The following is a 222,587-nucleotide window of genomic DNA, read 5'->3' as shown; positions in this document are numbered from 1 at the left end:
GGATATCAGCATGGGACTGATCCAGACCCCAGGAACATGAGTTTCAATGAAGAAACCTTGGAAATCTACAGGACCTCTTGTAGTAGTTCAGTACTTATCCCTAGCATAGGTGTGGACTTTGGGAGCCCATTCCACATAGAGGAATACTCCCTGAGCCAAGACACATGGGGGTGGGCCTAGGCCCTATCCCAAAGGATATGATAGACTCTGATGACACCCTATGGAAGGCCTCACCATCCAGGGGGCGCAGAAAGGATATGTGATAGGTAGGGTTTTAGTTGGGGGGGGGGAGATAGAGGAGGACAGGAGGGAGAGGGAACTGGGATTGTCATTAAAACAATCTTGTTTCTAATTCAAATAAAAAATCTGAAAAAAAGATACAATAAAACATGTATACAGCCTCTGCTACTGAAAAAATGTATAAACAATTTTAAATATAGTGTTACCATGAGGGTATTATTCATTTGTTAAAACAAAAATTAAAATAATATAAATAGCTAAAATAGGGGGAAATTATAATATATATAAATAACAAACAGTCACATTTTCTTTTTTTAAAAAAAAGTATGTTTATTTAAAAAAAAAAAAGAACACTGACTGCTCTTCTAGGGGACCTGGTTTCCATTCCCAGCACCCACATGACAGCTCACAACTGTCTAATTCCAGTTCTAGGGGACCTGATACCCTTGGTAAACATCAATGCACATAAAATAAAAATAAATAAATTTTAAAAAGCCAATCAACCTACTGCAACAGAAGTCAGAATTTGAATGAATCAATCACTCTACCGATAGCTTCCTGGGTTCCCCTTTCCCTCACAATGTAGGTGGTAGCTTCCACGGTCATCAGCTTGGATGTGCAGTTCTGGCTCCTCGAGCACTTAGAACATGTACCTTCTGGCCCCCAAAGGCTGGCTGGGGGCTCTAGGCTATTTGTAGTGTCCTAATCCATCTTCTTCTCTTTTGATCAGGGCAAGGTCTGAGCGCCTCTTCCAAGCTGCAGATCTCAGCATGCTCAATGGCATTCCATTTCAGCCTGACTCACTGTTTGTGCCCTGTGGAACCACGGCCTCTGCCAGCAGTGCTGGTGGGGCCCCAGGGCTCCCCCACTGCCCAAATTTGAGCTTCATGATAAGAGGGCCTCCTTAGCCTGCCTCTTCTCCCTGGGGAGATCTGCATCATGGAGCCCCTAAGTGATGGTAGTTCCTCCAGCCTAGTATTTCTTGCTGGGAAACCATGGCCCTCCCCACCCCCAGTTCTTTTCAAACCGGGTGCTCTCTTTTTCAAAGAACTCTATTCATGCTCACAGCCAAGCAACCTGTTGGACTTGATCACATGTTCTGTCCCAGCATTTGGAGAGGTTGGCCCTTGCCTGTACTTGGCAAATGTCCTCTACCCTCTCCCTATAATCAAAGCCAGGAGGCCTGTGCTCTGTCTTTGACACTAAGAGCTGTGAAAATGGCAGTGGAGAGATGTGGAGAGGACATTCCATTGTAACAGCCAGACAGCCAGACGTTTTCAGTCACTGTTCGCTGGAGGTGACCTGTCTGTCACACTATTTGTCCTCCCCCACCATGCTTTGGTCGGTTGGATATGGCCATCAGTGTCCCAGGAAGGGGTCTCACAGAGAGGCAGCATCAACAGCTTTGGACCAGAGCACTAGGCTTCTCTTTATATTTTTTTTATTTTTATTTAGCACAAAGGCCTCTCACATGCTAGGCAAGTATACCACTACTGAGCTACATGCATCAGCTCTCTTTTAACTTTTGTTGTTGTTTTTGAGACAGTCTCACTCTAGCATAATCTCTCTCTCTCTCTCTCTCTCTCTCTCTCTCTCTCTCTCTCTCTCTCTGTGTGTGTGTGTGTGTGTGTGTGTGTGTGTGTGTGTGTGTGTGTTTCAGGGTATCAGGGCAGTGTCTGAGTAGTTTAGAAGAGGGTGGTATGGGATCCCATGGAGCTTGATTTATAGGCAGGTGTGAACTTGGCTCTTCTTGGAAGAGCAGCATTTACTCTTAACTGCTGAGCTATCTCTGCAGCCCTCATTTTATTATTATTTTTATTTATTTATTTAATTTGGTTTTTCAAGACAGGGTTTCTCTGTGTAGCTTTGGAGCCTATCCTGGCACTCGCTCTGTAGACCAGGCTGGCCTCGAACTCACAGGAATCTGCCTGCCTCTGCCTCCTGAGTGCTAGGATTAAAGGCATGTGCCACTAACGCCTGGCATATATATTTATTTTTAAAGATTTATTTTATTTGTTATGTAAAGTGTTCTGTCTGCATGTTTGTCTGCATGCCAGAAGAGAGGATCAGACCTTATTATAGATGGTTGTGAGTCATTTTGTGGTTGCTGGGAATTGAACTCAGGACTTCTGGAAGAATAGGCAGTGCTCTTAACCTCTGAGTCATCTTTCCAGCTCCTCATTTTATTCTTTTAAGTTTCTGTAATTACAGGGTTGGGGATATAGCTCAGTCAGTGGAGCGTTTGACTAGCACACACGGTTAAATATCCAGTATAAACCAAGTGTGGTGGCAAATGGCTGTAATCCCAGGACTCCTTAAAAGCAGGCATATCAGCTACAGAGTGAGCGTGTAACCAGCCCGGATTACATGAGCCCATAAAACACACACACACACACACACACACACACACACACACACACACACACACACACTATAATTCAGATATGGTTATCAACTTTACTTTCTCCATACTTTCCCCATCCTCTGTAGAACCACTGAGAAAATTATTCTTGCCCACATCACCTATATTACAGAATTTTTACAAGTTGAGCCAAAGAAATCAACAAGAAAGGACCATCATATTAACCATGTCTTCCCTCCAGAAGCAAATAGGTATAGTTGGATTTTCTTCGGACCACTAGCTCCCAAATGACACAGAGACTTATTAATTATAAAAGTTTGGCCTTAGCTTATGCCTGTTCCCAATTAGTTCTCATCACTTAAATTAACCCATTTATATTAATCTATTTTTTGCCATGTGGATCATTACCTCTGCTCAGTACTGTACATGCCACTTCCTCTGTGTTTGGCTAGTGAAGCCCCCTCTCTTCTTCCCAGAGTTCTATCTCTGCCCAGAAGTCCCAGATATCCTCTCCTGCCAAGCTTTTGGCCATTCAGCTCTTTTTTAAATTAATCAGAAGGAGCCTTGACAGAGACACTTCTTCCCAGTGTACAAAAAAGATTATCGCACAACATTTCCCCCTTTTTGTCTAAATAAAAAGGAAAGGTTTTAACTCTAGCACAGTAAAACTATATACAATAAGAACAACTATCAGGTAAGAATTATCTTCACAATGTTCAGTCCATTATTTTATTTTATTTGGCAAATTTGGAGAAAGTTTTATACCTAAACCTCTTTCTATCATAACTTGTATTACCAGCCTAAAAATATCTTTTTAGACTGTAAAACATATTCTTAGATAAACAACTTAAGCTTTTATATCTCTCAACTTATACACTTTAAATGTCTTTTGTGAGTTTATTTTTTTAAATTTGGTAACAAGAAAAACTGTAACTATAACTATCTGGTCTTCAGCCCCATTGGAGACTCAAGAAGGATATAATGTTACCTGAGTAAACAGGAAGTGCAGAACAAGCAAGTTACAAAACTATAGAAACAATAGAGACAGCTGGCTGCCTGGACAGTCAACCAAGGTTCCTCTGCAACTTTGGGACATCCATCTTTTGCCCTTGGGTCTAGACAGACTTTTCTGTGAAGTAGCAATTTTGAAGGACTGTCCTACCTTATCTTGGCAAAGTTAAGCAGCTGGCTTCCATTGTGTCCTGCTTGTCTAACTTGAACAGCATACTGTTAGCACTGCAGGCAAAGGAGGTTTCTTGCCCAATGGCTAACTTTGCCACAGTGAAAGCAAACTTCATAAGGAGATCATCTCTGAAGTAGATTGGTGCTGCCAGGAGATGTGTCTCACTGTCATAAAAAGCCTTATGTTATTAACACATCTTAAATACAAGTGTTTGAAGACCACCTATCTATCTAAAATACATGAGACTAAATAAAGCCTATTTATGTCTACATCTAAACCCTTACTACAAGTTTTATTGTTATCTTAATTATCCTAAACAGTTTATAATAGTAGCTTTCAAGGACTAGAATTTTACATTACAATTTTAAATGTGTTGCACAGGTACAATACCTTGCAGTATATTGTAACAAAAAATAACCTTAAATTTGTATCAGCATACAAAACTCCATGACAATGTAAAATATTTAAGACTAGTAGTTGCTTTTTAGTCTAAAAGTAGATTCAATAATCTAACCTTTTATCCTATTGTTCCTATATCTCCCCTTTTTATTTTTAGGAAGAGATTCCCTGAATCTAATTTCTTTTGCTTAGTTTCCTCCATGACCATGATCAATAACAACTTTCAATAACCTCCCTACACAATGACAAACATCTGTAATCCACTGAACAACCAAAGAACACTCACATCACCTCTTGGGAATGTGGGCATCGTGTTCTTAAAATTACTTCCTGTTGTCTGTGGGTGACAAGATCTTTAGAGGACACTGAGAAAATTGGAACAATGCTCAAGTCCTGGGAAAGCAATCTGTATTATTCATTTATCCAGTCTCCATGTGATGGGAAAGTGCATGGCTTATATGAAATCCTGGCTGGAGTAGTCTGTGAGGCTAGACCATCTCAACTAGCAGGTTTGAAGTTGTTTTGGATGCAGATTTCTGAGGAAACTGAAACAGGCATTCTGAGAGGCTGGACCACCTGGGTTACTTGTCTTGTCTTCATTGATGTCTGGTCCTTTTGTTCTGAAAACACACAAACTTTTAAAGGTAATATACATATCTGCATTAACACAAGAAAGGAATTGTGGTGTACACCAATCTGCTAAAGATGATTCTCTCTTCTATGGTTGAGCAGGTAAAAGACATCTGTCAACTTTATGTCTGTTTGGGCAGCACAACCAAACTGTAATATAAATCTCCATCCATGCCATATGAAAGGATGGCATGCAATAATAAGTCACAAGGATTCTGTAGCCAACAAACATTAACATGTTATTAACATGTTTCACCCAGTCTCAGAGATGTTCTGGTTTTTTTTTTTTTTTTTTTTTTTTTTTTTTTTTTTTTTTGGTTTTTGAGACAGGGTTTCTCTGTGTAGCTTTAGAGCCTATCCTGGCACTAGGTCTGGAGACCAGGCTGGCCTTGAACTCACAGAGATCCGCCTGCCTCTGCCTCCCGAGTGCTGGGATTAAAGGCGTGCGCCATCAACGCCTGGCTGAGATGTTCTGATGTAGAGGGATCAGCATATACATCACCTGTCTTGTCATTTTTCTTGGTTTCTTCCTTTGTGTCTTCAGCTAAGATTTTTCAGGAGGTTTATCCCAGTCAAATCTGGTCTTTATTAATTTTGAGGAAATCCATAGTTTTTTGTTTCCTGTGGAAACAAAGGCATAACCTTTCCCCCAATACAACACATATCCTGGCTTGTATTCTGAAGTTAAGACATCCTGAAAATATATAAGATGATTTAATTTGGTAGTTTTTCCACAATCTAATGTCTCTCAGTAGTTGTTGTTTTTAGCTCATTAGCATTTGAAATTTTTAAATTAATAAAGCACTGTCTAGGATCCAGGCATCCTGTATTATAATATTTCCCATCCTTACATGGCTCATTCTTTTTATATTACTTTATTCTATTTACTTTATTATTTTTAAACTATTTATTGTTTTTCTATGTCTGTCTTTACCAATTTTCTTTTCTTTCTTCAGCACTTAAACACATTTTCAGTCATACTGTATCTGTTCAGAGGTTTTCTTTGTTTGAACCTGACTTTTTATGTGGCTCTCTACCTGTGTTGAGCCCAGCCTTAAAGTGTCAGGCTACCCTCTGTGGGACTCTGCTTAGCATATGGAGCTGGTGGCTGGCTCTGCCCCTCTCAGATTTGTCAGGCTAACCTACTAGTTCAGCCACTGTTTGCCTTTCCATGAGAGCCTAGCCTCATGCCCATAGGCACCTGCTGGGAGCTGTTTATCTACCCCAGCTCTGGGAAGTCGCTAGGCTGAAATGTGGGAGACGTTTCTACCTAGGCTCCCCCAGAGTATCAAATCAGCTGCTCGTAGCTGATTTATGGGCCTCCATGTTGGACACCAAATGTAGTCAGATTTTCTTTGGACCACCAGCTCCCAAATAATGACACAGAGACTTCTCCTAACTAGCTCTTATAACTTTTTTGTTTGTTAGTTTGTTTTTGGAGATAGGATTTCTCTGTAGCTTTGGAGATTGTCCTTGAGCTTGCTCTGTAGACCAGGCTGGCCTTGAACTCACAGAGATCTTTGTGCCTCTGCCTCCCGAGTGCTGAGATTAAAGGCAAGGGCCCCCACCACCCAGCCTAGCTCTTATAACTTAAGTTTAATTAATCTTTATATTAATCTACATTTTGTCAGGCAAGATGGCGCTGCCTCTCCCATGTCAATCTCAGTACTGTGCACCCCACTTCTTGCTTGTCTGAAGGCCAAATCCCCCTCTTTTCTTCCCAAAGTTCCTGTCTCTGAACAGAAGTCCCACCTATCTTCTCCCGCCTAGCTAGTGACCATTCAGCTCTTCATTAAGCCAATCAGAAGGTGCCTTGGCAGAGACACATCTTCATGGTGTACAAAAAGATTGCCCACACCAAGTAGGCCATCAGAGAACCTAGGCAGGAGACCCGGGGCCACTCCACCTCCTCGGCATCAGTGGGTAGGGTACTTGAGCTAATTGTCACCTGACACCTGCAGGGCTCCTGCAGAGACAAAGCTTCCCCACTGAAGTGCCAGTGTGTGCTAGTCCCAGGGTTAGAGGAAAGGACTATAACATCTGACTTAGTTATCCAGGCACTCATTGCCCTGTCCCCATCCCAGATGGTGAGGGACCCTTGATGTCTCTTTCACTTCCTCACTTCTACCCCACAAGCCAGGCCCATTGAGCCGTTCTCAAACTCCTGCCCAAATGCGACCATTTTTATGTTCTCTAGGGTCCCCTCAGTCCACCCACAAGTATCAAGGACAGTTGATTCTGTGGGGCAGGAAGAAGTAAAGCAGATGCAGCTGACTTGCTTCAGGCCCCACCAGCCTGCCTTGGGTCAGCTTTAGCATTCCTCTGTGTGCTCATCAGCGACAGAGGAAAGTCCCAAGGAAAGTCCCTAGCAGAGCTGTAGCAATAAAGTCAAAAAATGGGAAAATAAAGAAGAAATTCAAAGATTTTTATGTGCAATTTTACACAGAGAATTGTTGGTTTTGTTTTTGTTTTTGTTTTTTGTTTTCCATACTCAAAAGCAAGGAAGATTCAGATGTTGTGTAATCCTAGCACTTTCAAAACCTGAGGCAGGAGGATTGTGAATGTGAAGCTAGCATGGAAGGAAGAAAAGAAAGAAGGAAGAATAGAAAGGGTGGAAGGGAGAAAGAAAGGAATGGAGGGCGGGGGGAGAGAGGAGAGAAGAAGGGAAAAAAGAAGGAGGGCAGAAGAAAAGAGGGAATAAGGAAGCAAAAAGAGAGGGAACGATTACTTGAAACAGTTAACATTAATTAATTAATCAACTAGGATAGAATTGACGCCCCAGTCCACTGATGACTGGCTAATTGGACCGTGAACACCCACACCACAGAGACTAAGCCTTCAGGGAAGGACTTAAGAACCGATGGTGCTCTGAGGGACAAAGGCCTGGCACACAGGCAAGCATTGAGAGCTTGTTATAAAGCTTCTAGAATAGACGGATCCAGACAGGAGGTGGACCAGCAGGTCTGAGGCTGGAAGGGGATTAGGGTGTGGAAGATTGGACTTGATTTGAGGTGCCTGGGGTGATGAAAATGTGGAACTGATGGTAAAAGTAGCTTAAGTTGGTGAATAAGCTCACACTCACCCAGTCATAACTTCAAGAAAGGTCAAGTTCTGACCACATGAGGTCTTTCCTTTTTAAAATTTTCAGATAGAATCATCATGTAATTGGCAGCTGGAGATGTCACCTCACCCAACATAGCTACCCTGCAAGTCTTAAACCTAACTTCACCCAAATGGGAAGTTTGTAAGGAAGGAATGCTGTCAGGCAAGATGGCGCTGCCTCTCCCATGTCAACCTCGTGAATGTGTGTTTGATGGGGGCCAGGAAATAATAACAGCTAAACACTAGTGACAGGAACACAGGGACATTCCGTCCTGTGACAAGCAGGGTGGATGATGCCCTGCTTCCATACTGCCATCTTCTTTCTGCGGTTTCTAGCCCATCCCAGGTGACCTCCTCTTTGTGGTTTCCCTCTGGTGCAGCTGCTGTCCCTTCTAGGTGCTCTGGCACATTCCTTCACCAGGCAAAGGAGCAGCTAAGACCCCCTGCAGTACACTCGGAGCCTCAGTTTGCTATGTTCACAGTAGAGTTGGGCACCCTTGGGCGGCAGACCTTGAGGAGCTCAAGACTCCCCGAAGCAGGGGCTGCATGTTGAAGAGATGCTTGAGTGTGACCCTTGGAGTGCACACTCCATCCAGAGTGTGGTCCTCAGTGCAGCAGCCTGAGCCTATTGTCTTTGCCATCTCCATGCACTTCTATGGAATAGGAAATGACTCCTTGGAATATTCTGAGGGGTAGAGACAGTACTCAACCACTAGAGGACAGTGCAGCCCGGAGATCGGTCCTACACAGGACATATACTACTCATGAGTACTGGGCACCTAAGGAGGCAAATGCAAGGGAAAGTGGGTGCTGTAGGGGTGAGGAATACATTTTCTTCCCTCCCCACCCAGAGGTATTACAAGGAGGCTGTGCGGTGCCCTGTATTCACCCCATTTGCAGTCTGGGGAGACTGCATTTCTGCTTAGGTGCCCAGCTGTGATAGGATGTATTCTTCCAGACCATTTTTGGAGACTAGGCTTCCCTAAAAGTTAGTTATACTGGTTGATCAGAGGCTGGTATCTCAGGGGACACCCTCGGGATCCAGTCCCATCTGCCCTATGCAGGGGTCCAGGGTAACCACCCCTGTGCTGAGGTAGAAATGGTGGTGCTAGTGTTTGGGCTGGCTCTGGTGCCTCCCTAGCAGGAAAATATTGTTTCTTTTTTGTCATGAGTTATCCCAGTCTCTCAGAGAAGCCAGGCCAGAAGCATGGGCGATTAGGATCTAAACCCCTTCATTCTCTTGCCTCTATTAGAATCTTAATTAATTCAGGGCTCAGTTTTTGTTGCATGTTTCAACTTTTACAATTTTCCATTCGTCAAACCCCATCAAACTCAAGAGTGCCAGTGTCGGGTGGGTGGATGGACCCAGATCTGTTCTCCAGAGGTCTTTTTCTCTGAATTCCAAAACCAGACGCTCTCTGCAGGATGGTTTCTTGGGGGCTGCTTGCTATTGAAAAGCTGGCTCAGGAAGGCACCATGTAGGGAACCCAGTCCAGAGTTCATGTGGGCCTCAGATCAAGCCCCCACCCCCACCAAAGTACTTTGAACACATACTCAACTCTACAAAATTCATAGCTTCTGCTTACTTTTTTATTGTTTCTATTTATAAAATACCTTGGAGTGCTTTGCAAAATAGAAACCTCAGTTACAGTCCCCTGTTCCCCTGAGAATGGTGGCAGCAATCCCACACACATTAACCATCATGAACAGGGTGGCCTCATGTAGTCAGTCATCTCAAGGGGTCAGCTAAAGAATGACATGAGCCGCTCCAAGGCTTCTCTTCAGCCTCATGTGACCCCAATACAAGGAGGCCCTGAGAGTCAAACGTGGGTGGGTCCTGAGGCCTCAGAGACCAAGGGCTTGCACTGTAAAGGAGAGCACCTCACTCAGAGCCACCTTACAGATGAAAGACATTTGAACAAGATGGTGGCCAGCTAGAAATCCAGCCTAGGGGACATCCTTCTGGCAGTGCCAGATGAGCCACTTCTCACCCTATTCCACATCCCTCTACAAGGCCCCAGGTGCATGCCTTCTTTTCCATAAGTACCTGGTGGGCTGGATCACTTCCTAGCACAGACTCAGTGGGAAGTGGGATGAAAACGGAAAGTCACAGCCCCCTCTCTCCTAGACCATGGACACATGAAAAAATGTGTTCTTTAGTATAGGAATCTGCATATTTATATTATTATTATTATTAGTGCTGGGGACTAGAAGCCAGGGCCTGGAGCATGCTAGGCAAGCACTCTACCTCCACCACTTAACCACACCCCATTTCTGTCCCTTGGATGCTCCTGGGCCATCCTGTAACTCCATCACAAGCCACAGCCTGTCTTTATCCCTTCCCTTTAAAACTGTGGACCTGAGTGTGCAAAGGGAAAAAACACACAGCATGTGGCACCATAGCAAATTCTGCCAGGCCCTACAGGTTCAGTTTTGCCCCCACCCACTGGACTGGGGCTTGCTCCTGACCTATGAACAGAAAATTCTTGTCTATTGACCTCTGCTGAGAGCCTGTCCATCGGATTTGCCTTTGTGGTCTGGCCTGGTTGCCGGGACCAGGAAATGTTAGCTTGCAGCTTGCAGGTGTCTGATTCCAGGAAAAGCACCCACACCCAACTTTCTCCCTGCATTTGAATTCTGTTTATTTAAACCCAACCCACCCTATTTAAAGCCCTATTGCAACAGGCACTTGGGTGGGGGGGGCAGGTAGGTTCTCCAGTTTTCTCCCTTCTTCCTGAGGCTCCAAAACATTGACTTTCTTACCAGGGAAGAACAAGTGCATTCCCAAGAGTAGTCTGGGGTAGAGTGGTCCTGGCCCAGTCACATTTAAGGCAGTCACATTTAAGGGTGGCACTTTTTCTCCTTCCCTACTCTCCTCACACATATTTCTAGAAAAGGGCTCCCAAGCTTTATGAGGATCCAAAACTCTATCTTTTTAGGTCAGTATTATGTCCTCAATTGTCGCCAGCGGGAGGGAAAGATCATTTTCAGCAACTGGGGAAAACTAGAGGCACTTCTATGATGCATACATGCTGTAGATTGCCGAGGGGAGATCCCTTGACTGGTTTCTAAAGCCACCCTGTCTTCTGTTGCCACCCTGCTGGGCCCTGACTGCATAGAAACTCTAACTCTGATGGTGATCAAGCAGCCTTCAGAGCCCTACAACTGCTTTTAGGAGAAATCTTTCAAAGGCAAGAAGCCTGCCGTCCACGACTGGGGCTGCTGTGGGCATGGGCCCCATTCAAGGGAGTGGGGAGAATGCTGCAAAGCTCCTCCTCTCTCCTCCCAGTTCCGAGGCACCGCCTCCAAGGTGTGTTTCTAAGGAGTCTGGGCGTTGTCTTGAATCTCTAAAGCCACGCCCCCTTATGCGAAGGGCGTGAGTGAACGTCTCAACTCCGCAGATTCTCAGGCCCCTTTCCCTTGTTCTCCCCAAAGCCTCGTAGAGATTGTCCCCGCTGTAGTTGCTTGTCCCCTGATGGGCAGTAACTAGTGGTTTGGTGACAGGTAGCGGCCTCCACCAATGTTTAGGCCCTCGGCACGCGCTGGGGAACAAGGTCCCTCTCAGTGTCACCTCCAAACTAGATTCTTTAAACTTTAAATAAAGTGGGACCCGAATCCGGTTAGCGGCACATTAGATTGCAAACTCTAAGGAACTTTGCGTTGGAGTCAAGCATTTTAGCCACCATGCGTCTCGAGTTTAATAGTCCCCAGTTCCCTGCTACTCCTGAGACTACCGAAGTTCTCCGGCACTTCTGTGTCCTGCAACCCTGGGTCTATCCCTCAAGACTCCAGGGGCGGCTGTCTCGTAGATCAGCCCTGCCAGGTGCGGTGAGAGGTGCTGACTGCACCGCGCCCCAGGAGGAGCTGTGCCAGGGCCTCAGTGGCAGCAGCGGCCCGGGACCCTAGGCAGTAGTTGTTCGTTGGTTTCCTAGGGCCCCGCCTCCCGCGGAGGTTGGGTGGGGAGACTGCAGGGGAGGGGGCCGTACCCCCCCTCCTCCGTCCGGGCCGCGCCCCCACGTCTCCATGGAGATCATCCGGGCGCGCACCGTCCGGCAGGCTCCCTCTCCCCCTCAGACCCGGCCCAGGGCTGAACAATAAAAGACTGGGAGGGGTGGGGCGGGCCGGGGGCGGGGAGAGCGCGGGCGGCGGGGGCTCAGGGGAAGCACACCGCCCAGCCAGCAATCCACCGCCTGAGTCTGCTGGTCCTGCGGTGATCGCAGCCCCCGCCCCGCCCCGGGCCCGCCCAGCTTCCCACGCCCGCCCAGCGGAGTCGGTGCTGGGGCCACCTGGAGCAGCCTGGAGCTAGCGCTGCTGCAGGTTGATGCGCGGCGCCCTCCCGGGACGCGCGGAGGAGCCATCTTGAAACCAACTTGGCAAACTTTCGCAAAGTGCTCTCGAAGTGGAAGCTGCGCGGGAGGCCGGGCGCGCGGCCCCCCGTGTCCGTGCCAGGGCCCCCGGGGAGGCAGAGCGCGGGCCGCCCCGAGGGCCCGGCGCCGGGCTCGCGGAGCCGCCCCCCGGCTGTGCCGGGTGGATGCGGAGGTGCGCCGGGTGCATGGATTGTGCTCCGGCGCCCGGCTCGGGCTGCGGCTCCGGGCCATGGCGCCGTCACCGCCGCGCGTGCTGCCCGCGCTGGTATTGCTGGCCGCCGCCGCCCTGCCTGCTCTGGGGCTGGGAGCAGTTGCCTGGGAGCTGCGAGTGCCCGGCGGGGCCCGCGCCTTCGCCCTCGGACCGGGCTGGATCTACAGGTTGGATACCACTCGCACGTCTCAGGAACTGCTGGACGTGAGCAATGAGGGATTGGTGGCAGGGCGGCAGCGTGGGCCAAGCGCGGGGACCCGGGGCTGTACGCGCTTGACGCGGAGGCTGCTGCCGCTGCAGGTCCGACTGGTCGCCCGCGATTCCCCGACGACCCCGAGCCTGGTACTGAGGGCGCGCGCCTACGGTGCCCGCTGTAGAGTCCGGCTGCGGCGCCGCTCGGTCCGCGGTGCGGAGTTGCGCTCTCGGGCGGTCCGCTCAGTGCCCGGGCTCGGTGATGCGCTCTGCTTCCCGACCCCAGGCGGCGGCGGCGCAGCCTCGCTGTCTTCGGTGCTCGAGGCCATCACCAACTTCCCCGTCTGCAGCTGCCCGCCTCTGGCTGGGACCCGCTGCAGGCGCGGACCCATTTGTCTGCCGCCGGGAGGCTCTACGGGCCTGCGCCTGGTGTGCGCCCTGGGACGCGCGGCCGGCGCCGTCTGGGTAGAGCTGGTAATAGAGGCGACCTCCGGGACGCCCTCAGAGTCGCCCTCGGTGTCGCCATCGTCGCCTAGCCTGCTCCAGCCCCGGATGGGGGCAGTGCGACGGTCCAGGCGGGGCGCGGGCAGCAGCACCAGCCCGCAGTTCCCGCTGCCCAGCTACCAGGTGTCAGTGCCTGAGAACGAGCCCGCGGGCACTGCGGTCATAGAACTGCGCGCGCACGACCCAGACGAAGGCGAAGCCGGACGCCTTAGTTACCAGATGGAGGCGCTGTTCGATGAGCGCTCTAATGGTTACTTCCTCATCGACTCGGTCACGGGCGCAGTGACCACGGCCCGCGCCCTGGACCGCGAGACCAAGGACACTCATGTACTCAAAGTTAGTGCTGTGGACCACGGCTCCCCGCGGCGCTCAGCTGCCACCTACCTCACCGTAACTGTCAGTGACACTAATGACCACAGCCCGGTCTTTGAGCAGTCTGAGTATCGAGAGAGAATTCGAGAGAACCTCGAGGTAGGCTATGAGGTGCTGACCATCCGAGCCACCGACGGGGATGCGCCTTCCAACGCCAATATGCGCTACCGTCTGCTGGAGGGTGCAGGTGGTGTCTTTGAGATAGATGCACGATCAGGTGTGGTTCGCACCCGGGCTGTGGTGGACCGGGAGGAAGCGGCTGAGTACCAGCTGCTGGTGGAGGCCAATGACCAGGGTAGAAATCCAGGCCCACTCAGTGCCTCAGCCACCGTCCACATAGTGGTAGAAGATGAGAATGACAACTACCCCCAGTTCAGTGAGAAGCGCTATGTGGTTCAAGTCCCAGAAGACGTAGCTGTCAACACTGCTGTGCTCCGAGTCCAGGCCACTGACCGGGACCAGGGGCAGAATGCAGCCATCCACTACAGCATCGTCAGTGGCAACCTGAAGGGCCAGTTCTACCTGCATTCCCTTAGTGGGAGCCTGGATGTCATCAACCCCCTGGACTTTGAAGCCATCCGGGAGTATACCCTGCGAATCAAGGCACAGGATGGGGGCCGGCCTCCTCTCATTAATTCCTCAGGGCTGGTCTCAGTGCAGGTGTTAGACGTGAATGACAATGCACCCATCTTTGTGAGTAGCCCTTTCCAGGCTGCAGTGCTGGAGAATGTGCCCCTGGGCCACTCGGTACTGCACATCCAAGCAGTGGATGCAGATGCAGGGGAGAATGCCAGGCTGCAGTATCGCCTGGTGGACACAGCCTCACCTATCTTGGGGGGCAGCAGTGTTGACCCTGAGAACCCCGCCTCTGCTCCAGACTTCCCCTTCCAGATCCATAACAGCTCTGGTTGGATTACTGTGTGTGCAGAGTTGGACCGTGAGGAAATAGAACACTATAGCTTTGGGGTGGAAGCTGTGGACCATGGCTCACCACCCATGAGCTCCTCTGCCAGTGTGTCCATCACAGTGCTGGATGTAAATGATAATGACCCAATGTTCACACAGCCTGTGTACGAGCTGCGTTTGAATGAGGATGCAGCTGTGGGGAGCAGTGTGCTGACCCTTAGAGCCCGAGACCGTGATGCCAACAGTGTGATCACTTACCAGCTGACAGGCGGCAACACCCGGAACCGCTTTGCACTCAGTAGCCAGAGTGGTGGTGGCCTCATCACCTTGGCCCTGCCCCTGGACTATAAACAGGAACGGCAGTATGTACTGGCTGTGACTGCATCCGATGGCACACGTTCACACACTGCACAGGTCTTCATCAATGTCACTGATGCCAATACCCATAGACCGGTCTTCCAGAGCTCCCACTACACCGTCAGCGTTAGTGAAGACCGGCCTGTGGGCACCTCCATTGCTACCATCAGTGCCACAGACGAGGATACAGGTGAGAATGCCCGCATCACCTATGTGCTAGAGGATCCAGTGCCACAGTTCCGCATTGACCCAGACACCGGCACCATCTATACCATGACGGAGCTTGACTATGAGGACCAGGCTGCCTACACGTTGGCCATCACAGCTCAGGACAATGGCATTCCTCAGAAATCAGACACCACCTCTCTGGAGATCCTTATCCTTGATGCCAATGACAATGTGCCCAGGTTCCTGCGGGATTTCTACCAGGGTTCTGTTTTTGAGGATGCCCCTCCATCTACCAGTGTCCTCCAGGTCTCTGCTACTGACAGGGACTCAGGCCCTAATGGCCGCCTCCTATACACATTTCAGGGTGGGGATGATGGTGATGGAGACTTCTACATTGAGCCCACATCTGGCGTGATCCGTACCCAGCGCCGGCTGGACAGAGAGAATGTGGCTGTTTACAACCTTCACGCTCTAGCTGTAGATCGAGGGAACCCTAATCCTCTTAGTGCTTCAGTGGAAATACAGGTGACTGTCTTGGACATTAATGACAACCCCCCAGTATTTGAGAAGGATGAACTGGAGCTGTTTGTAGAGGAGAACAGCCCTGTGGGTTCAGTGGTGGCAAGAATAAAGGCCAATGACCCTGATGAAGGTCCAAATGCCCAGATTATGTATCAGATTGTGGAGGGCAATGTGCCTGAGGTCTTCCAGCTGGATCTACTGAGTGGTGACCTCCGTGCTCTGGTTGAGCTGGATTTTGAGGTCCAGAGGGACTATATGTTGGTGGTGCAGGCCACATCTGCTCCTCTAGTAAGCCGGGCTACCGTGCACATCCGTCTCCTGGACCAGAATGACAATCCACCAGAGCTGCCTGACTTCCAGATCCTCTTCAACAACTATGTTACCAATAAATCCAATAGCTTCCCCAGTGGTGTGATCGGCCGCATCCCAGCCCATGACCCTGACCTATCAGACAGCCTCAACTACACCTTTCTGCAGGGCAACGAGCTGAGCCTGCTGCTGCTGGATCCTGCCACAGGAGAGCTGCAGCTCAGCAGGGACCTGGACAACAACCGGCCGCTGGAGGCGCTCATGGAGGTGTCTGTGTCAGGTGAGTGGCCTGTGGGGAGGAGCTGCTCCCTTGGACCTCTTAGAGAGCTGCAGGGACCCACCAATGGCTGCTAGGACATGCCTAGACACATTTGGGCCTGGGCAACCATCCTGGCATTTGCTGCTATGATTGGTAGCATGTTGGGGGTGTGCTACCCACCCAAGCCCATGGAGGAGGAGTCCCTCATTGCTTCCCTCAGCAGTTTTGTGGGGAGCATGCCTGGGCTGCTTCAAGCTCAAGTGCAGGGCTTTTCTGTGTTTCTCCCAAACCGTGCAGTTAAAAGCTGGCCTGTGGGTTATCCAGTGATGCTCCCTAGTAAGCCTGTTGCATGCATGACTGTCTGGAAGGATCAAAGGTCACTCCCTACTCCATGTGCCAATTAGTTCCCGGGTGGGACCGTTGGAAATTGCTGGATGGTCCCTGAGTCACCCTGTAATATGACTGGTGTTCTCTTGGTCTAGCTTTTCTGTCTCCTCTAGATAATAACAATCGGCTCATGTATGCTGCCTTTGGGGTGACTCTTTGAAAAGCACAGCCCTGTTTGATCTCGGCTCCTGTCCCTGGACACAAGCTTATAATTTGGGAGTATTTTCATAGACTGTTCAACTTAGTGTGAGAACCAGCGAGCCTGTTTTGGGCCTGTGGGGGAGGTGCAGGAGGAGGGGCAGAGAGGAGAGGAAATGTCAGCTCAACCATAACAGGCTTGGCAGCAAATCTGCTGTGTAACAGGGCCTGGGTGCTGGGAGACCCAGTGGAGAGAAGGTTGAGCAGGGGCTAAGGGGCAATGAAAGGGCCCCAGTGGCTCTGGGAGGGGTTCAGGCTGCTTAGGGTTCACGGGTGTAGATTTGATCAGCTGGTTCAGGTAACCGGCCAATATACCCGGAAGGATGGCTCAGGTGTGTGGACTCCTGAGTGCATGTTTTTTCATGTGGGCAGTACGTTATGGGATGTGTTATCTCCATGGGAATGGGGAAGAATGGAAGGTCAGTTTTCTACCTGTCTCATCTCAGTGTTGGCTGGTACTCTTATGTAGTAGCGGGCTGAAGATGACTAGCTTTCCTTCCAACCGTCTCTTACTACCATCTCAGGGCTTGGTTTTAAAGCAGTGTGGTGACCCAGCATGGCTTTGGGCACAATCTATCTGTTGGGGAGAAAGTGTAGAAGCCACTACAAACATACTTGTAGGTTATTAGCCAGGGTTGTGATGACTCCTGGCAGATTCCACTTCCTATGCAGTTATGTATATCTTTTAGATAAAGCAGAGTAGAAAATTTGGAAAAATGGTCAGGCTTAGATTTGGGGAGAATATAGAGTGTGAATGGGGAGCAGGTCCATCCTGGGAACAGAGGCATTTGTGTGTCTGCAGTGTCCCTGATGTGGGCATCTCTTAGACTCCAGGACAGGCTCTCATGGATTGACTGACAAGAGGCCGTGGGTTCCTACTGCATGTGTAGATACACAGTCTGACCACAGCTGTGGTTCAAGGCTCCTACTTCATGGTGACCATCAGTGATTCTTTTCTGAGGTTGCACTCTCCTGTGAATCCGGAGCCTTGTGTGATAATGAATATATCCTGCTCTGGTTCCCAGCAGCTTTCTAAGTTTCTTACCTCTGGCAACTGGAAGTTTTACACACAAAGACATTGAGGCTCAGGGTGTAAAGCCACAGCCAGTGGAGCCCTGGATCTGTGATGAGCGTGAAGCCACCTCATCCTTCCCACTTCCCTTTCTCACCTGAGCTGCTAAACTGACTTTATTCCACTGTCATTTGGGCGCTCTGTTGGGATATGCATACTGCCATAACTGTTTCTTCAAAGAGAAGACTCACTGTGACTGCAAGGCCTGCAGGTCTCAACAGCAGGCCTGTGAAGAGACCAAGCCAGGCCTCGGTTCCCGGAGGCAACTCTTACATTTTATTAAGGAACAGTGTGGGAAAGCTGTTGATTCAGACTCACTCAGCACTGTTTTCAGTGCCTAGTAATTGGCTGTACAGGATTTACAGCCATGCCCTAAAGCCTTTGAAGCCGCTATTACCTATTACCGCCCTGGAGTGCTAAATGTGAGGCCTGGCAGTGATTGGGTCTTGTGGGAGCCCTTCCTGGAAGGGCTGTGAGCCTTCAGCCAGGAGAGGAGACCCATGGCTTGGGAAGGAGCATCTAGGGGTAGGACCCAGCCGGTGTGCAGGATGTTCTGGGATATGCAGGGGAGGAGGTAGTTCACAGCCTGGCCCTGGGTCCTGCATGGTCTTTTTGACTGGAAAAAGATTGTTATGGTCTGTGGTGCTTCTCAAAGATAAAACAGGTTTTTTAATTTTTCTTTTTAATATTTGAGTCTCTATGTGATGATTCAAATAGCTGGCATTTTTGCATGTTGGATTTTTTTAGATGTTTCTTTTCTATGTGAGGTGTCTGGATGCCATTTTCTATTCTGTGATGGGGACTTTTTCTTATGGACACTGGGGAGACCTATGTTGGCCTTCTCTAATAGCTAGTTGAGAAGCTCAAGTGCTGAGGCTTTCCCCTTATTGGTCTTTTAGTGATGCTGACATTCCATCCCACTATTTATATATTTAGTTAGTGGGTGGACGTGCATGGGGGTAATGTGCCGTGGTGCACATGTGGAAAACTTTCCAGGAAATTGGTTCTCCTCTTCCATCATGTGAGTCCCAGGCTTGGTGGCAAGCACCTTTACCTGCTGAGCCTTCCCACAGGCCCCAACACTGACATTTTTTAACATACCTGGAACATGTAGGTGCCTGTAGATTCAGGGACTCAACCTTGCCTTGGAGAACATGGCTGTTGGCAGGAAGGTACAGTTCCTGCTACTACTATTAATGTGTGTCACAGACTTGTGGATGTGGGGAAAGTAGCATTTGTAGGGTAAAAATGGGTGGCTGATGAGTCACTCAGACATGTCAGAAAACATCAGAACTCAGCCAAATAATCAGGTTGGGTAACCTCACTATTTGCCCTAATGGGGAGTGCACGGCGCAGAGCCGTCTAGGCTTGATCGGCTTTCGAGAGTATTTGCCCAGTTAAACACAGGATATCGCAGTGACTTTTCAATAGGAGATTACAAACAAGGAAATGAGTAGATGATTGTACCAGGCATGGTCTGGATGAGCCATGTTGTATTTCCCCTAAAACTCAACAGTTAACAAAGAATCAGAGGAGCTTAAACTACCCCCTCGGCAGAGCTGTCCTCATCTAGTAACACAAACCACCCAGAAGAGTTAGGTACTTTGGGCAACCAGTTAACTGAGGGCTCGTATATCTTGGAGCATCTGTCTGTCTGTCTGTCTGTCTGTCTGTCTGTCTGTCTGTCTGTCTGTCTATCTATCTGGTACTGGGTCTCTCTATGTAATCCTGGCAGTCCTGGAACTCATTATGTAGACCAGGCTGGCCTTGAACTCACAGAGATCTGCCTGCCTCTGCCTCTCAGGTACTGGGACTAATGGTGTGTACCACCATGCCCAGCTAGTGTTTATTATTGGATAACTACTGTGTGAAAAATCTTGATGGGTCAATGTATCCCCAGGCCTTCTAGAGATGGATGGAGATAGATAGATAGATAGATAGATAGATAGATAGATAGATAGATAGATAGATAGATAGGCACAGAGGTTCCAGGAGGTCAGGGAGGACTGGAGGAAAAATGGAGGAGAGGGACTGTCCAGTGTGGACTGGGCAGCAGGTGCCTGGCAGGGAGACCTGGAGTGTCAGGCTTCTTTGTATCTGGGGAGGACAGACCATAAGGCACCATCAGCTTTGTCAAGGGAGTTTGGAGCAATGGCTGTGTCATGTCCCACCTGCTGCTGCTGGAGGTGTGAAGGAGAATAGAGGAAGCTCAGGAGGCTGGTCTTGCCCCCTTGAGGGTGTGCCTGTGGAGTGTGATTGATTGGCAGGGCAGAGATGTGCCAGGCTAGGACATCAGATGCCAGAAGATGAGAATGTCAATGGCAGTTGGCTGCTCTATGTCGGGAACTCTCCCCAGGCCTGTCAGGGCATATTCAGTTCTTGAGCTGCTGCTTCATGATGCAGGCAATAGTGTCATCATTCCATCCCAGAGAAAAGCAAGGGCAAGGTGCACGGGGCACTTAGCCTGTGGCAGCAGTGGGGTAGCACACAAAATGTGTATGATCAAGATAGGGCACAGGCCTCCCTTAGGGAATCACAGCCTGAGTGGACTGATGGCTGGAAAGGGCTATGTGAGTTGAACCAGGAAGGGACACAAGAAGAATGGAGGGGGTGACCAATAGCACATGGGGTCAGGGAGCTGAGGTTAGTGGTATGACTGAGGTGAGCCCAGTGTAGGTCCTTGTGTCTCCAAAAGAGCTGATGAATAGGTGCCTCTATTGCTGGGAGTAAGGTATATAGAAAAGGCCTAAGTCTTGGCTGGGGGTGGGGGAGTGACACAATGTCAAGGTAAGGTCAAGAAAGAATGACAGTATGTGCAAACAGCCATGCAGATGTTTACCTGTTGGGGGTCCGTCCTGGCAGGGGTATTGGGAGTTGGGTGCCTATCATTGCTGGGCAGCAGTGCTGTGTCTCTTTGGGTCATTGCCTGAGGAGGAAGGGCCTGGGATGTGGCTCAGCCACCAGCCACAGGGTACCTGCATACATCTGGACACTTACCTCAGCACCAGGCATAGCTGCAGGCAGATGGAACTCTGGAGTGACCTTATGGTCCTTGATAGCAGTCAGGGAAGGATACTGATGGCATGCCTCAAAAGTGGTCCATGTTCCTGATGATACCAGAACTCATTCGGGACCTGCTATCACCATGGAGAAGACCACATGGGTTTGGGCTAATGCACTTCTATTAGAATCAGGTCAGGGAAGTGGATGGCTGGAAGATGGGGGCCCCTGGCAGCAATGTGTGTGCCTGGGGCGTGGTATGTGGCCCTGTGCCATGGGCCTCTGTCCCTGCCAGCACTGGGATTCAAACAGGTAGATCTTATCGTGTGAGGCAGAGCGTGTGGAAAATACTCATAAGTTTGGCATGACTCTTTCAGTTCATAGCCTTGGGGGAAATAGTTTGCTAAGGTTTTTTTTTTTGTTGTTGTTCTGTAACTTGAACACAGGTTTGCATAAATGTCTAGAATTAATAATGCTTGGTGTAGTGTGTGTGTGTGTGTGTGTGTGTGTGTGTGTGTGTGTGTGTGTGTGTGTAGGGAGGCAGGGTGCAGTGAAAGGCCTTGGCTTCCTGCTGCCTCCCAATATGGTGACCTGTGCTTGAATGGGTAAGAGACCACCCGAGGAGACATAGAGGGCTGGCTCCTTCACTGCAGGCATCTGAGAGACCAGTTGCTCGGCTAACCTCTGTAAATTGTTTCTGGAATGAGCCAGCCATCCATTTGAAGGAGTCCAAGGGTTGAGCTCCTGCAGCCTCCACACAGGTGATTGAAGGCAAGGGTACCCCAAAGACATCTTCAGTTCCTCTTTCTGTGCAAGGGGACAGGCCAGGAAGGACATGTATAGGTACACCCCCACCCCCCCACCAGGAAACTGTGGCTGAAGAACCTGGGGATACCTTGATCCACTTACCTTTTGGGATGTGACATTCCAAAGGTGCGAAAGCCCCTTGTCACTGTAGCTGCCGTAGGGTCTGATCTCTTGAAGACCAGGAGAAAGGCCCCAGGGGTCCTTGTACTACACACACACACACACACACACACACACACACACACACACACACACACACACACGAATCCACTTTAGATAGAGTCTACTTCAGCCATTCAACATAATTTTAATTCCTTCTAGTGGCAATGAGGGCCATCCTGCAGAACAAGAGGGTTGCTGCGACACAGGATCCTCTGGGGGCTGAATGTGTCCCCAGTAACTCAGGGTCCCTAAATAAGGAAAAGGAGTCATGCTGACTCTAAGCTCCTTGGACTGGTCAGTTACATCAGGTGTCAAATGTGTACCGTATGTGACATGTCTTGTTCCAGAGCTGTTGGGATATATGTGTTGTCATTGTGCCTGCATTTTCCTGGAGTGCTGCTCGTGAAAGTGAACTTTGGGTGAGCAGATGAGCCCTGAGTGTCTGTGGGTTTTCCATCAGAGTGACAACTCCCTATTTTTCAGACATGGAGATAGCCTTGCATCCCTGGGTAGCTATACAGCGAACGAGTATCAGAGGGGAGATGAAGCATGGCTCTCCCAGGCCATACCAGCCTCTTTTCTCTGTCCCTGCATTGGGTTTTCCAGGCTTCCTGTCAACCATGGGGTTGCTCTGTTGGAGTGTTTGGATGTTGCTGGTCCCACCAAACAAAGGAAGCTATAGATCCTGGTTTGGGGATTATTTGCTGAGGTCTCAGGAGAGGGCAACTCCTTTAGGTGGGAGTACTGCCTTTCTTGGACCCCATCCCTTTCAGGTCCAATGTCCCACCAACCATTTTACCTCCAGTCTGAATTCTGGAGCTGGGAGGGTGCTGCTGATGGAGGGAAACAGGTAGCATCTGTCATCTCCACCCAGACCTGGGCACAGGGAGCCACTAGCCATGGGGAGGTGGGTGGAGTTTAAGACTCAGAGATTGGTGTGAGACTGCCTCTCCTTTGGGCCTTTGGGTCCACTTGGGTCATGTGGCACAGAGTCTATCTTCCTGAGGTGGCTAGATCTCTGTACCTCAGTTTCCTCAGTGGAACAGGACCACCAGGCACCATCTGCAGGGGTATGGTGAGGGCTGCTAGAGATGCTGCCTAAGATGTGATGGCATTTGGGACTGTGGGTGTCCCACTGACTGGACTGGATGGCAGGGGCTAAGCACCCCTTCCTCTGATATGCTGGTGAGTAGTCTGTGGGGACTGTCCTCCCTTGCTGCTTCATTCTCCTGTCTTTGTGTCTGTCTGTCCTCTCTGCTTCCAGCATGCCAGAACATCAGGGATATTTGTCCACTTATAAAGGCCTAACTGGCAGCCAGCAGAGACCTTGGGCAGCTAGAACGTTCCTTGAGCAGAGGTAGTGACCACAGGACTAGGGAAATCAACCTGGTAGGCACAGTTTTGAAGAAAGGTTGGTTTTGGGACCCCTGTGCACCTGCATTAATTTGAACTGAAGAGTGTGGTCCAGCTGAGGATGGTTTTGCATAGCTGTCTGCTATTGCTGGTCCAAAATTCGTGAAGTAAGACCCTGTGTCCCAGTCCCTGTCCTCACACTGTCTGTCAGCTCTCCCTTCACTGGGCTGACATGGAAGGAGGGAGGGAGGGAGGGAGGGAGGGAGGAAAGGAAGGAAGAGAGAGAGAGAGAGAGAGAGAGAGAGAGAGAGAGAGAGAGAGAGAGAGATTGTTTCTGTATGTCTTCTTGTCCCTTTGTGTGTGGTGGATGACATTCTATCAATACTGGAATATAACATTTCCTTTTCACTCTCAGGTATGGCCCCAGTTGCTGGGGTGATCCTGTCTTCTGCTCAGGTGCCTAGTGGCCACCTCTTCTTTCTTTGCTTTGCACACCTTTGGCTTGGTCTTGTCCTTGGCACAGTGCCTCTTTCCTGCTCCACCCCCAACTTGTGGGAACTTTCCCTGCTTCCTGTAGTCTCTCTCCCTTCCCTGAGGCCTCATGGTCATGTGGTCAGTGCCTGTCTTTTGTAGAGAGGGTGGTCTTGGAAGGGTCACAATGGGGGAGGCTGCAGAGCTGGGTAGCATGCTTAGATGTAGCCCCGTGGGATGAATGACAGAGCTGAGGGGCTAACAACACTAGAGAAGGGGGTCTTAGGGAGCTGACTCTGTCTCTGTGGGCTCTTGTGTGAGGAACAGTCATAGGAAGCTGTGGACTTCCTGGTGGACACACTAGGTAGAGGGGTGCAAGCTTCTTGGTGTGGGGTGCCATTTAGGCCAGTGAAGTTCCCTCTGAGATTTGAGGAAGCAAACAAAAGGAGCTCATGCTGAGCTGCACAACTTCCCTCTGAGGCTGGCTACCTCTGGACTGTGAGCCCCTCCTTTCTATATTTGCTTATTTATTTATTTGGGGGTTCATGTGCCTGCCGTGGCATGTGCAGTTCAGTCAGGGGGTAACTTGTGGGCGTCAGTTCTCTCCTACCTTGTGGGTTCTAGGAATTAAACTCAGATTAGATCATCAGATTTGGTGGCAAGTGCCTTTACCTGCTGGTCTGCCCCGCCCCCATGTTCCTCCTCCCTCCAGCTATTATCTTTCTTCCCTTTCCCTAAGATCTCCTTCTCCCTTCCACCCTCCATTCCTTCTTTCCTTGCATTGTCCAGGCTGGCTCAGAACTGGCTATACAGTTCAGACTGACTTCAAACTCCTAGCCATCCTCCTGCCTCAGCTGACCAATTGCTGGATTAGAGGTGTGAATTATTATGCCCAGTTTATCTTTCTTTTTTTCTTTTTTTTTAATAGTTTTTCCTCTGCCAGTTCTGTGTTTTGATTTAAAAACAGTTTCAGGATGTGATCATATCTAATCTAAATGACGGTTGGTTAAGGTAAACTAACAGCAGCTAACTCAAATAAACCCATACTCAGTGTTAACATAGGAGATAAGACTGCTCTTGCAGAGCAGTGACTGAGAAAGCAGTGATCTAGTGGTTCCACATGGTGGCCCATGAGGGAGAGCACTGCACCAGTCACATTCTGGGCATTCCTCTGTGAAGCCCTGTCTGTGGGGTCAGAAGCAAGATGCTGCAGGCTCCTTGAGAAAGTGTCTCCTGGTGGGAGGAGGTGTAGGTGAGTCTTCAGGAGAGGATGTCTGGGCAGTACCCTTCTCTCTGCCACCTGCTGATACCTCTGGGTCTCATAGGGGCTGATGTTTCCCCTCTCCTTCTCTGCCTTTCTCTAGGGTAAGAATTAGCAAAAGCTGCAGGTAGCCAGCTGTGGCTTGGGAGACCGTCTTATTAGTCAAGTATATTACAGGTGCAGAGAACACATCTCATTCAAAAACTGTTACAAGAGCAAGAAAGATGGCTCAATGGTTAGGAATGCTTCCTGCTCTTCCAGAGGAGCCCAGTTCAATTCCTACCACCCTCATTGGATAGTTCACTGTGCCTATAACTCCAGCTCCAGAGGTATCCCATGCCTCTGACCCCCAAGAACACCTGTGCTCATGTGCAAATACCACCTTCCCACAGACACACACATTTATAATTAAAAATAATAACGACAAATCTTAAAAAAACTGCTATGAAACACTTGGAAACTGTTAGGTGGTATGGGATTAGCATGCAGAGTGTGTCGAGAATGCCACTCAACCAGAAAGTAACTTGATTTAAAAAATGGATGGAAATTGTAATAGACATTTTCCTAACAGGTCCCCATGGTCAGAGACCGCCCTATGTGGCCCTTGTTGCTAGCTTTCCTCTACCTTGAGACCAAGTCCTGGGTTCTAAACCCCTGGAAATGCATTCTAATTGGTATTTAAAGTATTTAGCAGTTTGGCTCAGTGTTCCTGGATCATGAAGACCAAGGGGGCTTCCTGGGACACAGACAGAGTGACCTGTAAGCTTGATGCCTGTGTCCTCCACCCTTGTCTGTCTCCCCCCACCATTAGAATGAGCATCACACAGCATAAGGTCCCCATTGATAGTGTCTCCACAGACTTCCCACTCCCTAAATAACTCAGGAAGTGATGGTGCTCTGTGTTCTGAGGGAATATTGTGCCTCCAGGTGTCCTTTAGGGTAGGGATGATACTGATCACATGGTAGAGAGCATGGAAATGGTGCAGGAGCACTATGGACAATAGTGTACCCTCCCTCTTGTCCTGAAGCCAAGTAAGATGGCAGGAGTCAGCCAGCTCTCCTAAGCATGGAAAATTCTAATGAGTAAGTGAAAGCGCCTCAAACTTTCAAAGAAGAGCGAATGGAAAATATGAAGGTTTATTGTTCTGAGAAATTTCCTGTCTCTCTGGCATGTGGTCAGCAGAGGTCAGGGGTGCTCGCATGTGTACAGGGCAGGAAATCCAGGGGGGAGAGTCTGGCGTGCTGCATGTGTTTCCCAGTGTGAACGCATGTGCATGGGAAGGTAAGACCAAGAGCCAGGCCAGGGCAGGCAGTGACCAATTCTGCCCTCTGGAAACAGCCTTGTGCTAAAGGGACAATGACCAGTGTTGGATGAAGTTGTGGGGGACAGCAAGCCAGGGTGGCCTCTTAGACAGGAAGCTGGTGGCTTTAGGGTTGGCATAGCCATCTGGATCCCTGGTTTGGTCTGGTCTGGGAGCTCTATGTGTTTGTAGCAGGAATTTTTTTTTTTTTTTGCCTTCCTATTTTTTTTTTTTTATGGGCCTGGTCTCTTTGGAGCCAGAAGCACATAGAAAAGCGTAAGAATCAGGCTAAACTTGTATCGGTAGAGCCATGGCCAGGCTTGTATCGGTAGAGCCCTTTCTGTCCTGTGCAGCCAGGGAACTAAGGCACCAAGGCTGAGAAGGGTATCCCTGGATGGAAACTACCTTGGCCAGCTTTCAGGCCACTCTGGGAATCTGTGGATATCATGATGGGGGCAAAGGAAATGATGCCTGGAGTACCCAGGCGGTAAGGGTCAAGCTATGTGTTTTTACCCAGTGGCGCCCATTGTTTGGGTTAGCACAGTTTGGGGGCACTGACTTTGACACCAGCATTTATTAAAGGGCTGACTATATTCCCTGTCTGAACGTTTGCTTTCTTCTCTAAGACATTCTTATTTATGTGTTTGTGTGTATGCTTATGTTTGTGTGTACACCATGTGTATGCAGGTGCCCACAGAGGCCAGAAGAGGGTGTCGGATCCCCTACAGTTAGAGTTTATAGGTGGTTGTAAACAGCCTGATGTGGGTGCTGGGAATGGAAGCTGGGTCCTCTGAAAGAGCAGCAAGTTGTCATAACTGTTGAGCCATCTCTCCAGCCCCCTGAATATCTTGATTCCTGAGGCAATCCAGCTTACCTCTAACTAAAAAAATTATCTATTTATATATTGTGTATGAGTGTTTGGCACATATGTATGTCTGTGTACCATGGGAGGTTCAGAGGGCATCAGACCTCCTGGAACTGGAGTTACAGATGGTTATAAACCACCAGGTGTGTGCTGGGAACAGAAAGTACTCTTATCACTGACACATCTCTCTGACCCTACCAGTCTGTTTTTTGGGTGTTTGTTTTGTTTTGTTTTTGTTTTTGTGGTGGTGGTGGTGGGTTTTTTCTTTGTTGTTTTGTTTTTTGTTTTTGTTTTGCTTGTCTTTGTGTGTGTGTGTGTGTGTGTGTGTGTGTGTGTGTGTGTGTTGCGGGGGCGGGGGTTGGGGTCCAAGACAAGGTTTTTCTGTATAGCCCCAGCTGTCCTGGAACTAGCTCTTATAGACCAGGCTAGCCTCAAACTCACAAAGATCCATTTGCCTCTGCCTCCTGAGTGCTAGGATTAAAGGCATGAGCCACCACCTCCCACTTGTCTTTTTTTTCTATTTAAAAAAATTATTTTTCATTTTATGTAACAACCCCAGTTTCCCCTCCCGCCCCTTCTCCTGTTCCCCCACCTCCCCCTTCCCACCCCCATTCACTCCTCAGACAGGTTAAGGCCTTCCTTGGGGAGTCAACAAAGTCTGGCATACCAAGTTGAGGCAGGACCAAGCCCCTACCCCTTGTATCAAAATTGAGCAAGGAATCCCACCATAGGGAATGGGCTCCAAAAATCCAGTTCATATACCTGGGATAGGTCCTGGTGCCACTGCCAACACCCCTCCCCCCCAGCAGATCAAGCCATATAACTGTCACCCACAGTCAGAGGTCTAGTCTAGTCCCATGCAGGTCCAGCTGTCAGTCTGTGAGCTCCCATTATCTCGAATCAGCTGTCTATGTGGTTTTCCCCATTATGCTCTTGACCTCCCTTGTTCATAAGAACTCAAGAAACTAGACACAAAAATACCAAGTAATCCAATTTAAAATGGGGTACAGATCTAAACAGAATTCTCAACAGAAGAAATTCAAATGGCTGAAAGACATTCAAGGAATTGCTTAACATCCTTAGCCATCAGGGAAATGTAAATTAAAATGACTTACACCTGTCAGAATGGCTAAAATAAAAAACACTGGAAAAAAAAAAACAACACTGATGACAGCTTATGCTGAAGAGGATGTGGAGTCAGGGGAACACTCCTCCACTACTGGTGGGAGTGCAAACTTGTACAGCCACGTTGGAAATCAGTTTCTCAGAAAATTGGGAATCAATCTACCTCAAGACCCAGCAATACTACTCTTGGGCATATACCCAAAGGATGCACAATCACACCACAAGGACATTTGCTTAACTATGTTCATAGCAGCATTATTTGTAACTACTTCTCTGTTTTTAACAGTGGCTCAGCTCACAGCTCATAGAGCCATCCAAAGTGGACAGTGTGGTGGTGTCTAATACATTCACATGTTGTGCAGCCCCAGCTCTGATAGAATACCTGGGTGTTGTGTTCTCCCACTGAAGATCCCTAAACTCAGGTACATCTCTATCATCTGGGCCCCTCTTGTCTCTGGGATACATGCTGCCTATGTTAAGGAGTGGAATCCTGGGCCAACATAACTATCCCTGTTACTTCTTGTGTGTTTATGGGCATCCTCCTGCATCACGTCTTCCATCCACCCAGACTTTCTCAGCCATCCATCTAAGGACATGCCATTTCTGGGACTTCTGGCAACTGTTGTCTCCCTAGAGTTGGGCACTCGTGTCTGCTGCTCACTGTGTCTATGCTCTCAGGAGGTGCTGGGATCAGGTCAGACCATGTGAACATGTGCTTTTGGAGAGCCTCTGGCTGAATGCTAGACAGAGGAAAACCCCATTCTGCAATGTCTCTCACACTTTCCTGTTCTTGAAAAACTAATTTTATCAATTGGATGAATCAGTCCAGTAGTGTGAAACAAGCCACTGCAGGTGCTTATTTCAAGAAGAGAAGGGTTCACTATAAAGATTTGGAGCTGAGGCACAAAAGGGAGCCCCTCTCTCACTGAAGGGCCTTCTCAGGACCCTCCTCTCCCCTGGACAGCTGCCCTGCAGAAGACCTGTGGAATGCCTCCCTCCTGACAGGCCCCAGGAGTCTGTTCCAGCCACTGAACTATAGCCATAGCCCCAGCAGAATGGTTTCCCTGTTCCTGAGGGGTAGCAGCATACAGGTGGGGTCTACAGCCTGGCAGCTTGCAGACCTTTAGATCCCTACTCTGCAGAGAAGCACAAGGCAGGCCTAGCACCTAGGCCCAGTTGGCATCAGTAATAGTCCACTAACTTTTCTGCAGCTAACGTAGTAACATAGGAAGGAAGAACCTCCCTCCCATCCTTCTTACCACCCAGGAGTGATGATTCTGAACATGGTGTGTCTTAACAGATTTTTTTTCTAGGTACTTATTCATATGGGTGTGTGTGTGTGTGTGTGTGTGCTTTAAGTCACCTTATGTAAACTGTTTTGTGACTGACTCTTTTCACTACAAGTCTACCGTGAGATGTCAGTGACTAAGTCTCTGCCATTCCCCACCTTTTGTTTTGTTTTTTTAAGACACAGTTTTTCTTTGTAACTGCCCAGGTGTCCTGGAACTTGCTCTGTAGACCAGGCTGGTCTCTAACTCACAGAGATCCACCTGCCTCTGCCTTCCGAGCACTGGGATTAAAGGCATGCACCACCATCACCTACCTGGCTCTGCCATTCCTTTTCAAATGGTGGAATCTGTGATAGTCTGAGGTTTCTGTCTTTCCCTTCCAGGTAACTTCCTAGGAGTAGTTCGGGGATTGGGGACATATTGATCTTTTTCCATTCCTGTTTTCTTTTCCTGTCCTTCCTTCCTCCTCCCCTCCCTGCGTCCCTCTCCTTTTTGAGTCAGGGTCTCATGTAGCTCAGGCTGGTGTCAAATTCACTAAGAAACTGAGGATGGCTTTGAACTGCTGATCCTCTTGACTCCACCCATGTAGTGCTGGGATTACAGACAGGTATGTGCCATCATGCCTGGATTATGCGGTGGTAGGGATTGAACCCAGGGCTCTGAGCATGCCTGGAACACTGTCAGTCAACCAATCCACATACCCAGCCCTCCAGTCCTGCTTTCTTAACCCATTGACTGTGCCATGGGAGGTAGTTGATGTTGGGGGCCTTTAGAATGGGATGGCTATTCTAGTCAGTCCTGTCATGAGGGCTGGCCGCTATGAGCTTAGTAATTAAATGCCTGTCTCATGGAGGAGGCCCCAGTAGGATGTACAAAGCCTGGCCAACATCTGTGCCCTGAGTCCTCACTCTCCTTAAGGACTGTATATAGATGGAGCCCTGTCCCATTGTCCTGCACCCCTTAGCTTCTGTCCTGCGCCCAGGAGCTCAGCTCTTCCAGACCTACTGTCACCAGGAACTGTAGACTGCCTAGCTTTCTTGTGTTCTGTCTAATGATGTAACTGAGTAATGGAGTGTATGCTTGAGATGAACCTGTTTCTTTTCTTAATAACCCACCCAAGACCAGCTATGTCTGGGAATATCTGCCAATAAGCCATTTGATTTCATAAACTCTGGGACCAGCAGTGTATGGGCCTAGCTGCCCAGCCCCATCCTGGGGGTCAGGTGAAGGCCAGGAGTGAGTAGACAGAGGCCTGCCTGGGGTTTCATGGTCTTGCCAGAGGATTGATGGGCAAATGAAATAGTTCTCTGACCATAGTGTGTGCCAGGAACGTGTCCTTGGATCTGTCCTAGCATCAGTCAGAGCTACAGCTAAGTGGGTGCTGTCTGGAAGGGGCTACCTAAGCTGTTTGAGTGAGGCTTAGGCTGGAGCCAGCACCCTGGGCAGATGTGGGGTTTGGAGGAGATGCCAGGAGGCTCAGAGTAAAAGTGTGGTGTATCCACCCCAGATTCTGAGGGCAGGATTGATAGGCAACACCCCCTGGATGAGAGGGAGCCTCAGGGTTTTCTTGCTGTAACTTGTGTGGGAATGACTCATGGAGGTGGGTGAGGCGGGAACTTCATTCAGAAACATCTCTTGCTGCAATGCTGAGGTATGAGCTGAGGCCTAGGATTCAGCTGACCTGGAATAGAGACTCTTCTAGAGGGTTGGCTGACCTTTGACACAAGGAGGATGGACCATGGAGCCAGTCTGGCCTGAGGAGGAGCTGGCAACACCATTGTTTCTATCTTCTCACAGACACCTGGTAATGACATACAGACACTGTTGTGTCATCAGGCCATGTCCTTTGACACTGTATCCCCCACCTCCACCATTCTAGATAAGACTTACTGGCAGCCAGAGAGGCACAGCCTTGGCCTCCCCAAAGGTGGACCTTGGGCCTCACTACTTACATGTTGGTGGCAGGCAGGCTATGGTAGAGCTGCAATCTAGAAGCCCTGGCCTCAAGAGCCTTCTGTGCCTTTATCCTGAGCCCTTGGGGGACTCCTGCCAGCTGCTTGCCTACACCTCCATCTGTCTAGTTCTTGGGTCTGAGGGTGGGCACCTTAAACATTCACTCCCCATTGGGTAAAGAAAGACCCATAGTCAGGGTTGTTGGTGATCCCAGCCTTGACATTTTCCCATAGGAATTCGGAGTACTGTGAGAGGGATGTGGACGAATGAGGAAAGGAGCTGTGGCAAATTACAAGTTCCAAGCAGTAGTTCACAGTTTACAGAGTCACTGTTATTCCAAGTGTGTGTTAATGAGCTTTCCTACTGGGTCATGATGCAGCCAGGGTTCACTGGCAAGTTCTTTGTGCAGGTGAAGCTTGAATGCCCACGTGGTGCAGATACCATGGGCCTGGTCCCTCAGCAGGGCAGAGAATGATGCTAATTACAACCGCCCATGGGCAGTATCAAGTAGATCTTTCCTCTCAGATTCTGTGTCAGAGGGTATTGTTCACATTCTCCAGCTGTAGCTTGAAGGATGCTGGCTCACTCTACTTTGCTGTACATGATTTCTGTGGTCATGTTTCATTGGACAGCTTGGTGTGGACAAGGACCTGTAAGACTCAGGCCCCTAGGTAGGGATGGTTTTGAATCTGGGTTTATTTTACTTATTTATTTATTTATCTATCTATTTACTTATTTATTTATTCATTTATATTTGGATTTTCAAGACAGGATTTCTCTTATTGACATGTTTCTCTGTGTAACTCTGGCTGTCCTGGGAACTCACTCTGTAGACCAGGCTGGCCTGAAACTCACAAGAGATCCCACCTGTCTCTGCCTCCTGAATGCTAGAATTAAAGGTGTGCACCACCACCACCAGGCAAACCCTAAGTTTTAAGTCTCTGTGTGGAGTCACAGATGCTCCTCCTGTTGGGTGTCTTCTATCTAAAGGGATAACTGTTATTCCCCTCACTCTTATATTCCCTGTCCCTGTTGCAGTGCTGAGTCCCAGATTACTCCCAGGCTTGTTGGTCTGAGTGGTGTGATTTTTGAAACACAGCTGTGGAGGTGCACAGACCTCAGTTTAGATGTAGCTTGAGGTGGTCACTCAGCACCTGCCCCCCATTTTTTAAAGTTTATTTCTTTTTATTGTATGTCTATACATGTTTGCCTGCATTTATGCATATGCACCATGTGTGTGCAGTGCCCACAGAAGCCATCTGAGGGGCTGGACTAGGGGCTTGCAGCTTTGAGGACCCTAGACCCTGGATGAGTTGATGTTACTCCAAGAACACAAGGAGAAAGTCAGAAGTGACTGTTTTAACATTACTGTGGCCCTGACAGAGGACACTCCTGTTTGTGCTGGGCTGAACTGTAAGTAGAGAAACCAATAATTGTCTGAGAATGGCTCTTAGAGATGGCACATGTATTGGGCATGATACCTCATCCTGGAGCCACTATACCTAGGAGGATCCCCTGCTGCCCTTGACCCTCTCCACCTGTTCTCAGCACCTCTCCCCATAAGCACCTGAAGCCTTCTAAGGGGTCCTGTGTAGTCAGTCCTACTGCTTACTCTGGGCTTCTTGTGGCCTGACTTCCCTTGGCTCTCCATGCTGGAGAGCCCAAGTTTAAGGTGCAAGAAAGATAGCAGTGGTGTCATCAGCAAAAGAGGATAGGTTTGCTCACATCATGCTATATGCTTTTATGCTTTCCATCAGGTCCCCCTGTACCAGTTTTCTCTCCACCCACTGGGTCCCCACAGCTGCTTATAAGACAAACACTAAGAGACTTAATATATATTTATAATTGTTTGGCCAATGGCTTAGGCTTATTACTAGCTCTCTCTCTCTCTCTCTCTCTCTCTCTCTCTCTCTCTCTCTCTCTCTCTTACAAATTAACCCATTTCTGCTAATCTGTATCACCACATGGCTGTGGCTTACCAGTGATGCCCTGGCATCTCACCTCCCAGGCTGTTACATGGCATCTCCTTGACTCACCTACTCTCTCTCTCTATATATATATCTATGTTTAGATTTCCTACCTGTCTTTACTCTGCTAAGACATTGGCTGAAACAGCTTTATTCATCAACCAGTAAAAGCAACACATTTTCACAACATACAAAAGGACATACCACATCATCATGCTGTTTGGGAGAGCTAGGTTACCTAGATAGCCCTGATGGTTCCAGCTGTGATTTAAGAGCCTTGGGGATGAGTAGGGTGTGACAGGTGTCCTGGGCTTCTGGGCAGCTTGTTAGATGGTCTCTGCCACTCTGCTGAGTGGACTGCAGGGCTTGCAGGTTCATTGGCCACTGCTTTGTCCCATGATCTTCAGGAGCTTCCAGCTGGGCTTTTCCCCTCATCTCTCTATCCTACTGCACTGTATACTCCCAGGTGAAAACTTGACTGGGGCTGCTGCAGGTCAGGTTATGGTGGAAAGGCCCAGTACTTCCTGTTTGTCATTTTTTAGGGATTTCTTATGACCCTGCAAGTTGTTCTTTGGAATACAGATAGTTTTGGTCTGCCCTGTTCATAAAGATAAGCATGCTCACATTAGAAAACTCCCTCAGTACTGGAAATTGGAAAGCAAGAAGTTCCCCAACCAGGCTCCAGGCCCAGAGACAGCTTTTGTGGCTGTTGATTTGTCTTAAGCATCAACTCTCCTAACATCATAGACTTTATACCAGCTCCCATGATGAAGGAGGCTTTCCTGGCTTCTGCTTCTGGGGTGCATAGAGTATTGGCAACTCCTCTGTTACTCTGGAACTCAGCCTCCTCCAGGCCTTGGCAGCAACAGTGGTTGCCATGGTGATGGGCCTCTCTGAGCCCATGGGAGGCACCTTGCAGGGGGTGGGGGCTCACATTGAAGAGATGGTCCTTTGTCCAGGAACAGTGGAGCCCCGAAGGGCTGTTTGTATATGGAGCTCACTTTAATTACCTCTAAGGGGCAGCCCAGGAAAGTGGTGTTCTACCTTCAGAAATGAGCCTGGTGGGTATTTTGGAATGTTCCAGTTGGAGCCCTGGTCTTAAATCATGACCTCACATTTAAGTCTTTAATATTAGTTTGCAATAGACTCTAGGGTGCTACCTGCAGGTCCTCACCCACTGGGCCCAGAGGACAGAGCCAGCCTTTTGTGCCTGTCATCTTCTGTTCCCCACCTGCCATGGAAAGAGCCATATCCTCCTACCCCTGGCTCTCTCCTTCACCTGTGCCGTGGTCATCAGAGCAGTGACTGCCATATGGGAAGGTAGTTTTGTACTGGGAGGTGTGAGCACTCTCAATCTGGGTACCTGAGTGGGTATCAGGCTAAAGGAAGGAGTCCCTTACCAAATGAGTCAGGTTGTGTTTAATAAATGACCTACTGACTGCAGGTCACTGGACCAAGCCCTGTCTTGTGGAACATGCCATGCAGCACCTTCCCTCATTAGGCCTCTCTTCCCAGTTCTCTGAGGACAGTTCCCCCTGTGCCTTCAGGGCCACTTCCTTCCCCTCTCCCACTCCTCTGTCTGATCCTATAGCAGGTGTCTCCGTCAGCACTATTGATGCCATCTTGTTCTCTGGGGCAAGTGTTGTGTAATAAGGGAGATACATAATCTGTGAGGTTCAGATATCTTTTATTAGATAAACGCCAGCCAAATGCAAGCCAGAGTGTGCCAGGGGCAGCAAGGCAGGGAGGCCAGAGAGAAGGGGCCCCCATGTGCCTTGTCTGTCCCTTTTAACCCTATCCAGTGTCACTCTGACATCACTTTGACCATGCCCTGATGGGCGTGGTCAGGCATACCTATAGCCAGCTTTTAGCAGGGGTGGCTTACCTTGTCCCCTACAGTTGTGGGCACTGTAGAATGCTGAACGGTGTCCCTACCTTGGCCTATAGTAGATGCCAGTATCACCTGCTGTTTAGCCATGATAATTCAAAACATCTCCATATATTCCCAAAGGCCCACTTCCTCCCCACCCCCACCTTGAGATAATAATCAGAGAACTGAACTGGCACTCTGAAACAAAGCCCACTCTCATCCCTGGTATAGCCCTGGTACCTCCAGGGCACCCCAAGACCAATGAAGGTCTGGTACAGGTGGCAGGTGGTTTGAGTTGGAGCTGAAAATATCCTGGAATGGTTGGTGTTACCAGACAGTGTTGTATGTGGGTCCTGGGCAGAGGGAGGCTGGCTTGGTCTAGCTCCATCTGGCTGTGTGCTTTGAAATGTCTGTTATATTTTCATCCACAGAAGAGCGTGGTAAGTGCCACCTTGCAGGTGCCAGAGGCACACAGGGTCATTGAAGCCTCCACTGCAGGTCTATACCCCTACCCCTCTGGCCAGCTTGGGTCCCCATCTGGAACTGGACCAGGGGTAATAGTGGGGTGTCTTTGCTACCCAGGCCTTTCCCCATAACAGTCTTTGCTATCCACACCTCCAAGGGCAAAACCACCTTCCCATCTGGCAGTCAGCGCTCTGATGACCATGGCACAGGCGAAGGAGAGAGACAGAGGTGGGAGGATATGTTCCTTTCCATGGGAGGCAGGGACAGAAGATGACAAGCACAGAAGGCTGCCTCTGTCCTCTAGGCCTAGTGCTTAAGGACCGGCAGGTAGTACCCTAGAATCTATTACAAACTAATATTAAAGATTTGCTGTTGCTTGATTGGAGTTGGGGCAACAGACATTCAATAGGATTGAAGGAGATCATTTGTGTCACATATGACAGGGCAAGGGACTGCTGAAGGGGCCTGTCTGTTATGATAAATATTTCTGTCAAAAGCTGCTTGAGCCCCACCGACACGTGTGTGCTTTACGCCAGCCGCCTGCCCGAGTTAGGCCCAAATGAATACACAGAAACTTGTATTAGGTTCAATGCTGCTTGACCAATGACTAGGATTCCTCATCTGTTAGCTCAGTCTTAATTATCATAAATCTATATATTTTATAAGACTTATCGGATACCTTGTTGGCATCCCTCCTGGCTGGTGGATCACATTGTGCCTCTGGAGCAGGAGTGGAGGGGAAAAGAGGGCCCTTCCTGTTTCTCCTTCTTTAAACATGAGTCTCCTTGCTATGTCACTTCCTGCCTGGATCAGCACTTCTCTACTACATTTCCCAGAATCCTCTTTGACTCCTAGTCCCATCTACTTGCTGTCTCATTGGCCAAACAGTATTTTATTTAACAATCAATAAGATAAACATACACAGAAGTATTTCCCCCATCAATCTGTCCCTGGCCAGAACTATAGAAACTCCAGATCTGGTAGAGGGCACCACCCCTGTTCTTAAGCCTCCCAAGAGTGTGGAGTTCACCATTTATGTCAGTCTCTGACTGGGATGGAGGAAACAGCTAGATCTGGCTGCCCGTTCTTCCACCTTCTATTGATCATCTCTGTCAGCATCTCAAAGACCTGCCCCACCTGCAGGGGTGTGGCAATGTTTCAGTTAGGGATGCCGCTATTTACAAACCACTGGACAGACACATTTCTAAACAGACATTTCTAAATTCATGCAAACGGAGCACCCTGCAGTCTTAGAGGGAAGCTTTGGGAGGCCACAGATAGACCTCTGCAGCTCAGAGGGGTGGCCTCCCAGGAGACCCGTGTGAGTGGGGGTGAAGAGGTGGGAGGTTACTTGGAAGGGCCTGTGGGATAGCTGGGGTTTGGTGAGGAAGTAAGGTTATCTCCTTGGGGGAGGGGCTGGGTTTGTGAGAAATTCCACACAGGGAGAAGACTCCTGCAGGAGGCAGGGTGCTGGGCAGATGAAGTGTGAGCAAAGAGATCACAGCCACCATTGTGGGCTGGTGTCCACTTGCATGGTCCTTCTGACTGATCCTTGGAGCATCCCCCCACAACTGACATGGTGTTAGTAAAAACAGAGCTGACCTGCTTCCCAGAAGCATAACTGGTCAATATCCAAGGTCAGTTTGTTGTTGTGGCTGTGGGGAAGTTGCAGTTAAGAGCAAAAGCTGGGTGATAAAGTCTGATTGGGCTGGTTGGGATCCAAGGCTTCCTGAGGTCAGGACTGTCACTTTCTTAAATGCTCATGGACCTCCTGTGGAGTGCCCAGACCCTGTGTGTGCTGGTGTGTAAGGCAGAGGATAGGGGACTCTGTTCTAACCCATGTCTTTCACACTGTCTTCCCTGGGGACTAGGAGATTGGGTTCCCCCCCACCCCCCGTGGAGAGGACATGGGTCATCCACCGCAGCATCAGGCTTCAGGAGGGGTGACTGAACCCCACTCATTGATGCTCAGTCTGCCAAAGCAGAATGGGGCCCCCCAGACTGGAGCCTGGTCATAGACACGCACATCCCACACCAGGCAGCCACTCTATAGGCCTCATGTGCTGACTAGTATGGCCTCTCTTTGCAGTTGGTGGGTCCTCTGTGTGAATTTTTTGTTTGTTTGTTTGTTGCTGTTGTTTTTGTTTTGAGACAGGGTTACTCTGTGTAACAGCCCTGACTGTCCTGGGACTCTCTTTATAGATCAGGCTGGCCTTGAATTCACAGAGATGCCTCTGCCTCTGCCTCCCCAGTGCTGGGACTAAAGGTGTGCGCCACCACCACCCATCCCCAAGTGTAATTTTTAGTGAAGTGTGGAAGGATACCAGGGACATGTCCCAGTAGCCTGTGAGAGGCTCTGGTGGCAGCCAGAACCCCTGCCACTCAGGAGTCTGAAGGAGCTCTGGTTATAGGGCCTCCACTTGCCTCCATTTTGCACACTGACAGGGAGCTGGTGACTGTGGCCTTTTGGGCAGTATAGTGGCCTCCAGTCTCCATGAACTTCAGCAGATGATGAAGGAAACTTGCCTGCAGCTCTTTCCTAGTGTCTTCGGTGGCTCCCTCTGAGCTCTCAGCCACAGCTTATCAGTTTTTTTTTTTTTTTTTTTTGAGTTTGGGAAAAATGCTTCCATTACACAGGTGGAACATGGGTACATGGCAGCGGGGAGCCCTGATCCTGTAGCCTGTTCTCTGCCAGGCAGTCAACCTTCCCTGGAGACTCGTAGCACCATTTCTGCTCCTCTCAGCTACTGTGCTTCCCTAGGGGACAGAACCCCAGGTCTGTTTCACAAGTTAAATGTGGGATGGTCTACAAACATCCTTCCCATGTGGTATTAGCAGTCAATGCTTGGGGAGGTATGGCAGGTGCTAGGAAAGAGCACAAAAGGAGAGACCTGGGGGCTTGGTAGGTGGGACACTAGATGGTGTCTGTGATGCTTCCACCTGGGGCCTGGACCAAGGATGAGGTTGAGGGAGTGGGTCTGAAGAATTGAGGGAACAAAGAAAGGGAAGAGAAGGGAGGGAACTCTCAGTGCAGCAGTCCATGGGCAAAGCCAGTTTGTGGAGGCACCACGTTGGATGCCTGTCAGAGCCACCCAGACCCCAGAAGTCATTAATGATAGTTTCTAGGGGAGGGGTAAGTGTGGGTAGAATAGTGGTTTATTTTTAGAAATCCACAAAGTTCTTGTTAATGCAATAAAAAAAAAAAAAAAACAAAACCAAAGTCACCTTGCAGGTACCCTAAGGAGTACAGGTGCACAGAGGAAAACTTGGTGTTTCTCTGGGCATCCTCATACTTCCCATTACATCCTAGGACTCATGTTGTGGAAGCAGCAAGCCAACTCTTACAAGTTGTCCTCTGATCCCCACACACATACTATGGCATGCATGTGCATATTTGCATGTGCACACACATACACACAAACACACAAATAAAACCTTAACAAGTGTGGTGTGGACTTTCCGTCTTAGTGCTCTAACACAGCCTGGCTGTGTACCACACTTCCACTTCCTGTGACACTGGTGTGATGCCATCCTCAGTCAGTGCCTTCCTGGCTTCCACATACCTTTAGTGAACATACATGCAATGTGGGCACATGTGTAACCTCGAAGGCCATTCTGAATAACAGCTTCCCAGAAGGGAAATGATGGGTGAGGTTTTGAACACTGCAAAATGAGGTAATCTTGGTCGAGTGGCCTTGGGGAAGATTTGCATGGTTTGTTCAGAGCCAGTAACCCTCCAGATCTCCTTTACCGGAGAGAAGAGGCTCCCTTGTCTTTTTCAGTCCTCTGGGGTAAGTGTCCTCCCTGACTGATTTGCATGTCGCTCTTGAGAGACCATAAATAGCTTTTATTGCCTCTCACCCTCTTACACTGCTGTGAATTGCCTGTCTCTTTTCAGCCAGACACTTATCTTTTATTAGTTTACATTTCTCTTTGTAAGGTCTTGCTGTGTAACTCATTGCTTTTTTTTTTTTTTTGTAACCACAGAGATTTCCTTTAGGTAGACAGTATCTTTTGCCATGCAGATCTAATACAGGCTTTACTATGGGAGCTTCTGGGGATCCCACACCCTCCATAGGCACCTTCCCTTGTGTTGTATAGCATTCCATACACATACTTAAAATAACAAATCTAAATAAAAAAGGAGGGAGGGAGGGAGGGAAGGAGGGAGGAAGGGAAGGAGGGAGGAAGGGAAGGAGGGAAGCAGAAGCACTCAGCAGTGACTCCCATCCTGCAAACTGTATGTGACTTCTGCCAAGAAAGGGAAAGCTGGAAGCAAGACACAAAAGGCCTAGTCCGGCACCAGCTCTCAGTCCTCAATGGCTGCACAAGACAGTGAAAGTGTTGAGTAACTTGACACCCCTGACAGGTTGGATTCCTGAGTGCCTGCTGTTCCCAGGGAGGCAGGCTATAAGCCTGCCAGTTCTTAGATCCCATTTCTCTCTCACAGCACTGCTATGCTGAGACCTCTCCACCCAAAGCCACCAGAGAAGATCTCCCACTTTACCGCTGAGGGACAGAGGCTCTGGTGCGAAGGGGCTTAACTGAGGTTAAGAGCACACAGTTCCATTGAACCCAGGTTCAATTCCCAGCACCCATGTGGCAGCTCACAACTGTTTGTAATTCTAGTTCCAGGGGATCTGACACCCTCACACCAATGCACAGAAAATAAAATTAAATAAATTAAAAGAGAATGTAATGGTCTTCCTCTGTTCCTTCACAGTAAAGGAGCCATGAATATCCTGACCACACAGACCCTGTCTCTTCAAGCCCAGGGAGCTTAGGACTAGGAGTGGATCAGGGCATCTAAACATCTTCCTTACCCTGAGAGCTGGGAAAGATGTCATCAGTGATTTCTCCTCTGAGATGCTCAAATGTCAAAAGAAGAAATGTGATTTAAATTAATATTAAGCTTAAAGTAATATTAAAATGAATATTTGGGGCTGGAGAGATGGCTCACCAGATAAGAACAGTGATTGTTCTTCCAGAGGACCCAGGTTCTATTCCAAGAACCCACGTGGTGACACAGACATGCATGCAGGTGAAACACCCATGAATGAAAAATAAAACACTTTAAAAAAATCAACCCCAAACTAACATTTGTCAGGTGTGGTGGCACACACCTTTAATTCCACTCCTCAAGAGGCAAAGGCAGGTAGATCTCTATGAGTTCAGGGCCAGTCTGGTTTACAGAGTGAGTTCTAGTCCATCGAGGGCTACATAAGACCCTTTCTCAGAAAAAAAAATCAAAAATAAATAAAACAAAAAGCTAGCATTTTTAGGCCGGCCATTTGGCTCAGCAGGTAAAGGTACTTGCCACCAAGCCTGACAACCTGAGTTTGATTCCCTGCCATAGTGGAAGGAGAGAACTGACTCCCACAAGTTGTCTTCTGACCTCCATATATATATATATGCAGTGGTACACACACACACACACACACACACACACACACACACACAAACACACGCTAGATAGATGATGGATGGATGGATGGATGGATGGATGGATGGATGGATGGAAACTAACATATTAGTTCTACCACTGGAGGATCTTAAACAATTTGACTAGAGCTAGGTTGCACATAGACAAATTCCCAGCACCTGCTGGCCAGCATAGTTTGGGGCCCACAGGGCTGGTCCCCCTATAGAATGTGAAACTGTATGTGCAGTAGGTCCTTCAGTAAATGGCTAGCCATTGGCTACCAGGCCAGTGACTTCTGTTAGAGACAGAAGTCTGTTGGGGAGACATGGTGACTTGCATTCTGAGCTGCCACTGAAGGGAGACCAGATAGCTGTTATAAAGGACACTTGCTGAAAAATGGCAACTGACAGAGGCCTGCTGAGTCATTGTCGTAAATTCTCTAGAAGATCAAAAAACACAGGTGTGGGCCCCAGTGCTGGCCTCTGTTCTTTTGTGACAAGTTATGGGTGTCATTTACGCCCCCTTTGGAAGCTCCTGGAGCCCCTGTCATTTTGCCACTGGCCTTTGTGCTGCCTCCCATTCAGAACTCAGGTCATCTGAATAAGCACAGAGGCGCTGTCATTGTCCCCTTGGTTACCCATCAACCATTTATCGCCTGCACCCGGCTGCCTGTTTCCATGGTTACCGCCACTGCTGTCAATGGAATCTGAGGCTTGGGGCGGGGCAGGGGTGGGCATCAGCAGCTACATGTGAAAGGTCATTTGCAGCAGGCGGTAGAGCAGCACCAGGCTTTGCTGGTCCCTGGCCTGTGAGCCCAGCTTCTCAGAGACCACTCGGGTTGGGAAAGTCCTGTGTGGGCTGCTAGGAGAGATCATCAGGCCTAGACTATGAGTGGATGGGTGTTGAGGGCCAGAGGGAGACCACAGGGTGATTATAATCACCCCTGAGGCTGGTGGGTTTGGAGGAGAAGAGGAGGCATAGTTCAGGGGGGGTTGTTTGTTTGTTTGCTTGCTTGTTTTAGGGATGTTGATTTTTGAGAGGTTTTATGTCCTATTTGTCTGAAGGATCCAGAGGAAGCTGGTTGAGCCAGCAGCTGCCAAGATGGTTGGTACCTGGTGCTTGCAGTCTTAGAAGTGAAGTCAGGGGATTCTGGGAGTGACCCAGAGTTAGTGGGAATGGGGGTGAGGGTTGAGATGGGGGCTCCCTTGGTACTGTATATCAGCAGTCACCACCAGGATCCTGGCTCAGGGTTGAGGTTGAAGGAGGTTTAGGCTGTGTTCTTTCTGTCTTTGTTTGTATTATAACAAAGTGACTGTCCTTGGGACGAAGGCCTCTGTGCATATGCCAAGGCTTCTTGAGGATGCATGTGTAGACATTCACTTGCTGATCCATGGGTACATCATGTTTAGATTTGGATCAAACCACTGAATTGTCTCCTGAAAAGGCTTCACTAACTGACATCCTTGTTGCTGCCAGCTAAGCGAATCCATGCGTACCCTCTCTAATTTGTTCTTACCTTGTCTGATGGCAAGCGTACTGCACTTCCCCGCTTGTCTCTACTTGCCTCAGGTGGGGCTGCTTTTCAGTCCTGCTTCCTCTGAGGTCAGCTGGCTCTAACCTGCCTTGATTTTCATTGGTGGTTTGGGGGTTAACAACTGAACCGGGGGTGTCACCTTCTCCAGCGCCTTGTGTTGTTCTTAAGACCTGTGGGCACCATGTCGACTCCTTCCCTTATGGAGTTAACTGAGCATGGTGATGGAAAGTGATACCCCCATTCTGTAAGTTCTGTGTGAAGCCCCTACCCCCACCTCTTCCAAAAATGCCACCTTTATCACAGACTGCATTCCACAGGCACTGAAGACATCTCATGGAGGTGTTTATTTCTAGCTTGTAGTGCCATGATGCCTTAGCTGCTGGCCACATTCCAGCAGGTTTGGGGAGCGCTGGGACGGATTTCCCCAAGCTCGCAGTGCCCTGCTGTTTTTCTCAGGCTAGTCCTGTGGCTGCTTTCTGATAGCACTTAGAAGGGTCTGTTGGATTCAGAAAGCCCCCTCCCTCCACCTTCATTGAGAATAGCATTGGATTTAGGAATTACTTTGGGTAGTGTGTTGAAGAGGGAGTGCCCAGCCCGAGACAGGTTCAGAACTTAAATTAGATTTTATTTGGAAAAGGGATCTTGGCAGGTATGTTTAAGATGAAGATCTGGAGAAGATGATCATACCAGAGTAGGGTGGACCCTAAGTCCAGTGGCCTCTTTTTTTGTTTTTCAAGACAGAGTTTCTCTGTAACTTTGGAGTCTGTCCTGGAACTCATTCTGTAGACCATGCTGGCCTCAAACTCACAGATAGCTGCCTGTCTCTGCCTCCCAAGTGCTGGGACTAAAGGCATGTGCCACCACTATCTGACCCAGTGGCCTCTTAAAGGAAGAGATGAGTAGGGACAGAGCTTAGTAGTGGAATACCTGCCCTGTGTGCTTGAGGTCCTGTGTCTGTCCCTGCCCTGTGTCTGTCCCTGCCCTGGGAAGCTGGGGTTGGAGGAGAGTCAGAAATAGAGGAGAGAGGCTATGTGAAGATGGGCTGAGATTAGTAATGCTTGGGACTGTTGACTTTCACCAGAGATGAAGAAGCTTGCATGGACTCTTCCTCAGAGACAATGAAAAAAGTCTGCCCACAGCTTGAGCTCAGACTTGTCAGCCTCTACAAGTTCTCATCTACCAAGCCCCTGGCAATTTGTCACAGTGGCTATAAGAAACTGAAACCCTCTAGAGAAAAACGAGCTGTTTCCAAAATGCCTTTTCTGTTTAGAAGCATGGTGTGTATCTTCTTTGTCTTCTTTCTTTCTTTTCTTTCTTTCTTTCTTTCTTTTTTTTTTTTGGTTTTTCGAGACAGGGTTTCTCTGTGCAGCTTTGGAGGCTATCCTGGCACTCACTCTGGAGACCAGGCTGGCCTCGAACTCACAGAGATTCGCCTCTGCCTCCCGAATGCTGGGATTGAAGTTGTGCACCACCAACACCCAGCCTTCTTTCTTTCTTTTATAAACATTGACTTGTTTAGGATCTCTCTCTCTCTCTCTCTCTCTCTCTCTCTCTCTCTCTCTGTGTGTGTGTGTGTGTGTGTGTGTGTACAGGTGCCACAGTACACATCTGGAAGTCAGAACACAACTGGCAGCAGTTGGTTCTCTATTGTGTGGGTTCCAGGCATCAGACTTGGGTTATCAGGTTTGGTAGTGAGTGTCTTTACCTGCTGAGCCATCTCACCTGCTCGATCTTTCATTGTCTTTCTAGATGAGGCCATACTATATAGTACTGTCTGGCCTAGATCAGTTTGTCCTCAAACTCAGAGATTTGCCTGCATCTGCTTCCAAAGTGCTGGATTAAAGGTGTTGATTGCCGTACCTCATTTGTATCTTCTTTAAAAAGGATATTTATTATTATTATTGTATGTGAGTTTTTGTATGTATGTATGTATGTATGTATGTATGCACCATGTGCATGCAGTTCCTGAGAAGGCCAGGAGAGGGCGTAGATTCCCCTGGAACTGGGGTTGTTGATGCTTGTGCATCACCATGTTGGTATTGGGAACTGAACCCAGGTCCTCTGGAAGAGCAACCAGGGCTCTTTTCTGCAGTTACCTTTCCAGCACTTTGTCTTGTTATTTTTTGTATATTTTATTAAAACCAATCATGGTCTCTACTCTGGGCTTATTTCTAGGCTTTCATTCCTGTTATTAAAAGGACTCTTGGCTGGGCATGATGGCACACATCTTTAATTGCAGCACTTGGGTGGCAGAGGCAGGTGGATCTCTGTGAGACTGAACCCAGCCTGGTCTACATAGCGAGCTCTAGAACAGCCAGAACCGCATAAAGAAACCCTGTCTCAAAAAAAAAAAAAAAAAAATAGAACACAGTATTTTTTTTTTTAAAACAAGGGACTCTTTTTTCTGTTTTTTTAAATCATGTGTTCTAGCTGCTCTGTTGGGGGTTAGAAACCACTGGTGCTTCGACTGGTGGGTTTGTGCTCACCTTCCTTTACATCAAGCTCTTATGAATTATAATAATCCCCCAATAGATTTATTCATGGCAGCCACAAAAACAACTCAAAATGATGTAGGTTTTATTCCTTTCTTTTGGTTATTCTCTTTCATTTTCTTATTTTGTGGTCAAATGTTTTATTTTTTTAACTCTTAGATCATGTATGGCCCATACTCATTTGTAGGATTCCCAAGAGTTCAAGCTGCTCCCTCCCCCTGTCCTCTCCACTTTCTCTGAGACAGGGTTTCACTATATAGCTCAGGTTGGCCTGGAACTCTGGACCCTCTGCCATAGCCTTCCTAGTGCTGGATCATAGGCATGTGCTGTTACACAGCCTTGTAAGTAGGCTTTTTTGGACCACCGGCCCCCAAATCATGACACAGAAACTTATAATTATGAGTGCTCAACCTTAGCTTAGGCTTGTTTTAGCTAGATTTTTAATCTTAAATGAACCCATTTCTATTCATCTATGTGCTGCCCCAAGGCTCGTTTACCTCATCTGTGTACTGTCCATCCTGCCTTCCTGCTTCCTCTGTGTACACCACTACATCAAGGCAGAATGGACATTACTCTTATTCACAGATGATGTGATGTGTCACCAGTGGTTGGGGCTGAGCAGGGTGTTCCCAGATTCTTAATGTCTTATTCCAGAATAAAATAAGGGCTCATTCAGAGTGCAAAGTTTTGAGAATTCTTGAAGCCCCAAGTGAGTGAAGTCCTGTGTGAATATGTGTTACTGACATGGGCACAATCCTGTGAAGGCCCCCATAACCTCAGACCCTTGGGAAAATGGCAAAACCTTGCTTCCATTGCAGAGGTTGGGGCTCAGAGGGATGGCAAGGCCTTGCTCTGGTCCACGTGTGGATGTTGACTGTGTGTGTAGGATGTGTCCACCACAGATTTGTCCTCCACTACATGTTTATGGCCTGAAGACTGCTCCCCTACAGAGACTCCTCAGACTGAGAGTAGCTAAACCTGCCTCCTTGATCCAGCTGTATGTGTAACTCTTGCCTCCTCATTCGTCTGTCTGCACTACCTCCCTGTTCAACTCTATATAGTGAACACCCTAAGCTTCTTGGGCACTGCTGGTTTTCATCAGAGCCCAGTCCACCCAACGTCATTTTCTTTGTGTATGGTTGTCTGTCTTCATTCCCATCCCTGCTCAGGTCAACTCCCTGGAGCCATGCAAGGACTCCAGCAGAGAATCCTTTACAAGGAAAGCAGTGGTACAGGTCAGAAATCCACTGTCAAGATTAACAGTAGGCTGCATGATTGATGGCATTCCTAGGTTATTGCCTGGGGCGTCTTCTTATGGGGAGTTTGGTTACTAGAAATACAGTTCAGGTGGTTATCTATTTGATTGACAGACTAAGTCTCTCATGTCTCCTCCTATAGTATATCTGAGTTTTAAACATATGCACACCTAGTCATGCGCAGCCATAGATGGTAACTAAGATTCTTTCTGAAAATTCACTTTGAGGACACAGTTTGCCTGATTGTGCCTCACCCCAAACCAGTGTAGGCTAGATCAGCCTTCTAACTATAATTCCAGAGGTAAACTGAGTAAGATAGAATAGAATCCAAGTTGGATGGTTGTTAAGGGGAGAAGAACTTATTCCATTGTACATAGTGGAGTGTGCTGTGCATGCATAGTGTGTGCTGGTGAGGGCCTGAGCTGCCAAGGACATTATTACAAGAGCCATGTAATAATGGAAATAAGCAGAGCCTGTGATTCCCCATGCTTGTCTGCCTCCACTGCATACAAAGACAATCTGAAAGAATAAGCAAATAACCAATGCAAATAGTAAGTGCGTTCATCAGGATCACAGAATACTTAGCTACTGTCTAAAATGAGTTGTGAGGGCTGGAGAGATGGCTCGCTGGTTAAGAGCATGCACTGCTCTTGCAGACGACCTGGGTTTGTTTCTCAGCCTCTAGGTCAGGTGGCTCACAATTGCCTGTAACTCTGGCTCCAGGGGGATCAACTCCTCTGGCCTCTGGGGGCACTTTACGCTTGTGCATAGATACACAGGCCATATACACATCATTAAAAAATAATAAAAGTAAATCTTTTTGTGTTTTTTTATTAATTTATTTTTTACATTCCAATCCCAATTCCCACTCCCTCCTCTCCTCCCATTCTCCCACATCCCCCCCCCCACCTCCCATCTGCTCCTTGGAGAGGATAAGGCCTCCCCTAGGAAGTCTACTAAGTCTGCCCCATCATCTCATTGAGGCAGGACCAAGGCACCTCTCCACCCAACATACCTTAAACGCCCCCTGTGTCTAGGCTGGCCATTCCATATAGAATGGGCTCCATTAATCAGTTGGTGTATTAGAGTTAGATCTTGGACCCACTTCCAGTGGCCTCATATATTGTTCCAGTCACACCATTGTCACCTATATTAAGAAAGTCTAGTTTGGTCTTATGCTGGTTCCCCATTTGTCAAACCTGAGTTAGTGAAAAGTAAATCTTAAAAACATAAAATGAGGGCTGGAGAGATGGATCAGGGATTAAGAGCACTGGCTACTCTTCCAGAGGTCCTGAGTTCAATTCCCAACAACCACATGGTGGCTCACAGCCATCTGTAATGAGATCTGGTGTCATCTTCTGGCCTGCAGGTATACATGCAGGCAGAACACTGTAGACATAACAAGGTGGTGGTGGTGCATGCCTTTAATCCCAGCACTTGGGAGGCAGAGGCAGGCTGATCTCTATGAGTTCGAGACCAGCCTGGTCTAGAAAAGCTAGTTCCAGGACAGCCTCCAAAGCCACAGAGAAACCCTGTCTCGAAAAACAAAACAAAACAACAATAATAAAAAACAAGCAAACGAACAAACAAAAACCCATCAAATGAAATGTTTCTCTGAATGGAAAATGAAATAATTTATAATCACATACAAGGTCAAACATCTAAGAATAAATCTAGTAAAATATTTGCCAAAAGGTAATGAAAACATTACTGCAAGAATCAAGACAGACTGAGTAAGTATGTTTGTGGAGGGGCAGTTTCCACGTTTCTGCATTAGAAGATACAGTTGTGGAAATGTTATTTCTCCCCAGATCAGTATATACATCCAGTGCAGTGCTAATCAAAACTCACTGCTTTTTAAGAGGGAATTGAACAAATTAACAGGCTGATTCTAAAATTTATTTATGTTAATAAAATCGCCTGACAACAGGCAGGGTAGCCAAGAATAATGAGTGGAAATTGAAATGCATGTTTGGAGGATGCCACGCTGGTTAGGAAAACACTGCAGATGTGGAGAACACTCTCTGCTCTTCCAGAGGACCCGGGTTCTGTTCCCAGCACCCACATGGAGCCCCGCAGCCATCTGTAACTCCAGTTTCAGGGGATCTAATGCCCCCTTCTGGCCTCTTTAGGCACGGCGTGCATGAGATACACAGATACACAAGTAGACAAAACCACCATACATATAAAATAAAAATTAAAGAAAATAAATCTGCCGGGTGGTAGTGGCCCATGCCTTTAATCTGAGCACTCCAGAGGCAGAGGCAGAGGCAGAGGCAGGTGGTGGTGGATCTGGATCTCTGTGAGTTCAAGGCCAGCCTGATCTACAAGTGCTAGTTCTAGGACAGCCAGGGCTACACAGAGAAACCCTGTCTCAAAAACAAAAGAAAACCATTGTGATCATGAGAAGAGACAAGGATGGTTAGAGAGATGAGTGGGATGGGGGAAAAGCCCAGAGGCAGGTTCTGTTACGATAAATCTTTCTGCCAAAAGCCGCCCAAGCCCCACCGCCACGAGTACGATTTACGCCAACCGCCCACCCAAGTTAGGGCCCAAATTAATGCACAGAGAGACTTGTATTAGGTTCAAATGCTGCTTGGCCAATGACTAGGATTCTCATCTGTTAGCTCAGTTTTAATTATCATAAACCTATATATTTTATAAGACTCATCTTATAGAGGATGCCTTTTGCTGGCACCCTCTCTTGCTGGTGGCTCACATGGTGCCGCTGGAGGAGGAGGGGGAAAAGGGGGCACTTCCTATTTCCTTTGCTTAAATATGAGTCTCCTTGCTATGTCACTTCCAGCCTGGATCACCACTTCTCTACTACATTTCCCAGAATCCTCTTTGACTCCTAGTCCTGTCTAACTTGCTGTTTCATTGGCCAAACAGAATTTTATTTAACAATCAATAAGATAAACATACACGGAAGTACTTTCCCATCATCTCCTCTTTTCTGTATAAATAAAAAGAAGGGTAACTTATCTTTTATAATAACTGAAGAAAACTATAACCATAACTATCTGTCTGATGGGGAATGTGCTTCTTTGTATGTTTATCTTATTGATTATTGAATAAAATACTGTTTGGCCAATAAGACAGCAAGTTAGACAGGACTAGGAGTCAAAGAGGATTCTGGGATATGAGTAGAGAAGTGCTGATCCAGGCAGGAAGTGACATAGCAAGGAGACTCATATTTAAGCAAAGGAAATAGGAAGTGCCCCCTTTTCCCCCTCCTCCTCCAGCGGCACCATGTGAGCCACCAGCAAGAGAGGGTGCCAGCGAAAGGCATCCTTTATGAGTCTTATAAAATATACAGATTTATGATAATTAAGACTGAGCTAATGGATGAGGAATCCTAGTCATTGGCCAAGCAGCATTTGAACCTAATACAAGTTTCTGTGTATTAATTTGGGCCCTAACTCAGGTGGGCTGCTGGCATAAAGCACACACGTGGTGGTGGGGCTCAGCGGCTTTTGGCAGAAAGATTTATGTAACAAGGTTCAGCATATTTAATCCAGCAAAGTAACAAAGTAATGTAATAACTAACAAAGAGAAACTCACTCATCAGACTGGGTCAGCCCCTCACACAAGTGGATTCTCAGTTGGTTTTCTTCCTTCCTTCCTTCCTTCCTTCCTTCCTTCCTTCCTTCCTTCCTTCCTTCCTTCCTTCTTTCCAGCTAGCTTCATTATGAATATTCTCTTTTGGCATTTTCCTTCCTTTTCAGTTTACTTACTTTCTTGTCACTGAATCTAATCTATTCCTAAATTATCCCATTGAGCTCTCTGCTGGGGTTCAGCCTGTATCAATCCCACGCTACAGAGGCCGTCTATTTTGGACTGATCTTTGGGGCTGTAATCGGAATCATCTGAACAGCGATGGGTCCATCCCTGAGTGGGAGAGTGTGGACCTGTAAACTCCTAGCTACCCCATGGTATTAAGGACGAGACAGACACATCTTGTCATCTCAGGAGGGCTTTCAGTACATGCTGGAGACTGGAGTTCACGGTTTATTCAAGCATCCTCTTAAATAGCTTTGCAACCGTGGGGGTGATGTCAGAAGACATCTATTATCATGTATAAAGCTGATATCAAATATTTCTTTAATCCTGGAGGTGCCCCTAAAACTGCCCATCCTCACCAGCCTCTCACCAGTCCCTAGGCATGTATATAAGCCCTCAGAGTAGATGTGGGTCCACCCAAGGCCTAGGTCTGTTGTTAAGCAAACTAGGAGACATTCTCCACTAAGGCCAAGCCATCCAGTGGTAACCACCCAACATCTAAAAGACAATGTGAGATTCGAGCTCCTGGGATAGAGCTTGAGGTCTGTGTCCGAAATGCCATAATTGATATTTTTGGGCCCTGACAGTTCTCAATTTTGATTGTTGTGTATTCAGTTCTGGGTTTTCCTTTTGGTGTGTTTCTGATATGTTCTTTTTCTGTGGTCACCTGAGATTGGAAGTCCCACCTTTTACTTCCTTGCACTTGTAGACATAACCATTCCTTTTTCTTCTTTTGGTTTTTCAAGACATGGTTTCTCTATGTATCTTTGGCTGTCCTGGAACTCACTCTGTAGACCAGGCTGGCCTGGAATTCACAGAGATCTGCCTGCCTCTGCCTCCCAAGTGCTGGGATTAAAGATGTATGCCACAATGCCCAGATTGATATAACCAGACTTAGGGTGGCTATGCTTTGACTCTTCTGTGGTTTGTTTCCCATTGTCCCTGTGTGCCTGTTACTTGTCATTGGGATTGTTTTGTCTGGTTGTGTGCCTGGTAAATCATGTTACTGCATTTTTGTTTTTTTGTGTGAGCTCATGCCTGTGAAGGCCACACATTGATGTTCAATGTCTTCTGAAATTGTTCTTCACCCTATTTTTTGAGACAGGATCTCTAACTGAACCTGGAGCTCACAGACTTAGCTAGTCCAGCTGTCTAGCAAGCTTCAGGGATCCCCTTGTCTCCACATCCCTAGTGCTCGGAATATAGGATTATGAATACCCGATGCCACATTGGGCTTTTTAAAAGTGGGTTTAGGGATTTGAACTCAGGTCCTCATAGTTGCATGGCAATCATTTACTGACTGAGCATCTCATCTCCCCAGCTCCCTGGTTGTTTTCTATGTGTGATTGTGTGTTTTTTGATTGTGGAGATCACATGGTGCCCAGGATGCTGTTGTTTTCCACTGGAGAGAGTGCCAGGTATACTAGTAAGTCAGGGTCATTGACATTTGTAGGAACTGACTGCTTGTCATAGTTACATCTTTTTTTTTTTAAATAGTCTATTTATTTTCATTTTATGTGCATTATGTTTTGCCTGCATGTATGTCTGTGTGAGGGTATCGGATACCCTGGAACAGGAGTTACAGACAGTTGAGAGCTGCTATGTGGGTGCTGGGAATTGAACCTGGGTCCTCTGGAAGAGCAGACAGTGCTCTTAACTGCTGAGCCATCTCTCCAGCCCTACTTTTTGTTATCTTGATGAAGACCTAGATACACCCTGAAAGAGGGAATCTCAGTTGAGGAACTACCTCCACTAGTTTGGTCTGTGGGGCCTTTTATTTAAATTGCTGATTGATGTAGGTGGGCTCAGCCCACTTCAGGCAGTACTGTCTCTGGGCAAGTGGTCCTGGGATGTATAAGAAAGGTAGCTAGTTTGGCATAGCGATGCACACGCCTTTAATCCCAGCACTTAGGAGGCAGAGGCAGGTGGATCTCTTTGATTTCAAGGCTAGTCTGGTCTACATAGTGAGTACCAGGACAGTCAGCTACATACATAGTGAGACTCTGTCTTTTATGTTTGTGTCAGCGTGTTGGATTCCCTGGAACAGGAGTTACAGACAGTTGTGAGCTGCCACGTAGGTGCTGGGGATTGAACTTGGGTCCTCTGGAAAAGCAGTCAGTGCTCTTAACCACTGAGCCACCTCTCCAGCCCGAGACTCTGTCTTTTAAAAAAAGAAAAGAAAGAGGAAGGAAGATAGAAAGGTAGGTAGGTAGCTGAGCTGGAGCCTGGGAAGATGAATGTAAGCAATGGTCCTCTGAGGTCTCTGAGGTTCCTGATTTGGATTCCCTTGAGGATGTGCTGTCTTCTGTAAGCCAAGAAACTCTTTCTTCCTTGAGTTGCTTTTGGTCAGTGTTTACCGTAGCAACTGAAAGCAAACTAGCACTCTGCTATTCCTAGCAACAATCAACAAATATAAGTTCCAGCATGGGGCTGAAGAGATGCCTCAAAAGTTAAGAGCACTGGCTGCCCTTCCAGAGGCCTTGGGTTCAATTCCCAGCACCCACATGGCAGCTTACAAATGTCTGTAACTCCAGGATGCAACACCTTACACAGACATACATAGAGGCAAAGTGCCAATGCACAAAAAGTAAAAATAAAAAATTATTTAAAAAAAATAAGTACTGCCGTGTGGTGGTGGTGCATACCTTTAATATCAGCACTCCAGGAGGCAGAGGCAGGTGGATCACTGTGAGTTCAAGGCCAGACTGGTTTACAAGAGCTAGTTCTAGGACAGCTAGGTCTACACAAAGAAACCCTGTCTCAAAAAACAAAAACAAACAAAGTGCTAGCATGGACTTAGGTCAGGGTGGTTTTTAGTGCATGGCTCTAACTGTGTACTCTTCTGTGGGTGACCTCCATCCTCAACATCCCTCTGTCTATCTCTTCCTCACAAGCTATAGTGGAGGTCAGTGGCAGATGTAACTATCTCCTGTCATGGCTTCCACAGAGATGTGGTCTGATTTCTAGAAATTTCCGACCTGTTTTTGAATAGAGGCTTCCTACAGTCATGTTCTGAGGACAGGAATGCAGTAGATTTGCTGACTTGCTCTTATAGACCACCCGAGCCAGTGGAATGGTCAGGGGCCTGGGTGCTTCATTCTGCTCCCTTAGGCTTATCTGCTGCTGCTGCTGCTGCTGCTGCTGCTGCTGCTGCTGCTACTGTGCAGGATTGCTGGGAGTGTCAGAACCCCAGCAGGTTCTGGGACAGTTGTGAGCTGCCACGTAGGTGCTGGGGATTGAACCTGGGTCCTCTGGAAAAGCAGTCAGTGCTCTTAACCACTGAGCCACCTCTCCAGCCCGAGACTCTGTCTTTTAAAAAAAGAAAAGAAAGAGGAAGGAAGATAGAAAGGTGGAGCAGGCTCGGGAAACCGAGCTAGTCACTGGGCTGTGACCCCTCACTCATTTTTAACAGGCATGGGTTAAGGGTGCCGAGATCCAGAGAGTCAAAGTTACAGCTCTGCTCTTGCCTGGTCTCAGAAAGCCGTGGAGCTGCTAACAGATGCCTGTACACTCACCATGGGCAAAAGGCGCCAGGAGAGATGCTGTCTCCTCTGCCTCTGGTTGCTATGGCAGCGAACATGGCATGGCTGCTTTGCCTAGCACTCTCATGACTTGGCTGCTGGGCTGAAATGTCCCGCGTTGAGATTAGTAACTAATTATCCTTCTGCTTGGGAGACCCCACGGCAGATTGGCCTGCCTCAGGCACAGGCTGTGCTGAAGCAGATCTAGATTTTTCCCCCAGCGCCCTCCACCCCATGTGTCATCTTACTGAAAATATAAAAAAACTCCATGCCAGAGTATTCTAGAGTCGTCCCCAAAGCTAAGCGCCCCCCCGCCCGATGGAGCCTGAGGTCTCCCTGAAATGTTAGTGGCAGGCTCGGGAACAGGGGCTATGCCCACCACCACCTCTTCTTCCTCATATCTGAGACAGGCTAGGAAAGATATGAGTCACCCAGAGAAAAGAGTGTGAGCATGGTTTCCTCAGAGTGCAGGCCTTACCTAGACTGGCAGACCCTGCATCTACAGTGAAGAAATCTCTGGTGGTAATTACTTTTGGAGTTTCATACACCTGGGTACTCATGCCAGGAGATACACCTGTTCCCTGTGACCAGTTTGTCATACTGTCCCTGAACAGGTGTCAGTAGCTTTCTGAATGTTTATCTGAAGGAGCTGCTGTATTTCCCACAGTGTGTATAGGAGGAGAACGAGGGTAGTACCCAGTGACCTTGCCTGGAAGAAAAAGAGATTTTGGTTTAGACCAGTGGATTTCAACCTGTGGGTCTAGACCCCTTTGACAAACCTCTGTCTCCAAAAATATTTACATTACGATTCATAACAGTAGCAAAATTGCAGTTATGAAGTAGTGATGAAAATAATTGTATGGTTGGGGTCACCATGGCATGAGGGGCTATATTAAAAAGTCACAGCATTAAGAAGGTTGAGAACCACTAGGTTTAGACTCTGTGATGGTCAGTTTTTGTCAACTTGACACAAACTAGGGTCACCTGGGAAGAGGGAACCTCAACTGAAGAATTACCTACATTAAATTTGCCTGTGGGCCTGTGTGTGAAGCATTTTCTTAATTTTTAGTTGATGTGGGAGGGTCCAGTCTACTGTGGGTGGTGCCATCCCTAGGCAGGTGGGCCTGGGCTGTAGAAAAAAGCAGGCTGAGCAAGTCTCGGGGAGGAAGCCCAGTAAGCAGCACTGCTCCGTGGTCTTTGCTTCAGTTCCGTGCTCTCTTAGAAGCCTGCTTGAGTTCCTGTCCTGACTTCCTTTGATGATGGACTGTGCCTTTGAAGTGGCCATTTAAGCCAGATAATGCTTTTTCTCTTCCATATTGTTTTTGGTCAGTGTTTTATAGCAACAGTGAAAAACAAACTAAGACAGATTCTCTTGGTCTGGGGATTGAACCCACGGCCTTGTGCATGCCGGGCAAACACTGTACCCATGAGCTCTCAGTTCTGGACTTCGTTTCCCACCCAGAGAAATGTTGAATGGTCCCAGTGTCTTTCTCATCTGCTTTTAAATCCTTTGTTTGAGGACCAGGCACCCCTTTCTAATCTGGATAAAGATGCACTCAAGTAGGAGCAACACAGGCTGTTGGTTTAAAACAAAGGTCCAAGTTTCTAAGGAAAATAAATGGGTAACTTTTGTGTATGGTGGGAGTGAAGGCAGGCAGACCTGAGGAGGAAATGGAAGCTGGCCTCTGCTGCTGAGGTAAAACCACACAGGTTTCTCTCTTGCTTCTTTGTGTAAATACTGCCCAGGTGCAGCCAAGACCAAGCATGGCTAACTGATTTCAAAGGCTCGTTTTCTAATGAGATTGTAACTTCTGTTTGGAAACAGGGTTGGTAGGTGAACATGGGGAGCTGCTCTATTCCTGGGACTGCTAGGAGGGGGCCTCATTTCTCTGGAGCCAGGGGAGCACCCTGAGGTAGAAGCTCAACTCCAGTCATCACTGGTCGTAGCGTTCTCACTGTCCACTGTTTCCCTTCAACCTCCAAGGTGTCCAGACTGCTGTCCTGACAACTTGTCCCCATGTGCGTTTTAACTCAGTCTTGGCCACCTGTTGCAGGACATCTGGCAGAAAAGGGGAAGCCCAGAGAGCCTCTTTACCTGTGAATATTAAAAATGGAAGGACTTTCATTTCTTTTCCTTTTTGATAGCTTACAAGAAATTAAAATACACCTGGTTTTGGCTAGGTATTTGTAGCATTCTGGTATTTTTAAAATTTTAAATTTATTTTCAGTTAGCAAACAAAGTGTGACAAGTCTCCATATGGCATGTTGCTACATACCTACTGTGTATGTGTTGGTTGGTTCAGACCTACTGTGTGTGTGTTTGTGTGTGTGTGTGTGTTGGTTGGCCCTCTTTCCCTGCCCGCTGTTCTCTTCCACTTGTACCTTTCCACCCCAGTAATCCTCTTTCCCTTTTCACACCTTAGCTTGTCTGCTATCCTCCACCCTCCCCCTTCCTTAAAGCTTCTTTTCCCCTCTCATGGTTTCCTTTTTATTTTATGGCCTGTGTCTGTACTTAGTTTCACATAAACACATTAAAAAATTAGAACCTAGGATCCACATATAAAAGAGAATGTTCAGTAGGTGTCACTTCTTATAATTTTCCTGAAAAACATCATAATTTCCTTTTTTCTTTATGGCTGGATAAATTTCTCTTGTGTATATGTATCACATTTTACCACATTTTCATTATCCTTTCATCTGTTGATGGGCATCGAGGCTGGTTCCATTTCTTTCTGTAGAGGTTTTTTAAGTGGGAGTGATTTTGTTGCCAGGAGATAGTTGCCAGCGGCTAGAGACAGCCATCATGGCGAGGGTGTATTACTGGCATTTCATGTGTGAAAGCATGGGACACAGCTCAACGTCCTATGATGCACAAGACAGATGCATGCATGAAAGGATTGGCCAACCTGAAATGTTCTTGGCACTGAGTCTGGAAAGATGCTGGGATTCCTGTGTTGCTGGCAAGTGTGTCCCTTGACTTTGGTGCTGGTGAGCCTGTGTGTCCCCTGAATGCAGTGCCGAAGAACTTACTGGGGGACAAAAATTCTCTGTGTGCAAGAGACAGTGGGTTTGCTAACTGGTGCAGAGGACCCAGAGACCTGGCATGTCATTAACCAACCAAATGACAATGGACAAGTTGCATGACCTCCTGACCCTCTGTGACCAAAGGGAATTGAAGCCTATGGCAGGAGGGTCATGACATAGTTCCTAGAGCAGGTGGCTGGCTGTTCCCTGAAGCAGCAGTGACACCAGAAGGTAGTGCTGTGCCTGGTACAGTAGCTGCTGGAGGCAAGTTTATAGGGCTCTGAAAAGTGCAATAATGTAAGTGTAATATAATCTTACAATTTTTACTAGAGTGCACAAGTGACCTCTTTCCCTCCCTCCATCCCTCTTTCCTTTCCTCCCTCCCTCCCTCCTTTCCTCCCTCCCTCCCCTCCCTCCTTCGTTTTCTGCAACACAGAACATTGTGTTGGGCAGGAGGCCCCAGGTGGTGCTCCCTGACCCCTGTTTCCCCCAATCTGACTCAAGCCCCTCCTGTGACCCTGGGGGACTCCTATGCTCCATCATGTCAGATCTAGATGAAGCTCAGTACCCAGTGAGTCAAGGCCTGTGTTGGTTAAGTTTTGTTTTTTTTGTTTGTTTGTTTGTTTGTTTTTTTTGCAACTTGACAGAAACTAGAGTCATTAGGGAAGAGGGAACCTTAATTGAGAAAATGCCTCCATCAGATTGGCTTGTAGGCAAGTCTGTGGGACATTTTCATGATTTGTGATTGATGTGGGAGGGCCCAGTCCACTATGAGCCATGCCACCTTGGGCAAGTGTCCTGGGTTGTATAAAGTACAAGCTAAGAGAGCCTTAGAGAACAAGCTAGTCAGCAGCATTCCTCCATGGCCTCTGCTTCAGGTCCTGTCCTGACTTCCCTCACTCATGGACTGTGACCTGGGATGTGTAAGCCACATAGACCCTTTCTTCTCCAAGTTGCTTTTGGTGCTGGACTTTACACAGCAATAGGGGGCGGGGAAGAAAAGCAAAAAACCTAGAATAGTACCTCTGGCTAGAGACTAAGGCCTTGAACCATTCTCTGGGGGGCCATGCTGAGGGCTCATGTACCTTTTGGCAGCGTCTTGCATGGGGATGTTTACTTGATTTGTAGCCCTGTGTGGTGGGTACCATTGCAGAGCGAGGCAGCTCAGGCTCTGGAACAGAGCTAGTTTCCACGTGAGCTGGGCTGGGCAGCACTTTGGGTCATGGAGGCCACAGAAAGGAATGAAGTGGATTTCCTGGCAGAGTCAAGACTGCCCCAGTGATGACCCTGTCTCATCTCGGAGTGAAGGTCAGTCATGGCCCCCTGTACTCCTTGGGGACCAAGCAATTGGAAGATGTACCTGTACAAGTCTGGGTGCTCAAGTCTTATCCTCCGACTTATTAGCAAATGCTTGACATTGCTGTTAGAATCCTTCCACCTGGAGCAGAGGGTGGGAAAGTCTTGCTTGAGTTAATAAGTAAACATACTGTGGTCAGCAGGCGTGGTGCCCCTCATGCCACTGAGCTGGGAAGAAAGGGTCTCAAAGTAATTACCAGCCAGCTTATTTGGCTGTGAAGATTGGAGGAACTGGGGACAGCAGCCATATATTGGTTTAAGATACAGAGCAATGAAAATGCATTTACACAGCCCCAAAATAGCACAAACTGAAAAACTGAAAGTGAGTATTTGCTTTGGAAGAACAAAGGGGCTGATTGACACTGCCCACCCACCCCATCAGTGTTTATAACCAGCAGTGAAGTACCTGGCCCAGCTGTGGGTGCGGGTGCTATGGCCCTGACTAATCTGTCCCTGGGTAATGTTTGCTCAAGGGATGTTCTGATGGAAATGGCTTCTGGAAAGTTAGCAGAGTGGAGCTGGGGTGGGATGTTGTTTCTTCTGTGACCCAAGGCCCAATCCCATGTGGCACTGCCTGGCTTCTCGGGGCCTGGGCAGAATTCTGACTCTGGTGTGAAGGATTCAAGCACCTTCCATGAAACAGTCTCAGGCATGTACACAGGTACATAACACATTTCACTGGCACTTGGGCCTGGGGGTGGGCCATGTATGGGGGAGGGGAGATGACTCCAAGGCAGAATGCATAGACTTCTGAGTGGGGCTGTCATTCCCACATTTTCTCTGTGTCCCCGAAAGGCTGAGTAGGGAAGGCATAGGTTTGCTGTGAATCTCTGGGTACCATCAAGAAGACATAGCATGTGTTGTCACTGGTTTCTGTATCGTCATGGACTTCCAGTCCCATCAGGAATTGGCTACAGTTGGTTTTTACCTTGATGCAGCTGCTGCATGCCCCCCCCCATGCACACTGGGTGTCCCCCCCACACCCCACCAGCTTCACTAGCCTCCCCCACCTCCCACTGGCACACAGCTCCTCTCTCTCATTCCTCTCCCCCATGGGTACTTATGCCAGGTAACTGTGGCTCATCTGCCCCCAGCCGGCTGAGGCCATCTTGAGGGCACCACTCTTAGGCTTCCTCTTGGCATCCTGACACCTCACCTGGCACAAACAGTGCTGCAGATATTTGTTGAATTAATGAGTGACGACATTTTTAATTAGAGTTCCTTTGAGTTTAGGTTGCAGATTAGAATCTTTAAACACTTTATGCCAGGTAGTTTTTAATTGTGAATGAGGGTACCTGGAGTCAGCGGCAGTAATTATGGATAAACTTACCCACCATTTTCAAGACCTCTGGGGGTGGGGGTTGTTCTGAGAGGGAAATCCAATTTGTTTCTGCTAAATCTTCCTTTAACCTCTTAGTAAGAGGATATTGGATAATAATCTCTTCCATCTGCTCAAGCTCAGGCAGGAGGTGCAGCTAGAGGGGTTTGCAGATGACGATGCCCATGGGTCCCTTAGACTGTGATGTGAGTGGGTGTATGTCATGTCTGGGTGTGAAGCTAGATGCCATGTGAACAAGAGGTTCCCCAAAGGAGTCCACGGTTGGAGGGACCTCCCAGAGCCAGATAGTCCAGAGGTAGGGGCAGGGAAGACCTGTCAGACCTCCTGGAGCAGAAACAGTCAGATAAGGGTGAGGGACATGGGCCTCTCAGAGACCTCCTCCACAGACCACCTTCTGGTATGCAACTATAGATAGTGTTAGAGCCCTGGAGCAATTAAGAGTTGATTACACAGTGCCACTCAAGCTTGTTAATGTCATAGCAAAACAAAACAAGCAAAAAACGCTGCCCAGGGTTGGCTCTCAGAAGCAGCAGATGGCTCCCTCTGTCTCCTCCTGCATGCTCCTCACCTCAAAGGTTGGTGCTGAAACCCTGAGCAGCCCATTCCTGGGATCACAGAGGGCCCTAGGACAATGCCACCTGTACCAGTGGCTGTATTTGAGCCACATGATCTCTCTGTAGCAGGCACAGCATAGAGGCACTCAGGGTGAGCTGTGGAAAGGGATACCCTGGCTACCAGACTGTGTTTATGCCTTCCCTGCAGTGCTCCCTCCGCTCCTCAGTTCCTGCTAATGAGCTGGGTGAAGCTGCTGAGTGGTGTGGGCACTCTGCCCACCCCAGCCGCCAGCCCGCACAGGGGGGGTCCAAGTCCACGCTTGGATCTTTGCGCTGGCTGACCTCAAAATAGGCCCATCTCATTAGTTTCATGAGGAAGGAGCCGGGTGGCAACAAAGACAAGGGAGAGGACCCAGAAACCCCTGTGACATGGAGCTTGTCTACAGGCAGGACCAGTGTGAGGTGGGAAAGGGCTTTTGTTCCCATCTTTGAATACCGGAGACTAATTCCACCATCTGGAGGAGAAAGAGGCCTGGAAGACGTACGTTAAAATACTCAGCCATAGAAAGCTGGTCATGCCTCCCTAAAGACATAGTATGTTAGAACTCACATTTTCCCTTTCGCTTGAAGAGCCCTATTCACCGGGTGGGGGTGGGGGTGGGGTAGCAACCTCTTATGTCTTCCACCATCTGCAGTTAACAATCTGAAACTACTTGTGTACCACTTTTCGAATGCCATGCTGAATCAGTCTTTTGAAATTTAGGCCTGGAATTTTGTTAACAAATATTTAACTAGGGGGAGAAAAAAAAAAAAAAAGCCCTGCAGTAGCAGGTTTTAAGTCAGACTCTGGGGCCAGCTTTTGATCTGTCCCCTAGAAGACAAGACCACATGGGCCCCTCCTTCACCAGGTTGAAGGAAGCTGTCTCTGGGAGTCATGGAGGTGACTGCCATGCCTTTAGTGATGGAGAAAATTGTGTGGGTACTTGATTCCTGAGAATCTGATGATGTGACTATGGGTTCCTACTCCTGTCCCTTTCACCACCATGGTGACCTGGGTGCAGCAGTGAAAGAATAGACCGAGAGCATAGAGGTGTGTCCTAGGCTGCTGGGTCTGACTTGGGGTGGAGGGGGGCTGACCATGTGGGGGGTGAGGAGTTAGGGCCCGAAAAAACCCTGGCCTCTCACTGGTATTTGCATTTCAAAACAGAGCTCAGTAAAATTATTCTGGAAGTCACTTGAGGGGTTCCTGGAATGGCCAAGAGCTTGGGGTCAGGAGGGATGGTGGCTCCCATCCCTATCTATCCCTGCAGGATGATGGGGCCTGCCATGGCTGGGCAGAGCTCTAGAGACTGAGCATCTCCTCTGCAGGTCTTACCGAGGCTGAGTGGTCTAGGTTGCTGTGCTGTGTGTAAGCTATGGTTGTTAGTACCTCATCCACACCTTGGAAGCTGGTTCCTGGCAACTTCCTCTCATCTCTTCCTTTGGTCTTCTGGGGTGAGGGGTGTAGGTGGGTCTAGAAGCCAGGATGCCCTGTGTTGGTGTAACTGATGGTTGTACTCACCTGGCTGTGGTACCTGATGCTGTGGGTGCTGGTTACCTTTGTTATTGGTCTTTCACTTGTAGATAGATACAAGGTTGGTAGAGTAAAGCCTGTAGCTCCATGCACTTATTATAGTTGTACAGTGATGATTATTTTTTTCTCTAGAAAATGTTATAGTAACACAGCTAAAGAGTCACCTGGAGCTGGGCAGTGGTGACGCACGCCTTTAGTCCCAGCACTCAGGAGGCAGAGGCAGGTGAATCTCTGAGTTCGAGGACAGCCTGGTCTATAGAGGGAGTTCCAGGACAGCCAGGGCTACACAAAGAAATCCTGTCTCAAAAAAAAACAAACAATTAAACAAACAAAAATCCACCTGAGCCTGGCAGGCCTCACTGCACATGACAAGTGTATTCTGGACAACTGTTTCCTAAGTTCAGTCCCTGAGCCTTTCTGAGTCCCACATCCTCATCCTCAAGGTAACAAGATCTGCTTTATGTACTTGATTGGACTGTTGGAGGATCAAACACAGCCACAGAAACATGGCAGGCTTCATGGGAGGGCAGAAAAGCCACGCCTCTAGGTTTGACTGGTGAGGAAACAGACAAGACAGGCTTCTTCCAGGATGTAGGTGGTGCAGTGGGATTGCAAGCTGAGATTCCCTTAAGCAGCTGTTGGACATCTCAAGGTTGTCCTGAACATCCCTGGGTGATGGGTGCATGGTCTTTTCCCCTCTCCATCCCCCATCCTCTCCTTGGGGCAGCTGGTGAGGTTTTACAGCTTGCACACCCTGGCATTTTTATCTTCTAAATATGAATAAAATTGTCCTTAAGCTTCTATTTGAGTCCTTCTTAAATTCTTTTATTAAGGGGACTAAAATCCCAGAGGGAGTATGGTTCCCATCACTTCCTTGTGTCTTCTGTCTCATTCCTTTCTTGCCATGGAGATGATTTTGATTTTTCCTTTGCTGTCATTTTTCTTGTTTGTCGCCGTCTTGGGCTGGTGGCATGTCTGGGCTGCACAGCCTTTTTGCTTTCTGACTTTTTTGTTGGTATCTCCCAGGAGGGCATCAATTCATCGCTGTTGGTACAGAGTTCTGAAAACCAAAATCAAGTTTTGAAAAAGAATTCATTTGGCAGCAAAACATGATCCAGACCAGATGAGACCAGATTTCCTGTCTATGTAACATTCACTCTTGTTGACTGTGCCTTTTGTTGTTGTGGTAGGAGGAGCACGTTTTTGAAGTACTGGTGGCTCTAACAGATACCTGGGAGAAACAGCATAAAAAGAGATGTACAGTTTCAGAGGCTTCAGCTCAGAGTTGTCTGGGCCCATTGTCCCAGTGGTAGCAGGCAGCTAAAGAGGTTGCTTACCTTATGGTGGCCAGGAAGCAGAAAGATAGAAGATGAAGTTGGGTCATGATACATTCTTCAAAAAACACACCCAATGATCCACTTCCTCTGATCAAATCCCACCTCCCGTGGCTTCTTCCACCTCCTGTGGCTTCTTCCACCTTCCAGTAGTTCATTCAGAATGAATTAATCCATCAATGAGTTAATGTATTAATGAAGTCAGACCCCTCATGAACCAGTCACCTCGTCGTCCACTGGTCACCAAGCCTTCAGCACATGAGCTGTGGGCTTCAGAACTCCCCACAGATGTCAGATGAAGGGTTGGGGCCTGTCTTGGTGGCTGTGCCCGTGGTGGTGGGCTCAGGGGTGGAGATATGGCTCCATGCTGTTGCTGCTGTCTATAGCAGCTTGAGGAGTTCTCCTAATTTTGGGGGGAAGGGTCCTGAACTCAGGCCATACCAGTATATGTGACGTTGAGTTAGAGAAGAGAAGGATTTCAGGACTAGATTGCAGGAGGCAGAGTTGGGGGTTTAACAAAGATGTTTTAATCCAGACTTAAGCAGGAGGCTAAGATAAAGAGAGGAGCTTAGAAATAATATACAGGGTTGGAAAGATGGCTCAGTGGTTAAGAACACCGATTGTTCGTCTAGAGAACCTGGGTTTAACTCCCAGCATCCACATGGCAGCTAACAACTATCTGTAATTCCAGGACCCAACACCCTCATACAGACACACATGCAGGAAAAACACCAATGTACATGAAATTAGAATAAATAAACTATTTTTTTTTAAAAAAAAGAAAGTAAGACATATCTAAGAGTGTGGGTGTGGGCTTCTTCAAGAGAGAGCCAGTTTACTAGAAGACATTTTTAATACAGATAGATACACTCAGTAAGACACCCCCAGGTGTGGGTATGGACTCCTCAAGAGTTGCAATTAAGTGTCTTAGCATTAGCCATCTATACCATTTGGGTGGCTCTCAAGTTACAGTTCAAAGATTGCTAAGAACCTCCCCCTCCCCTTTACTTTTTGATAAGTGCGATTATAGGGTGGCTCTAGAGGTACCCTGGAAGAAATTATAATTCAATGAGATAGAACCAGGAGCCACGAAGGCTATACAAGGGGTTTCTGTGAGAAAATTGCAGGTTGACAGCTGGGAGGGGGAAGAGGCTTTTGAGCAGTCATTAATTTTGCTGGCTTTCTTCCTTGCCATGTGTGAAGGGTTCATCTCTCAGGTCTTTCTCTCCTCCATCAATCGGATGAGGAGCCTAGCTGGGTTAGTTAGAAGCCAGGACTGTTCCAAAGTCTCTCAAAGCCCTAGGTCAGTGCAAGCTGCTTCTCTATAGGACAGAACCTGGCAGGGCTGTGGCATGCAGCCCACATGGGTAGGGTGGGGTGCTGGCTGAAAGCTCTCCTCTTTGTTGTTCATTGCCCTCTTGGGCTGGTGGCATGTCTGGGGCTGGAGAACATATGGCTGTCCGTTGGCAAGTGCTCAGGGCACCTTGTTATGCTGGATGGCGTCATCTGGCTTAGAACCAGGCGCTCACTTAAGCCCTCATTGTTGGTTAATCTTTGCCTGGGGGAGCTTCACCCATTTTACTAGGAGTAGGTAGAAAGGTGGCTTTCTGGCTGTGGCAGGGCAGAGTGAAGCTGGATGGCTCCCTGCTGGTCCAGCCAGTGTCACCTTGGGGCCCAGCTGGCAAAGGGAGCCCCAGACAGTGCTGCCAGAAGATGTAGAGGGCTGGCCTGGTGGCATCTGAGGCACTGAGCCAGGAGCTGCCATCCCAGCTCCTTCCTAGGCTCTGGGTGCTTGAGAGCCTTAGCTAGAAGAGTCTGGCTTGTGTTGTTTCCCAGAGCAGGGTGGTTGCTGGGTACAGTTCTGCCCCCACAGACATTGGACAATGGAGATGGTTTTGGTTGTGACAACACAGTGGGGAGGCGTGGGTACTATCTACTGGGGAGAAGCCAGGTATGCTTTGCAATGTCCCACAGTGAGCCACCGCCTGCAGTTACCAGGTCCCCAGTGTCAGCCCTGCCCTTTGAAGCTGTCATTTGATGCCCTCCCAGAAGGGAGGTTAGAGGAGTCCGACTTCGGGTCCTCTTCAGCCGAAGCATTTGTACGCATTCTTCATGAGCACCAGAGATAAAACAAGTGGGGACAATACAAGGTCCCCAACCAACTCACCTTGTGATTCTAACTGAGGCCTTGGTGAAGTTTCCCTGTGGGCACTGGATGCACCTACCTTATGGGTTTCTTGCACAATGTTTAGTGAGCTATATAAACAGACTGTGGTGGCTTTGGCTCTGTGTGAGCAGTAACTCAGCATTCCTACAGCCAGTGCATTTGGTAACCCCATGGTTAGCAGGTGGCTACCCAGCTCTTGAAAGAAAAGGTAGTTTTGCCAAGTACAATATGTCTCTTTGTCTTCATTCTCCACCTGGGTTTTAAGGAAGTCATTTAAGGAAACTTTCTGCTTTTGGATAATCTCATACTAAAATAGAACAATTTGTATTAAGGATCATAATTGTAACTCTTTAAAAAAAAGCTTTTCAAAAATAGATATGAAGGGGCTGGAGGGTGGCTCATAGGTTGAATACATATAGCTCTTGCAGAGGACTCAAGCCACCTGTAAATTCAGGTCCAGAGGAGCTGATGCCTTCTAGCCTCTGTGGGTACCTGCACTCATGTGTGCATATATATATATATTATATATAATATATATATATATATGTGTGTGTGTGTGTGTGTGTGTGTGTGTGTGTGTGTGTGTGTAATTTTAAAAAACATACAAGAAAAAATAGATATGAAACTGAGCATGGCACTACATTTTTCATAATCTTTCTTTTCTTTCTTTTGAGACAGGGTTTCTCTGTGTAGCTCTGGCTGACTTGAACTCCCTCTGTAGATCAGGATGGCCTTTTGAACTCAGAGATCCACCTGCCTCTGCCTCCCAGTACAAGGATTAAAGGTGTGTGCCACCATGCCCAGCTTGGTGCTGCATTTTATAATCTAGTACTTGTGAATTGTAGACAGGAGAATCTAAAGTTCAGTGTCATTCTTAGCTATATAGCAAGTTCAAAACCATGATGGACTGCATGAGATCCTGCCTTGAAAACAAACAGGAACTGGAAAGATGGCTCAGTGGTCAAGGGCACTGGCTGCTCTTGCACAGGACCTAGGTTCCATTCTCAGCACCCATATAGTGACTCACAGTGATCTATAACTCCAGTTTCAAGGGATCCATTGCCATTTTCTGGCCTCCATAGGCACTATGTGCATGCGATACAGATATATATACAGGCAAAATGTATATACACATAAAATAAAAATAACCTCAAAAATCTGTAAAATTTTTTAAAACTTAAAAAAAAATCTGAGTTGTATAAATTCACATGAGATAAAAACAAAGCATTTAAAGGGAGGACTACAACAGCATGTGACATCTCCAGTGTTCACCTCTGTCCAGACCCAATGTTTCTCTCATCAGAGACCTGTAGGTTTAGTCACCCTGTCTCCCCTGTCTTGCCTCTGTGGCATTGTCCATTTGGGTATTTCATGTGAACTTTTGTGTCTGGCACCTTTCATTTAGAAGAAAGTTTTGAGCTACCTGTCGTTTTAGGAAAATCAGGACTTTGCCCCCTTTTCACGTTGGAGTCCTGTTTCACGGGGTGGAAGTACTATGTTTTTCCATTCACATTGATGGTCATTTTTGTCCATTATGCTGGGTGTCTTTGAGATGGGCATTCACCCACATGTTGGGTGTCTGAGTATTTTCAGTTCTTTTAGATCACACATTAGAGGGGGACTTAGGGTCTTATGTTAATTGTATGTTTGACCCTTTGAGAAATCAACCCTTAATACAATCATGAATGTTATTTTTCTCAATAAGAATGTTCCTCCTGGTATCTAAGCCTACAGCACTTGTAGCTAGGGTCAGGCTGGCTACTATGGGGTAGGAACCTCTTAGAATTTCAGGCATTAGCCGGGCAGTGGTGGCTCAAGCCTTTAATCCCAGCACTCGGGAGGCAGAGGCAGGTGGATCTCTGTGAGTTCGAGACTAGCCTGGTCTACAAGAGCTAGTTCGAGGACAGCCTCCAAAGCCACAGAGAAACCCTGTCTCAAAAAAAAAAAAAAAAAAGAATTTCAGGCATTAAGCATAGTCATAACAAGCCTCTCTCTCTCCTCTCCTCTCTCTCTCTCTCTCTCTCTCTCTCTCTCTCTCTCTCTCTGTGTGTGTGTGTGTGTGTGTGTGTGTGTGTGTGTGTGTAGGTATATATGTGTCCATGTGTGTGCATTGGGAACCAGAGCATGACATCAAGTGTCTTTCTCAACTGCCCTCCACCTTAGTTTTGAGGCAGGTCTCTTATTGAATGTAGAATTCTCCAATTCTGCTAGGCTTGTTGGTCACAGAACCCCAGGGAACTTCTTGTGCACTGCCACACCTGTTTTTTTACACAGCTGCTAGTGATCTGAACTTAGGTCCTCATGTTTACACAGCAAGCATTTCATAGACTGAGCCATCTCCCCAGCCTCAAGCTGAGTTTTTTTTTTTTTTAATTATTTATTTATTATGTATACAGTATTCTGCTCACATGTATGTCTGCATGCCAGAAGAGGGCACCAGATATCATTATAGATGGTTGTGAGCCACCATGTGGTTGCTGGGAATTGAACTCGGGACCTTTGGAAGAGCAAGCGGTGCTCTTAACCTTTGAGCCATCTCTCCAGCCCTCAAGCTGAGTTTTTAATGGAATAAATGATGGCTCAACTTTTCAAATTAGATACTGCCTTCTGCCTTGGGGTGGAGCCTCATTCTAAATGTGAAATGAGGAAAAGCATTCCTTCCTCCCTCCTCTTCTTTCCTCCCTCTCTCCCTCCTCCCTCCCTCTCTCTTTCCTTCTCTCCCTCCATCCATCTCTTCCCTCTATATCTCTGATTGAAGTGGTACTTGCTGTGAAGGCTGATTGGCTCTGAACTTACAGTCTGAACTCACAGCATCCTCCTGCCGCCGATGCTGGGATGACAGGTGCCAAGTTTCAAAGAACATTTCTACATCAGTGTTATTGGAGGCCATCTGGTTTTACTGAAAATAGTGTGGGAGCTGAGTGGAGGGCTCTGGATATCTTTGTCTCGATTCTCCTCACCTTCCCCCTCTACTTGTTTATTCATTTGGGTTTTGTTGTTGTTTTTGTTTTTTTTTTTAACCAGTGGTGAACTTAACACGACTTAAACTTTGCCACTTTGACCATTTTACATTACATTTATGTGTTTGTGGGATTGGTGCACACATGCATGCACACATAGGAGGTCAGAGAGCTACTTCTGGGAGTCACTTCTCTTCCTCCCATCATGTGGGTCCTGGGAACCCAACTGGGCTTGTCAGCCTTGGTGACAAACACCTGTAGCCACTGAGACATCTCACCAGCCATGCTTTAACCATTTTGAACTGGTGGCTTGAGGACATTAAGTTCACAGTCACTGCTGTCCTCCTCTTGAACATTCATCTTCACCTTGTCAGATAGAAGCTGGCATTGTAAAACACAACCCCCCCCCCCCGGCCACCAGCCCAGTGACTGCCATCTACCGCCTGTCTCTGAATTGGCCTCTCCAGGGACCTCATTGCCAGTGGACTTTGCTTTGACCACCAAGCTTGATGATGAGCCCAGATCCCTCAGGATCCATGTAGCACAGTGATTGTCAACCTTAATGTTGTGACCCTTTAATACAATTCCTCATGTATGGTGACCCCAACCATAAAATTCTCATTCCTACTTCATAACCATAATTTTGCTACTGTTAGGAATCATAATGTAAATATCTGATATGCAGTATATCTGATATGTGACCCCTGTGAAAGGGCCCTTCAAAACCCTCAGAGGGATGCTTGACCCACAGGTTGAGAATCAATGGTGTCAGGATTTTCCTCCTTTGCACTTGCTTGATGTTTTTGTGCTACCTGAAGTGTCCTAGAACACTCCAATACCAATGGCCTGGGGTGTCGTTTCTCCTCTGGGTTTTATGAGTGGGTAATTCCTTGGTATTTACAGTGTTAAGAGTTTAAGAGTAGACGGGGTGCTAGGTAACAGTGTCTTGGAAACCAAATGAGCATAGAGAGAAGTGATGTTTTGTTTGGATGAGTGGATTTGAAGCACTGAAGTTTCAGGCACTCACCACAGTGCTCTTAGCTGACTGAATCCAAGATCTTCTGCTAGTGGGTCGCAGGCCCACACACACTGGGGGAGCCTTGCAGCCTGAGCACTGGCTGGGGTTCTGGAAGTTATAGGTAGGAAGTCTGTTCACACACTGGATGTGGGCTTGTTCATGGCAGTGGTGGCAGCAGAGAACACTGCATGTACAAACTGGGCTCGAGTCTGCCTTCTCTACCTGACTTCTCCCAGCACCCCGTGAGGACTGGGTACCATCACACTTAAACCTTTAGCAGATGTACTAAGGCTTATATAGACCTGGAACAGCTGATCTGGTTCTCTGTGGAGCGAACCAGAGGTCAAGGATGGGTGACGGCTTGTCAGCTCCCAAGCCTGGGCTGTACCTAGCCTAGGACCAGATTGTCTGCACATCATTTAACTTCCCTAAAAATCTTCTCTGGCACTGACATTCAGGTGATTGCCCCATAGAGAATGTGCTAGCTGGTATTCTGTGACCTACGTGTTCCCAGTAGAGAGGTTCAGGTGTGTGAGGCCCATGCTAGCTGCATGGGGCTGCCATGTGCTCAGCCCTTCCAGAACTGGGCTCTGGCTGTCCAGGTTGCAGCAGGAGGCAGACCCTCATGGTTAAAGAAAGGATGCAGAAGATGTATTGTGGGTTGGCAGGTGGCAGTTTTGCCTCTTGAATTCCACACTCAGTGCTTTGGGGGACTGTGCCAACAAGCCTAGGATTCCCATGTTTCTGGGTGACTAAACTCATCATTCTTCCTGAATTCTCAGGAACGGGACAGCTCACAGGACCTCCTGTCTCTGCCACATCTGCAGAATGTGCAGAGGACTAGACTCAGACAGGCCATCTTGGATGTTCAGGAGTTGCCTCTCTGTTCCATGGTGGGTCATTGTCCTTTCAGACACTAGGTAGAGTCTGGGGATGCCCTCCCTGTTACCCAGAGTGTATGTTCTCAATTTACATAAGACAAAATGCCTCAGTGGGTGTTCTGGAGTTAGGGTTAGGAAGGAAGGGCAGCAGCCATGCTGGTGGGCCCTGGAATCTTGGGCAAGCAGATGTTTGCTGACCAGCTGCCTGGCAGGTGCTGGGAGGTCACTCACAGCAGGGAGATGCCAGATGGCCTGAGGGATACTATGTGCTGAGGTCTAGTTTCCTCCTCTCCAGGGGTATAGGTCATGGGGGACCCAGTGACTAGGGTAGAAGTGGAGCCTGAAGGCATTTTAAGTTACAAAGAGTGTGGAAGGACTCTAATGTTAGAGTGGAGATGCTTACTTATCATGCATGGCCAGGGTTCTAAGGCTGGAATTCAGATTTGCCTGAGGTGTGATCCAAAACAGGTGTAAAAATCCTAGCACTGATAAGTGTGTGTGGTGATGGAGAGGCAGCAGGCATTAGCAGGGGTTGATTCGCTTCTGGTTGCCTAGGTTTTGGTGCAAAGTTTCAGTGAGACCAGTAGATGAGAGCATGTGTGAAGACCCCTCCTCCAGCTCAGGGGATAGCCATGGAAAAATAGGAAGAGACCCTAAGTGTGAGTGAATGGGGAGGTGGGAGTCAGGAGAAACCAATGAAGACAGGAGCCAGTAGGGGATGGGAGGAAGGGCCACTGGCTCTGTTCTCTGGAGTCCTGGCAACAGAGGTCGTGCAGTGGCAGACCTTTGTGGTACCCCTGTGGCTTGGCTGCAAGGTGACTATAGGTCTCTCCAGAGTCAGTACAGGTGGTCTGCTTTGTCATGGCACCAGTGCGCGGAACCATTCCTGCTGGCCAGTGTGTATCCATCCTGGGGCTGGGGATGTGAGGCACTGTTGCTCCTCACAAATGAAACAAACAATACTCTCCCACCAACATTACCAAGCCTGTCCAAACTCCACCACTTAAGCATTGACTTTACCCTGAAAGCTCCCTGTCACCTTGTCTCTTGACATTCAACTTTTGTTTCCTAGGGAGAAGAAAAAAAAATAAGATGCCCTGAGGGCAGGAGCCAAATAGCACCTATTATCTAGTCTCAATCTGGACTCAAAAGCCCTTCCCGCTCTTGACTCCAGGGAGAAGCACTGAGAGCCAGAGTTCCCAGGTGCCTTGTGCTGTGGAGTCCTTGAGAACAGGAGCCAGGGACAGGAGCACAGTGTCTCACTGTTACCTGCTGATGGCTGCAGTGGAGCACCCTGAATGTCAAGGCCATCACAGTTTAGAGACAGGAAAGGGGATGGGGTCCACATCTAGTGGGTAGATGGCACTGGCTTCCACTCAGGCTGTCTATGCTTCAGTCTCATTGTCCCCAAGGCTCTGTTGTCTAACAAGTCAGAAACTGGCCCTTCCTACTCCCAATTTTCGGCTGTGCCAGCTAGTAGTTGTTTGTTATTTTACTCTTTACTCTTGTTTTTTCATTTGGTGACCCGCCACCCAGCTCCCAAAGAAGTGGCCTCTGCAACTCTCTTGGGCAACACTATAGAGAACTGCCCTGATGCTCTACTGCACTTCCACTCTTATGACCTCAGGGTCATTTCTCCTACCTGCCACAGGCAGTGTGGGGGAGTGGGAGTGACCCCATGTTCTTCTGCATTCTATGCTAAGTAATGCTTCCTAACTCATGTCAGTCTGAGCCTCAGATTGGGGTGTTAGCTGGAAACAATCTGCCTTCTGTGGGACTCAGAGTGATGGTACTTTGTAACCCGTGCTGGTTTCAAACTCATGATAATCCCCCTGCCTCAGTCTCCCAAGTCCTGGGGTTGCAGGAACTGGTTCTGCCCACCTGTGATTCTGGAGTTTGGTCTCAGACTGAAGAGGATAATTGCGCTGTTGTAAGCATTTGGTCACAGTTGTGTCGTGGCACTTTGAGGGCAGGGATGTCCTCCTCCCTCTCACTTGCCAGGCTTGTCTGTCACCTTTTTTTCTTTGCATATCCACTTTGGTGAAGCAAGCTCCATCCCTGCAGGTGGTGACAGTGTTGGCTACACTTTCTGCCAACCCTCAGTGGAGTCACCTGCACTGGGTTTTAAAGTAGTAGCTCTAACCCTTGCTGCCATCCCACACTGGGAGGGCTTTGGCTCCCAAAGAGGCAGGCCTGCCATTGGGGCACGGTTATGGATACCCTCCATCCTCTTGCCACTGCCCCTCACCCATGTCAGAGGATCAGGCAACAGGCTCTACCCCTAACTATGGAGACCTAGAAAGTTCTTCCAAGCATTGAGAGCCCCTTCTGGCAGACATACCACAGCCTAGTGTTCTGCCTGCCATCTACTCTGCCTCCTTCCTTTTGTCTGGGGCAGTGTAGTGACTTCTGAAGTTGCATCGGGCTGCTTGAGGGTGCTGTAACATCAGGCTGCTTGAGGGTGCTGTGGCATCGGACTGTTTGAGGCTGCTGTAGCATTGGACTGCTTGAGGGTACTGCAAAGCCAGTGGCAGCTGTGGTTGGTTCCTGTGCCATTCTCACAGCTGTGGAAGAAAGTCCTCAGCTCTGGTATGGGGAGCTGTATAAGCCCAGAGCTTTCCAAAGTTGAGCATCCTGACCCTGTACACCCAAACTGGCCACAGAAAAGCAAACAGGAGAAGGCACGGAAAAGAAAATTAGCTCTCTGCATCCATGCATTCAAAGGCTCGAGCAATGTCAGTCACTCAAAACCACCAGGACCTGGGGCACACAGAGCCTGAGACACTGCCACAGCCCAGAGGCTCTGTGTCATCTGGTATTCTGGGTGGGGACTTGGACAGGAAAAGAACAGCTGGTAAAAAAATGAAGCGAACCTGCAGCCAGTGAATGTGTAGACATTGATATGACCCATAAATGATGACCTTTGTCCCACACTAATGTAGTGATATGGTTAATGGGGAGAACAGTGTTGATGACCTCTCTTTTCATACATTTTAAGCAAACCTAAAGCTGCTCTAGAATAGAGTTTATTTAAAATCAGTGGCATAGACAGAACCAGTGGCATAAAATACCCAGGTTGAGTTCTCTGGGCTTATGAGCAAAGGGATCTTGTTTTATTTATCTTGTGTAAAAGTGGTTGTTTCCTCCCTTCTAATATCATGTTATCTGGATCTTCCCTGTTGACTGGTATTTGTCCCTGTCTTGTTTGCACTGTGTGGTTGGCCTGCCCTTCATTTCAGCGATGGCTTGGTGATAGGCATTTTGATTTGTGTCCCGAAGGGTAAGTTGCAGGTTGGCTCAGAAACCCAACCCAGACCACTGAAGCTACCCACACCTCTGGGCTCAACCTTGGAAGAAGTTCATACCAAGGCTAGCAGTAAGGTGTATGGGCCATGCTTCTAGCACATCAGTGCCAAAAGCTGCTTCTCCTGTTGTGTGTTTGCTTTGTCCCTAAATGAAGATAGGTGTCCCCTTGGCTGTGGCTCCTTATTCTGGAGTGTTTCTCTGTGCTGTGCCTTTTTGGGTTGTTCCTATAAGGGCTGAGGCTTGGAGTTCCCCCTCCACCTTGGGCCCGAATAACACAATGCACTATGAGAAAGAGGGTCTGGGCTTTTAGCTTAAAGTCATATGACCTTTAATATCCTAGGCCAGGACAAACAAATCCCTGTGTGGTTAAAGAATGTTTTGTAACAGCTGCCACCAGGAAGCAAGCACTGTCCTACTCAAAATACTATGACAAAACCAAATCAAACAGCTACAAAAACATGGCTGGGTGTTGTTTGGGCGTATGTCAGTGCTGGAGTGGAGGAACCAGCAGGCTCCTGCTCTCTGCCCTGCCACTTGGTCCACACTTGTTTATCCAGAAGCTTCAGAGTACAGGGAATGTTCTAGAAGTACCAGTGCACACATTACTCACAGAATACAACCTGAAAGTTCTTGGTCTAAGGACTCTGAGAGATAAGGAGTGGGAATAAGAGAGACTGTGGCCTCCCTGAACAAGAAGCGCAAGTTGAGATGTGGGGATTCGGAGGGGTGTTCAGTGTGGAGACCCTGGGGGGGTGCCTAGCGTGGGAGCACCCAGTGAGGGACTGGTGGGTAGGAGGATGCTCAGAGTAGAGGTTCTTCAATGAGGTGCAGCTAGCTGAGACCTGGGTGGTAAGGGGGCTGCCGGTGGATGATGAGGAATGCAGCATGCCAGGTAAAAAGTCAGGACATACACCGAGTCCCTGAGGCAGATTGAGAGATCACACACAAGATGATAGGAGGTGTCACTGTGGTGATGAGGAAAGGCCATGGGCACAGATTGTAAAATCCATAGGTGGGGTTTCGGGCATGGATTTTACTCCAGGCGTCACTAGCAGCCATGGGGAAATGGGGGATGTGGCTGCATTTGAAGACACCCACTGTGTGACAGGGGTGAGGATGATGATGGAGAGAAGCTAAGGCAGGTAGACCTGGAGATGTGTGAACCCTACATGTAGCCTGGGTTATAAGCAGGCTTTAACAATTTTAAAATATTGTTACATATGTGTAAATCATAATCTTAACCAGTTAAAGAACACATTTTAGTGTCATTAAGAATGTTCACATCCGCCGGGCGGTGGTGGCGCATGCCTTTAATCCCAGCACCCGGGAGGCAGAGGCAGGCGGATCTATGTGAGTTCGAGACCAGCCTGGTCTACAAGAGCTAGTTCCAGGACAGGCTCCAAAGCTACACAGAGAAACCCTGTCTCGAAAAAAAAAAAAAAAAAAATAAAAATAAAAAAAGAATGTTCACATCCTATTACAATTTTATTTTTATTTTATGTGTATGGATGTTTTACCTGCATGTATGTATGTGCATCCCATGTGTGACTGGTGCTCACAGAGCCAGCTAGAGATGTAGATTCCCCAAGAAGTACAGAGTTATAGGTGGTTGTGAGCCCTATGTGGGTGCTGGGAACTGAATCCAGGTTCTCTGCAAGAGCAGCCGGTGCTTTTAAACACTTTTAAAACAGATGTCTCACTTAGCATAATTGACAGCATAGAACCTTCATCCAGTAGCTGATGGAAGCAGACGCAGAGATCCACAGCTAAGCACTGGACTAAGTTCCCCACATCCAGTCGAAGAGAGGGAGGAGTGATGATATGAGCAAAGGGATCAAGACCACGATGGGGAAACCCACAGAAACAGCTGACCTGAGCTACTTGGACCTCACTGACTCTGGACTGATAGCTGGGGAACCTGCATAGGACTGAACTAGGCTCCCAAAATGCAGGAGACAGTGGATGACGTGGACAGTTTGTGGGGCCACTGTCAGTGGGACCAGGATCTATCCCTAGGGCATGAACTGGCTTTTTGGAGTCCATTTCCTATGGAGAGATAGATACCTTGCTCAGCCTAGACACAGGGGGAGGGCCTTGGACCTGCCTCAGCATGGTGATGGGACAGACCTTGTTGACTCCCTATGGGAGGCCTTACTCTCTCTGAGGAGCAGATGTGGGGAGGAAGTAGAGGGGAGCGGGAGGAGTGGGGGCGGGGACTGGGATTAATATGTAAAATTAAAAAAAATGTCTCACATCTGTCTAGTCCAATCACATTTTTTTTTTTTTTTTTTTTTTTTTGGTTTTTCGAGACAGGTTTCTCTGTGGAGCTTTGGAGCCTATCCTGGCACTCGCTCTAGAGACCAGGCTGGCCTCGAACTCACAGAGATCCATCACATTTTTTTCTTTAATTAAAAATGTTTTGAGCCAGGCGTTGGTGGTGCAAGCCTTTAATCCCAGCACTTGGGAGGCAGAGGCAGGCGGATCTCTGTGAGTTCGAGGCCAGCCTGGTCTCCAGAGCGAGAGTATAAATGGGAATATGCAAGTATGCAGGCTTACTACAGCTTCCATGTGGAGGTCAGGTCAACTTGAGTCAGTGCTCTGTATGCTGTGTGGATCCTGGGGATTAAACTCAGGACACCAGGCTTCGTGGCTAGTGTCTTCCCGTCTTGTGGGTGTCTCAAACTTCCATCTTCAGAAAGTCTTTCTTCCCTAAACGAAACCCTGCTCATTCTCTACTGCAGCCTCCCCCCAGCCTGGTGAAGCATCTGTCCTGTGGTCTGTCCACAGATTTGCTCCTCTGGGACCTCCTGAGGGGGATCACTCTGCGGATGTTAGTGTGGAAGGTGGCATGCCCTCCTTGTGTTATGGTGCCTCCAGTGCAACTTGTACACTCCAAGTTTAGCCTCAGGTTCTCCTGAGCACCAAATGGAGCCTTGAGCCTGGCTGTGACCCACCAAGCTTGTGACTTGGGGTATTGCTGGGAAAAGCTGGCCCTCCCTCTCTATCACTGCTGTGTTCTTGAACATAGACTTGACACCTCTCTATTTCATTTTCCTCATCTAGGAAATGGGGACAGGGTCAGTGCTGTTGAACCCCAGGCTCCCTGTGGTAACCAAAGTACCTAGATTCAGTTGTGACTTCAGAATGGTGATGTTTCTTTCCTGTGAGAGCAAGTCACATGACTAATGGTCCCTCTCAGAAATAATTGGCTCCTGGTGCCAAGAGGAGCAGCATCAGGATACTGAAGTTTCTGTGGGTGTTCCCTGCTGGCACAATGGCTCCTTGCTGTTGCTGTGCCTTGTCAGGACAAGGTGGTTTCTGGACTTTGTCACTTGTCAGCAATCTTCCAGTGATCTTCAGGCTGTCTCACCACTTCCAAGAACCAAGTGGGAAGAGGGTCCAGTTCCTTGCCTGTCTTCTGGCTTCTGCCTTCTGGGTGGGGCTCCTGCCAATGCTGAGTGCTCTTAGGGATCAAGAAAGTGTCTTTCACAGAAAGGGCCCTATGCCCAGGAAAACCAGGCAGGTCTTATGGTGGGGCTACAGGGAGCCGTGTGAGAGGATGGGTGGGGATCCCTGTGCTCCAGGCAGCCAAGATTCTAAGATGTGCTGGGAAATATTCCACTTTGTAGGTGTTTCTCAGGTTTGAGGTACATCTAGGAGGCAAGGAGAAACCCACTTGGGTAGATCCCTTTATTGTTGTCCTGTGTCTGTAGCCACCAGTTTCCATGGGTGTCCTGGGGACCCCAGTAGCCAGTCCCTTGTATACCTGGCTCCTGATTCTTTTTGGTTTTTCCAGACAGGGTTTCTCTGTGTAACAGTCCTGGCTGTCTTGGAACTCACTTCATAGACCAGGCTGGCCTTGAACTCACTGAGATCCGCCTGCCTCTGCGTCCAAAGTGCTGGGATTAAAGGCGTGTGCTGCCACCACCCAGCTTTGTCTCCTGGCATCTTCTTCTCATTTGGTTTCAGAATCCCAAGTACCTGTCATCATGGTGTGTTTCCCATGCTGGCAGACATTCAGTGTCTGTCATCTTGTGACCTTCTGTTTCCTGAGGGAGGAGGAGTTCACTGTGGCTCACAGTTTCAGGGAACATAGTCCATCACAGTGAGGAAGGCATGTTGGCAGGAGGCGCCAGTGTTGGCCAGCGAGCAGGAGGTGGCTAGTCACATGGCATCTGCACTCAGCAAGCAGAGATGAAATCTGGTGTTCAGCTTGCTCCTCCCTTTTCATGCCTCCTGATTTTAGGGTGGCCCTTCCCTCCTGAGTTAATCTAGTGGAGGTAATCCTTCACACACATACATGACTCCCATGATTCTAGATACTGTCAGGTTGACAATATTAACTATCACACCCAAAAACATAACACTTTAAAGCCATAACCTTCCACTCCTGTCCCTCACAGGCTCATGGCCATCTCGTCATGTAAAGATGCATTCAGTCCAGTTTCAAAAGTCCCCATAGTCTTGGACAACTCCAGCACAGTTTGAGAGTAGAAGCTCAGAGTCTGTTCCAGACTCGGATAATCTCTTAACTCTGACCTCTTGAACAATCAAGAAACAAGTTAATTACTTCTAACATACAATGATACAGCATAACTTCCATTCCAAAAGGGAGGCATGGAGGCACAGCAGGGAGTGATCGGGCCAAAGCAAAGCAGAGCCCAGCAGGGAAAACGCCAAATCCTGCAACTCCATGTCTAGTTTATAGGGCTTATGATGGAGTCATCTGGGCACCTTTTTTTTTTTTTTTTTTTTTGGTTTTTCGAGACAGGGTTTCTCTGTGGCTTTGGAGCCTGTCCTGGAACTAGCTCTTGTAGACCAGGCTGGTCTCGAACTCACAGAGATCCGCCTGCCTCTGCCTCCCGAGTGCTGGGATTAAAGGCATGTGCCACCAACGCCCAGCTGGTTCTGTCATTTTTAACATTTTAGGATCTCCATTGCAACTTAGGCTTCACCCTCACAATTTCCTGCATGGCATCCTAGAGCCTCCTTGTAGGGATTCCAGCTCTGCCACATGTTCCCTGGTCTCAGCCTCTTTCTGGAGCAATGGCTCAAGTCTCTGTAACCACTCTTATCTGGCCCCTGTCATATCTATAAAACCAGTACCTTGTAGATGATGCTGCAAAGTTCTGTTTCCAGTGTGGGACTGAGTTTGGCTCCCTTGGACCATAGTTGCATTGGCCTTTGTGTGCTGACCAGTTCAAAGGGATACAGTCCCTCAATGGGGGTTGGCGGTGGGGGCAGGAGAGGTAGTCCTATTGAGTTAGCAGTTAATGAAGTGGATACAGATGAAGCTCTTAGAGCCCTTGTAAGGCAGTGTTTACCCAGCATTCCTGCATACTGGCCATGTAAAGATACAAGTGAATAAGGCTAATATAAATTAAGCCATGACATAGCACATTGGGTACAGCTGTTCGCTGGTGGCACCAGTGTTGACCTACTGATGGCGTTTGAGCTGAAATGAGGGACAATGGGAAGAATTGTAGTGGGTAGAGGAGAGGTTGGGGCAGGGTGAGATGTCCAGGTGGGTTTGGGGTGGAACTGAGTGGATACAGTCAGGATCCCAGGTCTCACGTGGCTGGAGTGAGTATGGGGAGTCCTGGCTGTGAAGGCGCTGAAATCATCATGGTCTCTGAAGTATCCTGGTCTGTGGTTTGATGGTTTCCACAAGAAAAGGGCACACTGGGAGCTATGATTTGGGATGGTGGGTGTGGGCGGTAATGTCAGCAAGAGAATGGGGCTGAGGAAGGAGGAGTTCAAAGTGGCGAGTGAGAATGGGGGTACCCAGGGTGGCTTCTTCTTTGCTGAGTACATCTGAAGCTGTTCTTGGGGTGGGGTTGTAAAGCCTTTACTGTCTTGGGCGCCCTAATGATTCCAGGTCTCCTTGTGTCCCTCAGATGGCATCCACAGTGTCACGGCTCTCTGCACTCTGCGTGTAACCATCATTACAGATGACATGTTGACCAATAGCATCACTGTCCGCCTGGAGAACATGTCACAGGAAAAGTTCCTGTCACCGCTGCTGTCCCTCTTTGTAGAAGGGGTGGCCACAGTACTGTCCACCACCAAGGATGACATCTTCGTCTTCAACATCCAGAATGACACAGACGTCAGCTCCAACATCCTGAATGTGACCTTCTCGGCGCTGCTCCCTGGTGGTGCTCGTGGCCGCTTCTTCCCGTCAGAGGACCTGCAGGAACAGATCTACCTGAATCGGACCCTGCTGACCACTATCTCTGCCCAGCGCGTGCTGCCCTTCGATGACAACATCTGCCTGAGGGAGCCCTGTGAGAACTACATGAAATGCGTGTCCGTGCTCAGGTTCGACAGCTCGGCACCCTTTATCAGCTCCACCACTGTGCTCTTCCGACCCATCCATCCCATCACTGGCCTTCGCTGCCGCTGCCCACCAGGCTTCACCGGGGACTACTGTGAGACTGAAATTGACCTTTGCTACTCCAGCCCATGCGGAGCCAATGGCCGGTGCCGGAGCCGTGAGGGTGGCTACACTTGCGAGTGCTTTGAGGACTTCACTGGTGAGTGTCTGCAGCGTGTGGGGACAGGCTGGCAGGGCTAACTAACCTCTACCTTGTACAAAGGCTCACAGTGCACATGTGAGGTGTGAGGGTTTCCTATGATTCCAAGAGGCATGATGTTAGAAGCCAGGTCCTGGGCACAAGTGACGGCTCCACACGTTTTAAGGTGGCCTCAGGTGGCAGTTTCCCTAGCTAGTAAGGGAAACTGCTTGCTGCAAGCCTCCCAGGCCTCATCTTCCCTGGGGGAGCTGTCACCCTCTTCATGAGGACTTTAGAAGGGAGGCTCTGGGTGAGACCTGCTTTTGATTCCCAGATGCGTCGGATAACATGTATGCAACTGAGTGGGTTCTGTTGTTTTGAGACATAGTCTGGCTCCAAAGCCTAGCCTGGCTTTGAAATCATGGCACTCCACCTGCCTCAGCCAGTTGTGAATGGATTTAAAGTTAAAGCCCTTTTTTTTATCCCAGATTTCCAGTTTAACTGATTAGTGCCAAACCATGCAGCAAGGGTAGAAATCATGAACTTTTAACTGCCTGGGTCCTGAAAGAAGTTGTCAGTGTTAGTCCTGCCTCATTGTAGCGAAGACTAATTCACCTTCCTATACCTCTGAAGATACTCTGAGCTCAGCATGTCCTGACCAGTCTTGAAGACCAGTCTCTCTGAATGCAGTCAATGGTTTCTTTAAAAATGAAAATGCAGCTGCTGAGAGCTGTAATAAAATGCCATTGTGCACCCACAGGTCTCATTCTGGTCTTCGTTTCCCCATTATGTACTGTTACAGTTCTTTTGGAAAGCCAGTTCCTAGTAGGTTTGGTGGTGAACAGATCATCTTTCTGGAAGGCTCTCTGGGGATTAGGTGGAACTTGATTTGTCCTGGAGGTGACTTGGAGATCCTTCTATGCGTGATTAAGGACTTTAGTATGAACACCCTAGGGATCTCTGTTCTCTAGTGCTGGAATCTTATCTGCATATACCACACATTTATTGCACTTATCGTGAGACCTGTAGGTATTAGCAGGTGTGTGTGGAGCGGGAGGAGAGAGATCTAGGCAGTGAGCATAGAGAGAAGAAAGTGGGTATCTGTGGCTCTGTGTACCCGAAGAGGTGGGGATGCCACCTGAAGAGCTTCACAGCCCATGAGTTGAGCTGCCAGGTTGGTGCATCAGCATTTCAAGTTGGTTATTGTCTGGAAACGTGGAGGAGGAGGAAGGACATCTGGCTGCCCACCCCTGTTCTGTTCCCCTCCCTGTCTGTGGCTGACTGCCAACAGGATGTGGGCAGTTCTTCCTGCCGTCTGGCATGTGTTGATCCCAAATTCCTGCCTCTCAGGTACCTGATGGTGAGCAGGAAGGAAGGCAGAGACCTAGGAGAATCTCTAATTGTTGGTGTGCACCTGAAGCACTAGGCAAAATGTGCATGCGTGCATGTGTGCATGCATGGGAGGGGGCTCCCTCTTCTGCCTCTCCTCCCTGCTCTGAATTTAGCCAAGCCTATTTATTCTGTGCTGCCATCAGGACATGGGGTGGTCATACCCTTCCCTTCCTATCCCCGACCCCAGGCTTCAGCAGGCATCTCCTTGGAGGTGTCTTATGAGACCCAGATAGCTGCATGCTCAGCTCCCTCCTGACAGAGAAGCACTAGGGTGAACTGGCTCATTCCCCAATCCCTCCCTGTCATATGGCCCTAGGTGGAATGATTTGTAGACTCTTGCTGCATACAGAGAAGCTGAGGCCACCGTTGGAGGTAGGATTGGTGCCCTCCAGGGAGTGAACAACGCCAGTTTTCATCATGCCCATTCATGCCACAGACATTTACTGCACTGAGCACCTGCTGCAGACATTTATAGAGTGCTTGCTGTATGCCAGACCAATGTTCACCCAAACTTTACCCTATCTGTGTGGGCAAGTGCTCCATCACTTGATGCATTCTTTCGTTGATATTCAGGACCCTTCCCACCTTTCCTCATCTGCAGGGTGGCATGTAACAGCTTCCACACCAGGCTTCATCCCTGGGGCTCCCATAGTTGACTTGTTAGAGATAGTTAGGGGATGATGTGACCATGCAGGGGCAAGTAAGTAAGGCCACTGTGGAACTGTGGACCCTTGGCTGTCCTGCAGTGAAGTTGAGCCATTGGGTGCAGCCAACTGATTTCTGAAGCTCTCAGATTTCCTCTTCATCAGCAAAGTCATTTCTAGAAGGATGAGAAAGCAGCAGTGGCCACATCTGTCATCTAGTGAGATGTGGTGATTGGCATGAGTCTAATTTGATTCTCTTTGGGTCCTGGAAAGAATCTTGCTATTTCCCTTGAGATAAAACTAATTAAGAGCGATTACTTCTCCTCGATTCTCTTCCTTCCCTCTCCTCCATTTTGCCTTTGAAGCACTCTCTTTTCTGTGTGGAGGTAATTGTGCTCATTTATTCACGATGAAAGCAATGCTGTCGTCACACGGCTTTAATTTCTTGCTTCCCGGTAAGCTGAGCTGGAGCTCTAGGCCTCCTCATGGCAAGGTTGGAATTGGCCCAACTGTGCTGGGAGCCCTTAGCTTCCTGTGTTGCAGGACAGGAGCCGGCAGAAGGAAGGCATCAATTAATTTCAGGAAAAGCTCACTGAATTCATCAGGGAACATATTCCAGATAGCTCTTCTGAATTCCTGGATCCATCCTGGCTTTAGAGGTGTGCCCAGCCCAGGACACCTGGATCCCATGGTGTCTGTAAGAGGAGGGGAGCTGCTGACCTCTTATGGTGTGTCCCTGCAGATACCTCTCTTCATTGGGATCATGGGTGGGTCCAGCAGCTATCTCCCAGTTGGAAAGGAATGAGACAAGAAAACTTCAGAAGTGGGCACTGGATGCATACTCTGTAGTCTCTTAATTTCTCAACTCCAAATGGTGAGATAGCCCAGTGGGTAAAGGTACTTGCTGCCAAACTTAAGGACCTGAATTTGATCTCCTGTACCCACGTAGTGGAAGGAATGAACCAAGTCCTACAAGTTTTCCTCTGATCTCCATGCATGCCCCCCCCATCAAATAAATAAAAATTTCTCAAACCCATAAACAAATACAAGCTTGTTTCCCTCAATGTTTGGCCTCTTAGTCTTTATTTGGGGACATCGTGCTTTGGTTTTTGCTAAATAGTTTTGTTTTGGTTTTGGTTTTTCGAGACAGGGTTTCTCTGTGTAGCTTTGGAGCCTATCCTGGCACTCGCTCTGGAGACCAGGCTGGCCCCGAACTCACAGAGATCCGCCTGCCTCTGCCTCCCGGGTGCTGGGATTAAAGGCGTGCGCCACCAACGCTCGGCTTGGTTTTTGCTAAATAGTTTTGTATGTGGCCATGAACTCCCATGTTGCCCCTCTCGATTTGGTTTGTTCACTGCCCCCCTACATCCCAACCTTTCCCATTGACAGTCTTCCTGTCCCATTGTGCTCCCTCCTGTCCATCTCTATGCACTGAGTCAGTCCACTGTCCCCTGCTCTAGGAAGGTTCTGGAAGGACTTTTTTGTACTTTCTCATAAGAAGCCTTTAGTCTCTTCCCTAAACTTCCCATGCACCCTCTTTATTCACTGTCCCACTCTCCCACAATGCAGGCTCCCTCATCATCACATCTGTTCTCAGCCAGCAGTGACTTGGAGCTCATTCATAGTGAGTTCTTCAGATTCTTTGGTAGGAAGTTGTTTCCCACCAGAGGGCTGCAACCCTAGATCTCCAGCTGCCTTTTCCTTGCTTTCCACACTCAGGTTGTGGTGGCCTTCCAGTACATGCTGGCCTCTCTCACCACAGACTCTTGTATCTCAAGTGGAAGTCCCTTCCCCCCCCACCCCTGCTTTCCCTAAATTTCCCTTTCTACCCCTGTGTTTCTCTGCTTAGTGACCCCCCCCCCACACACACACACACACACGCTGTGTATGATCTATGGGAGTGGAGACACATGCAGATGGGACCCTGTAGAGAGAGCTGCTGCCTCTCCTCCACATGGCTGGAGACACATCCTTGCACCTGCCATATGCTGTGGTCAGAGTGACACCTTTGCTGCTTTTGGTCCTTAGTGGAAAGAGACAGGATCCTGTCTGTCCAGTGTCCCTTCCCAGGCACTAAGGCCCTTCCATCTTTGGGTTTCAGGCCTATGGCCAAACTCCAAATCGGGTTGGGACCCACCACTGCAGGCTCCTGGTCATTTCTAGGATGGCTACCCCTTCCATCTCTCTCTCCCTCTCCCTCTCTCTCTGTTTCTCTGTCTCTCTCTGTCTTCCCATCCCCCTCCTTTAGGGAGACCTGAGAATAGCTACCTAATCATCACAGATCAACATCTCCCCTGGGGTACATTCCTGAATGGCAGCTTTGATGTCAGCAGAAGGGTTAGTTCAGCTGCATCCAGATCTGGGAGGGGTGGGGTGGTCACTATCACAGTTAAAGCTAGCCTTGGGTATCCTTCCTAGAGGTGTTCATGGGCGGAACTTCTTTCTTAGGGTCAAGTTCATTCTTGACCCCTAATTTGATCCCTGTTCGCAGGGTGTCCCCACCCCCACCCCTTGCTGCTTGTCCTCGTTCAGCGTGTTTCAGCAAATCCAAGCAAATGGTGCTTGCACAGCTGCAGTGGCAGCCGCACCCCTGGGCCATGAGCTCTCCTCTGCCCCTCTATACACGGAGTACAGATGGGTGCTCCCTAGGAGGTGTTAGGGCTTGGGGAACCCTCAGTGGTATTCACTTTGAACTTTGTAACAACTCCCCCAGCACCCTCCTACTTGCTTTTAGAGCCTCCCCAGACCCACAAAGGCCTCCTGAAGCTGTGTAGTTTCAGGACCAGAGAAATACTTGATCCCAGTCACCTGTCTGTTTGTGGGAACAACTTTAAAGTCAATGCTGGCCCTCCTCTGTCCCTGTTGTAAATATAGACATTATCCAGCTCCATTACTGTTTGAGATGGAGTGCTGGTGTCCCTGTCATCATGGATGACACTAACACGCCAGGTGCCACCATCAAAAAATTCCATGCTGTGTGTTGCATTGCTTCCGAGCTATGCCCTGGTCCTGTAGAGCCACCTCCCTGAGTGCAGGGAGTAGGATGCTCAGTGCGCTGAAGTCTACAGAGTACAGCCATCTGCACTGGGAGGGTTCCTAGCGCTCTGACATTAGGCCTTAATGTGGGGGATAATTAGCAGTTAAAGTGAGAATCATTTCATTGCCTGTAATTAAAATCCCAGCTAGAGCAGTGAACACTTTCAGACTTTGGGGAGAAGACATTACGTTTTCTTGTTTCCTTCTCATCATTGTACACTTACCTGCTGCTTAGGCTCTTTCCACAGAGTGGGTTGCAACATGCAGAGTTTCTCTCCTGTGCTTTCCTGAAGCTGGGTGCTACTGCACTTCTGGGTGACCTTGTTTTTCACTAAGTCTTGTCTTTAGGGACCCAGGTGCAGACAGATCCAGCCCAGAAGCTCCTGGGAATTTTAACCCCCAAAAGCCAGGGCTGAAACTGAATGACAATGTAATGTCTTCCCTGAAGCCTGAAAGTGTTTGCTGCTCTAGCTGAGATTTTGATTACAGGCAGTATAATGATTCTCATTTTAACTGATAATTATCCCCCACACATCATGAGCCAGTGTCAGGTACAGCTGACTGGCCACTGGGATGATTCCCCCCAGCCCTTCCTCTCATGGATGGTGTTAACAGAACCCAAAGTTTGAAGTCCAGAATGTTCCAAAATCCAAAACTTTGCACGCACCAACATGTCAAAGTAGAAGATTCCGCATCGGACCTCACGTGATGAGTTGCAGTCAGAACGCAGGTGTGTTTAAAATTTGTATAAAATGACCTGGAGGCTACATGTAAAAGGTACATGTGAACCATAAATGAATTTTGTGTTTTGACTTGGTACCCATCCCCAAGATCTCGTTATGTATATGCAGATGTTCCAATATTAAAAAAAAGGATCTGAAATCTAAGAGAGGATCCCAGGCATGCTTTCTTCCCTTTTTTGAATCAAGACCCTCTGGGGGGAGTAGGGGTTGACACTTGAACTCATAATCCTCCTGCTTCAGTCTCCTGAGTGCTGGGATTTCAGGTTTATGCCACCATACTTGGCCTTCCAGGTATTTTGGATGATAACGGTGAGTTAAGACAGTGCACTATATTCCTTTATTGTTCTGAGGCCATTGTTAAGGTATGCCCAAAGAGATGCACCACCAAAGGCGTCAGGGGTCTGTGCTTCTGCCTCTTCTCAGCTTCTTAGCTACTTGGCCTACAGCTGTATCCTGCAGTGTCTGCCCCTTCGCAGTCCATGCTCCCTCTGCCTTGGTCTAAATTTCTCTCTTACGCAGACATCAGCCACTGAACTAATGCATCCCCAGTTCAATTTAACCACCTCTGAACTTGGCTATACCAGCAAGAGCCTATATCCAAATAAGGTCCTACTCACTGGTACCAGACTTAGGCAGCATTTGGGGAACATAACTCCCTTTGCCTCAGGATTCCTCAATGCTTCTTTCTCATCTGCTTGTCAAATATCTGTCTGGGTCAGGAGCACTCCTACTAAGAGGCAGTTCCTGAGCATGGCTTTCCTGGGGTGGAGGGGGCGGGATCCTAACCAGAAGCAAGAGTGGACTGAGGGCTGGCAATCAGCTTGCAGATGGTCAAGGCAAGAGTGAGTAAAGGAGAGTTAACAGGGAAGTAACTGGCCAGTCAGTGCTGAGATTTTAGTGGGCCCTGTACTTGGTGTCTCTACCATTGGTGAGATAGGGCCTAGCTTCCCTCATCTTGGTTGTGGGTGTCTCTGTGTCACCTAGTATTTGTGCCAGAGGGCTGCAGGTCATCACAGATGGGCTCACTTGAGGATGGGGAAGGCACCAGGCTCTAAACTGAAGGTTTGGGACAATCTGCCTCTTGGAGGCTCCGGAGGAAGAGCCTGTTTTCCTTCCAGCATCTGGAGACGCCTGTGTTATCCTTTATACTCTCTGCCCTTACTACCTCTGGCCCCACTAGCAACTGGCACCCACCGGGCTATTAGTAAAAACTTGCTAAGGGGGTTAGAGAGATGGCTGAGAGGTTAGAGCACTGGATGCTCTTCCAGAGGTTCCAAGTTCAATTCCTAGCAACCACATGGTAGCACACAGTCATCTATAATGAGATCTGAATGCAGGTAGAACACTGTATACATAATAAATAAACAAATCTTAAAAAAAAAAAACAAAAACCCAAAACTTGCTGAGGGCATAAGAGAGCTAGCAGAACTGTGACTTTAGCTTGGTTGTCACCCCCCCTCCCCCATTTTAATGCCACTGTGGAGTTCTGACCATCAAGCTTCACTGGAGAAATTGAGCTTCTGACCTGAGTGGTGACCCCAAAGGACTGTAGGGAATGCATCCCTCTTCCAGTCTCCGCCCCATCCATTTTCCCCACAGCATCAGACAAAGCCCCTCTGTCTTGCCTGGGACCACAGAGGCCAGAGCAAGAGCTATGAAGGCGTTGACTGCGAGCAAGAAGTTTGCACAAAACCTGTTCAGGGGAGGTCTCCTGGGCACACCAGTGTGTGGGGACGGGGGGTCCCATACTGAGGGAGGTCTTCAGTATCCTGCTGGGGCTGGGTATACTCTCCTGAAAATTGACACACTAGGGTGTCCTCCTCAGGCTAAACGTGTGTGTGTGTGTGTGTGTGTGTGTGTGTGTGTGTGTGTGTGTGTGGCATGGGTGCGTGTGTATCCATATCCATCTGTGTCCTGGGTAGTTCTGTCTGTAGAGGCCTTAGTTTCCAGTTGGCTGCTGTGCCTACCCTGTGTAATTCAGACTTCCAGCCAGACCCCCACAACCACAGCACAGCACAAAACCTTCCCACCCCTACCCCCTCCTCTTCTCAAGGTCTTCCTTCCCTGCCTCCTCCTTTCTTCCTATCTCTGTTTTTGTCTGTCCCTCCCTTTCTTTCTGTCTCTTTCTCTCTCCTTCCCTCCCATCCCCCTTCCTTCTGTCTCCATGTCTCCATAGCACCCTAACTGGTAACAACTGTTATAGATTGTGTTAAAGGGCCAGAGAGATGGCTCAGTTGGGCAAAGTTACAGTTTGTTAGGCAAACCTGGCAACTAAGTTCCAGCTCCAGAACTATGTAAAGGTGGAAGACTAGAACCAACTCCAGTCTCCTCTGACAATTACATACTCACAGAAGCATGCTCTCTCTCTCTCTCTCTCTCTCTCTCTCTCTCATACACACACACACACACACACACACACACACACACACACCCTATTTTTTTTTAATTAATGATTGTGTTAAAACAGTGGTTCTCAACCTTCCTAATGCTGAGACCCTTTAAAATATAGTTCCTCAGGTTGTGGTGACCAACACCTATAAAATTATTTTATCGCCACTTCCTAACTGTAATTTTACTACTGTTATGAATCATAATATAAATATCTGATAGTCAGCTCCAAAAAGGGTGGTGACCCACCAGTTAAAAACTGCTGTGTTAAAAAGTTCATTTAGCCAGGCAGTGGTGGCACACACTTTTAATCCCAGCACTCAAAAGGCAGAGGCAGGTGGATCTCTGTGGGTTCAAGGCCAGCCTAGTCTACAAAGCAAGTTCCAGGACAGTCAGAGCTGTTACACAGAGAAACCCTGTCTCAAAACAAACAAACAAAAAACAAAAACCAACCAAACAAATGAAAAAAACAAAAAGTTCATTTAAGAGGCAGAGGCAAGCAGATCAATAGGCCAGCCTGGTCTACATAGTGAGTTGAGTTCCAGGATAGCCAGGGCTACACAGAGAAAATCTGATCGCTTAGAGTTCATCTAAATCTCCAAAAAGCCCATTGCTTGTGGTTGTTTGGGTCATTCCCCTCTGGGTCACACAGTTTTCCCATCTTAAGTCTTTACTCTGAGCTCCTCTTGCTAGTGGAGGACAGTCCCAGCTCTAGGGATCAGTCTGTGGGCATGTCCTCTGGCAGCTGTCCTGTGCACATACAGGATAGATTATCTTCTGGCCTCCCCAGCCCACAGTGGCTTCAAGGCCATGGAGGTGGCTTTATTCTAGGGTCAGTGTTCCAAATGTCACTGCAGTACAGGACCCCTTTGGGGCCGCTCTGAACACAGAGCTTGGTGTGGCACCCCCATCCCCCCTCAGGCTCGGCAGGCCTCAACCATTAGCCAGGCAGGTGGCTTCTCAGGGTAGGGAATAGTGTGGGTGGGTGGGGATCTGGTTCTTTGCCATTGGAATGCATTTTTTATTTATATTTTTAAAAAATGGGTGTGACTGGAGTTCTGAGAATTTGCTTCAAAGACAATGAAGTCATCAGAAAGAGACAGACCCTGGGCAAGCCCCAGCATTGTGGCTTCCCCTGGCCTCAGGGCTTCCTGCCCCCCCCCCCCACACACACACAGGAGCCCTGGGGAGGGGTAGCAGGTGTCTGGCCCTCTGCTGAGACCTTCTGGGTAGGTAGCCTGGCCAGCAGGGAGGGGCTGGGCCACCTGAGCTGTGGCTCCTAGAGACTGGGCTTCAATCCCCAAGAGGTGAGAAAGTCAAACAAAGCTGGCAACTCCCTAGGGGGAGGGGAGGAGGGACTAGAACCTGGCAGTTTGCCTGGAGTTGGGAAGAAGAGAGGGCCTGGGGCAGGGTGGGTGAGGAGTGGGGGCCTGGAGTGACAGTTGCCTGGAGGAGGAGTCAGGGCCTGGAGTGACAGCTGCAGTCCAGGACCTTTGCCAAATGAGTTCTGTTCCCTTACCCAGCCTCTCAAGTGCTAGAGATGGCTCCCGGACAAGGGGGACTGGACTCCCTGTCCCCAGGATGGATATACAACCAGCAAAACAAGTCATTTGACTGGTTTTTGGTCAGTGAACCTCTGTCCTTGGCAGTGCTGCTTTGGGTTTGATAGAAGACCTGAGGCCCTTACCGTCATCTCCCGACACCTTCCCACAGTGCATTTTGAAGGTGGTCATAGCATTTTTCAGCCTTCAATGTGGCCCTGGTACCAGCCAGAGAGAAAGCATTAGGCTAGCCCTGTCTCTGTGGTCTCCCTTGTCAAGCAGGCCTGCAGGGTGCCCTGTCTCACAACTCTGCTGCTGGGCTGAGTGAGGACTTCTGCCCTGGAGCCTCATGTCACAGACACTGGGTTGTTCTGAGTAACCACAGTGTTGGATGGGGCTTTGCTAATATGAACTTTTTTTCCACTTCATCTCTCCAGAAGCATGAGGTGAGGAGGAGGCTGCTTTGTGGCACCAGGAAAGGGCCTCGGCTGGTCTTTGGTGGGGACTATTTTGCACGTGTGTGGGTACTGTGTGCGCCTCCATGTGGGGCATGCTTGAGGCTGGAGGTTCTTCCTCAGGTCTGCTTAGACTCTATGGGCTTGGCAGGGATCCCAGGTCCAAATGCAGCCTCATGACCCACCCTCTGGGGTGCTGAGGGTTTGCTCTGCCTGAGCCCTAGGCCTGACCACACCTCTCTTCCACCTCACTCCTCATCGTTCCTGTCATGTATCTGCCTTAAGACTCTTAGCACATCTTCTCTGTTTTCCTAAACATTTGGTCCGTTTAACTAAGAGACTCCACAGCTGCAACTGGTGGTTCTGTGAATTTTTGGAACCCCAGTGCCTCAAAGTGTCCTGTGCCGGGCAATTCATTGCACGAACTCATGGATGATAGGTGTGTGTATGGTTAGAAGTTTGTATAGAGGGATAGAGAGATGGTGGATAGATAGATGGCTGAAGGGATAGATAGATCACTGGATAGAAAGAAGGACAGGTAGATGATGGGCAGATGGAAGGATGTAGATTGGTGGATGGAAAAAGGATGGGTAGATGTGGTGACTGGGTAGAAAAAAAGATGAGTGGAAGGATGGATGGTGTATGGGTGAGTGACTGAGTAGAAACATGGAAGGGTGGGCCATTGTGCTTAGTCCTCAGTGAGTTCTGCTGGTCACCTGCCTTTCAATGTCCCAGAATGCCTCTGCTGGTCACAGCACTTCCTGTGGTAGAGGAGCTTCTGAACCAATTTGCACAGTGACTTGCTTTTTTTTTTTTTTTTTTTTTTTGAGACAGGGTTTCTCTGTGACTTTGGAGCCTATCCTGGAACTCTCTCTGTAGACCAGGCTGGCCTCAAACTCACAGAGATCTGCCTACCTCTGCCTCCCGAGTGTTGGGATTAAAGGCGTGCACCACCAACGCCCGGCAACTCTGGAGCTCTGTTTAAGACCTGATTTTGAATGATCCCTGCTCAGATTCCAGCCCCCCCCCCAACCAGCCCCCACTTCCTTGCTGTGTTCTCCACCTGTCCTGGTGATTCTCAGTTCTGCCAGAGGACCTCCAGCTTCCAAGTGTGCCTTTTATGCATTGGGTCTGAGCTTTACTCTTGGTGCCTCTGGAAATTCTAGTTTTTCTAGTTCCAAGCCCCTAAGTCTTTATTGAGGGAGAAAGGATTGTCTTTTTATTTAGTTAAAAACTGAAGTTGGCAAACCTTTATCTGCCCTTCCCTTCCAGGGGGTGCATTCTGCCCTCTTCAAAGTCTTGAGGGTCTGAGCACTGTGGTTCTTTGAAGTTGACCCAGGCCTTCTGCATCGCTAGTCCCTGCTCCTGTACATGGTACACTGGAGTGTGGGTCTCATGGCCAGCAGCTCCCTGCCTCAGACCCCCATCCCTTCTCCCAAACTGGACATGGCTGCCCTCTGTGCTATGATTTCTCTAGGCCTGCATCCTTTCATTTCCTAGTGCCTCCATTCTGAGCCAAAGCCTTCTCACGTTTTCACCTATCACCTGACTCCTCCCTATGCCAGGCAATCCATTTGCTGAAGTCTTGTGACACTGGGGCTTTTGCTTAGGCTGAGGGTCAGTGGCTCGGGCAGTACCAACTTGAGTCTCTGGGCAGACAGGACATTACTCAGCCACATCTGGGTAGGGCACTTGTTCAGTGATGGGACATGCTTAAGATTCAGGGCTAGGCTGGCCTCAGTTCCAGGGTGTTTCTCTGCAGAACTCTCTCCAGTCTTTTCCATGTGAGTTGTGTGTCTGCAGCCATAACCAGGCTGAGCCCAGTGTCCCTCATGGGCAGGGACCTTGTGGCATGCTCCATGAATTATGGAGCTCAGCGATCAGGTTGCCCAAGCTAACCTTACCTTGGTGTCGATGGAGGGGCTGGCTATGAAATGGGAATTCGGGGAGGAGGTGGGGAGGTGTGCTCCAGGCTTGAGAATGACTCAGCAGCATTTGACTCCAAGCAGAACACTTGGGATGTTCGGGAAATGCCAGATACCGAACCATGAAATCTTAGAAAGGAACAAAGTTAAATCATGACAGTAAGCTCTGAGATGATTTATTTCATCAAAATGGCACTGTGTGGTGGAAGGTTAAGGATGGAGAGCTCTGGGCCATAGTGTGACCCTGTTTCAGAAAGCAAAAATGATAGATCAGAGAGGACTCCACAGCAGATAGATACCTGCTGCCAACCAAGCCTAAGAACCTAGAAAAAGCAAGCAAGGAAGGAAGGGTGGGCAGGAGATGACTCAATGATTAAGAGAGCTTACTGCTCTTCCAGTTTCGTTCCTAACACCAGGGTCAGTGGCTCACAAGCTCCAGGCAAGCTAACACCCTTTACTGACCTCTGCAGGTGCACACATGCACTTGAGTGCGCTCACCCCCCCACACACACACACACAAATGCAGGCTCTCTCTCCTCCCCCTCTCCCCGTCTCCCTCTTTCCCCCTCTTCCCCCTCAGAAGTCTAAGACCAAATCAAAGGAGTCTCATACAGTGACTCTATGAGAGGATTAAGGATGCAGGACTCACAAACTTTGACCTGTATCTTTCTCCTGGGCTAAGATGGCTTGCAGCCTTAGAAACCATCACAGCACAGGTCTCAAGAGTGCACACTGCCCAGTAAAGCTGGCTGCCCCAGGTTGACAGTGCTAGGATCATGCATACACCGCTACCCCCACCCAGGGCAGAGCACTAACCACATGCAGAGAAGTCACTCGGAAGGTGGTAAGTGCAAGGGAAGGCCTTCGTGGGCCAAGATGCAGCTGTGACAAGCGTTCTCAAAGGAACCAGAAAGCAGACCTTGTGTTGGCACCCAAGGATCTAGAGTTGATTCAAAGGAAAGTACTGGAACCCAGAGATGAGGCTCCATCCCAGGCTGGAATGGTTCACTTGAAGCCCAGTAGTCACGGCTCACGGTGCGGTATATAAAAGTGGTGTGTTTAACCCTACAGTTAATTCTTTGTCGAGATCTCTACCCACACTGCTTGGATGAGTAGATGAATGATGTTGGCTTTGTAACCTCATGGATTAAACTCAAGCATGAATCATTGCCTTGGATCTGGGGAGCCCTGGCGTTGTATGATTTCATCCCACAAGCACTCACCAGTACCTGCTGCATACCCAGCTCTCCTCAGACGCCCCCTCACTGTGGGCACCAGTCCAGCACCCTAACATGCAAGGCACCCCCTGGGTACCAGATGTTTTAAGACTTGGCCCTTTACAGCCTGTGGCTGTACCCCCACCCCATGCTCCCACATACTGATGCTGTCAGTGGAGCTGGGAGAGATGCTAAGTCCTGGATCTGTTCAGGAAACAGTGAAACTTCCTATGGGGTGAGCCACAGGCTTGGGGAGGGCACGCAGTGTGGCCTCCAGAAAGTGAGGGAGAGGGACCTCAGATCAGCCATCACTGGGTTTCTTCATCAGTGATAAGACCCCTGCAGTGATGCGCTGGGTCCCAGGATCCTGGGTGGAGGAGCGGCGTGGGTATGTTAGCCCTAAGAATGTGGGGCAGATGAGCTGGCTCTGTGCTTGAGGGCCAAGGGCATGGTGGGGTGACATCTTTGTAGAGTAGTGGGAGTACTAAACCAATGGGACCAGTGTAATCAGAGACCAGCACTGTGGAAACTGTCTTTGATGTCACAGAGTTAGTGGCTTTGGGAGTCAATGGATCTGGTAAAAGTTGTATGTTGGGGATGCTTGGATTTAGGTGAAGGGGCAATGGGATGAGGGCCCAGAAGGTGAGAATGTTAAGAGGTATGTTGAGGGAGTTGAGGGCCAATGGAGTGTTGGTGGCTCCAAGACTCAAAACTCCCTGGGCAGATGGCGGAACTCCTACCCTAAATGGTTGGACCCAGAGAGAAACAGGCTAGAGTGGGGAGATCTGAACTGCAGGTGCCAGGAGATGGTGGGAGGAAGTTGGTGCTGGGTGGGGTATGCCTGTTGTGAAGGATAAGAGAGGCTACAGGCCGAAACTGGGTGGGCTGTTGACTGGGTGCCGAGGTGTACTGCCTTCTGCTTGGGAAGGGGAAGGTCAGGAGGACCACCCCCTGAGCGCTGAAACACAGCCTTGGGAAAACCCCCCACAGTCTCAGGGTCCTGCTCTTATAGAGGCCATGCTGGACAGACAGCAGTTTGGGGAGAAACAGAACCACAGTGTAGACTGACAGCTCTTTGCATCCTATTTTCACAGAGCCCAGAAATGTGGGATCACTGGGAAAGCAGGTCTTTCTAGATGGAGCCACACTTGAGGTGATGACATACAGGACTTAGGGTGGACTCTCTTCCATTTCCAGGGTCTTTAGAAGATAAAGTGTGTGTGTGTGTGGGGGGGAACTAAATAGATACCCCTGGGGCCTCTTCTGGGTCTTGGAGAGGAATTCCTGGGCTCCAGGAGAAGAAGAGAACCCCATGCTCAAGTGGCAGGATTGGGCTGTCATGTTGCAATCCCATGGCAGATGGGACTGGAGATCAGAGGGTCTTAAGGGCAAAGCTGGCTTTCTTTTCTTCTGGGAAAATTTAGATATTTCCTGGAGCCTGGAACCTCCAAGGTCTGCTACTCCCAGGCCCTGCCTGTGGGCAGGGTGACAGCAGGGCCCTTTGTCTTCACAGTTTAGTGAGCATAATGCCAGAATGTCTCTTGGGCAGCTTTGTTCACAGAAAGTGCTGGGCTTGACTGCTCAGGAACTAACCTGGAATATAGTAAAGCAACACTGGCAAGGGAGAGAGTTTAAAAAGTGTCTGAATGAAGAGAGATACACCTTAAGCTGATACTGCACATCAACAATGGGTACTCACAAGGGCTGCACAGAAGGCTGAGTACCAACTGACATGTGTGAGTGTGTGAGTGTGTGGGGTACATATGTATATGGTCTGTGAGGAGAGTGTGCAGCTACAGGTGTAAGCATGTGTGTGAGGTTGATACTGAGTCTGAGACCATGGGTGTAAGGATATATGTAATGGTATGTTTACAAACATGTACATGAACATATTTGTGAGGATACAATGGTTTGAGTGTATCTCCCAGAGTACATGAATGTGTGAGTGTGCAGATATGCATGCAAGCACATGACCTCAAAGCTTCCTGTAGAGAAGCCAAGCCCAGAGCTATGACAGGCAGGGCCCCAGGATCTAGAAGTGGCCAGAGATGAGTGTCCACTGTGATGGACCTGAAACAAGCAAATACCAAACTGGCTGTCACTTACTTTTGCACACTGGCAACCTCTTTCTGTCCTGGTTTCTTTGGGCTCACCTCAGCCAGTGCAGAACTGGTGGGTGGATGGGAACACACCCTCCTGGCCTAAACCTGGCCTGGCACCAGAAGCACTTAGGATCCTTCCAAGGCCTGCGTGGTTGTGAAAGTGTATAGTGAATTAATGATTCCAGTCATCTTCTGTCTCTGCAGATTTGTTCTCTGGGCTATAGAGATAGCAGCTTGGGACTCAGTGGGACTCAGCCCCAACACATTCAGTAGAGGAGAACTCCCAGGGGAATATTTTAGCCCTATCAACCATCATCCTTGGGTCACCTCCAGGGCAGGGTGTTTCTGATATTTCGAGAGCAGCATGTGGGGATCTGCAAGGTGTCAGCAAGCTGTGCCAACAGTCCAGGTGTCACCGTGGCATCTAAGACTCTGAGCCTGAGCCCTCTCTCATCAGCAGTTAGCTGTGTGTCTCGGGACACCCACAGTCCACTGGCTCTCCCTTAGCCTCTGTGTTGGTTAGGTTTTGTCAACTTGAGGCCATCTAGAGTCACCTGGAAATAGAGGACTTCAATTGAGGAACTGCCTCCATTAGGTTGGCCTGGCAGGGGCAAGTCAGTGGGGGCATTTTCATGATTAATGATTGATGTGGGAGGCCCAGCTCACTGTGGGTGGAACTACCCCTGGATTGTGTAAGAAAGCAAACTGAGCGAGCCCTGGAGAGCAAGCCAGTAACTGTCACTCCTCCGTGGCCTCTGCTTCATCTCCTGTCCCTGGGTTCCTGTTCTGACTTCCCCCAATGACAGACAATAGCTGAAATAAACCATTTCCTCCCCGACTTGCCTTTGGTCAGCGTTTACCACAGCACAAAAAGCAAACCAGGACAGCCTTTGTGTGACCTCGCTTTCTTTTCCAGGCGAGCATTGCCAGGTGAACGTTCGCTCAGGCCGATGTGCCAGTGGAGTGTGCAAAAACGGGGGCACCTGCGTGAACTTGCTCATCGGAGGCTTCCACTGTGTGTGCCCACCTGGCGAGTACGAGCATCCCTACTGTGAAGTCAGCACCAGGAGCTTCCCGCCCCAGTCCTTTGTCACCTTCCGAGGCTTGCGGCAGCGATTTCACTTCACCGTCTCCCTTTCGTAAGTGCAGCCCGTGTATGTGAGTATCCTTTGGAAAGGTGTCATGGTTCTGTACTGCTCAACTTTCTAGGCTCTGGATGCTTGAGGAGGTTTGTTTGGTGCTAGCTGCCAGACCAGCTGCTCAAGGGTAGGACCATTGCCATGTTGATGACAGAGGAGGTTATTTCTGCACAGTGACAGCATCGATGCCAGTGCTTTTGAGAGGGGGACAGACTAAATCCCAGGCCTGGGAACTAACCTGGCTACTCAGGTCCTGCCCACCAGCCAACATGTGGGCACTGCTGGCATCTCAGTAGCCAGCGGGGCAGGCCCTGGAATTAGATCTCCCATGTGTGTCACAAGGCAGGCTGTTCAGACCCCAACTCCTTGACCTGGTCCTGATTTGTGACAGGCTGATTGTGTGCTGTTTATACATCTTCTCCCTCAGAAGAATTTAGATGTTACCTAAAAATATTTGGATCTATCATTTGGGGCTGGGGAGAGAGTTTATCTGTTAAAGTGCTTGCCGTGCAAGCATGAGAACCCGAATTCAAATCCCTGCAAAAGTCTGGGCACAGTGGCACATGCATGTGCTCCCACAGCTGGGAAGGCAGAGACAGGAGGACTCCAGGAACTTGCTGTCTCACCAGTCTAGCTGAATCAATGAGCTCTAGGTTCAGTAAGAGACCTTTTCTCAAAATATTTTTGATCAAAGACACCCGATGTCAGCCTCTGGCCTCCACACACATACACACATGCTCCTGAACACACGTGTACAAACATACACAGAGAATACCAAATGAACTCACTGGATTATATGCAGCATGAGCCCATGGCTGTTGCTCTCAGTTAAAAGAAAATCTAGAGTTTCCATTTGAGATTTCTACTAAGTTAGCTGAATAGGGTGAGGTTTCCGCTGGGGTTTTTGTGGGTGTCTCAGTGGCTCTCTGCAGCCCAGCTTTCCAGATAGCAGCGTGGTATTCTCTATCCTTCTCTGTGTGGGTCACTCCACAACCTCTGTCTTCACGGAGCTGCCTGCTGAGGACCAGACAGACCTCTTAGGAAGGACAGAGCAGGGGCCTGTCCCTGGGTTCTGTCCCAAGGATGAAAACCTCCAGCAGCGTCCTTCTGACCACAGACAAGTGACTTTTCCTTGTGCCACATCTCCTGTACAATGGGCTACCAAGGTCCCTCACATTGGTTCATGGCAGGGAGGTCCTTGGATGTGGGGTGGTGCTGGCAATTTGGACTTGCTATTGTCCCCCCACTCTCCACTTGCCTGATAAAATGAATAGTGTCTGCCTTATTCTCAGCACATACTGAACCCTGTTCAGCCAGGCTGGGATAATTGTTCTGTTGGCCCCTTTGTGCCAAGACTCTGCTCTCCATCTAGAAGGCTATCCATTATAGCACAAGACTGCAAAGCAAGGGTCCTGCTGTGGGATACCCTGTGACATGGTATCTCTGCAACAGAGGACTCCTAGGAATAGCCACCTTCCTCATCAGAGGAGTCTTGTGTCCCCTGGTGAATATCACAGCATGTGATGGATGTGAGCTGGGGTTATGTAACTTTGGAGTGTAGTCAGTGGCTGCCGACCTCCATGCCCAGGAGCTCACAGTTACATGCATTGTGATGACTTTTGGTGCCTTTACACATGACTACCTTAAAACTCAAAGTCACAAGAAAGATGACACAAAGTCCCCCCAGGATGCTCACAGAAGAGCAGTGGACCTCCAGTTTCCTGGGACACACGTCCTGGAAGCTGCTGAGGCTGAGGCCCCTCTTACCACGGAGAACTGCCCAGCCCTGCTGAGTTGCCTTTGTCTCAGGTGGCTTCTGTCATGGCCCGTCTCCTCTTTCTAGTTTCTATTTGCCAAGTGCTGGGGCTCCCAAGTGGGCCCCACTCCCAGATGCCTTTCATCCCCCTTTGTTCTTAGCTCCTTCTCCTCTGGCCTTGGTTTCTATTTCTGTCTTTCCTCATTTTACTTGCATTGTTCCCTCCCTCCCCTTAGCCCTGGGCCCCGTCGTAGTCTCTATTTCTCTGTCTTTAGCAATGGCTGGTGCTCGCCAGGAGGGCATCATGTAAGAGGGGTTAACCCAGACACAGAGTCCAGGATCAGACGGTCCCATAGGTACAAGAGGCTTGGGACATGGTACCTGCTCATGCAGAGACATTTGTGCTAAAGGAGCACCTGGGGGGGGGGTCTCATCTGATCCATAGCAGAAGATAAACTACATGTGTTCTGCCCCCAGACACACTCCTGGTTGGTAAATGCGATTGTGTGTCATCCTTTCAAACATGTAGCATCTCTCACTCCCTCCCCCTCCTCCTTCCCTCCCCTCCCTCCTTCTCTCTCTCTCTCCCCTTCTCCCCCTCCCCCTCTGATCACATGCATGTTTGCATTTGGAGGCCCAAACTTGATATTGTGTGCCTTCTTCAATCGCTCTAGAGTGTATTTATTGAAGCAGAGTCTTTTACTAAACCCAGTGCTCCCCAACTCCAAATAGTCTCACTGATCCTGAGTGCTGCCTCCTGAGTGCTGGGATTACAGGTGGCTACCATACCTGTCTGGCATTTGTACATGGGTATGGGGGCCTCTAAACTCTGATCTTCACATGTGCACCATCAACCTTGATCCACTCCATCCTTTTTCCCAGCCCATATGGGGTCTTTTCACACTTTGCAGGCCATCACCACCATGTTTCCTAAGGCTTGGTAGGCTGTCAGCATGTCATGTGATAAGAATGTGGGGCTGATTCTCTCCTGAACCATGGCCCTCTGTGTTCAGTGCCTTGACTGGCCATGTCACCCCTGTGTATCTTCATGGCCCTGGGGTCCTTCACTTGTATGACATGCTGCTCACCCACAGGTTTGCCACCCAAGACAGGAATGCCCTGCTGCTCTACAATGGCCGCTTCAATGAGAAGCATGACTTCATCGCCCTGGAGATTGTGGATGAGCAGCTGCAGCTCACGTTCTCGGCAGGTGGGGCTTCCTGTAGCCATGGAGTATCTCCCAGGCACTTTATGGATTAAGTTTATCATTGTCCTCCCAGCAGCTCCCAGCTGCTCATCCTTCCAACCCTAATTCTGTGTCTAGGAATCTGACCTCTAAAAGAAATCAGAGCGCAGGAAGATGGCATCATTGCAGTGTTACTTGTAGTGCTAACACCAGACAAAGCCTATTTCCTAATTGGAATTAGTAAATGAAGCACAGTGATGGGGATGGAGAGACAGAGAGCTCAGCAGTTAAGGGCACTTGCTGTTCCTGCAGACGACCCAGTGTGGCAGCTCACAATTGTTCATAACTCCAGTTCCAGGGAATCCAATGCCCTCTTCTGTCTTCTGCATGTACCTGGCACACATATGGTATACATATATACATGGAAGGAAAACATTCATACACATAGAAATCATATAAATCTAAAAATAACAATAAAAAAGTTCAGTGCACCTGTATATTCATGTGATGACTTACACCAGCTGGTAAAGACTAGGCAGGCACAGATACGAGGAATAGGGAGTGGGGGTTGAGAGGGGCCAGCCTTTTCTGACTCAGGGCTCTTCTTTTTATTTGCTTTTTGGGGATCTTGCCACCTTTCAGGTTGAAGCCCTCGATGTAGGGGGTGGGTTGGGGGATGGCTTCCAGTGGTGGCTGTGCCAAGAAAAGGGCACACAAACAGTCTCTCTGAGCAGCATGCCTTCCCTGCAGCCAGGAAGACCGATTAGAGGCACCCTAACCTGTTTCTCTCTGGTTCTCTGTCTCGCTGTGCAGGGGAGACCACAACAACGGTGACACCACAGGTCCCTGGAGGTGTGAGTGATGGGCGGTGGCATTCGGTGCTGGTGCAGTACTACAACAAGGTAGGAAGGTACCTCCGGGCCTCCTCGCCTCCCACTCGGGTCAGCCAGTGGTGGACCAGTGGCTTTTCCACTCAAGACGATGTCCGTACTCTGCAGTGTAAAAGCAAGCACCTTTGAAAGAGAATGGGGGTATGATGTCAACAGAGGGTTCAGTGAATGTAGCCAAGCCTTGAGCTGGAGCTGTGGGGACAGGCAAAGACTTGGATACACTAAGACAGGCCACAGAGAATTGTATTGTGTGTAGCTTCATTTGGTTCTAGGCCGGTCAGACATAGCTCAGATGCAAAGCTGCCCTGAGCTGTGACTGGAAGGTGCCCTCTGGGCTCTGAAGGCAGGTGTCTTGGGTATGTTTTGCAGTTTATTGGCTGTAAGGAAACAGAATCACTTCTGTGTCTCAAGCTTATATGCTTTCCTGGGCTGTGATTTTTGTGTGTGTGTGTGTGTGTGCGCGCACACACACACACACACACACACACACACACACACACACACACACACAAAGCCTATTACTCACCATGAGTCCATGTTGGTCATTCTTGCCCCACACTGAGCCTGGCCACAGCCCTCCCCAGACTTTCTAAGACCCAAGTCGAGGTTAGACCAGCAGATGAGAGATGAGGGACATCTGTTTTGTGCATCTTGTGTGGTGGCAAAGATATTTTCTGAATTTCCTGTCCATGGCACCTCAGGCGTTTGGTACCTGCGATGGCATCTGCCCACTCTTGGGGCCTTAGAGCATAGGGCTGTTCTTGCCTTTCATTCTTCCTTCCCTGCCAGTTACTGCTGTCACTCTTTCTCTAACATTACACCTTACATTTACCCTGGGGCATCTTTTCATTTCTGAAGCCCCCGCCCCTCACCCATGGACTCCAAGAGTGGTCTTTGGTCCTCATTCTGTGTCCCTAGCTATGTGTGGGAGCTGTCTCTCATGGGATAGCTGTTGGTCCAGCGTAGCCTCTGCAGCCTTAATGGTGATGGAGATAGAGGGAAGAGTTGCCAGGGCCTGGGGCCAAAGTCTCCCTGGGAACCTTGAGGGACAAGGAACCTAGTCAGCAGTATTTGCATTAGGGTTTGGACTTCCCCAGGCCTGTCCCCAGTGGGGTTTGTAGTGTTGCACAGTTGCTAGAGAGAAGAACAAGTCTCCATTGGCTATATTGTCCTATTTCAGAGACCTTGACTTGATCATGAAATGCTGCCTCTGTGCACTTTGAAGCAGTTATTATCAATATAAAGGATGCTGCTTGCACAGCCCCCATTGGCTCCCAGTAACCTCATGAGAAGCAGTAGAATGTGGGTCCCTCCCCTGCATTCTCTCCTCCCAGAACTCACAGTTGGACTGGGGTTGCTTTCCTTTTTGTGATGTCTCAATCCCTCATTGTTCTCAGCTATTTCTTTGGGGGTGTCACCTCCATGTTCTCCCATGCCCCCTCCCATATACACCATGTTCTGCATTGTAAATCAGTGATTCTCACCCTAGAGAAAGGGCATCCTGCAGCCATCCACCCATGTTGTTGCCAAAGGATAGTTGTAACCTCTGGGCACACAGTTGAGGGCTGAGCTCCCATGACTGGGGCACTAGAAGCCTCTGGAGCTTGGGACTGCTTTTCTATGTCCCTGTGGAGAAGGGCATGGTCACCTGAGATGCTCAGGCACTTTGATTGCTGTCTGTGCTGTCTGGATAGCTGGCCAGATGATGACAGATATAGGCACAGAGCTTGCAGGAAGTGGAATACACTTGGCTCAAAGACAAAGTGTCTATGGTTTTGTGTGCCCCAAATGCACCCTTCCTTGAGTCCTTATAGTTCATATACTTTTTTGTTGTTGTTTTGGTCTCTCTCTCTCTCTCTCTCTCTCTCTCTCTCTCTCTCTCTCTCTCTCTCTCTCTCTCTCTCCCCTTCCTTCTCTCCATCTGTCTTCTTCCTTCCTTTCTTCCTCCCCTACCTCTTCCTCTTTCTTGTTTGTTTCTTGTGTAATACCCCCCCCCACCCCCCCCACCACCCCCGGCTATCCTGGACCTCATTCTGTAGACTAGGTTGTCCTCAAAGTCAAAGAAATCCACCTGTCTCTGTCTCCATAGTGCTGGGATTAAAGGTGTGAGCTTTTGAGTGGAAAGAATGATAGATAATCCCTCAAAGGGATGCCCGTGTAACCCTGCAAAGGGATGATGGCCTTGCTGGCCTCTGCTCCTAGAGAGAACATACAGGAACATTCACCCCGTGACCTTGCTGCACTCAAAACCTGTAGCTTCTTTTGTGTGTTCTTCCTGCCTCCTAGACCTTCATACCCTAGGTGGCCACTCCCAGTGGCTTGTGCTTCCAGAATGTACAGGCCTGTTGGAATGAACCATAGGAAAGCCTGAGATGTCAGGAAAGCATGGTGTGTATTTCCTTCCTTGCTTATGTCAGAGACACACCTCCAGACTGCAAGCTTGATGCTGAGGGAGGGGTGGATGTAGGAGACTGGGCCAGCCTTGGTTTCTCCATTAGAAGCCTGTGCATCTGTCTACTGTGGTTGGTTGGGACATGTCAGCACCCAGTATTGACCTCTCAGTCCCATTGTGAATTCTCTGTGTTAGTATTCAGGCATTTGTACTGGCCTGTCCTTGGGGTTCTAATGGGGTTCTGAAAGGATACGCCCTCATCTGCAGCCACTAAGAGCCACATTCACTACTTTCCCTTTTAAATGGACCCTGCCCACCTCCCATCTTCTCTCTCTCTCTCTCTCTCTCTCTCTCTCTCTCTCTCTCTCTCTCTCTCTCTCTCTGCTTCTCAACCTCTCTGCTTCTCAGCCTCTCTGCTTCTTAGCTTCTCTGTCTCCCCCCTCCCTCTCACTTCTCTCCCACCGCTCCTGTCCCCAGAGGCCAGTCTTCCCTCCCCACTTTTTCCATTTACTTTCCCCCAGTAACAAACCCCTCTTCTCTGAGTGCCACTTTAAAAAAAATAAATTACAACACTCTACACCATGAGCCAGCTCAGAGAAACACACCTTTATAGAAGGCTACCACAAATGGCCCAGACAAAAGAGGGCCCCATGCCAGAGGATCAGCAGGTAGAGGTAGATTACTGAAATCTGTGCTTCCCTTTCCAGGGCTGGGCCCTTTCAACAGCTCCCTCCACCTTCCAGTGAACAGAGCCCTGAGCACAGGATTAGGCCTTTGCCTGGGCTGTTTCCTTCTCTTGCCTAAGGGTATTTAGGGAGGAAACCAACCAGTCTCTGGTATATCCTTAAACCTCCCTGTGTGTGTGTGTGGGGGGGGGGGCATCGAGTGGGCCACACAACAGGGAATATTAGCAGAGATTACGGTATCTGTCTCTGGATGGCCCTGATGCTTCTATGTGGTTCTGCCTCCGAAGTGCAGGGACAGACATGCCTTGGATCTGTGGGGGCCTAGAAGACATGTCAGGCTGGGAATAGTTTACGGACTGATTTGGGGCAGCAGCCTGAGGTCACAACTCCAGTCTATAAGGAACAAAGGAGACTCTGAAAGTGACCTATCAAGGCAAGTCACTCTCTTCATAGGGTTTCTGTATCATCTTTGTAGTCATTGTCATCAGTGGCCTCTCTATTCCTAGCCTCTGGCAATAAAATGTGGAGTGACTTCAGGATGCTGAGGATGGCTGTGAGAAGGTAGCCTGAGGAGAGGTGTGAGATGATGGGGGGGGTGCCACACTTGGAGAGACTCAAGCGATACCCTGATGGTGACCTTAAGTTCAGTGGGTCCAGCAGCAGAGGGGAACTCCCTCTGAAGACCTTTCTCTAACTGGCTGTGCTGGTCCTGAGCACACTCCGTCTGCTCTGCTCACACCACCTAGGTTTGGTTATATTTTGGTTATTAAGAAAAACGTACTTGGAGACCTGAGGATCTATCTGACCCTGCAATAAGGGTGTGGAATTGACTGCTGGCTGTGACTGTCACATCTGCCCTGCTGTCCCTGAGTGCCAGCTTCCTTCAGGCACATCTTTGCTTTGCTTTGGTTCTGTCCTGGACATGTCAGGTCATCCTGGCAAAGTATCTCTGCACAGAGACCACAGCGCTGGGAACCTTGTGGGACCTGTTCCCAGGTCTGCTGGCCCATGGGGGGACTCCAGAGCTGTCAGGCTGGCTTCTTCTCAGGATCCCCAGAGGAAACAGGTGGAACACACAAATGGGCTGATCAAGGGAGGGACAAAGGGCAAGTCAGGGTGGGGCAGCAGGGAGCATACAGGCCTAGGGGAGGTGGGAATGGAGCTATGTGACCTCCATCCTAGAGGGGCAAGCACTGTGGTGAGAAGCCTGAGGAGTATAGTGTCAGTGTAACCCCAGGGAACCCTCTGCAGACCTTCACAGTGAGGGTCAGGCAAAGGCAGTTTGCTCCTTCTTTCTGGTTAATGACATTTTCAGTGAGAAGGTATGTAGCATGAATAATAAAACCCAGAGACAGATATTGGGGTTTAAGCTGAAGACCAGAAAAGCAAAGCAGCCAGCCACTAGTTCTTACCTCTACCAAGGCCAAAATGGAGATCCTGTCTTCCCTTGGACTAGAAACTGAATCTTGCATGAGACCCTTTGATTCTTCCTTATATAGTATATACAGATTTTCTTATGTTAGTTGTAGTCTTCTTTTTTTATTAGAAAAAAAAGGGTAATTGTGGTGATATATTGTTTATGATTTATTAAAGCTTGCCTGGGGATCAGAATGCAAAGCCAGCCACACTAGTTAGCCATAGACCACAGGCAGGCATCTTTAATCCCAGGATTTAGGAGACAGAGGCAGCTGGATCTCTGTGAGTTCAAGGCCACCCAGGGCTACATGGGAGTGAATCAGTCCAAAAGAGAAGAAGAGCTCTTGCCTTTAACCCCAGCACTAGAGAGGAATATAAGACAGCTCATGGTCTCATGCTGGATCACTCAGCTATTAGTCTCCAGCCACGTTGAGGTCAGGATCTTCCCAGCCTTGGTAGAGTTAAGAGCTCTCCGGTGGCTTGGCTGCTTTGCTTCTGTGATCTTCAGTGGCTTTGTTAGATCATAAACAATATATCACCACAGAGGTCTGTTGTTGGTTAAGTTCACCTTCAGAGGAACAGAGGAGCTTGCTGGAGTTCATGGTGGTTGTTCTAACGAGGTCTTTTCAGAGGCAGCCATTGCTGGGCACCTTGAACTTCACTCAGCTCTTCTCCGGAAGCACCAGGGAGGTTTGGCTGGGTGGGGGTTTGTGGTCATAGTCCCACTGTAGACTTTTTTTTCCTGAGGCTTTGTAAAAGCAGTTAAGAATTTCTACTTCCAGCATATGATAGCCAACTTCAGTACAGAGCCCTTGAAATCATTTCTTTGCACTTGAAACTCAGGTTTCAATGCTGGGTTTCTTTTAAGTTACCTCTCAGTTCCCAGGGGTGTTTGTGGGATTGAGAGAGGCAGGCTACCCATATCCCAGCTCACAGTGGCATCTGGCTGCTTCTTAAAGAGGGTGTTGTTTGGAGGAGAAGGAACCTGTGTGCAGCCACTGGGTCCTCTTGTGCACCTCTTTTGCATCATGAGGGATTCTGACAATACCTTGTTTTGCTCAGGGAGCCCCAGTGGGGGAACAGGTATACCACAAGTCCCATCCTCTTGCATTTTCTCAGGGATTAACCCAACTGGGGCAGACACACAGACAAGTGTACAGAAAAGCTGAGATCAGGTGGGCTGTGTTTGCTCTGATGGAGGGCACCATCTGTGACCTAGAATTGTGTGTGTGTGTGTGTGTGTGTGTGTGTGTGTGTGTGTGTGTGTGTGTGTGTGTGTGTGTGTGTGTGTGTGTTGAGACAAGGTCCCTCTATTAACATAGCTCTACCTGTCCTTGCATTTGCTTTATAGACCAGGCTGGCCTTTTGATCTCAGCTGCCTCTGCCTCCTAAGTGCTGGGATTAAAGACATGCACCACCACCCAGCCCAACATGTGTGTCTCATCCATCTGAATCAAGGCAGGTTTATGGTATACAGCTGTACAAGGATGCAGGGTTAGCTAATCGAGATAGAAGTTATCTATAGGGAAGCAGTCTCAGGCTGCAGTCATCTCTGAGGAGGAAGCCATGGTCAAGGGGCTGTTCTGTGTGTTGCCCGCCCTCCCCCAATAATAATGAGATGCCACAGGATCCCTGCCCTAGTGAAGACTCACATGTCTCTCGTTACTGCTAAATGTCCTCAAAGAACTGTCTTTCTGGGGACTCGGCTTGGGATATAGAGGTTAGCTGGGAAGGACTTGTAATGATTAAGGTGAGGACAGAAGCAGTTGAAGCAGGTGGGTGGTAGCAGCAGGCTTCAGGGACACTCAGCCTTCAGCATCTTGCACAGAGACATCAGTATGGTGACTGTCTTTGTCACACTGGCCTCCTGCAGCTTGTGAAATTCCTTCTGCTCAGGCTGGCTATTGGGTGCTTGGGCCCTTCTTGTTCAAGGGAGGACTGGAATAGTGCTTCTCCTCCTCCTCTTCCTCCTCTTCTTTCTCCTCTTCCTCTTCTTCCTCGTCCTTCTCTACCTCCTGCTCCTCATCATCCAAGGCAGTATTTTTTCATTTTTCCCATCAATTCCATAGTAACCCAGTAAGTTAAGCCCACCAATCCAAGTCCTCAGTGGCAAGTTATGGCATCTAGTCAGGTTTTCTTGCATCTTTCCTTTGAAACATGACTAAATCAACACCTCTTTCCCAACTTGTCATGCATAGGGTCTGCTTACAAACACCCCATAATTAGGGAGCAAATGTGTGATCAGGCAAACTGTTAGCTATGAGAGGAGTGCTGTGCAGATGTGACAACAGTGGTTCTGTGATCTCAGGAAAAAGAGAAAGCAAACAGTACACAGGATCTGGGAAACACTGGAGCTGGAGAGATGGCTCAGGGGTGAAGAGCACCCACCGGCTGCCGTGGGTTTGGTTCTCAGCGTGCACGTGGCAGCCCACAAACAGCTGTAATTCCAGTTCCAGGGGATTCGTCATCTTCTTGTTCTTCCAGATGCTACATGTTGAGTGGTGCACATACACGTGCAGGCAAAACACCCATACACATAACATTAAAAAAATCTAACACTATTACAAAATAGTGTTTTCAAATGATAAACAATAAATCAAATTGACATGGTTAATGTCAGTTAGGGTTGCGCCGTGTTTTCTTTGTCTGCATTTATCTGCTAAGAAGGGGTTAGAGAAAGGGTCGCTATGTATGTTCAGGATGACTGTTGGCTGGCACAAAACTAACGTCACTATTGTGAGAAAAGGGCGTTCTATCAGAAATGCCCCACCCTTCTCAGAACTGACACCTCTCTCTCTGACTGGGGGTGGGGTGACCTTGTGCTGACCTCTGGATATGGATTTCTTAGGAATTGCCTGGTTCTGGCTGGGTTCACTCTGGCTTGTTCACATGGCTCAAAACCTCTTGTCTGTGTTGCATGTGAAATCCCAAGATCTAGAAGAGGTGGGTTGTGACCCTCACCTCCACTCCCCTTGAGATAGGGGAGGGTTTTTAGTATTCCAGAAAACACAAGGGCCCTTGCTCAGACACTTGGGCAAGTCTCCCCTGAGGACATCCAGCTGCTGCTGCTGCTGCTGCTGCTGCTGCTGCTGCTAGAACTCACTATGTAGACCAGGCTGTTCTCAAACTCACAGCCTGCCTCTACTTCCCAAGTGCTGGGATTATAAAGGTGTGCACCACCACACCCAGCAAGGGACCTCCAGTTTCTTAGAGGTATGAAATCTCAAGGCAGCGTTGAGGACATGTGTTGCCAGTGGGACCCTAGTGGTTCTTTCTACAAACAGGAAGCATGGTAGGTATGTTTGTGAAGAACGATTTGAATTTAGGTGGATCTATGATCCTTTGAAGTCCTTCTGTGTGTCATCTTGTACACACTCGACTTATGGGAAGAGCATCAGCCATCTGGGTCAGTGGCAAATGAACCATTTTTGTTCTTTTTCTTTCATTTTTTTTAAAACAAATCTGCAGATCTGAAGGCTATGCAAGATAAAGAAGCCGAATTTTTATGAAGTTAATTGAGCTTTGCAAAATACCTAAAACTGTTCTGACCAAGGGCATAGCAAAGTGGACTTACTTTCTTTACTCTCCCACTGTACAAGGTTCTCTTGCCAAAAAAGGGGGAGTGTGGGGTTTCATGTGAGCCTATGGGAGCGTACCTCAGGGGTTCAGTTGCCATGAAAGCTCTCATTGTCCGCAAGCCTGAGCCTGGAGTGTGAATCAGTTGTTTCTTTCCGGCTGTATTTCCTGCCAGTGCAGTGAGCTCCTGTCTGGTCTACACTACACGACTATTCCATAATATCAAGTAGCAACACTTCCATACAGGCACATTCTGCCAGCTCTTGGTGGGTCACCAGGTGACCTGTGAGACTCTGGTTATCTGTCCTCTATCTCTGCCTTTGGAATGTTAAATGCTTCCCTTGAAGCCAAGCTTAGTAGGTAACAGAAGCCAGCCCAAGGGGTCTGGAGTGACCAATGAACCCTGTGGGAGAGGTGGCTGGGGTGGCTGGCTGTAGAGCTGCAATGGTAGTAGTGGGACATGCAGCAGGTACAGGGACACACCCTGTCCTCTGACAGGTGGCAGAGCTGGGAGATAAGGTACCTGGCTTCCTTTCCTAAACACAGGCTGGTCAGATGGTAGAGAGCTGCCTGCATGGAAACTCCACAGCTCCCAGACTCACCCTGGGGCCTTTGTGTTCCATTGCTGTTATGGAAAGTCCTCTAGGAGCTAGGCAGCTTGTCATTGGGTGCGTCCTGTCCAGTGGCACGGCTGCTTTTTCCTGTACCCTCCATCCGTCTCACCTTCCAGTCTACTCCTGTGCTCACACCGTGCAGCTTGAGATGCAATTTGCTGCTGCAAGCCTGTTCCCCTCTTCTCTGCCCAGTACTGGGACCATGTACACTGACATCTTGCCTGGTACTAGGATGTATAAATCTACAATGGTCCTCATGGTTCTGGGAGGAGATGGGGAAACTGGAGCACAGAACTACAGTGTGTGTGTGGGGGGGAGGGGGGGCTGAGCCATCTCCTGTGTCTTTCATTTATTGATGTATTAGTGTCTCAACTGTGTCATCCTCAGCCTACCATCTGCCTTCTAGCTGTGACTGCCCATTTCCTCCCCGGTCCCTCTGTACTTCTTCCTAGCAAGCTCATGCTTCCTCCCAGCAGTCCAGCACCAGCCTTTATCATGAAGGTTTGAGCTCGTTGTCCTCAGGATCCGACAGTGAGGAAGATGGGGGTAATCTGAGGGGAGGTCAAAGATGAGGTGCTGGAACGAGGGTCTCTCTGTTGTGTCCCAGATTGGGGGATAGGTGGGGGTCAGAAAGAGGCCTGTCAGGCCCTAGCTAGGCTTTGTAAGAATGACTTGTAAGAATGTGTAAGATTCTGTTCGTGGTACACAGAGGGTAAAGATCTGCGGGTGAGTGTGTGTATGTGAGCATGCATGCATAAATACTGCCAAGTACCCATGTGAGCGTGCATGTATCCATCCATGAGTATGAGTGTGAGTGTGAGTGTGCCTGGGCAGATGAGCCTGATGGAGGGTGAGTTCAGAATGCTGTGTGTGGTGTGGTGTGGCGTGAGTGTACAAGTACACACATCCTGTAAGCACTGGCCTGTGCTCTCTCTCATCTCCAGAGCACTTCCTGGTTACCCAGGCTCCCTCATTGTGTAGCCACAGATTAGTGGGTCTTGTCTAATATATCTGTGATATGCACTGGTAAAGGAGAGCTAGGGGACACTTCCCAGGTGCACACTTGCCCCACCTCCCAGGTCTCTGTGACCAGGACAATTAGACTTAGGCCTTTGTCTTTAATGTGAAACAAAAGAGAAGCAAACACAACTTTGTTCCTGGGAGATAGTCCTAAGCACATGCTAGGGACCTTGATGGCTGGAGATGGCAGCAGACTGAAGTGGTCAGTAAGTGGGTGTTCAAGCCCATGCATGGCAGACACAGCAGGGTGGACTCAGGGCTGCTGCTGAAGATACAACACTTCAGCTCCTGCATACATTCCCGGGCTCCAGCCATCTGTGAATTCTTTGATATGGATGTTGGTTGGTCATTTCTGACACCGAGTGTGAATCCATTCACCTCCTGAGGCTTACCCTACTGCATCTGGTTTCACAGGCACCCCACTCTGCCCGCCCCCACGTTGAAACCAAACCCCCATCAGACTCCCAACCAGGAATTGTCAGTAGCAGGTTAAAAGACTGCAGAAATGTGAGCGCTTTGGAGGACCAAAGGCTTTTGTGTGCTCACAATAGCTCCCTGCAGATACTTTAGGCATCTAAGTGGAAGCCATCAGGGAGGGGCCGTACACTGGGAAGAAAATACGCTGGGGGAAAATGACAAGGGGCAGGCCCAGTGATGCTTTGGCATCAGGAATCCTGATCTGCCTGGATTGGTAGACCTGGCCTTTTAGGGCCTCACTTTGAAGTGCAAGGTAGCCCTTGGGTTTCTTGTGTGGAGCAGGAGTTACTGTAGTGGCTCCACCCACTGGCCATTTCCACCTGCACTGGGTGTGGGGGGTGGAATGGGGGATGGTTCCTGCTCAGAGCAGCATGTGTGGCCGAGGTGGGACACTGAAGGTGTAGACTCCAAAGGGTATAGACATGTGTAGATACTGATAACAGTAGAGACTTGGCTGCAGGCATCATGTATTGCTCTGAAGGATGGGTGTCACCTCTGGTCTGTGTGCATTGTACCACTTTTGCCCAAGTGTCCTGGCCTGGCCATTGCTAAGCTTCCCATCCTGAAGATGACGCCTAAGGTTCAGGGGACCTGAAGGGGGTATCTCAGACATGGGGGTCTTCCTGAACTGGCTGTCTGTTCCCCAAGACACAGTTAGCCCTGAGAAGGCTAATTATCACGTGCCTAGCATCCCAAACAAGAACATAGGAAAATTCTGTACTTTCCACTTCCCCCCTTTAATCACGTGCTCATTTTCTTTTGTGGCATTTTTTTTTTTCCCAAGACAGGGTTTCTCTGTGGTTTTGGAGGCTGTCCTGGAACTAGCTCTTGTAGACCAGGCTGGTCTCAAACTCAGAGATCTGCCTGCCTCTGCCTCCCGAGTGCTGGTATTAAAGGCATGCGCCACCACCGCCTAGCTTTGTGGCAAAATTTTTAAAGTTCACTTTTAAAATGTTAGAAAGTGACTCATTTTGTCCTGTTCTTTGTCCCTCCTCACCTGAACTGAGGCTCAGGAATCCCGGTCTCAGAGCAAGCTGCTCATGGTTCTGTTACTGTCTCCAGTGGCTTTTCCACTCATTCTGTGTGACTGACTGTCCTGGAACTAGTTCTGTAGGTCATGCTGGCCTTGAACTCACAGAGATCTACCTGCCTCTGCCACCCAAGTGCTGGGTTTAAAGGTGTGTTCCACCACCGCCCAGCTGTATTTCTTTCTTTTTTTTTTTAATGTTAAATTTTCTTTTTGAGACAGGGTCTCATGTATGCCAGGCTTGCCTCAAATTTGCAATGTAGCTAAGGATGACCTTGGCTTCCCAAAGCCTGGGATTACAGATGTGCATCACCATACCTGGATTTATGGGGGGCTAGGGATTGTACTCGGGCTTTATGCATACCGGATAATCACTGTATCAACTGAGCTATACCTCCAGCCTCCAATTACATTTTTATTTGTGTCTGTATATGGATATGGATACGTGCAAGCCATGGTGTGTGTGTGTGTGTGTGTGTGTGTGTGTGTGTGTGTGTGTGGTTAGAGGACAACAGTGAAAAACTCATTCTCTCTTTCCTCCAAGTGGGCTCAGGGATCAAACTCATTTCCTCGATTGATGGCAGATGCCTTTACCCACTGAGTATAGCCAAATCCCCCTTTTAAAAAGAGTATTTATTTTTGCTGTGGTGAGACTGGGGAGGGAACCCAGGTGCTCTTGCATGCTAGGTGAGGCTCTGCCATGGAGCCCAACCCTCATGTCTTTCTTTGACCAGAGCAGCCATTCATGCACCTGCTGCTGTCCCCATCTGCCTTCCTATCCTGATTCAAGTCACCTGTGTACATCCTAAGCCTTCACCAACAGCTGCGGTCTTCCTTGCTGTGTCTTACCACCCACCACAGCAGCATGGGGTCTAGAGATGGAAGCAGGTAGACTTTCCCCAAGGTGGTCCTGAGAGAGCACGGTAGACAGCTGGTGAGCGCTGGGTGAAATTTACATGGCCAAAACAAAAACAAAAACAAAAACAAAAACCATACACAGTGCAGTACAGCAACATGCTGTCTAATCTAGAATGTTCTCCTAATCTGACAATGATACTCTGTTGCTCTCAGTGCTCACCCCCAGCCTCCACAGCCATCAGCCAGTATCTTTGTGGTGTGTGTGCTGGGTATTTGGGCTGTATAGCATTATATAGTATAAATTCCCAGTCCCTCATATCATGTAATGGCCAGCATTTACCCCTGTCCCTCTGTTGAGGGGGCATTTGGGTTACTCCTGCTGCCATTGGGGAATTGTGAGGAGTACTATTGTGAACATGTGTGAGTCTGCCTTTTTTTTTTTTTTTGTCGAGTATGTATTCCCTTGGGCATGTGCCTCAGAGTGGCATGGTAACTCCTGTAATGGCCAGTATTTGGCTCTGATAAAATCCCTGCATGTACCCTGGTCACTTCTTGTATTATTTTTCTCCTTACCCCCCTTTATGTGAGACAGGATCAATACATAGTCCTGGCTGTCCTGGAACTCATGTAGACCAGGCCATCCTTGAACTCACAGAGATCTGCTTCCTAAGTGCTGGGGCTAAAGGTGTGCACCACCACGCCTGTTTTTTCTCAATTTTCTTTAACCTTGTCCTTGAGCTTCTCTCTTGCAGTGGGCAGTGAGCCCATTGTTGGACAGCTAGGAACCAAGACTGCTTACTGAGGTTGCTGGCTTTGGACTGCTCCAGCCCCAGCCCCTGCAGGTGCTCCCTGTCCCTACCTCCTGTCTCTCCTCCTGATTCTGTTTGATCCACAGGTGATTGGTCCTCTGTCTGCAAACTCCTTCACTTCCATCTGCAAGGCCAGGGCACATATTTGGAGGTGATGACTAGCAGCACTCACCCCAGAGTCTTGCTACTAGCTCTGATCCCTCAGAATGGAGCCAGGTATCAGCCTGTCAGCAGAGTGGTTCCTTATCAGCAGGAGCCACTCTGGATATAAACCTGGGTGTTTCCTCCCTGATTTTCCACCCCAGTGCGCTCTTCCTCCCTGTCTGTGCTTGAATCCCATGGTGCTGAGCTGTTGGTTACAAACCGTAGTGTACAGCAATCACAATTTTGTAAATAGCAGCTTAGTTTCATTAAAGCCTCCGAGTGTAAAGGCTGTTTACATCTACCCTCTGAAAGCCTCACACCCATTCCCAAAAATGTAAATTACACGCTATGGAGATGATATAGGGTTCGGACAGCCTGGGGATGGTCCTTCTTTCTCAGCATAGTACCTAACACTTAAGCGCCCCTAATGGGCACCTCACCAATCTCCCAAAGCAGACTGCTGCTCCCAAGTGAGAAAACAGATGATTTTCCATGACTGTCTAACTACTACTTAACACAGAGGTGGACTCTCTAAGAAAATAGATAACCAGAGATTGACCTAAGGTAATTGACTCCCCTCAGAGTTCCCAAAGAAAGGTTTGTGGGAGACTCATGCGTAGTTGACATTACAATTCTTCTAACATCAACAGGATAGATGGGCGTGTGTGTGTGTGTGTGTGTGTGTGTGTGTGTGTGTGTGTGTGTGTGTGTGTGTGTGTTTATGCAGTTGTACTTTGAGCATATATGTATTCAGGTACACTTGCATTTTTGTGGAGGTCAGAGGTCATCAATGGATATCTTCTTCAGTTGCTCCCCACCTTATTTTTTGTTTGTTTGGAGCCTACAGATCACTAGGCTGAATTATAAGCATGCACAGCCATGCTGAGTTTTTATGTAGGTCCTCATGCTTGCATGGCAAACACAATACCCAGGGGGTATTTTAATCTTAAATCTTACCTTATGTTGTAATTTAGAAAAGTGAGATTAGAGAGAAAGACACATGCAACAGAGCTTGAGTGGAGGGGTTTTTATTGGGGGAAAGTGGATGGGAAAAGGGGGAAGGGGAGGGGAGAGACTGGCCTCTGGTGACAGGAGCAGAAGAGAAGATGGAGAGAGGGAGGGAGGGAAGGGGAGAGAGGGAGGGAGGGAAGAGGGGAGTTGGGAGGGATGGGAGTTGAGCAGGGCCCTTTTAAAAGGGAACATAGTGAATGTGCACAGGTGGTGCTCTTAGTGGCTACAGCTGAGGACATATCCTGTCAGAACCCCAAGGGCAGGCCAGTACAGATGCTTGAATACTAACACCTTATACCCAGTGAAACTACTGCCAAGAGCTTGTTCAGATAGTTAGAGGAGGTGGAGTGGTCAGGTGGTGTGGCAAGTTACCTACGACTCCACGGTATGTGGCCTAAGCAGATGGACCCTGGGTCACACACCTCAAACACTTGGTTGAGTTCCTGTTGCCAGCAGTTCCATGTCCAACCATCCAGCCTTGTGGACTCGTTAAACAGGTGCCTGCTTCCTGTGAGAATATTGAGGTGTCCTTTTGAATGTACAGTCATTCTCTGTTAAAAGGCATTAAGGATGACTTAATTATAGTCTTGGTTTTTACAGCTATTTCCAGTAGTATAAAGTAACATAAGGTTGCCATACTAATGCAACCAGCTGCAGTACTTTTACAGCAAGAGGCAGCCCTGGGCCCATGGATTTCTTCTTTTCTTTTCTCTTTCTTCCTCCCTCCCTCCCTCTCTCCCTTCTTCCTTCCTTCCTTTCTTTCTTTTTTAGATATGGCCTTGCTATGTTTCCCAGGCTGGCCTTGAACTCCCAGACTTAAGTGATCTTTCCGTCTCACCCTCTTGAGTTTTTTGATTGTAGGTGTGCCAACATACCTGTCTGGGCCTATTGTTTTGGAGGATTGAGGAGTTCTGTTGCCAGGTTGTCTGTGGGGGAAGGAGGAGTCTTATGTGTGTGTGCCAACTGGAAGGTCTGGTGACACCACCCTGGGGTTATTTTCACAGCACCTAGGGACAGGCTTTGGTACCCCAATGTGTAGGTCAGAAAGAAAATCCAGTTGTCCATCAGCCTGCCAGCCCTCTGGTTGTTTCCCTGTTTCTAAAACTCTGAGGCCTTCATACCTTTTGTCTAGCAAGGACAGTGTATTTGGCTCCTCTATACTCCTGGAGGGATTTCAGGTTATATGGATGGACACTTGGTGTCCTGAGAGGGCCCATCAAGAGCCCGAGACTATGAGGGCTGCTAGGAAAAGAAGCCATCCCTGGGTGGCAGCTGCAGCCTCCCCAACAAGGAGAAGCTTTACTGCAGTCTCTGGGCAGGAACCATGGCTTGAGAGTGGGAATGCAGGCTAGTACATGAGGTCAGCAGAGGAGCCAAGGCCAAGAGGTTCCAGACATGGCCTGGAAGCTTAGAAGAGGTGACTTCAGGCCAGTGAAGGAATAAAGACAATTGGAGGGTGAGGCCAGCACAGGATGGCCAGGAAACAGGTCTCCATATTTGGACCAGGAAGCTGCAACCTGAACACAGGGTCCTGATGGCCAGGAGCTAGTGAGGAACAAAAAGAGGGTCCTATATAATGACATGGCTGTGTATGGAGGCCACTGTGAGGAAGGGCTAGCAGCTGTGTGGCTTTCACAGCTGTTTTTCCTCTGGCCTGGAGGACTGGACTCCAACGGCTGTGGGGCTGAAGAATTTAGTTCAATGGTTGAGTGGTTGTCTGTTTCCCTGGGCTTTCATCCCTAGGACTGCCAAAATATATATATATATATATATATATATATATATATATATATATATGCCAGCTTCCTAGGGAGGGTCCTGCATGCTCCTTCCTGGGTGCTGGCTATAGCTGTGGACCCCGGTCATCTGATCTCAGGCCCCCATATTCTACCTTGGATTTGCCTTAACTCATGATATAGACTTATTTTCTGAGAAGGGCCTCTGTGTTCTGAGAAGATTCCTTGCACCCTATATAGCAGGTTGGAGGCTAGGGCACCTCACACTTTGTGCACATTCCACCCTTGCAGGTAGTATGCAGAGCTAGGGCACCTGTCCAGGACATGCTGACAAATTTTATTCTTTCTGCCCCCACAGCCCAACATTGGCCACCTGGGCCTGCCCCATGGGCCGTCGGGAGAGAAGGTGGCTGTGGTAACTGTGGATGATTGTGATTCAGCTGTGGCTGTGCACTTTGGAAGTTACGTTGGAAACTACAGCTGTGCTGCCCAGGGCACTCAGAGCGGTTCCAAGAAGTGAGACACCTGGAGGGGAAACACGGGGCATCCACAAGTACTCAGGCCCTCCTCTAAACACAGTCACCCTTGTCAGGCCAATACTGAGTATCTTGATATCCTCTGTCTACATTGGTGTCAGACAAGAGGATAGCATTTTCTCTCTCAGACCATAGAACCTTCCAGAATAAGTCCCTAGATGCACCTGTCAAGCCAGGTTGGCAGGGCATACCAATAATCCTAGCACTTGGGAGGCTGAGCCACGTGAATAGCCTGGTCTACCTATGAATTCAAGGCCAGCCTGGGCTAAGCAGTGAACCACTTGCCATCCTTGCCTTGTTTGCTTGGTTTGCTGGTCCCTGAACTCAGGAATTGCATGAAGTGGAAGCAGTTGGGTGTCCTTGCTGATTTTGGGTCTCTTAGGGATTCTTTTAACTCAGGACAAGGAAACTCTAACCATACTCAGGGCCAGTCTTGCTTTATCTTCTTTTAATAACACCAGCCTTCAACAGGCAGGAACCTGCTCCTGCTGGGTCCAGCTAATAGTTTGTGGGTGGTATATAGAACATTGGGCTTTAGGGCCGGAGAGATGGCTCAGTGTTTAAGAGTATTAGCTGCTCTTCCGGAGGTCCTGAGTTAAATTCCCAGCACCTGCGTGGTGGCTCACAACTGTCTATAACTGTAGTTCCAAAGGATCTTGCACCCTCTTCTGGTGTGCAAATGTTCAAGAAAACAAAACACCCATATACATAAATAAATTTTTTAAGAAAAATATTTAGGGTTTGATTTTTGTTTTGAGACAGTGTCTCCCTATAGCCCAGGCTGTCCTCCAACTTCCAGTTGTCCAGCCTTGGTATCCTTAGGGACAGGAATACAGGCTTCTACCAATAACCTTGGCCCTGAGTCTTTTCCCCTTTGAAGGTAATGTTCAGGTGAACACAAATAGGATCACACCCTTCCTGTCATCACTTAACTTTCTTTATTGTCTTGGTGAACTGTGCCTTGGGTTAGAGCCCTGCCTGGGACTTCAGCTGCCCCCTGCTGGAGCCAGAGTTCTGCTCTAATTACACTTTCTCCCTAGAGAACCCAAGGACTATGGGATGCTTCCCTCTACTGCAGGGTAGAACTCCGTAGGTGGTCCTTAGTTACCCCCCAAACACCCATTTATCAGGAAGTGATACAAGTTTAAGGAAGCTAAGGCCCAGAGAAGCCATGAGGAGCCATTAGTGACCCTGAAGCAGGGTCACTTCTGTCCTGATCCCCAATCATCTGCCTTGGACTTGTACCTGCTCTGTGATAGAAACCTAAGCATTAGAGTCACAGCAATGTTACAGCAATGCCAGGCCCAATGTCACAGAAGACGGCTTTGCCTTTCCAGGTCACTGGATCTAACTGGACCTCTGCTCCTGGGTGGTGTCCCCAACCTGCCAGAAGACTTCCCTGTGCATAGCCGGCAGTTTGTGGGATGCATGCGAAACCTGTCTGTCGATGGCAGGATTGTGGACATGGCTGCATTCATTGCCAACAATGGCACCAGAGCAGGTATGCACAGGCCCTGGATATGTAGGACTAGCATGGTGCCCACTGGACATCTGTGACCATACCAGGGACAGAAGGGCTACTTCTACTTCCCAGAGAGTTCTTGAAACACACCTACCTGTGAGTGAGGACCTCTTAGGAATGGGTGTAGAGCTTGGCTTGGTGGGCATGACCAGAGCCCGCAGTTTACTGTGTTCCTGATGTGGGGATGCTGTTCGCTCACCTGGGTACACAATCCTAAGATCTTGAACTTGTCACCAGGTGGTCATATCAGACCCTGGGATGGCATGGAAACCCTGAGTCTCAGATGTGGGTGGAGCAGAGAATTCCACATACCCTAGTCTAGGGTTCTCACTGTGGCCAGCAGATTCCAGACTGGCCATCTCTAGCTTATTGCACTCATGCATGGGACAGTGTGGGGAATGGCACAACTCCTTAAGAGAAGCCACCTTGTGGTGTTCAGCTCAAGGCCAGACTATACGCTCTGCCCTGCAGGCTGTGCTTCTCAGAGGAACTTCTGTGATGGTACCTCATGCCAGAACGGGGGCACCTGTGTGAATAAGTGGAACACGTACCTGTGCGAATGTCCACTCCGCTTTGGTGGGAAGAACTGTGAACAAGGTAAGAATCTGTTCCTTCACCCCAAACCACAGTGGTGTACCTGGGAAGGGAACACAGGCAAAAAACAGTCTGAGGTAGGCTGGGATAGAGGTCCAGGGCCTGGGGCCAGCTCTATAGGATGTAAAGGCAGGTGACCATGAGGGTCAGAAGAGCAAGGTGGCTGTGGGGGCACACCTGAGCCTCATGGAGTTCTCAGATGCCTCTCCTGACAGCTGCTGCTGATTGGGCCTGGTGACGAGCATGAAAGACCATCTCCCTTCCCAGAGAGGCTGCAGGGTTCGAGGGGTGTCTTAGTGTCTTTCCTGTTGTTGTCATAAAATAGTCTGATGAGAGCAAGAGCAACTTGAGGGGTAAAGGATTTGTTTGGCCTAAAGTTTCAGACTTCAACCATGATGGGGATGTCACAGCAGCAGAGCTTGGGAGAGAACTGGTCAGATCACAGTCACCATAGTCAAGAGCAGAGAGCAATGCATGCATGCATGCTAGTGCCCAGCTCAAATTCTTCATCATGCAAGCCATGATCCCCTGCCCAGGGATTAGCACTGCCCACCCACGCAAAACTTGAACCTGCTCCATGTCCTAAGCACCACAGGACCACCCTTAACTGACATACATCCATCTGGGGTGCTCCTTGCCTCACTTTGGATGTGTCTGGCAACCCTCAGGGCTTCTTTGCCCAGTGAGCAGTATTGAAGCCATGGTGGGCATCTGCAGAGTCCATTGCTGGGTTCTTAGGGGGCAGTACTGGGCACAGATACAAGTCTGAGGCTGGCATTTGGGTTAAAGTGGAAGTCCCCTTCCTCACCTGGCTGGTAGCTGAGAAGATGCTCTCTGCCTGATTTCGGGAGGTGCCTGAGGTCCTGGTCTGTATCTGCAGTTATGCCACACCCACAGCGCTTCAGTGGTGAGAGCATTGTGTCATGGAGTGACCTAGACATCACCATCTCTGTGCCTTGGTACCTGGGGCTCATGTTCCGGACCCGGAAGGAGGATGGTGTGTTGATGGAGGCCACAGCTGGCACATCTTCCAGGCTTCATCTCCAGGTGAGTGTGTCTGTGAACCCACCCACAAAGCAGACAGGTGCTTCAGAAAGAAAACCAGACAGAGGGGCGGGCTTCCCAGGATGCCGGTAAAGGGTACTTGCCACTGACCTACCTCCTCCTATGCCTGTCCTATGGTGGAGGGAGAGAACACAGAAGGGAAATATGGGTGACTCCGGCAGCAGTGCCATTCAGGACAGCAAATGTGCAGAGATCATGTCCAGCTAATGGCTCCTGTGAGGTTACTTTCCAGTGCCCGCTTCCCTTCACTGCAGCAATGGAGTGGAGCATGTAACTGTGGAGCTGCTGGCTCTGTGTAACTTGCTCTAGACAGTAGCTCTGGTCCACCCTGCCTGGAATTTGACCTTTTTTTTTCCTGGCTAGATTCACAGCTTTTCAGAGCTGAGGGCAAATGACTGCATCAGATGCAGTGAGTGAACCTCCATCAATTCAACTGCAGCCCCTTACCTCCGTATTAAACCTGCACACTACCAAATGCCAGGTCCCTGCCTAGAGGGCTCTCGAGGACCCATCACATCATGCCACGTCTATCTTTTCTTCATTTTTCCTCTTTACTATTTGGATTGTTTGAAACCTTAGATCAGAGGACTTGGACACTTTCAGAAGTGATCTTTTGGTTTTGTTTGTTTGTTTGTTTGTTTGTTTTCGAGACAGGGTTTCTCTGTGACTTTGGAGGTTGTCCTGGAACCAGCTCTTGTAGACCAGGCTGGTCTCAAACTCACAGAGATCTGCCCACTTCTGCCTCCCAAGTGCTGGGATAATAGGCGTGCGACACCACCGCCCGGCTGGCCAGAAGTGATCTTAATGTACTCTGTACACACATTTGCACATCATTTGCATCACAGATAGATTCTGATAGGTTGTTGGAGCCAGAGGTACCAAGGAGTGATGAGTTACTGCCTTTGTGGGGATCACCCAACACTTCACTGAGTTACCTCTCCACCTCTTCACTGGCAGTGCAGTAGAGAGAGCTCTTATTCTATGCTAACCCTGAGGTTTTGAGGTGTTTAGGATGAGCCCACAGTCTAGAAATCAAGTTTGGCCAGGGGAATCCCACCAAGCCCTTGTATCTCTGACAGCTCCCATTCACGCTGACATTCTCTTGTATGAATCATGGCCCATGATTCCTGGGCAGGGTCAGAATTCTCCATCTTCGGCTCTCCTTGGACTTGGTGATGTGTAAAAATTCCAGGGGATCAATAGTCATGTAGGAGAATCATGCCCAAGCAGGGACTTGGTCTCAAATTTGAAGGAGTTAATAACTGGGTGTTTCTTTCTTTCTTCTAGGCTTTTCCAAAGTATGTATATGTAAGCACATGCATGTGTGCCTATGTCTCTTTGTGTGCTTGTGTCTGCCTAGGTATGTGAATGTGTCTGAGCATGTGTGTACGTGTGCATCTGTGTGTGTATCTGAGCATGTCATTATGCATATGTCTGTGTTGGCATGTGTTCATGACTGTGTATATGTTTGTATGCACATTGTATACATGTCTATGAGTGCATGTGTGGCCATATGTGTATATATGTTTGTGCATGTATGCCCATATATGTATGTATGTTTATGCATGAGTGCATGCATGTCTCTGTATGTATCTGTATGTGAGTGCATTTAATGGACCCTAGTTGCCTGAGGGCTTTCTTCCTGTAGGTCATCCTCTGTTTTCTCTCCCTCCTTCCCTTCAGCACAGTCTCTGCTACATATCCATTTCTTCTTTTCCTGAGGAGTCTGGCCACACCGACATGTGAAACACATAGCCCTTTTGTCCCCAGATTACAGCCCTAAAAGTAGTGGCTCCTGGAACTGGTGCTCATGGCCCCTGCTGTCCCCATGCCCTCATAGAGCCATGGCTTGTTTGTTCCACTTCCTGAGCTCTCTGGATCCTTGTGCTTTATTCCCAGTCAAGCAATTGGGATGGGTTGGAGATTGTCAGGGAGAGGTGAACTCTAGGAGTGTCTGCACCAAGCTCCCTTTCAGCATGAGGGAAACTGAGGCTAGAGGCTGTGTATTCTGGGCCCTGTGTGTCCTGGGTCAGCCAAAGAACCCCTCCACCTCCCTGGAGCAGGGCTCAGCTCAGAGAGTGGGAGGACAGGGACACCCAGAGCTCTCCCCTCTCCCAGATCTCTGCCAGAGGTCACAGAGCCCTTTGATAGATTCCTTTGCACTGGCAGGAGGGTGGGGCCAGCAGCCCAGAGAGAAGCCTGCCTCTGGACTCTGCCTGCCCACTCACCTGGGGTCATGGCTCCAGTGCCCCACTTGGGTTGGGGGTGTTGGCATGTGCGTCAAGGGTGATTACAGCTGTCATTGTTCTTCTCTCATTAGCTGTAATTTCTTTCACAAGTTTACTGGCCGCCCCAGAAGCTCACTTTGGGCTGAACTTGGAAGCACTGTTCTGCCTGGGGATGGCATTTCTCTGTGGGTGTTTCTCTGTCAGGACACATTAAATTGGCTGTTTCGATCCAGGTGATGGGCACTCACAGGTTGTTGTTAGCATTCCTGTAGGAAAAAAGGCTGCGTTCAGCAGGGTTAGCCCTGACTGAGTGTTAACTTTGGTAGCTTATCCACAAGCCCAGGGACTGCAGCCAGGAAGACTGGGTGCACCAAAGATGGCCTTGAGGGAACCTGTAGACCTCATGGGCCACCCGAGACCACCTCAGTATGATTCCCAGAGGCTGATTTATCAGGCATCCCAGGAATTTTCTGATTGTGTTTTGTGTGACATGTTCAGCCTGTGGCCTCCTCACCACCAGGGGAGCATTGTAGTGCAGCTATTTGAATTTCCAAAGCCTGGACAACTTGGATAATGGCTGTCAGGCACCCCAAATCCAGCTGCATTGTCAAGTGGAATAGTCATGCCTTTGTAGGCACCTGTCTTAAATCAGATAACAGTCCAAGATGGGTGGCAGCTCCTGCCTCTGTCCTGAGGTTTGTCCACAGCTTCCCCTTTTGCTGTAGACACATGGCATTTTCATTGTTGATCTGTCACTTCAGGGTTTTGCCAGCAAGGCCAGTGAGAGAGAGAACAGCCCGGGAGACCTCTGTGAGCCAAAGGAAGTAATATGTAAAAAGGTGAAAATTACCTCCCCAAATCAACTATTGGTGTAGACCAAGGTCAAGAGGCATCAGTTGTGACATTAGTCCTTCCCATCAGGGCATCCTCCAGGGCCTTTGGAGAACTTTAGCCAGCATGAGACACTGTGACTAAAACCTTCTGATATTGTTCCTAACATGGTTGGAGGCCACACAAATTTGGGCCCAGTGAGTTCAGTCCTTGGAAATGTGTTGAGACTTGCTTTCAAGCCTGGATGCAGCCAGCCTTCGTCAAACATTCTGTGTGTACTTGCAAAGAATGTGTACTCTGCAGTTGTCTAGCAAGGAGATGCAAGGAGATCCACAAATGTTAAGACAGTGGCATTAATTGTGGTTAAACAGATTGTGTCAGGGGCTGGCAGTGTATCTCAGTGGGTAGATTACCTGCCTAGTGTATACAAGGCCCTTGGTTGGATTCCCAGAACTGTGTAAATGAGGTGTAGTGTCACACACCTGCAATCCCAGGACTTAGGAAGTGGAGGCCAAAGGATCAGAAACTAAAGGCCATCTTGGGCTTATGTAGGAAGTTGGAGGCCAATATGGGCTGTGTGAGACCCGGCTCAGAAAACCAAAAACAAACCTCTAAAAATATTATACCATTTCAAAGTTTTTGTCTGTTATTGTGGCGATCAGTATCTGAACTTCAGTGCTCGGCTGTTTTCCATCTTGGCAGACTGGCTCTGGTGTCATTATGAATGTCCTTTTCTCTCTAGTGATAATGCTTGCCTTAAAGTGCTCTGCCTACTAATACAGCCACACCAGCCCTCCTGTCTATAGTGTCTCTGTCCATCCTTTTGTTTTTGTTTTTCAAGACAGGGTTTCTCTGTGTGGCCTTGGCTGTCCTGGAACTCACTCTGTAGACCAGGCTGGCCTCAAACTCATAGAGATCCACCTGCCTCTGACTCCTGGGTGCTGGAGTTAAATCTGTGGGCCACCACCACCCTGCTGTGTCCATCCTTTTATTTTCCACGTTTTCTATGTCTTTACATTTTAGGTGTGCCATAGTCAGTGGGTTTTAAATCTAAGCCTCATTTTGTTGGGCATTATCTTTTTGTTTTGTTTTGTTTTTCTGAGACAGAGTTTCTCTGTGGCTTTGAAGGCTGTCCTGGAACTAGCTCTTGTAGACATGGCTGGTCTCGAACTCACAGAGATCTGCCTGCCTCTGCCTCCCCGAGTGCTGGGATTAAAGGCGTGAGGCACCACTGCCTGGTGATGAGCATTATCTTTAACTGTGAACATCTTATGTAAGCCACAGCCTTGCTTTCTGTTTTTTTGTTTTTTGTTTTCTTTTATGAATTGAAAGAAAATGGTGGTTTGATCCTTCTGGAATATTACACAAGCAACCAGAATCAAGAATCTGCTGGTCCTCAAGTCTGTCTGTGGCTCTCATGATTGCTCACAAGCCTGGTTCTGACTATTCTGTCATCCCTATGGGTCTGTTCTACTCCTCTCTGAGTTTTTAGACACACTCTGTCCTGATACTTTGGGATATTTTTGTTGAGTGCTAGGCGTCATATTGAAAATCTAGAGAGAACAGGTGTCATTGTCATCTTGTTTGTTGCCGGCAGCAGCAACATGTTGGTGCAGTCACAGAGAGTCAAAGCCAGGCTTCTGTTCCTGCAAGATCTTCTCTGTTTCTTGCTTACTCCGAGTGTCTAGCCCTTCAGCATCCCAATGCTAAGCTTTGCAGATGCCTGCCCATCTAGCTTTGTTGGGATTAGAATGCTCATCTTTTTCCCATGAACCTGCACACCCTCTTCAGCTCTGCTGCAACTGAGTCTTCAGAGCCAGCCAGCAGCCCTGGGGGAAGCAGCTCAAAGCAGCAGAACTGCAGCTTCCTTCTCCCTGACCTTGGCCCTGCAACTCAGCTGTGTCACTCAGAGCTTCACACAGGTGTCCTAACTCACAGAAGAAGGCTGGTCCAACTCACCCAGTTCTCTGTCAAGTCAAAACAAAACAAAACAAAACAAAAAAACTCTGGGCAGTGCCCCAGTTGCATTAATTTAAAATTTTTACATTTATTTATTTATTTATTTGTATGTATGCATGTATGTGCCATAGTATGCATATGGGCCCAGAGGACAACTTGTGGAAGTTAGTTCTCTCTTTCTATCTTGTGAGTTTCAGGGATCTAACCCACGTCATTAGGCTTGGCAGCAAGTGCCTTTACCCCCTGAGGCATCTTGTCAGCCCCCAGCTGCCTGCCTGCTTTCTCTTTCTTCCTTCCTTCCTTCCTTCCTTCCTTCCTTCCTTCCTTCCTTCCTTCCTTCCTTTCTTCCTTTCTCTCTTTCTTTCTCTCTCTCTTTCTCCCTCCCTCTCTCCTTCTTTCCTTTCTTCCATTTTCTTTTTTGGGGGATTGTTTGTTTGTTTTGTCTTGGCTGGCCTAGAACTCACTGTGTTGACCAGACTGGCCTCAAATACATGAAGATCCACTTGCCTCTGCCCTTCTGCCTCTGGATCCCTGCCCTTGTCTCTGCCTCTGAAGTTCTGAGATTAAAAACATGCCCCACTGCACCTGGCCTTGAGTGCATTAATTTAAAACACTGCTCTAGGCTAGATGCAATACTCTTCATTTTCATACATGTCTTTAAACATGATTAGATCTTGACAAACTAAAATTGTACCTAATTTTGTGTGTGTGTGTGTGTGTGTGTGTGTGTGTGTGTGTTAGGGAGCAAACTCAGGCTTTACATGACCAGGCAAGTGCTCTACCACTGAGCTACATCCCCAACCAAATCTGTGTCTTTCTTTGTTTTCTTTTTCCTTTCTCTTTTGAGATGGTCTCATTATGTAGCCCAGGCTGGCCTGACACTTTCTATTTAGAATAAGCTGTCTCCAAACTCAGGATCATTCTTGCTGTTCTGCCACGTCCTGTGATGACAGGTGGGCACCATCTTGCCTGGCTCCTAATTTTTACTTCCATTTTTTCCCACTCTGGTGCCATGTCTAAGTCTATCTGAATGGCTATGTTATTAGATGTCTGCAGAATGCTTTTCATGTAACTGTACCGTCAGTTGGTGTGGCTCTCTGCCCTACAGATTCTCAACAGCTACATCCAATTTGAGGTCTCCCATAGCCCCAATGATGTGGCATCCATGCAGCTGTCCAAGTCCCGAATAACTGATGGAGAATGGCATCATGTGCTAATAGAACTGAGGAGTGCCAAGGAGGGCAAGGACATCAAATACCTGGCAGTCATGACCTTGGACTATGGAATGGACCAGGTGAGTACACACCTGTACTCTGCTGGGAACAGTTCTTTATCAGTCAATGGGAAAGCACAATGATGCTCAATATGCCAGCACCTGCAGGGACCTTGCAGGTTTGGAGAAGTACTGGTTGGCATCCCTGGCTTGTATCTTCCATTCCATGTATGCTGAGGACACTTCTGTAGTCTGGAGTTGGGCTCTGCCCACCTGGGTCTCCCACCATGGTGCTCCTGGTGCCTTTGCAGAGCTGCTTCTCCGTGAAGTTGTTTTGAGTAGCATCTCAATGTTCAGCCCTGAGCCTCTGTCCAGTCACAGACACCAGTGCAACTTTCCCAAAAGGGGGAATAGTGAATGAAACTAGAAAAAAACAGTTCCCCGAGGGCCCGGAAGACACAGACACACATCTGTCCCAGTGGCATGGCAGCTGTCTCCAGACAGCACCCTCAGAATGCTTCCTGAAGCAGACTGGTTTCTGCAGTTCCCAGCCAGAGAACACAGCACATGGCAGAAGATAACCACATACCGAATGAATGCCTAGTGATTCACGAAGGCCTCAGAGTCTCAGCTGGCCTTGGGTCACATTCTAACAGTACATCGATGTTGAGTTTAGGTGCCCCTTGCTGGTGCTGGGAGCCAGCTGAGACCCAGATTCCCATGAGAATACATGGTCCCCACTCCCTGCCTGTCTCCTGTTTACCCAACTCATTTTCTGAGCATGGCTCTTTTGGTGCTGTGCCCATTACAGGGCAGGAGGGTTGCCCATGTCTTCCCCACTGACCGCCTGGATCCCATGCCCTATGTGTCACATACAGTCAGCCTGCTTTCCTCCAGACAGCCAAGTGTTCCTTTGGAGGCTCAAGGGAGGTGGTTCATGTCCCTCTGCCTTAGTCTTTAGCACATTCCTCCCGTTGGGAAGGTGTGCCCAGAGACCCCTGTTCTTTCCATGTAGAGCATGGTACAGATTGGGAACCAGCTCCCTGGGTTGAAGATGCGGACTATTGTCATCGGAGGTGTGTCTGAGGACAAGTTGTCTGTGCACCATGGTTTCCGAGGCTGTATGCAGGTATGGCGAGCATGGCCCTACATCTTTGCTGGCTGGCTCAGGCCTCCATCACTGCAGTTGGTAGGGCTCTTCAGTTAGTTTTTAACAAAGTAATGACCCATCTAATAGGCACCCCAGACTTTAACTCATGTTTCCTGCTCACTCCCACCTTCCCACATAGCTCCCCTTATGCCAGGGATCTAGCCCCATATCGCCAGCCTTCATCTTCCTGCTTCTGTCATGGCTACCTGGTCCAGCTTCACATCTACACTTGTGTCCCACAACTGCCAAGGGAGCAGCTAAGCTGTGTCCCGCTCACAGCCCCCTGAAGTGGACACAGACCACACATTCCTTTGCTGCTGGCCATGCTGTGTGACCTAGCTCTGCCCATGTCTCTGGGCTCCAGGCTGTGGAGATAAGAGCTGACTGTTCAGACTGGGAGGGAATTTGGGGCTCTCTTAACTTCTATTTACCCTCTGGGGTTCCTCCAGTTTTACCACTCTGGGACTGAGTCCAGTTGCCCCTACGTTTTAAATGCAGGGTGTGAGGATGGGGGAGACATCCACCAACATTGCCACCCTGAACATGAACGACGCCCTCAAGGTCAGGGTAAAGGACGGCTGTGATGTGGAGGACCCATGTGCCTCAAGCCCCTGCCCTCCGCACAGCCACTGCCGTGACACCTGGGATAGCTACTCCTGCGTCTGTGACAGAGGTGGGGCCCTCACTTCACACCACAGCAGAGGAAGCTTTGGTGGCTACAGTGCATCTGGGGAAACTGATATGGGGTGTCAGCTTCCCTGGTCAAATCAGTGAGAGTGTAGGGCCCTGAACTGTTGTATGAGAAGCGGCCTCTATGCCATGCATGGTGACTCACACCTATAATATCAGCACTTGGGGGGGAAACATCAGCCATGGCAGGAAAAATTGCTGCAAGCTTGAGGCAAGCTTAGACTGCATAGTGAGTTCTGGGTCAGCCTGGGCTGCATGGTGAGTTCCTGGGGGCTAGCCTGGGTCACAGAGGTAGACCTTTCAGCCTCCCCACTCCCCTCGGAAAGCAGAGGACCATTTTACTAGAAACAGACTCCCTTACTTTTGCTTTCTCAGCCTAGGGGACTTTAATGTCAAAGTGCAGTTAGTCAGCAGTGTAAAGTGACACATTTTACAAAGTCACACATTCACTGGTCACCTTTGAATTTGGTGGGTGGAGAAGCACTGGAGGTATTCATTGATAGCTCCCATTTCTCGTGTGTCTGGAATAGCGAGGACCTACACCCCTATATTCAACCCTCCCCTGGCCTGAGCTGGTTGACTTCCATGTTTTCCCAGTCTGTCTCCTGTGACCTGGAGGGGAAGCTGCTGTTCCTTTTTGCTGAGTGGCAGGAACTGTCAGCTTCAGGAAGCATGGGATGCAGGAGAAGCCCTGTTATAGTGGTTATGCTGGCACTGTCCCCACAGGGTACTTTGGAAGAAAGTGTGTGGATGCATGTCTCCTGAACCCCTGCAAGCATGTAGCAGCCTGTGTGCGCTCCCCCAACAGTCCTCGAGGCTACTCATGCGAATGTGGGCCCGGCCACTATGGGCAGTACTGCGAGAACAAGTAAGGGAGACTGGGACACTGCCTTGTGACCCTCTTGGCTTCTGTCCCCATCTTCCCTGCCTCCTCTCTGCTGGAGAGATACAAAAAGTTGTCATTCCCACCCCCCACTCCCCCCTCTCCTGTCTATGCCACACTAACCTGAGGCCCTCACTGAGGGTTTCTCACGTGTGTCTTTAAGATATAGGAAAACACGGAGAAAAACATCATTTTTAACAGAGCCTGACTGGGTATGTGACCCCTGAAGGTAGGGATAAGAGCACAAAACTCTTAAGTGTCCTTCATCTGTTTTTTCGCCTTATTTTTCCATCAGAGTCGACCTTCCATGCCCCAAAGGCTGGTGGGGGAACCCAGTGTGTGGCCCTTGTCACTGTGCCGTCAGTCAAGGCTTTGATCCGGACTGCAACAAGACCAATGGCCAATGCCAGTGCAAGGTGAGGAGCCACCAGTTTGTCCCCACCTCCCTTAGACTTGAGCCCAGCAAACTGACCACGAATGCACAGTATGGTTTACATACAAACATGAGTCTGCACACATGGACAGATGCATGCATATCATATACACACACACGCCTGTATTCATATGCACCCCTATATAAGCACAAATATCTACATGCATTTGTACCTGTACAGAATCATACATACGTGCATACATATACCCAACTATGCATGCATATAAATGTTGGGTTGTGCATGCTTTTAATCCCAGTACTTTTGAGGCAGAGGCAGGTAGATTTCTGAGTTCGAGGCCAGCCTGGTCTACACAGAGAAACCCTGTCTTGAAAACCAAAGCAAACAAACATATATTGGGTTGCTCACCTGTGCTCTGGGAACACTCCGGGACTTCTTACATCTAAACTGGTTCAGACTCTCCCTTTGTGGGACCTAGAAGCCAGTGTAGTCTTTCTTCAGCCCCACATCCAGTGAGTAACTACAGATCAAAGCATTTCTGTACAGGTTGCTGCATCTTTGCCATCAGTCTTGGTTTTCCTAGTCAGCTGCCTTCCTGCCCTTTTACCAAGCTGGCACTTAGTGATGACAGTTTTTATAATCTGGAGGAAAGAGGATATTGCTCAGAAGGTAGAGCTCATACACTCAGCATTGCACAGACCCTGTATTTGATCCCCGGCACCCCCTCACCCATAAAAATACACAAGCCATACCCTGTCTCATTATCCAGACCTAATGTGTGTGCAGCTTGGGACACCTGGTCTCACAGCTTCTGAATATGCTCCTGTGTACTTAGCCACAGTAGGGGGGAGCCCCGCTCCCAACCACAGATGCCTTCAGAGTTGCCACTAAGTGATTACTATTGGGTTTGAGGGTAGCAATGGTCACTCAGTAAGGGACATGTTGTCAAGGAAGGAGACAGGGTGAGAACCCAGGGAAGGAAATTGTCACTATGGGCTCCTGGTGATGCTTCTCCAGTGTTAGTCTTGCCCGAGAGCTCCACAGTGATCCCACAGTGATACAGGCCTTGTGCCTCGAAACACTCTAAGTGTCAAGTTGAAACGAATGTGGATGAATGTGGCTTAGGCCTGGCCTTGCATGCTTAGAGTGGGGGCAGGGGGGAGGAAGAGGCATGTATACAGCATCATAGGGGGAAATGCCTACAGCTTTTCTCATCAGAACTTAAAGTGCACAGGCAAGATGGCTCAGCTTTAGAAGTACTTGCACCATAGTCTGACTTCAATCCCCAGATTCCACAAGGCAGCAGGCATGAACAGCCCTAGAGTGGTCTTCTGACCTCCCGACAGGACACTGTACTCACACATACACACATACACACACACACACTCACACACACGCACACACACACACACACACACACACACACCATACACCATACACACACACACACACACACACACATGCACACACACATGTACACACATACACACACATGCACACACACATGCACACACATACACACACACACACACACACACACACGCATACACATACACATGCATACACATGCACATACACATACACATACACACACACACCATACACATACACACACACATACACATGCAATCACACATGCACATACACACACACATACACACACATACACATACACACACACACACCATACACATACACACACATACACATGCAATCACACATGCACATACACACACACATACACATTCACACACATTAACACATACACACACACACACACATACACATACACACACACACACCATACACATACACACACACATACATACACATGCACACACACATACACATACACACACATACACACACATACACACATACACACACATACACATACACACACACGCATACACATGCATACACACGCACACACACATACACACACATGCACATACACACAAACACACGCACATACACATACACATACACATGCATGTACAAAATAAACATTTTTTAAGTTAGGGAAAGTTTTTAGTTAGGTGTGGTACTAGACACCTGTAATTCCAGCACACAGGAGTCTAGGACAGAAGGATCATGAGTTCAAAGCCAGCCTGGACTATAAAGGGAGTCCCTATCTGGGGGTAGAAAAAAATTTGCTTTGGAATAATTTTGAGTAGAGAACTTGTCAAATATACACAAAGCCCTGAGCTCCATCCTAGTACTTATAAGAAGTATAAGAAAAGAGTTTTATTACATTTATTTAGTGTGCATATGTCATGGTACACATGGGGAGGTCAGAGAGCAATTCTGTGGAGACAGTTCTCTCCCTCCACTTTTATGTAGGTTCTGGGAATTGAACCCATTTGGCCAGACTTGTGTGGCATGCACCTTTACCCACTGAGCCATCTCACTGGTCCCACCTTTGACTTTTACAGGAGAATTACTACAAGCCCCCCGCCCAGGATGCCTGCCTTCCCTGCGACTGCTTCCCCCATGGTTCCCACAGTCGTGCCTGCGACATGGACACTGGCCAGTGTGCCTGCAAGCCTGGTGTTATCGGCCGCCAATGCAACCGCTGCGATAACCCCTTTGCTGAGGTCACCTCACTCGGTTGTGAAGGTCTATCATTGTCCCTTGACTCCTTTCTGGTCACACTGCAGAACAGACAGCCATGTTTAACGTGTATACTAGCAGGTGCATGTATGTGCCTGCATATCCTTAGGCTTGGAGAATCCTGGGAGGCTTTATACTGAGTTCTCTTGGCCTTCTAGAAACCTGGGCTTTGTGAGGCCCTAGACCACAGCCTGCTCTAATGTGCACGGTGATTGGAAGGTGCTGGGGTCACTCATGTTGGGATCCTTTTGTAGGTGGAACGTAGGTATGGTGTCTTGTGTATACAGATGAGCTGGGCTGAATGACTTTTCCTCTGTCCTCAGTGATCTACAATGGGTGTCCCAGAGCATTTGAGGCTGGCATCTGGTGGCCACAGACGAAATTTGGGCAGCCAGCAGCAGTGCCATGCCCCAAAGGATCAGTGGGTGAGTCTGGTGCCTGGGTTGTCCTCAGGATAGGAAGCCAATCTGAAGCAAGTTTCTTTCTGGGCAGGTGGTCTGGGCATCCGAGCTTTTGAATGTCCACATTGAAAGAATGCCATGGGCTAGAGCAATAACTCCTTAGTTAAGAGTGCTGGCTTCTCTTCTAGAGGACCTAGGTTCAAATTCTCAGAACCCACATAGTGGCTCATAACCATCTGTAACTCCAGTCCTGGGGGATCTGAAGCTCTATGCTCGCCTCCCTGGCACTGGGCATGTGCGGACTAAGTGCAGACAAAACGCCCACACACATTTAATTTGATTTTAAACAATGGCATTAAGGATTATGTTGGGAGAAATGACATAGGTTTTCCCTCAGTAGCAAGATGCAGAACATGAAAGGGGCATAACGAATGAAAATGGCCTATGATTCACCTCACTGGTCCCTCAATGGTGGGACCAGTGGCTTTGGCACTCTCTGCCTAGGGCCTTGACAAGTCTCCTTGTTGTTTATGGCATTTGTGCTCTGTAAAATGGCAAGTAATGGTGTCTGTGATGTTTCCAATAAGACCTGTGTGGGGATCTTCAGCACTGGCTCATTGTCTCACAGACTTTCCCACATGATTGCTTGTATTGCTGGGAACCCAGAGGGTCTGGCTTTGACTGTCAGGGCAACTTAGAGTTTTCAGCATGAAAGATGAAAGCACGTGTCGGCCCTTTCCTGTGGCCATGAACACGACTGGCATAGCCCCCACCCAGATCCCCATCTGTACTCAGTGCAAGGGTTGGCTAAGTTCATCAGGTTCAGGTGTTACTAGGTGTCCATCCATAGTATGACCATGCTTCTGTTCCCAAGGCAACGCAATTCGGCACTGCAGTGGGGAGAAGGGCTGGCTTCCTCCAGAGCTATTCAACTGCACCTCGGGCTACTTTGTGGACCTCAAGGCCATGGTAGGTCACAGCCTTTGGGAGGTGCCTCTTAGGTATGTGGATAGAGGTTGCATTTGGGTCAGGCATGGCTCCCAAGAGGCCATGAATCTGGAAGCAAGTGAAGAAGGGGCAACCCTGGGGTTTCAGAGGCCAGGGGCCAGGGGCCAGGCCTACTTCCTTTACTCAAGTTAGCCAGGCTGGCTTCAAGTGGGCCTTCTGTCCACTTGTTCTAGGTCTGTAGACACAAAGTCCTCACTGTCACCAAACTCAGGCATAGCTTCAACACACTCTTGCCCAGGAGGCCTACCCTTTTTTTTCTTTTTTTTTTGGGGGGGGTGTTTTGATACAGGGTTTCTCTGTGGCTTTGGAGGCTGTCCTGGAACTAGCTCTTATAGACCAGGCTGGTCTCAAACTCACAGAGATCTGCCTGCCTCTACCTTCTGAGTGCTGGGATTAAAGGCGTGTGCCACCAACGCCCGGCGACCTACCCTTTTCTTGCTATCGTTGTCAACTCAGGATCATTTCCGGGTTTGGGGTCTTTGGAGTACTATCAAGGAGACTAAACAGTAGAGAATTTCTGAATGGTGGGAAGGACCAAAACAAATGAAATCTATGTGCAAAACATTGTCATTTCCTTTTTGTTCCAGAATGAGAAGCTGAGCCGCAATGAGACAAGGATGGATGGAGACAGATCCCTGAGGCTGGCAAAGGCACTGAGGAATGCCACGCAGTACAATGGCACACTCTTTGGCAACGATGTGCGCACAGCCTACCAGCTATTGGCCCGCATCCTGCAGCACGAGAGCCACCAACAGGGCTTCGATTTGGCAGCCACCCGGGAGGCTAATTTCCATGAGGTAAGAGGAGGGTGAACCTAGTGCAGCAGGAATTTGTGGTGTCAGGAGCTGGGGAAGCGCCGTATGGGGTCCTGGCAAGGCATCCCTTCATTTCAGGTGTGAGAAAGTCTCGTTAGTGCTATGGCTAGGCGAGGGCAGACCACAGCCTTGATGACAGCAGCAATGCTAACAGTTAGGGACCACTCGGTAGGCCCAGTGTTCTAAGTGGTGTGTTTTCTTTTTAGCTATGCATATTTTCCTACCACTTGACAGAAAAGGAAACTGAGGCATGTAGAGCTTAGGGTTTGCCCAAGGGTTTGAGAATGACAGAGCCTAGGGATAAGCTCTTCAGCCTCCTACTGATGCCTCCTGCAAAAAGCTGTCTGTTTAATACCATTCAAGCCCCACATCCCATACCATACTGAACGCTGTCTCACATAAACCCTGGTGTGGTGGATGTAGATGTGGGGCGTCACCCCATAATTAAGTCCGCAGCTGGCCTCACCACACTCCTATCCTCAGCATAGTACACTGTGGTTCTCTTCCTGGTTTACCTGGGTGGTTCAGGGTCTAAAATGAAGGTGCATCCCTGCCTGCCTTCCTCCTTAGTGTGTGGGGATGTCTATGTGAGACCCCAGCAGGCCGCTCTCCTGGCAATCTCCGGCCTCTCATGTTGACTTGAAGCTCTCCTCTCCTGGTCCAGCTCAGTCCTGGTCAGCCCATGGCTGTCTGGAAGACTGTTTGCTCCATCTCAGGACCAGGCATCTGAGGACAGAAGACTGAATACCATCTGTCTGTCTGTCTAGGATGTTATCCACACGGGCAGCGCCCTCCTGGCCCCGGCGACACAGGCAGCATGGGAACAGATCCAGAGAAGTGAGGGCGGTGCTGCGCAGCTGCTGAGACGCTTCGAGGCATACTTCAGCAATGTGGCACGGAATGTGAGAAGGACCTACCTGAGGCCCTTCATCATCATCACCGCCAACATGAGTACGGACTGACCTGTGGGGAGGGCAGAGCACCTGAAGGCACAACCCCAGGGACTTGGGTCATTCTGTCCAGAAGCTGACCCCTGACCGTGAAGTGGGTGCGGGCACAGCCTCAGCCTGGGCACTCTGTAGAAAAGTGAGCCAGCAGTTCTAATCTCTAGTCTAGAAAATGAGTTGAGAAGTTGCCCAACTCAAAAGACATCCACAATCGCTGATGTCATTCCTGGGGCTAGATACTTCTGTGGAGGCGACACCCTGGGGTCTTTAGAGTCCAGCCGGCCTTTCAGATGCCCAGGTTTGGGATTCCCTACAGCACAGCCTGCCTGGGGACAATATGGCCCTCTCCCCATTCACTGCAAATGGAAGTACATGCCAGAGGGACATGTGGTGTTGGAGGTGGAGTCTCTCCCACCCTGGGCCAGTCTCTAAGCAATCTGCTACCAGCACACGAGGCCCATGTTACCTCAAATGCTAGTACACACTGCCCTGGGGTTGGGAGTTTAGCAGCCCTGATTCCTTCAGACAGAGAATGCCCCAGGTTTGTAAAAATCAGTTCCCAACCTGTCCAGACAAAGCTGGCACAAAGTCCCCAATCCCTGGGGATCTCCATTCTACAGACAGAGTTCCTTTAGCTGGGTGTGGGGCCAGCAACATTGCTTATATTGACCTTCTGAGATCTCCTACCCCACACTGTTAGGCTTTTCTTCCTGCCCCTTTTGCAGGTGGCTCACAGAGCACTGACCTAGCAGTGAGTCTCTTCTTGAGGGATTCTTTTGTTCTTTTGAGCCAGGGTCTCACTACGCATCTCAGGCCATCCCAGAACTCACTCTGTAGACCAGGCTATCCTGGAAGTCACAAATCCACCTGCCTCTGCCTCTCCTGTTTTGAGATTAAAAGCATGCACCACTATGCTCAGCTTTTATCAGGGAGTCTTAAACAGAGCAGACCCTGGCACATACAGGCATGACTCTACCTCTGTCAGAGTGGCAGTGGCCAGCACCAGCTGAGGATTGCTTGACTGTGTGTCCCATCCGGGACCTGTAGGTGTTCCTACAAGGCAGAGAACAGACAGACAGCGTAAGCCCATTATACAGAGCTTGCTCATCGCTGTCTGTTTCACCAACGATGGCGCAGCCCGTGGAATAGAGTGGGACAGCACCCCTCGCAGCCATGTTGTGGCTGGCCTTACCCCTCATATTCCACCCCATCTGAGTCATGCAAGACAGTGCCAGATGCCACCATAAAGAGCCAGATTGCCACACTCTGCCTTGTGTCACCCTCAGGTGTCCTGTTGTGACTTTCAGTAGGTTTCCTAGAGACAGTGACTGCGGTTGAAACAACAGTTATCGTTTCAGAACTGGGGGTTCAAGAAAGCTCTAACATTTGGTAGTGAGTAAAGGAATTGTCCCAGTTCTTGCAGTTGACATCTTCGACAAGTTTAACTTCACCGGTGCCCAGGTGCCAAGGTTTGAGGACATTCAGGAAGAGTTCCCAAGGGAGTTGGAGTCCTCCGTGTCCTTTCCAGCTGACACCTTCAAACCACCAGAGAAAAAAGGTAAAGCCACTTAGAAGCCCCTTGTTGCCTTGGGTGTCTCCATCCCTTGAGAGTGACCCTCTAAGAGTGCTGGGTGACTCCAACTGGGTCTGGAGCGAGCAGGCCTGAGTGATGTTCAAGTGTCTTCAATAAATACCGTGAGAAGTTCTCATGGATGTAGGACTGAGCTCAGAACAGGCCCCATCTTCCAAGCTGTTCAGTTGCAGCTTCCACAAACATGGTTACATGTTTGTTCACAGCTGACCACAGAAGTGATTGTGTTGTATGTGAGCTGAAGAGCATTAGCTACGAGTGTCCCTTGCATTCAAGCGTGCATACATTTTATCTATGCATTGGTGTGTGTATTTTCCTGATGTGCATATGTGTGGTATTCTGTGTGTATATATGTATATGATATATATATATATATATATGTACACATATATATATATTCAGTATGTGTATGTGTGTGCTAATGTGCATGTGTGTATATCCAGTATGTGTATATGCACATATATTAATGTTCATATATGTGTATGTTCAAAATGTTTGTATTTGTATATATGTTAATATGCACATATGTGTACACAAATGTTTATATTCCAGGTGTGCATGTGTATATGTATACATGTGTGTATTCTGTGTGCATGTGTTTATATCCTATATGTACACATATTTCATGTGCATATATGCATGCGTGTGAATAGTCTGTGTGTGCACATATATGTATATGTTTTGCCTACATTTGCACAGGTACACTCTTCTTTTGTGTGTGTACATGTGTCTGTTCCTTAGCATTGCTACCCAGAAGAGGACTCTACCTCTGTGACACCATCACCTATCTGCTTCTGAGTCTGCTTCTGCTTCCCAGTCTGCCATGGAACACTCCCCATGGAAGTGTCCAATCCCTAATTCCTCAGAACTGTGCAGGTGGCATTTTACTCATTGTGCCAAATCTGAAAGCTGCTAAAACGCTAGGGTTGGCCAGCACAGAACCACACTTCCTGGTTGTCAGGCAGCATGGTGTTTGATAGTCGGCTGTTAGGAAGGAGCCCCACTCAGGCAGGGAGTAATCCATCCCTTCCACATCCTGAGCCAGGGAACATAAAAACATCTCTCACCCTTTCCTCTCCCCCAGTGAGCCCAGGCACCGGGACAGCCCACACCAAAGTCTCCCCCATCATGGCTGCTTCAGTGAGTTGCAAGACACTGTAGGCTTGGGCACCCCAAATATGTTCTCACATGTGGGATATACACATGGCTTCTCTCATGTATGGTTGAAAACATGTCCACATTTAGCATGAAGTTAGAAAGCACAGGGCACAGAACCCATGTGTGTAGAAGGCCCCTGTCTCCTCTTGCAGTTCCCAGCACTACTCTGAGTGGATCCAAAGAGTATGGGAGGGACGATAATGACCCCAGCCATCCACCACATGACATCATTGCCACCTTAAAAACCCCATCCTGAGGCATCTGCTACATCCCCAGTGTCTCTCACCCTCTCTACAGCGAGTGCCAGAATAGGCTCCAAAGCTACACAGAGAAACCCGGTCTCGAAAAACCCAAAAAAAAAAAAAAAAAAAAAAAAAAAGAAAGAAACTGGCCACTGGTCACTAACAGCTCCAACCCCAGTGGCCACTGTGCTACTTTCTGTCTGTGAATTTGAACTGTCTGTGGACACATCTTCAAATCTCTTTACAGTTCTTCCAACTCATACACAAGGTAGAACTGCTGGGCCATGAATTGTTAATGCTTGAGGGGACTCCATGTTAGTTTCTAGCTGCCATTTTTAAGAGTATAGAAACCGTTTGGTGGCACAGGTATCTGCCTTGAGTCCTCACACCCTGTTCTCACATTGCAGAAGGTCCCATGATGAGGCTGGCCAACCGGAGGGCTGTACCACAGGCACCACAACCAGAACCCAGGGCGGAGAGAGAAACCTCATTCAGCAGACAGAGGAGACACCCTGATGAACCCGGCCAGTTTGCTGTTGCCCTGGTCATCATTTACCGGACCCTGGGTCAGCTGCTGCCTGAACACTATGACCCTGACCACCGCAGCCTCCGGTGAGACCTGGGTGCAGGGACCTTGAGGGGAGCCATTTCCCCAGCACCCTGAGTCCTCCATGAATCTAAGTTCTAATCACCCTCTGTCAGCCACAATAACATTATGCCATGGCCCACCAAGGAGAGGTTCTGTGTCTGCCATGGTGCTCTGCACTGGGGTGTGCATGCCCTTTGCCTTGGTTCATCCTCACACTTACATCCACTTATTCCTTTGTTTGCACCAACATGCACCTCTGGGGGCTCTATTCTGACCCCCACACCATACCCAGAGGTTGTCATAGGTGATACCTATAGGTGCCTCTGCCTTCTGCTGGCCCAATACCAAGGGCCACTCAGCCAGTGTGCTGCACAGTACGTGTTGCCCCTGACCAGAAGGCTGCACACAGGTCATTCTTCTTAGCTACTCTATCTTGTGGGTGCTTCCTTGTTCCTCCGTCCTTGTTTTTAAATCACGCTTAGAAGTAAGTAACTGGGTTCCAGGCTGTGGTTACTTAAACAGATTCCCCATGTGGGCTCTGCTACTGCTCCCAGTGTCACTACCATATGCAATGCAGAGACATGCCTGCTCCTTAAAGTTTCTAAGTCCCTTTCCCCGGAGGTAAAGTTTCTAAGTTCCTTTCCCCTTTCTCCCTGCACCCTTTTTCTTGTTGTTTGTTCTGTTTTGTTTTGTTTTGTTTTGTTTTGTTTTGTTGAAACAGACTTTCTCTGTGTAACCATTCTAGCTGTCCTGGAATTTGCTTTGTAGACCAGGCTGGCTTTGAACTCACAGAGATCCCCTGTATCTTCCTCCCAAGTGCTGGGATTAAAGGTGTGCACCACCTTGCTGGGATCCTCTCCCTGTACTCTTGAGAATACCAGCAGTGCAGCCCAGACCCTCCTGAGGGCAGTGCTGTGATCTGTGTCCGTGGCCTGTATTTCAGTCGCTCATTTGACCATATCCTCATAGTGTCTGGACTCAGGTTCTCCCAGAACATGAATTAATCATGTTTATCCCTATAATCATCCCTCTCTGCCACAGATTGCCTAACCGACCCATCATCAACACCCCAGTAGTAAGCGCTATGGTGTACAGTGAGGGGACCCCACTCCCCAGCTCTCTGCAGAGACCTGTCCTGGTGGAGTTCGCCCTGTTGGAGACCGAGGAGCGAAGCAAGCCTGTCTGTGTATTCTGGAACCACTCCCTTGAGTAAGTGGGTCCCCAAGAGCCTGCAAGCAACCTCTTCTATGGGAGCCCTGTGTTTGTACCGGAGGGCCTTGTTGAGGTCAGAAGGATCAGTAAGCAGAATGAAGGCTAAGTTTTCCTCTTCCAGGGCTTAACAAGATAGAAATCATCCCCCATTTTGCCTCTGTCAGTGTGTGCCCACATGTACATATACACACATGCACACACATTTATGTGTGCATAAATTCATGTGCGTGTTGAAGAATTGCTCATATTCTCATGGGAAATTATAGATCTATGCATGCACGCACACACACACACCCCACAAGAATATGCACAAAGATGTTCACACATAATATAGACATGATCCATGCACAAAAATACACAGATCTATGCATGCATAGGAATACATAGGGCATGTACACAAATGCACACAAAATACTCATACAGAAACAGGCATGCACATGCAAGGCTCCCTCAGGGAGGCTGTGGCAGAGATGGGCTGTGTATTGGTGGTCCACAGAAGCACCCATTTCTCTGCCAGGCAAGGCCACCTGCAGGATATGGGAACACATGCAGAGAAGTGGCAGCGTTGGTCCCAGACTACCCTCTACAGCAGGGTTTGTTTGGCCTATTTCTGGAGATAACTCCAAGAATGACCAGATACATGATGTATTGCACAGATGTGCACCTGCAACCAAGGAAGGGAGCAGGTTGACTTTAAAAAATGTAAGATGCTATTTCCCTGTACCTGTGTGACACTGGATTGCAAGGCTGGTAGCCTGTCTGTGGCTAATGCTAATGGGATCGTTATGTTTGTCTTTTTAGCTGCAGGAGTCATGGGAGATGCCGGGCCTTCACATCCTTGTCTCGCTCTTTGGTCTCAGTTTGGTGGCCCCTACATAGAGGGACATAGGGTGGAATGAGGAAGTGCTAGTCACCAGGCTTGGCACACGGTCTAAAATGAAAAGCATCAGTGCTTTTCCTCATCATGGGGAGCCTGGGATCCATGGGATCAGAACCCAAAAGCCTCTCTGTATGCTTAAAGCTGGGTGTGGATGTTGTACATCTGTAAGCTCATACCACAGGGACATTTCCCACGTCACGGTCCCCCAGGATTGAAAGGAGAGCTACCACACAAGTCTGTGCTGGGTGCAAGGCACATGCTTGGGCAGGAGCATTCATCTTCTCCTGTCTCGGTACTTTCCAAATGCCAGTTTACAAGTGAGCTCATTGAGTCGGGGGCATAATAGATCTTTGGCTCACAAAAGGGAGTGAAGGGAAGCGTTGGTGTCTGATGTGTGGGCCCCATGGCTGCCAGGCATGGCTGTCTGTCCCTTGCTATTTGTTTGAATAATGGCAATTAGCAGTGGCTCTAGTGATCTGCCCCCTGCTTTGTGTTGCTGCCATTATTCCCTGAACTGAGCACTCCTGGCAAAGCGCGTCAACCGTCACACCCCATTTTACAGATGAGTAAACTGAGGATCAGAGGGATTATAGGACTTTCCCAGAGCCACAGCGGGCAGGGCCCTCATAACAGCTTGTTATTTGGGCCTTTCCGTCAGTGAAACACAGCACTAATTGGACCCAGGCTTCTAGGCGGCTCCTGTAAAACATTGTGCAATGTGAACATGAAAGTGAACAATGGAGAGATGCTTATTGCTGAGGCCACCGGGGCTCCCATTTTGGCTGAACAAAGTGGCTGTCTCAGCCTCGGCTGCTGCCTGTGGCCACAGGCTCTTCTCTCTTTGGAGTTTTCTGTATCTGCCACATAACCTTTGAACTTGAGAGAACTCATGAGAGCCTATACCATCTATGAAAGGGAAAGGAGAGTTTCTACACAGTGCCGAATGTCTTTGAGGGCTGTGTCCTTGGTGACAGTGGCATGGCCCTCATCTTCAGTGTGGTGAGGAAGGTGAGAGGTTCAGGCTAGGAGCTGACAGGGATGTTGTGATACTCAGCACCCCTGGTACTTGGCCCTTCCTTCCCAACCAGATCCAGTGATGTCAGGATGGCCTCAGAGATGCTGGGCCTGGGTGAAGGCAGCTCCAGGGCTATCTCAATGGTAGATGGAAACAGGCTTACCCCTTTCTTTCTCCTCCACAGCATCGGCGGGACTGGAGGGTGGTCAGCCAAGGGCTGTGAGCTACTGTCAAGGAACCGGACCCATGTCACATGCCAGTGTAGCCACTTGGCCAGCTGTGCCGTGCTCATGGACATTTCCAGGCGTGAGGTGGGCATTTTACCACTACCCACCCCCTCGGCAAACCTGCATACTAATCCCTATGGCAACTGGAAATCTAGTCCCCAGCCCATCCTCTCAAGGCCCCCATATTCCTTGTGTTGTGCAAACCAAATGTGTCCATTGAAAGCAGTGTTCTACCAACTGCTTGAAGAGGTCTATGAGGAAAGCTTGAAGAGGTTTTAGGGGCCAGTGAGATGGCCCAGTGGGTAAAGGTGCCTGATGACCTGAGTTCCACCCCTAGGGCCCACATTGTAGAAAGAAAGAACCAACTCTTGCAAATTGTCCTCAGACCTCCACACATGCACTATGGCATGCATTTGTGCACACAAACACAAACATACATAAACAAGTGCAATTTTTAAAAGGGAAGGTCAGAACTGGATATGGCTCTTGTAAGTCCAACACCTACGAGGGTAAGCAGAGGATCGCTACGAGTTCAAGGTCAACCAGCTACAGAGTGAGACCCTGTCTAAACAAGTAAACAGAAAGTTGTCAAAGAGTCCAGGTTATAAAGGTACTAGCCCTAAAGGTGTTAGATGGTGTTTCAGGGTTTCTGTTGCTGTGATAAAACAGCATAATCAAATGAACTTGGGGAGGTAAGGGTTTATTTTATTTGGCTTATACTTCCACATCACAGTCTATCATCAAAGGAAGTCAGGACAGGTACTCAAGGCAGGAACTTGGGGGCAGGAGCTGAAGAGGCCATGGAGGGGAGCTGCTTACTGACTTGCTCAGCCTGCTTTCTTATAGAACCCAGGACCCACCAGCCTGGGGTGACACCACCAACAGTGAGCTGGGACCTTTCACATAAATCATTAATGAAGACAATGCCCCCACAGACATGCCTACAGGCCAATCTTAGGGAGGCATTTATTGAATTAAGAGTTTCTCTTCCCAGATCTGTCTAGGTTTTTTGTCAGCTTGACAAAAATCAACTAGCATAGTGGTAAAACCTAGCCCCAGGCTCAGAAGTTTCTAGAACATTACCTTCTCTCAGGGCAGGGTCCCCCAGCCATGCTGGATCATGCTGCTTCTATACCCACTTTGAATGTCTCTCAGGCCACACACTGCCCCCGAGGACAAAGATGTGAGGAGAGGGAAGCCAGTGACAGGGAGATGCTACTTCCGTCTCATTGAGAATGTGAGCTGGCCATCGTGGTGTGATTGCTGCTTGGCATAGTAGGCTCTGAGCAGCCATGGCACACAGCTCTGTTACTACCTTCTGGAAGGTACGGGATAACCTGTACCCAAAATGTCCAAACTGCCCAGGATTCTATAGTCACACTAAGCACATGCCTGGAGACTGACAGTGGCCAATCACATGTGTATTTTACCTGGAGTTTTAAAGCTATGTTAGTCACCCTCAGTTGCAAGAGGCTGTATGTTGAGGGTGAGAAGGAAGTGCCAGCCGCAGGATTCTGCTGCCAAACATGACTGTCTAGGCTCCACGTGACCAGAGCTGAAATTCCAGCCTGTCTAGTCGGGACACCAAGGGAAGCTTAGACTCTCACACCTTGTACCCACTCTCCTCATGGGTTCCGTCTAAGGACCACATGAAATAACACAGCCATGGATAGGTGAAGAGCCCCTCGCATGCATTAAACAGCAGTGAATGGTGCTGTGTCACAAGTTACTCAGTCTCCTTGTAGGGTGCCTGCTGAGTAGGGAGGCAGTGCCACTGGAGACACATGGGATTTGCATAAACTGAGTCCCCTTGGCAGGTCTCCAGCTTAGGATTTGGAATGACTGTCTCAGTCATTCCTGACAGCGGGTTTTATGTAGGAGGGTGTTTGTTTGTTTGTTTGTTTTTCATGTTTTTGAGGAAGGGTTCTCATTATGTAGACTGAATTAGCCTCTTGAGCACTGAGATTAAATGTGTATGCCACACTGGCTAAAATATATAACACATGGGCTGGTAGCATTAGTACATCCCTCTGTTGGACTGCTGTTGCCACCACTCATCCATCCTCAGAGATTGCTTATGATCCCAAACTGGTCCCCTGGTCTCCTGCCAGCCTTTGATATCTAATGCCCATCACAGTATTTTGTCTGTGTTGTTCAAGCATCCATCAGAGCCCACTCCTCACTTCTCTTTAACCCACCTGCAGCATGGGGAGGTTCTGCCCCTGAAGATCATCACCTATGCCGCCCTGTCCTTGTCCCTGGTGGCCCTCCTGGTGGCCTTCATCCTGCTCTCCCTTGTCCGGACACTACGCTCCAACCTGCACAGCATCCACAAGAACCTCATTGTGGCGCTTTTCTTCTCCCAGCTCATCTTCATGGTCGGGATCAACCAGACTGAGAACCCGGTGAGAATACTCTCCTAAGCCTGCCACAGGCTTCCCTAAGTGATGTCACCCGGGCATGCTGTCACCTGGGTGTGCTCTCAGTCATCCTGGAGCATTGGAAGAGCCCTACCTGCCTTGTGTCAGGGAGTCTCTGGGGAAGCCGAGGCTTTATGACCCATGGAGCTGTCCCTCTAAGGGCACGGTAGGGTCCTCCAAAGATGACATATACAGTGAGTCTCACCCTCTTGACATAGGCATTAGTGATTTCATAGGTGCTGTTCTGGTTCTGTTTCTTGCTACGAGAAAACACCCTGACAAAAAGCAACTTAAGGGAGATGGGGTTTATTTGGTTCATGATTCCAGGTCATAATCAGTCATTATGAGGAAGCCAAAGCAGGAACTCAAGGCTGCTAGTTACTTCATATGCAAGCAGGTTTAGTGCTCAGCTAGCTTTCTCTACTGTTATACAATCCAAGGCCCCCTGCCTAGAGAAAGATGCCACCCACTGTGGGCTAGGTTTTCTCCCATCTATTAAAAGTCAAGATAATCACGCCCCCAGACATGCCCGTAGTTCTACCTGACCTTGACAGTCCTTCATTGAGATGGCTTTCCTAGGTGAGTCTAGCGTGTGTCAAGTTGACAATTAGAATTAACCATCAAGGCTTTGTAGTCATATGCTAAATCCCAGAGTCCTGTGGGCTACAGTAGCTTTAGTGGATAGTGGTGCACGGGTTCCCCACCCCTCTGTTTTCTCCATGCCTATGACAGTCCTGGACTTTGCTTGAGGAACAACAAATGCATAGAGCAAGGAAGTGGTTTCTAGATGTATAGGACCAAGGAAGAGAAAGGAACCAGCTGGGAGAGCAGTAGGGGAAGAGGAGGAGAAGAGAGGAAAATTGGGGAACCTCCAGTGTAGGATTAAATGCATGGATACTGAGTGTCGGGTAGGTTTGTTGAATGTTGCATTGGATCCTGGCGGATTGTATGAGCCTGAGAGGTGTTGCAGAACCTCACAGGGGTCCTAGCTGCTCATGCGGGTTCATGCACTTCATGCTCATCAGGTCATCAGGGTAGAGTAGTGTCCCCAGACTGGAGCGCCTCCCCGTGTTAGCATGCAGAAGCTAAGTGTTACAGAGGAAGGACATGGAAAACAATGAGAATCCTTCCCTGCACCTATACAGCTGGGTCTGTGACCCGCAAGCTCCCAGGGTTCATCAGCAAGGCCTGTCCAGGCACAGCTACCTGACACATACTCGTCTCTGACACAGGTGATTGGTGGAGTTTGCCACTGATGTAAAGATAGCCCACAGGAGGGATATTTGTAAGGAGCACAAAGACCGACAGTCATGAGATGTGACAGAGAGTGCCAGCCTAGACAAATCCAAGCATCTCTGATTATGAGGCTGAAGACAAATGATTGTATCAGAGACAGAGGGCAGCTATGCCATGATCACGAGTCCACACACCGGGACAGTAGATGCCTGCTATTCTATGTCTCTAGTAAAACAAACTCAAAATAAACCTATAGAAGACGCAAGTTTGAGAAAAATTTCTAGGAATCTTAATGAAGGAAAAATGTTAATGGAAACATCATGTCTGACCTTGCAGACAAGGTAAGATGGTGCAGTGGGGGCCAAGCCTGATGACCTGAGTTCCATCCCCAGGATCCACATGGTGGAAGGATCAAGCACACTCCCATCCATTGTCCTTTGACTTCCACACATGTACCAGTGGCATGCATGCTCGACATACATATGCACACTCAAAATAAATAACTAATTAAAAATAATATTGCACAGGGTATGGTAAAATCAAAATAAGGAGTTGAAATCACATTGATGATGCTAGAAAAAAGGTAGTGGGGGCTGGAGAGATGGCTCAGGGGTTAAGAGCTCTTCCAGAGGACCTGGATTCCATCCTCAACAGCCACTGGTGGCTCATAACCATCTGTACCTCCAGTTCCAGGGATCCAACGCCCTCTTCGGGCCTCCATTAGCACTGCACACACATGGTGCACAAACATGCAGACAAAACACCCATATACATAAAAATAAACATTTTTTAAAGGAAGCCTGAGATCCAGGGAACTAAGGGGCTTTAGCAAAGGAACACTGGGACCATGAAGAAGTTTGTGGAGGGGAGAATAAGGCAGAAACCAAGTGGAAAGGAAGGTAATAAGAAGATAAATAGGCATAAGGTGTTATTTGAAAAGGACAATTTCTAACGTGAAAAAAAGCACAAATAACAAACACTGACACTGAGAAAGGAAGTAAGAAGGCAGCTTGAACAGTTTGGGCCAACACCATTGAACCCTAGCTGAGTGGTCGCATTCTCACCTAAGATAAGCTGGCACTGGGAAGGCATCAGTACCTATATGTAGATGATGGAACCCAGCTGGGTTTATCTTAGGACAGTCATGAAGGAGATTTGACAGCATGTAAACCTATAAATGTCATTCTTGTCGCCACAATGATCCAAGTTTCCTTTCACTGTTCGGACACAGGGGCTAATGTAGCCCAGGTGGGCTTGAGTTGGCCGAGGCCCAGCATAAACTTGAAGTCCAGACTCTGGCTTCCACCCTTGGAGTGTTTGGAAATGTAGACCCGCATACACGCACTACCTGATTTTGGCAGTGTTGGGGGTTGAACAAACCTAGGGCCTCTGGTATGAGGTCTTCTAACCACTATATTTAAGGATAAAATATTTTTCTTAATGCAGAAAAAATTGATAATTTTTACACTCTTTCATGAGTAGAAAGAAGGGGGCAGGATAAAATCCTCTTTGAACAAACTAGAAAAGGAAACTCCTTAACCTAGGACAAGGACTGGCACACAAACACACTAGCATAGCAGGGAACAGTGGACAGTCTTGGCTGTGGTTCCTAATGGCAGGAACCTGCCTTAACTACAATCTTTTATTCACTAAGGTGTGGGAGGAGGGCCTCAACGGGGCTGCATGTAGAGAGAATAAAAACTCTTAACAGATGGCCTGACTGGCATGTTGGAGTCCACAGAAAATTCTGAAAGAACCTGCCGATAAAACCTGTGCACAATTCAGGGAGTTCAGCAACCTGGGTGTAAAGACAACTGCACTCCTGTTCACTGGCCATAGCATCTAGATGTAAGGAGCAGAGGAGAGGCCAGGCCAGGGCATCCCTTTGAGAGCATATTAAATCTGTCTGGGAACGAATGGAGAGCTGCTGTGACTGAGCTACATGGAGTGGGGCTGGGGAGCTTTTATAGTTCATTGGTGGTTGTGGCATTTGTCCTCTAGGTGATAGGGGTTCTGGGAGGGACAGACTGGTGTCCAGAGATCATGTCTTAGGAAAAAAAGGAGCAGCCCTGAGGAGGCAGCACAGGTCACTGCTGCTGACAGTGTCAAAGTCTTTGATGGCTTGATGGAAGGCGAAATTGTAGAACACAATGGGGTTGTGACTTTGAGTGGTCCCAGCCAGCCAGTGGTGGTTTTCCATATTTCCATGTAAGAATTTCAAAAAATAGGTGAGGTCTAGCCCGCTTGTTGGGAATTTGGGGAGGGACAGTAATTACAGGTCAGCTCTGCTCCTATGAGGGCTATGCCAGAAGCTCACTTACAGAGTTAACCCATTAACCTCCTGAATCTGAGAGGCAGATGTGTCAGGAAAGACAGTCTTGACAAATGGAATCACCCACAGGACCACTCAGGTGGAGGTGGTAGAGTTGGAATAGGTAGTTGGCTCTTGGTGTCATCTCCCTGTAGACGCCAAGGAGGCCTTTACTATGTAGACTTTTAACTACCAGAGGTGAGAGCTACCATTAACCCATTCATTCTAAGTGTGTTGCCTGCCCTGGACTTGTTACAGTGTGCACTCTGTGTATGCTGTTTCACACCTGTGACTGAACAGTGGCTGACAGCCTGGAGTGTTAGGAGCTCCGCAGACCTTCACTTGGGCATGCAGATGGTCAGGGGTTTCCCTGACCTAGACACCATCATGCTTGCAGCAGCCTCTGGTGCAGGATGGTCCCTATGCAGTGGTCACCTGTTCCTTCAGCCTCACCCTGGCCTCCCAGGGGTGGGTACTATAGCTGCATTCTGTTTCCACGTGGACTTGTCTCAGGTCCCATGGATACCAACCCAAAAGATGAGGTCACATCTGCACATGGTACCTCCTCCTGCATATGTCACAGCGTCCCTGGGTTGTGTGATAGCAATGTAAGGCAAGTACTGTGTGACTAGTTGTTGGGCCGCACTGTTTAGAGGAGGGTGAAGGGAGACCAGAATGATGCATACTTAGTACCGGTGTGGTTCTTTTTACTTTACCCTAAATGCTTGTCATCCTTGGATGCAGATAGAGCCCTTGGGCATAAAAATGCAACTATACATCCAATCTACGATGATTCAGAAATACCTCCCACCCCTACCTGTTGGCTGGCAAGGAACTGAGTGAGGGAGCTGTATCACACCCTGAAGTGCCATGGCAACCAGTCAGAGCTCTGTGGTCCAACACAGGCCTGGTAGTTGGGGTCAGGACAGAGGCCAGGGCAGGAAGGGGGAGGGGCTGGTAGTTTTAAGGGCTCTGGGGTAGAGGAGGGTAGATGCAGCTGCTGGGAATGATATAAGTAGGTGGCAGCTGGACACAGCTACTCGGGATGCAAAGCATAGAGCCCAGGAATGGAGACTTGCTCTCCAAGCCCGGCTCTGGGATAGAAGGGGAAGATGGCTGCCAAGCTGGAGTTCCCCAGCAAACACAGAGACTTTCCTGAGTGGCCAGACCCCTCAGGAAAGAAGGCAGACGCTGCCACCTCCTAGGCACAGTTTTCAGGGCTGTCCTTAACCCAGCCCCATTGATGAACTTGATGGCTTTCCTGCAGGCTCACAGAAGCACAGGGTTGGGTCAAGGACAAGGATCAAACCTCCCTGCCACTTCCTGAGCCAGACATTGTTCCTCCCAGGCATGGACACAGGAGGCCTAACTTCCTCCACGTGCATAGCCTGGGTGAAGGCTCAGTAAGACTCATTTGGGGTCCTGTAAGTGTGCTTCTCCAAGGTCTAGGTAGAGGCAAGTACAGTCAATGGCTGCAGGCCACCTCCCTGCAACTAAGCATGGCCTCTGGAGCACAGAGAGGCCACCACTCATGTCTGACTCGGCGCCTGCCTGGGACGAAAGCTTTCCGGGCACCAGTGAGCACACACCAGGGAAATGCATTCTGGGAAGGTGTGCTGTGGCAGGGGCTTGGCAGTGTGCCTGCATTTTATCTAAACTCACAGTCCTATCTCTGGGCGAGGCTGTTTATCTCCCAGAAGCCTGACAAGCTGAAATGATTTAGTGTGTGTTTGCTCTGTTCTGGAAAATCGAGTTTAGTGTAGACGTGTGAACACCCAACCTCGCCAGGTCCTACTGTCAATTTCTAGCCCTTCTTTCAAACAGTGATTTGTTTTGTTTTGAGGGTTTACTTTTGCGCCATTTAAAAAAAAAAAAAGCAGCCAAACTTCTCACCCTCACCCTCCAATTGAACCTGCTGAAATTCCCACTCAGGAAATGGCATATGGTGTGGTGTTAATCCAGCTCAAGCTCGCCCCTTGAGGCTGGCATTCTGTTGCCAGCAGAGGGCATGGCCCAGATGTAGCACTGTTTTGTCTTCAACTTTGCAGTGTAGGTGACAAGTGTTCATGTTCACATAATTCCATTGTACTGTTTCAGTGTCATTTCCGGAGAGCACCTGGCCTTTGGAGGTTGACCTGGCAGCAGATGGTTCTGTCATGGACCCCTCCAGTCTGTGTTCTATTGACCTCCCTCAGTGCAGTGACCTGGTATTTGAACATAGCCACATCTAGAAGGAGGTTGAGTGGTGGCTCTCCTCCTCCTCCTCCTCTTCCCAAAGAAGACACTGAGGCTGGCTGATAGTCAAGGGCAGAGCATAGGACTGTACCTGCCAGTGTGGGTCCCATCTGTGTGGTCAGCAGTGGGCTTTGATAAGGTTGTGGACATCTGTGGGGCTTGTGACCAGAGTGGAATCCTGCTGTGAGTTTGGCCCAGCTGTGTGAGGGTCAGTTGTGGCTGTGGTTAGGGTTGTGGCTCGAGGTAGGGCTAGCTTGTCCAGGTGGCCAACTTGAATAGAGCCATATTCATCTCCTTCCTGTAGGGAGTAACCCTAGCCCCGCCCAATGGACCTGGGGCAGGTACCAGGTGGACCTGGGGACTCGCCCATAAGGGCGGGGTGAAGGAAAGCCGGGATGACGTAAGAGGGGCTTCTTAAAAGGCTGCACGTGGGGACCGCGCGCTCTCTTTGTTCTGGCTGCTCTGGCTGGGTTCTTAACCTAGCTCTGGCCTGTGTTTCACCCGGCTGTGCTTGGAAATAAAGAGACTTTAATCCAATACCTTCCTTTCCCTTCCCCCTCATTTTTCACCCTGTCCTCCTTAACTTCCTGTTGGGAACTTGCTATCGCCTTCCAGCCGCCTGGCCTGGAAGCCCGGTCTAGGGCAGGTCCTCTGGAAAGACCCACAAGCAGCTGCCCGGACCACATCTTCAGGTCCCATTGCCAACCACCTGAGCTGGGTGTATACTAAAGCCCCCTAGGCTGAAGTGTGGGAGCCCAGCATCCCTGGTCCTTCCTCTCACTGTCTTCTTCCTGGTACTGCTGGGTCTTCTGTACCCAGACAGGAAGAGCTGGCTTCCCCAGCAGACTCACTACTGAAGGTATGCCATCCTTCAGCCAGCCAGTATATTGAAGTTTCATTTGTAGCATTTGGCCTTTGGCCTGACACACAACCCTGTCCAGGTAAAGGCACACAGGTGGGACAGTCCCCTTCTTCCCTGGTCTTGGATTAGCAGAAAAAAAAATCAAGACATTGTTCCTACTGGACAGAGAGGGCCCTGGAGGAAGTGGCCCCCAGCCCCTGGCTATACCCATTGGCTGTAGAAACCATGAGGTGACAGTTCTGGGAGCACAGGCCGAGGTCCCAGCTTGGGACTTTTCAGCCTGAGTGAATACAACTCCATAGTGTTTTCATTAAGCCTGGAGTCAGTATTTGAAGATTAGAATCAGCTCTCAAAAAATACATTATTTCCAGGCTCTCAGGAAGACTAGTGCTTGTGTCTTGTGACCCCAGCCTGAGGAGGGGCTCTTGGGTGGCTCTCCCATGCCTTCTTCTACCATCTATATCAGGAGAGATGCAGTGTCCGCTTTGTTCAGCTGAATCACACGGGAGAGGAGCTCTGCTGCCCTTTGGAGACACTAGAGCCCCTGCCATTGCAGAATAGCCTGATTTGGTCACTTGAAGGTCACCCCTAGGTTTGGACTCCGTCTGCAGTTTCAGAGGGTGCTTGCCAGCCTGCCCCTTAGCCATCCCAGGGCCCTGGAACTGTCTGCTGAGCTTGCCCTTCTCCACCCAGTTTCTCTGCACAGTGGTCGCCATCCTCCTGCATTATGTCTCCATGAGCACCTTTGCCTGGACCCTGGTGGAGAACTTGCATGTCTACCGCATGCTCACAGAAGTGCGAAACATCGACACTGGGCCCATGAGGTTCTACCATGTGGTGGGCTGGGGCATCCCTGCCATTGTCACAGGTAAGGACACAGGGCAGCTCTCTCAGGTGACCTGTGTTAAAATACAGATTTCCCCTGAACCATCTGTCCTCATTTTCTCCTGGCCCTCTGTATTTAGCTGTGGATAGAAGAGTAGCTACTCCCAGCCCATAGGAGATGGGTCTCTCTGGTCAGGTGTGAGCTGCTGGGCCAGGGTACTTGGGGTTCTTTGTGCAGTGCTCAGTTGGTCACAGGACGAGTAGGTGTGAGTGAAGAGGTGGGAAATAGATCACTAAGGGTGGGCCAGTGAGTGTGCAGACGGATGGAAGGGCATGACTGTGATCAGTCAACATAACAACTGGATGACTCCCAGCTATTGACTGTCTTATACATACCTCCTTGTCACACCTTTTCTTTCTTTCTTTGGTTTTCGACACAGGGTTTCTCTGTGTAGCCCTGGCTGTCCCAGAACTCGCTCTGTAGACCAGACTAGCCTTGAACTCAGACATCTGCCTGTCTTTGCCTCTCCAGTTGTCTTTACCTCTCTAGTTGTGAGATTGAAGGCATGTTCCTGGCCTACACTTTTCAATAACTATAGAAAGCCAACATTTGCCTCCTGTTGAGGAAGACCCACACTTCCATTCTCAACAGGAGGCATGAACTCCCTTCCCGGCAGACCCTGGTGGGCATTCCAGGCATCTGGGCATGGTCTCCAAAGCCCCTAACGTAACTCATTAGGTTCTAATGTAACTCATCCTTACTCTAAGGGACCCTGAGTGACTTTCATACTTTCAGACATGTGGGTGGCAGAGGGAGGGTGGCAGGCACCTCGTGTTGCTTGATGGAGGTGGTCTCTCTTACAAGGTCAGATGTCATTATGAGAATACTGGCATGAGGGATGCCTAGAAAATGATGTCTGTGCCTCAGTGTAAAAGCCATCTTGAGGTGTCAGTGTGAGGCCTCCCCAGCAGCCTGTTGAGTTCTGAATGGGAAATGCCACTGGTTCCTGAGGGTTTGCAATCCAGAACTAAGCAGTTCACAGTTTATTTCAAAGTTTATTTATTTTTTAAAACATACATCTTTTAAAAGGTCATAAGATTATGCCCAAGGACCTTCAGGCAAATAAAGTTATTAGCTACAGGCAGTGGCTGCCTCCTGGTCACAGAGAGTAGCCAGCCCCTGACTTAATTTAAGGAGTTTAGAAGTATTTCTCTCTGTCTCCTTGATCTCTGATAAGGGTAGTTTGAGATCTCTGGACGACTCTGCCTATCTGGCTTCAGCTCTCCTCCCGGGTAGGTGGGTGACCAGCCAGGTCTGTGGCTCTCACTCTTCTCTGTGTCTCCAACTCACACAGGACTGGCTGTTGGCTTGGATCCTCAGGGATATGGGAACCCTGACTTCTGCTGGCTGTCCCTTCAAGACAGCCTGATCTGGAGCTTCGCTGGGCCTGTAGGAATGGTTATAATCGTGAGTATTATGAGTTCCCAGACATGCCACTCAGGACACAGGAGCCCATGTGCTCCAGGGTAGGCTGGCTATGGTCAGCAGTTCCTCAGGGTGGCCAGGGTTAGCAGGAAGGATGTACCTCATAGTAAGTCAGCAGAGTTCTCAGGCTGCTCTGGGACCCCATCTTTAGACCCCCAGGTTCTGGGGCCCATTTCATGCCCACTGGAAGACCTTCACGCACAGGCAGCCTAGAGTGGCAGCCTGAGGCCTACTATAGCATGGCCTGGTTTAACTTGCCCGTGGCCAAGGCCTCTCATCCCACCACACCTCCAGATATGGATGACAATAATCAGAAGTGTTTGGCTGGTGAGGCTCACCCTGGAGACAGCAGAAGAGCCTGAAGCTGCTATTCTTGTTTCCTAGATCAACACGGTCATCTTTGTCCTGTCTGCAAAGGTCGCCTGCCAAAGAAAGCGCCATTATTATGAGAGAAAGGGGGTCGTGTAAGTTGTGGCTGGATTCGGCTTGTGGGTGGGATGTAACACTGAGCCAACCCCACCAGGCCTTTCAGCTGGGGCCTGAGAACCCTCAGAGGTAGAGGGTACATGTTGGGTCAAGTCCCATATGAAAGTACCCATCACCCAGCCTGGCCTGTTAACCACATTACCCACCCCAGGGAGTCAGCCAGAGGATGAGGGTGAGCACTGAACCTCCAGGGATGTGGCTAGCATGGATGTGAGAGACGCATGGTGATTAGCCCAGCAGGAAGGCACGGACAGTGGGTTCAGGCCCTGAGATAGGCTAGGCCATAAGAACTGGAGGAAGAGGAGGGACATGGGTAGATAGGGTCCTGAATTCAGAATCGGACTCTTGTTCAGTATTGGGTGGCATCTGGCAAGTGGGCTGGGAATGGAGCTTTTTGTTTGGTTGTGGTGGTGATCCTGGGGCCTCAGGAGTGTTAGAAACCCCCTGATGTGTAGCCTAGGAGGGGACATGCTGAGTTTTCGTTAGTGGGTGTGTTGGGGAGACGCTCATCATACTACATAGAATTAACATAGTATCCAAGAAGCAGGGTGAGAAGAGAGTGACCATAAGGGACAAAGGAGGGTGCCAGGCCCCCCAGCCTGAAGAGGGAGCTGAGTCTAACATGAAGAGGGAATGAATAGAGTCCTGGCCCAGAGGCTGCAACTTATCCTGAGTCACTTCACCTCCAGGTCCCACTCTGGCCCTAAGTCACACGGCCACAAAGCTCTTCCACGACTCTCTAAAGTAGATGTGCAGTTGTCATCTGCTTTGACTAATGGGGTGACTGAGTCACATGGTAGTGGAGGCTGGTATATGACTCTGTCTCTCTGGCCTTAGCCACTTTGCTCTGCACCACTAGAGAAGCTAGCATGGTCTTGCACAGCAGCCATGGGACCTGAGTCACGTTAAGCGATGTTGCAGGCAGTGGCTTGTTTCGGCATTCGTTTTAATTGTGTTATCTTCTTAAGCCAACACCTCTACCAAAATAACTTCTGTCTGCCTTGTCCATGGTGGAAGCTACGCTTGGGGTGGGGCTGTGGGTGGATGGACAGACAGACACACATATGGTGGTGGTCTGAATGAACCTGAGGGAGGGCAGGAAGGACCTGCTCTCAAGCTGCCCTTCCACAGCTCCCTGCTGAGGACTGCCTTCCTCCTGTTGTTGCTCGTCAGCGCCACCTGGCTGCTGGGACTACTGGCTGTAAACAGTGACACTCTGAGTTTCCACTACCTCTTTGCTGCCTTCAGCTGCTTGCAGGTAGGCGCCAGCAGTTACCTACTGGGGTCACTCTGTGACCTCTGTCCTGGGGCAGCTCTAGTGAGAAGGAGGTGGCGGAGAGCCTTAGTATGTGCACTTGCAGAGGTTGTCCCAGCCCTTCCCAGCCCTGCCTCCGGGCCCTGAGTCTGTCAGGACATTGCCGTGGCTTGGGCAGGACAAAGCTTGTTCCCGCCTCCCCCCATCTCCACTGCTGCAGGCTGGCCCAAAGCCCACTGGTGTTCTCAGGAAATAGGGGAAACCCTTTATGTTTCACACCAAGTGCTGCCTAGCAAGTTTATGGCATAATGTTGAGGACCCCTGATGGCCCATAAGGCTGTGGACTGTGTTGCCCTAGCTAGGTATCTTAGCTGCTGAGGCTCCCCTGAGAAGAAAGCAGTAGCTCTACGTGGAGGGGAGGCCTCGTGGGCCTTGGGGCATCTCCTGGGTCGTGCCAGCCATGCTGCTCTGAACTAGGCTTTTCTCCATGGACAGCCAGGTGCCTGATGCAGCAGCATCAGGACCTTGAGAGTCACCCTGACCTGATGCCCATCTCCCTCCAGGGCATCTTTGTCCTCCTGTTCCACTGCGTGACCCACAGGGAGGTGCGGAAGCACCTAAGGGCAGTGCTTGCTGGGAAGAAGCTGCATCTAGATGACTCATCTGCCACAAGGGCCACCCTACTAACGGTAAGAGGTGCCAGAGACCCCCCTCCAGGCCTGGGAGCCGGTAACACTGTTCATAGTAGGGTTGGGAGCTGTAAAGACCAAACAAACCATGCTCTGGTCTGTAGGCTTCATATATTGGAGCTGTTCACACACCACAGGGCAGAATTGTCCTGGCAGTTTCTCTGTCCAACTGTAGCCCCACTTGCAAGGTCCTTGGAGAGGCCAGGACAGATATCCATAGGACAACCAGAAGCAATGTCCATAGGGAGTGAGATGTTCCCGCTGTGTGGGCCAGGGAATATTCTCACTTTTGACACGAGGCTCCAGTTTGCAGCCCTGTCTCCTCCTCTCCCATGCTGGCAGGGCCAGTCAGAGTGCTGTCCTGGGGGCTGCTTGAGGGAAGTACCAACCTCTGTAGCTTCTGCTCACCAATGGCCTCCCACCCTTTCCCCCCTAGCGCTCCCTCAACTGCAACAACACTTACAGCGAAGGACCAGACATGCTCCGCACGGCCCTGGGCGAGTCCACAGCCTCTCTGGACAGTACCACCAGGTCAGGCCTCTGTACCCACTATTTTCTCAGGGTAAACAACACCCTAGCTGTGAGCTTTGCTGTTCCAGATGCCTAGTCTGCCTGCCCCCATACACTAGCAAGGCTGTTTTTGTCAGTTACTGCTGTTGCTACAGCACAAATGGGGTGGCTTTAGAGAAACTTTCAGAGCCTCCTGTGGCTTTCCATAGTACATGCTCTGGAACATTGACAGCCCATTGCTATCACTCAGGGATAGTGCTGAGCCTACCCCACTTCTACCCCGTCTAGGAATGAAGGGGTCCAGAAGCTCAGTGTGTCCTCTGGCCCAGCACGTGGTAGCCATGGAGAACCAGATACATCCTTCATCCCTAGGAACTCCAAGAAACCTCATGGTATGGCTTCCCCTGCAGGCTCCAGAACCCCTGCACCTTTCTTGCCTCCCTCTCCTTTCTTGACCCTCCATGGCCGAGGTACTGGACTGCCTTGGATTTCAGGGCTTTGTGAGGATGGGGGCCACCAGCTCTCCCCATCCTGGAAGAGCATCCTGGTGGCCTCATGCTCAGCTGGAGTCAGGGCCTGAGATCCCTACTGTACCCTTCCCCTGCAGGCCCTGACTCTGACTCTGACAGTGAACTGTCCCTGGATGAGCACAGTAGTTCCTATGCCTCTTCACACTCATCAGACAGTGAGGACGATGGCGGTGATGCTGAAGACAAATGGAATCCAGCTGGAGGCCCCGTCCACAGCACCCCAAAAGGTGAGCAGTGGGGACACAGCAGGCCAGAATGAACTGTCAACAGTGGGCTATGGGCATGCCTCAAGCTCAGATTGGAACAGAAACCCCACAAGTTGCCCACACCATGTGATGGGAAGGGACAGGAATTTGGGCGCTTACACAGACTATCATTGTGGAGGGCTGGACAAGCATGCAAAGAGCAGCCAGATGTGGCTCCCAGTGTTGGGAGTAGCAGTGGGGGTCACATACCAGGGTCCGCAACATCAAGATGCGTTCTCAGTGTCTCCATCTTTAGCATATGACCCCGCTAGTCCAGCAGGCCAGAATGAGGTCAAGGCAACTCTCAGGGTCTACCCGGCCTACGTATTACAGGGGTGTGGCTGTAAGTCTAACTTAGTGTCTTTCTTATCTCAGGAGATGCTCTAGCCAACCATGTCCCAGCTAGTTGGCCTGATGAAAGCCTGGCTGGAAGTGACAGTGAGGAGCTGGACACTGAGCCCCACCTGAAGGTGGAGACCAAAGTCAGCGTGGAACTACATCGACAAGCACAGGGCAATCACTGTGGCGACCGCCCCCCTGACCTGGAAAGTGGGGTCCTTGCCAAGCCAGTGGCTGTGCTTAGCAGCCAGCCCCAGGAGCAACGGAAAGGTACCTCAGGAAGGCCCTGCTGTGTTCCTGGAGCAAACCCCCATGCAGCACATGGGACAGGGGCAGGAGTTCAGCAGCTTGAGGGGGGGGCGGAGCCTGTGGAAAATTTGGGTTGGGCCTGGGCAAGCTGGCAAGAACCAGGCTAGGTACGTTCACTTGCTCAAAACCATCCATCCCCACCTGAGCCATTGCACCTGTGTCTGCCTGGACTGACTTGGTCACATCCCTCCTCCCAGGCATCCTGAAAAACAAAGTCACCTACCCACCACCACTGCCAGAGCAGCCATTGAAGTGCCGGATTCGAGAGAAGCTGGCCGACTGTGAGCAAAGTCCCTCATCCTCCCGCACGTCCTCCCTTGGCTCTGGTGACAGTGTCCGAGGCACTGACTGTGTCATTACCATCAAGACTCCAAGGAGGGAGCCTGGCCGTGAACATCTCAACGGGGTGGCCATGAATGTATGCACAGGGAGTGCTCAGGCCAACGGCTCTGACTCCGAGTAAGTAGCCTTGGATTCCAGGGCTTTGTGAGGGTGGGGATCACCAGCTTTCCCCATCCAGGACCCCTAGAGTCCCCAGGCTTCCCCTCACACCTGACTGGGAGTGTCTGCCCCTAAATGACTATGGATTCCATCCATTTACCACCGTCACTGACCCTCCACACGCCTGGCAATTCTTCCCACACACAGAGGCAGTAACGAAACTTCAATTTGAACCATCAGGAAACCATGAGGCCCAGTCAACCCTACAGACTGCCAGTCAAGCCCTCAGACCTGAAGCCTAGGACTCTGCTGCCTGTGGGGCAACAGGCCTTTGGTGTGAGGGTCCCTGAAACAGCAGCTGGCTCTACACAGAATGTCCAGATGGGAAGCCCTTGGCCCTCTCAGGAGCTCAGGGCCCACCAGACTCTGACAAGTGCCAAAGTCACAGAGATGTCTCAAGAGGGAGACATGAACTTCAGGCTAGCACAGCTCCATCCTCAGACTGCAGACAGAACCCAAACTATGCTGCTGACCTGGCCACAAGAGGCCTAGGCAGAAGCCTTAGTGCCTGAGCTGGACTTGGTGAATTACTACGTCAGGCCCTTTGGCTTGTAAGGGGTTCAGATACTGGACACAAGCCAAGACCCTATTGTCCCAGCAAGCATCTCCTTGCAGTACAAGCCTGTAGTCACCAGTCTCAGTCTCTGCAACGGTACTGTGTCTGAAATTGATGTTTAAAGTTGTAAATACGTATAAATCTGTCCTGGACTTGGAGAAGATGAGAACCTGTGTATATTTTACAATGTCCTAACTTTGCTGACACTGGAGAGCCATGAAATGGCATCTCAATGTATTGCCCAAGGAAGCTTGCACAGCTGTATTTGCATCTGGATTGAGACAACACAGCTGGTTGCTCAGTGCCCAGGTAGGGAGGGCATGGGCTCTGAAGTTGATACAGCCATCACAAACTCCTGCAGCTGCTTCCAGCCAGCAAGCTAAGGAGTGTGGGTGTTCTGCTGGCCTTCGGAGCACACAGATGTGTGCGATCAGCTCTGTAGATACAGGATGGGGCTGGCCTGTGAAGCGTGATTGCCACAGCTGACTTCACACAGGGTGAAATCCTGACCACTTGGCCATTTGCACACCCTTGTGCCAGGTTCACTCCTGATCCCGGGCTTTTCTGGAGCTTCCCAGGCAGCCCAATACTGCAGGGGGAGAATTTCTTTGTCTCTGCTCCTGGTTCCTGTAGGATCTCAGTGCTCATGTTCCTGATTCAGAGGGACCCCTGAGGTCTTCCAGGATGTCACATTCCTTCCTGCCAATGTTCTACTCTTTTAAACTCAAGCTCTCTGGGCAGAGAGGGGCTCCACCCCCAAAATCTGACCAATTACATCATTTTGCTTTAAGTGGCCAATTGTGTAGAGAAACAAAGCCACAGACCCACTTTTCAATGGTTACCAAATTCATTTTGGAAACTCATACCAAGGACTGCTGTGACCAGCCCACTGCAAGCTACCATGTGGCCAAGCCCAAGGGACTGGGGCCCAGAGTTAGTGAGACACATTTCCTTCAGCCTTCACTGTTGTTTGAATCAGGTGTACATGGGTGTACAGCTGCTCTCAAATGGGAGAAATCAAACAAGGACTCTCACACCGAGCTGCACTCTGACTGAATGCACAGCACTGCTAATGCTACATGACATGGTCTGAGGTTGCTCACTGCCACGGAGGCTGAAGGGAGGCGCCCCAAGTGGCCTCTGAGGATGGCATGGATACAAAGGGAGCTTCAGTCTCCAGGAGTTGGAGCACTGTGATTGCCACAACCCCATGCTACCCCAGAAGGTGGAGTTTTGAATTTGATCACGATCGTTACCAAAACAAAACAAAACAAGCTGTCAGTTTTAAACTGTTTTTATGACCTAAGATGATGTTATAGGTTCAACACTGGAGGTTTGTAACAGGTGTATTTATTACTGTTCAGCACTGGATGACAACACAGGTGAGACATCTATAATAAATTAAATTTTTGGATTTGTACCCATGCGTGCTGGGTGTTTCCTGTGCTCACTGACCCTGCTCCCTAAGGTGGCATGAGAGGAACTAGTGAAGACAGCCTCTAATGGGATGCAGGAAGCAGACAGGCCCATAGAGTATTGTTGTAATTTCCCATTCATGTGCAGGCCTGCCATGACACAGATGAACTTGCCCAAGTTTTCCAATTCTTCAGTCTGTCTTTATCAAACTGGAGAATTTAGGAAGATTTATTCCATGTGCATGGATGTCTGTGCCAGTACTCTTAACCACTGAGCTGTTGTCTTTCCAACCAGGGGACATTAAAAAAAAAAAAAAAAAAAAAGTGTTTATGTACAGAGACCAGAAAATGGCATCCAGTGTCTCTGTCACTTGCCACCCATGAGGCAGGGTCTCTCCCTGAACCTGAGGTTTGTGGAGTTTTGTTTTGTTGTACTGTTTTTCAGCTAAACTGGAGGCCAGCAAGCCCTACCAGTCCTGTCTCCTTAAGGAGATGGGACCACAGGCTCGTGCAGACCACACAGCTTATGTGAGTGCTGAGTCCAAGCGCTGGTCCTCTGACTGCACAGCAAGAACTTCTAACCACTGAGCCATCTTGTTGCAGTCTCCAAATCTGGGAACTTTTTCATTATCTTTTCTTTCCGTTTTGTTTTCTGCATCTACCTCCTCCTAACACTGTAGTAACACATTAGACCCTTTGGTGCTGTTCTGATGTCCCACAGGTCCCCAATCTCTTGTTCTGCAGATCTGACACTCATGACAGTCATGGAGCTCACTCATTCTGTCCTGTGACCTACACTGCTACTGAGCTCATCTGGTGAGCTTCTTACATTTCCATTATGCTTTTCAATTTTACAATCTGGTCCCTCACTGTACCTACTGCTATGCATTTACCTTTATCTCCTAGGCACAGAGGTGTTCTAACCTCTCTGGTGTTGCACACATTAAATGACCTTAGGGTTCCACCCATCATCTTTCTCTTGGCTTTGAGAACTCCAGTGGCATCTAGAGTTCTTTTGAGCCTGGGTCTGGTTTAAAACTGCATCCTAACTTAGCAGCAACCTGGTGAGGCTCTGGTCACTATTTCCTAGCAGTGCTGTATCCAGCCCTCATCTCTCAGGGCCTTTATCTCGATTCCTGTCCAAAAAGGTGAGTTTCCCAGACTTTTAGCTCCCTATATTGTCTCACATATGTGCCCAGTGGTGCTACCTGTGGGGAAAACTGGGAGCAGAGAAGTACTGAGCACCCTTTCCCTTTGGCCCATGGGTCCCCTACCCCAGGGTCTCTACCTAGTGTTGCTGAACAAAGAGCCAGCCCAGGCCTATAGCCCATGGACACGTCCCCACTGAAGGTCATGTGTTTTTTTCCTCATACATGCTTGAGTACTTCTAGAGTGACATATGTGTCCACTTCAACCCAATGCCAAGCTGACAGGAAAACACTGGCTTCTACTTGGTGTGGACTCTGCCAACTAAAGGGTTATCTGACACATATCAGACTTCCAGATAAGGAGAGGACTAATTCAGAAAACTCTGCCTTCCTTTTGGAGAGAGCTCAGGCCCCAGGGAGCGGGGAACAGGGCTACCACTCTTCCCATGCCTGCTATGCCACATGGAGGCTCAATGGAAGGTGCACAGCCACAGTGGTCAGACTACTTGACAGTTTTATTTAATGCTGTTCCTGTGCCGCCTCCGTGCACTGCACTGTGGAAGAGCAGCTCCATCAGGGCCCTGGAGGCAGAGCCACTGGCCAGTGAATGCTTCTGGTGTACTGGAGCATCAGCGCAGAGACACTCCTTCCCCATGCTGCCCTGGCTCTGCAGCCAGCCCACTGATTCTGGCAGCATCAAGCATCATCACTGATCAACCTGCCCAAGATTGCTCTAATGCTTCCTCCCAGCGGCTTGGCCTTTGTCAGGGTGTCGGGTGCAGGCCTGGGCTGTCACTGGAGACCTCAGGAGCCACTCTGGTTCTGTTCTTGCCCTTCTGGAGTGTGTAGGCAGACGGCCCTAACCGTAGGATTTTCCCACTGCCAAGACATTCATCACTCTTGTAGAAGACAGCAAACTGGAAAGAAAGAGGGGTGGGGGAAGGCTCACTGTGGATGTGTCTCAGACTCCAGGGCAAAGCTGACCAGGCACCCAGCCTAACCAGGACAGTAATGTTGAGGCCCTCATTCTACTTCCCACTGCCCCACTCACCTGTCCCAGGGCAAGGCCCCGTACAGCCTTCACAGCTGTCACCCATACAGTGCCATCCTGGTTGAGTGTCAGCACACAGGGGACTGTGGGGAGAGTTATGGGATGGGTGAGTCTACTTTCACTGCTAATCACAGTTCTAGGGAGAAATAGCAGCTTGTGGAAGCAGGGACACCCAACATTCTTCCTGCTGGAGGACAGGACAGTGCCCAAAAGGCTCAAAGCTGCCCTGGCTATGAACATGACACCTCAGATTGGTATATACTATAACTCAATTCCTTATATGAGGACCCAACTTCCAGCAATTCTGACAAAATGACATTCCTGTACCTTAGGCCCCTTTCTGTGGCTGACAGAGGATAAGGAGTTTTTAGTTACACAATATCAATGATGGGAACTTCCTGATGTGCTCAAGGGTGTACTGTGAATGCACAGTCTCTCTTGTTTTGCCTAATCTGACCCAGGGAGCTTAGCAACAAGGGCCCCTTCCATCCAGTCACCTAGTGCCATCTGGTGGCGGAATCGGAAATGGCACTCCATCATCTTGTCTCTGACCAAGGTGGCAGGTGGTTCCTCAGCAATCCAGTGTACACGGTTGGTCCTGAGCAGGTCCCTGTACAGAGCTGGGTGGTCTACCTGGGGAGCCTGCAGAGCAGAGTGCAGACGCTGTGATTCTCTGAGAGGAGCAGCTCTCACCCCAAAGCCCTCAGCAGGCATCATAAGAACCCTAAAAGCATATCCACAGCTAATTATAAGCCAGCCCCGCTCAGCTGCATGTGTAGAATCCATTTCATGTCAGCTTAAGGGTTTGTTCACCCTGGTTTTCAGATGAGAAAGGAACAAGAGGGGCAGAAGAAGAGGGCAGGAGTGAGAGCCCCCCACTTCTCGTCACCCCTACCCGGTTATGCTCTCTGACGGTGGTTTTCTATTGCTAGAGATGTAGGTCAGCCACACAATTGGCCTCCTGGGATCCCACCAGCAACAGCTGGCTGAGGAAAGCAGGGCCTGAAAGATACAGGCCCCCAACCACCTGGGTGGCTGCAGAATTGTGAGGCTGGCCCTGCCTGGCCTGAGCAGTTCTCACTCACAGGATTGGTTCTGCTGTACCTGTTCCCATCACCACTAGTCTCTACACAGAAGAGCCCTGGTGCTGCCGAGAGTGGCCAAGGCGCCACTGGGGCAAAACTAGGAGCACTAAGTCCTGAGACTCTGGGTGCTAAGACACTGAGATAGCCTGGGCCCTTGAGCCAATGACCAATCCATCTGACTTTTCTCAGCAGGCCCATCTGAGAGCTTATGCTAAAGATGCCTTAACTGAAGCCTGAGTAGGCAATTCCCATGCTGCTCTTCTAGAAGACATCTGTGACGTCTGCAGCCTAGGGTCCTGTGGGTCCTTCAGCATCTCTGACCACAGCAGCTGGCAGCTTAGCCAGCCTCAAGCAGGGTTCAGTGAGGGTTGGGGGCTGCCATGTATGCACAGGCAGGCTGCCAGCAGCATCTACTCCTCCATGCCCATCCAGTTCATAACCCCAAATATATCTTGATACTGCCAATCTCCTCAAAGCTTGCCCTCTTGGAGAATTTCTATTCCATAGCCCAGGGTCTCATGTAACCAAGGGCATAACTTGGTTCTGGCTCACCTTGGTTCCAGTTAACTTGGTTCTCATAACTTGGTTCTCAGCCCACAAAGACCTCTAGGACCCTCCCATGGAGGGTGGGTGGGAGGGCTTACCAGGCATTATGATGACCTCCTCTCCATGAGAGGCCTTTGCTGGTTATCTGAGTCTCATCCTTCTTTGCAAAACAGGGCAGGTTTTTCTACGAATGGTAGCAATGAGTGGTACAAGGCCAGCACACAGCAGGAGCCTAGTGATACTTTATATGAAGACCTTCTGTTACCTTATACATGTCCCAGGAGTTATGGAGGGCAGGTCTGCAGCTCCAGGCACTGGGACACTCCTGTTTTACTGGCATACTAGACAGTGAAGGCCAATCTCACTCACCACAAGCACGTCACCCTTGATGCCATCCTTCTCCACCACGTACCAGGGCTCTCTCAAGCCACTGATTTTAGCTCTCTGTCCCAAAGTATACAGGAACCAACCTACGAAACAATGTTCCAGAGGGCACATCTCAGTCCTCATAAATGGGAGGTTATAAATTGCTATGAGGCACACTGACTTTAAACTGTGATTCTCTTGGCTTGAAGGACTCTTAGCCCTAATCACACACCTGGGCACATCCCAGCTGAGGTCAGGACTTTAGAGATATGACAAACTAGGATTGTACTGAGCCTGGTACAAATGCCAGCTCCTTCATCTGGTGGCTATGACCCTGTGGGGATACAGCTCTCAAAGTCGGCTTGTGCCTACTGAGCATGTTCCTTGCATTTGCACTGTACACCCACCTCATGCATGGGGCAGGGCCACCTAGTCACCAGCTTTACCTCCTCAGGAATGCATGTACCCGGTAGAGGCAATCTGGCAGGACTCATTGCACCCTGGGCAGTCCAAAGCCACTGTCTCCTAACTGCTGGCTGCTAGGGACAGCAGCACTGTCTCCAGAAAAGTCACTCTCTTCTCTAATACAACACCCAGTTCAGCTGGGTCTCTCCCTCCTCTCACAGAGCCCTGCTCCCTCCACAGGGGCCACACATGGCAAAAAAGTGTACCCTGGCAGAGCATTGGTGGCACACACCTTTAATCCCAGAACTCGGGAGGCAGGCGGATCTCTGTGAATTGGAGGCCAGCCTGGTCTCCAGAGTGAGTGCCAGGAAAGGTTCCAAAGCTACACAGAGAAACCCTGTCTCGAACTCCCCCTCCCCCGCAAAAAAAGTGTACCCTGACCTTCTAGCCAGTCTCACAGATTGGGTCCAGACATCAAGTCTCAGGAGGCATGTCCCTTCCAGCCCATACTGCTTGTCCCCACAATGAGCACTTGTGACTGTCCTCACATGCAGCACAGCGCTGGTCATGGTGGTCCTCCTCTGTGATTACGTAAATGGCACCCATATGGTCCTCAGTCACCTGGCTATGAGGTCAGCCACATTCTTTTCCCCAATGGCATTCCTGCAGTCTTCCCTGTACTCCCGTAGCAATCAACAACATACTTTTAGGAATGTAAAACACACACACACACACACACACACACACACACACACACACACACACACACACACACGTACACACCAAGTTCCTGTCAGAGTGACTGTTCATGCCACATGTACCCACCCCAGCATTCCCCTCAAGACCTCCCCAAGCCCTTCATGGGATGGATAGGAGCTAGTCCTGGCCTTTAGTTCCCAAAGCTGGCAGAACTCACCTTTATGTGTTCCCAGAACTTTATTATCCTCGATAGAAATAAACTTTCCAGGCCGAGGCTGCAAATACTGGAAGACAAGTTTCATCACTACTGGAAACCCAGGCCCAGTGCCTGACAGCCACTCATGTCAGAGGACACTCACCTGAAGAATGAAATGCTCGAAGTTTCTTTTACCAATGAAGCAGATGCCCATGCTCTGGAATGAGAGGAAGGCCAACATGATGTAAGCAGAAGCCAGGAGGCAAAGCAGGGAACAGAGAGCCAGGCTGGGCTAGGAGGACAGCACCAGTGCCAGACAGACAGCAGGCTATGTTGCAGGAGGCCCCAGAATTCAGCACCAACACAAAACAGAACTTGGAGGCCTAGAGAATATCTTGTCTTTCCGAGTTTGGTTCTAAAGTGGATGCTATCATGTAAACACACTACATCATTTGCAACTAAACTGTGTTGGAAAACCTGTATGAGCAATCCAGGAGAGCAAACTAGACTGCTCACTTCTGGAGAGCCAGACCCCAACGCATGGACAGGGAGCAGGGTCATGCCAACTCAAGGCAGCAGGGGAGTCAGGGAGGAGATGGCTGTAGCTGGTTGAGCCCAGCTGGGATTTCAGGCAAGGAGCTTATCTCCCTGGGACTGCACGGGGCAAACAGCTCTGCCATTACTCCCCAGTGTGTGTCCCTCTCTAATACAGGTCATGAGAGAAGGGGTCTGTCCCATTTATTGCAGTGCCTCTGCTAGTTCCTACCATGGAGAAACGCTGTCAAATGAAAAACAGAGAAGGCAGCAGAACAGGCAAGGGACATTCTCTTTGGCAATGTGGACTTGCTCATAAAAGGCACAGCCATGCGTGGCTCCAGGTGAAGCTGTACCAACCTCTAATCAAACCTGGACTTACTGGGGCTTCTCCCAGGATTCCAGCTCTCCCCCAACAGGGGATAGCCTGGTATCTCAGAGGCAGTATATGAGTGTCCTTCTACAGGGAGCTCTGAGAAGGTGGAGAGGAACTGTCTGCTTGCTACTGTCTCCTTGGATAGGCAGCACTGTGTACAGATGGCTGCAGACTCCTGTCTCATGGGAAGGGCCAGGATGGCTGCTCCCCACCCACACTCATCTGCCTGGCTAAGCCAGTTACCATGTCTGCTGAGAAAGCAGTTGGCCACAGCAGGCACAAGAAGGGAAAGGAGGAAGAGGTCAGCCTCAGCTGCTCCTCACCTGCAACCGCGCTGTGGCTTGGTCCAATGGGTCCTAGCAAAGGCCCCACAGAGCCCAGTCCTGACTGTGCCATGACAACATGGGTGGAAACATTCACAAATCAATGGCCAGCTGCTCACTCCTACCTCTTTCTTCTGAAGCACATGATGGAGTCTATTCTCTGCAGCTATTTTCTTTACAAAATCTTTTGTTAATTCCCCCAGGGGGAAGATGGTTCTTCTCAGGGCATCCTGGGAAACCTGGCTGAGAAAGAAGGTCTGGTCTTTATAGCTGTCAGCTGCTTGGAGAAGTTTTACGGCTGCCAAGAGTAAAGAACAAAAGTCATTGCAGGAACACAGATAATAACTCTTTGCTTTTAATGCCCTTCAGTGTGAGCAGTTACCCGCCAGTTGCCAGAAACAAACCCATCTCAAAAGACTATGGGAAAAAATACCAGCATGGCTAAAGTACATGGCCCCTGGTTGATCTATCTATAAGGAACAACACAGGGAAGGTAGATTTTGCATACAGAAACTTATCCCTGCTTGTAATTTTGATTTTAAGACTATATGAAAAAAAAAAAGTAAAGTGAGAAATAACAGTCCTAAAATAAATCTAGTCACATCTGGGAGACCGAACAAGACAGCTCATCCAGAATTATGCTGAAGTAGGGTCAGCAGTGAAGTTGCCTATCAACTGCAGGCATGTGCAGTGTGCAAAGAAACACACAGGGCTCTGGCCTGCAGCTCAGCAACAGCATGGAAACAGCTTTGCTACAGAGTCCAAACTGTGCCAGCCCCTGCTGTGGTTTCTCTAACTTTCTCAACTTAACTCTAAGGAAAGCTTATTGCATGTACACAGCTGTGAGTGATGATGGCCCTGGTGACTTTGGACTGAGAAGGTGGCTAGGTAAATTTCCCTAAGAAGACAGTTCCTACTCTGGTCTGTGGGCAGATTTGCTTCTCCCACCCTTTCTCACACATAGTGCTAGGAGAAATCCCAGAGTGAAATGTGGAGCACTCCACACACACCAGCTCAGTGGTGTGTGTGTGTGTACATGCATTTGAGAGCTTGTCCATGTCAGGACACGAGTGTGGAAGTCAGGTGACAACCTCAACTGCTGCTCCTCAGGCGTCACCACTTTCTTTTTTGAGATGGTCTTTAACTGGCCCAGAACTTACCAACTAGGCTAGCCTATCTAGCCTATCTCTGCCTCCCCCAGTGCTGGGATTACATGGACATGCCACCATGCCTGCTGTTTTTACATAGGCTCTGGGAATTGAACTGAGGTCATTGTCTTTACTGATGAAACCATTTCTCCAGCTCTACAATTTAAACACCACTGCACACTTCACACAACAGGCAGCAGTGAGCATCATATTGCCTATAGGTTTCTACCTCCTGGCTCTCACATCTCCTTATAAAGGAGCATTTCCCCCATCTTTACAGCCAGGACTAAGGTTGGCCCATGATGATGCAGGTGCCAAAAGGCTGTTCCACAGACTGAGCTGCCTCCCATTTCTGACCTGTTACTTTGTCAGAAACAATGCAACTGGCTGAAAATAAGACTAGAATTCAATCTCTGTCAAAACCAAATTCTCTCAAATAGTGTTTGTGTGCATTTTCTCTTGGTTCTGAGTTATTTTGTCTTGGATTCTTTTCGACTGATTGTTTTCTGAGTATCCAGAATGCTGGGATTACAGGTGTGTCCCCATATCTACCTTCTGAGTTATTATAAAACACAATGAAAACCCATGACTTTGAAACAGGAAGCTGGTAACACTAACAAAAATGCCAAAGAAGGAAAGAGCAGACGGAGCTAACATCTGATGAAGCCTGCTAGAGTTCAGAGCTTATCTGTTTCCGGGATCCTGCCCTCCTATTTGTCCTGCCAGGCACTGCAACATGTTCAGATGAAAACCAGCTGGTGGGGCTGGAGAGATGGCTCAGAGGTTAAGAGAACTGGCTGCTCTTCCAGAGGTTCTGAGATCAATTCCCAGCAACCACATGGTGGCTCACAACTATCAGTAATGAGATCTGGTGCCCTCTTCTGGTCTGCAAGCAGATATGCAGGCAGAACACTGTATACATAATACATGAATAAGTCTTAAAAAAAAAAAAAAAAGAAAGAAAGAAAGAAAAAAAGAAAACCAGCTGGTTAAAAGGTCAGTTCCACAACTACTGACATTCCCTGAGCCCAAGATCTCTTCTGCCTCCACCTGGATGATCCCCTAGGACTCAGACCAAAGCCACAGAACAGCTTTGGTTTGTCTAAAACACACACTGGAAACCGAGGCATTATTAAACTAGCATAGGGTACCACTCAACGCAGTGCTTAACTATCTCAGGAGGGTCACAACAAGTATGGAATAGACAAAGGTGAACATGTCCTTGACATGAGCAGATTTATCTACTCAGGATGGGAAGTCACTCTCCATTTGCTTGGGACCCTGTTAAAACCATTCCAATTATTACCGTCAAATATTTCTGGAAGTTCAACTTACCAACATGTAATAACCTAGATGATAAGTTTCTGATCACCTTCCCCAGCTCTCACCCCGACTCCTGACAGAGCATTACAATGCTCACCCACAGGCCCGGGGAAGGTGACCCTGCTGTTACCTGTGCCTTTGCAACTCTGAACCTAAACAAACCAGCTAATCCGGGAGCACACAGGATTGGGAGGGGGGCTGCATGCTCAGCCCCCACTCCTGTCATCCTTCAAAGTGCTCCCGTGCTCACAGAGATTAGAGCTCTGGCCACACACATGAACTTACGATTTCTGACTTCAAATCGATTTCTGAACAGCCCATCTGGTCTCTTAGTGTGCTTCTGCTCAAAGACTTCCTCATCCTCCAGGGAGGTCCTTGCATAGTGGCCAGTGGCAACGGCATCTGCTCCTGGAAGGTTTACAAAACACAAGGATCCAACGTGAGGCTTAATTTGCTGGCAGTTGTACTGTAGTTTTGGTCAACTCCACACAAACTGAAGTCACTTGGGAAGAGGAATCCTTAGTTAAGAAAATGTCTTCATCAGACTGTACTTTCTCCATCAGACATCAGGCTTTTCTCTCTTTCTTATTCAGTGAGCACTTTCCTTCTGCAAGACAAAACTGTCTACAAGGTTCTGGCTTCTGACTATGTCTGGAAAGCTATGACTTTAACGAGCAGATGAAGAGATCCCAATTCCTTACCAAGATTGTCCACGGCGTAATGATAAAAGCAACTGAACTTGATGTGCTTATTGCACATGATGTCAGGGTTGGGAGTCCTTCCTTTCTCATACTCATTCAGAAAGTCACTAGAATAAAGCAAAACACCCTCAGATCTAAGTGCTACATTCCTTAAAAAAAACAAATTAAAGTTAAGTTGCTTGTTTAATGTGGAATTTCTCTTTATTGTCCCAAAACTGTACTTCTCTCCACCGTGAGAGCTTCATTATCATTTTCCTACTATGTCAAGAAACTTCTCAGAACTCACAGGTGTGAATGAGAATGACCCCCATCGGCTCAGAAGTTTGCATACTTGGCCCCCACTTGGTGGTGCAGTTTGGGCAGGCTTAGGAGGTAGTCCTGATGGAAGAAATGTGTCACTGGGGGAGGGTTTTGAGGTTTTAAAAGCCACATGCCATTCCCAGGTCACCCTCTCTGCTGCTGTTCCGCTGCCATGTCTGCTGCCTGCTGCCATGGTAGACTTTCATCCCTCTGAAACTGTCAGCACAAATAAACTCTTCTATTAGTTGGCTTGGTCAGAGTGCTTTATCACAGCAACAGGAAAATTCCCAAAACATATGTATATGGACCAGGCACTGGTCTAGAACTTTGTATGACTTCAATTCATTCCTGCAACGTTCCTGGTAGGTATGAGAATTATCCTTGAGTTAAAGATAAGAAAACTGAGACTTAGAAAAATCAAATGAATTGTCAAAGGTCTTCTAAGTGGCAAAGTTGAGACAGGCCTATTTAGGCAAGGGCAACCCACAGTGAACATGGCCTGTTATCTGTGACATGTGCAAGGACTTCCAGGCATTGAGCATTGTGAAGGTTCACCAGAGACTAGCCTGGGTGTCTTTCTCTGCAGGAATTAGTGGCTAGCCAAACTTCACACATTCCTGAGGTAGATGAGGAACATGAACACCCTCACTGCTGCTCTTGTACCCCAAATAACAGACTCTACTTAAGCCTTCCTTGAAGTGGCTCAGGCCCCTGCTCTTCTGTTAGGCTGCCAGACCATACTCTATGCCATACCTTTCTCCCTCCTCTCAAACCAGGGAATTTCCTACAGGATGCTCACCACCATCAGTACCTCTGGTAAAGAATCTATCATTCAAGTAGATAGCCAATTCCTACAAAATAGGGTTATGATGTATATACTTTATATTATTTAGATGTAGCACACTGCTGAGCATATAGTAAACAGTAATAATTATTGTGTTTGTGCTAGGCTGTGTTGGCACACACCTTTAATTCCAGCATTCTGGAGGCAGAGGCAAGCAGATCTCTGTGAGTTCAAGGCCAGTCTAGGGACAGAGTGAGTTCCAGGACAGCAAAGACTACACAGAGAAACCCTGTCTTGAAAAACCAATAAACAAACAAATAAATAAATATTACTATGTTTGATTTGGTAAAAGTTTTGCTTACTGTTTGTTTTCAATAGGCCAAGGCAATGCTTCACAAAACTCCCTCCACCCCTCTTGCCTTACTTTGCTTTCTATTTGCTTTCTATGATAAAGACCATGGCCAAAAGCAATTTGGGAAGGAAAGGGTTTATCTGGCTTATATGCCCTCATCACAGTCTGTCTTTCAGGGAAGTCAAAGCAGGAAATGATGCAGAGGTCATGGAAGTGCTGCTTACTGGCGTGCACCCCATGGTTTGCTCAGCCTGCTTTCTTCTACAGCCCAGGACCACCTGTCCTTTAGTCGGCTGTATCCGCCCACATCTATCATTAATCACAGACTTGCCTATATTTTCTCAGTTGAAGTTCCCTCTTCACACATGACCCTGGGCTTTTGTCACAAAAAAAAAAAAACCAAAAAAACCATAACCAGAACACTCCCATAACCACTTATGCACAGTACACCAGGTATTGACACCCATCTCCCAGCACCTTCTGGGGAGACCTCAGCCTTCACTCTTCATGCCATGGTTCAGAAAAGGCATTAAAGAAACCTCTGGCAGGTGGGAAATAGCCCAAGAGTAGTGAGGGTGCTGTGGGTCAACTTCAGCAGTCTTGGCCACCTCTGTGGAGAAGCACTGGCTGTTTCCATCCTTCCTTGAAAAGGTTCACAGTACAATAAACCCCGAGTGTGAGGCGGCCTGCACTCACCTGAACACATCGTTCCAATACTCCTTCACATAGGATACCTGATGGAAAGGGATGTCTAAGAGCTGACAAACTTTATAAGCATCTTCACAGTCCTTGTCAGCAGCACAAACACCATGCTCATCCAGTGAGTCCCAGTTCTTCATAAACACCCCTGTCACCTGGTAGCCTAGAGAGACACATTCGGGTGAAAAGCGGACACACCATACCCCTCCAGCCCTGGTGCCCCTGTATATTCTGAATAGCAGTCCAAGCCTGTCCATGTGGCCTAGTGCCTGGCTTACACTGTAGTGTAATCCCTGTAGGCTCTTCTTCCCTTTAGCGCTCATTGCACTGGTAAGGCCAGTGCATTGAAATGCCATGCAAATTAGGTCATGCACATGCCAGTACGGGATGAGGCCCTCTTCTGCATCTGGAAGCACCTGACTCTGCTTTACCACAGACACTAACCATGCTGGGCTCAGCTCTTGAACTAGTCTTGCACTTAACTTACTAAAGCAGAGGACTCCTCAAGGGCAGAGATGGCGTAATCCAACCCTAGATCCCCAGAGCTAGTACAATGCCCAGCGAGTGCATAAGGAGAGCTAAAAACCTACAAGTTTGTAGAATGAGCAAACTCTACACAGAGCTTTAGAACCTCACTATCTGCATGCCATATCTGCTTGATCAACTATCTCACAAAGAGATATGACCCACATACAGGGAGATAGGCACTCCAGGGTGGGTCAGCCTTCTAGGGAGTGCATGATAGGGCATCACCTCCTAGAGCCCTCAATGCCAGAATGAGAGGATAATGCTTTCCCCTGATATGTCCATCGGTTTCTTATATGAAAGAAATCCAAGGAAAGATAGAAATAAGATATGTTGCAGTCTGAAGGGAAAGAGCCTATGTTTTGGCTAGGTTTCTATTGTTGTAATAAATTACATGACCAAAGGCAACTTGGAGAGAAAAGGGTTTATTTTGCCCTAAAAGTCACAGTCCATCATCAAGGGAAACCAAGGCTGGAATTCAGGTCAGGAACCTGGAGGCAGAAACTGAGGCCATGAAAGAACACTGCTTACTGGCTGGTTCCCCATGGCTTACTCAACCTGCTTTCTTATATAAACCAGGACCACCTGCCCAGGGGTAGCATTATTCATGAAGGAATGAACCCTCCTACATCAATCATTAGTCAAGAAAATGCCTCAATGACTAGCCTACAGGGCAACGCGATGGGGACATTTTCTGAGTTCCCTCTTCCCTGAGGACCCCAGCATGTGACAAGTTGACATACAAACTAGACAGCAGGGCTTATCTTCCTTAAATAGTAAAATGATAAATCTGGGAGAACAGTCAACCTACTGTATCCTCTCCCCCCCCCACCCCCCCAAGCATCTAGTCACAGTCCTCACTGGAAACCTTCAAAGGCCTGCCTACTCACCCTTATCCCAAATTCCCTAATACCATGTCAGCTTCAATACCTGGAGATTAACCCTCTACCTACCCTGGCCAGACCGTGTCAGCACTCTTTCCTCTGACTCCTGCCTGTGGTACTGACTCTGCCTCAGCAGCCAGTCCTTTGTAGACAACTCCTACAGAGCTTCTGCCTCTAGGCTTTGCTTCTTTCTCACACAGTGCACATGCTATGCCCATCCTCTCTGGCACTTAATACATCGCATGGCAGCTGTGATTATAATATAAAACAATCGCTCCTGCTTTCCGAACTATCTCATATTGCATGGCTAACCCTTTCAATGCAAACTATGTCATTTCCAGCCACGCCAAATTTGGGGTCATCCCACTTGACGGAGGGGTGCTTAATTAACTTATCCAAATTCAGGCTCTTTGCCCGCGCTTCGGGGAAGGTGATCTACGGCTGAGGCTCCATAAACACTACCACGTGAAGGCGGAATGCGGACGAAATGAGGTGGGACCACACAGCGGGAGGAATTTAGATGGGTAGTTGGTATCAGATCCAGCCCCTAAGGTCCTGTGGGGCTACGCTTAGAAATCAAGAAGATATGGTAGCCGTGGGAGGAAAGTTTGTCATCCAACGAAGGGGAAACACATGAGTGATTCAATCAGCAGAGGTTGGCCGTCCTCAAGCGGAGGCCCGCGGAGTGTGCAGAGGCCAGGCCTCAGGCCTGGATGAGCCCGGTTCCTGTCCCAGGTTCCAGTGAGGAACCCTGGCCTCACCTCTCCGCCGCAACAGCAGCGCAGCCACCGCGCTGTCCACGCCGCCAGATAGGGCACACACGACGTGCCGCAGCGCCGACATCTGCATACACCGCAACTCCTACCAGCAGCCCTGCGGCCGCGTCCACGCTACGCCGGAAGTCCCGCCTCCGGGGCGTCCTCACTCTTCCCCCGGCCGGAAACGTACTCCGCCCACCCGGCGTTCTGCTGGCCTTGTGGTTCCGCGCGGCGTGTTGGCTGACGTGCTTGGTTGATCGTGTCCTGGAGAGGTCCGTGACGAGCTGAGCGGGTCGGGCTTCCCAGCCGCTACCCGCTGCTCCTGTTCCACCTTTTCTTCAGTGTCCAGCTATGCTCCCCATTCAGCTGCGCCAGGAACAGCCTCCGCTCTGGCTTGTGTTCCCAAAGGCGTCCTGGGTGCACAAGGGCGAGGACACCGTGTTGTGTCTGCAGCTGGCGCCTCATGGTTACTGGCTAGAGGGACTGGACTACAGACTAGATGTTCCGAGGGCTGGCAGCGGGTCCTCCTGGTGCCAATGTCGAGCTGCTGCAGGCCCGGAGGATGCAAAGGCCAGTGGAGGACAGAGCACAATGGACTGTTAATCAGTAAGGCTTTCCTAGCTGCTCGGTTAGCGTGTTGGAGTAGGCGATGGGAACATGGTTTGGAGGCCCAGTGAACTGGGAAAAATGGGCCACAGCGGGTAGGGGGGCTTTGGAATCGAACCTGGTGCTGTGGCCATAGAGATACGACGACTTAAGAGTGCATTCGAGAGGCAGACAGGCGGATCTCTTAGTTCGAGGCCAGTCTAGTTTACAGCTCGAGTTCCAGGACAGCGAAGGCCACACAGAAAAACTCTGTCTCGAAAAACAAAACCCAAACCAAACAAACAAAAAATGTGTGTTTCATGGGCTATTCTTGGATAAGAACAGCAAGCACTCTGAGGGGTCAGCTTTGATGAGTGAATGCCTTTGGGACATCAGGCTGGAGCTGTGGCTCTTTCTGAATTCATTGTGGGGAGCCTGGCACCTGACAGGTGGTGGGTGAATGTTGGAAGAAGCAAGTATATGTACTAGGCCTAAAAACTAAAGAGGCGGGAGGGTATGAGCAAGGAAAACCCAAGGAGACTTGGGCAGGCCAAGAGGGCAAGGGAGTGTCCTAGCCAAGGATAACACACGTCAGCCTAGGGGACCAGGACCTCCCTTCTTGGGTGTGGGCATTTAATATAGCAAGTCTCACTTTCTCTGCCAGAGCCTGTGATAGGGCCAACTACAAAGTAGCAGAAACGAAGTATGTTGTCCTAGTTAGAATTTTCTGTCAACTTGACCCAAGCTAGGAGGGGACAATTGATAAAATACTTCCATTAGATTGGCCCTTAGGCAAGTCTGTGGGATTTTCTTACATTTTGGTTGTGAGCCTAGCCTTTAACTGCTGAGCCATCTCTTTATTTTTTATGTATATGAGTACTCTATCTGCATGTATGCCTTTATGCCAGAAGAGGGTATCAGATCCCACTATAGTTGACTATGAGCCACCATTTAGTTGCTGGGATTTGAGCTCAAGATCTCTGGAAGAGCAGCCAGTGCTCTTAGCTGCTAAACCATCTCTCCAGCGTCGGGTATTTCTTGATTAATGACTAATGTGTAGACTACTGTGAGCAGGGCCACTCTTGTGCAGGTGACCTTGGGTTGTAAAAGAAGGCACAAGCCAGTAAGGAGCCTTGGCTTCAGTTCCTGTTTTGAGTTCCTATTCTAACTTCCCTTCCCTTTGGACTATGTTTAGGATGTGCAAACCAAATTAAAAAAAACCTCACCTCGGGGCTGGAGAGATGGTTAAGAGCACTGGCTGCTCTTCCAAAGGTCCAGAGTTCAATTGCCAGCAACCACATAATGGCTCACAACCATCCAAAATATCTGGTGCCCTCTTCTGGTCTGCAGGGACATAGGCAGACAGAACACTGTATACATAGTAAAAAAATAAATCTTTAAAAACAAAACAAAACAAAAAACCTTACCTCCCAAAGCTGCTTTTTTGGTCAGTGTTTAAAAACAAAACAAAACAAAAAAACCAACTAGCAATCTTTTTGATTAAACATGTGGTATTTAGCTAACCTATAGCTCTAAAAGTGTGATACACCACAGACCAGTTGTGGCAAAGGCAACATGGTAAAGTACTATGTGGCAACAACACAAAAGCATGTGGATCTCAGAAACACTGCCCCACAAAAATAGTAAAAAAAATCAAAGTGAGGCTTCTGCCATCTGGGTGAAGGTTTAGTTATCAGCCTGTGTACTTCACGACAGCCCCTCAGCCCAAGTCTCTAACCAGTGTCACAGAGCTGACCCTTCGGACAGCCAGCAAGACTTAGGAGAAAGCTGCCTCTGAGTATCGTCAGAGGGGAAAGCAGAGGGATCGTAACACAGACTGCCAAACATCAACTGCCCTGGTAGAGAGAGCACAGCCCTGCTACATAAGGGATAGGCACACATGAGCCAGAGCTAAGGGCTAAGTACAGACACTGAGTGGACACCACCAGGGTAGCGCAGTTATTATCATGGGTTAATGGGTTTTCCCCACCAAACAACCCACTGTACCCCAAGGGAAATGCAGCCCAGCCCCTTCTGCAAACCCAATACTTGCTTAACGAAGTCAATACCACACCTCCTTTTTCCCATGTGGAAGGATTAGATCTGGGAAGGTGAGGGTACTGTAAAGGGCTAATGCTTAGGATTCCAAGGACTCCCCACTGGGGAAGAATCTGCCATCCCTCAGGGAATGCAGCCTGCCAGACCTAAGATCTATGTTAGATGGACAGACAAGCAGTGCTGTGTGATAACCCTCACTTTGCCACTGTTTATGCCATAACCATACTGCAGCTAGCAGCTTTTAATTCACCACATAGCCAGAGAATGAGAAACCCATCCAGACTTCTTTCTCACAACTGTGGACAACGAGAGGTCCCAACCTGAAGCAGAGACATGAGTGGGTCCACACGGTGCTTTCTGCTGTCATCCATAGGTTAGTGGCTTCCAGGCAGCTAGTCTTTCTTTAGCAAGTGAGGCTTCAAGCACCGGACTGGCTTTCCAGTGACCTTCTTCCCAGTGTCTCACATAATCTGGTTGGTGTGTTCTCAGAAGTGCCCCAGGGAAGAGAGCTGCAGGCTCAGCCCCTATATTGTTGAAGTAGACCTTCCTTCTCCCTTTATTCTCTGCACTTTAGCTACCCAGAGCCACCTGTGAAAGGTGTGGTCCTTAGACCACTACATCAGAATTAGCTAACTGTATTAATAATGCAGGCTATTAGGCCAGCCTGGATGACAGGCGGTCAGAGACTGATGTTTATACTAGTTTTATTATCCTACATTTTATAAAATTAAGGCTGGATAATGAGTCTCCTATAATGTCTGGAGAAATGGAAACAGTGCTCCATGCCCAAACATCAAGTATATAAAAAAAAAATCAAGCATACTTTAATATACTGTACTTTATAATTTAATTTAAATCTGGAATATTTAACTTTTCAAACAAATTTAAGTTTACAAACAGTCATTTGCTATTTTACATACAAAAGAATCAAAACAAAGTTTTTAGAGAGGTGTGTTCAAGCCTAGAGGAAAGGCAGGGAGCAGGACAGCCACACAGGTGGATTGCTTATATCCACAGTGGAGAATCCCACCCGGGCACCGTTCCAGACACAAGCCTCCCCCGAATCAAATACAGTTCCTTTCAAAATTTGCTTCTATGGGCCTAAAGCCACAACAGAAATAAACAGAGTAAAGGGCAGAGTTGTGCTTTGCTCAGAACTTGAGAAGTGGTGAATCCACATTTTCTTTGTCAGCCTCAGGGCTCAGATGGATCAGTGGGGAACCCAGGTCAATCAGCTGGAAGAGAACAGATACCAAGGTAAACACAGTTGCCTGGGCAAGCCATTGCACAAAAGACACAAGCAGGTCCAGTGGCTGATCCAGTCCCACTTGGAGCCCAGGGACAGAAAAACAACTCAGCACAGCAGCGAGGCCAAGGAGACTCAACCACCGTGTCTAAGACTCTTAGATAACCATCAAACCCATAAGCACTGTGTGACTCCCTGACACAGCAGGGAGGAACATGTGGTGTTGGGGATGTGACTGCTGCCCTGAGAGCTCCTCCAGGTCCAGCAAGATGCCTGATGGTAATGGGTGACCATAGAGAAGCCAAGTCTGCCCAACATGAGTTCGAGACACAAGCGCTGTGAGCCCCAAGGGCACCATGCAGGGCCCAGGTCTGATAGCACCCTGAGCTGAAGTCAGCATGAATTCCCTGCAGCTTCTCACCTGCCCAAGCTCAGCCTTTGGAGGTTTCCCCACATCATTTCTACCCATGTCTGGAGTATTCATTACAAGGTCAATCAGGGGCCAGCTGCTGGGTCCCAAAGCCATGTTGGACTCAGGGGTGTTGCTGAAGTCTATGAGAGGGCGGTCAGCTAGGTCTCTGCCTCCTGCTTCAGGAGTGATGGTGAGTTGGTCCAGCTTGATGTCCAGGAGAAGACCCTAGGCAGGATGTGAAGAGAGGGGAAGTCCAGTACCACATTGGTGCCCAGCCACCACCCTGGGAAGCCAGGCTTTGCCTATGACTGAGGACTCACAGCCTGGGGCCCAAGGGAAAGGCTGGAGTGGACCCTGAGTGGGAGTAAACTCCCCTCTCGGCAGTGTACCCTCCCCATCCACAGCTTGTTCCTGCTCCTGTTCCCACCATCTGATCCCCCACCAACTCCTTTGTCAAACATTTCTTTAGTCCCTAGTCCTGAGCCCCCCCCCCCCCCCCCCCGAGTCTGCTGAAACCATAGGCCCAGCCACAGGGTGAAGGAGGAAAGGAACTGTGAGTCCCTGTCTGTGACTCTCCATGAACCTCAGATGGCATATAACTGCAGCCAGCTCCATGTACCTCAGTGGGGCTTGTGTTGTCTTCATGAGGCTCTGTTTCACCCTGAGCTGCCTCTGTGGTGGAGCCATGGGAAGGAGGAGATTCACTCTTGTTTGGAGAAAAGTCAAGTGCTTGAGGCACACAGGATGGAGCAGAAGAGCTCTCATCTGAGGACTGACCTTGGCCCTGCCCACCATTGGCATTGCTCCTGCTCTCCTGGGTCGGCTCCACTCTGGGGAGGAGAGTAGGGGAAGCTGTAAGATCTTTCTAACACACCTTTCATCAGCTATGGCGTGAAAGCGATCGCTGAAGCAGCACCCGACCAGGGCCAGAGGCCTGCTCCAGTGGCCTAACTCTAAGGACAACCTCAATGGTTAGACCCTGATCTCTGTGCAAGAGGCCCAGAGATTTCCAAGGCTCCTTTCACTTCTCCAATGTTATCAGTTGAGTGTCACCTTGTGCCATGCCAGTCCTTTTCTTTTATTTATTTATTTTTTTATTTTTTGTTTTTTTTTTTGAGACAGAGTTTCCCTGTGTAGCTTTGGAGCCTGTCCTGGCACTCGCTCTGGCCTCAAACTCACAGAGATCCGCCTGCCTCTGCCTCCCAAGTGCTGGGATTAAAGGCGTGTGCCAACACCCGGCCAGCATCAGTCCTTTTCTTTAAAGCTACTAAAATTACATAGGAGGGGTTCCACCTCTGCCCACAGGCTGTGGTTAGCCCCCTCCAGGCCTAGGTGAGCCAATCGCCTGCTGCTGGAGTGCCCTCCCACTGCTCCCTCAGGAGGCCTGGTCCTGCACTCTGGTCTGACACGGCAGTCTGTCTACCACACGCCCGGCACTAATGGGTACACCTGGTATACCGTGCACAACCTCTAGTCCAGCCTATTTCTTGTCTCCTATCTGGCACCAAGCATAGCCCTGAGCACCTGATGCGGTAAAGCTAAATGAACTGTGGAAACGGTGAACAGTAGCAATATCCACAAACTAAAACAGAATACACACACACACACACACACACACACACACACACACACACACACACACACACATTATGCTTACACACACACACACACACACACACACACACACACACACACACACACACACACCACACACACACACACACACACACCACACACACACACACCACACATCATGACACAAGAAACACATAAGACACAACAGACTCTCACATGCGCACACATGCAGGACCTCTGCTTCCCCCCACACACCTCTGCCTATTTGCAAGCAGAATCTTGTGTTTCACAGAGCTTCTTTTTCTATTTCTCCTATCTGCTGCCTGTACCTTACCAGCACAGGGACCCCTGAGGTCTGGGGAACTACAGACAAAAGCTCACTCAACCCTTGTTTTTACCTGACTGTAGATCTTCTTCTGGGCTCAGAAGAAAGTCGCCTGGCAGGCACACAGAGTGGGGATGCCAGAGCCCTGGGCATGGACTGAGGTGCCATTAATGGAAGGCCAGAGAGGCGCCGACTGGCAGGGGTGGGCAGTGTTGACATCCGTCTCATGCTCACAGGGGTCCTCATACTGCCGGGCAGCCCTTGTTGAGTGGGCCCCAATGAGCGTCTCACAGGGGTGCTGCTGAGGACCCTGGTGAAGACATGGAGATCTTAAACAGACACCAAAGTTGGATAGAGCCTGAGTGGGCTGTTCTTGGGAAGGGGCTGCATGGGCAGGACTCAAGGTGGCAGCCCCCAGGAGACCTTGGATGAGTTCCAGGTTCCTCTGCAAACAATGCCTCCACCCTGCCCCACAGGTAACTACATCTTTGAACATGGCTGCCTTTATGGTGCCATCCATGGAAGAGTCAGAGGGACTTAAGGAGATACTCATTCCAGGAGATTTTCTCTAAAAAGACATCTGGGCTCCCATCACTCCGGCAGGTAAACATGGTGGTTTTCACCACTTGCCCAGCCATACCCAGGTTTAAGATCCCCATCAAAGGTGAGAACTGAGTCAGGGAACAGTGCTTCCTGGCAGTTCCCATGCCTTAACCACCATCTGTTCCAAATGTTACTTTGTTGTTCTTAAACCAGAGGCTATGGACTAAATGTTTCCATCCCCCAAATTCATATGTTGAAACTTAGCCCCAGGATGATGACATAGGAGACAGGTCTTCTGGGAGGTGATTAAGTCAGAAGGCAGAGCCCCAATCAATAGGATTAATGCCATTATAAAGAAGGCTCCCGACACCATGTGAAGACATGATGAGTCAAGCAATGGACCCACAGACACTCCATCTGTAGATGCCACACACCCCTGTTTAAATCCCCAGATGCTCAGCATAATGGCACAAGCCAATAATAACAGCAGGGAAGGAGGCAGGAAGATTGAGTTTGAGGTTAGCCCAGTCTATACAGAAACCCCCACACACACTCTGACTCATAACTAAACAAAAACCATGTTGGTATGTTACAATGAGAAGACTGGAAGCACAAGGACCTACTTTCTACTGCAAATTAGAGATAGGAAGTCACCTTCCAACTCTTCTCTGCAAAGAGTCTGGAAGTAAACCATGAGCTGAAAGATGGGCTCTCTACACAGAGCACATTCAGGCATGAGGGGTGCTCTCAGATCAAGCTCCCATCTGCTGCCAAAGGGCTGCCTCACTCATCTTGCATTTCACTGCTGGCTGAGTGAAGACGCCCAGGATCAAGCTGCCATGGATGCAGAAGGGAAGCAGCTACTGACTGGAGTTACACTGCCTGTGGAAGGCACTTGATAGCTCCAAACAAGACGAACACTTCTTCCATAGTCACCCTGAGGCAGAAAGCTTAAAACTGGCCAAGACTGGCTGATGCCCCACTGGATCAGGAGCAGGGCAGAATGCCATTTGGGTTCCTGTAGATCCCAGGCACTGCACATTCGTGGACTTGTTCTCAGTGTTCCTTGTAACTGCCCTGTTGGGCCAGAGAGCATCCAAGGGACAGATGAGGAAACACATTCAGGGCATTTAGACTTGTACTGGGTCACAGACCAGGACTGAAACCCAACTCTGAGTCAACTGCACCATCCCATGGTCCCCAACTGTGCACAAACAGTGATTTGGGGAACTTCTGAAATATGTGGATGCTGGACTCTGCTTCTTTGTCCCTATCACCATCCCTGACACCTCAGTCAGAAGCCTTGGGGGGGGTCTGGGCATAGCACCTAAAGCAGTGCTGAAGGGGTTCTGTGACTTGGCCTGGCCTGCCCCCAGCTGGGATTTTCATTATCATGCACACAGTGTGACAGAAACTTCACCTCAGAAGCTTGACCTGCAGCCCAGGCGGCAGACACATCAAAGATTCTCAAGAGGTAAGAAAGGAGGCAAACATCTGTTGGCTACCTGCTAGCTGGTGTCCTGGGCTGCAGCTGATGTGTCTGCAGAGCAGGGGTACAAATAGTGAAACCTAAAAGAGAGCTGGGCAGAAGAAGCCAGGGAAAGCTGACTTGCCTTATCACCTGGGCCCTGCATGTGCCCTTCCCACTGCCTTGTAAAGCAACAGAAGGGCAGACAAGGCCTCTAGACCCCCATCAGGCTCTTGCTGGACCTGGAGAGCCTCGTACCTTCACACCCCAACAACATTCCTCCCTGTGTGTCAGGGCTCACACATGCCAGGGTTTGTGGTATCAAGAGTCAGCCTGTGCTTGAGTCCCTTGGCCCCTGCTCACTGGGTCACTGCCCTACAAGTGAGGTCAGCCAGTGGACCTGCTGGTATTTGACAAGTTCCCAGGCAACTGTGCCACCGGAGAAGTTCTCTTCCAGTGATTACCTGGGTCCCCACTGACCACTGAGCCTGAGGAGACACAAACTTGGATTCACCACACTCAAGTTCTGGCAAAGCACAACTCTGCCTCCACTGGGGCTTACCCATAGAAAAATTTTAAAGAACTGTTTATTCGCAGGCATGCTGGAAGGTGAGGGTGGGTCACCACGTCATATAAGTTCCACCTGTGTGGCTGTCTGCCCCTCCTTTGTTGGCTTGAAGGGACCTCTCTACAGTTTTATTTTGGTTGGTCATATCAAAGACTGACTGAAACTTAAATTTGTTTAAAATTAAATATTCCAGTTTAAATTAAATTAAAAGTACAATATTAAAGAATGCAGATTTTTTTTTTCTATACATGTTTGGGCTGGAGCCTTTTCCTTCACCCTTATAAGACCATTATCCAGCCTTAATTTTAAAAATGTGGTAATAAACTAGTTCCTGCCTTACCCCTGTCTTAGGCTGGCCTAACACCTGCAAGAAATACATCAGCTGTTCTGATGAGGGTTAAGGCCACATTAGGGCTCTGGGAGCAAAGGAGAAAAAAGAAAGGAGGCTACTCACATTAGGGCTGAGCTGGCTCTGAGGGGCCTCTACACACTCCTTATGTGAGACACTAAGAAGGTCACTGCCAGTCCTGCTTGAAGCCTCATTGCTCAGCTGCCTGGAACCACTCCCTATGGATGACACAAAACACTGCCCCACTCACCTGCTGGTTCCCCTCTCTTGGCACACTGAGAAAGAATCTATGCCCTCAGCTAGGGTCTTAAAACTGCTAGCAGTATGGAGGCTAAAAAAAGTAGGGTTATCCATGCACTGCTTCCTGTCTCAAATAGATAGTCTGCTGCTCATCCTGAGGAGGTGTTCTCCCAGTCACAGCCATATATGTAACTTAGCCAAGTGTCTCCAGAGTGGATTGCCTTAGCATGGTATTTGACAAGTATCAAGCCAGAGTCTAGAATTCAATGTGGCCTCACTCGGCCACTAAGCAAAGTCCAACACAACCCAGATGAGAGCCTCACTTGCCTTTTTTGTTTTTTTGGGAGTGTCTGGATCAACCTTTTTTGGCCAATGTATTTACCATGTTGCCTTTCCACAACTGGCTGGTAGCAGCCTTAGGAATAGGAAGTCAACCTTTGTTCTCAAAAAGAGCATTGGTTTTTTTGCTTGTTTGTTTTTAACCTACCTTAAACATTTCAAAGGCTTTTGTTTTGTTTTGCTTTAAAGTTTCTTTTTTCAGATTAGCTTTGCTATGTGCCTGCAGCCAGGCAGGGCAGACAAGGTGAGGTTGGAGCCTTTGGGTTATGGCAAGCAACTCTGCCATGGAAAAGCCATGCAGCAACCATCCTCCACCCCAGTAGGTTTTTTTTAATTGCTTGACACAAACTGTCCAAGGAGGGAGTTATTTTATAACCAAAACAGGAATAACCAGGTCCTAGGCTTGTGTTCTTTTGCAACCAAGGCATGCAAAGAGGGCCTGCTACATGTCTACACATTACCTTCTGAGGCTCCCGACACTGGAGAGATGGCTAGCAGTAAGACACTACTGCTCTGGTCGCAGCTCATGCAGCAACAAAGCAGGCTCAGGCAACACAGACAAATCTGATAGATCTTCTGGCAAAAGGATAAGCAGCAGAGACTCTAACAAAAAAAAAAAGAGGTCACAGTTAAAAATAGGCTACAAAAAAGAAAGAAAAAATAAGACTTAAAAAGGGCCTCTAAAAAAAAGTTACAATGTCCATAGCTTGGGTAAGTTACAGAAAATTTAAAGAAAAGCTTCTTTCTGCTTTTTGTAGTTGGCCTACACAGACTGCAGAGGTCTAGACTTGCATATAAAGCCCAACCCAAAAAAAAAACTGGTCCCCTAAATAAAAAAGTATGTTGATAGGAATCCCAGGGAGTCTGGATCCTGTGTGTTGCTATATTGACCTTGAAGTTTTTGATTGCTGATAAGCAAACAACAGCGGGATTAAAAGAGGGACTGCCGAAATAAACCAGCCTAGATATTTAAGAATGCCTTAACTTTAAAAGGGAACGGGGGTGGGGGGGGCACGCTAGGAGAATGAGAAGGGGAGAAGAAGAGGGGTGAGGAGGACATGAGTGAGCAGAAAGGTTGAGTCAGGGGAAGAATTGAAGAAAACAAAAATGGAGATACCATAATAGAGGGAGACATTATAGGTTTACAGAGAAATCAGGCACTAGGGAAATGTCTGGAGATCTACAAAGATGACACCAGCTAACAATCTAAGCAACAGAGGAGAGGCTACCTTAAATGCCCTCCCCTGATAATGAGATTGATGACTGACTTATATGCCACCTGATAGTCCTCATCCAGCAGCTGGTGGAAGTAGAAGCCGACAACCACAACTAATCACTGAACTGAACTGGAATCCAGTTGTAGAGAAGGACGAGTGATGAGCAAAGGGGTCCAGACCACAGAAACAGCTGACCTGAACATCGGGGAGCTCTTGGTCCTCAGACTTATAGCTGGAATACCAGCATGGGACTGATCCAGACCCCAGGAACATGGGTTTCAGTGAGGAAACCTTGGAAATCTACAGGACCTCCTGTAGAAATTCAGTATTTATCCCTAGCATAGGTGTGGACTTTGGGAGCCCATTCCACATAGAGAAATACTCCCTGAGCCAAGACACACGGGGGTGGGCCTAGGCCCTATCCCAAAGGACACGATAGACTCTGATGAGACCCTTTGGAAGGCCTCACCATCCAGGGGGAGCAGAAAGGATATGTGATAGGTAGGGTTTTCGTTGGGGGGGGGGGTTGTAAGAGAGGAGGGGAGGGAGAGGGAACTGGGATTGACATGTAAAACAATCTTGTTTCTAGTTCAAATAAAAAAAAGGGAACTCAAAAAAATGCATTGCTTTGGAGATGTTTTGCTTTTGTTGCCACAGGAAACGAGAGGCTGTGGATTCCTTTGGGGTTGATATGGATCAGGTTTGATAGGAAGAGGTCCTAAAACTTGATAGGTCTTATATATCAACAAAGGTTACCGCTGGTCTTCCCAGGACTTAGCCATTATCTCAATTTTCTCAGAGACCCCCTAAAGATGCCTTTGCCCAGACAACGGGAAAGTCTAGAGAAGACGACACTCACATTCCCAAGAGATAAGGTAGCCCAGGAGCTATGGCTCACACACAAGAATGAACACAGCAAGTGGGCAGCAGAATACGCCTTAGACAGAATGTCAGAGCTAAAGTGAAAACAGCACTAGCCACACTGGTAACCTCCCAAAATCTTAGACCACCAAACATATATAGGACTTACCAACTGAAAACTGGGGGACTTTAAATGGGTCTGTAGTGGTAGACACAGCCTCTGTCTTGCAGTTTAGATAGGAGTCCCGCCGTTTTATGCTGCCAGTTTTATTCAACTGAGAAGATGTCAGGGTGTCAGGGTCCAGCCTTGGTCCTCTTTGTTCTGGAGTCTGGGGTTGTTGGCCGAGAGGAGTCAGGTTGGAGGCCTTGGGCTGCTCTGCCATTGTCTGAGCAGCACCAGCCCTTCTGGTTTGTCTGCAAGATGCCCTGGTAGGGGCTGTTTTCAAAGCCTGATGCAGAGGGGCAGGGCCTACTTTGCCCAATTTGCTGGTGTTTGACAGAGGCCGAGAGCCACTAGTAGGAATATTTGAAAGATCACTGGAGTTTGCTGCAAAAGGAGGTAATTAAGGCTGGTTATTCAAGCACCACACTGTTTCCAAACACTTTAGCATACCAACACACACACAGTATGACACCTCTAAACTATCTACCTAACATCAGACACAGACAACACATGGATGCCCATTAGGTCATCATCAAAGTCAGGACCAGCAGGACATCTGAACCTGAGCTGGGTGCCAGCTGATGCTCAGCAGTTACTAAAATGTGTGTGTGCATTTGCAAGGTTAAGCTCTCCTTTTTTCACTTCCTTGTTGAGCATAGAAAGTGGACAGTCTAGTTACATGTCCTGCCCCATCCTCACAGTTGATAGGAACTCCAGGAGGGAAACTTAAGACAAGGAGGTTTGGAAACAGAGCAGTGGATAACAAGGGTAACATCGGCTCAACTAGGAATGGACCCACTGTGTGAGTTAACACAGTGAAGGATCAAAGAAAACCTTTAGGGAACTATGCTGTAGCCAGGTCTATACTATGTGTTAGCCCACAATCTCATCTGACCCCATGACTCTACTTATACAGCACATAATGTCAAAGTCCTAAATCAGTGGCACAAGACCCACCTCAGAAGACCTGGGCGGCAGAGCTTTCCTGACCATGGACTCGTGTGCCACAGAAGGGCCAATGAACACTTCCAGACCCATAGGTCAACAATATTACTTGATTTAAAGGCAAGGACACCTTTAACCACCGAGTATCGGTCAGGACTCTAGATCAGGCTGATTCTAGAACTCACATTTGTGATTTCTCACATTTGTGACAAACCCTCATCACACTGGTAACAATGGACAAGGCCAGAATCCACAGGCAAATTCCAGAGACAGATGCATTCCCTGGCCCCTTCACCACTTCCTCACTAGATGGCAGCCTTGTCTAGGCAGGCTGAACCTATGGCACATGTTCCAGATGACCCAGGCTGGGCTGGCCTGACTTAGCTAGCACCTGTGCTCTGGATACATGGCTAGTATAAGAATCCATCTCTTCTTGGCACATCATGAGTTTATGTGCCTCCAACTGAAAAAAACATCATCTCCTTACTGGAGAAAGTCTTCAGGGGCAGAGGGACAATGAGTCTCTTCCTGCCCAGCCCTCAGCCCTGAGCTGTAATTCCACAGCATCCTGGGATGGGGGGTGGGGGTCAAAACATATGGTGCTTCAGTGTTCACCTGACTAGTTGATCTGCTCACCTCTGCCTGCTCCTGGAGACACACATGCACTAGATATGAGGTTTGAAGCAGACCCTGAGGCAGAGGATCTCCTTGTGAGACTATCAGTATAGGCAGGTGGCTTCAACAGGGTCTTCTTTAGCCCCAACTGAGAAAAAAGTTCAAAAAAAAAAAAAAAAGTTAGCAAGGATTTTGTTACCTATATACACATCTTAACTCTGCAAAAGTAGGATTGAAAAATAATCTGGGTGGGTAGGGGAGGACGGGAGGGGGAGGAAACTGGGATTGACATGTAAAATAATCTTTCTAATTCAAATAAAAAGTAATAAAAAAAAGAAAAAGAATCTTTAGTGAGACTAGAGTGATGGTTCAGCAGGTAAGCACACTTGTTGCTGTTGCATGCAGAGGACCTGGATTCAATTCTCAGCACCCACGTGATGGCTCACAACCATCCATCACTCCAGTTTCAGGGGATCTGGCATCCTCTTCTGATCTCTTTGGGTACTGGGAACACACATGGTACATAGACATACACGCAGGCAAAACACTCATACACATAAAATACAATTTAAACATCTTACAAAGAAATAATCTTCAGTAATAATTACCTCTATAGAAAAGAGTTAAATAACAGAGTTATCCCTCAGTCTCCGCAGAGCATTGCCTTGTGGACCCTGAATAGTAACCTACATAGGTCCTCCAATCATAACACTGTGACAGTTGCATGGAACCTATACACATCCACCCTCTGGATGACTGATTTTAACGTAAGACCGTGGAAGGCATCACAGTTATTCAGGCAACACTGACAAGGAAAAGCAATGTTTGCTTAGGACAAAGGCAACTTCTCTTTTGAATAGTTTCAATCTGACTGGATGAATCCACAGATGAAGAGCCCAGAGGCCTGGAAAGCCAACTGTGTCTAAATGTAATGCCCAAGCCTCTGCTAGAGGAATGAGCAGGAGAGCTAGCAGCAGTCAAGATTGTGGAGCTCAACTAGACCCCAAATCAGCTGCTGTAGGAGTAGCTTTTGGCAACTTTAATAAATGACTTCTAATAAGTAGCTCAGAGTACCAGAAAGGTGACAACCTCTATGTGAGCTCAGACTACAAAACACATCACCACGTCTCCCACAGAAGCTATGAGTGATCAGTGAGAACCAGTTGTTGGGAACCAAGCACTAGGCTTTTTTTTTTTTTTTTTTTTTTGGTTTTTTGAGACAGGGTTTCCCTGTGACTTAGGAGGCTGTCCTGGAACTCGCTCTTATAGACCAGGCTGGTCTCGAACTCACAGAGATCCACCTGCCTCTGCCTCCTGAGTGTTGGGATTAAAGGCGTGCGCCACCACCGCCCAGCAAGCACTAGGCTCTTATCAACCCACACAGCCCAAGTGACAAAGCAGGTTCAAAGGACACTGCCAGGCCTCTCTTCTTTGCAACCCAGCCACGTTCTTTTACTGGTATGTGTGTGTGTGTGTGTGTGTGTGTGTGCGCGCGCATATGCACATTAAGACCAGATGACAACTCCACTCTTATTTATTTTGGATACAGGGTCTCTCTGATTAGCCCTAGTTGGCCTAGAACCCACTCTGCAGATCAGCTAGAGATTCACCTGCCTCTGTCTCCAAGTACTAGAACTAAAGGCATGCACCACTGCTAGGCCCAGACACCATTTTCTTTTAAAGACAGGGCCTCTTGCTGGCCTGGCCCTCACCAAGCAGGCTAAGCTGACTGACCAGCAAGCAAGCCCCAGGGCTCCATCTATCTCTGCCTTCCCCGTGCTGAGATTACAAGCACACACCATCACACAAGGCTTTTTAGACGTGAGTCCCAGGGATCTAAGTTATGTCCGCACAAGCACTCATCAAACAAACTATCATCCCACCAACTTAATCCTAATCAAAATACACAAAACTGGCACCTTGTTCCCATGGAGGACAAGCAGCAGCCCTGTGGCTCCAGTCAACTCACCTTGCTAGGAACAGGGAGGGATCGCTTGCTTAGACGGCTCCCTCTACTGGCAGCATCTGTAACAGTGCTGGGTTTGTTCAGGGGCACATCACTTTGAGATCCCTTTTCATTCAGCAGTTTCGTCCTCTGAAGACTAGCTGGTGCCTCTTTTTTGAGCTGGAAATGTTAATTTGAAAGGTTAGGACTACATGGTCTAACAAGGCCCAGAGCTGGTGCCACTTCTCCCAAACCCTGCCTCTTAACTCTTCCACTAGTGTGAGGGAAAACAGCACAGGATGAGACTTGGCTTCTCCACTAAAGCCATGTCAGATGGGGACAGGCAGCTTGCAGGAAGATCTCCCAAAGGCTTCTCTGTCAGGCCCTCACTTAAGAGTGTCAGTGAGAACCGGGCGGTGGTGGTGCATGCCTTTAATCCTAGCACTTGGGAGGCAGAGGCAGGTGGATCTCTGAGTTCAAGACCAGCCTGGTCTACAAGAGCTAGTTCCAGGACAGCCTCCAAAGCCACAGAGAAACCCTGTCTCAGAAAAAAAAAAAAAAAAAAAAAGCATCAGTGAGGGAACCCAGTATGGTGGTGCATGCCTTCAATCCCAGCACTCAGAGGCTGAGGCATGTGGATCTCTAAGTTCAACAAGGCCAGCCAGAGCTACATAATGAGACCCTGTGTCCAAAACAGACAAACAAGAGCCCCAGTGAGGAAGCTGGCTCAGTCACACACACACATCCTACATGCTATGTGGAAAGGTTTGTTCACTGTATGGTCACCCTCTACCATAGTAACGGCTCAGCCACACACAGTGAAGCTTTCTGGTTAACTGCTGAAAGCCAGACTCAGGCCTGTAAGTCAAAGAGCAAATTCCTGATAGATCAGGGACAAGGGCATCAGGGAGCTGTTCTATGTGCACATAAGCAGCAAGGGTGTCAGGAAAGCACAGCTTCAGTGTAACAGTAATGCCTCCCTTTAGCACTTCATGAGCATAAAGCTCACTGCCTTGAAGACATACTGTGATACCTCACTTTTTACTAAAAAACTATCCCATTATTTGGATGTGCCGCCATTTTATCTGTTCATCAGTTAATAGACATCTGGTTGGCTCAATTTGCTGGCAGTCATGAATGCTGCTATTGCTGTGAATACCTGTGTTGAGCTGATGTGGGCCACATGCCTGGTATCCTGCATGTGCTGTGACACCAGCCCTGCCCCACTGCCATGCATGACCACACACAAATCCTGCGCTATGTCCATGTGTACTACTAGTAGATCCCACCCAGAGCATCCTGGTCTCTGGGGGAGCAGATATCATCAGGGGAGGGCTTACAGATGGGGAAAGAAGTGTGTAGGGCTTCACCCTTCTGCAACCTCACAGAGCCATTCCTTTTACTGCAACCCTCTATACCTTAGAGCTGGTACAGGACATCATGACAAATGCCACCCTAGCAAAATGCCACCCCCTAGCACACCTCGACCCCTCATCTCTTCTCAGGAGCCTCCTCTCCTGAGCAAGAACAGAGCAAGGAAACCTGGAAGAAAGCTATCTGCCATCAGCCCTTCTGCCTACCCCAACTGAGCCTCCAGGACCCTGAGTTTTCCACAGCTGGTCAACTGCAAACATTCAAGTACCACTTCCCTGACAGCTCACTCACGCAATCCCTGGAGAGAGAGAAGCATATAGTCAAAGCCACAGAGAACTAGAGCCCAACTTGGCAGAGAGTGTTCATCAAAGGGGCCCACGCTGGGCAGCTCCCCATCACTCTTCCCTTCATTGTTCACATCCTGGCACTACTCCTGGGCTGTCCAGTCCTTAGAACAGTAGACCCTCCCATGAGTGCTTCTATGGCAGGGCATGAGCTGAGAAGAGGCAGGGGGGTTGTGTCCCCCAGGCTGTTGCCATGTGCTTTGTTTACCTTCTCTGTGGCCAGGTGAAGATGTCTTCCTCTCACCGGCAAAGCTCGGGGTGGCTGTAGCTTGCTGGTGGTCCTCCTCTGTGGCCCAGCCTGATTTGGAGGTTGAGAGGTCCTTGACTCCCCTGGCAGTGACTGAGAGGAGCAGGGCAGAGCCTGGTTGCTCTGGGTCTGAACAGGGCCAGTTGGGATAGGGGAACTAAGCATGGCTGGAGAAGTCAGCGGCTGGGGCTCCCCCAAGAGAGGCTGTCCCCCTGAAGATGGCAGGCAGAATGTCTCTCTTTTAAGTGACATGGGGCTTTTCTCCCTCTTCTGTTCTTTTTCAAAGAGGCTGATTTTTAACTGTGAGTCCTGCACAAATCTTTCCATGCCCTGGTTCACAGGATTTTGGGGTTTGGCAGCCTGGGCCACCTCTCTTCGGCTGTGACTTTCTATCTGTAAGGCCAGTAAGTGGGCTTCTTTGTACACCTCTACAAACTTCTCCCCGGTGAGAGGACTCCAGGTACAAGGGCTGCCAGAGGCTGGGGTAAAAGTCTGCCCAGGAACTGGACCGCTTAAGTCCAAGCTGGCAGCAATGCATCTTTCTTTATGTCCAACAGGTCCAAAAAAGACTTCATCATCTTCATTTGCACTGTATTTAAAGAAAAGGATTATCAGTGATGAGTCACACTGGCATCCAGATGAAGGGCTTTAATGAATGTGTCTGCCTGAGGAAGGGAAGAAAATGCATTTGTTTACCTTGAAGAAGACAAGGAAAGATCGAAGTCAAATTTTTCATCTTCCAAAAGAAGAATGTCTAGGAGGTGGAAGGAAAAGTCCACTGTTATTTTAGGGCTAGGATACAAAAGGGAAACATTGCCAGTGCCTGTTGGTTTCATAGTTGCTATAGTTTCACTTTGAGAAAAGAAATAAATTATTGCTTTGATTAATTCATGGGGAATTCACGTCTATCTTAGTTTCCATTTTCTCTCTCAAGTTCCAGGAGCCATTCTGAGTGTGCTGACCCAACCCAAAAGCACAGAACCTTGCTTTTGTGTAGAATCTATACATATGCATACATAGTTCTAAGGGTTTCCAAGAGGCCTAGGCCACCTTTGGGCACAGGACATTTTCTAAAGACCCCCAGATTTAAATTATGAGACACCTATCCATCCGTCAACAATGAGTTCAAGGGTGAGTCAAATTCACAGTAGAGACTCAGTAAGTAGCTGCTCCTTGGATCCCTTCCTGGGTCACTATGCCCTCCATCAAGTCCATATTCCTAGCATAGCCTTGGTTGGCCCAAATATTTATTTGTTTGGCTCCCTCTAACAGACCAGCAACTTCCCAATTGTATTTAAGATCTGCTCTACTACAGGGAACCTATGTGTGGTACTATAAATCAAAACAAAAACCTATAGCTGAGAGCCAACATAAGGCTCCAGTGGGGACTCTGCTGCTGTGGTTTTGCTAAACGGACATGATGTGCCAGGTAAGTTGTCTCCTAAACATTTATGTTTAAGCCCATAGATTACTGTGCTGCTAGCCATGGTAGGGGGAAGTTTCTTGTAGTGGGCATCAGTTATTGTATGAAGCAGGCCCATAGGGGTCACAGTGAAGAGGGTATAAAACCTGATAGGACACAGAGACTCAGTGATCAGCCCTAAAAGGAAGAAACAATTGTAAACCTGCCCTCCACGACTCAGGGAGCAAAGTTACTGTCCATCGAGTCTGATGGCTTGAGTTCAAAGCCCTGGGACTCACAAGACAAAAGGAAAGTTCTTTTGTGCAAGTGGTTTTCTGAACCTCCACAGGGGCATGTGCACCATGGTACCCTCCTCCAAAAATTAATAAATATAAAGACTTTTTTTCAATCTCTCTCTCTCGTGAAACAGGGTTTCTCTATAGACCAGGCTGGCCTCGAACTCAAAGATCCGCCTGCCTCTGCCTCCCCAGTGGGCGTGCACTACCACCACCCAGCAAGGATTTCTTTTCAAAGAAAGAATCTGATCTCTGTGTTCAAAGCCAGACAGGCTTTGAACTATATATATAGTGAGTTCCAGGCTACAAAGTGAGATTCTATCTCCAAAAAAAAAAAAAAAGAAAAGAAAAAAGAAAGGAAGGTGGAGGAGGAGGAGAAAAGAAGGCATGAAAAAGAAAGAGGAAGGGGTGGTGTGTACTCTGTCTTCTGTGCATAAGGAAGCTGTTGCCATTTTGCTATCACAACAACTGTGATTGCCCACTGGAGACTCTCACAAGATTGAGCCCAGGAATGCCCTTCTGGAAGTGAGGAGAGAGCCCTCGGATGATATGTAAATGGTTTACGATTGCTGGGGGAGGGGTGAGCCTCTTCTTTGGTGGTGTAGCTTTAAGTTGCTAATGTCCTTGTAATTAACTCCAGTTAAATTCATTAGCTTACCAAGCCAGACTCGTGGTCTTCCTCTATACTATTTGGAGTGATTAGGAATACAGTCCTGGAACAGTCGCAGGAACAGAAATGACCTACCTTCCTTCTTACTACCAGTATCCATCTTCACCCCTCTCGCCTGGATGGATGAAGGCACGTCGCAGCCGTCTCCTCCTTCCATAAAGTTCACTGCAGGAAGCAGGGGGACCAGAGGGTGAGAGCATGTCAGAGGCAAGTCCCAGCTTGCTCCCTGTCTCCCAGAGACAGTGCGCCCGAGGCGGGGTAACGGATTCCCGGCTCTGAGCTACAGAGCAGGCCCGGGAGCCCATTCCCCTCCGTCTCTGTGGCATGAGACTGGGTTCCCCACTCTCTCCCACCCCAGGACCGCTCCTTACCTCTCGGAATAATTAGCCTTTCACTTGGAGAGCCGAAAACCCAGCTGGTATTCAGCCACGGATTTAAATGCGGCGCCGGCCTTTGCCGGCCGCCGATTGGCCGGTTTGAACAGGGAGATGCTCTCGATGCACCTTGGGAATTGTAGTCAGAGTGCTGATGTGCGCGACTAATGCGCACTCACAGGGACTCTATGTCCCGGATTGGCTCTGCTCAGCGCCGGATACTCCCACCGGAAGTGTGCGTGAGTCTCCTCCCCAGGACACACCCGGACCGTACTTGAGTTCCGCCTGTGGCTGTGCTAGCTACGAGGCTGGGGCGGTGAGGGTAGGGTATGGAGGTTGGTCAGGCAGGTAGGAAGGGGTTTTCCCTGACCGCTACTCTCTTTGGTGCTTGTCTTGGCATCCCTGATAGTTCTCTTGCGTCCGGGAACTCTACAGCCTGAGGCGTGCTCCTGTGCTCTGTTAATGCCCAACCTGCCATTACCCCACCACCCCACCCCATTGTCTGATCTTGGGCTCCGGGTTTCCTTAAACTGGAGAAGTGTGGTGCTGACAGCCAGCCACAGCACTGCCTAGAGGCCAGTACCAGGAGCCTTTGGGTAGCAATTAACAGAAAGCTGGCTGCAAGGTCTGTTGACTAAAGGAAGTCCAGGGGTGGCCTGGATAGAGGGAGGCTCAAGGAGGTCATCAAGTTTGGTTGTCTTCTATGCAGGTTTTGCTCACCAGTGGGCTAGCTGGTTTTGTTGGGTCCAAGCATTCCCACCTGCCAGGGGTAGTGACTAGTTCAGTGTGACCTGCGCTATATCTGGAATTGTAAGAGACTGGCTTTCCTAACTCAGGCCCAAGAGGAGGGGCAGAACCACCGCGCCAATTACATCCTTGGTCCAAGCCTCAAGAGCTCTTGGCCCCACCCCACTCCTGTGCCTGCTGAAGTGTTAGATCCAGCATCTGCAAGTTCACCAACACTTCTCTTCGTATCATATCAATTCATAGTAGATGTTCAGTAAAGCATACCTCTAAATTAATAATTCACTATTTACATTTTCTCTTGGCTTTTAAAATATACTTTTATTCCCCTTTTGTCAATGAGAATATGTACATGTATGCAGGTGCCTACAGAGGCCAGAAGAGGGTGTCAGACCTCCTGAGGCTAGAGTTACAGGTAGTTGTGAGCTGCCACATGGGTGCTGGGAACTGAACTCTGATCCCCTAGAAGAGCAGCAAGTGCTCTTAACCATGGAGCCAGAGCCATCTACACTCTCTCTCTCTCCCTCTCTCTCTGTCTCTATCAGTGGTCTGTCCCTGGTAGAGTCATGCCCTCCTCCATTAAAGCCTTCACACCAGTTTTTACAGGCAGGTATTCAGTGGTAGCCACTGAGTGGCTGGGTGATACAGAGCTCACACTTCTGACCAGAAAGAAATCATAGCAGAAAGTGGTGCAATAGCAAAGGCAGGTGCCGAGGGCTGCAGAGCAAAGAGAAGGCACTGTCACCAGCCTGTAGGTAGGGTGGAAGGCTTCCTGAAAGAGGGAGCAAGGCTCCTGCTTCCCAGGTAAAGCATGAGTTATTTGGAATAAGGTTAAAAAAGAATCATGAGCTGGGAGGTGGTGGCGCACGCCTTCAATCCCAGCACTCAGGAGGCAGAGGCAGGCAGATCTCTGTGAGTTTGAGGCCAGCCTGTTCTACAAAGCTACACAAAGAAACCCTGTCTCGGGGGAAAAAACAAAACAAAAATCATGAAGAGGCTCCCCCCCTTGGCACCTGTCCTAGGCTCCTGGGTAGAGACAGTACCTCTTAAAATCTTATGACAATTACACAATTTCTTGACTTGCTGCCCCATCCACTGAAAATTAGAGGAGAAGCCCATCTTCCCAGGACCCAACCCAAACCTGGCATCTAGGAGATGCTCAAAGGTGCCCAATAGGAGTGAGTGGTCAAAGGAACCCATTAAATTATTTTAATGCCCAGAATCTGTCCAGGCCTGAGCCAACAGAACAAAGCTCAGCAGGTTTGCGGACCTCCGTGTCCCCCTGGGAGACCTGCCCATTAGTCCACACTTAGTGGGAAGTGAAGGAACCTGAGGAGCATCTTTGCATTTGTACCTCCCCTTCCAAAGGACAGCAACAAGACTGCACCTGCACTCCCAGGACAGATGTCCTGTCACTGAAGCAGGAGATGCATTTAATCTCGTGGCAGCCATGTCAGTGTTGTGGTTATTTGTCACTCAGAAGAGCAGACTCAGAGCCCCATCCCTCAAGCTTCCCTCCCATAAGCAGTTTACAGAGAAGCTCCAGGTGGCACCACAAAATCCCCCACAAACCATCCTTCCCCCTCATCTTTGGAGATGGTGGCCACATGTCTACCCTGCTGGCCAGCAATAGAACAAGAAAACTCAATGTTCGAGGCATCTGCAAATAATAGCACTGCTTTGGTTTTGGAGGCTTAAAAATGCATGTTGGAGCCAGGCGTTGGTGGCACACACCTTTAATCCCAGCACTCGGGAACAGAGGCAGGTGGATCTCTGTGAGTTTGAGGCCAGCCTGGTCTCTAGAACGAGTGCCAGGACAGCATCCAAAGCCACAGAGAAACCCTGTCTTGAAAATCAAACAAAAAAATATACATATTGGACCTGAGAGGAATTCTGAATATCATTCAAAATTAACGTGTGTCCCCTATTTCTACCAAACTACTGATCTGGAGAACTCTACTTTATCATCTGACAAGCACACCAGCTGTTTCCTAACTCTAATCCAACCAGGTAGTCAACCTAATACTAGGAGGTCAGTGCTGAGCTGTAGGCCAAGAACCTGGCTTGGGTCACTGCATAAGATGGACAGTGGCTGCCTTGCGGATGAGCCGCTCAGTCAGGGGTGAGTTGGGTTTCAAGGCATCGCGCTCCATCAGAAGGCTCCTGTGGAAAAACAGAGTTTTTTGTTATAGAACCTTCTAGAAGGATGTGGGAGCATGACTGGCAGGAGCAAATGGGTACAGCCAGCTGGATAATACTTTGATTCTGCCTTAGAGACAAACACTAGAGGTAAGGACTCCAGTGTAGGGCTGCCATTGTGGCTTTGCCTGTCTCAGGGGAAGCCATGGCTCAAGACCTCGTAGCTCATGCCACTGTCACAGTCTAACGCTGAGAACCAGAGGGACAAGACACATGGTGTGTGGCAGGAAGCACATTTAAGATGAGTCCAGGAAAACCAAGTGAAAGAATAGGTAGGTGTAGGGAAGCTTTCATTTAAAGAAAGTAAGAACAGAATCCATCAGAGGTAAAGCCCCTGCTGTGGCTGACTCTTGACACCCTCACCACCAGAATGACTTAGGAGGTAGGGCCTTTGGGTAGGACCCTTGCAATGGGATTCATGTCCCTATAATAAACACAAGGAATCTGCTCTCTAAGTGCTCAGGGGAAGCAAGGCATAGCAAGAAGCTCTGAATCCAGGAAGAGGAGCACACCAGAAACTGAACCCTGCTGGGTCCTGATGCAGGACATTTCAGAGAACTACTAGACAAGATGAGTCTGGTGTGTGAATGAACCACCATGTCTGTGTTTGGTTTGTTTTGGTAACATCCCAAGGACATTAAGATAGAAATAGATTAACAATGGTGGGTCTGTGGGTCGTGAGTGAGGTTAAGAGGCTTGGGCTTGGTACACAGGTAGGGGACAACACCACAGCCAGGGCAGAAATTTATCAGCCTACTTTCTGCTGCTCTAACAAAATATCTGAGGCTGGGTACTTTGTAAAATTAAAGGTTTTATTTAGCTAGGTTTCAGAGACTGGAATTCCAAGACAGAGGCCCTATCTGGCTCCAGATGAGGCTGCTTGGATGGGTGCACAAGGAAGAGAGGCAGAAAGGCAAATGGCTGCATGTAGATGAGGTCGAGCAAACCAAGTGGCTTCGCTCTATACCATTCTCCTTGGAGAGCACTAACTAGGGTTCCTTGAGAATGACTTTAATATCTTCGAGGGTGCGGCCCCAGGACTCCATTCCAGGAGTTCTCTCAACTCTCTTCCCCTTCTCAACAATTCCAAACTGGGGAACACATGTCTAGCATATGAAACCCAAGGGGGTCATACACAAACCATCCCAAACCACAGCAGATGGCTTTTGCCTCTGCAGGGGATGGACTGCAAAGGGAGGTGGGCACTTGGAATGAATGCCCAACCCCTGCAGTGTCTTCCCAGGCAGATTTGCCACCTCTTTCCCTTGAACTACCTCACTTCTCCTATGTAGGACATAAGCTGTGTCACATCTACTCCAGTGTGGGCCACACTGAACCCTAGAATCTGCCTCAGCTCAACCCTCAGCCCCCTCCTCTGTCCACACAGCCCACATCCTCCTAGCTGTACCACAAGCCCCACTTTTTACCCACAGCGGGTCCCCCAAGGGGCTCAACCACTACAGCATCATGTGTGGCTTTCTGTATCTGGATATGGAATGGCAAAAACAAGAACATGTCCATGGCATTTCTAAGTTCAAAGTAGTTCAAATGTTCCCAGCCATTACCTGCACTGCTGAAGGTCTGGCCCAAAGACCAGGGGACCTGCCTAGACCTCTCCTCAAAGGACAGGGTCCCAAGGCCCCTCTCCTTGGCAGGGTGGGTGGTGAGTCAGGGGAAGGAAGGATAAATGGTTAGGGCTATAGGAATTCCTCTACTGGGTGTCCCAGACCCCCCACCCCAGCTTCTAGGTCTATGGCTTTCTCTCCTAACCAGGCCCACTGGCTAAGCGCATTGGGCATTTAGTCTCCCTCCACATCTCCACGGGACACCTCTATGCTCCTCCACCCCCTCACCAGATCCACCATCATCCTCTCCTCACAAATATATTTATGTGACTGTCCATATATTTTTTGTGATGAAGTGTTCCCCTCCACACACACATAGGATCCACATATTCACCCACTCAGTGCTGTGTCCCACATCCAACACAGGAAAGTAAAATACAAGAAGCTGAGGCCTAAAAGAGCAGAGAAAAAAAGGGACAGGGTGTCCCAGGCAGAGGGCAAAGCACATGCAAGGACCTGAGAGCAGGTGTACTAGCTGTCTGTGTAATTCAGCATTGCTAAAATGAGAAGTAAGCTGGGGAGGCAGGAGGCTGGGCAAAAGACCGTTCCCCCTTTCTCAAGTTGAGCCTGCTAAATAAAGAGAACCAAATGCCCAGTTTGCCTCCTGCTTTTTGAACCCCCAAAGCAGAATTACACATGTCAAGGCAGGTGCAGGCATAGGGAAATCATGTGTAGGGGACTAGCCCATGCCTGGCTGTAGGAAGGGCCAAGTGCTCACCGGGCCACATTCTTATGGACGCTGGAGGTGCAGTTGATGGCCGAATGAATCAGCAGCTGGTTGAAGACATCTCTCTATGAAGTCAGTTAGGCAAGTTAGGCACCTGGAATGTGGATCAGGGATGGGCCCCCAACCCAAAGGAACCACTAAGACAAACACCACCCTCATCACATCCCCTGGTGTCGGTGTGAAACAAGAGCACTCATACTGACTACACAGGAGACACCTGGCGGCTAGGTGGTGCACTCCAGCCCTCTGGGTCCCTGTATGTAGCTGGCTTACCTGGGCGTTGCTACCCCCAATCTGGACGATTCGGTAGCGGATTGGCAAGAGAAGTTCTAGGACTTGGTCAGGATTCCCGTTCTCAGCCTCCACAAGGGCCTGGCACAGGGGTAGCCCCACATCTTGTGCCAATTGGTGCTGGCAGTTCTCCCCTGGGGACCTGTCACCAAGACCAAAGCTCAGCATCCACTTCTACAAAGTCCCACCCTGGCAAGGGACGAAAAGTTAGGGCCTTTCACAGCTGCCTGATAGCACTCTGATGGGAACAGGAGGCATAAACATCAGCCCAATGTAGGGAGATGACATGGTTCCCTGTTCCCAGCCTCAGTTTGCCCGTCTGGAAAGTGGTGTAACAGCACAGTAGAGAAATCAGGAATGCAGACGTTGCAGGCAAAGCCTGGGTACCAACAGCCAGTGCTACTGTGGGTACCAAAAAATGTTTCTGTGGCAACCTGTCTTCCCAGGTCACCCTTGTCAGCCAAGAAGGCACCATTTCCAACAGATAAAGAAACTGAGGCTCAGAGCAAGGAAGATACCAACTGGACCCTTGGAAGTCAGATACCTATGAAATATATGCCTGCATGGGTGCCCACATCGGGGACACCCACCTAGAAGCATGGATATCTTCAAAGCTGTGTTCATGGCAGGGCCTTACTCTAAGGTTTCCCCAAGAAGCCAGGGTGACCCCTAGCAGGCCTTGGCTCAGCCCTTGCACTTCTTCACCCTCTCGGCTGGCAGACTTCATGGTCTCAGGATCTCACATACTCGCTGGCCTCCTGTAGGGTAGTCAGCAGCTCCCGTGTGGTCTGGAGGTCCTGTGCACCCAGGGAGGCCATCAGGAAGTGAGCATCATTGAACAGAAGGATGTGGTCTCGGGTGTGCTTCTTAGTCACAGGTAGGACAGCCTGCCACCGCTGGCCAAGAGACACCCCTGGGAACAAAAAGAGGAGCCAAGGGCTTGGTGTGAGGCAGCAGTGTCTTACACTCGGCTCTGGCCCCTCAGAAGCCCATCCAATCTTGTCCTGGTGAGAGGTCAGGAGGCGAGTGGGGCCACTGAGGCCTGTGCTATCCTTGTTTTCCTAGAAAAGCAACAAACCCATGAGGTAAAAGCAAATTTGAAAAATTGTCACAGGTTATCAAACTATTCCTAGTCCCCCTTCCAGACCCCCTAAAAACATGTTTTAAATTTTCTTTATGTAATCACAAGTCTAGTACCTGTGGAGAGATGGCTCAACAGTTAAGAGCACTGGCTGCCCTTCCAGAGGACATGGGTTTAGTTCCCAGTATCTGCATGGAGGCTCACAGCCTTTTCTAACTCCATTTCCAGGGAACCCAATGCCCTCTTCTGACCTCCATAAGCACCAGGTACACAAATACATGCAGACAAAAGTCACATACAAAAAAAAATAGAAGTTGTTAAGTCTAGTACCTGATACACAACGGGCATTCAATAAAAGCCAGTGGTACCAATAAATAACACTCTTCTCCTTAAGTTTGAATTTTCTGGCTCTAGATAATCCAACCTCTACCTCAGACTCCAGCCTCCCACCTCCTTTTCTTCCCTCTTAGTCCTGGAATGATAGATTAGCTTTCTTCTCTAGGGCATTTCCATCCACCCAAAGGGCCCTAGACATCTATTTCTCAGCCTATCAAATTGAATAGTGAGTGCCAGGTGGTGGTGGTGGTGGTGGTGCATTCCTTTAATCCCAGTACACCAGAGACAGAAGCAGGTGGATCTCTGTGAGTTCGAGGTCAGCCTGGTATACAGAGTGAGTTCCAGGACAGCCAGGACTACACAGAGAAACCATGTCTCAAGCCCCTCCCCTCTCCCCCCCCAAATTGAACAGTAATTCTTGCCTCACAACAGTGAGAAATGAGAGGCCTTTCCCAGCCTGCAAACTACTCAGTACCCCACCTCACCCCTCACACCGGGATTGTGGAGCTCCAGCCTTCCTTAGCATCTCTCTGTGTGGGGCATCATCTGGCCCTCCAGCCATGAGCGGGAAGCCATCAGGGCAACTGTGAGGCCTAAGGTGACAAGCTGAGAAGCCTCTGCAATGTCAGAGTTGGGAAATTATCACCTCCTGTGATCTGGGAAAAGAGGCATCAGCCAGTAGCCAGGTGCCACCTGTGCCCTGAAAGGCCTGCCAAGGAGGGGTGGAGAATTGGACAAAGAGCAGCTGAGGCTAGGTCAGTTGTCTTGGACTGTCACGGAGACAGTGGCATAAGCTCACAAGCAAAGCTATAGCTAGGCCCATTCATCTTGAGGCCTGTGGTTCTGGCACCCATCCTAAGGGCCAGCAATCACACTTTCTCTCGTTGTGAAAGGAGAGAGAAGAGATGCAGCTACTTACCTTCCATCTGAAGACGGTAGAGCATGGAGCAGCTGTCCACCACATCTAGCATGGCACCACTGGCCTGCAGGCTGGGGAGGATCTGGAAGACAAGGGCTATGGGAGGGCAGGCTCAGAGGACCAAATAATGACGGATATGAGTACAGCCAGAGTTGCCATCTGAGCCACAAGTGTGACCTGCACAGAGAAAGCTCTCAGCAAACAAAAGCTATAAGCGCCCCACCACAGCCCCCACTAGGGGATTATGCAGCTAAAGGTGCCAGAATGTATCACACACACACACACACACACACACACACACACACACACACACACGAGCCCACTGCACTGTTTGCCCAGGATTAGTGCTGGGACGTGTCAACTGCCACCCCCAGCCCTGTGCCTAAAGCTACTCTAGGAGACTCCTATCTTGCCTCACCTTGTTTCTAGATTCGACTTTGTTCACTAGGAGACCTGTCTAGACCTCAGAGCACACAGTGCGTGTCACCTCCATTTCTTTCTAAGAAGCTTGTTGTGACAGAAGGACTCATCCCAGGGACCCTTGTCTGCTAAGTGTTTCTCTGGTGTTCAGACTCCCACCTCATGAGCACCCTATGCCAAAATTTTATTATGAAGACCTCACTTGGGAGTTCTCCCATTCAAAGCATGCTCAAGGGGTGAGAATTTGAATTTGGGGGAGAGGGCAAGGTTCCAGAGGTGACAGATGGGATGGGGCCCAGTGAGGTCAATATGCTTACTGCAATATTACACAATTTATCATCATTATCATCATCATCACCACCACCACCATCATCATCAGTATTTTATGCATATGTATAGATGTTTACAAAGTGGAGTCAGAAATAGGTTGATAACCAGTAGTTTATTGGAGAAAAGTACTCACAAAATAGAGCCAGTGACTAGGTTTGCACCTGAGCAGGATGGACCCAGCAATGCTTCCCAGTCAGCTCAGCCAGGCGAAAGAGAGCCTCATTAAACCCTTGGTACGTAACTCTGACCACTCCCACTTGGTACCTGTGACCAGGCCCAAGCAGGTGTTGTCAGTGGTACCACTAATCAAGGTTTCTCCCTACACATATGAGTGTTTTGCCTGCATGTATGTCTGTGTACCACATGTGTGACTGATGCCCACACAGGTCAGAAGTAGGCATCTTGTTTCCTGAAACTGGAGTTACAGATAGTTGTGAGCTACCATGTGCGTGCTGGGAACTGAACCTGGGTCCTCTGGAACAACAGTCGGCACTCTTAAACATTGGCCCATTTCTCTAGCCCCACAACTTTTTTTTCTTCCTTTTTTATGTAACACTGGGAGTTGAACCTAGGATCCTAAGCATGCTACACAAATGCTCTAACACTGATATCCCCAGGCCTTTTATAAAACTTTGATTCTGAGACAGTCTCACTAAGTTATCTAGGTTAGCCTTGAACTCACTTGGTAGCCCAGATATACCTTGAGCTTTCAATCCTCTTGCCCCAGCCTCCTAAGAACCTAGGATTTCAGATCTGTAACACCATGGCTTGATTAATTTTTGTAGCATATATCTTAAAACAGTAAAAACAAACAGGAGTCTGGAAAGATGACTCAATGGTTAAGAGCACTGGTTGCTCTTCCAGAGGATCATGGTTCAATTCCCAGTGATCACATGTGTGGTGTTTTGAATAGGTATGGCTCCCATAGAATCATGAGTTTGAATGCTTGACCCATAGGGAGTGGAACTACTAGGAGGTGTGGCCTTGTTGGAGGAAGTTGTCAATGTGGGGATAGAAATCTCAGCTCCTTCTCCAGCACCATGTCTGCCTGCCATTATTCCCTCCATGATGACTTATAGGCTAAACCTCTGAACTGTATGCCAGCCCCAATTAGATGTTTTCCTTTATAAGAGTTGCCATGGTCATGGCGTCTCTTCACAGCAATAGAAATCCTAACATGGTAGCTTACAAACTATAACTCCAGTTTTAGGGGATCTGGCCCCCTCTTCTGACCTTTGCAAACACCAGGCATGTATGCAGTGCACATACATACATGGCAAAACACTGATGAAGCCAAGCCTAATTTGATTCCTGGAACTCACATAGTACAAGGAAAGAATTGATTCCTGCAAGTGTTCTCTGACTTTTGTATATATGTCATAGCATACATACACATACAAAATCAATGTGATTTTTTTAAATGAATAAATCTTTTTTGAATTTGCTTATTTTTATTACATATACAGTGTTCTGTTTGCATATTTGCCTGCACACCAGAAGAGGGCACCAGATCGCATGATAGACGGTTGTGAGCCACCATGTGGTTGCTGGGAATTGAACTCAGGATCTCTGGAAGAGCAGTCCAGTGCTCTTATCCTCTGAGCCATCTCTCCAACCCCCTAAATGTGATTTTTTTTTTTTTGAGACAGGGTCTTACTATGTAACTCTGGCTGTCCTAAAACTCACTATATAGACCAGGCTGGCCTCAAACTTAAAGAGATCTGTCTGCTTCTGCCTCCTGAGTGCTGGGATCAAGGAGTGTACTACTAGGCCTGGCTCTGATTTTTTTTTTAAAGTTAAAAATAAATAAACAAGTCTGGTGGTAGTGGCACACGCCTTTAATCCCAGTACTCAGAAGGCAGAGGCAGGAGATCTATGTGAGTTCAAGGCCAGCCTGATCTACAAAGAGACTTCTAGGACAGCCAGGGCTACACAAAGAAATTCTGTCTTGAAAACACACAAAAGAAAGAAAGAAAGAAAGAAAGAAAGAAAGAAAGAAAGAAAGAAAGAAAGAAAGAAGGAAGGAAGGAAGGAAGGAAGGAAGGAAGGAAGGGAAAGGAAGGAAGGAAGAAAGAAAGAAAAAAAGAACAAAACCTCCCTAAGATACCCATCTGAAAGGACAGTGATAGTCAGAGACTACCTTAGCCATGTCAACCTCCAAACATCATGGGTGAACAGTAAGGAGTCAGAACATGGCTCTTGACAACAGTCAATTCCATGAAGTCTGGGGGCATCCTCCCACCATTTACTCTGGCTGGAACAATGCCAACAGGCCCAGAGGCTATGAGAGACAAAAGCTGACCGCAGCAACAAACCATAAACAATGTGAGCTGCACTTACATGGTTGTCATAGATGGTTAGTGCAGCCTCATATTCTCCCTGTAAAGGTGAAATTGCTGTGGTTAACATCTGGAGAAGTCAAAAGGAGATATACTAGAAACATCTGACCAAGGCCCCCACTAAGGGAGATGGGCAGGGCCCAGTGGCAGCCCAGCATGGAGAGAGGAGGTGACCTCAACCTTTGTGCCATGGGTCTTGCCTTACATGTAGTTTTATCTCTGGGCATCTTAGAAGCCTCCATGTCTTTCTCTATGGTAGCAGTGCTGCAAGAAGCACCCTGACAAATGGGTCACTGCCCATCCCCACCATCTGTCCCCACTCCTTGTCGTAGAATTATTTCTGGTGCTGAAAGTCCAATCTGAGACCCTCCTTGTATTCCAAGCAGTAAAGAGTCACTTGGTTCCAAACCATCTGTAGTGATGTGACAGTATCCACTGTGGGCTCAGATGTTTGAATATTTGGTCCCTAGTTGGTGGCACTGTTTGTGCAGGCTTAGGAGGTGTGGCCTTGCTGGAGGAAGTAGGGGTGGGGCTTTGAGAGCTTAAGGCCTCACTTTCTCTCAGTCCATGCTGCTTTGTGCCTGGAAAATGTTGAGCTCTCAGTGTCCAGTTCCTGCAGCCATGTTTGCAGCTAGCTGCCATGCTTCCCCGCCATGATGGAGGCTCTCATGCCTCTGGAGACAAATGAAGCCTTCCTTCTACAAGTTGCTTTGGTTACAGTGTTTTATCACAGCAATAGGAAAGTAACTAATAAACTACTCGAGTCCCACTTCCCAAAAGTGAGAAAAACATCTCTGAGGAACACAACATGCAAGGCTCTTGGAATGTGAATGCTATATTGCTTCAGACACTACCTGTGCTGGACAGTTTTATGTCACCTTGACACAAACTAGAGTCATCTGAGAGGAGGGAACCTCAAATAAGAAAATGCCTTAATTGTAGACAAGCCTGTAGGGCATTTTCTTAATTAGTGATTGATGGGAGAGGGCCCAGCTCTCTGTGTGGAGACACCCCTGAGCTGGTGGTCCTAGGTTCTCTAAGGAAGCAGACTGAGCAAGCCATGCTGAGCAAGCCAGTAAGCAGCATCCTTCCTTGGCTTCTGCATCAGCTCCTGCCTCCAGGTTCCTTCCTGCCCATTTGAGTTCCTGCTCTGGCTTCCTTCAGTGATAAACAACAATGTGGAAATGTAAGCCACATAAATCTGTTCCTCCCCAACTTGCTTTTGGTCATGGTTGTTTCATTACAGCAGTAGAAACCCTAAGACACTATCTTTTGTACCAACACACAAAGGTGCAGCATGGAAGTCAGACACATAGCATGGACATAGCATGGGCTCTTCTCTGGACATCTGCCCTGGGTGAGATAAGCCAAAGAGACAAACATCCTACCTTTTCGATCAAGTACAGGGCCCAGTGCCAATAATTATGGCAAGCAAGCATATCAGAGTCCTGCAGAAAGAATGAGAGAAAGCCTGAGCTCTGTTGGCTGGGCCTAAGAGTTCAGTTGGTATCATGTATGAACCCCAACATTGAATAAACTAGGTATGGTGGGCCACACCTGTGATTGCAGCACACACACTGTGATCCCAGAGGGAAAAAACAGAAGATCAGAAGTTCGAGTTTGGGCTGGGGAGATGCTCATTTGGTACAATGTTTGCTGTGTAAGCCTTGAAGAGCTGAGTTTAAATCCCACACCTATGTAAAAGCTGGACATGGAGGTGTGTGCCTGTAATCCCAGGGGGAGCCTGGAGGTTTTCTAGCCAGTCAGTCTTGCCTAATCCATAAGCTCCAGGTGCTAGGGAAGCAACTCTGCTCAAAAAAACAAGATAGATGGCAACTGAGAAATGACAATGTGGCTTCCACAAGCACACATATGCATGCGCACTTACACCAACATACATGTTCGAACACATAGGTATACATACACAAGTGGGGTTGGGGGAGTGTGTGTGTTCTAGGGGAGGAATATGGAGGAAAGGAGCCAGGCCAACTGGTGGACAGGGCCAACTAGTACTCGACACCCTACCCACAAAACCTTGCAGTATCTGCCTGGGGAACCCCAGGAAAAAGTAGCCTCTCTTGCTTTAGGTTCCGGGTGGACCCTGGAATTTTCCAGACCCTGGGCATCTTTAGAATGGGCTGCATGTTCAGAAACCTCCCAGTAAGCCAGTTGCACCTAGAACCATGCCTGGAGATGCTGGGAATTGGCTTGGCTGTCAAACACAGTCCTAGCCTAGGGAATTGCTCAAGAGGGATGCTGGTGGTCACTGCATCCGGCCTGGTCTCTGAGGCACTGTGTATCTATTACTCAGTGGCAGGCTCTGGGAAGGACTTACTTCCCTAGCTGGTGGTACCCTTGGAGCCTGCTGTGGCACAGAAGGACAAGGCAGCAAGGACACCTGGATAGGTGGCCAGGTCATGTGCCAGAGGCAAGTCCAGTGAAAACAGGCACACATGGAGGAAGAAGGGCCACCACAGCTAGTGGGCAAGGAGGACATGGCCCCAGAGGGGGCACCAACCAGTCAGGAGCAAGGAAGAGTAAAATTGGGAATATGGAATAGGGACAATGAGGCCACAGAGTGTTCAGGCCATGGGAAGGGTCAGGCTAAGCACGAGGGGTCTGAATCACCCTAATCCCCATGTGCTAGCCCTACATCAGTGGACCATCACCCCATCAGCCTGCCTGTCTTCCACCTACTGCATCATGTGGTCCAGAGAAACACTCCACCATCCCATGTGGAGCCTGCTGGGAGCAACAGAAGCACATGCAACTCAGGGCCCTAAACATACCCACTCTTGCCAGGCTCTTATTGCCCTAGTACCCTTTGGGTCCATTCTTTCATAGCAAAATCCTCTCGCAGACCCCAATTGTACATTTGTAAAATGCTGGCAGATGTTGGAGTGTTGTGGAGCTCCCAGAGTATGCTTGGCTGTCAAGGATGCCTCTAAGCTGATCCTAAGCTCCCGGGGAACTAAGCCACATCTGTAAGTCCCACCCAACAAGTCTTGGTGGAATTCCATGTATCGGACTGGATCGTCCAGTAGATGAACACTACCAAGACTCAACTCATACCTTCCAGTGGCCTTCGGTGTGCTGCATGAACTCCAGCCCATCTTTGACCTCTGCTCTCATCTCATGTATATGGGCAATAGTGTGCACTGACCACGCATCTGTCGGTTCAATAGATAAAGCCTGCATGAGGTAGGCGATGGGAGGACAAAGAAAATGGAGGTTAGCCTGGCTGCCTGGGCCCAATAAGAGCAACGATGGGACTGGGCTCTAACTCAGAATAATTGCAATCCCAACACCAGCCCCATTTCCTATGTGCCTGGGGGGAGGTACCAATGTGTGCCTTACCCACCACAGCAGGTTGCTGAGGAGGGCATCATTGATGGCCTCACAGATGAGGAAACTGGAGCTCAAGGAGGTCAGGACTTGCTCCTGGGTACACCCCAGTCATCTTCAATATACTACCCAGGAGCTCTATGCCTCAGTTTCCCATGGTGGCTTCTAGGGCTGCCTTCCTTTCTGGGCTATGAGAACAGTGTTGACCTTGACATCCTTTTGTGGTGAATGACAAGAGGTTGTCCCTCCCACTTATACTCAGGAGGTGGACACAGGTGGCTTCCTGAGTTAGAAGCAACTGGTTCTAGCGACACTGTTGCTAATGACAACATCTACATGAACCCTGAGCTCCACGATGAGGCAGAGGGACGCATGAACTGACTCTTACTTCTTTGTCCATCTATTAACCAGATCAGTTCATGTTTATGGAGCACCTCCTAGGGCTGGGCATGAAGCAGTGAACCGGGGGTCACTGCAACCCCATCACTGGCTTGTACTTAAAGCCCCACACCACATCATGGGTCCCCAGGCCTGCTTTCTCTGGTGTGTAGAATTGCGAGTGCTTCTGCACTGGCCTGGCACCTGCAGCAAGGAATTTGGCAACATGTCCCCAGCAGTCTCTGGTCCCTGCTTCTGTCCCTCAGGTTTCACAGTCTTGTCCACTCCATGTGGGAAGACAGGGGTCACACAGCATGTTTGGAAGGCCTTGGGGCAGGGAGCCTGAGCACTAGGACAGCTGGGGACATGGCAGGGTACATCCTGAGCATGGGTGAGCATCCCTCTAAGGAACACCTCTAAGCATCTGCTTTCGCACAGGGTAGTTGAGAACTAGGACTCAGCCTTGTTCTTTCGGACCAGCATCCTCTCTCAACTAGAGCCCTTGCATGGCTCCCTGGGATACTCCAACTCTCTGCCTACCCCTCATGACTGGGGTTGACCTGCTGGGCTTGCTGTCACCTTGTGAGGTCACTGTAGTTCAGGGGAGCCTGGTGCTGTCCACCCTTGCCTTGTAGAAACCTGGGGGACACAGCTATAGTCTCGTTTTCATATCTAGCAACTGTTTGTGGGGGTGGAGCAAAGGTCAGTGTGGCCTATAGCTGGAACAAAGGGCAGGAAAGAGCAATGGGTAGGAGTGCTATTCTGCCACAGCTTGTTTCTTGGAAGACTTGAGTCTGCATCCTCGGCCATCTTTCTTTGGAATCAGCTTGTCACAGTGCCACTCAGAGCTCCTTCAACTGTTCTGCTGTCCAGATGCCTAGGTGGTTCCCCCAACCAACGAGGCCTTCCTGTGGCTTGGCCACAGATGGGGTATCTGGCTATCCTGATCATAGAGCTTAGATGGCCAAGAAGCTACCTGGAGCCCTCAGGGCTGACTCGGAGCTAAAAAAAAAAAAAAAAAAAAAACCCAAAACCCCAAACCAAAACCAAACAAAAACCTTCACCTGATCCCTGAATCTGGATTTCGTCTGATTCAGGCAATCATCAGACACCCTGAGGATGCTGTCCTGAGGAGGGCATATTTCAGGCCAGCTGAGGCAATGCCTGGTTTGGGAACCATAGCAGGGATGTTGGGAAAGCTAAGATTTAGTCCAGGCTGTTTAAGACGGCCATCTTGTCAGCTGGCCTAGGTAACAATCTGACCCCTGAGCTTTACCAATATGGGAGGCTCTGCCTAGCCTCTCTCTGAGCTGCAGCTCTCTTGCCTGGGCACCAAGATGTTTAACAGTGTGGGCAGAGACCATTGGCAGGAGCAGGAGTGCACAAGTGCCAGTTGTGAACCTGGACCAAGAGCATACGTCACCCTCTTTGCATGGCAATACCTCCTTGCACCTTAGTTTCTATTCTTGCAAGCACGAGAGTGGCAGACAAGGACTCCCAGAGCCTGAGCTATCTCGCATCCAGGGCTGTCACTTGACCCTGGCTTCAGGCCCACAGGGGAGTTCCCAGAACTCCAGATCAGCCAGCACATCCCAGCAGAATACTGAACACAGGGCCTGAGGCTGAAACATCTAGCAGGATCCACACTGACTCCACCCCTCCCACTGGTAAGCATCCAGAGTGATAAGTGATAGCTAAGAGACAAGCCTGTGGGTATGACAAAGACACCCCACACACACTCAGGGAGAAAGAACATAACAAGATCAGGCCCTGACCTTTGAAATCTCCACCCACTTCAAGCCTCGTGGGGCATGGCTAGATCCAGTGGAAAGGTAAAACTCAAAGAGGAAGAACAAATGTTTATATGGCTCTCCTATAGCAATTGGCCCTCTAGAGCCAACTGGGATTCACAGAAGCACAGAGCCACCACTCTGGTAACTTCTGAGTATAAGAGCCACCACCTCCTCCCTGAGTCTCACTGCCTCATCTGTTCCAGGGACCTTGGGAGGCTTAGAGGAGTGATGGACAGGTAGCTGCTTGCCCTATCAATAGCCCCTCCCAAGAGGACATTCCAAAGTGGGGAGGGGGTTGCTTGGTCCTCAAATGAGGGGCCATACCCTGCAGGGCTTCACAGCTTGAGAAGAGCCCACTCACCTCTTTGGCAAGCTTTTGTGCCTGGTCATAGAAGTTGGTTTCCATCAGTCCGAAAGAGTAGATGCCTTTCACATAGCTGAAAAACAGAGAAAAGACTTCGTAACCAGGAAACCATAGGAGCAAGTGGGATGGAGTCCCCCAGCAGGATTGGCTGGAGTACACACACCCAGGGCTTGTATGTGACTGTTTGGACACAGGGACTTCACAGATGGGACCGAGATAAGATACAGTGAGTGGCAATCTGATCACTGTTGTCCACTTTGTAAGAAGGCCGTGCAGAGCTGGTGTCAAGCAAAAAAGATTTGCTGACACCCTGATTCCGCTCAGGCCTTAGGCAAGAGTCAGCAATGAAAGTCTGACTCATGCCCCCAACCCAGAGAGGAGCTGAGCTCAGCAGTTTTCTTTTTTAACTTCCTTTAGTTCAAATATCTACTTTCTCAGACATCAACACAGGGTCTCTCCACGGAGGATGACACAGTCTATACGCACCTTCCTGGGAAGTCTGGCACTATGGGTAGCATCTCTCAGGCTTCTGTGCACCATCCTTCACCCAGCCTGGGAATACCCACTGACCAGCCCACAGAATTGATTCCATGGCCCTGTTTGTCTAGCTCACCCTCCAATCTGGCCCACATACTCTGAATGACCACATACTTGCATTTCTCAACAGTATCCCAGGCACTGAGCCCCCAAGACTGAGCCACCTGTGACCAAGGGGCTCTATACTGTGTGAGCAAAGACAGAAGCTGCTGTCTAGGACTCGGGTATCACTTCTACTGTCACACAAGGGCAAATGGCAGCTTTTACTGGAGATCAGTGACTTGCAGGTGACTTTTAAAAATATCTACCACTCGGAAAGCAGAGGCAAGCTGATCTCTATGATTTTGAGGCCAGCCTGTCTTCAGAACTTGTTCCAAGTCAGCCAGGCAGGGCTACACAGAGAGACCCTGTTTCAAAAAATGAACAAACAAACAGATTGATCAAGAGCTTATGGAAGGTCAGGTACTATTAGCTTGTGAGTTGTTTAATCATCAGTTTGGCTGAACCATGGTACCTGGATCTGTGGTCAGGCACCATTCTAAGGGGTTACCACAAAGATATTTATATCAGATGTGTACTGTGGAATTATCCTTCTGTACACTGTGAATATGTATTACTATCATTGGTTAATAAAGAAGCTGATTGGCCTGAAGCATGGCAGGATAAAGTTAGGCTGAACAACTAAACTGAGGATACTGGGATGAAGAAGGGCAGAGTCAGAGGAAATGCCAGCCAGCCGCCGAGGAAGCAGAATGTATAGAAAATGAGGTAACAAACCACGAGCCACATGGCAAAGCACAGATAAGAAATATGGGTTAATTTAAGTGTAAGAGTTATCTAGTAACAAGCCTGAGCTATTGACCAAGCATTTATAAGTAATATTAAGCCTCTGTGTCAGTTATTTAGAAGCAGGCAGCCAGGACAGGAAAACTTCACCTACAGATGTACTTTTAAAATCAGAAGATTTAGAGACAAACAAAATTCTCAATAATATGAGGGTAGCTCTCATCCAACCAGGTGATGATTATAGAGAAAAAAATCCCAGAAAGAAAAAGGCACTCTTTATATATGAAGAGGAAGTTGACTTTTGTGGGAATTTCTAGCCTGTCACCCTGCCCTACAGGTTCTGAATTTTCCAGATGCTACCTAAGCTGCTCCCTGGAGAATACTCCTTTTCCTGGTAGCAACTGGTGTATCCACAGGTCATTGCTCTAACCATCTTGAAAATAGAAAAGGATGTGGTCACAGAACCCTTGGCCTTGTACAGATGAACAAGGAACAGCTAGGCTGTTCATTGTGTAGTGGCTCATTACCTGTAATCCCAATACCCAAGAGGATGAGGCAAAAGACTGCCATGAATTTAAGGCCAACCTGGGTTACAGAATCAGATCCTATCATAAAAAATTAAAACTAATGACAGACATGAAGTATGGGCATTAAGCTTTGCAGAATATAATCTTGGGGATGCTTGTTACTACAACAAAAAAATCCTATCTGACTGATACACAGCGGTGCCATCTCATTCACAAGATGGGATGAAGAAAAAGAAGTCTTTGAGATTAGCATCAGGAGTCTCGTTATCTTTAGGTTGGGGCCAATAGAGTTTCTATGCCTTTAGGACAGAGGAGAGAAACTGAAGAATGAGGTGATGTGGCTTCTTGCTGGCATGTACCTGTTAAGGGGGATGTCAGGTGTCCAAAAGGGGTAAATTCGAGCCACAGAATCCCGCATCTGCTCCTGGAAGCCCAGGTAGAAGTAGGCATCATGGGAAAACTTCAGGGCCAACATGTCTGTGGGGTGGTCCCGGAGGATCTGTTCCCAGAGATCACAGGCTTTTGGGAAGTTTCTGCAAGCCAAGAACACACTGAGCATGAAGTCCACATCCACATGAAGTGGAAAGCCATCCTATGTCATTATCTGCCTGAGATGCTTTAAGCAATTATGTCTGGAGCTGGGGAGATAGCACAGTGGGTAAGAGTGCTTGCTGCACAGCATGAGGACCTGAGTTCAAATCCCCAGCAGCAGAGTAAAATTCAGGCATGGCCATGCTCCTGTAATCCCAGTGGTGGAGAAAGGAGGGTTTCTGGGGCTTGCTGACCACCAATCTGTTGGAAAGACCGTGAGCTCTAGATTCAGTGAGAGACCTTGTCTTAAGGGAATAAGATGGGGAACAATAGGATGGGACACTTGACATCCTTGTCTGGCCTCTGAGCACAAGGGCACATGCATACCTTACCAACACAGACGTGGGCACACACTACAACACACCCCTGCATACAAAAATAAATTATATAGATATATAATATGCATGTGTGTCATGCATGGATCACGAAACTAAAAAGGAGTGCAATCTGAAGGGAGGAGGAAATAGAAAAGGCAATGGACTATGTGTGACATGAAAGCAGAGGGGCATTCTTGGGGGAGGAAGAAAATAAGCCAGAGTGGGGCTGGGGTGTGAGGACAGATAGTTGGGGTGGTGGTGAAGGAAAACAAGGTCTGGTAACACCCATTGCTTTATATACTAATAGTAATTCATAAAAAGAGAAACTGTTTCTAACTGAGAAAAAGAAATTCCATTGAGAGCTAGGGGGATGTAGTTGGAGCTTGCTTAGCAGGCAGGGTTCTGGAGTCCATACCCAACACTGCACAGTTTAAAAAATGTTATAGACATACATATGTACTCATTTTCAATGTTAGGTTATACCTCATAAAATTCAAAAACCTGTGGGAAATTTTACCTTCTCATTCAACTTCAAGAAGAAAACCAGGGGACCTGGAGATGGCTTAGTGGTTAGCAGCACTTGCTGCTTTTACAGAGGTCCCAGATTCAGTTCCCAGCACCCCCAGTACAGCTTAAAACCATCTATAATGCCAATGGCAGGAGTTCTGGTGCCTTCTCCAGTTCTCCTTAGACACCAGGCACATGCGATACACAGACATACATATAAGGAAAACACTCAAGATACATAATATAAATAAATCTTTAAAAGAAGAGAAAAACAGGTTTGCTTGGTGTGTGTGTGTGTGTGTGTTTGTGTGTGTGTGTGTGTACACACACACATGTGGAGGCCAGAGGACAACATCAGGTGTCCCCATCAATTGATCTCCCCCTAACTTCCATAGTCACTCATTGAACCTGGACCTTACCAATTCAGCCAGACGGGTGGGACAATGAGCGCCAGGGATCTGCCTGTCTACCTCCCCTTGGCTTTTTGCCTGGGTGCTGGGCATCTGGACTCAGATCCCTAAACCTGTGTAGCATGCATCCTATTAGCTGAGCCTTCTCTTCAGGACAGCTTACCTGTCTGAGCAGACAGAGGGACTACCCTGGAGAACTGTGGGAAAGGAGGCAGGGAACCATCTGGAAGGTAGAGAGCTGATGCACACAGTGTTGGAATCCTGAACATACACTAAAGACCTGTATGTTGAAGGCTGAGTGTCTCAGCCTGAGGTACTGTTGGGGAGTGGGGCAACCTTCCAGAGTTTGGGTCTGGTGGTATTCTATTAGGTCACTGGAAGCATACCAGTGGGGGGAACATTAGGACCTTGGTCCCGTCTTGACTTTCCTGACTGCTATGAGGTGAGCAGCCTCCTCTACTACCTATTACTACCATGAAGCACAAACAATAGAGTAAGTGCCCAAGGACTGAAGCCTCTGACACCATATGCCAAAATAAGTATTTCTTCCTTATAAATAAATGTATTGTCTCAAGCATTTACAACAGAAAGCTGTCAAATACAGACTTCAGGGCAAGAAACAAAAAGGTCAATTGTTTCCTTCTCTCCTAGATGCTGTGATTAAAATAATAACCATGTGAATGAACCATAGCTATTCTGAACCCTAAACCAGAAACCCTCACTAAATACTTCATTCAGCATTCAATTTGGGGTATAGCAGGCCGGTGAGACTATTAACCTCTGAGGCATCACCTTGCACAAGCTTAGAGTCCCAACCCCCAGCCCAGGGAGGCCCCTCACCCCTTGGCAAACATCTCCACTGCAGACACATGCAGCTGCTCCCGAGGTGTCAGAGTCTGGGTTTGGGAAACTTCCATCATCGTCTTCACAGCCAGGTCCAGGTCTTTGTCCAACTTCACAGAGCTTCCCGTGCCAATGAGCACAAGGCCATTAGAGATGGCATGACCCATGGCTGAAAGAAGATTGGAAAACAGCTGGTCACTCAGCCTAGCCCATCTCCACATTCCCAAGGTCTGAGCCACACTGGGTACAGGTTCACTGTGTGTGAGGCCCTTTTCAAAACCTGGATCTCAGCCAGGCGGTGGTGGTACACACCTTTAGTCCCAGCATTCCAGAGGCAGAGGCAGGTAGATCTCTGTGAGTCCCAGGCCAGCCTGGTCTACAGAGTGAGTTCCAAGACAGCCAAGGCTACACAGAGAAATCCTGTCTCAAAAAACAACAAAACAACACCCCCCCATCTCAGCTTTGACTTTCAGCAGGCAGAGGATGAAGCAGCACCTTCTAAGTAACTGAGGTTATTTTTTTAACTGTGCTTTCTGTTGAACCCCGAGGTCTGAAGTACTTCCCTCTGCATTGGCTTGTATTATTGCTAAAACCAGCCCAGACCTCCTGGGATGCTCAGTGGATGCCATACAGGGAGCTGAATCAAAGCCCTGGAGCACAGACTGCATTTCCATTTCACTGTCCTCACACATGATGGTGAGGATGGTGGTCCTTAGTGAAGGCAAGGTCCCATGCCCTACCCATGCTTCCCAGCCTCATCTCCAGAAAAGAAAGGTGTTCCCTGATTTTCAGAACTCAATCACTGCCACTGGCCTAGAAAAAAAGAACCATGGTACTAGGATACCCCCTAGCCCAGCTAGTGGACCCTGCTTACAGAGTAAGTCCACTCTGACCACTAGCTGTCCCTGTGGCTGCATTTGGCTTGCCCTGCTTTTCTCTTGTCTCTACTCATCCTGTCCTTGCCAGGTTAATAGGACCCTTGGCTTTAGCTAGGCTAGGCTGCTGCATGTGTTAAGAATGTCCCTAACATCCATCTTCATCTTAGAAGTCTTCTCAAATGCCAGGAACCTCACCCCATCCTCGGACCACCCATCTTGGATTCTGAAATGTATTGGACTAACCTCCCCCAGCTCGCTACACACAAAGCCTGCCCATGAACTAGGTTTAGTCCTCTATCCCCATCCAGCACTAGAGATGTCCTGAGTCCTGAGACCCCTGACAAAAGTTTCAGAAGCCATCCCTTGTGTGCTAGGATTCTGGACTTTAGAGCCAGCAAGACTCAGGTATGTGTCTCACTTTCACTGAGCTCTGGTTTCCTCATCTAAGAAGTGAAGCTGATGCCTTCATCAAACTGATGATAGTTAGAGAAAAGATCTAGAGCCTTCTAAAGAAATGGCATCCTCATGGGAGCAACTGTTGTTCCGAACACAAAAGTAGTTGTCGGGGCTGGAGAGATGGCTCAGAGGTCAAGAGCACTTACTGCTCTTCCAGAGGTCCTGAGTTCAATTCCCAGCAACCACATGGTGGCTCACAACCATCCGTTATGAGATCTGGTGCCCTCTTCTGGTGTGCAGCTATACATGGAAGCAGAATGTTATATACATAATAAATAAAATCTTAAAAAAAAGTAGCTGTCATCATCCCCCCCTCTGTGCAAGTATCAACTCAGTTACTGTCCCCAATATGTCCCATACCCTCACCCCTCCCCTCACCAAGTGAGTCCCAGTGTCAGGGCGTGTGAACAGTATTCCTTTACCTAGGGAGAAACTCACCAAAGGTTGGATCTGCTGCCTTGAGCTTTGACAGGCAGCCCTCGATGCCACCAAGACTCTTGTCGTTGGTCCACTTGACATACTGGAATGAGAAATGCAAAACTAGTCTGATCTAAGTGGAGCCCTTAGATCGTATCGTTGAAAGCATGTATCTAAACTTGAATTTTTTTGGGGGGGGAGTCGGGGTTCTGGAGTTCATGGTAGGATCCTTCACTTGTGTGGAAGTTACCTGGGAATGAATAAAGGTCTTAGTCCAGCTAACGTGAGATGAGCCTCAGGACAGGACCCCATGCCTACATGGCAGAGCTTACCACAAACCTTCAGCAGACCACAGTGGGACGCTGAGAAGGCTCAGCATAATTCATTGCTGTCCACTCTTGAACTGGGGACCTTGGGAATAGGGCTAGTGGGGCTGGCAGAGACACTTCCCATGTTGTTGGACCTCTGTGGCCAAGTGCATATTTTTACTGCAATGGGATTGACAGACTTATTCACCAATTGAAAGCCCTCCTCAGAATCCTTTAAGGAGGACACAAGTCTCCTGGCAGGCATACCTGGGTCAAGGTGGCATCAAACACCTTGCAGGCTTCATTGCTTGTGGTTGAGAGTGGGAGCCCAGCATCCTTCCACGCCTACACAACAGGGAAGGAACACCAGAATTTACTGAGCTGAGCCTCCAAACCCTTGGTTAACCCCCTGAAGAACATCTAAGAGCGCCCAGTGAGTAAATGGGAGACAGTAAATGGGAGTCTCATTAGCAGGAGCGATGGGAAGCCTGGCCCTGGGTGTATATCTGGAAGGATGTCTGGCTTGTAACCTGCCTAGCAAGGTGTGTACTCCCTGCCAACACTGTGTGGGAGGAGTTGGACCAGTTGGAAATCCTTCAGATTATAATAGCTGCCCTCAGGGTGCACAATGCCAGTGTCCCTCTAGGGCATGGGACATGACCTTTAGTCCTGCCCAGCAAAGATCTGCACCTCCCAGACTTGGAAGTTAGGAGGTTGTGCTGCTCCTACTTTCATCTTCCTTGTCTGAAAAATGGGCTCAAGGTCCTGGCCCTGGATGGCTTCATACGAAAAGCTTCCTGGAGTCAAGCCCAGTGCAAGAGCTTTCTCTGGTGCCCCCTGACTGGGAACCACTAGGTAGTCCCCTCCACCCTCAGCAGCAAAGGCACAGAGCGGGAGGTCCCCTGCCTGACTCGGGTGACCTGCAGGTTTGCTCCTGACTGCTCAGCCTTGGGCCAACTCCCGAACCCAGGAGGACCCAGCTGAGGGGGTGTGCGTACCTGGCAGTCTCGCAGTGACATGGTTATGGTTTTGGTCAGCAGAGCGAGGGCCACCAGGTTAAGGCTCTTGGAAGTCCCCGAAGCCTTCCGGGGAAGTGAGGGTGTAGTTGACTGCGGAAGGGGGCGGGGCGAGGGCGGCAGAGCTCCACGATCGCTCACTGGTGGCTTTGGACACACGTGTCCAGCTCAGGGACCAGACCGGCCCGCCCCTGAAACCCGGGGTGGGTGTGGGAGATGTGGGTGTGGGTATGGGTAGTGAAGGGGGAGGAGGTGGGGGAATGGGAGGGCAAACCTGGGCACCCTAGCCGTATTCCCCAGCTAGGGTGCTCTTAACTAGCCTGGTGGCTCCAGCTCCTGCTACCAAACTCCACCCCGCTAGAGGTGCCCAGCTTAGGTTTGAGAGTCAGTGTCCTCCTTGTCCTCTGATTATGTGGGTGCCCGCGGTCCAGCCTCTCTCAGCCTGAGCCTCCTTCACTAGGTCAGAGGCCGTCTGGAGGCTTGGAAGACTTGGGAGCCTTGGGCCAGTGCTTGGAGACTCATGCATCTGTACTACTGAGCTACATTCCCTCCTCCCCTTTTTTTTTTTCCAGTTTTGAGTTAGTTTTAGTGAGTTAGTCTCACTAAATTGCCCAAGCTGGTCTTAGATTAGCTTTGTAGTTTAGGTGGGCTTTGAACTTGGGATCCTCTTGCCTAGAATTGTTACATTACTTGTCTATAATATCTGACAGCAATACAGATCTGTCACAACAGGCCTAGCTGTCACTTGCAAGTTCTAGGTAGCCCTCCTCCACCTGCCAGCCTCGGGCACTCACAACTCAGTTTTTAGAGAATTCCTCACTGACAAGCTTCACCCATGAACTCCACTGATGCCTTGGGACAGTACCCCTCCCTTCTCCTGGGCTTGGAGGATAACACAGTTCCCCTTGCTCCCTATAGAAGTTTCTACCCAGTGTGTGGGAGTCAGGTGAGCAGGGAGGGTGCAGAGACAGATCCTGTCTTTGTTTAAAATGTTGGTATTTTGACAATAGTCTCACCATGTAGATCAGGCTGGCCTTGAACTCACAGAGATCCACTTGCCTCTGCATCCAGAGTGCTGGGATTAAAGTTGTGTGCCTTCCCAGCTGGCATTGATACCATCCTAACAGCAAACATGGTTGGAGGTAACTCTAATGTCTTTGGATTTGACAGTGAACTACTAGACACAGCACTGAAACATCTACCACTAACAAAATGGATCAGTTGAACTTTACTAAATTAGCATATTTTGTGAACCAAAGGACACTTGTGAGAGCCAAAGTTACATTTTAAGTTTTAATTGCTACGCCTTAGAGATCCATGAAACAAAAATGTCTCTGATCTGCAAGCCCCTGCCCAAGGACAGATAGTTCCTGAAATACTGGAGGCTTTTGTTTATGGATGATAACAAGCCACACATTTTCATTCCCCTAAGTAGATTTGTTTGACCCATCTGCTAAGGTTGTGCTTGATCACATGTGGGCAGGATGTTCACAAGCAGAAAATATGTCAGGATGTACGATTGCCCCTGATTGGATATAGGCTCCAGTACTTCAGGATGTATGCTTGCCTCTGATTGGATCTGATGGGAAATGCAATGAATTTGGGTTCTCCTTCTTAAGCTGATGCAAAACATGACTCAGGACCATTTCCCAGGAACGTGGGTACGGACTTGGCCAGAGCCCATCCACCTGGTCAGTATTTCATTAAAGTTTGCTTCAAATTTGGCTTTAAACTGTGGTAGTGGTCTTACTCTCAATTGGTGGAATTAATACACTATCCAAAAAAAAGGGAATATAGGATAGGAGAAGATACTTGCAAATCATATATTAGATAATATCCAGAATCTATAAAGAAATCTTGGGACTGGAGAGACTGCTCAATAGTTAACAGCACTTGCTGTTCTTGCAGAGGACCCAGGTTTGGTTCCCAGCTCCCACACCAAGTGCTCAAAACTATTTGTAACTCTAACCTGGAGATCTGATATTGTTTGGCCTCTGTGGGCACCTGCATGCATATGGTGCCATGCATAAATTTATTCAGGTACATACACATATGCATAAATAATAATAAATATTTTTTAAAACTCTTACAACTAAACAGGAAAATGTTAAATGGTCAAATTAGAAACTGGCAAAGGAAGAAAAAGAAAAGAAACCAAGCAGAGGATTTGAATGAATATCTCCCCAAAGAAGACACACACTTGGCTACTGGAGAGGTTGGAAGGTTCATAGTGCTGTAGCTAAGTGAAAGAAGTCAAGCACAGATCATTATCATCACCACCACCATCATCACCATCAGCACCATCATCACCATCATCACCATCATCATCATCATAATCAGGTATATGTTAAATGTCCATAATAGCAGATTGGTAGAAACAGAAGGCAGACTGCTAGAGGCCAGTGCAGGGGAGGATATGAGACCACTGCCAGTGGTGGTGGGGTTTTCTTTGGGGGTGACAAACTATTTGGCTGCAAAACCTTAATGTGTACTCAATACCACCTAGCTTTACCCTTATGAATAGGTGATATCATATGATTATCACTTCAATAAAGATACTGTCTTGATGAATGAGGTTTTGTGCCACATTCTCCTTGAATCTTGCACCCGAGTTGGGTTTCCTGCTCCTGCCTCATTCTCCACAGGCTGGTGTCAACCAGTACATCACTTTAGAGAATCTGGAGACTGCTGGCCTTCAGTAAAGCTGAAGTGTCCCAGAACCCAAATCACCAATATTCCATTCCTGCACAACCAGAAGGCCCCCAAATATGATGAACAACCAAACCAATGGGGTGAAGGAGGGGGCTCAGTGGGTAGGGTGCTTGCTGTCAAGCCAGATAAACTGAATATAATTCTTAGAATTCAACTCTGGCAAGCTGTCCTCTGACCTCCACATGGGTGTGTATGTGCCTGCCCCCCTCACCAAACAAACAAAGAAGCACATATATGTTAAAAGGGGGGTATTGTTTTTAACTAAATCTCAATCGTTCAATAACCCAGTAAAGACTTGGAAGCCAGATGCTGGGGTGAAAGCCTGCTAGCTCAGAGAGGCAGAGAAAGCACCCAGATGACTTTCTTCCTCAGTTGATGTGTCGTTCCCTGGCCCCCCCAAAAAAAACTCCCTCTGCCATCTCAAACAAAAGACCTCAAACTGAATGTCCCTCCCTTCTACTTCCTGTATGTCTCTGTCCTCCTGACTCCCTCTTACTCTCTAAGGTATTTTTTTCTTGTTCACTTCCTGTCAACTTGTTGCTTGCTCCACTCTGGACCTATGGTTGACTTTATTTAATCCTGTTTACACTAAGCAGAAAGCTCTTGGATTAAAGGTGTGTGCTAGTGTTGAGTCACACCACAACTAGAAACAGGTTTTTCCAGTAAATAATGCAATCTCAGGTTTACAGTGTATTCAAATACCCTGCAACATAAGAGCATGAAGGAGGCCTCTACAGAGGCCAATTAGGGCCTGGGTCTCCTTGCTTGCTTCAGGCACAGAGGCTGAAGAGGCAGCAGAGGGTGTCTTTGAGGACACTGGAGATGCCAGCATGCTGTGGTTTCTCCCACTGAATAGCAGGAACTTCCTGAAGCCCTTTGGCCTGTACCTGTGGGCCTACAAGCTGGTATTGGATGCAGCAGCAGCTCTAAGACATGAGCAGGAGCAGGGCTGTGGTGGGAAGGGCACTCTCCAAGTAGGGCCTAGTATAAAGAGTATTCATGTTTACCCTAGCCTTGATATAGCCTTAAGCATGAGGGTAGGCTGGGCAAAACTCTGCAAACCCAGGGCTAAAGAATGTCTAGGGAAGTCCTGGTTAATTGAGGGATTTGAAGTGAGAAGGAAACTCTTAGAAAGACCAAAAAACCAAGTCCTCAGGGAAGAACCAGGTTCGGGGATGTGCAGTCCAATGGTATCAGTGGCACAGGTGCCCT

At 48.9% G+C, this 222,587-nt stretch overlaps 4 protein-coding genes across 8 annotated transcripts; 1 reads left to right on the top strand and 3 right to left on the bottom strand.

Moving 5' to 3' along the window:
• Nucleotides 1–12,512: 12,512 nt before the first annotated feature.
• Nucleotides 12,513–159,820, top strand: Celsr1 (cadherin EGF LAG seven-pass G-type receptor 1). Of its 2 annotated transcripts, XM_035440807.1 has the most exons (36): nt 12,513–12,872; nt 12,909–16,104; nt 79,047–79,685; nt 96,024–96,246; nt 99,097–99,212; nt 100,002–100,090; nt 116,203–116,360; nt 117,718–117,881; nt 118,374–118,499; nt 119,377–119,543; nt 125,688–125,873; nt 126,808–126,921; nt 127,441–127,615; nt 128,359–128,500; nt 128,811–128,931; nt 131,343–131,526; nt 131,844–131,945; nt 132,796–132,890; nt 133,517–133,726; nt 134,512–134,695; nt 136,106–136,249; nt 138,090–138,294; nt 139,313–139,480; nt 141,563–141,689; nt 143,810–144,010; nt 151,363–151,537; nt 152,850–152,962; nt 153,365–153,444; nt 154,598–154,724; nt 155,285–155,410; nt 155,847–155,941; nt 156,209–156,312; nt 156,528–156,677; nt 157,071–157,304; nt 157,541–157,802; nt 157,992–159,820. In XM_035440807.1, exons 1-36 carry the CDS (start codon nt 12,513–12,515, stop codon nt 158,014–158,016), a joined length of 9,087 nt encoding a protein of 3,028 aa, XP_035296698.1. In that variant the 3' UTR covers nt 158,017–159,820. The 2 variants fall into 2 exon arrangements, with proteins under 2 accessions (XP_035296698.1, XP_027251994.1); XM_027396193.2 differs by having other exon boundaries at nt 12,513–16,104.
• Nucleotides 159,821–161,459: 1,639 nt separating this feature from the next.
• Trmu (tRNA 5-methylaminomethyl-2-thiouridylate methyltransferase) lies at nt 161,460–174,178 on the bottom strand. 4 transcript variants are annotated; one of them, XM_035440808.1, is made up of 13 exons: nt 174,022–174,178; nt 171,849–172,014; nt 170,048–170,232; nt 169,717–169,823; nt 169,301–169,423; nt 166,670–166,842; nt 165,475–165,528; nt 165,333–165,399; nt 164,965–164,997; nt 164,015–164,115; nt 162,512–162,656; nt 162,015–162,097; nt 161,460–161,880 (listed from the first exon to the last, which is right to left on the bottom strand). In XM_035440808.1, the coding sequence occupies exons 3-13, from the start codon at nt 170,146–170,148 to the stop codon at nt 161,728–161,730; spliced, it is 1,140 nt and encodes a 379-aa protein (XP_035296699.1). In that variant the 5' UTR covers nt 170,149–170,232; nt 171,849–172,014; nt 174,022–174,178; the 3' UTR covers nt 161,460–161,727. The 4 variants fall into 4 exon arrangements, with proteins under 4 accessions (XP_035296699.1, XP_027251996.1, XP_027251997.1 ...); XM_027396195.2 differs by lacking the exon at nt 170,048–170,232; XM_027396196.2 differs by lacking the exons at nt 164,965–164,997; nt 170,048–170,232.
• A 3,306-nt stretch (nt 174,179–177,484) lies between these two features.
• Gtse1 (G2 and S-phase expressed 1) lies at nt 177,485–194,338 on the bottom strand. Its single transcript, XM_035438814.1, has 12 exons — nt 194,177–194,338; nt 193,881–193,970; nt 192,134–192,191; nt 191,399–192,026; nt 189,497–189,652; nt 187,549–187,675; nt 185,974–186,351; nt 182,268–182,331; nt 180,293–180,529; nt 178,939–179,149; nt 178,329–178,544; nt 177,485–177,896 (listed from the first exon to the last, which is right to left on the bottom strand). The coding sequence occupies exons 2-12, from the start codon at nt 193,960–193,962 to the stop codon at nt 177,813–177,815; spliced, it is 2,241 nt and encodes a 746-aa protein (XP_035294705.1). The 5' UTR covers nt 193,963–193,970; nt 194,177–194,338; the 3' UTR covers nt 177,485–177,812.
• A 1,004-nt stretch (nt 194,339–195,342) lies between these two features.
• Ttc38 (tetratricopeptide repeat domain 38) lies at nt 195,343–218,766 on the bottom strand. Its single transcript, XM_027396192.2, has 14 exons — nt 218,646–218,766; nt 217,915–217,992; nt 217,361–217,442; nt 215,586–215,757; nt 213,280–213,453; nt 211,068–211,143; nt 208,263–208,382; nt 206,579–206,638; nt 205,192–205,230; nt 202,102–202,183; nt 200,513–200,678; nt 199,748–199,907; nt 199,466–199,539; nt 195,343–197,086 (listed from the first exon to the last, which is right to left on the bottom strand). The coding sequence occupies exons 1-14, from the start codon at nt 218,664–218,666 to the stop codon at nt 196,993–196,995; spliced, it is 1,398 nt and encodes a 465-aa protein (XP_027251993.1). The 5' UTR covers nt 218,667–218,766; the 3' UTR covers nt 195,343–196,992.
• Between the last annotated feature and the right edge of the window lie 3,821 nt (nt 218,767–222,587).

This window comes from Cricetulus griseus, chromosome 2 (genome assembly GCF_003668045.3).
Source record: "Cricetulus griseus strain 17A/GY chromosome 2, alternate assembly CriGri-PICRH-1.0, whole genome shotgun sequence".
In the NCBI taxonomy this organism is placed as follows: Eukaryota; Metazoa; Chordata; class Mammalia; order Rodentia; family Cricetidae; genus Cricetulus; species Cricetulus griseus.
The sequence above is the reverse complement of the archived record's forward strand: the minus strand, read 5'-3'. Positions and strand labels throughout refer to the sequence as shown.

Excerpts from the sequence above, each read along its gene's own strand:
- Celsr1 (XM_027396193.2), top strand. The coding sequence starts at position 12,513 with ATGGCGCCGTCACCGCCGCGCGTGCTGCCCGCGCTGGTATTGCTGGCC. Across the intron at positions 99,213-100,001 it reads GCAGCTCACGTTCTCGGCAG|GGGAGACCACAACAACGGTG; the intron begins GTGGGGCTTCCT and ends CTCGCTGTGCAG. Across the intron at positions 141,690-143,809 it reads TGGACATTTCCAGGCGTGAG|CATGGGGAGGTTCTGCCCCT; the intron begins GTGGGCATTTTA and ends ACCCACCTGCAG.
- Trmu (XM_027396195.2), bottom strand. The coding sequence starts at position 174,109 with ATGCAGATGTCGGCGCTGCGGCACGTCGTGTGTGCCCTATCTGGCGGC. Across the intron at positions 165,529-166,669 it reads ATGTGCTTCAGAAGAAAGAG|AGCATGGGCATCTGCTTCAT; the intron begins GTAGGAGTGAGC and ends CTCTCATTCCAG. Across the intron at positions 162,657-164,014 it reads TCAAGGGTGACGTGCTTGTG|GCTCCCCAGGTAGACCACCC; the intron begins GTGAGTGAGATT and ends TCTGCTCTGCAG.
- Gtse1 (XM_035438814.1), bottom strand. The coding sequence starts at position 193,962 with ATGGAAGGAGGAGACGGCTGCGACGTGCCTTCATCCATCCAGGCGAGA. Across the intron at positions 178,545-178,938 it reads ACAACACAAGCCCCACTGAG|GGTCTTCTCCTGGACATCAA; the intron begins GTACATGGAGCT and ends CATCCTGCCTAG. Across the intron at positions 177,897-178,328 it reads CAAAGGCTGAGCTTGGGCAG|CTGATTGACCTGGGTTCCCC; the intron begins GTGAGAAGCTGC and ends GTTCTCTTCCAG.
- Ttc38 (XM_027396192.2), bottom strand. The coding sequence starts at position 218,666 with ATGTCACTGCGAGACTGCCAG. Across the intron at positions 202,184-205,191 it reads TAACCATCTATGACAACCAT|ATCCTCCCCAGCCTGCAGGC; the intron begins GTAAGTGCAGCT and ends CTTGTCTTCCAG. Across the intron at positions 197,087-199,465 it reads GTCCATAAGAATGTGGCCCG|GAGCCTTCTGATGGAGCGCG; the intron begins GTGAGCACTTGG and ends GTTTTTCCACAG.